The sequence below is a fragment of the Triturus cristatus genome, chromosome 1_1 (assembly GCF_964204655.1).
Source record: "Triturus cristatus chromosome 1_1, aTriCri1.1, whole genome shotgun sequence".
NCBI lineage: Eukaryota > Metazoa > Chordata > Amphibia > Caudata > Salamandridae > Triturus > Triturus cristatus.
This window is the reverse complement of record NC_140579.1, coordinates 401,085,034-401,373,391: the sequence shown is the minus strand read 5'-3', so window position 1 is coordinate 401,373,391 and position 288,358 is coordinate 401,085,034. Positions and strand designations below refer to the sequence as shown.

Genomic DNA, 288,358 nt, shown 5'->3' with positions numbered 1-288,358 from the left:
ATGTGGTGGTAGGGGCCACCAGATAATGGAGCACTGCAAATTCTATTGCGGTGAAATGTAGGGGTTGATCAACACCTCTCTGGAGCTCATAAGAAAACTGACCATGAAATGGTAACTGAATGGAAAGTAATTTCCTATGCCAACATTACATATATGTTAGATGCTGTGGATCCTGCATAGAGGGAGATCAACAGGGTATTCTTTCGCGGTGCCATGTTTGACTATCAATTTCTGCCTTTCCTGCCAGAAATTCAACCACACCTGTTAAATGTGCCCTTTGACAGGTACCATCGTTTTGGCCCTCAGGATAATAGCATGCTAGAAAAGAGAGAAAATGACACAGAAACAGCAATGCAGACCTCTACTCCTAGTCTGCCTTTTGTAAATTCCAGGAAGGAGGCGGTGCAAAACACCTACGACTCTCCTGTGGCAAGGCCACGGGCAGCAGCAAAGTTACCAGGATAGCAACATCTTTTGGCAAAGGTGGATGCAGGAGCAAATGAAAAGGCAGAGGTAGAGGTGACTGAAAGCAGCAACTTTCCTGTATTTTCCCCAAGTACACATCAGCTGCTGGAGAAAGGGAGATGGTTTACCTTATCCAGTTGGAGGAGATTATTTTCATTATTATGATTGGTACTTGTTGAGCACTGCAGATCACCCTGAAAGTGTCTCTAGGCACCACTGAGATGTAATGGGAGCTTGTTCCAGTATTGAGGGGCTAGATAGGAAAATGATCTGCCCCCATTTCTGGTGGTGTGAATCCAGTGGGGGTGTAACAGATGTTTCCCGCAGGACGCCAAGTGGGGGCACACCAAATATGTTTTTTCTGCAGATACTGAGGTCCATTCCCCTAAACGGATCTGTGGATCAAATAGAGAAGTTTCAATCATGAATGCTTTTTTATCGGCAGCCAGTGTAGGTTTCTTAGGATGGGTACTGAAGGCGATAGGGGTGGAAGATGGCATACTAAACATGCTGCAGTGTTTTGGACCACCTGAAGTTTTGAGAACAGTCCTTCATTTATGGAGGCCATGGATGTGTTTCCATAGTCCAGGCGTTGAATTATAAGGGTCTGGACTAGGGGTTTTCTTGATTGCGGTGGTATCCATTGAAATACTCTTCTTAAGGCATGCATAATTCCAAAACATTTACCTGTGATGTGGTTTACATGTTCCTTCATGGGCAATTTCTCATCCACCATGATTCCTAGGTTTCTCACCACTGCCTTTGGAGTGGAACTGTACCTAAACTTCTGACCAAATCAGGTAGGCTTTCCCAAACAGTATGATCTCAGATTTGCTTGCATTAAGTTGCAGACAATTCTGCTGCATCCATGCAGCAATATGGTTCATGCAGTCTCGGATTCTTACTTTAGTATCTTCTGGATTAGGTCCCATTGTGATGACAAGCTGAGTTTAATCTGTGTAAGAGATGACATCAAAACCATATGATTTTATCATTTGTGCAAGTGGTGCCAAGTATATATTAAAAAGGTTAGGGCTTAATGTAGACCCCTGTGGCACTCCCTTGTCCAACGATATAGTTCTAGAGAAAAAGGAGTCTAACACCATCGTATGTGTCCGTTCACTCAGAAAATTCCTTAACCAGCCCAAGGCTTTCCTGCTGACACCAATCTCTTCTAGCCTCTAGAGATAACCTCTGACCTGTGGGTGCTCTCAGTAGAAGAGCATTGGAACTGCCTAGTGTTCCATATTATGCCACCAAACTTTCCATCTTGATGCCATGTCTTCGGCCGCGGCCATCTGCATCTGCTGAAGGAGTGCAGGTGCTCATCACCAATTGTGCCATTGAGCTGGTGCCCTGCACCAGCGTTGCAAAGGAATTTATGCCCAGTATTTTTTAATCCCCAAAAAGTATGAAAGCTTATGCTTCTTTGTCATCAGCCATACTACCGGGTACCTGGAAGCAGGCAAAAATGTTGCCTCTTCTGAAGAAACCCTATGCGGACTCTGGTGAGCCTTCTAGTTACTGCCCTCTCAAAACTTCTAGAGATGCATGTTAACTACCAGCTTTACCAGTATTTGGAAAATAAGAAATTATTACATCCAAGCCAATCTGGCTTTCACCCTAATTTCAGTATGGAGACAGCACTAGTTGAAGTGGTAGACTACATCAGCGGTGCCTTGGATGTTGGAGGCAGGGAGGTGCTGGTTATGCTTGATCTGTCAGTGGCCTTCGACACGGTACCCCACTTCACTCTGGAGGCCCGTCTTCAAGACACCGGAGTCAGGGGGCTCACATGGGACTGGTTAGCTTCATTTCTAGAGGGAAGAGGTCAGGAGGTATGGTACTTCCCTTGTTTCGTCTTGGTCTAGTGAGTTGCAAGTAGGCGTGCCACAGGGCTTGGTTTTGAGCCCTATTCTCTTTAACATTTATCTCTCCCCCCTTGCTTTTTTGGCAGAGGCCGTAGGAGCAAAAATAATTTATTTTGCTGATGACACCCAGCCACTATTTTTGTGGTGCAGGAATGAGATGTTTCGGGAAACAACCTTTACAACATACACCCTTATGCATCAACCCAAAATCCAGTCGGTAAAATACCGATTCGGTAATAGCTCCCGGTATTAAGGAAAAAATACCCAATCCCAATGCATCAACCCAAAAGCAGAAATCGCTATTTAAGGAATCCTTAAATAGCGATTCTTTAAATAGGGATTCCTTAAATACCGATTCCTTAAATAGCGATTGCATTTAAGGAATCCCAAAGTGAGATTCCTTAAATGCAACGCATCAAAGTTAAAAAATTAGCGATTTCGCTAATAGGGGGAGCAAATTACCATGAAGATGAACTGCATGGTAATTTGCAAAAACTTTGAAAAATGCACTTTTGTGCATTTTTCAAAGTTTCATGTTGCGCACACACATGCCCTTAGAGCATGTGTGTGTGCAACATATGTGCACATATCATTTTCAGGGGTGCAACAGGGTGTCCTTTTGACACCCTGGCACCCTTGAAAGTGCTCCCGCTATTAGCGATTCGGTAATACCGAATCGCTAATACAGACTGGCTTTACATTCATTCCTATGGGCCTCCAAGCCCATAGGAATGAATGGGTAGGTATTCCTTATTACCGATTCGGTATTACCGATTCGGTAATAAGGAATATTAAGGAATCGCTATTTGAATAGCGATTCCTACATGCATAGCCTTTTGCTATTCCTTATTAGCGATTCCTTATTTTTCGCTAATAAGGAATCGCAAATGGCATTGTTGATGCATAGGCCCCATAGTCATTACATCGCACTACCTTTACATAGCAGTCATTACATCACAACATCCTTTACATCGCATGTCATTACAACGCAGCCATTGATTCGCATTTCACTACAACGCATGTCATTACAACGCATGTCACTACAACGCAGGCATTACATCGCAAGTCATTACAATGCATACCATTAAAACGCATAGTACCCTAACACTATCCAACACTTACTGGAGTTAGAATAGTAATTGTTACCCCTACACTATCCAACACTTACCCTACTGTTGCACTCACTGAAGTTAGAATAGTAATTATTACCCCTATACTAGCCAACACTTACCTTAAATGCGAAGTAATGGTATGCATTGTAATGGTATGCATTGTAAAGGTATAATGTGATGTAATGGAATGCGTTGTAAAGGTAGTTTCTGAAAATGTGATGTAATGGCATGCGATGTAAAAGAATGCGTTGTAAAGGATGTTGCGATGTTAAAACTGCGTTGTAAAGGCATGCGTTGTAAATGTATGCGTTGTAACATCATACATGCAGATGTTTCTGGGTAAAAAATCAGTATCTGCTTAATAGTGGTCTTTCAATAGCAGACACACCATTAGCTTAAATGAAATGCAGAAATAAAGTATTTTGTGTTAGGGCACAAGTGCTCTAGCAATATTTTTTCCAGTGGATGTGCCTCCTCCATTGCACCAGGCTAGTGTGGTGAAAAACGTAGCCATTAAGTTTGATGGCGAGCTATCCTTTTTGCCTCAAGTCAATGCTGAGGATGGGAGTTGTATTGGTCTGCTGCATGTCTTAAGTTCAGGCCTTAACCCCTTCAGCGCGGCGCGGATTTCCGCGCCACGCTGAAGGTTCTGTGCGCGGGCGGGGCCATGACGGAGCGGTTCCGTCATGCGCACAACGCAACCGACGTGCATGACGGAACCGCTCCGTCATGCGTGTCGAAGGGGTTAATAACATCTAGGCTTGACTATGGTTATGCATTTTATTTGGGACTGCCTGACTTGCAGGTGGTCAAAAACACAGCATCCCAGACTCTTCCTATGAGAACACTTGTCTCCCCTTATCTAAGGGAACTGCACTGGCTTCTTAAAAGGAAAAGGATCCTTTTTAATACCTTGCTGTTAGTACATAGGGCTCTCTCACAATCTGGGGCTGTCTATCTTAGAGCAAGGATCGGCTTTCATGATCTACTCAGACGTTCATTCTTAGGACCCTCAGCACAGAACAATTTCCCTCGGAGTTGTGGAGCATCCCAGCCACCTCCCAGTTCCAGACAAAACTGAAGACTTGGCTTTTTAATCAAGGCCAGTAAAAAGGTCAATTAGTTGCTGGTCACCTTGGATGCATAGAGCCAGGACACTCCTCAGAGTGACAGAGGGGCATATCAACAAGCAGGCGATAAAAAATTATTGCCGCTTTTGCGGCCGTTTTCGGCCGAAAAGCGGCGATAATTTTATCGCCTAATTAGCAAGGTCACGCTAACCCGTGAAACCTTGCTTTAGCGTCAGGATTCCTAACGCCCAGCTTTGCATCTCTAATGAGATGCAAAGTGGGCGTTCCTGACCTGGCATGACAGGAGAAATGTCGCTAAGCGACATTTCTCCTATCAGCAAGCCTAACGCTATGAAGCATAGCGTCAGGAAAAGTAGCGATAACCCCTGTTATCGCTACTTTCCTTACGCCTGCTTCAGGACTGACTTAGCCATGATATCCTATGGAAAGTGGATATCATGGCTAAGTTTGTGAGTCCCTATCAACAAGGTAACGTGAGATTATCGCTGGGTTTCCAGCGATAATCTCACGTTAGCCAGTTAGCGCTAGGATTTTTATCGCTGATGAGATAAGCGTTGCTGATAGCACGCTATCTCAGCGATAAAAATCGGTGCTAGCCGGCGATAATTATCCGAGCGCTAAGTGCGCTTAGAGATAATTATCGCCGGTTGTTGTTGATATGCCCCAGAGTGCTTTATAAATTACTATTACTTTACATTATGGCCCATTCCAGACCAAAGGCCCTTAAATCGCTACATCCGACTCCACTAGTGCACTTCCACATGAGTACCCTGCAAGACATCATCCTGATGCTTCCTGGTGACTCTTGCTCCAGGTACCTACTTCCACATTCCATACATCTATCCTGCTACCAGTATCTCTGCTTACTGGTAAGTGGACACCACTATCAATTCAAAGTGCAACCTTTCGAGGTTTCTACAGCTCCTAGGATATTTACGAGGTATCCAGCGGTGTTGAAGGTGCGTCTGCATGGAAAAGCCATTCATGTTTTTCCGTATCTCGGTGGCTGGCTGATCAAGAGCAGCAACAGCGAGCAATGCCTATTACTCTCTCAGACAGCAGTGTCCACAAGCTATGGTTCGCCATCAGTGCCAGAAAGTCCCACCTTCAGTAGCAGCGGATCCAGCCATTTTTGGGTCGATCTTAAATGCAGTCATGGGGAAAGCCCTCCCCAACCAATCGAGAGTGATGCCAGTCGAAAAGCTGCTGTCTATTGTTCAGACAGGACATTTCTTCACTGTACGGATGGTGATGAGATTGCTGGGAATTATGGTTTTGCGTGTCACAATAGTACAGCATGCCAGACTGCACATTCGCCCTATGATCTGGGTATCAGGTTTTGGTAAAGTCTGGAACGTAGTGCACTATCCTATGGTGGAACATCAAAAAACAAGTTACTGGGCAGGCCTTTTTTCGACTCGATTCTGCAAGTGACCTTTATTATTGTTGCTTCACTCATATGTTGGAGAGCACATCTCAACTATATCAGCTACCTAACTCATGACAATCTGCCTGGCAGCGAAAGTTTTTTTATATGTTCATTCAAGACAACATGACATGAGTCATGCACTACATCCAGAAACTGCAAAACAAATTTCCCCAGATGTCTGCGCTGGCTCAGGAGACATGGCATCGGGCCATTCAAAAACCAGGTTCTGCTTTTGGCAGAACATCTCTTGGGTGAGCATGACTTTGCGGACCTCCTAAGCAGATCACAAGTGGAAAATGAATCCCCAAGTTCTCAAACTGTGCTTTCACAAATGTGGCACTCTCACCATAGATTTGTATGCCACCGCACAAAATGCCAAAGCTTTGCCTCCAGGAACCCACACCAACAAGCCAGGGGCAATGCCTGAATTGGTCAGGGATTTTTGCCTATGCTTCTTCTCAGCTTTCCTTGATCCCATATGTGGTCAGGAAAGTGTCAATTACCCTCTTTCTGGTAGCACCAATGTGGGAACACAACCATGGTACTTCCTGCTGCGGGGGATGTCAGTGTATCAATATGAGAAACTTCCACTAAGGCCATATCTTCTATCTCATCACAAGGCATCCAGACCCCAGATATCTCAAACTTGCGAACTATAACCTGAGGTCTTAGAGCTCAGCTACCTCAAACTAAGTATGCCAATCCTGTAGCATGCCTACACTGGCAAGTGGAAAAGGTTTGTCCACTACTGCATTGGCAAGCACATACCCCCATCCTTAACGACTCTGTGCAGAACATCATCTGCTACTTGTTATATTTGCAAAATAGTAGGATTAGCAAACACCTCTATTGGTTTAGGTCTAGCTGTAATTGCAGGCTACCTGCAAAGTAGGGAACATTGGTTGCTCTTCAAAATCTCTGTCATTAAAGCCTTTATGGTAGGCCTCAAAAGGGTCATCCCACCGGAGATTTCCTCAGCGCCTTTCTGGAACTTGAATGTAGTCCTCGCTAGGCTTTTGAGTCCTCTTTTTAAACCATTGCACTCCTGAGACACACAAGAGGGAATTTTTGTGCTGACCATTACTTCTCTGAAGCGTATCAGTGAGTTGCAGGTTTTAACTACAAAGGAATATTTCATCCAGGTTGTTCAATGATATAGGATAGTCCTGAGAATTAACACAAAATTAGCAGTTTCCCCATTCCATATAAACCGAATTACGTTGTCCATTGTTCTTCCTACATCCAGACTTTAGTGGAAATGGCATTAAAAAAGTTAGATGTTAATAGGGAACTCATGTCTGGACTTCTTAGAACCAAATGCATTTGTACAACCAAGCAACTGTTTGTAGCTTTTTTTTAAGTTACACTTAGGAAATGTGATTTCCAAGGCAGGCATCGCCAGATAGATTGTGAAATGCATACAGACTTTACGTGCGAAGATCAAGCATAAACTCTATTAACCCCATAAGGCGCATTCTATACATAAGAAAGGGGCCACTATGATTTTCCTCGGAAATGTTCCTTTAGCAGACATCTGTAAAACTGCTACATGATCAACATTGCACACATTTACCAAATACTAGTGTGTGGAAATCCAGGCATGCCAGCAGGCATTAGTTGGCCAGACTGTATTAAGAACTTAGGGGCAGATTTACAAGCCCCTTGCGAGACAATTACACCGCCGTTGCGTCACTTCTGTGTCTTTGCTGATAAGGCGATGAAATTATCGCCGCTTTTCGCCCGAAAACGGACGCAAAAGCGGCGATAATTTCATATCGCTGCCTTGTTAATATGCCCCATTGGTCTCAAGAGAGGGGAAAGGATGTCCGCCTACAAAGGTGAACAGGGGCAAGTGATCCAACTAACAAACTTCACACAGTTAAAGTATAAATTCCATCCAAATAAAATATTCTTCTGGTTCCCACCGGGCACGAACCAATCTAATTCCGGAGTTTACTTGGCACTTGGTGCCCAGATCCTTCTTACAGATAATACAATGCCACCTTCTCTCATTGCGACCTTGACAATAACTCACAAAGCAGTATTCACCTCCTCGGTTTCTCATCACATGCAGGCGCCGAAGTCACTGTCCAAACCAACTAATTGCTTCTCTACTACCTTAAAAATGTAAGCTAACAAAGAATAACATTATTTAAATTGGCACACGGTGACTCTGGTGTCTGAAACAGAAAAAGTGTTAAAAATTGTTATTCAAAGCAAGCAGAAAAATAACATTTATTTCACACCTAAATGAAGGCACCTGGGACTACTCACAACACTAATGACACTATTAATGCACATACGTTAAATAAAGTTAATACAAATATATAATTCATTCAGTTTCCTAAACCTAAATATACAAACATCATGAAAAATATTATTTGCAAATAATAAACTATGTGTAAAACATGTAAGCTATACTTATGCGTGTTACAAGATAACACGTTATTGAGCACAAATAGGTGATGATGAAACTGCGTCATCACCTCCCTCAGATGTCCTTTACCAATGGCCCGCCAATCTTTAAATGAGGCTCTAAGTCTATGAATACCATATCATTTGTCACATGTATTTTACCATGTGCAATGTATTAAAACATTGCAGTTGAATGTGTGTAAAAACCAGAATAGTAATAAACTTTACGCCTGCAAAAAATGGGATTCTATTGCATTATCACCAAAGACGTACTATGATATTTGAGGCTTAAGACACCAAATACACAACACTAGGCCTTTAAAATTGTGGTCTCGCATGGAGGGTCAAATCTGATTAGGGGCAGAGTCACACCACGTGGTTTAATACATTTTAATACATCTGTTCAAGAGTGAATGAAATACACTCAACTAAAGAATTGCTGGGAATAGACGAGATACTTTTTTTGTAATGGCTCTGAAAAAGGTTACTCAGCATCACTTAAAAGCTGTACAGGTGTAACATGCACTTCTTTTTCTTTGCAGTGGATAGTAGAATTATTGATTTTAATAAGACACATATGGAAATAATTACGACGCATTTAATTGAACATGAGATCCGTTATAAGTAATGAAAAACACTGCTGTCGAGATGATGTTAAATGATACACTTAAATCATAGGGCCTGATTCACAGAACTAATCTGAGACAAAATCCTAAACTTACTACTTTTGGTATTCACAGAAGACATTTAGGTGCCGATTCCAATCCTGTAAAACCCGGGTACGATTCGTAGTACGGAGCATATTCTCCGTACGAATCGTACCCGGGCAATCCACCGTACAATCCAGCAAGTACGATTCGTACAGAAATAGCATTTCCGTACGATTCGTACAAAACACCGGACGGTTAAAAAATACCTACGAGTCTGATCCTGGACAGCGCGTACGCGACGTCCGTACGGAGTCAGGCAGCGTTTTACGGACCAGCAAGTACGAATCGTCCCTACGTCACTCCACACAGCTTTTTTTTTACGCCAGCCAAAAAATGCCAGAAAACTGAGTCCGACGCGAAAACGGAGCCCCGGTACGCGACGGACTGCTATGGACCCCATCCTACGTGTCATCCCGGCCCTCTTAGCCTACGACCTGGTGCACCGAACCCGACGCACACGCCGCAGACGGTGAGAACAACACCCAGAGCCAAGGGGGGGTGAGGGGCAGGAAACATACCCCCTACCCAAAAAAAAAACCTACAATATTGAGGACATGCATTACCTCCAGCGTCTGGTCACTCCGGGGGGCGTGTCCACCAATCCCTGCGACCCGCAACAATGGAAGTGGACGTGTACGCGTACCCCTATGGCAACACTACAATAGTGATAAGCACCGTACTCACACATCCATAGCGTGGGTACGGTCCGTAGCACTATAGTAGTGGTGCCGTGGGGGTACGCAACGGTACCGACCGTACACATGCTCTCAGAGCGTATGTACGGCCCATATCACTATAGTAGTGGTGCTGTAGGGATACGCGTGGTACGGCCCGTACACATGCTCTCAGAGCGCGTGTACGGTCCGTATTACTATTGTAGTGGTGCCGTAGAGGTACGCGTGGTACGGACCGTACACACGCTCTCAGAGCGTGTGTACGGTCCGCATCACTATTGTAGTGGTGCCGTAGGGGTACGCGTGGTACGGACCGTACACACGCCCTCAGAGCGTGTGTACGGGCCATACCACGCGTACTCCTACGGCACCACTACTATAGTGATACGGACCGCGCCCACACATACATAGCATGGGTACAGGCCGTATCACTATTGGATTGGGGCCGTAGGGGTATGCGTGGTACAGACCGTACATACATAATGAATGCGGGGGTACGGTCTGTATCACACATACCCCTACGGCACCAGTACATTTGGGATACAAGGCGTACACACGCCACGAATGTTGGCCTACGGCCTGGTGCAGCATTTTACCTTTATATTGGTGTGTGTGTAGGCCCAGGACAGCAGTGTACTGCACCAAGGGGGTGGGTGGCTGCATAGGATTCCCAGCAGTGGACAGACATGTGAGGGGTGGGTGTAAATGACTACCAGCAGTGGCCTGCAATATGAGGGGTGGGTGCATATCACTCCCAGCAGTGGACAGACATGTGAGGGGTGGGTGCAGAGGACTCCCAGCAGTGGACAGAGACATGGGGGTGGGTGCATATCACTACCAGCAGTGGACAGACATGTCAGGTGTGGGTGTAAATGACTACCAGCAGTGGGCAGACATATATGGGTGGGTGCAGAGGACTCCCAGCAGTGGACAGAGACATGGGGGTGGGTGCAGAGGAGTCCCATCAGTGGACTGAGACATGGGGGTGGGTGCAGAGGACTCCCAGCAGTGGACAGAGACATGGGGGGGGTGTACATCATTATCAGATGACCACAACTCCATGGGTGTATGTACGCATCCCTAACTTTGGACAATGATGATAGTGCCATAACAACACATCACTGACAGCAGTGTCCCACTCCTAGGAGGATGGATGTCTTTCCCCCACTGCATGACACACCACATGTGGGTGTGAGGACAAATAACACATGCATACCCACCCCTGGCGGATGCAGCACAATACACACACTGAGATCATGCCACAAGACTGTATAGTCATGTCACTGCCTACTAAACTAAGAGAGCCAAAGGGAACACACACTGTCACGCACATCCCAGGACTGATAGGAATGTACAGGTGCTGGGCCAGCCACCAAGACGTTGTCTCTCATGGAAGGACTAGGGTGGAGTTCCCACAGATACAATGCCCACAATTGTGAGTCAGGTGCCCAAATACCCTGCAGAACAAGTACCATATGTGTGCTAGGCTGGGATTACACACATGCATAGTGCTGAAAAGGGAGAATTTCTCCATGAAGGCATTTCGACATACTCAATACACAAGTACAGTGACTAGCAAGGATGGCACAGACGATGCAGCCGGAGACATTGCTGAGCAGGCATGGCCATAGTTGAAGGGATCCGTCACCAACAAAGGAAATGTAGACACAGGTCAGCACAACAATTGTGCAACTCTTTGCAGGGAAGATGTCAGGTGCCACAGAGGAAGGAACACTCCTTGGGACATTGTCTCAAAACCAAAATAACACACACTACCAATGAGTCTTTGCAGAGACCTTGTGATTGCACGCAGATACCATGGTCCACCGATTGACCATCAGACTAGAACATTTCTCAGAACCATAACCCATTACCACAACACCAACTCCTGGAGCCTCAGCACCAAAACCAATACCTGAAATGCAATAGTGTTCAAAGTAAAAAAAAAATGCTTTATTCAGCATAAAAAACTAATTATTAAATCACACTATATACAAAGACCAATGGCCAGTCCATAATAGAAGTCCTTGGGGGCACACATGGGCACGCGTCTCCCCTAGCTTGCCTGCACAGTGAAACCCTCAGGTTCGTCGACCGGGGGGAGGGGCATCATGTGGGGAAGGACCAGGCACCGCAGGGACAGGAGGGGGAAGGGTAGGTGTGGTGGGTGCAGGGGTGGACGTCTACACCACAGGGGGTGGGGCAGTGCCAAAGGTAGAGGTGAGCTTGGCGCTGCACACTGCTGCCAGGGTGTCCAGGGTAACCCTGCACCGGAAGAAACCCCAGGGCCAACGGAGGGGGGGTGGCCGACGGATGGGGTGCAGCGCTCTTGGGGGAGGGGGTGGACAGGGGGGGGACTCAACTACCCTGCCCGTGAACTTCCTCGCCCCCTTTCGGGGTGGTGTCACAGTGGTGGTGATGGGCAGCTCACCCAGGTCAACCTCTTTGGGTGTCAGTTTGGCAGGTGAGCCAAGGGGAGTGCTTTTGGAGGGACTGGGTTGTGAGGCCTGCGGACTCAGACTGTGGCTGGGTGTATGTCTTTTTGCCCCAGACCCAGTGGGTGTCCCTACATCCCCCTGAGTGTGCGCGCCAGGAGGTGTGCGCTTGCCCTTACTTGGGGGTGTGCTGCCTGTGTCTGGTGGGGTGCGTGCTTGGGAATGTCTGGGTGTGCATGGGACAGGTATGGGAGAGGGAAGTGTGGATGGGGCTGGGGTAGGGGGGGACGAAGCACTGCAGGAGACTCACTGCTGCCGTCAGGGAAGAGTCCATGGACCTCAGAAACCTGCGTTGTTCAGACATCGTTGCTGACATGCCCTCCATGAATGACACCATCTGTGTCAGCAGTGTGGTGTGGCCATGGAGGACAGTCAGCACCGATGCCTGCCCAACCAGCAACTGCCGCAGTATGTCCACAGACTCTGCACTGAGGGCAGCAGGGGTGACAGGGGCAGGGGGTGCAGTGCCTGTCCCGAAGGAGACATGGTGGGGCCCTGCACGGACAGAAGGGAACGGAGCAACTGGGAGGGCGGTGATGGGAATGGAGGAGGCGGGGACACATGTTGGGCTCCTGCCAGGTGTTGTAGCAGCCTCCGCCCCCTCGATGAGGTCAGCCTCGGACCCGTCTGCGTCGCCACCAGACAGGTCCTCCGACTGACTCCCCTCGCCCTCTGTGCCACTGGCTCCCGCAGACTCGCCAGCACTGGTGGCACTGGTGCTGGGTCCCTCATCCAGGTCCGTGCAGGTATCTCCCTCAGTTTCCAATGATGATGCTGTGGGCAATGTGAAGATACAGAAAAACATCGGTCACCTGTATACATCTGACACATGAGTACAAAACCAATAGGTCACAGTGCATATCAGGCAATGCATCATGAGTAACAGCTAGATCACTCCGCACATATGTAAGCCCTGTACTCCCCAGTTGGTAGACCCACCATGCCACTTGGACACAAGGAAAAATAGGACACACCAGCCCAAAACATGAATGAGAAATACACTGAGGAGCTAGTGTCTGGGAACAGGTGAGCACAGAAATACAATGAAGTCATGCCACCTCTTGTTTACCCTGAAAGAAACAGTAGTGGTGCACCCAAGGCAAAGTAACACACCTCAATACCAAAGGTGTCCCCACACTCAGAGACCTGTAAGTACTTTGGAACGCAAAACGAAAAAATGTTGGTCCCTTGGAAATCACAATACTTTACACAATCGACATGGTCAGAATGTGGGAATGTGCCATTTTGTGAACAAAACACACATGTGCCTTCATAAAAGATGGCTCCCAAGGAGGTGCACACAAAACTACATTTACCCAGTCATTGAAGAAGCTGGCAGGCTTCTTCAAAGAAGCCACTATTAGAAAGAAATGGTGTTGCAGAAAGTACATATACATGGGCCCACGGAGGTCTTGATGACTTGACACTCGTAAGTTTCATCACCAACAACCAAGGACTTACCCAATTTCCACAACACTGGGGGAACATGTATATGTATAATCTGAAAAACAGTCTCATTAGAACAGTGCCTTCTTTTAAAACGTGCCAGCGTGTTCCCTGAAAGTGTAAAGGTGGTTTGTTGTGCACTTCCTTGGGAGACATCTGTCATGCAGGCACATTATTGTTCTTAACAACAAAACATCAAACTAAAACATGAAGACCTGTTGACAAGTGTTGTGAGTGCCAAGTTACAATACCTTGTGACTAACAACTTGAATTATGTCAGTTGTCAGATGGCCATCCGTTACCTGATGACACCGTTGGCAACACATCTGGCCCACTGCCTGTCATGTGGAGTGGCACACATGTCCAAACCCAGGACAATGCATGAGCTAATGGGCCTGCAATTGTGTCGTAAAAAGGCATACCTGCACTGAGGAGACACCCTCATGGCAAGCCAGAATGTCCACACAGATGTCAGCACACAAAGACCAAACTACGTAGCATCTGGACCACACACTGGTGCAAAAAATGTATGAGCAGGAATCATGTATATAAACAATTGACACATGCTGCAAAGCACAAACATTAAACCCTGCACAACATCACTGGGTCACTGCACGTTGAGTCTCTGTCCAGCCAATTATCACACACAGGTCAGACCTGGCAAGGAGACATAAGGTTTGGTCATGTAGGCCTCGCCCGCACAAATCCCCCATACCTGAGACAATGTGATTGAGACAGATCAAGAAGTGACACCTCTTAATCAGGGTTTACAAAAATGTGCTGCAAGAATTCCCAAATGTACTCCACATCACCTCGTGAGGCTGCCAACACATATTTGTGCCAAACAACCATCGACAGATAGTTGTGAATAGACACACAGGCACTGCCCAGTGTGAGTATGCACAAGCCAAATGGGGTCTCCCTGTCCAGTGGACACATGTAGCACACTTTGGATAAATACAAATGAGGCCAGGGAACAATGCCACAGAGGCAAACATATGCTGAACACACTGAGAATGGACACAGTGTTGGATGACACACATGATTACGAGGCAAGGGTGTCTCAGGGGACTGTAGTGGGCACACTGCTCCTTGTTCCTGGAATGATCTGACTGTAACATGAGCAACCGTCCTGGCACTATGCATATCTCCCACTCATGCACATCATGTCTGAGGCCACATCATTGGTCATGCATGCTGCAAGTGTGTTCATTTGAAACCTCACAATCCCATGTTGAGACTCATCATCAGTGTCAACAAATATGGACCCCCAACAGAGTGAACAGGACGGTGCACAGGCAAGGTACCAACACATGTCACAGACCACCCTCCCACATGATGCAGAAAGCAATGTGCACTTGGATTAACTGGCAGCTAGATGACCATGTGCAATTGTGATTACACACCGACCAGGGGACACATGTCAAGGAGGGGAAGGGACGAATAAGAGCACCGGTTTACTTTGGGGAACAGAATATGCACTGCACATATAAACCCTGGCAGTGTATCCAGGCTACAGAGCACTTCCAAAAGCTGGGGACACACAACACAACAAACAGACAGGTACCTACCCCCTCCTTGCTGCTGTCTCTCCTGTAACTGCCTATACAGGTCAGGGAAGACCACCGCCAGGACACGCATCATGTGGATGGTCAGGCGTCGGCGCCTGCCGTGGGGGCGTGGAGGTGAGAGCCCCAGCTGGACCCAGGCGATCCGCCGGGTCCAGCACCGGATGTCCTGCCATCGTTTTCGGACTTGGGCTAGGCGCCGACTGCGACCCCCCACCACTCTCACTGCCATGAGGATCTCCTTCCAGATGCCCCCCTTCTCGTAGACAGTTACCTGTGAGGATGACAAAGTAAGACAACATCACTACACCTGCTCCATGTCACAGAGACACACATTTGAACATCGTTGATATGTTGAACAGGGCATAGGATGCTGCCAAGGAATAGCATCTTTCTCATATAGACATTGGCCTCTGTGGAAGCCCCAATGCACTACATGGCATTGAAAGTACACAGGTGGCAGGAGGGGTGTGACACACTCCCTGATCATGGCACATAACTGTGCATCACATGCAACACCAGGCTGATGGACAGCACCTCAAAACAGTTACATGCCCCAGGCCACTTACGCAACCTCAGCAGAGTACACAGACACACACAGGCACAGATCAATCACCTGCCATTGGCAACAGCAGATACATACCTCACTCTGCACATGTGCCACTTTCCTGTGGGGTGTCACAGGTGTTGGGCTAGCTCAGCAAGTCAGACACACAGCACAGCTTACTTCTCACATCAGATGGGTAGAGCTGTTGCCTCCTCCATGCAGCTGTGGTGCAACAGTTCACATAGACACTCACCCACATGACAAGGAACCTTCACACACATCAATGTCCAGGAGGGCGTACACATCACTTGGACACTCTCACCACAGCTCCACTCAACTCATACACATCTGTGGGTACAGTCACCTGTCACACCAGGGGGACCACTGAATCACCTCAGGACAATAGTAAAAAAATGCCACCAAGGATTTGCCAGGCTGAATGTGTCATGCACTATGCAGTGAATGTCACAGTAAGCACAATGCAAGTGAGGAGTGCACACAGGAACTACATCATGCTCTGCATGACAGACATAAGCCTTTACCCCCCTGCGACCGACTCTAAACCACATTGCATGTCTGTCACACCTGGACACAATGCCAGAAGTGACAGTCACAAAAAAGGTGCACAGTCAAAGGTAGTGGAGTCAGCACTCACCTGCACCCCTGGTCTCCCATACAGGCTGGGGTACTGTGGGAGGAGGACATCCAGCAATGCCTGATTCTCCTCAAGTGTGAATGGCTGGGCCCTCTCCACAGTACGCGACATGGTGCCAGAGGAAGCACAGACAGCAGCAGTGTGGTCAACAGGAAAGTAGTGCAGGCAAGTGCCCTCTCATGGGTTCTGGCTGACTTATATCTGTCTTGCTGGGGGCTTTCATTTACAGGAGTACAGAGTGATTGGTCAGACTCATTTGCATCCTACGTTTCCTCCAATCCCTTTAAACATACACCAATGACATCATAGCAAGGCAAACACCACCACTGACTTTTCAAGCCCACATGATGGCCACATTGCAACTGAAATCTCTGTATCCATGACAACCAGCATGCATTTTGGGCCTAATACTTGTCCCCTATGTAATTTTTGATTCCCAAAAAACATGTACGGTGCGTTTCACACGTACCCGTACACGTACGGCACCTCTACAATAGTGATACGCACCGTACTCACACATCCATAGCGTAGGTACGGTGCGTATCACTATAGTAGTGGTGCTAGGGTGACCAACTGACACTGGTGCAAATTCAGGACGGTGAGTGTAAAAATTCTTGATAAAGGGTCAAAATTCAGGACACAAATTCAGGACAGGAGGTCAAAATTCAGGACAAAACTTCAGGACAATAGGTAAGTTTTACAGTTACATCAGAGGAGGTCGCGCAATAGTATATAAGTAAGCCCAGCCATATCCAAACACATTCAACCATTTGCAAACCTATCCATCATGTATCCTTCCATCTATCATTTCACTCATCCATCCCTTCATCCATCCTTTCACTCATCTATCCATCCATCCATCCATCCACCATTTCACCCTATCCATCTGTACACTCATCCATCCGCTCTTCTACCCATCCATCCATTCACTCATCCATCCAGCCATTTACCCTTTCACCCTTTCACCCTTCCAACCATCCTTTCACTTACTCATCATCCATCCACCCAGTCACTCATCCTTCCACCCATCCACCCTTTCAGTCATCCATCCATCCTCCCTTTCTCTCTCTATCGACCCTTTCACTTAGCCATCCTTCCTTCCATCCACCCATCCATCCATCTACTCATCCACTCATGAATCCATCCATTGACCCTATCACTCATCCATCCTTTCTCTCATCCATTTATCCTTTCACTCCTTCACTCATCTATTCATCCTTTTGTCCATCTACCCTCCCTTTCACTCACTCATCCATCCTTACATCCACCCTTTCACTCATCCGTCCATCCATTCACCCTTGCACTTATCAGTTCATCAATTCATCCATCATTTCACTCATCCATCCACCCACTCACTCACTCATCATCCATCTTTTCACTCATCCATCCTTTCACTCATCAATCCACCCTTTTACCCATCCAGCTACCCTTCCACCCATACATCCAGCTATTTACCTTTTCTCTCATCCATCCTTCCACTCACTCATCAATCCATCCATCCTCTCTCATTATCCATCTATTCAATCTTTCATTCATCCATTCACCCTTTCACTAATTCATCCAGCCATCCACCCATCCCTTCACTTACTCACTCGCCCACCTTTTCATATTAATTTTAGAGCCTTTTTGAGAAGAGGCCAATCTAGAATTTCACCATCTCTGCAGGAGCCATTCCAGGACTGGGACAAAAGCCACCCAGGGCGGAGACAGGATCCACCACAGGGGGGACAGGAACCATCACAGGCGGTGGGGACAGGAGCCACCACATGGGGGGACAGGAGCCACCACATGGGGGGACAGGAGCTATCACTGGGGGGGGGCAGGAGCCATCACAGGAGGGGGAAACAGGATCCACCAGGGTGGGCACAGGGGTGGGCATGCAGTATTCTAGTATCATCTTGGTCTCTTCCAGGGTGGGCTAGGGCTCCTCACCACCTCCTGGACAAGACAACGAGAAGACAGGCTCTTTCCAAAATGTTAGTTTTGCCATCCCCCACTGTGATGTACAGTACTTAAAGGAGATACTCCAAGAGAACTGATTTAACTGACTGTCCTCCATACTTTGTTAATCAGTGTGGGTGCGATTGTGCCATTTCTTTATTTTATTACATTATAGACTGCATGTTTGAAGAATCGAGGTTTGCTTACCATTTAGTGACAGTAATTAAGCTCTGTGAAGAGAACCACGTGCTGCCTCGGGATAATCAGGGTCGGTTCTAGGATGTTTGGGGCCCTGGGCAGAAAGGGAATGTGTAAGGCCCCTCTAAATTGCAGAGACATGCCGCACTCAGGGCTGTCTGCATCTGAATAGATGCCCCTGCGCCTGAAGCTGCAGCCCCTCCCTCTCAAACACCTCTTAACAGCTCATCAAGGGCTGAAGGTGTGAGGGTTGCCATCCCGCTGTGCCTCTCCAATGCTACTGGGTATCTGAGCTTTGGTACTGCATCGGAGTCTGTTACACCCGACCTCAACAGCATCGGAGTCAAGAAGGGAGGTGGGTGGAAGCTGTGCCGGCTTAGGGTGGTGCGATCGGTGCCCGGTTAAAATTGCGGACAAATGGCGTCCGTTAAAGAATCCTTCACGGACAACGGACAGACGGACGAAATTACGGACTGTCCGTGAAATTTACGGACGGTTGGTCACCCTAAGTGGTGCCGTAGGAGTACACGTGTGTGTACGGTCCGTACCACGCGTACTCGTATGGCACCACTACTATAGTGATACGGACCATACACACGCTCTGGGAGCGTGTGTACGGTCCGTACCACGCGTACCTCTACAGCACCACTACAATAGTGATACGGACCGTACACACACTCTGAGAGCGTGTGTACGGTCAGTACCACGCGTACCCCTACGGCACCACTACAATAGTGATACGGACCGTACACACGCTCTCAGAGCGTGTGTACGGCCTGTACCATGCGTACTCCTACGTCACCACTACTATAGTGATACGGACCGTACACACGACGTGTGTACGGTCCGTACCACGTGTACTCCTACGGCACCACTACTATAGTGATACGGACCGTACACACGCTCTGAGAGCGTGTGTATGGTCCATACCACGCGTACTCCTACGGCACCACTACTATAGTGATACAGACCATACACACGACGTGTATACGGTCCGTACCACACGTACTCCTATGGGACCACTACTGTAGTGATACGGACCGTGCACACGCTCTGAGAGTGTGTGTACGGTCCGTACCACGCGTACCCCTACGGCACCACTACAATAGTGATTCGGACCATACACACGCTCTGAGATCGTGTGTACGGTCCGTACCACGCGTACTCCTACGGCACCACTACCATAGTGATACGGACCGTACACACGACGTGTGTACGGTCCATACCACGCGTACTCCTACGGCACCACCACAATAGTGATACGGACCATACACACACTCTGAGAGCGTGTGTACGGTGCGTTTCACACGCTTACACTGGTGATAGGAGGCGCACACGAAAGGAATGGAGGTCTCCGACTCGCTCAAGGCTGTACATCAAGTCATTGTCATTGCAGACTTTCATGTGCAGGGCCTAGGTGTGTCAGGCAGTGATATTTCACATGTCTCCTCATGTAGTTGCACAATTGATGTGTGATGACCTGTGTACACATGTCATGTGTGATGGGGCACTATGTGGCACACTTCCCCTTCACACTTTGCACATGTGTGCCTGTAGTACAAACGTGTCAAGCACAGCATCACTGGTATGGCACAGTCACCACCACCCGCAACTGTCCCCTGATGCCAGGGACATGGACACTAACAACTGACATTTCACGATCAGCGTTCCCCGATGTGACTATGTCATGTGTGTGTCATGTGTTCCCATAAACTTGCTGTTAGTGTTCCGTCAACTACATCTGCTGTTGCTGTATCCAACATGTGTCTGTGTGGAGATGGGCATGGCACACATCTACGCACACCATGCCACATGTGGATTCCCACGTAAGCAGGGTCTGTATACATCGGACATGATATTTTCACATGAGGACATATCTGCGTCGTCTCAATGTCTGTAATTTCTGTTTTCACGTGTACCCCTTCATCGCAATGTGTTTGATCTGTACATTTGATATTCCATGTGACCTGTGCGTCTAGCTTGCCGTCAGCTGTCTGTATGAGATGACATCCTTTAAATGCAGCTATGTGGATGTATGTCACTCCGGTGATGTCTCTGGCTGTTCACTCAGACTGGCCCCCAGCTCGTTTCAGGGCATGTCATGTAGACTTGCCAATCAACGGGTGTATCTGGCTTTTCGGAGGAGTATCACCAAGCTGGCATACGTGTCCTGGATGTATTGCACACACCAGACTCTGTATTTAGCAGATGTGTAGTAGCAGTTGAGCATGTGCTCTGTTCATTGACATTGATGGTGTTATGCTCTCAATCTTCATTATTCATTACAATTTTCTGCAGGGCACCGCCTGTCCCCTGACCAATGCCAGACTTGGGTGCCATGAGGGAACATGCCTGCATCCGATGTTACAGATTCACTCAACAGTTGATTGAGGACTTGACCGCCAAGCTGGCACCACACCTCCAACCGCGACACAGGTATCCTACTGCGCTGACCCCCAAGATGAAGGTGATGGCAGCCCTACATTTTTTTGCCACAGGTACGTTTCAATTCACCATAGCTGATGTTGGTGGCATGTCACAGACAATGTTCAGCCGTGTCCTGCGTGATGTTTTGGCAGCCATGTTGGAGCACCTTGATGAATTCATCCATTTTCCGACTCCTGAGGAGTTGACAGGTGTCAAAGGTGATTTCTATGCCCTGGGAGGGATGCTCTATGTCATTGGGTCCATTGATGGGACACATGTGGCTTTGCTACCACCACAGGCACAGGAGGTAGCCTATCGCAACCGTAAACATTACCACTCTATAATTGCCCTTGTGGTGTGTCTTGCTAACATGCTGATTTCCTAGGTCTGTGCACGTTTTCCAGGGTCAGCACACAATGCCTACATCATGAGGCGTAGCAGGGTGCCACAAATGATGCTGCGGCTGCAGAACGAACGAGCATGTCTTGTTGGTGGGTATACTCTGTTTGTCCTGTGTGTTGCGGTATCTTTGGCTCTTACGGCATCTCCTGGCCCACTTATTTACATGATGTTTCCATGTAGAGGACTCTGGCTATCCCAACATGCCATGGCTGATGACGCCTCTCCGCAACCCAAGATCAGCTGCAGATCACCGGTACAACAATGCACACGGGCAGACCAGGCGAGTGATTGAGAGGACATTAGGCCTCCTGAAGAGCCGATTCCGGTGCCTTCACAAGACAGGCGGGTCCCTCCCATATGCACCTCCAAAGGTCTGCAAAATCTTCCTTGTGTGCTGCATGCTGCACAACATGGCAGTGGAGAAGGCAGTGCCACTCATCCTGGAGCAGGATAAGCAGGAACATCCACCCGTGGAGGATGAAGAGCTTGGTCACGAGGTAAGTGAGGAGGAGGAGGAGGAGGAGGATATCCGGAGTCAGCTCATACGCAACTTCTTCTCATAATGGTGAGTCACTGGGTCTGAGTGTGCACGCTTGTAGCCTTGGGTGGCATGTGTTGCAATGTGTGTGTCCAGCTGACTGTATGCTAAGTGACTTAGATGTGTGTTCTGATGTGTCACTCGAGTGATGATGTCATTCCACACATTTTAGCTGAGATCATTTCTTTTAAATTAGCATGGGTACAACATTGTTCCTGTTTAGTAAATGACCATGCATGCGGAGAAAAATATTTTAGCTGACTTCTTGTGTGTCTGTCATTCACAGGTTCTTGCGCATGTTGTCTGCTCGTGTCATCGTTGTCCTCCTGCTATTCCTCATGAGTATTGCAACGTGTGCTGAATCAGCGTTCCATGCACGGACATGGGAAAATTTCATTTTGGGTAAAGATTGCAGCAAGGCATTTTGGGGGTGGTACATGTTTGGAATGTGTGGGGACTGCTTCTGTGCATGTTGTGTTACCATGCATACATGTCGACTCACCATGGGCACATAACATGTAGCATGACTCCCATGAATTGATAGTCACCCTTCGTGACAGTCATCTGTAATGGTTTTTGGATTCCGATAAAGGCATCGATGTGTGTAAAACTTCCCTCTAAAACATACGGGATGCTACGGGTGGACATAGTGTGTGACATCCCCATAACAGGCTCAATGGGGAATTGCAGCCTCTCCGTGTGCAGCAGGAGGTGTTTGGCTCATCCCCTTAACTTGTGTGCCAGTTCATTTGGATTTACAAGGGGTTGTCCAGCGTAGGTCCCACATGTTCAGTCAAATGACCTGTGAGTCTGTTCACATTGATGCATTTCCCTTAGTGTGAGCTTGAGTAATAAAGGTGTTCCTCACCCTCCAAAGTGCCTCATCTCTGTCAATGCAGGTCTCTTGCCACTTTGCATGCGTCATCTCTGGCATAGTTGTCAAAGATTGTGCATATGAGTGTTTGTGTAGTTCGGCAACATGCATACAGTTCTTCATGGCTAATAATCTCTATTGTGTATGAAGTCCATGGTTGTGTATGTATTTGGGCAGGTTGCTCCCCCCAACGGGCCGTCAACACCTGCTGAGGGTGTGTCTCCTGTGCGCAGCTCAACCTTCTGTTTCCTGATCCTGTGTCAGTCATCTTTGGTGATTGTTCATCCATTTTCTCTGGGTGAGCCATGAGTATCCTGACACTCCTTCCTTTTCATACGCCTGCTGCAGTTGTCCTTTCTGACATCCTTGTCTTTGTGTGCTACTTTCGGCCTAGTTTCCAGTACATGCCGCCTGCTGCTGCGGCTCCTGCGGCAAAGGTCCACCAAGTTCCTGGATTCTGCAACCCACACACCTCCAAGATGCTCCTCCCTTCCTCCCTCCACCCATTCATTAGGCTGTCATCAGCTTGTCTGTGCTACTGTTGCGGCCACGCGGTGCCAAAGGCAGGACCGTCAGCGCATGCAACGTGCACATTGCACGACCCTCATGTCCTTGCATGACCCACATCACACAACAGTCTCATGTTGCAGCCACCCTCCAAGCAATGTCCAAGCGAAAATCAACCGCCTGCTCTCAGGCATACCCTAAGCGCACACACGACACCTTCGCATGCTGAGTGTGCAACTCCAACTGCCTACACAGCGCTGCCCTGCCTTCCAGGCCGTGTCACACCAACCAGGTCATGTTCCTTCTACTCCACACTGGCTCCGTCCACCAGCACCCCATTGGACTCTGTTACCTCCTCAACACAACAGGCCCACACATCACCTTCATGACAGTGACCTGGATGAAAGCCTCCTCAGCACACAACTTCTTCATTGCCATCTCAGACGGATACAAGAGCACCCGCAGGGACGGCACTAACAATCCCGGAGGATGAAATGATATCTATTCCCAAGTACGCACTCAGGGTCACAAATCCGGTTTGGCACAAACCCCCTGCAAACCCTCAGAGTAACACTCATCTACAGATCTCCAGGCCTACATCCACAATTCCGCAAAGCCATCAACACGTCCATCGTCACGCACGCCCTCACATCCACAGGATACATGTGGCTGTGGACCAGGAACTTCTGGCTGGATGAGAACCACACCAGCATCCATCATTGGTCCATCCACATTAGCATCCACATCTCCGACGAGCAACACACTGCCAAACACCCCACTACCAATCCCCCAAAGATGCTTGATGTAAGTCAACACAGACATGCTGTGTGGGACACTGGAACCAACACCACCGCCACACCCTGCAACCTCACACACTGGATCAGCAACTGATCCAACAAACTAGCCCCGTTGACGGACTTTCCTGTGACGCACATCAACAATTAAGCCACCTGGGACAAGGCAGATCTACTGGACTCATACACGTCTAGCAGGACTCTTGTGCACAGCTTGCAACACAAATAACCATCAGTGGCCTTACAACCCTGGAAAACGGCACACACAGCCATCACCATATCATCAGCAAGGACAATTGGAGATCCTTCAGATGGGGCCGAGGCCAAAAAAACGCACGACATCAAGGAGCTCATCAGCCTCGTGAGTGCACTGACATCAGCTCTCCATCCAAAAGACACCCCACCCTTGCAAGGCTGAGCCAATCCCTTGCAACTTTCTACCACTGCAAGCTCATGGAAAAGCCTTGGCACACAGAGGCAGAACGCACTATTATACGCGGGACCAACCCCCCTCAGGTTTTGGACTTCCATCATCAGCAGATACAACACCCGGCTCATGTGCAACATCCCCTGGGGATCTCCATCAGGCCCCTTCCCACACAGCATCTCAACCACATCATTCCCCATCCTTGTAGTTCCCGTCCAGCACGTCATGTATGTATCATTGGAGTTAGCCACATTCCATGGTAGATAGAGGCATGCAGTGACCCAGGCCCTTCTTAGACAATGGACGGCAGGAACGCTCTCAAGGAACATCGCCGTGCTTCCCTAGCCAGCAAATGTCATCAGGAAGACAGTCAACGAGCAACTGACAAACTTCCTCCACGCAAAGAGCTCCAGGCAACCTGCACAAGACCGTCTTCGACAGTAATCACCCCACTGCAACCGTCATCATTGCCACCAACACCGACAACTTTGCCCTGCTCAACAATGGTGAGGCCACCCCCCTTGACCTCTTCACAGCATAATACACGATGTGCTCACACACTGTCAGCTCACACATCTCCAACACTGGTATCCAGGGGATGGACCAGGATGAAATCACCAAGTAGCTCACCAGCAAGGCCATGGGAGTGGGACTTCAGCCTTCAGCATGTAGTACAGTGGCGTCATCTGGCACATGGCCGAGGGCTCATCTCTCAGCGTGTCAATCTTCAATGTGTCTAGGACCCCCCTCTCCACCATCACATGCGCACACAACCTCATCATCATCTCGTATGCCATTGACAGCCAGCTGCTCATCACCCTCACCAAAGACACAGCCATTGCCAGTTCCAACCTTCAAGAAGGCATGAGGTCCGTTGATGAATGGCTGAACATCAGCCACCTGAGGCTGGACTTGTACAGGACTGAGGTAATCATCTGAGGATTGTCCCCTTACAGCTGGGTCAACTCCTTGTGTCCCACCCGCCAGGGCACTGCACCAGCACCCAGTGGCCACGCACACAAGATGGTGTGCATCATGGACTCGTCACTCACAATTGCCATGCAACTCACCAGCATCTGTACCTCATGCTGCAACACCCTCCGCATGATGCACATGATCCACAGATAGATCCACTACAAGGCAAGACAGACCGTCCCCCAGGTCCACAACACCAGCCGTGTCAACTACAGCCCCGCCCTCTACAGAGCAAGTACAGCCAAACTCCCGGAAAACTTGTCAACATCCAGGGTGTATCTGCACACCTCAGCTTCAACATCCCGCGCCCCAGCCACATCACCGTCCACCTGAGATAGCTGAAATGGATCACTGTCTGCTGCAGGAGGACCTTCACACTCCTCACCCACACTCAGGAGGCAGTCCACAACCCCAGACCCCAAATCAACCTTGGACGTCTGTCATCCAAGACCCCGTTGGGCCAACTCCGTGCATCCAACCTTGCCCTGGCCACCATTCTTCACATCCACCAAACTCCAGCATGCAGGACATAGTTCTCCCACCTGGCCAAACATACCTGGGACTCCCTCCCCGGGAACCTCCACATGAGCCATGACCTCTACGCCATAATGATACTCTTCCAAATTGGTCTATCTGCACAGTATTGCCATCCCCCCCTCAGCAGCTTGAGGCCATCACGGGTGAGTATTGTGCTCCATGTCTGTATTGGATGATACATTGTGACCCATGTGTGTCCTGTACCGGACTCAGATCCCAGGGTATGGATGGCTGGAGTTAGTTCGACACTCAGGCATAGTTTGACATTTCCCCACACGTATGTTGTGTACTCATGCAAAATGACTGCAATATCTAATTAAAGAAATGTAGTTTTATTCTCGGTGGGGGGCGTGTTTTGTGGGAAAAAATAGGTGCTATACAGTGTGCCTAGAATCCAAAGTTCATAGGGGGATATGGGATCCTTGGCATTTGAAGTCATCAGAGTCCAGAACACAGTGTTTGTCATCATTGGTCAGACTGTGACCAGCAAGTCCATGTGGCAGAGAATGTCAGTGAATGAGGTGATGCTGTTGCACATGAAGGCCAGGTGCCAGGCCAGGTGACCTGGGAGATGTGGATGGTCCGCTGCCTCGCACGGTCTTTTCCGTGGACGACCCACCTTCCTCGCGGGACCCTCAGATGCAGGCCTTGACGATGTTTGGGACGCTCCGTCGGACGAATCCTCCTCCTCCTCCCTCCCTGTGGCTGGTGGTGGTCTTCGCCTGGTGGCACAGGGAGGGTTGCCCATGTTGTCGGCGATCCGACGGAGTGAATGGCTTATGTCCGTTTGCACCGCCAGGAGCTCAGCCAGTCTTGCGTCCATCCGTCCTTGGTATTCTTGTTGACTGGCGTGTTGCTCGGCCTGCTGGTTCTTAATCTCTGTGAGGGTCTCCACTACCTGGCTGATGGCCCTGGTATCACGCCGGTATGCGTCCATGATGTTGTGTATGTGTGACATACCGGTCCCTTCAGCTGGCTGGTCAGGTTCCCGCCTCCGCCTGCCTCCACTCCCACCACCCCTGCCCACACGAGCCTGGCCTGCCGTTGTGGGCACATCGGGTCTACGGGACCCCTGAGGGATGGCAGTTGCGGGGTTGTCTGCCTCCTCCTGGGTGCCCGGCGAACCTTGTCCCTCCAGGTCAGACTGGCTCAGTTGTTCAGTGTGGGCAGGGTTCCTGGTGTCTCCTGGGATGTGGCAGGAATGGGGGTGGTGGTTGGCACAGATGTACCTGAAGCAGGTGCTTGGACACCAGAGGGTTCAGGTGGGTTGGGGTCATCCGCGGAGTGTTGAGAGGCGTCGCTGCCGGTGGGATCAGGTTCCACCCGAGCCTAGGACTGTGATTCTTCCCCCCCATTGTTGGGGGGAGATCCATGAGGTTGCCCTGTGTGTGAGAGAGAGACAATGTTAATGCTGTTTCATGCGACATCCATGTTTCATACATATTCAAGTTGGCACAGTTCCTCCAGGTAGTTGTATGTGCCTAGCATTCCCCTCAATGTTCACTTGTGGATGGGTATGTTGCGGGGGACAGATTGATATGTTCTCCTGAGTGTTTGACAGGTAGATTTTTGGCTTGGATGCTTCTTTGGCTATGGATTGATCTTGTTGTGTTACATGTCCATTGTGAGAGTGGGTAAATCCATTGCCTGCCCCGGGGGTGTGTGCTTGTGTAAGGGGTGTGTGTGGCAAGGCCTGCTGGTGGGTGTAGTGTGATTTGGCAGTGGGTCTCCCAGGTGATGTATCTGTCCCCTCATGGAGCATGCTGCCATGACAGTGAGTGTGAGTTCCTGTCCTAGATATCTGAGCTTGTGGTGTTGGTGTTTGAGTTTACAGTGGTCACAGGAGGGCCTTGTGCTGCCTACAGCAGGGCCAAGTGTCAGCTACCTTGTCAGTACTTTGCCAGTCCATGTGCATTGAGCATGGTGCATGGGTATGTACCTGGGCCATATGGGCTGAGGGCAATGGTGTCTGATTCAGAGTTGAACAATGTGTTTTGTGAGCCCCACCCTCCCAGCATCCCGGACATCCAGTCTTGGGTTTGTGCTTCGTGTAGCCTGGGACATGGCATGGCCTTGCTTTGTGAATGGGGCATACACATGTTAGTGGCATGAGCGTTGTTTTTGAGTGGTTGTGTCCGGTGAGGGCTTGGGGGTAGTTGCGTGCATTTGGTGTAGTTGGGGTGTGGATGTCATTACCCCCATGTTACGTAAGTTGTTTGTGTACTCACCAGGCTCTGCAACTCCTTCGAGTCTGTGTACTCCCACCGGGGGAAGCAGGGCCATCACCTTCTCCTCCCAGGGATGGTAATGTACCGGTCTGCGGGGCAGCCCACCTCCAGTGTTGTTGCTCTGGGCATAGTCCTCGTTCATTTTCCACTTGACTGCCCTCCGCAGATCGTACCACCTGGCTTGGCATTCATTCCTGGTCCTTCTGATGGGTGCAACAGCATTCACCCTATCGACGATCCTCTGCCACAGGTGTGATTTTTCGGCTATGCTGATCTGTCTGACCAATGTTCCAAAGAGCTGTGGCTCGACTCTGATGACTTCGTTGACAAGGATGTCCAGCTCCTCCCTTGTGAACTTTGGATTCTTGTCTGTGGGCATGGTGTGGGGTGAGGTGTGGATGGTTGTGAGTGTGTGGGTGTGAATGTGAAGGTGTGTGTGGGAATGTGAAGAGGGGGTATATGTGAAGGAGTTTGTGTGAAGGTGTATATGTTAAGGTGTATGGGTGCAGTTGTTGGGGTGTGCTCTGTAGCTGCAGTGAGTCTGTTGCAAAGGCTCATGGTTTGTGTGTGTGGGCCCTTTTTATTGGTCCATTTGTGGGTGTGCCTGAGTTTGAAATTTTGGTGGGTGTGTTATAAGAGGTGGTTGTGAGTTTGGGCCTCTGTTTGCCTGTTTGGATGTGCCAGGTCAGTCATTTTGATGTTTTCGCGTATGTAAGGTGCGTACATACGCGATGTTGTTGTACCGTGCTCGCATACGCAAGGTTGTTGTAAGGTTCGTACATACGCGATGCTGGGGGACGGTGCTGGGGTATGGTGCGTCCAAGTATGGGGCTGGGGTACGGTGCTGGGGTACGGTGCGTCCAAGTACGGGGCTGTGGTACGGGGCTGGGGTACGGTGCGTCCAAGTACAGGGCTGGGGTACGGTGCTGGGGTACAGTGCGTCCAAGTACGGGGCTGGGGTACGGTGCTGGGGTTACGGTGCGTCCAAGTACGGGGCTGGGGTACGGTGCTGGGGTACGGTGCGTACAAGTACGGGGCTGGGGTACGGTGCTGGGGTACGGTGCGTCCAAGTACGGGGCTTGGGTACGGTGCTGGGGTACGGTGTGTACAAGTACGGGGCTGGGGTACGGTGCTGGGGTACGGTGCATCCAAGTACGGGGCTTGGGTACGGTGCTGGGGTACGGTGCGTACTACAAGTACGGGGCTGGGGTACGGTGCTGGGGTACGGTGTGTCCAAGTACCGGGATGGGGTACGGTGCTGGGGTCGGTGCGTCCAAGTACGGGGCTGGGGTACGGTGGTGGGGTACGGTGTGTACAAGTACGGGGCTGGGGTACGGTGCGTCCAAGTACGGGGCTCTGGTACGGTGCGTCTAAGTACGGGGCTGGGGTACGGTGCGTCCAAGTACGGGGCTGGGGTATGGTGCTGGGGTACGGTGCGTCCAAGTACGGGGCTGGGGTATGGTGCTGGGGTACGGTGCGTCCAAGTACGGGTCTGGGGTACGGTGCAGACATGGGGGGTACGGTGCTGACATACAGGGGGTACGGTGCTGACATACGGGGGTACGTGCGGACATACACGGGGGCAGGGGGGGCTGTACGACTCGTATCCCGGGCACAAGTTTACCCGGGATACGAGTGGTACAGAGTTCGCTACGTACGGGACGTTTTACATACGCTTGTGTATTCGGAAGGGCGGTACGGATCGAACTTGTGCGCTCGGACTTCAGTTTTACGATTTGTACGTAAAACTGTCCGGGTACGTCTCGTAGACCTTTTCCCGAAGCGATTCGTATGTATTTTTGACGTACGAATCGTACTTCACCGGTGGGAATGGACTTGTACGATTCGTACGTAAAAATATACGGATACGAGTCGTGCGGGAATTTTTTTTACCGGATTGGAATCGGCACCCTAGTAGGAGTAAAGTTAGGATTTTGTCTTAAGTTTGACTTAAGACAAACTTAAGACAGACTTAAGACAAAATCCTAACTTTACTACTACTAAATGTCTTCTGTGAATACCAAAAGTAGTAAGTTTAGGATTTTGTCTCTGTGAATCGGACCCATTATGATTCATGGACATGTAGTGTGAGCAGCACAGGGCACAGGGACAGACGCACTATGGGCCTCATTTATGAGAAGTGACGCATCGCTGCGTGAAAGCAGCGATGCGTCACTTCTTAGTGCACCCTCCTAGTGACATGATGGATGCATCATATTTACTGTATGACGCATCATGTCGCAAGGAGTTACAGATACGTCAGTATTTCTGACGTATCTGTAGGCGCAAAAGTGACGCATTGCTGGAGTGTGTCACAAAAGTGACGCAACTCCAGCAATGTGTCCTTTCACATGGGGCAAGCCCCATGTGACAGGGCATTCGTCAGTCTTACGCCTGCTGTGAGGCAGGCGTAACATATTGACGCATTTGCACCCGAGAAGTGGGGCAGTGAAATCTCGTAGATTTCACTGCGTCACTTCTAAGAGGCTTATTTACGTGGGAACGCCCACCCTGCATACATTATACCTGGCGCAGGTATAATGTAGCGCAGGGGTTTGCAAAGTGACGCATCTGCTTAGATGCATCACTTTGTAAATAGGGCGCAACAGGAGGCATGTTTTACGCTGCCAATGCATCACAAAAAGTGACGCAACGGAAGCGCAAAACTGTCGCAAGGCCTCATAAATAAGGCCCTATGTGTGAATTAGATTTATAAAGCTCTTCTGCAACCTAAAAGGTAACAAGTACAACCCAAAGAATGTGTGTTTATAAGGCAAACAATCATGTCTACAAAGGCTTCCTAAATGGAAATAGATCTCAGCGAGTATGGAAAACAGCTCCTCGGCCATGTAGCCAAAACTGAAAGGGTACGGCCACCTACTGGCTTTCTTAAGCTTAAGTACACTTTTGCAATTGGCTGTGGCAGAGCGCAAGGCTCCCTGGAGCAGGTGAGGGGCCATCCTGTGCACTTCCCTAAGAGTAAAACTAAGAGATGTAAAAAGGACTTGTTTCGGCACAGGGAGCCAGAGCAATTTAGACAGCGCAGCTGAAGTATAGAAAGACCCAGGAAGAGATAATTAATGCTCGGTTAACAGCAGCAGCATGAATCCTGTAAAGGTGGTTAAGTAACTAGGCTGGTGCCCCAAAACATAAGACATTGCAATAATCTAGTCCAGTGTTTCTTAATCTTTTGTCTTCTGTTGGACTCACTAAATCATTACTGGAACCCAGGACCTCCACTGAATCATAATTGGAATCCAGGGACCGCTAATGAGTAATCACTAGAAGCCGGGGACCCAGCTCTAAGTAATGTTTGATAATTTCATCCGTCAAACAATACATAAAAAATGCAGAAACAAGCATTCATCAAACAAATATACAAATAATAAAATATTTTATTAAAATCACAACCAAATATATACAAATACAAATTTGATTGGGAACGTTGGAGCTTTTCTAAATTTAATTGAGGCATCCATACTATAGGCCTGAATTAGTTCTTGGCGGTAATGGTCCGCCAATCACTTATTCAACAGATTCACCGCCCGCCTACTTGGCCATCCGCCCACTCTATTTAGATGTTGGCAGGTCCATGGATGAAAGACTGCCAGAGTCCCGGCAACTCCACCAGGAAGACTCTCCTGCGTCGACGGCGCCATAGGCAGAAGTGGCTGTCGGTGGGAGTCCAGCCAAGCTGACCACTGTGCTAATCATGATGTGGCTTTCCGTCTAGGCAACTGTGGTGGGAATATCTCCTACTTTGAGTTGACGGAATGGAAGGAAATGAGGTAAGAACTTACCTTTTTAATTTTTTTCTACTGCTGTTTCCATCTTGAACCCCATCGTCCAGGTCCCTTCTGTGCTGATCCGACTCCACCACCACGACGCCAAACGACTCGGTTGCCGCCGGGATCTAAGGTAAGCAGCTTTTACAATTGTCTTACTATGAATCGTGTGTTGACAATTGCTGTAGCCTCGTGCATTTCTGCATTGCTCTTACATACAATTTTTTCTTATGTGACATGCAGTAGTGTTAACTTTCCTACTTATCAACGTAATGGAAATACACCTGTATTGGCACTTAAAAATATATTGTTGTTGTGGTTCATGGGGGTGTTGTGCTTGTGGTGCCTGTGGGTGTGCATTTACATAGTTTGTGTATGTTATTTGTGTGGCATGCAATAAGTAACAAAAAGGGGCGTAAGACATTACTGACATGTTTCTGAGGCAAACACAATATATATGTGTATTGACACGAAAATAAGTTGTACTAACCAGTCTCTATTCCACCAGGGATTCACTCCATCAGGAATCGCCCGCCAGGACAATGCCAGCAGAAAATGGACACCTAAATCGGCTCGGCGTAATACCGCAGGCCTAACAACAATGGAGCCAGCAGAGCCTGCACATATTTAAATATGGCAGGTGGGAATCAACTGGATGGAGTACTGGAAACCGCCAACACGGAGGGACGGCTGGAGTACCGCCAATATCTAAATCAGGCCCTATATTCTAGTTGATGCACTTGCACTGCTCCCATGAATCAGTCTGAAGATACCACTTTAATTTTCAGCTTCACATTTACAAAATATGCACATTTTGCTTTTAAATTTGCTAATATTATTTAATTTTTTTACCAGTCACAGATTCTCTTAGTAGGCTTTCTAGACTCCTAGGGGTCACTGGAACACAGGTTAAGAACGGGAAACAGCGTTTACAATGCTGTTATTACATCGCGCTACTATTACAATGCGGTCGTTACAACGACAGCGTTGTCAGTACGCGATGCATTTAGATCGCAAGTCATTGCAACGACTTGCACTAGGGGGTGCTGAGGTATTGGAAATGAATTCCAACACCTTCCCTACTGTTGCGCAAACTGGAGTAGGAATAGTAATTAATACTATTCCTAAGTTCAGCGCGCCCCCTAGTGCAAGTAATGACTTGCGATGTGATGCATCGCAACGTACTGAGACATATTCGTTTGGTCTAGTCGACTCATGGAACTCTGCAACTCCAGCAGACGAACATGTTGTTAAACAGAACTTAATCATCCGCATTAAGGCAGAGCAGAATGAAGAAGGCTTATTAATATGAGCTGTAAGTGGAAGGTCACTATCCATATGCACTCCCAAACTGCACACGGAAGGAGTAATCACTGGCACCAACCTACCATCAAGGGACCAGAAATCTTTTGGTAATCCATGCATCCATTTCCTGATGGAACAGCAAATCACCTCAGTATTATCCCCGTTGAATTTCAGGGAATTTGCATTAAGGCAGGCAGAGCTATCTCTCATACATTTATGGAAAGAGTCCAGAGAGTGGTTAACTGTCAGAAGTAGCTATCATAAGAATAGTTTATTAAATTGATACAGTGAGATCTAATCAACAGGGTCAGTCGTCGCAGGTATACATTAAACGGTGTTGAGATCAGGGGCGGCTCTAGGCTCATGGTGGCCCTGTGCAGGGAGCGCAGGTAGGGGGCCCCGGAAGAGGGGGTCCGGGCGGGGCGGAGCTCAGGAAGGTGTTTTAATAAAACGTCCAGAAAAGGCGTTAGATGACCAGTAACATGGTAACAGAAAAACGACGTTTACTTTTTGAGTGCTCATCACTTGGATACTTTGTTTTAGAATCTGGGTCTCTGGAGGGACCCCTTTCAACAAGAAAAACACGTTGCGCGTCCGTAAGAGAGTTCGGCCACAAAGTAGGATCCCTCCAATCACATAAATCATATTCAGAACACGGGTCTGTAACATGGTCTTGCTCTTTGGTTTCCTTTTCAATACCAGCATCATCCGTCTGTAAACTCTGAACCTCCTTCAGAATGCCAGATGTTGATGGACCGAGGAATGATGTTTCAGTTTCTCTGTCTGAGGGTCTTTTGTAATAATCCTCATCCTGAGTTGGTAATTGCTGCATGTTTGTATCAATTTCAGAGTCACCTTGTTCATTTTCATTGGTCTGCTCATGAGTATCATTCTGCTCATGGATATCATCATTTTTTTGTTCTTCTTTATGGTCGTCAGCGCCTGTTTTACCTAGTGCATCAGCAGTACTCTGGCCAGAGGATTCTCCATCTTTAGGTTTCCCTTGGGGGATGAAGTTCAGGATTGCTCCTTCCTGTGACACTACGAAAGCCTGCTGAGCCACCTTTCTCTTTCGTTTCGAATAACCAGATTTGTGTACTCGAATTCTCTTCATTTTGCTTGCAATGCAGCGGGCGAGGCTAGCAGTGGGTAGGGAAAAAAAGAAGACAATCAGCAGTGGCGGCTGCTGAAAGATTTTGATGTGTCATTTTTATTTTCTTGCAAAAACAACAGTTGATGGACAGAATGCAGAACAATGTCATACATTCACCCCAGTACAGAGATCTGGGCCTAAATCCATCGTTTTTTTGCTCACCACACCACCCCAGTTCAGACATGGCCATATGCAAATCAGCCTTGACCCTGTGCCTCATGGGAACAGTCCAGCCCGAACTGCCAAGCCATGTCTTCCCTGGACTACACAATGAAGGACCAGAGTACCTTAATGAACGAGTGAATTTCCACCAACCTACCAGGAAAATATGTTCCAGAACCATCTCCCTAGCAGCCACCCAATGCAGCCGCTGATAAAACAGTGGAGGCCGCTACTTCTCCCACCTGGCAGTGAAGACCTGAAAACCCTCCCCCTGCACCTCAGAGCCTCACCATCGCTCCAGCAGTTCAGGAAGGACCACAAGACCTCGCTGTTCAACCAACAAGCAGCATGATCCAGCAGCATGAATCCCACACCGCCTCGAGACCCTTATGTGTGAAGCAGCTGTGCTTTACAAACCCTGACTGATTGATAGTAATTACCCTTCCCACTACATGTATGACACATTATGAGGACTAGCAACATATGGAAGGTTTATTTGAAGAGTGTTATAAAACTATAGGGTAGATCATGTGACTTGGCATACAAGGTCTGTTTTATCAGTCCACTGAGAACAGTAGAGCCTGGAGAATAGTTCATGATCTATTTGGGAAGTGACCTTAGCAGGAAGAGAGTAAGCTACCTTGAAATCATGGCACACAGAGACCTGTCTCAGTACGTCACTAACTGATCCTGAAGACAGCCTACAGGTAACCAAAGACTCGTCCACTTTACCACATTGTCAAAAAACAAAATACAATATATTAAGGTTTCTTGTATAGTGCCATATTCCAGCAACCAGTTCTGCTCGCTTTACAGAGCACCTATTAAACAAGGATTAATTACAGTGAGTCCTAAGGCTATGAAAAGGCACTAGAGTTTCACTGAAGCAAAATTAATGTGCAAGGAACATCCAGTCAGGAGACAACTTTCAAGCAGACGTACGAATCACTAGCACAGCGTACCAACGACCCCATGGGCCGTGGCATAAGCAAGGAAAATGGCCCCTTTGGCTGCTGCTCAGGAAGTAGAATATAGCAATTATCAGGGTTCAATGGGCCCCTGAGGGTTTTGGGTCTCAGTACCACTGTACTTGCTGAACCAATGGTAACTATGCCCCTAGTATGGACAGAGAAGGCTGCCACACCAATTGCAAACTGAGGACTAGTTAAACTAGTTTTCTCTGCTAGTCGCATGACAAGCACCGGAATGTAATTAAAGAAATGATCAAGAAGCCAGTCTCCTACCAAGGTCTCTGCAAAAGGGCATTAGATTGAGTTAACATGGGTAGGCACTGCCATCCTATTCCAGGCGTCCATCCATAGGTGCTTGCATTTCATGTCTGCCTCAACACCATATAAACAGACATATCCAAATGCCAAGTACATTCAAACACTCGATGTTTTAAAAGATTTGTGCAGGCAGATCCACTCATTAGATCACAAGTATCAGCTTCATACTCTGTTTTCATGATTGTTGATAAGTAATTGTAATCATTTTAATGAATCCTTAACATTACGTCTAACACCTCGTACCCTGCTCTCCTTTTCCCCCCAATACGACCGTGCCTCCCAAGTTACACCTCCAAAAGTCACCATGCCTCCCCTCAGCCACAAGTAAACACCGCCCCTGCACTCCTGACTCACATTTCCCTCAACATACAGCGCCGATCTGTACCACTCCCTACCCCTGGCGCACAGTGACCACCTCTCCGACCCGCGCCCTCTCAGAGATGAATCGTGAGAGAGAGGCTCTCTCTCACGATTCATCATGCCCTCCCTTCCCATGACCACCAGAATACCTCCAGCTCGCCACCTCACATGGCTTACCTCCACCCAGACCCAAAGCACACACCATCTACAATAACATCCTCACCCAACCTTTCCCACGCCCCCGGCTCCTCACCCCCACGGGCTGGGATACATTCCTATGCCTGATCTGCCCTCCTCCCCAGGGCTCCCCACACCTTCGTCCAATGGCTCACCTTCCCTCGGGTTCACTCTGCAGTGGCACACGCTGACCTCCTCACTCCCCCTCCCCATGCCCTGACCCTCGGGCTGCTCACCTCGCAGCTGGCACCAAAGGTTGCACACTGGCATGCTATCCTCTGCAAGGCGGCCTTTCTTGCCCAGGGTCTCTAGGCGCGCCGGTGCATGGCCTCGGCTGGTCTCGGTGCTGCTCGCTGCACGCCGGGCACGGGTGCTGCCACCCCTCCTGCCGCCAGTGATGCATGGTGCTTCTGTAACCCCTTCGCTGCAGGACTCGCGGGCACTGCGCATGCGCGCGCATGCGAGCCTCCGGAGGTGCCAGATCTGGACTATTAAAACAAGCTCGATTCTCCTGGAAAAAAAGTTCTAAACAAGCACAAGACCTACCAGAAGAGCCCAAAACAAGGCCGACCCCACAGAAAGACGAGACTGGGTTAGAAAGGAAAAGAGTATAAGAACAACCATTCAGCGTGCATCACATTAGATTTAGCACGCCTCAGTGGCAATATGTATTGTATCCGATTCCTCGTGGTGGCCCCTGGGGTTTGGTGGCCCTGTGCAGGTGCACAACTTGCACATGCCTAAGGCCGCCCCTGTTGAGATCAGTGCCAAACTCTAAGGCACCCCCAAACCAACTGTCATAAAGGTAGAATGAAAAGAAGGTAAGTGGATAGCTTGCACCCCGTCCTTTAGGTTAGATTGAATCCAGTTGAGGGCCCTACCTCCAACTCCTACTCCTACCTCCGACAACCAAGAGATCAGAATCTTAAGATTCACTGTATCGAAGGCAGCCTGATCCTAGTTGGACGCCATTCTCAGAGATCAGTCAGTCAAAAGCTTTTGCTATAAAATTACATGAATCAGTTTGAAATATACAATAAATACACAGTTTTCGTGTATACACAACACCTAGAAAACATAATAATTCATCCTTTACATATATAAAATTATCATAATCACGGCACAACTATTTTATAAAGCATAGTTAATTCTAATACTTAAAGCCTATCGAATAAAACTGAAGACTACACAACAGGTTGAGTAGGTTCTTAGACACTGTAAAAATTGCAGCCCTGATTCATATTTTTTGCACGCAGTATTGGCCTAAAAAAGTGTGACCTGAGGTGACTGTAAAGCTCGCAAAATAATATAAAATGTACAATAGACTGAAACGATATATTATAGCATGGGCTACATGGCAAATAAGGAAAGCAAGATCCTTGCTGGAGGAAAGCTACAAAAAACGACACAGACATAATCTAAAACGAGTGTGGTAAAATCTAGTTCAGTATTAGCTATCCATTCTAAATATGGCTCCGGTTCTGATGTGATTAGGATCATAGTGTGTCTAATCACTGAATCAATTCCTTGTGCACATGCTGCCCGAAGGTCCTGTCTAAAGCTAAAAAACGAATCTTTAACAAGAGTTTTAGAGGTTGAGATGGCAGTTTACAACTGCACTACACCCGACAGGGGCAGGCCTGGAGACCTGTTTAACAAGGCTACCAGAGTGGATGTTACGATGAGTGCTGCACTCACTAGAATCATTTAATTTGTAGGATCTAAACACCGGGGCCGCGTATTCCAACATCACAAGCATAACCACGCTTGCCTTAACCATGAATATGCCTTAACCACGCATATGCGTGGTCAAGGCACGTGCACCATCTATCTGCTGCTGGGTGGAAGCAGGAAGACCTCACCAGGAAGAGAGCCAGAGGACGCGGTGAGGTAAGTGGGGCTGGGCGGGGGGTGTAATTTTCAGAGCTGAGGAAGTCGGGGTAGATTCAGGACTGGGGAGGGCCGGGGTAGTTTTTAGGGCTGGGGGGAGGTCAGAGTAGTTTTTTCAAATTAGAGATTAGGGTGTTAGGCCTAAGGGAGTGGAAAGGTTGGGGTCGTTTTAGGGACTGAGGGTAGGAAGGGCTTGGGGTAGTGTATGATAAGGGGCAGGTTTTTAGGCCTCAGGGCAGAGGGAGGGGAATGGGTAGTTGGGGTAGGTTTTAGGGCGTAGGTGATGGCGAGCTAGTTTTTAGGGCTTGGGGGGTCGTGGTAGTGGAAGGGGTTGTGGTAGTTTTAGTGACAGCATGGGGTGGGAGGGGGTCGGGGTAGTGTATGTTAAGGGTTAGGGATAGCACGGGGAGGTAGGGGTCACAGTTTTTGGGCCTCAGGGTGGGGGGGTAGGCAGGGGGTTTGTAGCTTAGGGCGGGGGGAGTGGAGGCAGAGTAGTGGCGACCTTAGGCACGCATACCCCTTTACCATTCATGCCTTTACCACGCAATTGCGTGGTAAAGGCATGCCTGGTAAAGGAATGCGTGGTTAAGATGCATTAGTGGTTCGGGCTGTGTGGTAGAGGCATGTGTGATTTAGCCATGTGTGCCTCTAGAATACAACCACTCTGGGTACATGTAGTACCATGGTTAAAGTAAATGAAATCTGCCAATTATGTGTATGCCAATTTATCTAGGCAAAAATCGGGTAGAATACCACTTCGAAGATAGTTCTCTCCAATACAGCACCCTCCAGCCACCTCTCAGCAGAAGGCGGTGAGAACTACCCTCCTCATTGGAGGTGGGAAAACCTGTATACACCATCTGCATTGATGTAGTCAGGTCCTTTGTGATTCTCCATCGTAAAGTCACATCCCTGTAGGGAAATGCACCACCTCAACAATTTAGGATTCTCCACTTGCATTTGCATCAGCCATCTGGGGCTCTGTGGTCTGTCTGAACCCATAAATAAGTCCCAAACGTGTATGGTCTCAGTTCGTCAGTGCTCAGTCCACTGCAATTGTCTCCCTTTCGATTGTACTCCATCGTTGCTTCCTGGGAACTAACCTCCTGCTGATGAAGGCTACAGGTTGCTCTAGGCCCTCATCATTCAGCTGAGAGAGAACAACCCCAATCACATGCTCTGAAGCATCTGTCTGCATGAGGAACTCTCTTGACAAGTACTATTGACTACTCATTGTTAGACCTGGCACCTTGGCGTGAGTCTCCCTTCCACTTTTTGTCGCTGTGCCTCATGTGTTTTTATGGTGTTGGCCGCTCAGAGCACTGTGCCACTGCCAACCAGTGCCACAGTGCAAGTGCTCCCTATGTAAAATGTATATGTTAGTTGGATTCCATGATTGGCTTATTTGGTTTACTATCAGACCCCAGTAAGGTGCACCAGGAGTGCCAGGGCGTGTAAATACAAATGCCGCGGGTGGGCTTGCAGCACTGGTTGTGCCACCCCCAGAAGCGGCCCGGTAAAATATGTCTAAGGTCTGCCATTGCAGATCCTGCGTGCAGTCTGGTACTGACATGCTGACTGGCAAGTGCACCCACTTGCCAGTCCCCAAACCTTCCCTTAACTTCATATTAGTCACCCCTATGGTAGGCCCAAGGGCAGGGTGCATTGTAAGCATAAGGTAGGACAAGCCCTGATGTGTGTGGCATGTCCTAATAGTGAATTACAGCCATTTTCGTTTTTCACTATTGTAAGGCTACCTGTTTTCATAGGCCAGAATGGGCTGTTAAGATTATTACATCCTATGATCCTAACAGACCCAGGGAACATGGTAGAAAATCGAGTTTAGTATGCCGGAACTCAGAATAATAAGGTACATCTTTTAGTAAGGTTTATTTTAATATTCTGCGTTTGCAAATGCCACTTTTAGAAAGTTGGCCTTTGCTTGCCTAACCATTTCAGCCCGCCTCTGCGTGATGTGTATCTGCTGTCTGGCTTGTGTGAGTGACAGGGCTGGGGAAACCCAGATGCACAGGGCTAGGTAGCCTGGTGGTGAATAGGAAGATTGGCAGATAGATGGGTGGGAGGAGTACACCTGGACTCTGAATAGGAGTGTGCTCTGCCACCACAATGCTGGCTCCGCCCCCTGTGGAGCGTCTGATGGCTCTGCCCTGCACCCTGAAAAAAACAGCCTGCCTCGCAAAAACAAAGTGCTCAGAAACCGGACTGGACTAGGCAAGGGCCCCCCTGGCCTGGCAGAACAAAAGAATTGCTGTATAAATGTAGGAGCCCTGCTCCCAAGAAATTAGATCCTGTCCTGCCAAGAAGAAACCTCTGACCGACGAGAAGGAACTGGGAAAGCTGCATGGAGGAGTACTGTCCCTGACCTGGGAGATTGGCCTGCAGTGGTTGCCTTGCTGCTGAAGAAGAGGAACAAAGACTAGAGAGACTTTTATCTGACTTGTGCTGAAGATCTCCAAGGGATTGTGAGTGAGCTTGCCCCCTGAACGAAGTCCCAGGAACAGTGGACTTCACCGCCTTTCAATCGCCGCGGAAAACGGACCGTTTTCCTCACATCTTCGCGTCGAACTGCTGTGTACGCCTCGCTGATCGCGGCGTACTCCCTGTAAGCTGATATCCCGCTGTCCAGCACGAACAATGCGTCTTTGGCCCCTCTACGAGCCGTAGCTCGCACCGTGAAGGAAGGTACTACCAGCCCAAGCAACGCGAGTTATTGCCCTACGAGCCTTAGCTCGCACCGTAATTGAAGGACATCACCGTACCAGCTCGCACCCCCCTACGGACCGTACTATCACTGTACGCGCCTCTCCCCTGCTTCGGGAAAGGCCGTAGTACGTGTGGTGGTCGCGTACGTCTCCCGTCCGGAGCGTACTGTTCGCCTGCCTCAGCAGTCCAAGTGAAGATCAGCGATCCCGGTACGTCGCGTACCCGAACGTCTGGCAGTACGGACCATACTTTCGCCCCGTCCCCTGAGCTGCGCATGCCCAAGGTCTCCCGTACCGTAGTACGCGCCGCCCGGAGGACTTCGCACCGTACTGTACGCCTGCTGTCAAGGAAGTGTCCGTGACAAACTCACCAAGCATCAAGGTACTGTGCCCGTTCACGCCGTAGGGCGTACGCTTCACCTGAAGCGCCTGCAGCGCGTGTACGACCCGTCCCAAAGCCTGTGTCTACCGCGTACGACGCGTACGAAGAGGGACGACGTGCACAGAACTGTAAAAGTACGCTAAACTTAAGAACTCTTGGAAAATAAGTATTGTGGCTTGCTTAAACATTATTTGGTCTTGTGCTAAGGCTGATAATTCTATATAAAATATTTTTAATATATATCCTGTGTGGAGTCCATTTGTGGAGGGTCACTGTATTACTGTGTGGGTGTCTACAAATGCTTAACCTAAACGCCCTGAGATAACGCCTTGTCTGCTCGCGCCAAGCTACCTAGAGGGTGAGCAGGGGTTATTATTAGAGTGTATCCCCCTACCCTGACTAGAGGAAAGGTTCCCTGCTTGTCACCAGTACCTACCTGTGCCAACCAGAGAACCCAGATTCTAACATTGGTGGTCAGCGGTGAGGATTACGAATTTGCATTTGTGATACATACACAGTGATTGGTGAACGCCACATAGTGAAGGCAGATCAATAGCGCAACCACTTACTTTAATTCACATTTTTCTGGGAAATCGCCAGTTGTTAAAAGAATCATGCCTGGTTCAAGCGTTGTGGAGAGAGCAGAATCTGTAGTCTCTGACATTGAAGGTATTGAATGGGAAGAAGAGAGACTAGAGAGACTACACCAAGGCCCACCTGAAGGGCTTCTGCAGGAAGTTCAAGGTCCCCACTGTTGGATGTAGGAGCAAAGCAGATCTTTTCAAGGCGATGAGGGCCTGGGTGGAGTCAAGGAAACCCTCTAATGACGTGGAGGAAATTGAGTGGGCAGAGAGCATCGCTAGCTTGGGCAGAGGCCTGTCGCCAGAGGAGTTGGCTGACAGGAAGGAAACCAGAGCTCATGAGATAGAGATGGCGAAACTAAATGGACAACTGGCAATGGAACAAAAAAGGCTGGAAATGGAAGAAAGAAAAAGCCAAATGGAGCATGAGATGAAATTGAGGGAGCTGGAGTTGAAAGCCCAGGGCTTGGGAAGCACTCCCTCTGGTGGCAGCACACCCCCAGTGCAGGTAGAGTCCAGAGTGTACATACCCAAAGATGTAGTGCAGGAATTTTTTTTAAATGATGACATAGGGCAGTGGTCCAAAGCCTATGAAGTAGCCATGTCCTCCCACTGTGTCCCTGAGAAGGATTGGGGAGCGGGGTTGTGGGGGCGGTTCTTGAGTGAAGGGCGGGACACACTGCTAGATTTGCCCTCAGATGTGTATAACTCTTACCCCCCATATGAAGGATGCTTTAATGGCTAGGTATGGGTTAACTCCTGAAATGTATAGGCAGAGGTTCAGGGGTTGCACTAAGATTCCCAATAGTACGTATGTGGAGTATGTGACTTTTTTTGCAGGGCACTGGATGGTTGGGTGAAGGGTAGCAAGGTTGATAATTGTCAAGGGCGTCTTGATTTAATGGCATGGGAGCACTTGTCCAGTAATTGTTTTCCTGAGCTACGCCAACACCTGATTGATAGTAGGCTGACTAACCCTAGGAAGCTTGCTGAGGAGGCGGACCGCTGGGTCAGTACCAGGGTCCACAAGGGTCCCGTGGGATACTCCGCCAAAGGTGGGCAGGGTCCCCAGCAGAAGAGCGGGGGGACAAGGGAAAACAGAGGGAGTTCCAGAAGAGGCCCCAAAGTAATCCCCAAGGGAACCAAGGGAAAGGTTCTCAGCCTCCCCCACCCCAGAAACCGACTGGGGCCCGACAGGTACCCCTGTTCAAAGAGGGCCCCCAACCTGTTACAGATGTGGTGAGCTGGGTCATTTTGCCAATGATCCCAAGTGTCGCCAGTTTGGTAAACCAGCACCCACTGGTGCAACCCCCCAGCAGACGGCTAGTGTAGCCCTGGGTGGAGAAATGTGTGTCCAAGGTGGTTGGGGTTCTGTAGAAATGTCCCTGGTCTCATTAGGAGACCGTGAAGTGGTCCCCAAAACCCAGCTGCCTGAGAACACTAAAAAATACAGGCAGTGGGTGACCATAAATGGCCATAGGGTTGAAGCTCTCAGAGACACAGGAGTCACTGTGACGGCTCTCAAGCGCTACCGGGTGTCTCAGGAGCAGGTTGTCCCAGGAGCATTCTATCCGGTTGTTGCCGCCGACAACACCGAGAGTCACTGCCCAGTTGCTCAGGTTCCCTTTGAGTGGGGGGGGGGGTCTCTGATACTCTTCAGGTAGCTGTGAGGCCCGCCATACCTGTAGACTGTCTGTTAGGGAACGATCTGGAGAGCTCACCTTGGGCTAAGGTGGAGCGGAGTGCTCACCTGGAGATGTTGGGTATGCCACATTGGGCGTGTGTCACCACACGGTCCATGACAGCGAGTAGAGGTGCTCAAGAGGACCTGGAGCCTGAGAGGGAGGCCCAGGAACCAGCCTCAGAGAGAAGGAGCAGGGGGCGCGGGAAACCGGCCCCCGAAGATCCCATGGTCCAGGAGGAGGCAGACCTTGAGGGGGATGCCCTAGAACCTACAGGGGAACAGATAGCTGAACTGGGGGACCTGCCTGAGCTGACCCATTGGCAGCAAGAAGGAGGACCCTCCAAGGAGGAATTCTGCAGGGAGCAGAAAGAGTGCCCTTCTCTCATGGGTATGCAGCAGCAGGCTGCAGACCAGGCCAACGGTGATCAGTCTGGAACACATTTCATTTACTGGGAGAACGACCTCCTGTATTCTGAGCCTAAGGTTGCTGAGCCTGGGTCAGCCCGTGTGCTGGTGGTACCCCAGCGCTTCAGAGCCTTCCTACTGGGGCTGGCTCACGATGTGCCATTGGCAGGATATTTGGGGCAGGACAAGGCCTTTGAAAGGCTTGTCACCCACTTCTTTTGGCCCCAAATGCGCAGTAGTTCAGACACTCACTGCAGGACCTGCCAGACTTGCCAGGCAAGTGGGAAGAGTGGAAGGAAGCAGAAGTCTCCACTCCAGCCATTCCCAGTGGTCGGTACCCCATTCCAGTGAGTGGGGATTGACATTGTAGGGCCACTGGACCCCAGGACAGCGATGGGCAATAGGTTCATCCTGGTCCTGGTGGACCATTCCACCCGGTACCCGGAAGCCATCCCTCTGAGGACAGTGACGGCCCCCGTGGTGGGTGCGCTGATGGAAATTTTCTCCCGAGTGGGATTCCCTCTAGAGGTGGTGTTTGACCGGGGCACCAATTTCATATCCAAATATATGAAATCCCTTTGGCAAGAGTATGGTGTAACCTACAAGTTCACCACACCTTACCACCCCTAAGGAAACGGGTTGGTTGAGAGATTCAACCAAACCCTAAAGGGCATGATAATGGGTCTTGAGGAACCCATGAGGCGTAAGTGGGACGTCCTCTTACCATGCCTTCTCTTTGCTTACAGAGAGATGCCACAGAAGTCTCTTGGGTTCAGCCCCTTTGAGCTTTTGTACGGACACCCAGTAAGAGGACCTCTAAGTCTGGTCAAGGAAGGCTGGGAGCTATCTCCCAGGATACCTCCCCAGAATGTATATAGCTACATGCTGGCCTTCAGGAACCAGACTAGGCATTTCAGGGAACTTGCTGAGGCAAACCTGGAAGCCAGCCAGGAGGTGATGAAGCGGTGGTAGGACCAGAATGCCACTCTGGTAGAGCTTCAGCCTGGACAGAAGGTATGGGTCTTGGCCCCAGTGGAGCCCTGTGCGCTCCAGGATAAGTGGACCGGTCCCTTTGAGGTGGTGGAGCGCAAAAGTCCGGTTACCTATTTGGTGGACTTGCGGTCTCCAAGAAACCCCTTAAGGGTCCTTCATGTCAACCGCCTCAAGCCCCACTTGGAGAGGTCCCAAGGGGGCATGCTCTTAGCGACAGATGCTGGGATGGAGGAGGAGACCGAGCCTCTTCCTGACCTCCTGTCAGCCAAGGAGCAAGATGGGTCAGTGGATGGTGTCATCCTCTCTTCCACCCTGACCTCTGAGCAACAGAACGATTGTCGCCAGTTACTGGGACAATTTTCTGACCTGTTTACCCTGATTCCCGGTGTCACTGATTGGTGTGTCCATGATGTGGACACTTGGGATAGTACACCTGTGCGGCACAAGGCCTACAGGGTGACTGACAGGGTAATGGCCTGCATCAAGGAGGAGGTCTCCAAGATGTTTGCCCTTGGGGTAATTGAGTCCTCAAGCAGTCCTTGGGCCAGCCCAGTGGTCTTGGTCCCAAAGGCTGCAGCGCCGGGAGCCACACCCGAACTCCGGTTCTGTGTGGACTACACAGGACTCAATTCGGTCACCAGGACTGATGCACACCCTATCCCCAGAGCTGATGAGCTCATAGATCGGCTAGGGGCTGCCCACTACCTCAGTACGTTTGATTTAACATCTGGGTATTGGCAGATCGCCTTGACCGATGAGGCCAAAGAGAGGTCAGCATTTTCCACCCCTGATGGGCACTACCAGTTCCGGGTTATGCCCTTTGGGATGAAGAATGCCCCTGCCACCTTCCAGAGGTTGGTCAACCAGGTGTTGGTTGGACTGGATTTGTTCAGTGCAGCCTACCTGGATGACATCGCAGTGTTCAGCTCCATGTGGGAGGAACACCTGCGCCACGTCTGGGAAGTGTTGATGGCGCTGCGGAGGGCAGGCCTCACGATCAAGGTGAGTAAGTGCCAGATCGGGCAGGGTTCAGTGGTGTTCTTGGGGCACCAAGTTGGGAGTGGCCAGGTGGCACCCCTTCAACCCAAGATAGAAACCATCCTGAATTGGGAGTCGCCCAAAACCCAGACAGAGGTGAGAGCCTTCCTAGGTCTCACTGGGTACTACAGGAGGTTTGTCAAGGGGTATGGCAACATTGTTGCCCCCTTGACAGCGCTGACTTCAAGGAAGCAGCCCAGGAAGGTGATTTGGACTGACACCTGTCAGAAAGCTTTTGAGGCCCTGAAAGCTGCTATGTGCACGGCGCCCGTGCTTTTGGCTCCCAACTTCTCCAAAGAGTTTATCGTTCAGACAGACGCTTCAGAGCATGGTGTGGGGGCTGTTCTTTCACAGATTAATGAAGAGGGCCTAGATCAACCTGTAGCCTTTATTAGCAGGAGGTTACTACCACGGGAACAGAGATGGGGTGCTATTGAGCGTGAGGCATTTGCTGTGGTCTGGGCGCTGAAGAAGCTAAGACCCTACCTGTTTGGGTCTCACTTCCGGGTTCAGACAGACCACAGGCTCCTCAGATGGTTGATGCATATGAGGTGTGAGAATCCAAAGCTGTTGATGTGGTCCATTTCCCTACAGGGTATGGATTTCACGGTGGAACATCGCCCTGGTACAGATCACGCCAATGCTGACGGTCTGTCCAGATTTTCCGCCTTAGTGATGAGGAACTCCCTGGGGTAGGGTAGTTTCCCCCCACTTTTCAGCTGGAGGGGACACGTGTTAGACCTGGCACCTTGGCGTGAGTCTCCCTTCCACTTTTTGTCGCTGTGCCTCATGTGTTTTTATGGTGTTGGCCGCTCAGAGCACTGTGCCACTGCCAACCAGTGCCACAGTGCAAGTGCTCCCTATGTAAAATGTATATGTTGGTTGGATTCCATGATTGGCTTATTTAGTTTACTATCAGACCCCAGTAAAGTGCACCAGGAGTGCCAGGGCGTGTAAATACAAATGCCGCGTGTGGGCTTGCAGCACTGGTTGTGCCACCCCCAGAAGCGGCCCGGTAAAATATGTCTAAGGTCTGCCATTGCAGAACCTGCGTGCAGTCTGGTACTGACATGCTGACTGGCAAGTGCACCCACTTGCCAGTTCCCAAACCTTCCCTTAACTTCATATTAGTCACCCCTATGGTAGGCCCAAGGGCAGGGTGCATTGTAAGCATAAGGTAGGACAAGCCCTGATGTGTGTGGCATGTCCTAATAGTGAATTACAGCCATTTTCGTTTTTCACTATTGTAAGGCTACCTGTTCTCATAGGCCAGAATGGGCTGTTAAGATTGTTACATCCTATGATCCTAACAGACCCCGGGAACATGGTAGAAAATCGAGTTTAGTATGCCGGAACTCAGACTCATAAGGTACGTCTTTTAGTAAGGTTTATTTTAATATTCTGCGTTTGCAAATGCCACTTTTAGAAAGTTGGCCTTTGCTTGCCTAACCGTTTCAGCCCGCCTCTGCGTGATGTGTATCTGCTGTCTGGCTTGTGTGAGTGACAGGGCTGGGGAAACCCAGATGCACAGGGCTAGGTAGCCTGGTGTCGAATAGGAAGATTGGCAGATAGATGGGTGGGAGGAGTACACCTGGACTCTGAATAGGAGTGTGCTCTGCCACCACAATGCTGGCTCCGCCCCATGTGGAGCGTCTGATGGCTCTGCCCTGCACCCTGAAAGAAACAGCCTGCCTCGCAAAAACAAAGTGCTCAGAAACCGGACTGGACTAGGCAAGGGCCCCCCTGGCCTGGCAGAACAAAAGAATTTCTGTATAAATGTAGGAGCCCTGCTCCCAAGAAATTAGATCCTGTCCTGCCAAGAAGAAACCTCTGACCGACGAGAAGGAACTGGGAAAACTGCATGGAGGAGTACTGTCCCTGACCTGGGGGATTGGCCTGCAGTGGTTGCCTTGCTGCTGAAGAAGAGGAACAAAGACTAGAGAGACTTTTATTTGACTTGTGCTGAAGATCTCCAAGGGCTTGTGAGTGAGCTTGCCCCCTGAAGTCCCAGGAACAGTGGACTTCACCGCCGTGGAATCGCCGCGGAAAACGGACCGTTTTCCTCACATCTCCACGTCGAACTGCTGTGTACGCCTCGCTGATCGTGGCGTACTCCCTGTGAGCTGATATCCCGCTGCCCGGCACGAACAACGCGTCTTTGGCCCCTCTACGAGCCGTAGCTCGCATCACGAAGGAAGGTACTACCAGCCCAAGCAACGCGAGTTATTGCCCCTACGAGCCGTAGCTCGCACCGTCATTGAAGGACATCACCGTACCAGCTCGCACCCCCCTACGGACCGTACTATCACTGTATGCGCCTCTGCCCTGCTTCGGGAAAGGCCGTAGTTCGTGTGGTGGTCGCGTACGTCCCCCGTCCGGAGTGTACTGTTCGCCTGTCTCAGCAGTCTAAGTGAAGATCAGCAATCCCGGTACGTCGTGTACCCGAACGTCTGGCAGTACGGACCGTACTTTTGCCCCGTCCCCTGAGCCGCGCACGCCCAAGGTCTCCCGTACCGTAGTATGCGCCGCCCGGAGGACTTCGCACTGTACTGTACGCCTGCTGTCAAGGAAGTGTCCGTGACAAAATCACCAAGCATCAAGGTACTGTGCCCGTTCGCGCCGTAGGGCGTACGCTTCACCTGAAGCGCCTGCAGCGCGTGTACGACCCGTCCCAAAGCCTGTGTCTACCGCGTACGACGCGTACGAAGAGGGACGACGCGCACAGAACTGTAAAAGTACGCTAAACTTACGAACTCTTGGAAAATAAGTATTGTGGCTTGCTTAAACGTTATTTGGTCTTGTGCTAAGCCTGATAATTCTATATAAAGTATTTTTTATATATATCCTGTGTGGAGTCCATTTGTGGAGGGTCACTGTATTACTGTGTGGGTGTCTACAAATGCTTAACGTAAACGCCCTGAGATAACGCCTTGTCTGCTCGCGCCAAGCTACGTAGAGGGTGAGCAGGGGTTATGATTAGAGTGTATCCCCCTACCCTGACTAGAGGAAAGGTTCCCTGCTTGTCACCAGTACCTACCTGTGCCAACCAGAGAACCCGGATTCTAACACTCATGCTTCAGGATGTCAAAGGGCTTTTGGCATGTCTCTATCCATAGCACCTTCTTGGGCTGCTTCTTGGAAGCCAGCTCTGTCAAGGGATCAACAATAGTGCCACAACCCTTGTAATATCCAGTGAGACCTAAGAAGGCTTTCACTTCAGTCGGGGGGGGTGGGGAGCTCCCAAGCCAGGATGGTTTGTATATTGGGCCGGAGAGAGTGTACATGGCCTCAACCAACTTGGTTGTCCAAGTACATCACCATGCCCTGTTCTATCTGGCATTTGCTGGCCTTGATATTCAGGCCTGTCTGATGCAGGCCCTGAAGCACCTATCTGAGCTTGAGCTAAAGACAGCTATATCATCCAGGTAGGCTGCAATCAATCAGAGGCGTAACAAACACCCCCGCAGCCCCCGCGGTGCGGGGGGGGGGCAGTCTTCAGTGGTGAAGGGGGCCCCCTCAGCTCTTCGGTAGAGAGCAGTGAGGGTTGCTCTAAAGAAGCTGCAGTCTGCAGCCTGCTCTGAGCTCCTGGCGCTGACCCAGGGCAGGACTGAAGAGAAACAAAGTAACATGTTACATTGTTTCTCTTCAGTCAGAGCCACGAGCCAGGCCCGGAAAAAGGATGGGGGTGGGGGCCCTCAGAGAGAGCATTCCCCACAGAGAACTGCTCCTCTCAGAAGAGGCAGGACAGAGCTGACAGGGCCAGGAGCAGGGACATTTTAAGGATTTTGGGGCCCTGGGCCAAACTTATTTTGGGGGTTCTTGTTTGGAACAGCTTTGAATTTAGATCCAATTTCAGCACTTTCATGCACCCTTTGGTCAGGTCACTGACAGTGCACAAGCACACTAGTGCACATTCTAAATATGTCTAAATCTAATATTAAGGGATAGGGGCTTGTGTTTTCAATATTGTAACACAGCAGCAGCTCACTAATGTTACTGCAAATAACCTCTGTCAACCTCCCATTTCTCATATTTCAGGTCCTTTTGATCTAAAATAACCTTTTTTTATGGATTTTTCATGAAATATAAACACAACATTTTTCTGCAAAATGTCTGTAATAGACTTTCAAACATCACCCACATTAAAAATAAATTAAAGAAAAATGGTATTTAAAACAAACTGTCTAAGCATTACTCAAAGTCACCAGTACAAGACTCTGCACAAAAGAGCTAGCTCTATGAGGGGGCCCCCTGAAAGGCCGGGGCCCTGAGCCAGAGCCCACTTTGCCAATGCCTTAAAACATCCCTGGTCAGGAGAAGGTTTGCAGCTCCAGGAATAGGACTATGCTGGGACGCATTGGAAGGTAAGCAAGCATTGGAAATGCAATAGTCCTCGCATTTGTTTGTGTTGGAGCTATTGGCATTGTAAATGGCAATGTTTTTTCTAATTTCTTACAGAGCGCATGCATGTGGTTTGTTTTGGAATCATGTGGGTTGGATTGAATTAGTTGGTTGTGTAATTGTGTGGCGTGGAATTGTGTGGTGTGGAGAGAATTTGTGTATTGTAATTATGTGGCATGGGTGCTGTGGAATTATGTGGATAGTAATTATGTGGTATTAAGTGTCCTGGAATTATTTGGAGTGGGATTGTGTCAAGCTACATACAAAAACTTTAACTGTCCTCATGATATCTAGCACTTTTTGTTTTTGAAGAGATAGGTTCGGTATTTATCTGTGAATAATCTGCCATAAACATGGCGCAAAGTATTAACCTTTTCAAAACTAGGGTGACAGAATTCCATCCCACGAGCAGCGGTAGGAGCAGGGGAGACAGGGCTTTACTAAAAAGCAATGCAGATAAGAGGAGGGACTATTGCACGCTGTAACAGGAGGAAGCATGAAAGTACTGTCATGGCCAACAACATTGTTCTCTTGGTGAAATCGCCTGAGCATCAACCAAGCACCCAGGGATGGGACTTTGTAAAGCAGTCCACCAAAAGGGTGTCAGCTTTTCTGACTGGCACAGCAGGGAGTGAGTGGCAAGCGCTCTGACTCTAAGCTTGACCTAAAAAGCAGAGATATGCTGCTACTTTGGGCTGAGGAAACCAGGTTAAAGTCAGACTTTTCATCCAGCATGCATAGTGCTGTTGGAAAAATCAGGGCAGGCTGAAAGTCAGTGACATGCTGACAGCTGAACACCTAGCATAGCAGGGCCTAGGGAGGAGGGGGTGAGAGGGGCACGACCTCTGCCCCCTAGAGTACACAGTGGATGCTGGGTGCCAAACATGAGTTGCTGGAGATGCCAAGATGGAACAGTAAAGCTTGACGCAGGTACCGACACCCAAAGTGATGCCTGAAGGGGTCTTTTGTAATGGGGTCACTTTATAGCTGCTATGACCATAGCTTACTACTATCTCTTCAGGGGACAGGAGATACACCACCCATATGTCATACTCAAAAAACAGGTCCTGTTAATGCAGGTAAATGTGAGGAGGAGAGTGGGGTGCAGGCTGAGATAGGCCCAAAGGTCCTCTTCCTGCTGGCCCCTGTATGTCCACAAGCATGTGTACACATGAGGGATAGTTGCCCCTGTCCCCCTACCGGCTTGGTGTTAAACATGCAGGCTAACAACTGCATGTGTAGTCTTGGGGTGAATTTGACCTATATAGCAGTTCTATGTGTAAAAGTCTCAGAGCCCCATGTGCACGTGTACATATGTCTTTTGCATTCATTGCTTTTGGGTACAACTTCCAGGGCCACAGATGAACCTGTGTAAACTAGGGATGACGACAGATGCTTTTCTACATTCCAGTGTCCGTGTTCATCCTCCTGGGTCCCAGTCACATGCATGTGCACATAGGCAGCTTGAAGGATTCTTTCTACTCCGTGTAAAGCCAGGAGCCTCCTGTTATATTCAATGCATTGATATGTTGACATTAGAGACTCGGTTTAACTCCTTCTATCCTAGTGGTGTACAGTTGGAGAGGTACAGAAGGAAACAAAATAGTTTTTAAAAAAGGGGGGTGTTTCCCAGGCAGTCATAATGGAATAATAAATGGAGTACTGGTTCAGACAGGCATCCCTTTTGGGTCCCTCTAGGTACACGCAGACACCGGAAGTTATTGTCACCTTGGCTGAAGCACACAGTATCCATGACACTGTGGGGCTGCCGCCATGACAGGATGCCAATGCTTTCTTATCTGAGGTGTCCCACATGTTCAGCTCTATCCGCTGCTACCTAATCTCAAAGCTCGCGGTGTAGTTCTCAAAAACAGCAGGCACGTAGTTCTGAAAGACGGAGGTGACAGCAGCTGCGAGTTAGTACACCACTTTGAATTTTACTTGTGTTGATGGAATATTATATTAATAATGTTAACATGTAAATATTTTGCCGACCATTGATCTTTTATGGTTCAGATCTTTTATTAATTTATACAGGAACAAATACTCTTACCTAAATCCAAAGGCCGACGAGGTAGAACAGTGGGAGAACAGAAGAAGGAGATAGAAGGTGAGGAAGGGAGGATACAAGGGGGACTGGGAAAGGCGAGAGGGAAGCGATAAAATATCAGGGGTTGTCACTCAGGGAGTGTTGGACTTGGCCCTTTTTCCCTGAATTTTTTCGTGTTTGTAGTGTTAAGGTGCAGGTGCTCCCTTCTCCCAAGATGGCTGCCACAGGCCCCTGCTACTGCAGAGTGGCCTGTTCTAGTAGCACGCTAGCTGCCAGGAGCTGGCTGGAACCCCACAACAATGTTGCGACACCAGCCCGCCTTTTTGTCCCATAGGTAGAGTGGGGAAGCTCCTGGAATGTGCTGGAACCTTCTAGAAGGGAGGTGTGGTTTTTCTTTTGCCGCCTTGGCCAGAGGTCACCTGACCTAGGGCTCCTTAAGAGAGGGAGGGAAACTTTTGTGGTGAGTTGGCCATTGGGGTGAAGCAGAGCTGGAAGAATCCACCAGGAGTGTAGGCGGTAGGGTCTAGCCAGGGACTTATGCCTCTGAGAGTGACAGGATTTAGGTGCTGCCTCTTAAGTGAGTGAGGGACCCTGTGAAACCCACTGATCTTGCCCAGCAGTAGGAGGACCCAGAGACTCTCTACCCAACCTGACTAGGAAGGATCTAGTCGCCCTCTCCATTCCTCACCCCCTGTAACAGAACCCCTTAAGGGCGCCAGATACATCTGCGCCAATAAGACTTCATCTAACAGCTGAGAACCAAAACCACGCACTGAGACTGCGTGTCCAGACTGAACTCTAAAACCTATTCACCAAGCACTGAGACTGCGTGTCCAGACTGAACTCTAAAACCTATTCACCAAGCACTGAGACTGCGTGTCCAGACTGAACTCTAAAACCTATTCACCAAGCACTGAGACTGCGTGTCCAGACTGACCCCTGAACCCTGATATGCAAAGCTGACTGGAGAACCACCGGGGATCGACCAGGTATTAGCGCTGTGACCCCTGCGCTCCCTGCCCTGGTCTGGGACCCCCGGCAGCGTGCTCCGCTGAGCACAGAACCCCATCCTTAATTTGAGCCCCCCCTGGTGAGGACGAAGCCAGCGCGCTCACCGCAGTGGCCTGGAGGCCTGGAGAAGTGCCCTGCCGTGTCACGAGGCCCGCGGAGAAGCCCGGGGCCCCGTCGCTGCCATCGCAGCTGCGTGAGGAGGTGTGCGAGGCCGAGTTCCCCCATCATCGTGGGAGCGGACGCCTGCTGACGCCGAGATCGAGGTAAGCCTGGAGGCTGAGATCGCCCCGGTGCGCCCCCTGCGGGTTGGGAGCCACACCGCACCCTTAGCCGGGTTTCCTCTCCGTGGGATCCCCCCCCCTGTCTTCGCGCCGGAAGAGACCCCGCCGAGGGATCCTTTCCGTGTGCCCCCTCGAGCGGTACTGAAGCGCGGTGCCCGACGAACTGCACCGGAGCCCAGAGACTTGCTCCTCAGGTCCCGTGGCGCTCCCCGCTGGAAGCTCCACTCCAAAGTACGAGTGGCGCTTTATGTTATATGCTCCGTCCCAAAGTACTGAGAGTCATTGATTACGAGTGGCGCTTTATGTTATATGCTCCGTCCCAAAGTACTGAGAGTCATTGATTACGAGTGGCGCCTTATGTTATACGCTCCGCTCCAAAGTACCGAGAGTCATCGATTACGAGTGGCGCTTTGTTTTTACATGCCCTGCTTTAGAGTCTTACGTGCGATTGATTCCGAATAGCGCACTGTGATTCCTATGCCATGTTGAAGTGTTACGTGCTATCAAGTCCGAGTAGCGCGCTGTTATTCATGTGCCAGGTTGAAGTGTTACGTGCTATTGAATCCGAGTAGCGCGCTATTATTCATGTGCCATATTGAAGTGTTAAACGCTATTGATTATGAGTAGCGCTCTGTTATTTATATTCCCCATTACAGTGCTATGTGCCAGAGATCACGAGTAGCTCTCCATGCTAGGTGCCCCGTTCTGAGGTCGTCACCGGTTAGCGCGCCCAACGCGCGTGTGCAGCTACGTGAGTGGTAGTTGTGCCCCAGGCAGTACTGTTATGTCATGAATTGCATATGTGGTAGAAACAGCCTTTATAGCTCCTGACTGATATGTACATCGCTAGCTATTGTATTATCAGCATATGAAATGTACTGCTACCTCATGACCTGCATCTAACGTGATCTACTTGGATAAACTTGAGTATTTACATAACTCCTACAGTGTGGCGTCACTTATTGTGTGTGTTCCTCGTCGCATGTGAGGTACGTGTTGTATGGTTGCTTTACACACAGACCTTTGGTGGCCCGACCGCTCGTGTCACGTTACCGCCCCATAGGGCCTGGAGACCCCAGGTCCTACAGGGAGCATAGCCACTCTCGCCAGAATTAGCTCTTTCGCAACGTATTCAGTGTCAGCAGGCTGGGTCTTTTAGTACGTCAAACCCACTGCGGTCAGTCTTTGTCTTGCTGATCAGGCAAGCCCCCTCGTCCTGTTAGCTGGCGTACTCATAAGTAAAGAGGACTAGTAAGTTCCAAAAAGTCCTGTGCCAGAGATTGGATGCATGGGCCCCTCATATTGTTAAAGTGTAGCAACTTGTTCTGCAGGGAAGTAGTACGCTTTAACATCCCTGTGAGGTAGCACAGTTTATGAAGCAAGTCAAAGTGAGACGACAATGTAAGGGTGCCCCATTTGGTTTTGATGACATGTTTTGCCCCACACATAGCCAAAACCATTTATTATTACCTTCCCTATGTTAGAGTGTAGTGGGTGTGTGGGGGCATTGGTGAGGCTCAGTAGGACGTAGCTAGAAAGACAGGGTATATATGTTGCAAACATTTCAGTGATATCTTTCAGACGGCCTACCAGTAGTGTTTGAGCTTGGGACAGAACCAGAGGAGATGAGTCAGTGTGTCTGGGTGGCCGAAGATTTGTTAACAGCCATTAGGATTGTTGAGGTTTCATTTCACCTTCTGGATGGATTGTAGTACCAATAGTGTGTCACCTTAAGCATTGCTTCTTTTCCTGAGGCACAGAATGAGGTGTACACTTTGTGGAAGGTGTCAGTCCATTTCTTTAGGATAAAGTGAAAGTCCAGCTCAGCTTCCGAGCTGTGGGGCTAGAATAGTTGCACAATTCCCATGTTTTGAATTGTGTACTCAGACCCACCTTATCCAGTATTTTCCACAGAAAAAGGCCAGTGCACTCGATGGAAAGCCTTGTCTCACAATTGACAAGAGAAGCTATGTTTGTGACTGGTTGTCTTTGTCTTTATCGATTCAGAGAAATTTGGGGAAGACACCTTGGATTGTTTCTGCAGGACAGTAGGTTGAAGAAAGAGGTAGGTTTTAGTTTTGGGCTGATGATCAATAAGGCAGGAGTTGGAGAAACTTGTGAGTCTTGAATTGGTAGGTTGGGTGTTGGATGGAGATCCTTGAGTTGTTCTCTGAACAGTAGTAGGTTGGATGGGTTTTGATGCTCTACAGGAAGTCTGTTACAAGAGCTGTTGTCAAGCATTAAATGGATCAGCCCTCTGCGGAGTATTTTAAAGTGAGTTATTGGGAAGGCGATGTGGGGTTAGAACACAGCTTATTTTTTGGGGTGATTTTGTCCTTGACGATAGTGGTGCTTATCAGTAAATGGCTTTGTGAGGTAGTGGCGTGGAGGTTGAAAAAGCAGCAAGAGCGAGTTGTTAGCATCCAGGAAATACAACAATGGGCTGTTTAAATACATCTGTCCAAGAATGGTAACAGACAGTTGCATGTGTTAAAAACCTTAGCCCTGCCTGATCTTCACATTTTATTATCAGTGTGAACACCAATGAATTAGCAAAATTAAAGGGCAGCAGGGAGAGATTCCAAGACCAGTTTTAATAATGTCACCGCTGATGGAAAATGTTGATAAACGTACTCTGACCATAAGAAAAGTGTACATCCCATTTAAGCCAATGTGCTGACCTTATAGATGCACCTCATGCAATATACTCTTTATTTTACCTTTTCCTATGTTAGAATATGCCTGGGGGATTTTGGGAGTTGTGTCAATGTGAATGTATCTGGGTATGAGGTATTGACCTGGTGGAGGATCTTTTTCTTGTTTGCATGAGTCCACAACAACATTGCAATGTCACTGTACCGAATACAACGAGAATGCTGTATGAGTGATAAGGGAAGTGAAGGGGTTTGAACAAGGCTATTATACATGGCCCAAAACATAAAGTGCTTGTGGTGGGTCAGAGGTAAGAATGTGTCCCCCCACTCCAGCAAAATCCTCTCCTCCATCAATGGCCTTTTTGTATGTATGTGTGTGTGTGTGTGTATGTAGATGGAGATAGAGATAGAGACAGAGACACAGAGACAGAGACACACAGACACACAGACAGAGACAGACAGAGAGAGAGAGAGAGAGAGATTGATTCAAACAATGTAATCAAACAGCACCGATTTGCTACAAAAGGTAGTTGGACAATTTAATGTGTGTGGCAAGGAGCAGTGTGTTTTTTCTGTGTCGTCACCCAATACATTAAACAGCTGTGGTGGTGGGCTCTATGGGAGCCAGGACAAATAGCACTGGGGAACAGGCACTATCTGGCCTCTCTAGAGACACCAGTGAAGACTCTGGAGTAAACAAATACAACCTTTGAGGCTAGGGGTTCTGGGAGAGTATGAGGACGAAGAAGGGCAAGAAGGTCTGTACAGGATTGATGAAGAGCATAGTGATAGATAAGAATGCACTGGAAGCGCTAATCAAGGGACCCAGCGAGAAAGTATGAAGGAAAGAAATCACAAGGTGCTACAGGGACAAGGTCAGCTGGGGTATAAAAGAGGAAAAGAGAGGTAGGGAATGGAGAGGGTGAGAAAATGGACAAAGGGAATACAAAGCAGATAGCATAAAAAGAGCAGAGAAAGTTAGAGAAATACTGTACAGGAGATAGGAAAGGCATAGTGGAATGATATTGATGGGATGGGAGAGAAAAAGTTGGAGATAAAAGTGATAGAGAATAGAAAGAAACAGGCTGGGGTCAGAATGAAGAAAAGGTAGGATGCTCAGAAATAATGGAAAGGAAGAGATAGAAAGCCAGAGGGAGGAAGGAGGTGTGAAAGAGAAGGAACAGTGGATGCACTTTTGGCAAAACCGAACGAAGAGTGGGCCCGATGTTGCATATCCTGACAGAAGTCTGCATTAGGAAACCCACCTAAAATAGGGCAAACTTCCCCAGCGTACTGATGGCAGAGACCCTGTAGTGGATAGACCACCACCTATAATAGACTGCAGGCAGACTAAGCTCAACTGTTAACTCCACCATCCAGGGTTATAACTGCCGTATTGGTACCAGTGGAGTAGCAATAGCTCCCGCAGCCTCTGCAGTATGGCGGGTCGCTGGCCTGAGAGATCTTGAGTGATGTGGAGAATGGGGGGGCTCCCTCAAGTTTCGTTACGCCACTGCAATCAATCCTTCCAGACTAGCTAGGTCCCGGTTGGCCAACATCTTGAAGGTGGCAGGGGCATTCTGTAACCCAGAGGGCATCACCCTAAACTGATATAGCCCCTCTGGGTTGGGGAATGCTAACCTGTCCTTGGCCTCTTCAGTTAGGGTAATCTGCCTGGACCCTTGTGTCAAATCAAAGGTACTCAGGAACTTGGTAGTCCCTAACCAGTCAAAGAGCTCATCAGCTCTGGGGATGGGTGAGTGTCAGTCTTGGTGACAGAATTGAGGCCTCCATAGTACACACATAACCTTCTGTTCAGTTTTGAGGTGGTGCCAGGTTGGCAACAGTCTTTGGTACCAAGATCACTGGGAAGGACCAGGGACTACAGTTGGGCTCAATCATCCCCATCTCCAACATCTTTGTAAACCTCATCTTTGAGAATGGTCTTTACTTTGTCAGACAGTCGGTAGATTGTGGTTTTAGCAGTCATGCTGTCCCCATGTCAATCTGTATTGATGCACCAACTGGTGAGCACTAGAGGAAGTTAGAAACAAGAGGCAAAGTGTCCAAACAAGTGACAATAAACCCTCTGTTGTTCTGGGGTCAGAGTAGACTAGAGGGCAACCCCTTCCTTTTGCCCATCTTGCTCCTTGGAAGACAGGAGGTCTGGCACGGGTTCACTCTCTTCCTCCTCACCATCATCTGTCACCATGAGCATTGTCAATTCGTACCTCTCAAAGTATGGTTTGATATGATTCACATCCAGTATCCTTAAGGGGTTCCTGGAAGTCTTAAGGTCCACCACATATGTGACTTCACTCTTCTTCTCTCTGATTTCACAGGGCTCTCTCCACTCCACTGGTCCTGTACGGCTGTGGGCGCCATAACTCACAATCTATTGGCCTTCAGGTCATACAACTACTTCATCACTTCCTAGCTTTCCTCCAGGTTCTTGGATCCCTCTTTTCAGAAGCACTTCATCTAAGACCAGAGGGTGAACATGTAGCTTGCTTCTTTCAGCAGGAGTTTCTGGGAATCTTGCTCCCATCCCTCCATGACAAGGCGGAGAGGTCCTCTCTAAGGTGGTCCAAACATAAACTCAAAGGGGCTAAAGCCCACTCCCTTCTGGGGTACCTCCCTGTAGGCAAATAAAAGGCATGGTAACAAGATGTCCTACTTATGCCTCAGGGTGCTGGTAGGTCCATAATCATGTAATTTAGGGTTTTGTTCAATCTTTCAACAAGCCCATTGGTTTGAGGTTGGTATGACATGGACGACTTATAGGATAACCCACACTCATTCCACATGACCTTCGTTTAGGCAGAATTTTTTTTAAGCACTTTTTTTTATTGCCATCAGCCTGTACAATAAGTCAGTCAAGGTTTAGACACTTCTCAGTAATGATCCAACCATATTGAGGTACCAAGGTGCAATATTCACATTAGTGCTACGCCTTTTCATAAATATACCTAAAAATATTCTTATGTTGTTTTTTTCAGAGCCTCCCCCTCTCTGTGTTCCTAGTAGACAGCCCCCAGTTCCAATCTGGTCCTTCGTGTGATCGATGGAGTCATTGGCCTTCGCAGCTGGGTGTCTACAACACATGTTAAGGCAGCATTCAGTGATAGCAGTATGGCGAATGCTAAATGGTGTGCTGTCCGGGGGGGCTTGTTATCATTTTTGAAAAGGGTCTGCAGTTGTTCAGTGAGGTTTCACCATCTATGCACAATGGGGTATTTGCCTAGCCCTCTGATTTCCTCAGTATATAATAACTTATGTTCCACAGTTGCCCAGTGTATCAATACACTCTGCCATTTAGCCAAAGAAGGGGGCTCGATGGTCTTCCGTGCCATTGTTATAGTGCGTTGGGGTAGTAAAAGAGCTAGATTAACTAGCCGAGTCCTTGCCATGTCTGTCTTAGGTCATTTAAATAATAATTATTATTATTATTTTGCTTTTGTAAGGCGCGCAGCTACCCAAGGGTTTTCCGGCGCCGCCTGAAGGTACCAAAAGAGAGGTAAAAAGACCTATTGATTGAATAGCCAGGTTTTCAAAGTTCTGCGAAAATGAGCAAGGCTGGTCTCATTCCTTAATAACAGAGGAAGGGAATTCCACAGGGTGGGGCCCAAGTAGGAGAAAGATCGGCCGCCCATCCTGGCAGGTCTGTGCCTCGGGACCGAGAATTTTGCATGGTTGGCTGAACGGAGAGGGCGAGAGGGGACATAAGGTTTAACAATGGAATGCAAGTATTGGGGGGCCTTGCCTGTTTTGATCTTAAACATATAAGTCAGAGTTTTGAATTTGCTGTGGTTTTCCACTTTCAGCCAATGGAGTTCACGCAAAGAGCTTGAAGCGGAGGTTGTTTTAGGGATCCGGCAGAGCAGGCGAGCAGCAGCGTTTTGCACAACATGTAATTTGCGAATAACATCCTTGTTTGCTCCTAAACAGAGGATGTTGCCATAGTCCAGGCGAGAGGTGACCAATGCCTGGACTACAGTTCTTATTCTGGAGTCCGGCAGCATCCACAAGATTTTCCTAAGCCATTTGAGTATGACAAAGCAGGTCGCAGTCACCTTTGTTGCTTGAGATCTCATCGAGAGGTAGTCATCGATAATAAAGCCCTAATTGCAGGCTTGTTTGGTAGGCTTGGGGAGAGCACCCAATTCATGGGGCCAGTGTTGGGGACCCCAAAGCTCTTTGTTCTTCCCTAAGATTAACACCTCAGTCTTCTCCCCATTGAGCTTAAATGAATTGACTCGCATCCACTGTGTGATTTTACAAAGCCCCACTTGAAGAGACGAAGGCTTAGAAGCTTCTTTGGCAGAGAGGGAGTAGACTATTTGTGTGTCATCAACGTAGGAAAAAATCGGCAGTCCTACCTCCTCGGCGATGTCGGCCAAGGGTTTAACATAAATGTTAAATAATAAGGGGCTAAGAATCGAGCCCTGTGGTACTCCATAGGGAGAGGCATGGATCTTAGAAGCTGCCTCTGGGGAGAAGACCTGAAACGTACGGTCTAACTAAAAGTTTGCAAACCATTTCAGGGCAGGTCCAGTCATGCCAGCAGATTGTAAAGTCTGCAAGAGCACGGAATGGGATACCGTGTCAAATGCGGCGCTCAGATCTAACAATATGAGCGCCACAGTGTCACCAGCATCCAAGTAGCAACGCATCATTTCACTAACTCCAAGAAGTGTCGTTTCTGTGGAATGTCCTTCCCTAAATCCTGATTGTGACAGATGAAGAAGCTTGTGAGTTTCCACGTAGTGAGTCAATTGGGAATTTACATGTTTTTCCAGAATTTTGGAAAAAACAGGGAGCATTAGCCTTCTTTAATAGTGGGTGGACCATCGCATGCTTCCACTCAGGTGGAATCACGGCTTCTCGAAGGGAGGCATTAAGTAGCTCCCTGATCAGCTGCAAAGTAGGCGGCTCCATTTTTTGCAATGTGGTAATGGGAAGCGGGTCCCGGGGGGAACCTGATTAAATACCCGGGGGAACCTGATTTAATGCCTTTTAAAATGTGACTGAAGGAGGTAGTATCGAGTGGTAGCCATTGTTCGAGTTCATTCAAGCTAACCCCCTCCCGGACCTCTATCTGAGATCCAAAGTTGAATAAGACGGGGATAGCCATACTTTGCTGCAGAGGGGAGGTCTTAAAGGCATTTAGTGTTAAATAAATCTGCTCCACTTTGTTAATAAAGAACATCGCAATATCTTCACATTGTGATTCAGAAAGAGTTGGAGTTGGAGCTTGATTGGCTGCGCTGGAAAGTTCCTTAATCACTTTGAATAGAACTTTAGGGCATTTTTGGGCATTGGAAATAGTAGAGCTTACATAATCAGCTAGAGTGGTGTTACAAAGAGAGTGATATATTCTGATCGATTGTTTATAAAAAAATTTTAGATTCAGGAGCATAATCCTTCCTCCAGCGTCTTTCCAACGCTTTATGCTTGCGCTTCTCTATTTTTAAGCTGGATGAGAACCAGAGAACAGGGGGATGGTGATCTTTTACTTTCTACGTGGAGGGAGGGAGGCAGATGTCGACAGAGTTAGAGATCCAATTCATAATGGTACATAAATCTGTCATGGAAACCTGATTAATGGCAGGCGCAGTTTCAATGAGAGATTTATTAAAAAGATCCATATCCAATTTACCCCAGTTTCTTGAGTTGATCTTAATTCCTAGGTTGGGCAAATAATCCTAATAAGCAGATCTCAGGGGTATATAAACTGGGCTTCCCAATGACAATAGCTTATCAGCTACGCGACTTCAGTAGTGGGTGAGACGCATGCATTACCACAATATGTGGAAAAAATCATCATCTGCAGCATGTAGGTACACTAGGGAAGATTTTTTTCCCAGCCTGGCTGGGGCAAAGTACACTGTGTACGATATATAACAGTATTAACTGAAATCTGGAGTTATCTGATACTTTGTGGGGATATTGAACCACCCTTTAAAATTCCTTATCATGAAGTACTCCTCCTGTGTCAATTTCCTACTGGTCTCAGAGCAAGGACTTCTCTGCATCAACGGGTTGTAGTTGGGCACAATACAGCAATCAAATTGGTTTATGGCCCATTCTGAATGTGTGTAAGATCTGAAAGAGTTCATGTGGAACTTGCCTGCCATTGAGCACGCAGTGTACGCAGGTATGAATTGCCCTCCCTGTATGCTCATGTAAGCTCAGCATATATTTCCCCAATTTGAGTGACAGTGCTGACAGGCCATTGGGCTAATGTCCTAGAGGAAAGCCTCCCAGTGCATAGAGAAATGCATATAAGTGGTAATGCTGGGAAATAAAGGGAATGGGGTCAAGTGAGAAGGAGACTCCTCTTTAATGCAGAAGTGGCAACCAGCAATGGCCTCGAGCCCCCAGTAGCATTGCAGGAGGTCAGGAGCAGCGATGCCAACAATGCCCCTGCTTCTAGCTCAGAGTGAGTCAGCATTGCCTCATCAACGAAGTGGCCAGGCCATGTAGGCTGACGTGAAGTTGATGCCTCTTTCAGACACCGCCTCCTTGGGGGAAACCACTCGGGTAAAGATCCCCATCAGTGCCTGGCCCACAAGACGAGGGCGAGCCTGTTGCCTAGGGTCGTCTTGGGGTACAGAGCCCAACAATATAAATGTCCACCGTCTCAGAGGGGGTTCTCACCATGGGGAAAGGTTTCAGGGGAGCCTTGCGCTTTACTCCTGACTTATCACTAGCTTGGCAGTAAACGCAGGACCGGCAGAATAAATCTGTGTTGGCCCACATCTGGGGCCAGTAGAAGTAGGTTACCAAGTGGTCTAAGGTTTTGTCCCGCCCCAGCTATCCTGCCAAGGGTGTCTGATGAGTCAGCTCCAGTCGGAAGGCCGTTAGCACTTTAGGACCTCCAATACTTAGGTTGACTCAGGCTTAGAGACCTTAGGCTCACTATGCAGGAGGCCATTCTCCCAATAAATGTGGTGATCACCCCAGAGGTTTTGCCATTGGTCTGGGCCTTGGCCTGTCTCTGTCAGTCCTCAACAGTGGGAAACTTCCTCTGTGTTTCTCAGAACTCTGCCTGGGATGGTTCTCTTCCTGCAGCTGGCTACCCAGCAAGCAGGTCTCCTGGGGCAGAACTATTTTCCCCTGTAGGCTCAGAGGTATCACAGTCAGGTTCAGATTCCTCCTGGACTGTAAGATTTATGGCACGGTTTGAAGTAATCTAATAGTAATCCCAAGAGCCACACTTACCAGTGGCCCGCAATATCAAGTCAATAATAAGCAGTTGGCAACGTAGAAGGTTCAAGCGTTTATTGGCCACAACAGAACTCTACATAGAGGAGCCTCATTGAACCTCACCCAGCAGGTGTGCCGAAGAAGACTGCTGGCTCCTTGACAGAACCACACTTATATACATTACAGATTCAGCATACAAAGCATTGCAAGTGGAAAAGTACCAGTTAGTCCTAGAGCTCCTAAATGAGCTCATACCATCTGCCCGTATAAGGTTACTATCTCATTCAAAGAAGGTCGGCCGGGTGACTCCCTTTCGTCTCGGGCACAGAGGAATTTAGCTTAGTACTCCCTACTGCAGATGTGACCTTGGGCCTCGGCCGTAAATACAATTCATCCTGTCTTTAGGCTGGTACGAGCTAAATCATGCAGAAGGGAGGGCAGAGAGAGACACGTGATCTCAGGTGCGACTGTTCATGATTCAAGATGGCCACAGTATGGCTTTTCGGCCCTTTCTATCATGCAGGACACGTAAACCAGAGGAGGTACTTTATAAAGCAGTCCTCGATGCATATGGAGTAGAGATGCAGTCTAAGATACATTATGCTAACTACACATATTTGACTCGAATCCCACAGGTTTTCCCATGCACTTTGCCCTCATCTTCCTGGCAGGCACTTGGGCCATTATTTCAGGCTCCAGGTCTTTGTTACTCCTCTTACAAACTGCCATGAACCGTGTGGTCATGAGCACCCATGCAGGTGGAGCCAACATCTCCAGGTGAGACCTGAGCTCCACTACCTTCCAGATAGTGTGCTCTAGGTCATTAACCAGCACACAATCAACAGGTGTTGCTGGACTCACAGCTACTTTCAGAGTACCTGCGACCCCTCCCTACACTCTCAAGGAACCAAAGCCACAGGGTAGTGGCTTACATTGTTGTCAGCTGTCACAGCCTGGTGCTCTACATTGGGAATAACCTGCTCTAAGAACACCAGTTGACACCTAGCAGTGGCCCTACTTGCCTCTGTGTCTCTCAAAGCATCCACCCTCTGTTCATTGATGGTGAGACACTGCCTGTTTTTCTTAGTGTTTTCAGGCATGTGAGTTGTACGCACCATCTCTCTGTCACCTTGTTACAGTAGGGTAACCTCTGCTCTCTCCCTCACACAAACTGGGACCACCTCCTCCCCAAGCACTACACTAGCAATACCACTGTATTGCTTTTTCCTGCGGGAGCAGATGGCATCTCCCCTTTGTGCCCTGGAAGGTAGCACTCATAGCACTTGAGCTAGAAGGGCCCCTGGAGCATCTTACCAAAATAACCTTCCTTCTTGTGGTCAGAGGATGAATGGAACTCCTTCTCTTGCAAATTCTTTTGTGGGCCTTTAGAGAGCTACTTCTGGTTTTCCTGTGTTCCCCTGATCCTTCTGTTGAGAGGGACCAATCCACATTACTTGGGCTCCCTCCCAACCAGTTACTTTCCTAGACACTCTGGTATTGAGCCAGAGGTCCGCCTCTTTTCCAAGCTCTCTGGGTACAGTGAGCTTAGAATCAGTTAGGGCCAGTGCAACTCTGTCCAACAATTACTCAGTATGTGCTCCTTCATGATTAAATTATGAAGCCCATTGTAATCATTCACTTAGTTACCCCTCACCCAACCAGTCAGTGCTTTACTTGATGAGTCCATAAAATCCACCCAGCACAGGTGTGACTGTTTATGGCTATCCCTGAAGTTCAGGCAAGACCAAACTTGGCATTAAGGGCTTCCTTTATTGGGCATAGGCCGTCTGGTCAGCTACCTCTAGGGCCAACATGGCATCCTTCCCAACTATTGCTTAGTTCTTCCATAGTGGACTAGCCCCCAAGACTTCCTCCGGGACTCTATGCATATGCAGGACTACCCGATATGCTGTAAACCACTTATCAATGTCATCCCCACCAAATAGATAGGCAATAGGTCCTTGGGAATGCAGACCCTTTTAACCCCTCTAAGAGCTTTCCTGTCACTTATTATCTTCACTGGACTCTGTATCTCGTTTGGATTTCAGCTCTAATTCTCCTTGACACACTTAATGAACCAGCAACATTTTCCTCTCCTCTAGGGCACGCCTTTTGTTTCCTCCCGAGCCCTTTTTGCAGCAGCTTCTGCTTTTCATTTTTCCATGGCCACGGTGGTCATTTGCAGTCTGGGGCCCTTTCCAGCTTTCTATCCTCCAACTCTTCAGGGGCCAGGCTGTGAGAGGGCCCACTGCTCCTGGCAGGGGCACCTCACTCCTGTGTGCCCTCCTCTCTCCCCTGGCTTGGTGCCATCGTAAGGGTATTCCTTCCTCCTTCCTCCTCCACTTTATTCTTCCCTTCTGCATTTTCATCCTTCTGCTCCTGTATGTAGCTTGCAATAGGTGGACCTCTTCTCTGGCTCTGAGTGCTATCTGGTACTCCAGTTTCTTGGAGCCTTATGCTACCTTCAGCCACCTCTCCTTACACAACTTCTTCAGCTCTGCCACAGTGAATCCTTCTGTGTTGCTGAGTGTGTAATGTTCTAAGAATTTACCCAGGAACACATGTTTAGGGTTCAGTAGAGGTTTATTTATAACACCCCATCCATCAGCTCCATAAGGGTAACTGACCAACAGGTACAAGTTGAGTTCTAGGTTCTATGTTCTATAGAACCCAGAACTCATGGAACAGGAGAAGGACATCACACATCTCCCTTCCAATAACAAGATAAATAATAAATGTATTGAGAAATACAGACACAGTATTATCACTTAAAATCAAGAAACATCATGACAATTAAGTAACATAGTCTTTCATGTGAACAGGTACTGAGGTCTTTCGACCACTACGTCTCAAATCATTTTTCAACAACTCATCTGTACCATTGGACGAATTTTTACATAACATATCCAACTCAGAATTATGCTTTATAATTACAACTCGATTTAGATTCCAAATTTTCCCATTTTCAAGTTTGACAGCATTTCTTAAACACATTACCACCCTCATGGGAGGAGTAAACTTAGACCAAGATGATGTTCCAATTGGAGCCTTCACACGTACCCAATCGCCTACATTTACCTTTACTTGTTTAACTCTTTTTCTCATATCAAAGTGAATTTTATTTTTTAGCTGTAGATTCTCCTCTCTTTTCCTCCAAAGACCAATGCTATTGTCTTTCACCCCTTTACCCCAAGACATCCAACCAGGACACAATATCGTGTTTGGAGCCCTGCCTTTAAATAATTCAAAAGGCGATTTACCTGTAGAGGTATGAGGAGTGAAACGATGTGCCAAAATACATTTTTGTAATTCATCTTTCTAATTCAAACAATTACTTCTAGAAAGTTGTATATTCTCTTTTATAACTCTATTAAATCTTTCTACTGTCCCATTTCCTTCTGGATGATATACCGAACATCTCTTATGAATAATACCACATGATGAAAGATAATCATTCATTTGTCCTGAGCAAAACTGGGGGCCATTATCCGATAAAAGAGTTTTTGGGAAACCCTCTCTCATGAACACATCTTGTAAAAATGAAATAACACAAGTTGAGGTGATCTCTGAAACACATATAACCTCAACCCATCTAGAATAAAGATCAATCAAAACAATTAAATATGGAGTACGATGTTCTCCATTAAGAGGACCAACAATATCAATGGCAATGTCCTCCCAAGGACCATTGGGAAGCCTTCTACAAATCATGGGCACAGTGTGAGGAGTAAGAACCTTATCACTAACTTTGCATTGTAGACATTCTCTGACCTCACGCTCAACTTCCAAATCCATAGCAGGCCACCAAAAACTACTTCTCAACCTTTCCTTAGTTTTCACTATACCTAAATGTCCTTGATGTGCCTCTTCCATCAATCTTTTCCTTAACGAAGAAGGAGGAACCAATTTATTCCCTCTCAACAATATGTCTTTATCTATCGATAACTCATCAGCCACCAAACGCCAAGCTTTTGATAAGGAATTATCATATGAACCTTTAGTTTTAATCATGTTCATAACTCCCACCAATTCACCATCTTTTCTTAATTCCTCTTTCCACTCATTTTCTTTTACCACACCTGAGGTAATTTCACACACACTGACATCCTCTTCTACAAAATCATCGTCAATCCATTCCTCACCTACTTCACCAACCAAACGAGACAGACAATCAGCTGAAACATTATTAACACCAGGAAGATGTTCTACATTGAAATTAAACTCTTGTAAACCTACAACCCAACGTCTTATACGAGATGAAATTGAATCAAGTCCCTTTTTCATGAAAATTTCCTTTAGTGGTTTGTGGTCTGAACATACCTTGAAACACGTTCCCCATATAAAATTTCTAAACTTATTGAGAGCCCAGAATATAGCCAAAGCTTCTTTTTCAATTACTGAATAATTTAATTCTGGTCCACGTAAACTCCTTGATGCACATGCAATTAACTGTTCTTTACCATCCCTTGTTTGTTTTAAAATGGCTCCCAACCCTTTTGAACTCGCATCAGTCACTACAGTGGTCTCTCCCCCTGGAATGAATGCCTGCAAACTCGGTGCATTTTTTAAATTTTCTTTCAATTCTAAAAATTCTCTTTGACACTCTTCCGACCAAATAAATTCTTTGTTCTTCCCAAGCAATTGTCTCATGTTACTTGATTTACTTGCAAGATTGTTTACAAATTTCCCATAATACTCAATCATCCCCAAAAATGAAACCACTTCTTCTTTCGTCACAGGAGTTGCTAGATTTATAATTGTTTCCACCAACTCTTTCTTAGGAATTATTCCAGACGCTGTAATGCAATGACCTAAATAATTCACCTGTTGTACTGAAAATTTGCATTTTTCAAATTTTAATGTCAGACCCGCTTTCTCAAGTTTTCCAAGTACCATTCTCACAGAGATATCATGTTCTTGTTGATTTGAACCAAATATCAAAAGATCATCTTGATAACATTTCACATTTTTCACACCTTTCAGTACAGACGCCATGACCCTTTGAAACACTGACGCAGCAGATACAAGACCAAACGGCATTCTCTTATATTTAAAAGCTCCCATGGGAGTGATAAATGCCGTCAAGTCCTGTGAGTCCTGCGTCAGCTCTATTTGATGATAGGCCTGTGTTAGATCTAAGGTAGTAAAAAACTTTGCTCTACCCAAAGTAGACATTATTTCATCTATATTAGGCAACGGAAACTTGTCAACCACTACTTCCTTGTTAAGAGACCTCAAGTCCACACAAAGCCTGATATCGCCATTAGGTTTGTTCACGATAACAACCGGAGCCAACCACTCCGAAGCTTCTACAGGAGAGATTATTCCTTGTTTAAGCAACTTTTCTATTTCTTGTTCCACCTTCTCCTGTAGAGCCAATGGAATTCTTCTAACCTTTGCCACAGATGGTACAGCTCCATACTTAAGTTTAATGCAATGTTTGTAACCTTTCAAACAACCTAAAATATCTCTAAACAAATGCGGAAATTCCTGCACAAAGTGATTAACTGCACCTTCAACCTTTTGTATCTGAACTTGTGGTTCTGCATTGGGATTCAAGGTAACACCCAATAACCGTTGATGTGGCCAGCCAAGTAAACTATCTCCTACTTTTGAAACATAAATCTTACCTACAATAATTTTCTTTTCCATCTCTATGCAAGCATCAAAATATCCCAACATACTAATGGGTTGACCTCCATACCCTCCTGGTTTTACATCCATTCTTTTTAACTTGTTTTTGAATTGAAATAATTTGCAGAAAACATCTTTCGAAATTATAGTCAAATGAGAGCACGAGTCAAATTTCATTTTTATATCAATACCATCAATTTTAACACTTTCAAGAGGATGTTTGTTGTCCTCACTACCACTAATCTGACAAATAATTTCTTTTATCTCTTTACTTTGTAATTTCTTTTGTTTTGTTCTGCAAAATTTTATAAAATGACCTTTCTTGCCACATCCATGACATACAAAATTCAAAGCTGGTTAGGATTTAGAATTTGCTTTGTGTCCAGACTTTCCACAACGAAAACATTCAAAAGTTTCCTTTGAACATTCCTCTTTAGTTAACTCTTTTGAATCCGATTTTACATTTTTAATAAGATTTACAATTTCCTTTACTTCTTCTACTACAGATGTAATTTTATTTTTTTCCACTTTTAATTCATTCACACATTTTAACATGTGTTCAACCCTTTTTGCTATAATCACCACTTCTTCTAAGGGTGGCTCATCTTTAAGCCATAACTCTTCCCTTATTTTTTCTTCCCTACACTTCAACACAAATTGATCTCTTATTCTTTCCTCATTTGCCGCTCCAAACTTGCAAGTTGAAGCTAACTTCCTTAACCCAGTCAAAAAATCCTCTATTGTTTCTTCTTTCTTTTGTTCACGTAAACCAAAATGATATCTTTCCATAATGGTGCTGACTCTGGGCAAATAATGTTTATCTAACTGCAGTATACATATCTCATACTCATTCAATCCTCTTTGCTCTACTGTAGATAATTCCGGCAAATTCTCTAATACCTCTTGACCTTCACCACCCAAACAGTGTAAACGTAAAGAATTTTTCCTCTCCGCACTTAAATTTGTACCACAAACACGTGCATAGTGCGCAAAATTTTTTTTCCACTTGCTCCATTTAACAGGAGGCTCCCCTGGTGAAGTCAAAAAAAATGGTGGTGCAGTTACGTTCTGCATGACTTATTTTCTAATATTTAATAAGAATCTTCAACAATATTCTTTTATATTACTGAGTTAAACTAGATAAAACATATATATATATATATACATATACATATATATATATATATATATACATACGCTATATTTTATGTTTATTTAATTCTTCCTTTTTTTTTATACTTCAGAACAAATATAACAGCTGAAATTAATTTCACTTATAAGATCAGCACTTATTTTGTTCCTCTAATAATAACACAGACAGCATTAATATTAACAATTAACAAAATTGTCATGCACCCAAGCTTTGTCAAAGTGCTTCAAACACACACTTGACAGTTCTCCAATCCTGGTCCACGACGTCAGTCAGACAGAAGAACACTCGACTGATGACTCATACTGTTTGTCAATCCTCTCTGCAGAGTTCTAATACGTCACCAGTCCAGTCCGACAATCAACATGAACAGAGCTCCTGTTTCCACTTATCCCTCACGTTGCTCTCGACGTTTTCTTTGAAGAAAATAAATTGCGCACTGACACCAGGATTACAAGAACACTAAATCAACAACAGACATCCCAGTCGATCCCCTCTCCACCTCGATAAACCGGTGAGTCAGCCGCAGGAGAAGCATAATTAATCTTCTCTTCTTTTTTTTTAAAAACCGCCGCTGGAGGGGAAATGAGCTTGCCTGTATTTCAGCAGAGTATAATGACAAGGCTACGACAATAAACAGACTTCACAGCCGATCCCCTCTTAGCTTTCATTAAACTGTGAGTCAGCCGCAGGAGAAGTGTAATTATTCTTCTCTTCTTTTAAACTGCCGCTGGAGAGGAAATGAGCTTGCCTGTATTTTACCAGAGTATCAATCTTATACCCCTCGGCACTTTTACAATGTTTTCACGCCGATTTGATCTTCCTCGCACTCTCGAGTAAAGTGCACTTTCCTTAACTCAAATGCATGCAACGCGATCCTTTCATGAGGCTGCTTCCTTTCTTCCTCACAAAACCACGCCGTTAATTAAAATTAGGTTTACAGTACCTTAACAGTCAAAACCAACCACTTTCTTCTCCTTCAAACTTCCGTCTTTTTCACTTTTAAATGCGACTTCTTCTTGTCACAGAATAATCCCCGCTTGATGTTGAGGTGTTTATTATGTTATTTCTTCATTTTCCTCCTCAATCGTCGCCAGTGTAATGTTCTAAGAATTTACCCAGGAACACATGTTTAGGGTTCAGTAGAGGTTTATTTATAACACCCCATCCATCAGCTCCATAAGGGTAACTGACCAACAGGTACAAGTTGAGTTCTAGGTTCTATGTTCTATAGAACCCAGAACTCATGGAACAGGAGAAGGACATCACAGAGTGTTCCTTCCATACTTGCAAGAGTATTTAAAAATCGAGTTTGATGTTAGATTATAACAAGATTTTTTTTAATTTTACATTAATTACCGAGTGCCACTACACAAACACAAGTACTGAATTCCACCATTCAACACTAATGTAAGAGATTGGGTTGTTAGTTGAGTGGGGTAAACCTGTGATAGCTCGGCACAAAAGCAGTCAGGCTTAACTCAGGGGCAATGTATAAAGTATTTATGCAGTAATTGATCAGTAATAAAGTGAAAAGAAAACAGAAGGACAGATAATTTAGAAATATAGAGGATAATGTAATAAATAAAATGGCACCAAAGCAACAAAAATCCAATCCACTGAACGGGAGGTATGATTTTTAAAGTTTTAGGTAAAAATAACATCAAAAGGCGCAAAGCGCCAACTAGCGGTATCTTGCCGGACAAAGGCACAAGTTCAGGCCAACCAATCAATCAACCACAATGGAACTTGGAACCACAATGGAACTTGGGCAGGGTACAGGACTAGATTCGTCCTGCTGGGAGCTTTACTGTCTGACTTTGATAACAAGTCAGTGCGGCACAGCTCTTCGTCTCACTGTGCTGGATCTACTAAGGCTTTCAGTCTCTCAGAAGCTGAGCGGCTCTGCCTCATATCCAGTGTAGCCGCGGAAAAGGAGCTGCTCCCGTGCTGTGATACAGGGCCCTGTGTCGCTCTGCATCGCATCTAGTGAAACCGTCAGCAGGGAAAAGTACACTCTAACTCAGAGGTCTTCAATCTGTGGGTAGCAACCTCCAGAGGAACCATGGAGTCATGGGAAGGGGGGAGCAAATTCCTTAGACTCGTTTCCTCTTCGTTAATTCCGATAGTTGAAATGCTTCAGTTGGAGTGTCATTCAGAGAGTGTCCTGTGCTGTGAAACCGAAGCCGGGTATTCCGCTGAATATGCCTTTCTGCCAGTGTGCTTTTGGCCTGAAATAAATGCAGATGTGCGCAACAACTTCATCTGCAAATGTAAAAGATGTTTGGGAGCCGATCAAATAACTTGAAGCTTTGTGATGAGAAACCATTTGTTCTTTTTGAGTGCTAGTCACTGGCGTAACGTAAGTTGAGGGGCCCCCCTGCAAGGTACATGGAGGGGCCCCGCTTCGGATTGAATCCGGAGCTTTCAGGCCTGACTACTGTGCAGAGGGGGCCCCCTTCAGCTTGGGGCCTCCCCGCACCGCGGGGGATGCGGGGGCCTGTGTTACGCCACTGGTGCTAGTGCAAATAGTTAACAACTGAGCTGTGAAGTGCATGCTTTAATTTTCATTGTATTTACATAGTGCTTAGTATTCCCTGAGGCGGTGTTGAAGGGACAGTTACGTAAGTTAATTGCATTACTTACGATCTGGGAATTACTATAATCTATGGACCTCATTCACAATGAATTGGCGTAGGGCAGTGCTGCAAGTATTTTTGCTACGCTGCCCTACGCTAATTCGAAAGAGCAGGAATGCACTGTATTTACAAGATATGGTGCATTCCTGTTCTTTTTGCCGGCGCACATAATGTAAGTATAAATTAATGACTTACATATTCACAGTGCTTTCTGTCATAGGCTGTGACCTTGTAGCACTAAAAATACATAAGTCACTATTATCCACTGCATCAACCAGGGCCAAACTGACTACCGGGCGTTTTGGAATGCTGCTGAGCTGGGGGCTGATTTCGTTGATGGGGACCTGCGTGTACTGAACGAAATTTGTTTTGCTTTAATTATTTCGAAGTACAGGCAGGTCTCCATGAACTAAATCAGCTCCCACCACAGTGAAATCAGCCCCCAGCTCGGCAGAATTCCAATACGCGCGGTAGTCAGTCCGGCCCTGGCATCAACCAAGATTTAATTCTGTGGCTCTCTGGTTACACACAAACCTGTGCAGGCATTAATAGAAGTGTCATACTTTAGTGCATTTTCCACTGAGTAACAACTTTTTAAATGTAGTATTCATTGAAGCTACCCATTATTATATGTAGCTACCTGATGGTGAAAGACATAAAAAATTGACAAAATATTTTGTTTTTAGCCACACCTTTGACCCCGCCCTCATGTTCAGACGCTCAAGGCCCCCCCCCTAAACATTACTGAAGTCAACAACTGGGGAGAGGATGTGGTCCGTCGGCTAGACTGCCGACTTTGGTGCTGGAAACCAGGGTTCGAGCCTCGGGGTCGCGTCCACATCCTGTGATTCTGGGCAAATCACTTAATCTCCCAGTGCCTGAATGTGTAATGTAAATACGGTGCTCATGTAAAGCGCTCCAATACCTTCGGGTCGAGTTCGCGCTATATAAATATGCAAAAAAAACAAAAAAACAACAGCAGCAAACTAATAATACCAAGACTCAGTTTCTGTTAAAATAAAAGTGCCCTGTGCTTGGGGGCGGCGAAGGTAGCTATCGCCGCTCATTGGAAGAAACAGGCGGCACCTACGGCCTCGATGTGGCATGCCCGCCTTTGGAGAATCCTCAGTTTAGAAAGAATGGCGGACATCTTCAGGGAGGACTATGCCGCATTTGAGCTCAAGTGGGGTCCACTGGTGACTTTCCTCTCTAGAGGTTTGCCGGCGGCCGTTTGTCCGCCCCAGGTCAGGGGATTGCGGCTGTTTCAGCTGTAGTAGGCTGAGGCGGCCACGGGAGACATCTCCTGATAATATATTTCGCAGTTGCGGGGTCCCCTGGATGAGACTCTGTCCTGTCTCCACTTTGGATGGGCCTCTCTCCGGCCCCGGGCCTCTGGGCTCCCTCCCTGAGTCCCTCCTCTATCTCTCTCTCTCTTGCTTTTCCTTCTCTCTCCTTTTCTCTTTTTCTCTCTCATGATTTATGGGGTGCGTGGGGTGGGGCGGGAGGGATTATGGGGAGTCGGGGTGTTTATAAAACGAATTTGCAATTCCATGGCACTGTGACACCAGGATGTTTGGACTTTATCCTTTTGAGTACCCGACCGGCGCCGGACTATTAGATCCCGGTTGAAGCCCACTGGAGTCCTCCAGGGCGTAATTTCAGGGCTTGCTTCCCCTCCCTTTTTTAGCTGTACTGTACCCCTCCATTAGCGTATGTTACTATTGGGGAAGTTTGCCTCTTCTGTGTATTGTCTAGGGTCGGTACTCTCTTCTTTTCTACATCCTCGCTTGCTGGTCCACTCAGTTATAATGCAATTGTCATGGTATGTCCTGATTGTCATTCTCTTTGATGCTAATAAAAACAATTTTGACAACAAAAAAAAAGTTCATGTTTTCATGTTAAAAATAAAAACCTTTTTAGAAAAACAATAAAAGAAGATTAAGGGACCACTTCCTCCCTTAGAATTAAAGGAAGCATCCTACCTGGACCTTACATTTCATCATTAATGATTTTAAATGGTATGTTTTCATTGTGATGAATGATGTTTGGCAACCTACAGTTCCATGCAGCTGTAAAAGCATCCCATGAAATATAGTACAGTTCTCCTCTTATGCCGTGCACTAAAGTTGCAGCCCATGCATTACAGCCATTATACCCAGGGCCACTGGAATTATGCAACTGTACGGCTGCGTCGATTTTAGCATAGTAATAGATTTCCCGCTTTGGCCCCATAATCAATCATCTGCCTCATAATCTGCTGTTTTAAACCAAAAAGATTTTTTATTACTCAAATGGTTCAAATATTACTAAAAAGCAGCACAGTAAAAGGTCCTTTGCAAAGCTGGACTGGTCACCTTTTTATTGCGTATTGCTATGTTTGGGTGTTAAATGGGTCCTTATGAGGTGCAACCACAGATTGACCGTTTCTCTGGAGAAAAACAGGCACACCCATCACATTAGTGCCGAAAGGTGTTCTCATCCAAATAAATTTTGTCAAATTGTGTATTGTTTGTGAAAAAGAAAATACCATTGTGCATTTTTGGGTAATTCTTTTTCTAGAATTTTTGTTTGCCTGTGTGGTAAGCCTCTGACACCGAACCACAGTCACACAAAAACCTTTGGTTTGCTAAAATACTGTTTAATATTATTTCCCCACCGTAAAAATTATTTGCCATGGGAATTGGGGGCATTTATGGTTGTCGGTATTTTGGTCAAGAGTGGATCCTTACGCCTAAAAATATTTGACAGTGTTGTCTTGCCATCAAAATGTTTGAAAACCTCTGTTCTAACTCCAGCCAAGAGTCCAGAACCTTGAGACACTTGGGTGTCAAGACTCACTTCCACAGAGGCCAGCAGAGGGGACCAGTTCAGGTCCAGTTGGGTCTGGTCTGCTGGAAAGCAGGGAAGCCTCTGGAAGCTTGTTGTGTCCCATTAGCTCAATAGGAGGTCAGTCAACTAACCCTTAGAATCACTACTGGGGAATTGGGTTAAAGACAAGCAGTTTCAATTTTCCTTCTTCAGACAGCATGCCGTCCTTCTACTGAATCTTCCCCGGTCCAGGAGCATTAAGAGTTCAGGTTCTGAGGATGCCACTTTTATGACCAGTGCCAGCCTATAGGTTGGGACACCTCCTTTGTCTTACTCCAAACGGGTTCTTGTCAGTTCTTCCCTTTCCCCTGGATTTGGTTCCAGCCTAGCCAGTGACACAAAGGCAGGCAGGCTTGTGTATGAGCCGCATCTGTTAGTTACGTAGTAGGCTTCTTCTGAAGTCTTCTGAAGGCAGGAAGGGCTGGATACCAACCCACAGGCTGGATACCAACCCCCAGGCTGGATACCAGCCCCCAGGCTTTCATTCTAAAGTGCAATCAGGGCAGGGGGCCCAGCTCCCTACCATCAATCCTGTCAGGAATACTCTCTCCTCTCCACAGTCCACACCAAAGCCCTTTGTTCACTGTCTGGGAGGAATACACATCACATCACAGAAGGGCCATTAACAGTCAGGTGACCCTGGATACTGTCAGAAAGCCACATTTGGCTTAGGCAGGAAAATGTCAACTTTCTAAAAGTGGCATTTTAAAGTAGAAATTTAAAATCCAACTTGACCATTAGGTTCAATTATAAATTCTTATTTCAATGAGATCTTGGGCCATTTTTCCAGCTAGTTACAAAGTGAAGTTATGCATTATAAGTAATTATAATGTAACTCAGTGCTTTTCTGTGAGACAGCAGCCATGCTGCAGTGAAAAATTACTTTGAGAATTTTTCAAGACTTTAAATATAAAAAATGTTATATTTGTCAGTACTGTACCCAGCCCTGTGGTTATTTGGTGGTGACTTATATGCACTAAAATGAAAGGTTTGGGTCTGTCAAAAGGTACATTTTGCTAGGTCATGTTGACAGTTCAAAACTGCACTACGGGCTACAGGGACAGGGCTAGATATCTGTTTACAGGGCTACCTTACCCTAGTGTGTGGCACAATCAATGTTTCAACGCACTGGTAGCATTTAATTTTTAGGCTGCGATTACTTGCAGTACCTCATACTAGGGATTTATAAGTAAATTGAATGTCTCAATTAGGTATATGCCTATTTATAAACGTTTGAAAGGGAGTGCACACGCGGGCAAGCAAAAACAGGTTCAACATAGGAAGGCAAACATCTGGGGGAATATCACACAAAAGATGGTGCTCTCCAAGACAGGGCAACTGGAATTATGTGTCTGCGAGATATTCTGCATGATAATGGAGTTGCAGCATTTGCTATGAAATAAACAATCTGCTGCATAATTTGCAGATTTATTTTGTTGAAAATAAATTCTAGCACAAACTGTTAAAAAATTGCAAAAAATGCAGCGACACTTTGCCGTACAGTAGAGATTTCTTTGCAAAGGCTGACTGGAAACCTTTCAGTTGCTAACATTTGAGTGTTAAACTGGTAATATTGAGATAAGCCCTTTACCCAGACAGTGTTAACGTGCAAAAATAATAAATAACTAAGTTATAGTATCACAAAATGTACCTCATTACACTTCATGATTTACCTTTTTTTGTTGTTGATCTTTTTATTTCAATAACAACACGGAGTTACCATGATACACATATGAGCATTCTAATACTGCACCAAATTACAAGTTTTACATTTTCGACACTCCTTACATTAGCACCATTTAGTTTTCCCTCCCTTCCACACTCCTTAATCATGATTCCTACTGCATTTCCTCCACCCTCCCTAGAGGCTCTGGCGGCGTGCATGGGTTGCCTCTATAGTCATTCCATTTGCTCCAGACCTTCCCCCATTTACATGGGCATCCTCTATTCTTATATACTGCCTTCTCTGCTACCATGCACCAGTCCATATCCCTCTTCCAGTCTCCCACCGAGGGAGTCACATCCGAACCCCACGCCCTTGCTATGTTCCTTTTGGAGATGATTTACCATTTTGTGCTGTCTAATTTGGTCAACCTTTCCATGAAATTTGTCACTCCTCTGTCGCTTAATTACAGTCGCCCTGCATATAGGAGGCCTAGATTCTTCTTATACTTGAATCAATTCTGCAGTCTATTAAATCAAACACGATGTATAGTATAACACAATTTGGTCAAGCAGGGAAGCGACGATTGATCTCAGATTTTCTAGTTTCTTATTGAGGAATTCAGCCATTAGATGGTGTTGGACATGGCCCTTCTTAGGGGATTTTCTTAAAATGTTTTGCTTTTTCTCCTTTGGGTTTTTGCTGATTCTCTGATTGCGTCTTTGGGAGTATGGGCAATTTCCAAGTGCAATGAAGTGTGAAAGCAGGTGCGTCCTTCCTACCCTTGCTAGGAAGTGGTACTTACTTGATTGGTTTAGGTGTTATACCTGTGAGTGCCCTGTAAAAAAAGGTACACCACATACCCAGGGCAGGTACTGCATTGATTCATGGTTGGACACAGCACTGATTGTGCCACCCACCAGAATAGTCTTTCAATGTCTGATGTTTTTAAAAATGTCTCAAGCCTGCCATTGCAGGGCTGTGAGTGCGTACTTGCAGCTATGAGGTTTTAAACATGTGTATTTTCATTACCTATAGGGTTTGCACTTCCCACAGTTATCATGGGGGAATAGTTGAAATTACTTCAAGCTACATTAGTGGCTTACAAAGGAGCAGCCTCATAATGTTTCCTATCGTTGGATTCATAATGGCAAACCCTGTCCTGTGGTAAAGAGGGATTTGTCATTAATAGCTTAGAAATGCCACTTCTGGAAAGTGGGCTTTCCCCTGCTCTAAAACAATGTGTGTGCTTTTCAGTTTGACTCCAGTCCACACTGGAAGCTGGGGGAGCACAGCTGTACATTCCCCAGAGACAGCTATAAACGTTTGACATGCAACTGGAACGAAAGACCTCTGCCATTTGAGGGCCTGTCTGGATAGACTGGAGGGAGAGGCTTTGACACTTGGCCTCTGGGAGCCAGATCATGGCCCCACTAAAGACTAAAATCTGCATTCCATGGTCCCATGGCAGACAGGACTGAAATTTAGGGCAGACATCTGTGGTTCAAAGGGACACCCAGTGAACCACCCCCAACTTCAAAGGCACACTACAGTATAAGTTCTGGTTCCATACTTCAGCAGGGGAGAGATACAATTGCGGGGACATGGGACCTGAGATCCTGGAACTGCGTGGTACACACTGCCAGAGGAACCTGTGGTGCACAAGGAGGATTACTGCCATTGGAAGGGACCGTCACCCTTCCTGAATAGTGGCTGGCATGGGCTGATTACATGCTGCTGTGTGGCACCCTGTGTTCTTCAGGGGTTTGTTGGCTTGCTCTCTGTTCTCTTGTGGAGGTCTCAGGGAGATCGAAGACCTCCCACAAAGGATCCACACCACCTACTCGTGACACCTAAATCTATTTATTAAACCCACTGCACGTAATACATTATTACGCTTTGACAGTTACCATCCCCGAGCCCAAAAAGAAAGCATACCTTTCATTCAATTCCTCCGTCTCCGCAGGAATTGTTCTAACATCAAGGACTTCAACTCTCTGGCAAGCCTGTTAAAAACCAAATTTCTCTCCTGAGGATATCCTTATAGACTAGTCCGAGAATCTTTTAAACAAGCACGTTTCTATGATCGTCACTGTCTATTACAACCTAAAGTTGTGACTACCGCAAATACACTTGTATGTATTACTAGACATTCCACTATGAATAACAAGGTACGCCAAATTGTCAACTCCTACTGGCATATCCTCAATAGTAATCTAGAAGAACATGAGAAATTGCCGAAACCCTTGTTTGCGCATCGCAGAAACAAAAACATCAAGGATTTCACAACTCAGTCAAGATTCACTGAAGGCCTTCCGTTAGTTCAGAAAACTATTGATGGAACATCTCCGATCAAAGGTACATACAAATGCATGAACTGCATAGCTTGTGCCACTGCACTTGAAGGCGAGAGCTATACTTACCAAAATTATACTATCTGCCCTCACAGGTTCTCGAATTGTAAAACTAAGAACATCATCTATTTGCTCATTTGTCCATGCGGACTTGGATATGTGGGTGAAACCTCACGTTCCTTCTGTGCCCGACTCACTGAACACCGTTCAGCTATTCATACATCTAAATTAAATGCCCCCTTGGTCAAGCACTGTTTAGAATTCAAACATAAACCAAATGAAATATGTTGGTTCATCATTGAAAATCTATACAATACAAGAGGGAAGCTATCCGCAAAAAATGTGAGGTATATTGGATTTTTACTCTAGCATCCCATAAAAAAGGCCTACAGTGGCGTCACTAGAGTTGGTGTCACCCTGCGCACGTAATGTAAGTATAAATTAATGACTTACATATTCACAGTGCTTTCTGTCATAGGCTGTGACCTTGTAGCACTAAAAATACATAAGTCACTATTATCCACTGCATCAACCAGGGCCAAACTGACTACCGGGCGTTTTGGAATGCTGCTGAGCTGGGGGCTGATTTCGTTGATGGGGACCTGCGTGTACTGAACGAAATTTGTTTTGCTTTAATTATTTCGAAGTACACGCAGGTATCCATGAACTAAATCAGCTCCCACCACAGTGAAATCAGCCCCCAGCTCGGCAGAATTCCAATACGCGCGGTAGTCAGTCCGGCCCTGGCATCAACCAAGATTTAATTCTGTGGCTCTCTGGTTACACACAAACCTGTGCAGGCATTAATAGAAGTGTCATACTTTAGTGCATTTTCCACTGAGTAACAACTTTTTAAATGTAGTATTCATTGAAGCTACCCATTATTATATGTAGCTACCTGATGGTGAAAGACATAAAAAATTGACAAAATATTTAGTTTTTAGCCACACCTTTGACCCCGCCCTCATGTTCAGACGCTCAAGGCCCCCCCCCCTAAACATTACTGAAGTCAACAACTGGGGAGAGGATGTGGTCCGTCGGCTAGACTGCCGACTTTGGTGCTGGAAACCAGGGTTCGAGCCTCGGGGTCGCGTCCACATCCTGTGATTTTGGGCAAATCACTTAATCTCCCAGTGCCTGAATGTGTAATGTAAATACGGTGCTCATGTAAAGCGCTCCAATACCTTCGGGTCGAGTTCGCGCTATATAAATATGCAAAAAAAACAAAAAAACAACAGCAGCAAACTAATAATACCAAGACTCAGTTTCTGTTAAAATAAAAGTGCCCTGTGCTTGGGGGCGGCGAAGGTAGCTATCGCCGCTCATTGGAAGAAACAGGCGGCACCTACGGCCTCGATGTGGCATGCCCGCCTTTGGAGACTCCTCAGTTTAGAAAGAATGGCGGACATCTTCAGGGAGGACTATGCCGCATTCGAGCTCAAGTGGGGTCCACTGGTGACTTTCCTCTCTAGAGGTTTGCCGGCGGCCGTTTGTCCGCCCCAGGTCAGGGGATTGTGGCTGTTTCAGCTGTAGTAGGCTGAGGCGGCCACGGGAGACATCTCCTGATAATATATTTCGCAGTTGCGGGGTCCCCTGGATGAGACTCTGTCCTGTCTCCACTTTGGATGGGCCTCTCTCCGGCCCCGGGCCTCTGGGCTCCCTCCCTGAGTCCCTCCTCTATCTCTCTCTCTCTTGCTTTTCCTTCTCTCTCCTTTTCTCTTTTTCTCTCTCATGATTTATGGGGTGCGTGGGGTGGGGCGGGAGGGATTATGGGGAGTCGGGGTGTTTATAAAACGAATTTGCAATTCCATGGCACTGTGACACCAGGATGTTTGGACTTTATCCTTTTGAGTACCCGACCGGCGCCGGACTATTAGAGCCCGGTTGAAGCCCACTGGAGTCCTCCAGGGCGTAATTTCAGGGCTTGCTTCCCCTCCCTTTTTTAGCTGTACTGTACCCCTCCATTAGCGTATGTTACTATTGGGGAAGTTTGCCTCTTCTGTGTATTGTCTAGGGTCGGTACTCTCTTCTTTTCTACATCCTCGCTTGCTGGTCCACTCAGTTATAATGCAATTGTCATGGTATGTCCTGATTGTCATTCTCTTTGATGCTAATAAAAACTATTTTGACAAAAAAAAAAAAAAGTGCATGTTTTCATGTTAAAAATGAAAACCTTTTTAGAAAAACAGAACAAAAGAAGATTAAGGGACCACTTCCTCCCTTAGAATTAAAGGAAGCATCCTACCTGGACCTTACATTTCATCATTAATGATTTTAAATGGTATGTTTTCATTGTGATGAATGATGTTCGGCAACCTACAGTTCCATGCAGCTGTAAAAGCATCCCATGAAATATAGTACAGTTCTCCTCTTATGCCGTGCACTAAAGTTGCAGTCCATGCATTACAGCCATTATACCCAGGGCCACTGGAATTATGCAACTGTACGGCTGCGTCGATTTTAGCATAGTAATAGATTTCCCGCTTTGGCCCCATAATCAATCATCTGCCTCATAATCTGCTGTTTTAAACCAAAAAGATTTTTTATTACTCAAATGGTTCAAATATTACTAAAAAGCAGCACAGTAAAAGGTCCTTTGCAAAGCTGGACTGGTCACCTTTTTATTGCGTATTGCTATGTTTGGGTGTTAAATGGGTCCTTATGAGGTGCAACCACAGATTGACCGTTTCTCTGGAGAAAAACAGGCACACCCATCACATTAGTGCCGAAAGGTGTTATCATCCAAATACATTTTGTCAAATTGTGTATTGTTTGTGAAAAAGAAAATACCATTGTGCATTTTTGGGTAATTATTTTTCTAGAATTTTTGTTTGCCTGTGTGGTAAGCCTCTGACACCGAACCACAGTCACACAAAAACCTTTGGTTTGCTAAAATACTGTTTAATATTATTTCCCCACCGTAAAAATTATTTGCCATGGGAATTGGGGGCATTTATGGTTGTCGGTATTTTGGTCAAGAGTGGATCCTTACGCCTAAAAATATTTGACAGTGTGGTCTTGCCATCAAAATGTTTGAAAACCTCTGTTCTAACTCCAGCCAAGAGTCCAGAACCTTGAGACACTTGGGTGTCAAGACTCACTTCCACAGAGGCCAGCAGAGGGGACCAGTTCAGGTCCAGTTGGGTCTGGTCTGCTGGAAAGCAGGGAAGCCTCTGGAAGCTTGTTGTGTCCCATTAGCTCAATAGGAGGTCAGTCAACTAACCCTTAGAATCACTACTGGGGAATTGGGTTAAAGACAAGCAGTTTCAATTTTCCTTCTTCAGACAGCATGCCGTCCTTCTACTGAATCTTCCCCGGTCCAGGAGCATTAAGAGTTCAGGTTCTGAGGATGCCACTTTTATGACCAGTGCCAGCCTATAGGTTGGGACACCTCCTTTGTCTTACTCCAAACGGGTTCTTGTCAGTTCTTCCCTTTCCCCTGGATTTGGTTCCAGCCTAGCCAGTGACACAAAGGCAGGCAGGCTTGTGTATGAGCCGCATCTGTTAGTTACGTAGTAGGCTTCTTCTGAAGTCTTCTGAAGGCAGGAAGGGCTGGATACCAACCCACAGGCTGGATACCAACCCCCAGGCTGGATACCAGCCCCCAGGCTATCATTCTAAAGTGCAATCAGGGCAGGGGGCCCAGCTCCCTACCATCAATCCTGTCAGGAATACTCTCTCCTCTCCACAGTCCACACCAAAGCCCTTTGTTCACTGTCTGGGAGGAATACACATCACATCACAGAAGGGCCATTAACAGTCAGGTGACCCTGGATACTGTCAGAAAGCCACATTTGGCTTAGGCAGGAAAATGTCAACTTTCTAAATGTGGCATTTTAAAGTAGTAATTTAAAATCCAACTTGACCATTAGGTTCAATTATAAATTCTTATTTCAATGAGATCTTGGGCCATTTTTCCAGCTAGTTACAAAGTGAAGTTATGCATTATAAGTAATTATAATGTAACTCAGTGCTTTTCTGTGAGACAGCAGCCATGCTGCAGTGAAAAATTACTTTGAGAATTTTTCAAGACTTTAAATATAAAAAATGTTATATTTGTCAGTACTGTACCCAGCCCTGTGGTTATTTGGTGGTGACTTATATGCACTAAAATGAAAGGTTTGGGTCTGGCAAAAGGTACATTTTGCTAGGTCATGTTGACAGTTCAAAACTGCACTATGGGCTACAGGGACAGGGCTAGATATCTGTTTACAGGGCTACCTTACCCTAGTGTGTGGCACAATCAATGTTTCAACGCACTGGTAGCATTTAATTTTTAGGCTGCGATTACTTGCAGTACCTCATACTAGGGATTTATAAGTAAATTGAATGTCTCAATTAGGTATATGCCTATTTATAAACGTTTGAAAGGGAGTGCACACGCGGGCAAGCAAAAACAGGTTCAACATAGGAAGGCAAACATCTGGGGGAATATCACACAAAAGATGGTGCTCTCCAAGACAGGGCAACTGGAATTATGTGTCTGCGAGATATTCTGCATGATAATGGAGTTGCAGCATTTGCTATGAAATAAACAATCTGCTGCATAATTTGCAGATTTATTTTGTTAAAAATAAATTCTAGCACAAACTGTTAAAAAATTGCAAAAAATGCAGCAACACTTTGCCGTACAGTGGAGATTTCTTTGCAAAGGCTGACTGGAAACCTTTCAGTTGCTAACATTTGAGTGTTAAACTGGTAATATTGAGATAAGCCCTTTACCCAGACAGTGTTAACGTGCAAAAATAATAAATAACTAAGTTATAGTATCACAATATGTACCTCATTACACTGCATGATTTACCTTTTTTTGTTGTTGATCTTTTTATTTCAATAACAACACGGAGTTACCATGATACACATATGAGCATTCTAATACTGCACCAAATTACAAGTTTTACATTTTCGACACTCCTTACATTAGCACCATTTCGTTTTCCCTCCCTTCCACACTCCTTAATCATGATTCCTACTGCATTTCCTCCACCCTCCCTAGAGGCTCTGGCGGCGTGCATGGGTTGCCTCTATAGTCATTCCATTTGCTCCAGACCTTCCCCCATTTACATGGGCATCCTCTATTCTTATATACTGCCTTCTCTGCTACCATTCACCAGTCCATATCCCTCTTCCAGTCTCCCACCGAGGGAGTCACATCCGAACCCCACGCCCTTGCTATGTTCCTTTTGGAGATGATTTACCATTTTGTGCTGTCTAATTTGGTCAACCTTTCCATGAAATTTGTCACTCCTCTGTCGCTTAATTACAGTCGCCCTGCATATAGGAGGCCTAGATTCTTCTTATACTTGAATCAATTCTGTAGTTCATTAAATCAAAGGCGATGTATAGTATAACACAATTTGGTCAAGCAGGGAAGCAACGATTGATCTCAGATTTTCTAGTTTCTTATTGAGGAATTCAGCCATTAGATGGTGTTGGACATGGCCCTTCTTAGGGGATTTTCTTAAAATGTTTTGCTTTTTCTCCTTTGGGTTTTTGCTGATTCTCTGATTGCGTCTTTGGGAGTATGGGCAATTTCCAAGTGCAATGAAGTGTGAAAGCAGGTGCGTCCTTCCTACCCTTGCTAGGAAGTGGTACTTACTTGATTGGTTTAGGTGTTATACCTGTGAGTGCCCTGTAAAAAAAGGTACACCACATACCCAGGGCAGGTACTGCATTGATTCATGGTTGGACACAGCACTGATTGTGCCACCCACCAGAATAGTCTTTCAATGTCTGATGTTTTTAAAAATGTCTCAAGCCTGCCATTGCAGGGCTGTGAGTGCGTACTTGCAGCTATGAGGTTTTAAACATGTGTATTTTCATTACCTATAGGGTTTGCACTTCCCACAGTTATCATGGGGGAATAGTTGAAATTACTTCAAGCTACATTAGTGGCTTACAAAGGAGCAGCCTCATAATGTTTCCTATCGTTGGATTCATAATGGCAAACCCTGTCCTGTGGTAAAGAGGGATTTGTCATTAATAGCTTAGAAATGCCACTTCTGGAAAGTGGGCTTTCCCCTGCTCTAAAACAATGTGTGTGCTTTTCAGTTTGACTCCAGTCCACACTGGAAGCTGGGGGGGAGCACAGCTGTACATTCCCCAGAGACAGCTATAAACGTTTGACATGCAACTGGAACGAAAGACCTCTGCCATTTGAGGGCCTGTCTGGATAGACTGGAGGGAGAGGCTTTGACACTTGGCCTCTGGGAGCCAGATCATGGCCCCACTAAAGACTAAAATCTGCATTCCATGGTCCCATGGCAGACAGGACTGAAATTTAGGGCAGACATCTGTGGTTCAAAGGGAAACCCAGTGAACCACCCCCAACTTCAAAGGCACACTACAGTATAACTTCTGGTTCCATACTTCAGCAGGGGAGAGATACAATTGCGGGGACATGGGACCGGAGATCCTGGAACTGCGTGGTACACACTGCCAGAGGAACCTGTGGTGCACAAGGAGGATTACTGCCATTGGAAGGGACCGTCACCCTTCCTGAATAGTGGCTGGCCTGGGCTGACTACATGCTGCTGTGTGGCACCCTGTGTTCTTCAGGGGTTTGTTGGCTTGCTCTCTGTTCTCTTGTGGAGGTCTCAGGGAGATCGAAGACCTCCCACAAAGGATCCACACCACCTACTCGTGACACCTAAATCTATTTATTAAACCCACTGCACGTAATACATTATTACGCTTTGACAGTTACCATCCCCGAGCCCAAAAAGAAAGCATACCTTTCATTCAATTCCTCCGTCTCCGCAGGAATTGTTCTAACATCAAGGACTTCAACTCTCTGGCAAGCCTGTTAAAAACCAAATTTCTCTCCTGAGGATATCCTTATAGACTAGTCCGAGAATCTTTTAAACAAGCACTTTTCTATGATCGTCACTGTCTATTACAACCTAAAGTTGTGACTACCGCAAATACACTTGTATGTATTACTAGACATTCCACTATGAATAACAAGGTACGCCAAATTGTCAACTCCAACTGGCATATCCTCAATAGTAATCTAGAAGAACATGAGAAATTGCCGAAACCCTTGTTTGCGCATCGCAGAAACAAAAACATCAAGGATTTCACAACTCAGTCGAGATTCACTGAAGGCCTTCCGTTAGTTCAGAAAACTATTGATGGAACATCTCCGATCAAAGGTACATACAAATGCATGAACTGCATAGCTTGTGCCACTGCACTTGAAGGCGAGAGCTATACTTACCAAAATTATACTATCTGCCCTCACAGGTTCTCGAATTGTAAAACTAAGAACATCATCTATTTGCTTATTTGTCCATGCGGACTTGGATATGTGGGTGAAACCTCACGTTCCTTCTGTGCCCGACTCACTGAACACCGTTCAGCTATTCATACATCTAAATGAAATGCCCCCTTGGTCAAGCACTGTTTAGAATTCAAACATAAACCAAATGAAACATGTTGGTTCATCATTGAAAATCTATACAATACAAGAGGGAAGCTATCCGCAAAAAATGTGAGGTATATTGGATTTTTACTCTAGCATCCCATAAAAAAGGCCTACAGTGGCGTCACTAGGGTTGGTGTCACCCTGCGCACGTAATGTAAGTACAAATTAATGACTTACATATTCACAGTGCTTTCTGTCATAGGCTGTGACCTTGTAGCACTAAAAATACATAAGTCACTATTATCCACTGCATCAACCAGGGCCAAACTGACTACCGGGCGTTTTGGAATGCTGCTGAGCTGGGGGCTGATTTCGTTGATGGGGACCTGCGTGTACTGAACGAAATTTGTTTTGCTTTAATTATTTCGAAGTACACGCAGGTCTCCATGAACTAAATCAGCTCCCACCACAGTGAAATCAGCCCCCAGCTCGGCAGAATTCCAATACGCGCGGTAGTCAGTCCGGCCCTGGCATCAACCATTATTTAATTCTGTGGCTCTCTGGTTACACACAAACCTGTGCAGGCATTAATAGAAGTGTCATACTTTAGTGCATTTTCCACTGAGTAACAACTTTTTAAATGTAGTATTCATTGAAGCTACCCATTATTATATGTAGCTACCTGATGGTGAAAGACATAAAAAATTGACAAAATATTTTGTTTTTAGCCACACCTTTGACCCCGCCCTCATGTTCAGACGCTCAAGGCCCCCCCCCCTAAACATTACTGAAGTCAACAACTGGGGAGAGGATGTGGTCCGTCGGCTAGACTGCCGACTTTGGTGCTGGAAACCAGGGTTCGAGCCTCGGGGTCGCGTCCACATCCTGTGATTTTGGGCAAATCACTTAATCTCCCAGTGCCTGAATGTGTAATGTAAATACGGTGCTCATGTAAAGCGCTCCAATACCTTCGGGTCGAGTTCGCGCTATATAAATATGCAAAAAAACCAAAAAAACAACAGCAGCAAACTAATAATACCAAGACTCAGTTTCTGTTAAAATAAAAGTGCCCTGTGCTTGGGGGCGGCGAAGGTAGCTATCGCCGCTCATTGGAAGAAACAGGCGGCACCTACGGCCTCGATGTGGCATGCCCGCCTTTGGAGACTCCTCAGTTTAGAAAGAATGGCGGACATCTTCAGGGAGGACTATGCCGCATTCGAGCTCAAGTGGGGTCCACTGGTGACTTTCCTCTCTAGAGGTTTGCCGGCGGCCGTTTGTCCGCCCCAGGTCAGGGGATTGCGGCTGTTTCAGCTGTAGTAGGCTGAGGCGGCCACGGGAAACATCTCCTGATAATATATTTCGCAGTTGCGGGGTCCCCTGGATGAGACTCTGTCCTGTCTCCACTTTGGATGGGCCTCTCTCCGGCCCCGGGCCTCTGGACTCCCTCCCTGAGTCCCTCCTCTATCTCTCTCTCTCTTGCTTTTCCTTCTCTCTCCTTTTCTCTTTTTCTCTCTCATGATTTATGGGGTGCATGGGGTGGGGCGGGAGGGATTATGGGGAGTCGGGGTGTTTATAAAACGAATTTGCAATTCCATGGCACTGTGACACCAGGATGTTTGGACTTTATCCTTTTGAGTACCCGACCGGCGCCGGACTATTAGAGCCCGGTTGAAGCCCACTGGAGTCCTCCAGGGCGTAATTTCAGGGCTTGCTTCCCCTCCCTTTTTTAGCTGTACTGTACCCCTCCATTAGCGTATGTTACTATTGGGGAAGTTTGCCTCTTCTGTGTATTGTCTAGGGTCGGTACTCTCTTCTTTTCTACATCCTCGCTTGCTGGTCCACTCAGTTATAATGCAATTGTCATGGTATGTCCTGATTGTCATTCTCTTTGATGCTAATAAAAACAATTTTGACAAAAAAAAAAAAAGTGCATGTTTTCATGTTAAAAATAAAAACCTTTTTAGAAAAACAGAATAAAAGAAGATTAAGGGACCACTTCCTCCCTTAGAATTAAAGGAAGCATCCTACCCGGACCTTACATTTCATCATTAATGATTTTAAATGGTATGTTTTCATTGTGATGAATGATGTTCGGCAACCTACAGTTCCATGCAGCTGTAAAAGCATCCCATGAAATATAGTACAGTTCTCCTCTTATGCCGTGCACTAAAGTTGCAGCCCATGCATTACAGCCATTATACCCAGGGCCACTGGAATTATGCAACTGTACGGCTGCGTCGATTTTAGCATAGTAATAGATTTCCCGCTTTGGCCCCATAATCAATCATCTGCCTCATAATCTGCTGTTTTAAACCAAAAAGATTTTTTATTACTCAAATGGTTCAAATATTACTAAAAAGCAGCACAGTAAAAGGTCCTTTGCAAAGCTGGACTGGTCACCTTTTTATTGCGTATTGCTATGTTTGGGTGTTAAATGGGTCCTTATGAGGTGCAACCACAGATTGACCGTTTCTCTGGAGAAAAACAGGCACACCCATCACATTAGTGCAGAAAGGTGTTCCATCCAAATACATTTTGTCAAATTGTGTATTGTTTGTGAAAAAGAAAATACCATTGTGCATTTTTGGGTAATTATTTTTCTAGAATTTTTGTTTGCCTGTGTGGTAAGCCTCTGACACCGAACCACAGTCACACAAAAACCTTTGGTTTGCTAAAATACTGTTTAATATTATTTCCCCACCGTAAAAATGATTTGCCATGGGAATTGGGGGCGTTTATGGTTGTCGGTATTTTGGTCAAGAGTGGATCCTTACGCCTAAAAATATTTGACAGTGTGGTCTTGCCATCAAAATGTTTGAAAACCTCTGTTCTAACTCCAGCCAAGAGTCCAGAACCTTGAGACACTTGGGTGTCAAGACTCACTTCCACAGAGGCCAGCAGAGGGGACCAGTTCAGGTCCAGTTGGGTCTGGTCTGCTGGAAAGCAGGGAAGCCTCTGGAAGCTTGTTGTGTCCCATTAGCTCAATAGGAGGTCAGTCAACTAACCCTTAGAATCACTACTGGGGAATTGGGTTAAAGACAAGCAGTTTCAATTTTCCTTCTTCAGACAGCATGCCGTCCTTCTACTGAATCTTCCCCGGTCCAGGAGCATTAAGAGTTCAGGTTCTGAGGATGCCACTTTTATGACCAGTGCCAGCCTATAGGTTGGGACACCTCCTTTGTCTTACTCCAAACGGGTTCTTGTCAGTTCTTCCCTTTCCCCTGGATTTGGTTCCAGCCTAGCCAGTGACACAAAGGCAGGCAGGCTTGTGTATGAGCCGCATCTGTTAGTTACGTAGTAGGCTTCTTCTGAAGTCTTCTGAAGGCAGGAAGGGCTGGATACCAACCCACAGGCTGGATACCAACCCCCAGGCTGGATACCAGCCCCCAGGCTATCATTCTAAAGTGCAATCAGGGCAGGGGGCCCAGCTCCCTACCATCAATCCTGTCAGGAATACTCTCTCCTCTCCACAGTCCACACCAAAGCCCTTTGTTCACTGTCTGGGAGGAATACACATCACATCACAGAAGGGCCATTAACAGTCAGGTGACCCTGGATACTGTCAGAAAGCCACATTTGGCTTAGGCAGGAAAATGTCAACTTTCTAAAAGTGGCATTTTAAAGTAGTAATTTAAAATCCAACTTGACCATTAGGTTCAATTATAAATTCTTATTTCAATGAGATCTTGGGCCATTTTTCCAGCTAGTTACAAAGTGAAGTTATGCATTATAAGTAATTATAATGTAACTCAGTGCTTTTCTGTGAGACAGCAGCCATGCTGCAGTGAAAAATTACTTTGAGAATTTTTCAAGACTTTAAATATAAAAAATGTTATATTTGTCAGTACTGTACCCAGCCCTGTGGTTATTTGGTGGTGACTTATATGCACTAAAATGAAAGGTTTGGGTCTGGCAAAAGGTACATTTTGCTAGGTCATGTTGACAGTTCAAAACTGCACTATGGGCTACAGGGACAGGGCTAGATATCTGTTTACAGGGCTACCTTACCCTAGTGTGTGGCACAATCAATGTTTCAACGCACTGGTAGCATTTAATTTTTAGGCTGCGATTACTTGCAGTACCTCATACTAGGGATTTATAAGTAAATTGAATGTCTCAATTAGGTATATGCCTATTTATAAACGTTTGAAAGGGAGTGCACACGCGGGCAAGCAAAAACAGGTTCAACATAGGAAGGCAAACATCTGGGGGAATATCACACAAAAGATGGTGCTCTCCAAGACAGGGCAACTGGAATTATGTGTCTGCGAGATATTCTGCATGATAATGGAGTTGCAGCATTTGCTATGAAATAAACAATCTGCTGCATAATTTGCAGATTTATTTTGTTAAAAATAAATTCTAGCACAAACTGTTAAAAAATTGCAAAAATTGCAGCAACACTTTGCCGTACAGTGGAGATTTCTTTGCAAAGGCTGACTGGAAACCTTTCAGTTGCTAACATTTGAGTGTTAAACTGGTAATATTGAGATAAGCCCTTTACCCAGACAGTGTTAACGTGCAAAAATAATAAATAACTGTTATAGTATCACAATATGTACCTCATTACACTGCATGATTTACCTTTTTTTGTTGTTGATCTTTTTATTTCAATAACAACACGGAGTTACCATGATACACATATGAGCATTCTAATACTGCACCAAATTACAAGTTTTACATTTTCGACACTCCTTACATTAGCACCATTTAGTTTTCCCTCCCTTCCACACTCCTTAATCATGATTCCTACTGCATTTCCTCCACCCTCCCTAGAGGCTCTGGCGGCGTGCATGGGTTGCCTCTATAGTCATTCCATTTGCTCCAGACCTTCCCCCATTTACATGGGCATCCTCTATTCTTATATACTGCCTTCTCTGCTACCATGCACCATTCCATATCCCTCTTCCAGTCTCCCACCGAGGGAGTCACATCCGAACCCCACGCCCTTGCTATGTTCCTTTTGGAGATGATTTACTATTTTGTGCTGTCTAATTTGGTCAACCTTTCCATAAAATTTGTCACTCCTCTGTCGCTTAATTACAGTCGCCCTGCATATAGGAGGCCTAGATTCTTCTTATACTTGAATCAATTCTGTAGTCTATTAAATCAAACACGATGTATAGTATAACACAATTTGGTCAAGCAGGGAAGCGACGATTGATCTCAGATTTTCTAGTTTCTTATTGAGGAATTCAGCCATTAGATGGTGTTGGACATGGCCCTTCTTAGGGGATTTTCTTAAAATGTTTTGCTTTTTCTCCTTTGGGTTTTTGCTGATTCTCTGATTGCGTCTTTGGGAGTATGGGCAATTTCCAAGTGCAATGAAGTGTGAAAGCAGGTGCGTCCTTCCTACCCTTGCTAGGAAGTGGTACTTACTTGATTGGTTTAGGTGTTATACCTGTGAGTGCCCTGTAAAAAAAGGTACACCACATACCCAGGGCAGGTACTGCATTGATTCATGGTTGGACACAGCACTGATTGTGCCACCCACCAGAATAGTCTTTCAATGTCTGATGTTTTAAAAAATGTCTCAAGCCTGCCATTGCAGGGCTGTGAGTGCGTACTTGCAGCTATGAGGTTTTAAACATGTGTATTTTCATTACCTATAGGGTTTGCACTTCCCACAGTTATCATGGGGGAATAGTTGAAATTACTTCAAGCTACATTAGTGGCTTACAAAGGAGCAGCCTCATAATGTTTCCTATCGTTGGATTCATAATGGCAAACCCTGTCCTGTGGTAAAGAGGGATTTGTCATTAATAGCTTAGAAATGCCACTTCTGGAAAGTGGGCTTTCCCCTGCTCTAAAACAATGTGTGTGCTTTTCAGTTTGACTCCAGTCCACACTGGAAGCTGGGGGAGCACAGCTGTACATTCCCCAGAGACAGCTATAAACGTTTGACATGCAACTGGAACGAAAGACCTCTGCCATTTGAGGGCCTGTCTGGATAGACTGGAGGGAGAGGCTTTGACACTTGGCCTCTGGGAGCCAGATCATGGCCCCACTAATGACTAAAATCTGCATTCCATGGTCCCATGGCAGACAGGACTGAAATTTAGGGCAGACATCTGTGGTTCAAAGGGAAACCCAGTGAACCACCCCCAACTTCAAAGGCACACTACAGTATAACTTCTGGTTCCATACTTCAGCAGGGGAGAGATACAATTGCGGGGACATGGGACCGGAGATCCTGGAACTGCGTGGTACACACTGCCAGAGGAACCTGTGGTGCACAAGGAGGATTACTGCCATTGGAAGGGACCGTCACCCTTCCTGAATAGTGGCTGGCCTGGGCTGACTACATGCTGCTGTGTGGCACCCTGTGTTCTTCAGGGGTTTGTTGGCTTGCTCTCTGTTCTCTTGTGGAGGTCTCAGGGAGATCGAAGACCTCCCACAAAGGATCCACACCACCTACTCGTGACACCTAAATCTATTTATTAAACCCACTGCACGTAATACATTATTACGCTTTGACAGTTACCATCCCGAGCCCAAAAAGAAAGCATACCTTTCATTCAATTCCTCCGTCTCCGCAGGACTTGTTCTAACATCAAGGACTTCAACTCTCTGGCAAGCCTGTTAAAAACCAAATTTCTCTCCTGAGGATATCCTTATAGACTAGTCCGAGAATCTTTTAAACAAGCACGTTTCTATGATCGTCACTGTCTATTACAACCTAAAGTTGTGACTACCGCAAATACACTTGTATGTATTACTAGACATTCCACTATGAATAACAAGGTACGCCAAATTGTCAACTCCAACTGGCATATCCTCAATAGTAATCTAGAAGAACATGAGAAATTGCCGAAACCCTTGTTTGCGCATCGCAGAAACAAAAACATCAAGGATTTCATAACTCAGTCGAGATTCACTGAAGGCCTTCCGTTAGTTCAGAAAACTATTGATGGAACATCTCCGATCAAAGGTACATACAAATGCATGAACTGCATAGCTTGTGCCACTGCACTTGAAGGCGAGAGCTATACTTACCAAAATTATACTATCTGCCCTCACAGGTTCTCGAATTGTAAAACTAAGAACATCATCTATTTGCTCATTTGTCCATGCGGACTTGGATATGTGGGTGAAACCTCACGTTCCTTCTGTGCCCGACTCACTGAACACCGTTCAGCTATTCATACATCTAAATGAAATGCCCCCTTGGTCAAGCACTGTTTAGAATTCAAACATAAACCAAATGAAATATGTTGGTTCATCATTGAAAATCTATACAATACAAGAGGGAAGCTATCCGCAAAAAATGTGAGGTATATTGGATTTTTACTCTAGCATCCTATAAAAAAGGCCTACAGTGGCGTCACTAGGGTTGGTGTCACCCGGTGCGGGTAACTCATGGTGTCACCCCCTCACGACTTACCGCATGGACCTCCTTCGCCCGAGTCCTCCAGTGGACACAGTTGGCAAATAACGGGACCATACAGAATCCTTAGTAACGTTTGTAAATGTAGGTCCTATATTTACAAAATGTGCCTGTTAACAACAGTGTGATAATGACTCATTAATCAGGTTGTACTGTGGGCTACCTGCTAGTCAACAGTTTATTGTAATTTATAATATGATAGGTATGGTACTTTTTACCGGTGTGGTGTTCCCACTATCCAGCAACACGATATATCAGTGGTCGAAGTGGGGGAAAAAAAGTAGGGGAACTGTGGGCGGAGAATCAGAGGGCGGGAATAACCCAAGGATTGGATCAGTGGGCAGAGCCAGAAGCGTGGCCAGAATGCGCAAACATCCCAATTTTTTGTATTTGTTTGGTTTCACTGCCCAGTTTTATCAACCAATGGATACACATGATTATTTAAGGTTATAATGAGTTATTGACAGTAAAATGTGTTCACAAAGTGGGATATGCTTCTAATCAGAGAATGTCCCCAAATACGATAAAATGTGGAAGCACAAGCCATTTGTCTGCGAGCCATGGAGTTTCTCTCATCAGCACTTCTCCCTTTTCCAAAACAGCAGTTCAAACATGAATGGCTAAAAATCCTAGTTTGCAAATGTTTTCTAAATAATAATGGCTCTGCCATATTTGCCTCATAATGCAAGATCTGTAGCATGATCTGATCATTTACACTAATAAATTGTTTGTAGCTCAAACGTATCAAAAGTTAATAAAAAATGTGACTTGTGTTGCTGCGGAGTAGATGACAGTTAATAGCTCACTGTCCTATGTTGGATATTAACTTATAAACTGCAAGTAACAAAATGATCTCTCTGACAAAAGCAGTAGCCCACTGGCCTATTTACATTATGTGCACTTTGTGATCTGCATGGTACATGTTCTTTACAGCAGGTACATTAACCCTCTGAGCTACCTTTCCATGAGTCAAATCTTCCATTAGACAAAATTCCGCTCTCTCTCTAGAAAGAACATTAATCACCAGAGTCATCATGACATTTTTATTGTTACCGAAAATTACTGGAGGCCAGGATGGAGGCAGCAAGCATTTTTAAAACCATAATATACTTGCAAAAATGATGCCTCCACCTAAAGTGAGCACCTGGTGCGGTCACACCGGTTGCACCGCCCTAGAGCTGGCCCTTCTCAAGGGTCCTGTGATCTCAGTGACAGGGTCATTGTTCTAGGGTGTACTGCTTCATAGGCCTGCCCGCAAGACTGGAGTGAACTTCAGTATGAATAGTGGTGGACAAGCCTTGAAGGTTAACCTACACTTGTCATGCTAGGGTCCACCTGCTGGTGCTACGACACCAGGGCTTCTAATGTCTTGCGAAGCCTTCTAAGGTCTAGAATGAGATAGTGCTCTCTCAGGAGAGTGGTCTGGCGGTTATTAAGGCTGAACCTGGTTCCCCAGTTCCAAATTCAGCAGCTCTGGCCATAGTGTCACATCCTTTCCCCCACTGAACACCATACTGCCCCACTGAGAAAAACTCAGACAGCCTTCAACTACAACCCAATTGTTGCCAGCTATAAACACCTGGATGCGACTCAATTTGAATTACGCACTGGGCAAGAGCAATATGTGGCCTACAAAAAAAAGTGACAGCATCCTGGAAAAAGCAAACAATCATAGGGAATGCAAAATTTTGCAAACCATGTGAAATCTAAGCAGGAACAACATGGTTACCTTAACGCTTTTACACTCACTGTTCAGAAATCAGTGAGTGCTTTTGCCTGAAAAGTTAAGGACATGACAACAGGGCCCTGAATGGACCCATTTCAATGGCCATTGCTTATATCCTTACAAAACGTAAGCAGTATGGTAAAAAAAAAGACAACATCCCTAGATACAGAGCAGCAGTACAAATTTTGTTTTTCAATCCTCACATTGCAGTACCTCCAGGATTGGTGCACTAGTTCCAAGCCCAGGGAAAACAAAGCCAAGACAACAAAAATAGTGCCTCACTGGCAAACTCTGTAAAAGTGGCGCTAATGTGTTTGGGTGTGAATAAAATCAATATGGCCAGTTTGCTACCAAAGTGTCTTTATTTAGTTATTTATTTTTCATATTTTTAAACTTTTATTCCCGATGCTGCACTTTGGAATTAAACGTCAGAAAAATAGACATTGATTACCAGCAAAAGTGATTTTCTTTTTTGGATCCATTTCACAGGGAAGCAAATAAAAGAAAGGAGGGGAGACAGTGCACACTGCGCACAGGCACCTCCTCCTCCTAAAAGGTTAGGTTGCTCTGCGCACACCGGCCCTGATGGTGTCACCCCATGTGAGGGTGTCACCCGGTGCGCTCCGCACCCCCCGCACCCCCATAGTGACGCCGCTGAAGGCCTAAACAACGAAATCCCTTGGGAGAATGCCATAAAATACAACACTAAATGAGGTTTTCTTAGATCTTAAATATTGTGGCATTCGTGATCATCTCTCATAATTATGGCACCTGAGACACGTTGGTATTTCTTTAGAATTGTCGATTATTTTTTCACCCTTTGCTTCATTGTCTTTATTCGTGACTCATGTTCCTCTTTTGGTCACTACTGATCATACCTTTTTTTAGCTAGCGGAACAATTTTATCTATTTCTTTGATTACTATACCCTTTTCTATTCCATAGGTATCTTGTTTTCAGGAACTCTAAGCCTTCAGATCAGTGCTCTTCCATCGTAGATATAGTTAGATTTATTATAACAGGCAGGTTCCTTTGTGTTTTCCATTATTTATTGTAGCTATCGTTATTCGATGTATCTTGGCCCGGGTCTTTTCCTGCTCGCAATATGACTAGTTAGCAGAAGAGTCGTTTTTTTGCTCCGGTCTACGTTCCTGGTACGTTGTACCACGTGACCAGGATATCCGCATCCAGTGCGTCATGGCGCGCTTTGGAGTACCAATATATAGACGCTGTATTCGCCTGCGCTTTTTTCTATCCATTCTTGGAGGCAGCACAGGAGCCGTTTTCATCTCACGACGCGTGAGTATTGGATTACTACCTACTTGAAATCATCACAGATTTTATCTGGTTAGAGCACCACTATGGTACCACCTGCGTTATCTTAGTCTGGTCGTCTTTCTGCCTGCGGTGTATATTAGCTATTTAATAAATATGCGGTTTTCGATCACACATGTCGCGTCGCGTCGGTCACAATAATCACAGCGACACCAAGTAAGTTGTTGGTTCTTTATTGCATGTTATCTGCAGCCAGCATGCTGCACGTCCTGCCTCGTCCCCTGCTTCCTGTGTACTCCCCGTTTTCCCTCCTGACCGGAACTGGTGTCCGGTGACCTGTCCGGCACTCTGACCTCCTCCGAGGTCCTAGTGCCCTCGTGCCCCATCTCTCAGGACACTACATCTCCCCCTTTTGTCACAAAACGTTACAACAGTAGCATTTGTTGGTAATCAGAAATGGGACAGTTTCTTTCGCATAGTCTGTTGCAAATGTGAAATGTCGATAGATGTTATTCGCGAGATGCTGCCTAGGGTGGCAGCTCACATTTCTTCTATTAGTCTCTTTGGTCTCACAATGTCTCTCCTCGGCCTCGTCACAAGTCCTTGGCCCTCCTTTGGCCTGGCGGCTTCTTCTGTACCTGCTTCTTGGCTCTCCCTTTTTGTTGTCTCTTCGATGCCTGTCACTTGCTCTTCGTCCTTTTCTTCTTTTAGGCCTTTGAAATGGGAGCTGTTCCTTGTTATTCGTCGGCTGTCTGACTCTGCTGTTACCATTGTTCCTTTTACCTTTGTTATCGTCAGCGGGTCTTGGGCGAATGTACTGTCCGACTTCCGTTGTTGTCTCTGTCGTACCACAACAGTATCTCCTTCATGGAGGTGTGATTTGATGGCATGTCGTCTTCCGTCAGCATATTCCTTCATTTTTTTCTTAGCCGCCTCATCTTTTGCTGCCACGCTGTCGTGCCCTGGTGCTGTCAGTCCTTCTACCTGCGGCAGCCTCGTTCTGCTTGTCCTCCCTAGTACTAGCTCCGCCGGGCATTTCCCTGTAGACCCATGAGGCGTGTTTCTGTAGTCTCTCAGTATTTGGCATAGTGCTTGGCCCAGGGAAATCTGTGACAACTTCGCCCTCTGAACTGCCTTCTTGATATTTCCCATGAACCTTTCGACCATGCCATTTGCTTGCGGCCATAGTGGTGTTATCTTTCTGTGCTGTATTCCAAGGTAGGCCATGAACCTTCGAAATTCCTCTCCTGAGAACGGAGGACCATTATCCGTTTTCAGTGTCTCTGGCGAGCCCCATGCTGCGAATATGTCATCCAGAACCGGTAATGTTGCGGCTGCTGACGTTGAGGAGACCGATCTCACAATGGGGAATCTGGAGTATTCGTCTATGATGACCAGTAGGTACGTTCCCGCGTCTAGAGGTCCATAGAAATCGGCCGCCATTGTTGTCCATACAGCCCTTGGCAGTTCCGACATCTGTAGTGGTTCTTGTCTTGCAGGTGGACCTGTCGTTTGACAGAGGTGACAGGCCGCAATAGTATCTTCTACTAGACGATCTAATCCAGGGAACCACACTTTTTCTCTCAGCAACTTCTTTGTCGCTACTATGCCTCTGTGTGACTCGTGTGCAATGTTGACCACTTGTCGTCGTAGTGAGCTTGGAATGACTATCCTGGTGCCCCGCATTACAATTCCACTGTTGGTCTCCGACAGTTCCCCGCTTATTTTCTGTAGAGCCAGCATCTCCTCCTTCTTTACTCCTGCCTTCCAAGTGCAGTTGTTGTTTACGTGCCTCCACCTTTGCTGTCTCATCGTTTCTCTGGCCGCTCGAAGAGTGTCATCTTTTCCCGTTTCTCTCTCTATTTCTGTTATAGTTACCGGTGCCGGCGTGCTTTGCTTTAACACGAAGTTCAAGTATTCTTCTGCCATTGAGGCCTTGTTTTCAGCGTGCGGCAGTGGATGTCGCGACATGTAGTCTGCTGGATTATCGTCTTTCCCTGGTTTGTGGACAATTTTGAAATCGTAATCCATGAATCGGATGCCCCAGCGCTCGATGCGGGGCGGCATCTTTGCTGCTGGGTTGCCGTAAATTGTTACTAGTGCTTGGTGGTCTGTGATGATGGTGAACGGCTTCCCGTACACAAACATGTGGTAATGCTCGCATGCCCATACCACCGCCAAGCTTTCTTTTTCCGGCTGAGAGTACGCCTTCTCAATGTCTGTCAGGCTTTTGCTGGCGTATGAGACAATCTTCCTTGGTGACTCCTTTCCCGGCAGGTGTTGTGCTAATATTGCACCTAAACCCACTGGGCTGGCATCGACCGTCAGCTCGGTGCAAAGCAGCGGGTCGAAGTATGCGAGGTGCTCCACAGTCATCACGGCCTTCCTGATCTCTTTCAACGATTCATTGCATTGTTGAGACCAGACAAATTTCTGGCCTTGTTTCGTTAGTTCTCTCAGTGGCGTGCTCACCGTGGCAAAGTCTTGTATGTATCTGGCACAGTAGCTTGCCAGGCCTAGGAATGATCTTATTTCTGCCACATCTGACGGTGGCTTTGTATTCTTCAGCGTCTCCACTTTGCTGGGATCAGGCCTCATCCCTTTTTCCGAGAATATGTGTCCGAAGAAGATCAGTTCTCTCCTCCCTAGCTCGCACTTTTCTCCATTCAGTGTTAATCCAGCCTGCTTTAGTTGTTTGCACACTTGCCTTAGGGCACTATCATGTTCTCCGTCCGATTTCCCAAACACTAGGATGTCGTCGCTGTAGTTGAAACTGTTATGTACTGGTCGTATCACCTGTCTTATTGTCTCCTGAAATATTTCGGCCGCTGACGAGATACCAAAACTGAGCCGTTTGTACCTGAATAGTCCTAGGTGGGTGGAGAATGTCGTTATGTACCTTGATTGTTGGTCCAGCTCTAGTTGGTGATACCCTTTGCACAGATCTAGCTTTGAGAATCGGCACACCCCTGTCAACCGGCTGATCATGTCGTTCAGATGAAGTCCTGGATGACGTTCCCTCGATATTGCAGTGTTCGGTATTCTCATGTCCACACAGATCCGTATTTTGGACGTATTTTTCTTCGGGACTACCACAATCGGTGATACCCACGGTGTCGGCCCATCTGCAGGCTCAATTATGTCTTGCTGCAGTAAGTTGTTTATTTCTTCTTCCACTTGCGGTTGTAGGTGAATTGGCACTCTCCTGTGCTGCTGTGCCACTGGTCTCACTGCTTCGTTTATGTGTAGGGTAACCTGTTTGTCTTTTAGCTTCCCCAGTCCTTGCAGTATTTCTGGATATTCTTGCAGTATGTTCTCTTTTTCTGTCATGTGATATGTCATAGCCAACAGCCCCATGACTTGTGCCGTGACGTTGCTCAGCAGGCAGGGTGCAGGGATGTCCCCTTTCAGGACGTGTATTTCTTCTTGATATGTCATGTCCTGATATGTTAATGTTTCAGTGAACTTGCCCATGTTTTCTACTGGTGTCTTTGAACCCCACGTGAACACATCTACTTTTGATGGCGATAACTTTGGCTTTGTTCTCATCTTTATGTATTCTGACATGCACATTATGTTGCATGTGGCACCACTGTCTAGCACAAATTTTGTTCTGTGGCGCCCGACGTCGATGTCTACTGTGGCCGTCTTTTTTATTTGCTGTTTCTCCACCAGCTGGATGTGTTCCTGCTGTCTTCCTTCCTTTGGTGTGTCGGACATGAGGTATAGCCGTGCTTCTCTCCCAGCCGTCGTCTGTCCGTCCGACTCATCCGACGATCCTCTCTCTTCTGTCTCCATGTGTCTGGCATGCCTGGTGCCTGTTGTCCTTGGTCTAGCTGTTCGTCCCCTCTCATTCCTAAATTGCCGGCTCATGCAGGTGCTTGCGAAGTGGTTGTTCCAGTTGCATTTTCTGCATTTCTGGCCCATTGCTGGGCAGGTGCCAACGTGTGGGAAGTCAAGGCCGCATCTGTAACATGTGACCGCTTGTTTCCTGGGATGTTGTTGCTCCCTGTTGTCGTTCCTTTTGAAATATTCCGTCATCCGATGCGCCATCGCTGTTCCTTTTTCTTTGCCAATTTGTATCTGTTTGGCATGGTCCGTGGCCCGTGCTTCTGTGCGGGCCATCGTCAGTATTTTTTCAAGTGTTGTTGGTTCTTTTAGGATGCGTGCTCTGAACTCTACTGACAAACACCCTACGATGAGGCGCGTTCGTATTGCTTCTTCATTGTCAAACTTATCAAATTCGCAGTACGTCACCAACTTCCGCAACCTCTTCTGGTTGCTGGCATGCTGTGTGGAACGTGTATCTTTCGAAATCAATGTTGCGTTGGGGGTCGAATTTCTCCGTGAGGCACGCTTTCGCGCCTTTATAATCTGCCGTTTTTTCACTCGGTAGTGTCATCATTAGGTCTTCTATTTCGTCTCCCGCAAGGTTGACCAGCAAATCTAGTTGTTTGCTCTCTACGACGTCCGTTGCGCGCATGTATCGTTCAAATTGTCGTAGCCATCTCTCCCATCTGATGCCTGCTTGCGGTTCCGATATGTTGAATGGCAGTGGCCTGCGGAACACAGCTTGTGTGCTCCTTGTCTCTTCGTCACCCATATCCTTCCTTTCTGTTATTTTGCTACTTTATTTATTTGTTCCTTTTACTTCCTTCTTGTCCCTCTGGTGCTATTTTCCTTCTTTGGCACCTTTTTCTTGTCGTTTCTCTTTTATTTAGACCTTTTTTTGTCAATTTTCCTTTTTGCCTGACCTTAAAATGGCCTCCCGGCCTTCCTGTGCTGCTATTGGCCCAAATTGCCTGACTTCAAAATGGCCGCCGCACTCTCGCGCGATTTCGTGCTGTTCGGGACTTTGCCTGACCCTTCAAAATGGCCGCCGTCTATCTTGGACGCTGATTGGCTCAATTCGCCTGACTTCAAAATGGCTGCCACCTCTCGCGAGAGTTCGTTGAAACTCACGCGCGGGAGGGATTTTAATCTTTCCTTCAGTTGCTTGATCAGTTTCAGTCTCGCGCTGCTCTTACTTCTCTTAGCAGCGCCGGGGTGGGCTCCCGCAACGATGTTCTTTTCTTGCTGGGCACTTCGGACCAGGGTGGGCTCCTGGCTCCGATCTTCTTTCCACGACCGGGTGGGCTCCGACAGTCGCCGCGACGCGTGGATTTCGATCCCGCCTCGTCGCCAGTTGTCGCGTCGCGTCGGTCACAATAATCACAGCGACACCAAGTAAGTTGTTGGTTCTTTATTGCATGTTATCTGCAGCCAGCATGCTGCACGTCCTGCCTCGTCCCCTGCTTCCTGTGTACTCCCCGCTTTCCCTCCTGACCGGAACTGGTGTCCGGTGACCTGTCCGGCACTCTGACCTCCTCCGAGGTCCTAGTGCCCTCGTGCCCCATCTCTCAGGACACTACAACACACTAGACACGCATCACGTAGCTCGTTGAGCATGAATTCCCATTTGCTGTGATTAAAGTTTAGATTATTTTTTGCTTTGCATTTATCAATGGCCTGTTTCTTTCACTTCAATTGCCTCCACGAACGACATGCTGTAATCTATAGCTATTTCTTACTTGAGTATATACTAGAGTTAGTCATTTACATAGGAGTCTATCTAGCCTCTAGGTCTAATTTTTGGCTATATCCAACAGGTATCGTGTCGAGCAGCGATTTACACAGTTTTAACGGGCAAGTCTACATCTTTAAGCATCCATTGCCCCTGTTGTACCAATCTTTATAGATGATACATCCCAATATAACAGGTACTTTTACATCTATATATGACTTGGATAATCCCTTTAGTACACATGAGAAGTTAACTCTAATAGCCACATTGTTCATGTCTCTTTCAGGTTTAGAATTTATTGCTGCCCACCTACTGGTTTGATTTTATCTACTTTGGCTTCAGCATTCTACATATGATTCTTGTCGTGCAGACGTCTTGGGCTCTAGCGTCTCCGTATTTGGCATTGTGATTTCCATTTCGTAGAATTGATTTTATCCAGGTATATGAGTAATTACATCCAACCAAGCCCTTACCCCTGCTTTTTATATCTGTTGTTTCAACTAGCTTAATCACATTTTATCATATATCATTCTTTCTAGAGATATATATATAAGAGACACTGCTGTATACCCTTTGTCGGACCTTTACAAATATCCTTGTTTGGGCCATACAAAATATAGGAAAGGTATCACTACTTCATATCTTAACTATAAAATGTCGCTAGGTTGTGACAAAATTTTCAACATATAATTTCGAGATGTTCCTTATTCTCATATTCCCCTCCAGTGTCTTGGTTCGCTTCTATCGTTGTGGACCAGATTTACCAAAATCTGCACTATTTGTTGTTTCTAGGTAAGCGCCTAGTTCCTAGTTTTTATATCCTACACTTTTGTCTTTTCAAAATCTTAACACTTTGGGTCACTTATCTTTTCGGTTTAACTATTCACATCACATTTGGGTTTTATATCTTCAATTTCCCTTTAGTCACTCTATCCTCTTTCTTCTTTTCTCTCCTTTTTCTTTATCCCTTTGGTCCATGGACTATTTTTCTAGATCAAATGAAACGGTTTAGCACCTGGAATTATTTTGATGTACTTTGCGCATTGTTTTATATCTTTGGACTCGGTGTACTTGAATATAATTTAGGCTCTGTTTTGTCATGTCATGTGTGTTGTCCAGTTATGTTACATGGCTTTCTATGTTTCTCATGCAGAAAATCAAGTGGCTTCTCCTGAAGAAGGCGTTCTTTGTTACGCCGAAACGCGCGTAGAGACTTACATCTCCATCTACTTAGATTTAGCCACCATGTATTGTTTGTTTATGTAATGTTTATAGGTCTTTCTTACAACAAAAGATTATGTAATAAACGCATGACCTTATTAATAATCATGTCATTGTTTTGTCATTTGTTTTCTGATGTAACATTTATAAAAACATAAAAAAATAAATCTTTTTAAACTATGATAAAGAATAAAATGCATTGTTTTTAAACATATTCTGGTAGTACACCGAGTCCTTCTTCTGATGCTCATTACCTGATTTTCGCCAGGTGTTGTGTTGCCTAGGAGCCATTTCTTTCAGAATTAATTCCCTGTCCTAGGAACCACTAGTAATTACAGGGGGCCCTTGATTTATATGCAAAGCCCTCTTAAGTGCCCACATCTTCTGCTGGATCCCAACTGGTAGTGCGGCATGAGAGTGCAACTAAGTATTGTGCCTGGAGATCGGATTGTCTTGTGTAGAGCCACAGACATACTGCCCACATCCAAGGAGTGTGGCCCCTGCATCATGGGGCCTCAACATGCACAAGCATCTTGTTGTTGGTGAGTGGATTCACCGGTTGCGGAACCCCGCATGGCATGCTTCGTCGTTCGTGTTGCATCTCTAACATGCGACATGTATGTTAGATGTTAGTTTGTTGTCTGATTCACAAGTTGTGACCCTCAGAGGTGAAGGCGTACCCGTAGTAGTGCCTCATTCTACCTCATGAGGACCTGCTGAGCCTGTGTGTGTGACCAGAATTGTCTGGTGCAACCTGTATCAACGAGCACCAAATGTTGTGCCTCGTTTTCAGGGAGGTACTGAGTTTGCAACTCTTCATTGTGTGCAACTGGAACTGTCTGGAGTGACTCATATCAAAGGGCACCAGACGTTCCTGATTTCCAGGGAGGGGCATAGAAGCAGATCCGTGTTCCGGATCGCCTGGTTACTACTTTGATTGATGTGTGTCTGACAGGGTGCCTCCTTCTTCTGAGATGCTCCCCTGCTTGAGCCCTCATTCGATTGTTCCTTTTGTGACCTAAGTATGGCAGACCAACTACCCTGTCCTTACCCAGCTTGATGACCTCATGTTGCCAGGTAGTATCGCCCTGAACAGGCCTGGAGGGGTGAGAGTAATTGACAGGGATAAGAAATGCTTCTGAGAGCGATCGGAAATGGGTCAACAGAATGCATTACCCCCCTGTGCTTTGCCGAACTTGGCTGGTGCCGGAAGGCACAATGTGGAATCCTTTGATTGAATTACTATCATGCTCAGCCCACTTTTGCTCTGCATACCATGAGTGAAGTTCCTGAGTAGTGACCTAAGCCCCATTTGTCGACTGCCGCCTAATTAGCCCTGCTACCTACTCCCACCTTCTTCCCTCAAATCCAACCTAAGTGTACTCCAGTCCCGATCGGCCTAGTATCCGGGAGAAGGTTTTCTTTATCTCCAGCCCATGGGTGTAGGGTAGTCGAGGTTAGCTGAATGGTTGAGGAGAGCTTGGGCGATGGGGTCTGCATGTACATTATCACCACATCTGCCGGATATCGGTTGCTCCACATTACGGTGCTGTGTGCATGTGTGTGCGAGTATGCTCCATATGGGCCTGCCTGATATCTGGCACGCCGTGTAACGGTGCTGAGTGAGTATGTGTGGGAGTGACTACCTGTTATTAATTACACTGCACAGCAGTGTTGCTTTACACGTTGATTCTTTGCCAAAAGATTACTATGTTTGACATTGTTTTTTACCCATACAGCCTTGGCCCACAGTCCTGCTTAAAAGTGTTGTCATTATCTGTGTGTACACATTTCTGATATCGCTGTGATCTGGGGTGCACCCTGTAACTGAGTGGTACTGAATTATAATAATTGTCAGGGTTAGCCACTTTCTGACAATGTTTCACACTGCATCAGGGTGCTGGGGGTAAAGTTGGATCTTTCCCAAGTGTGCATATTACTGATGTCATTTTAACACGGTTGGGCCTAGTACTGCTAGTGATATTTCCAAATGTGATTTCTGCCCAGAAATACACGATGTTCATGTTGTGTTAATTAATGTGTGATACGTCCGCCTCCCACCCTTCCGATCCAAGACCACCGAGATCATCTGCGGCGTCCCACAGGGCTCGTCCCTTAGCCCGACGCTGTTCAACATCTACATGGCACCACTCGCCCGCATCGCACGACAACACAGCCTCAACATCATCTCCTACGCCGACGACACCCAGCTGATCATATCCCTCTCCGAAGACCCCCACACCGCCAAAGCCAACCTCCACAGAGGAATGAAGGCCGTCGCTGAACTCAGACAAGACGGAGGTCCTCATCCTCGGCCCAACCCCATCAACCTGGGACAACTCCTGGTGGCCCACATCGCTAGGAACAGTCCCAGAACCCACCGACCACGCACGCAGCCTGGGGGTCATCCTCTCCATGACCAAGCAAGTCAACGCCATCTCTGCGTCCTGTTTCAACACCCTCCGATTGCTCCGCAGAATCTTCAAATGGATCCCCTCTGACACGAGAAAAACCGTCACCCAGGCCCTCGTCACCAGCAGACTGGACTACGGGAACGCCCTCTACGCAGTAACAACAACCAAGCTCCTGAGACGGCTGCAACGCATCCAGAACCCCTCAGCAAGACTGATCCTCGACGTCCCCCGACGCAGCCACATCACCCCCCACCTGAGAGGCCCGCATTGGCTCCCCGTCAGCATGAGGATCACCTTCAAACTCCTCATCGACGCACACAAAGCCCTTCACAACACCGGACCAGCATATCTCAACGACCGACTCAGCTTCTACATCCCCGCCCGCAACCTCCGCTCTGCCGACCTCGCCCTCGCCACAGTTCCACATCCAGAAAACCACCGGTGGCGGCAGATCCTTCTCCTACCTCGCCGCCAAGACCTGGAACACCCTCCCTACGAACCTACGTCAGACCCAGGACCTGCTAGCCTTCAGACGACTCCTCAAGACCTGGCTCTTCGATCAGTAGCAGCAGCAGCACCCCCCCCCCACTCTCCCCCCAGCGCCTTGAGACCCTCACGGGTATGTAGCACGCTTTACAAATGTTTGATTGATTGATTGATACAAACTTTATTTACATACACTATGTGTGAAGTCTTTTTTGTGACGCTCAGTGTATTTTTTATGTGTGAGTGGCTGTGCCAATGCTTTATACATTGCCTCTGCTCAGTGCCAAGCTACCCAAGGGTGAGTGCAGGTTATGCAGTGAGTGAAATCACCCACCCCTGATGGGAGTGGTAGGTTCTGCCTGGGTAGCGTCTCGCCTCAGCAACCAGAACATGTTCCAACAGGGTACCTTTTTCTCTCTTCTATTTTAGATCAAATGTTAATGCTTTGTCTTTAATTCTTGGTGCACGAGGGTACAGCTTGGATGGCAGGAAGAAGTCACATGAAAGCTCACCTTGTTTTGGGATTATAGGCCTTTGAGAAGAACAAGACCCAGGCATCTGGCTCGTGCTTCAAGGATTGCTCACTTCTATTGGCCCTCCACATGAGTATATGACACTCTTGTAATCGGTGCTTCGCTTGGGTTACAGTACAGTGTATTTGGTGTGGTAGTGGACACAGGCCCTTGGAAAAGGTAGCTGACATTTTTACAAGCATCGGCATTACCCCACAAGGAAACTTGGTGAATTGAATATAACTGAATTATGAGAGTGTTTTTTTAATAATTCTTTTTATTGAGCTTAGAAAACAGTATATCAAAGACACAATTCACTACGGATTTCCAATCCATACGGTCTACATATAGCAATCATTACAACAATTTCTGATTGAGTCATCAACTCAGTGTAAAAACAGTCTCATCTTAATACTTTTATCCTTGCCTACAATCTTCGGTAAGCCTGCCAGTTCCCCCAAATTTTTTACCATTTCCCTGGGCATTCCCTGCTCAGGTGTATCGTGTTTACTACTTGCCAGCACCAGTCCAAATCAGTTTTACATTCCACCACCCTCGGAGGGCGGCCGCTCCCCATCTCATTGCAATGTTACTTTTTGCTACCACCTCGGATATTGTCAACCACGGTCTTGTGTGTCTGGGCCAAACCTCCTCTCCAGAGATCAGCAACAAGAACCACTTGGCCTCGACAGGGACCTCTGCTCCCACCAATGCAGCCATAATCCTCCCAATGTCGAGCCAGTATGATTGTATCACAGGGGATTCCCATAACAGGTGATAGAAGGTCCCCTCCAGCCTGCTCCCTCTATGACACAGCGCTTATCAGCTTTCCCCAATCGATGTAGCACTGATCAGAGTAATATATCCAATGTAAAATTTTTAACTGGATCAGATGAAATCAGGAGCGTATCGCCACCTTCCTCGGGCCCTGTATCTCCCCAGCCCAGTCTTCATCATCAAGCGGGCCCAGGTCGCCCTCCCATGCTTTCTCAATGCATGGGTCTGCTAGCAATCAGTCTTCTAAGAGGGACGCTTCCTCTAGTTCTTTCACCTAGCGAATGTGGCCACGAAGAGCATGGCCCAGTTGCAGGTATTTCAGCCATTCTCCTTTCCTCATGTCATATTCTTGCTTTATGGTGGCAAATGTGATATATGCCTGCCCTCGCCACACATTGCCCAGTTTCTCCAGGCTCAGCAGTTCCCGTTTGCCAAAACTACGCAGCTCCCTCACCCTGCGAAGTTGGTCGCTGTCTCAGAGCGGGGTCATCTTTGTTAATTTCCCCTCCCAACCCAGGTATTTCGTTGCTGCTCACCACTGTCTGTGTGTGTACCGGGAGATATATATTCACACAAGAATGAGGGGTGAGAGGAAAACGACCCTTCGCGACCTCCTGCTCAATATCTTAATCACACTATAGCAAAGGGACAATAACTCTTGATGGTAGAGAGTGAGTATGAGGGAAGCACACAAGAGTGATTAAAACTGCCCTCATACACAACAAGCTGTGTCATGCTTCATCATAGGGCTGCTAACACACCTTCGCGCAGACCAACGCTGAAGGTGGAGCAATAGGGAGGGGGAAGACAATACAACATAAATCGAAAGAAGGAGGGATCACAAGTGAAAAAATGTGCAGAAATAGTGGTTTAAAACTTGTATCAGGGAGTCCCTTTTACAATTTTAATACTGGGTACCCTGTCCAGATTAAAAATGGACTGTTGGATGCTGAGTTGAGGAGCTTATAATGAGACACCGACCCCTCCACTCTGCAAAACCGTCGACATGTTTCAGCCGGCAAAATGTACTACCCCGGCTTTCATCAGGACTCTCAACAATATGATCCCTGAGTACTAACCATACCTCCTTCAGATCCAGGAGTAAAGATAAAAGTAAAGTGCTAAGTGCTGTGCCCTCAGTGCAACATATAATACAAAAACACGGTGTTCCACCCTGGCACACTCAATACATCATTCAGTACGTGACAATACCAGCACAGGCCCTAAGTGAAAGTGCCCTGCGGTGTGTTACTCTCAAGTCAAACACACTTCTCATATATATATATATATATACAAAATAATACGCACACTGTATGTGGTAATACCAATTTTTTGGGGAAAGTGAATAGGTAAGTTTGTAGGCATCAAATGCTGAGAGACGCACTTTACACCATCAGTGGATTTCATGTTATGCTTACCGAGTTCATTTAAAATCTAGACTTGAACTGGCGGGGGACTGAGGACAGCTCCCTATAGTTCCACTCTGTTAGACATGGGGAACGAGAAAAGGTTAAGTACAATAGAATGCTAATAAACAGGATGTGCTCCATTTAGAAGCAAAGAAATCTCGTGAGTGACTCCCTGTATCCGGTGTCTTAAATGCAGAAACGATGCGGTCTGCCCTCCGACCTCCGGAGAGGAATGGATGCTCTCCTGTTTGAAAAGACCACGTTTTAACCATTATAGCGAGGTTAAAGCCTGGGTTACCACAGATGAAGTATGACAAGTATGAGTCATGTCGTATGCAGGCCCTCCAATCCACTCACTTACTTCATCAAGGTGAGCTGTGGCCCAACACACTTTGTCTCTCCCGGCGCCGCGTAGAAGTGCTTTACGGTGCTGCCAGGGCTCCTGATGGCTGAGTTTGGGTCCGCCCACAGTAGCGTCATCATCCCACGTGACCGCCGTCCCCCGGAAATGTTATTACACTAGAGCGCTAACCTCTTTTAAGATTTGCCCTAAAGCGGTGCCGGGTGGACAAACTGCGCCGGGTAAATGTATCCGGGGAATATTACTGGTGATAAAAAGGGGGGGGGGGCTTGTGTTAGGGTTTGTTTGAAATGAAATAAAAAAAATATATCATATATAGTCGCCAGTAGGTAGTTATAGTTAGGACCAAGTTTCCATAGGAAGAGCAGTTTTTGTTTTGCTTATAACTTTGGCGTCGTTTGATGAATCTTCATGACATTTTCCAAATTAATTCTTTGTTCATATCAGCTCCTATGTGGGAAGTTGGGGGTGATTCGTCAAGGGGGGGCCGAGAAAAAAGGGGGGTCCCAAAACGTGTTTTCTCCATGTTAATTTCCATAGGAAACTTTAGACAAGGCTACAGGTCGAACGGGTGAATGGAATCACCCCAAATTTGGCAGGGAGAAGGGTATTGGTCTAGAAAGCACTCTTTTGTTTATTTGGTGTAAATCCGTTCAGTAGTTTTGGAGAAATATAGAAATTTACAGATATCGATATTTGGGAATTCTGCCATCTGATTGGCTGAGGCGTTACGAGCACGAGCTTGCTGCTTATTGGTTGTGAGCGCTGCGAGCAGTTGCAACTAGGAAGTGTTGGCCGCCATTTTGTGATTCCCTCTGTGGGGGAGTGCGAAGTGAAGTAGTCACACCTACCGGTCTGAAAGTGCGGTGTTGCTCAGAGTGACATGGTGCTGAGATGAGATGGTGCTACAGTAGGGTATGAAACCTAGAGCCTAAACCGGGAGGTCATTGCTGTAAAGTGATGTGCTGGTGTTTGTAGGATACCTGTGGAAGTAGTGTTAGTAGGCGTTTATACCATACAGGGAGTGGGAAGCCAACTACTGAGCTCAACCGTGCGTTTATACTATACCGGAAGTGGGAAGTGAAGTACTACGCCTACCGGTGTGAAGACTCGGGGATCAAACCGAGCTGATCGTTGTAAAGTGATGGGCTGTGGGCGCTGTAGCATATTGGCCGCTGTAGTATAACTGTAAGTAGTGTTCGTATGCATTTATACTATACAGGGAGTGGGAAGCGAAATACTCACCCCTACCGGTTTGAAGATTCGGGGATTAAATTGTGAGCTCATTGCTGTAAAGTGATGTGCTCTGTGTACTATTTCAATGTAAGTCATAGTACAATGTTAGTATGTAATGATACTATAATGTAAGTATGTAATGTTGGAATGTAGGGCAGTCATGAGGGGAATCTTGGGGAGTTTGTACACGGTGCTGGAGAAGACGGATGCCTTTGTGTCTGGTCCTGTTGGTGGCTGTTTAAGCTGTCTTCTTTTCCTGCAATAAATCTACTTATCGGATCCACTGCTGTTTTCCTGTTCACTACATAAATTTGGCGAGGAGCGGGAGAAGGTGAAAAGAAGGCAGCACTCACCAAAATTTTGCGCTTGCTTACGTTGTGCTGAAGACCAGTTTTCTTGTTGAATCTGTTTCTACTCATCCCAGGGTCGTGTGCTGAAGACCCGTTTTCTTGGTGAATCTGTTTCTACTCATCCCAGGGTCGTTGGCTGATCGAACTATGTGATCCTAACTCTGGTAGGATTTAATTTTTTTTATTTTGGGCTTCCTCTGCCTCTTCACTACACTCTGGTTGCTGTACCACACGTGTGCAAGTAGCGTTAGTATGCGTTTATACTAATTCTGTAGTTATGCATTAAACAAAGCATCATGGTCCCACCTCCCAGGCGCAGGTCATACAATGTCCCGGGGTGTGCAAGTGTGGGACATTTATGTTTGCTATTACAGGGCGGGAGCATTGCTTGCACCCTGTGATAGTGAATTCTTGTTTACCTCTTTGAAGCGAGAGGAGGAAAACCTCGTATCGTTTCAATAAAGCGGAACCGGATGGTAAAAATGGAGAAAAAAAAAATTAAGCGGGGTCTCACCCGTTCATTTAAATGAGCACACTGGTGGGTAATGTTCCGGGGCCAATCCTATTATTATATTGCAGGGTCTCTGCAGCACTGGGGATCTTAATCTCACATGTAAATTAGGCGTGGGAGGGCACAGAGATGTTTCGCAGACTAGGGGATCGACATCTCCCCCGGTATTGTTTACAAATTGTTCGGGGGGCTTCGAGGCCAACTCAAGACCAGGGATCGGCAACCTCCGGGGCTTTATTTAAATATGCAGGGTGGGCCTCGCCATTCCTTGAAGCCTCGGTGGCCCTAGGCAGTGCCTTATTGGTTCTGAAATCACACGGGCAGTACTCATGGTGTTATAAAGTGATACACTCATAGAACTCTTGCCGTTGTACAATTACCAAGGCTTCATTTATGTAATAGTCTGTTGGTTTATATTTGGTAGGTGCACCGGAAAATTAAACAAAATTTCCCTTATAACCTACTATCAATCGCCGATTTTCACAATAAACTACAGACAAGTGTTGTCAGAAAAAGAAGACCCATACACTCAGTTATTTATTGGTAAAAAAAAATAACTTTCATTAACACAACACAAATAAATGGAAATGTAACTTTATTAGAACAACAGTAAAACATGAAAGAAGTGGGTGGGACTCCTCCGGAAGGAGCGTACAAAACCTGCAAGACAAAAAAGAAACATAACTATGTGTGCCATGTCTAAGAGAAAAAGAAAGGCAGTGAGAATGAACGGAGGAAAGTGAGAATGGGACAGAGAGCGAGCGGGTGGAAGGGAGAAGGGGAGGGAGAGTGAAAAGAACAGAGGGAGGAGGAGACAGAGCGCCGGCCTACTGCACCCAGCCCTCACTGTTCACCTCCGGTCACCCGTGTGTCCGGGACGCTGGGGTCCGTGAGAAAGAGTGTGGTCCAGCAAGTCCTTAAAATGAAACAGAGATATGAATGAGGCCAGAGGTTACATCATTATCTATGGCAACATCGCATTGCCTGCACCTGTGCACCCAGGCTGCTGCACCCCAGCCCCTTTCTCTGCTCTGTGCTCAATTGCAGCTCCTGCGCGCCGAGGCTTGACTGCTCACCTGCCACAACCGGTGTGTCCAAGGACATGCCGGTGCGAGCTCCAGCTCCGGGGTGCTGCTATCAGGGTGGCCCAGCAGGTCTCCGGTTGGGGACGGTGTCTTGATACCACGGTGGAAGGCGTCAGAATGCCCAGGGAATCATCATCATGGGGTGAGCACCCGCTCCGCCCATTTTGGCTCTGCTAACCCAGTGTCTGAAAAGGGAGAAAAAATATAATGTTGGAAACGTCTTGAGGTAAATAAAGTTTTCTTTCAAAGTTAAAAGAGAACACCAGTTGAGTGCATCCTTCCTTTTTGAAGTACGATCTTCGTGGTTCAAAGAGAAGTTAGTGTGCACGAGAATACACACGGTTAAATAATATGTTATGCCAACGTTCACATACAAAGGAACAGAGCGCATGATGGAAGTATGTGTGTGTGTGTAATGCAGTAGTGCAAGCCTGTGTGCATATACACTTAGTAATTAGCTCACTACAGTGCCCCAAAAGCCAACGCCACGTGTCTGTAGGGCAGCGCTGCCCGCTGGCTCAGGCCTACAGTACTGTCTAGCAGGTCCTTAAAATGAGACGGAGATGTAACTGAATGAGGTCAGAGATCACATCGGTGCGCAGGGTAACATCGGTTGTTCGTACCTTTGCACACAGGCTGATGCACCCCACCCCTCCCGCAGCACTGCGCTCAACACGTGTCTGTGGGGCAGCGCTGCCCGCTGGCTCAGGCCTACAGTACGGTCCAGCAGGTCCTTAAAATGAGACAGACATGTGACTGAATGAGGTCAGAGAACACATTATTAAGCAGGGCAATATCGCTTGTTTGTACCTGCTCACCCAGGCTGATGCACCCCACCACTCCCGCAGAATCACGCTCAATTGCAGCCCCTGTGCACCCAGGCCCCACTGCTCACCTGCTGTCATTGTTGTGTGTCCAAACACAACAGGCAGCCGTGTTCACAATTCAGGTGCAGTGTTGATTGCGAGGATGGTGTACGCCTCATAGATCCCTTTATTTTATTGCGCATTGTGATATGCTAGGTGGATGCGGCCATATCACCTGAGGCAGTGTAGAAGAACTGGGACATGTGGCGTCGTCGTTATCCTATTTATACGTACGCAAAGTGGGCTGGGCTTGCGTATGCCAGGCGAGCGTAGGGGTGTGAATAATAGTTCCGGGGACCTAGGCGTTGTTCAGTTCCTGTCTGGCCAGGAAGTGTACTTATGTGTGTTTCTGTTGCAGTTTTGACATCGCATTTTACATTAATGTAGCATGTACCTGGAGGGCGGCAACTATCGCTAATGAGATGCTGTTCAAAAACATTGAATGGCCAACATCACATGTCGTTGTCAAGGTTGTGGATTTGCGCAGACACTCATGTCAATGGTGTGCGGTATTATTGAAAGTGTTGCTATCGCGAAGCGCACACATGTGAATGTGCTCGGATGGAGGGAGGATCAGCAGTGAGGCTACGTCATAAATAGTGATAACGTTCATTATAGTCAAGCAATGCATGCCAAACGTGAATCTGAAAGTCTCATATATGACACACTACTATACTGGTAAAGCCCGACAACAGAGAATACAGCAATAGAAATGTACACATTACTGTTTACTGTTTGTCACATGTGATCTAGGATGTGTACTCTGCCCGTGGCTGATGATACCCCTTCGGGCCAGCAATACCCAGGCCGAAAAGGCAGCACAATAATGTGCACACGCACACACCAGGGGCATCGTGTAACACACATTTGATTTTTGATGTAACGTTTGAGATGCATGGCGATCACACGTGGAAGGCTAATGTACAGACCATGAATATTGATCAAGATGATCGTTGCATGTTGTGTGTAGTAGAAGATATGTGTACACAGCAAAAAAAACTTTCAAAAAAGCTCTCTATGCGGAAGGGGTGTGTCTCATCAAACGTTGTAGAGAGAATGACTAAAATGGGTGGGGTCCTCCAACTGTTACAATGGGAAATGTTACGAACTAATCAAATGCTTTTCTTTAAGGTCACATGGCAATCGCGCATCGAGGGTGCAAGGATGCCACACCGGACAAGATTTTGAGAAAATATATTTATCAAAAGTTTATTACAGTTAGAAATATAAAAATGTTAAAATATTTTAGATTATCGCTTGCTCTCATATACAGTTTAAAGTTATTTAGATATAGTTTTGAGACAAAAATGAGGGAATGGTGTACCCGGCGCGACACCATACGTCTATGACGTAACACAGGGCCTGGCAGCGTGCACTCGTCGCATACGCAACGCGCAGGGGGCGCGACCCCATACGTACATCTTGGGTGAGTGGTTGGAAAACGGGCCGGGGACTAGGCGCCATCTTGGTTGGCGGCCTAGACTTTCGCTTAGGCGGTTTCCCGCACACTGCTTTGCATCTTGCTTCGCATTCTGCATTTAAGGCGATCCTCCTCTTCCAACAGGTAGATCTCTGAACCTGTATGCGTGTTATAGCTCTATTGGCTTTTTAAAAAACTGTTCCTAATTTTTTATTTTGTTATAGCTTTGCTTTCGCTCTGCTCGCGCTTGTGGCATAATTTGTGCAGTCGCGTTTGCACGATTGGGGGGTGATTAGTGAGGCTTACCTGCACTATAAATTGAAACTTCACCCTGTATTTGTGGGACTCAGTGTGTAGGGCTTCCTGGGAGGTGTACATCGTGGCGTTAGCCGCCATCTTGGGTGAGTGGTTGGAAAACGGGCCGGGGACTAGGCGCCATCTTGGTTGGCGGCCTAGACTTTCGCTTAGGCGGTTTCCCGCGCTCCACGGTGATAAAAAGGAATGGAGGGTCCAGCGCGCAGCGTTGGCGCTCAGCGGTCGTGTCGTGGGCGCCAGAGGTAAGCCCGTTTGCGCCCGTTCGTGCACAGGGCGCGCTGGCGGCTGATATTGCGGCTCCGGTCTCACATAGGCGCATAACATATACGAAAGAGGATCTTTATGTTCTGAAACCTGCTGTCCCGGTACAATATCAGCTCACTACTACCGTCAAAAGCCACCAATCTTTGGCCTGTGGCTTGTTGAATGTTAGATCTCTGGGTAGGCATCATACAGAGATTGCGCTACTCATAGAACAACATGATTTAGACGCCTTATTCATGACGGAAACATGGACGAGGATAGATAGTGGAGTAGAACTGGGGCAAGCTTGTCCCCCAGGATATAAGATTAGACATAACCCACGTACTGGTGCTAGAGGGGAGGCGTAGGGTTGATTTATAGAGATTCACTGGATCTTTCCCTGTTAGAAATTAAGAAAATCAGGGACCATGAACTGATGGGTTTTTCACTGAAAGGACAGGGGGGGGTGCTATTCACTGTTCTTTTGTGTTATAGACCCCCAGCTGTCTCGACCGTCTAGTGCTTCTACAGTCATTCCTGCTTCTCAGCTACTCTGTGATTCGTTGGCCATGGCCTTCGAAGATAAGATCGCGACCATCTTGAGTAAAATGAGTCCTAACACTTCAGAGGCTGCTCTCCTGCCTACATCTGAGTCGGAGTCTGAGAGAGCAAGGCTGGACAGCTTTCCCTCCCCCTCCTTTACAGAGTTTGTTGCTTTAGCGAACAGTGTCTCTTCAGGTTCTCCTCTTGACGTTCTTCCGCACAAGCTCTGGAAGGTGTTTGGGCAGGAGTTGTTTCCTCCTCTCCATGCAATCTGCTGTCAGTCTCTTGGCTCCGCCCAGGTTCCGGACAGCTGGAAGCTTGCGGTAGTCTCTCCGCTGTTGAAGAAGGAATCACTGGACCCCTTATCTCCCGCTAATTACAGACCTATTTCACTGCTTCCCTTCCCGATTAAGATCTTGGAGAAACTGGTCACGAAACACCTGTCCAGTTTTTTGGAAGTTAATGACTGTCTGGATACAGCGCAGTTTGGGTTCAGGCCAGCGCATGGAACTAAATCAGCTCTGGTGACCGTTTTGAGTGACCTTCGTTCGCGTGCCGACTATGGTCAAGCAGCCTTTTTAGTGCTGCTTGACATGTCGGCAGCGTTCGATACGGTCAATCACGCCATCTTGACCAGGAGATTGTAGGAGGCTGGTGTGATGGGTCTGGCCCGAGATTGGCTTGTTTCATACTTGGCCAATAGACATCAGGTGGTTGCCCTGCCTCCCTTCAAGTCTACCATCAGAAGGGTAGGGCAGGGCGTACCCCAGGGATCAGCCATCAGTCCCATTCTTTTCAATCTCTACCTCCGCCCCCTGGTCAAACTAATTAAATCCTTCGGCATAACGGTCACCAATTATGCTGATGACACCCAACTTATCTTTTCCTTTGAGGGGGAGAAGGCGGTGTCACTGGAGACCTTTCACCATTGTATGGTCTCCACGGCAACATGGCTAAGTAACAACTCGCTGCAATTTAACAGCTCCAAGACGGAGGTGCTGCATTGTTCAGCGGACCGTGTTCCACGACCTCTACCGCAAGACTTCTGGCCTCCCTCCTTTCAGGGCACAGTAGCAGCGGCAAGCTCGGTTTGTAACCTGGGTGTGACAATGGAACCCAATCTTCAACTCGAGGGTTTCATTGATAAAACAGTGTCTTCCTGTATGGTGCTGCTGCGCACTTTGCGGAAGATTCTCCCTCTGCTCCCCGCCCACGCCAGACCAGAAGTAGTGCGCAGTATCATTCTAAGTAGACTTGACTACTGCAATGCACTGCTTCTGGGGGCACCTACCACGGCATTAGGCAAACTACAACGGGTACAGAACTTTGCTGCTAAGTTAGCACTCTCTCGCCGACGTTTTGACTCGTCATCTGCAGCACTTAAAGATCTGCACTGGCTGCCTATCTCTCAGCGGGTTGAATTTAAAGCATTATGCTTGGTCTTCCGGGCCTTACATGGTTTGGGACCACTTCCCCTACAGGAGATGTTCTCTTGGTACATCCCCACTAGATCTCTCCGCTCTGCTTCAGCTAATTTGGTAGCTGTCCCCAAAATCCGGAGAAAGCGGATGGGGGGACGCTCCTTTGTCTACATGGCGTCTAAGTTGTGGAACGATCTGCCACTGCCGCTTATATGCTTAGGAGACTTTTTTTCTTTTAAAAAAGAATTGAAAACTCATCTGTTTCCAAGGACTGAGTAGCTTGCCGATGCAGTATTGACTTTGCTGCAGGATTAGTTAGATCACAGCGCCAGGATGCCCGATGGGTGATAGGAGCGCTATACAAATATGCTATTCATACATACATACATACATGACGTAACGCGTGGCTTGGTACTGCGTACCCGTCGGATACCTATGTAGCAGCTGGCGTGAACTCATACGTATATGATGTTATGCGGGACGCAGTGCCACGAATCCGTCGGATACGAAATGCGCATCCTTTACGAGTTTAGCAATATGGCGGATAGGATTCGCGTGGTGATGGAGCTTGATACACTACCGGTATGGGAGTGCAGTTTTCTCAACCCAAAAAAAAGATATACATATTTTTGGGGGAAGATATAAAACCAGAGAAATTTGCCCTTTATAGTTAGTTGAGCTAACTATAACTTGCGCGCCCGCAATGCACTGCTGATGATGTCACATATTACATCACTCATGACATGGTCAGTGACATTACTGATGACGTCACTGATGACATCTCAAATGACATCACTGATGACATCACTGATGACATCATCCATGTGATAAATTAGTGCATCTTCTCACACCCTAATATAACCTTTGATACACCCACTCAAAATTTCAGACGGCCATTCTCAAAACCATAGATACTCCAATACCAATAACTACATACCCACTCATTGACTCTTAGGTCTACACACACATCCACTCACTCACCTGTACAGTCACTGATACTTACAGTCACTCAGTACAGGACTATCATATGCATTTATACACCTATATAGACACTCACACACCGCCAATCATCCATAGAGGTACTCACACACCTAGTCAGTCATGCAAATAATTAATCACACTCCCATTTACTCACCTATACAGTTATACACACACAAGTTCACTTACTCATAAAAATACTACCACAGTCTTACGCTCTTATACAATTACTGATACAAGCACACACTCATCCATACAGCCACTCTCGCAATCACACACTCTCACATTTAGCCAGTTATATACTCTTACACACATATATACTGCCTTTCACATATTTAGTTACTCACACATGTACCACTGAGATATACATTCGTCCTTCATTCAGGAGCCGGCATTGCTTTTCCACATGGAGAGCTGCTGACATGCAGCTCCCCGTGTGGAAAAGCAATACCGTTTGGATTTTGAAAGACAGAGCAGGTTTCTGCTCTCTCTTTCAAAATCCAAACGAAGTTTGCTGTGGGAGGGCTGGAGACTCCCACCCTCTCATAGCAAACAACAGTGTCCTGGGGGTGGGCACCCCAGGACACTGTAGGAGCCGGCCCTGGGGTGTGGCGGTCCCCAGGGCCCTCGAGGGCTCCAGGAGGGGGGCCACGCAGCCCCCCTCCCTCAAACAATAAAGCCCCGGGGGTGGTGGTACCCAGGGCTTGGGGGGGGCGTTCAGCCCCCACCCTACCTATTTTCTTACCCCCCGGGGGCTAATTATTAAGGAAGCGCCGAAGCCCGCGCTTCATCTTTTTTTTTTTTTATCGGCTGGATCCGCGCACCCAGCGCGCATTTTGCCATTTTTTTTTTTTTTTTAAAGGGGGCCCTGGGGGGTCCTTCTGGAACCCCCTAAGCAACACTAGAGGATCAGAGTATTTCTTCCCTGCCCCCTTTACATCTTTCACACACTTATTTCCCTTACTTAATCAGCCTCGCTTCTATCGAGGCACAAAATGGCTGCCAACAGTTCCTGGTTTCGAATGTAGACACTTGACAGCCAATTAGCTATCAGCGCTTGATCGAGAGAGTGCGCGCACGGTTCGCAGAGGGTGCGCTCAGGGTGCGCATAGGGTTCGCGGATCCTCCGAGGCCATAGATATATCTATACTTTTAACTCTAATTTTCTCAGGAACTACTGAACGGATTTACACCATTTATGCAAAAGGCACGAGTCTGAACTGAGGACTACCTCTTCGCCAAATTTGGTGTAATTCCGTTCAGCAGTTCGGGCTGTAGCTGCATCAACAGGTATTTTCTCAGCCCCCGCTTGACGAATCACCACAAAACTTTCAGGATAGGAGCGGACCGGAGCTGGCCAAAAGTTTGGAAAATTTCGCGAAGATTCGTCAACCAGCGCCAGATTTATTGGGAATAGAATGTTGCAGATTTCCTATGGAAAATAGGTCCTAACTATAACTACCTACTGGTGACCGCCAGTAGGTAATATATATATATCTACTGGCGGTTGCCAGTAGATAGTTATAGTTAGGACCCTCTTACCATAGGAAATCCGCAACATTCTATTTTGAATTACTTTGGCGCCGGTCGACGAATCCTCGCGAAATTTTCAAAATAGGTGGGGCGTTGAGCTTCGCTCCTACCCTGAAAGTCTCGGGGGGATTCGTCAAGCGGGGGCTGAGATAAAAGGGGGGTCCCAAAACGCGTTTTTCCCATGCATTTTTCCATAGGACCTTTAGACAGAGCTACAGCCCGAACGGCTGAACAGAATTTAATGAAATTTGGCAGAGAGGTAGTCCTCAGGTCAAGGAAGTGCCTTTTGTAGGTTTGGTGTAAAGCTGTTCAGTAGATTCTGAGAAAATAGCCTTTAAATCAATATATATATCTGAGCCAGCTTACGGTGCGCTTACGGTGCGCTTACCGTACGCGTACGGTGACGTGCGCGAGCGCGATTCTGATTGGCTCTTAGATCTTAGTAAACATTCGAATCGGTCGAAACCAGGAAGCGGCGGCCGCCATTTTGTGTGTTTCACTCAGTAAAAAAAGGGTGATAACTTGAAAAGGGGGCAAGGAATAGAGTTACAGACCCCATAACATTTAAAAGGGGGTCAAAGAAGGACAGAAAAGTACAAAAATTTTTTTATTAATTTAAAAAAAAATCGCGGGGTAGGCGTACGGTAAGCTCAACGTAGGCGTACAGTAAAAAAAAAAAAAAAAGAAATGAAATGCAGATTTAAGTGTTTAGATATTAGGGGGCTCTAAAAAGAGCCGTTGTGTTTATGAAGTGATTTTTTATTGGTACCTACAAGTAAGTACCGATGCAGAGTCTAAGGTTCAAGAGGAAGACTCTGTTCCCTTCATCATTGAAGTGCACACCATCTCCTCTATAAATGTCTTGCATGTCGTAACGCAAGTTGTTGTGGTAAATGGAACCCATACCATAGTCTCGGAGGAAAGCAGAAACAGATTTGTTGACGTGCTTTCTTGCTTTGTCAATCTGTGGACAGAAATGATTGGACCAGTTCCATTTTTGCCTTTGGCATATGCTAGAAAACACAAAGGCAGTTTTAGGGAAAAGTGAAAACAGTTGTGCAAAGGTCTCCTTCATAAGCATTTCCAGACCTACCCCAGTCAAAGTGCCTAGGTCATTGCCACCACAGTGCACTATTATGAGGTCAGGGTGTTGGATTTGCATGAAGGATTTCACCAATGGCATCAATTGGTGCCACTTTAACCCTCTCTGACCAATCCATTTAATGTCTACATTTGGCAAAGCAAGGTCTCTCACCATACCTGTTTTCTCTGCATACTTTTCACTCCAGAAGACATAGCTGTGCCCTACAATCCACACTGTGAACATCTTCAAAGGAGAACTGGATGCACTCAGGAGGTGTAATTCAGTAGAATGGTAAAAAGAAATGAAAGACAGTTTGGAAATGGAGGCATACATATTTATTTATTTTTTTTAAACTGATTGGCTGTTTCATACCATTCTAGAATAAAAACTAGGCTGTATGTGTAAATTTATAGAAGCATGTTTTGTATTGGTACAGAAAAATGTGTTACCAAAGAACAGTACTATGGATTTGCTGTTAGGTTTGAAAAGTCAAGCACTCCTGCTCTTTGGAAATGAAACATTGTTTGGTGAACTTCTGACCTAACTCTGCACAACAGTGTTTCAAGAGCTGTTGCTATGGTAGCAGGCAGAAGTCAAGTTGGGGGAAGGGTACTAGGCAGAAGTCAAGTTGGGGGGAAGGGTACTTTTGGAAAAGGGTTGGTTTTCAACCAATAGAAATGTGTGATTACATTTGAAAAAAAGGGGGAAGCACTGAGATTTGAAACTTACATGTATATGTGTGGAAAAAGAGAGGGAAAGTTTGCCATTATCTGGTTCTGCTGAGAGGAGAGAGGTGTACAGAACAGAGATCCTGGCTCTGATAATCTGCTGTTTGAGTGCCACATTTCTGTCACAACTAACTAATTTTAAAGGTGAGTTTAGAGTTTGAGAGGGGATGTATATGGTAAATTAAGAAATTAATAATAGAATTGGAATTCGTTTTGTTGAAGTTGTGTTTATCATTTTCTGTTTTGGGAGAAATTTAAATGTGAGGAACATGTAAAATAATATGGACTATGTTTTCACGATAAATTAAGGTGTACTGGTATAAATAAGGAATACTTTAAGGGTTTGAGGTTGCACTCAGTAATGCAAATACATTCAGCATCAGTAAGGCTGGTTGCCCTTGCTGGAGTGTAGTCAGTCACCCAGGCTACACATGTTGTTGGTCTCAGAAAGCTGTTTGGTATTGCTCTGGTGATTTTACATTTGCATTAGATGGAAAGGGGGAGGTATTTTTTTCTGCAGAAGCAGACTCTTAGCACACAGCCAGCTGAATATCCTGTGGAATCATGCATAGTATTCACAACCGAGTGGGGTTTGAGGTTTCAGTCAGTAATGCAAATACATTCAGCATCACTAAGGCTGGTTGCCCTTGCTGGAGTGTAGTCAGTCACCCAGGTTACACATGTTGCTGGTCTGAAAATGTTGTTTGGACATGTTGTTTTTTAAGAATCTGAAAAGTGGATTCATAATGTGTCAGACTGTAAAAGTACTTATCACTTGCCAAAAAAAAGAGTAGTAAGTGTGCTTTGAAATTGGCAAAGAAATTACGTTTTTTGACTAATATGAAAACATGACTCTGTGTGCAAATAGGAATTACAGGCAGAGATTTATTGCGTATTGCTCTGGTGATTTTACATTTGCATTAGTAGGAAAGGGGGAGCTATTTTTTTATGCAGAAGCAGACTCTTAGCACACAGCCAGCTGCTTTTCCTGTGGAATCATGCACAGTATTCACAACCGAGTGGGGTTTGAGGTTGCAGTCAGTAATGCAAATACATTCAGCATCACTAAGGCTGGTTGCTCTTGCTGGAGTGTACTCAGTCACCCAGGTTACACATGTTGCTGGTCTGAAAATGTTGTTTGGACATGTGCTTTTTTAAGAATCTGAAAAGTGGATTTAAAATGTGTCAGACTGTAAAAGTATTTATCACTTGCCTAAAAAAAGAGTAGTAAGTGTGGTTTCAAATTGGCAAAGAAATTACGTTTTCAGACTAATAAGAAAACACGACTCTGTGTGCAAATAGGAATTATAGGCAGAGATTTATTGCGTATTGCTCTGGTGATTTTACATTTGCATTAGATGTAAAGGGGGAGCATTTTTTTTATGCAGACTCTTAGCACACACCCAGCTGCTTATCCTGTGGAATCATGCACAGTATTCACAACCGAGTGGGGTTTGAGGTTGCACTTAGTAATGCAAATACATTCAGCATCACTAAGGCTGGTTGCCCTTGCTGGAGTGTACTCAGTCACCCAGGTTACACATGTTGCTGGTCTCAGAAAGCTGTTTGGTATTGCTCTGGTGATTTTACATTTGCATTAGATGGAAAAGGGGGTGTTATTTTTTTATGCAGAAGCAGACTCTTAGCACACAACCAGCTGCTTATCCTATGGAATCATGCACAGTATTCACAACCGAGTGGGGTTTGAGGTTGCAGTCAGTAATGCAAATACATTCAGCTTCACTAAGGCTGGTTGCCCTTGCTGGAGTGTACTCAGTCACCCAGGTTACACATGTTGCTGGTCTAAAAATGTTGTTTGGACATGTGCTTTTTTTAAAATCTAAAAAGTGGATTCATAATGTGTCAGACTGTAAAAGTACTTATCATTTGCCAAAAAAAAGAGTAGTAAGTGTGCTTTCAAATTGGCAAAGAAATTTTGTTTTTTGACTAACATGAAAACATGACTCTGTGTGCAAAGAGGAATTACAGGCAGAGATTTATTGCGTATTGCTCTGGTGATTTTACATTTGCATTAGATGTAAAGGGGGAGCTATTTTTTTGTGCAGAAGCAGACTCTTAGCACACAGCCAGCTGCTTATCCTGTGGAATCATGCACAGTATTCACAACCGAGTGGGGTTTGAGGTTGCAGTCAGTAATGCAAATACATTCAGCATCACTAAGGCTGGTTGCCCTTGCTGGAGTGTACTCAGTCACCCAGGTTACACATGTTGCTGGTCTGAAAAAGCAGTTTGGACATGTGCTTTTTTAAGAATCTGAAAAGTGGATTTAAAATGTGTCAGACTGTAAAAGTATTTATCACTTGCCAAAAAAAAGAGTAGTAAGTGTGGTTTCAAATTGGTAAAGAAATTACGTTTTCAGACTAATATGAAAACATGACTCTGTGTGGAAAGAGGAATTACAGGCAGAGATTTATTGCGTTATGCTCTGGTGATTTAACATTTGCATTAGATGTTAAGGGGGAGCTAATTTTTTGTGCAGAAGCAGACTCTTAGCACACAGCCAGCTGCTTATCCTGTGGAATCATGCCAGTATTCACAACCGAGTGGGGTTTGAGGTTGCAGTCAGTAATGCAAATACATTCAGCATCACTAAGGCTGGTTGCCCTTGCTGGAGTGTACTCAGTCACCCAGGTTACACATGTTGCTGGTCTCAGAAAGCTGTTTGGTATTGCTCTGGTGATTTTACATTTGCATTAGATGGAAAAGGGGGTGTTATTTTTTTATGCAGAAGCAGACTCTTAGCACACAACCAGCTGCTTATCCTATGGAATCATGCACAGTATTTACAACCGAGTGGGGTTTGAGGTTGCAGTCAGTAATGCAAATACATTCAGCTTCACTAAGGCTGGTTGCCCTTGCTGGAGTGTACTCAGTCACCCAGGTTACACATGTTGCTGGTCTGAAAATGTTGTTTGGACATGTGCTTTTTTTTAAATCTAAAAAGTGGATTCATAATGTGTCAGACTGTAAAAGTACTTATCATTTGCCAAAAAAAAGAGTAGTAAGTGTGCTTTCAAATTGGCAAATAAATTTTGTTTTTTGACTAATATGAAAACATGACTCTGTGTGCAAAGAGGAATTACAGGCAGAGATTTATTGCGTATTGCTCAGGTGATTTTACATTTGCATTAGATGTAAAGGGGGAGCTATTTTTTTGTGCAGAAGCAGACTTTTAGCACACACCCAGCTGCTTATCCTGTGGAATTATGCACAGTATTCATAACTGAGTGGGGTTTGAGGTTGCACTTAATAATGCAAATAAAAACATGTAAAATAATATGGACTATGTTTTCACCATAAATTAAGGTGTAGTGGTATAAATGAGGAATACTTTTAGGGTTTGAGGTTGCAGTCAGTAATGCAAATACATTGAGCATCAGTAAGGCTGGTTGCCCTTGCTGGAGTGTAGTCAGTCACCCAGGTTACACATGTTGCTGGTCTGAAAAAGCAGTTTGGACATGTGCTTTTTTAAGAATCTGAAAAGTGGATTTAAAATGTGTCAGACTGTAAAAGTACTTATCACTTGCCAAAAAAAAGAGTAGTAAGTGTGGTTTCAAATTGGCAAAGAAATTACGTTTTCAGACTAATATGAAAACATGACTCTGTGTGCAAAGAGGAATTACAGGCAGAGATTTATTGCGTTATGGTGTGGTAATTTTACAGTTGCATTAGTAGGAAAGGGGGAGCTATTTTTTTATGCAGAAGCAGACTTTTAGCACACACCCAGCTGCTTATCCTGTGGAATTATGCACAGTATTCATAACTGAGTGGGGTTTGAGGTTGCACTTAATAATGCAAATAAAAACATGTAAAATAATATGGACTATGTTTTCACCATAAATTAAGGTGTAGTGGTATAAATGAGGAATACTTTTAGGGTTTGAGGTTGCAGTCAGTAATGCAAATACATTGAGCATCAGTAAGGCTGGTTGCCCTTGCTGGAGTGTAGTCAGTCACCCAGGTTACACATGTTGCTGGTCTCAGAAATCTGTTTGGTATTGCTCTGGTGATTTTACATTTGCATTAGATGGAAAGAGGGAGCTATTTTTTTATGCAGAAGCAGACTCTTAGCATACACCCAGCTGCTTATCCTGTGGAATCATGCACAGTATTCACAACCGAGTGGGGTTTGAGGTTGCACTTAGTAATGCAAATACATTTAGCATCACTAAGGCTGGTTGCCCTTGCTGGAGTGTAGTCAGTCACCCAGGTTACACATGGTGCTGGTCTCAAAAAGCAGTTTGGACATGTGCTTTTATCAGAATCTGAAAAGTGGATTCAAAATGTGTCAGACTGTAAAAGTACTTATTACTTGCCAAAAAAGTAGTAGAATGTGTGCTTTCCAATTGGCAAAGAAATTTCGTTTTTTGCCTAATTTCAAAGCATGACTCTGTGTGCACACAGGAATTGTTTTTAGATATTTAATTTGTGAATGTGTTATTGTGATTTTCACTTCTAGGAAAGGGGTACTTAGTATTTTAAGATTTGAAAAGATCATAAAAAATGTAGTAATATATTTAAATATAAAAAAGGAATTTTTTTTTAGTTTTTTTCAGGTATTGCTGAAGAGCAGTGAACAAAATTTAAGATGCCTACAAAATCCAGAGTAACGAAAAACCACAAAAAAAAACTATATTTGAAGACAATTGGAGGACCTAAGTTAGTTGGAGATGCTCATGTTGGGAAAAAGAGAAAGTCTTCTGGTAAGCAGACAAAAGATTTTTTAAAGAACATCTTCAAAAAAAGGAAAAATGTACAAAATGTCTGTACTGGAAAGAATGTTTTCAAAAGAAAAGAACAGGAAAAAATTGAGAATTTAGTTAATGCAAATATACCTTCTGCAATAACAAAGATTAACTTAAACAGAAAAACAGCGTTTAAAGAGATACGTAGAAAAATGTTTCAGAGAAGAGTTATGTCCAATTTGATAAAGGATGTGAAGAAATATAAGAAAAAGGCAAAATATTACAAGAGAAAAAAAGAAATTGAAGCCATTGCAGCAAAGGCATTAGAATTAAAAAGGAAACTATTCATTTTAATTTTGAATAGGATGCGTACATTAGATAAAATGGTAAATGTACTGAAATCACAAAGCAAAAGGAAAAGAGTAGTGAAAAGAACAAACTTTTGTAAAGTGTTTTTAGGAAAATGGATGCATAGTTCAAGTAGTGAACCTTTTTTTAATGAAGAGAGTTATTTTCAAAGTAATAGTTTGCTGCATGCAGTTGACACCAGAGGTCGTGCTTATGAAGTGAAAAATGGTTGCATAATGGAGAAGGAGATAATGGTTCCAAGAGATGAGGTACAAGTGATGGCGGATGAGGCTATGTGGAGACGTCCTAAAGCCCCAGTGTACACTTGGAATTGTAGTAGTATTTGCACTGTGCGTCAGGAATCTATTGATAAATTTCGTGAGTTTCTAAGAGAATATAGTAAAAAAAGTGTAAAACAGAAGATTAAGGTGCTTCAAAGTCTAGATCCATGCAGAGTGAGAGAGAATACTGGTTTGCAGGGTCATTCTCTGGCTTGTCTATCTAGAAAAGTGTGTAATAGTGTTTTCCATCATTTTAGGATGCTGGCTGTTCATCATACTGAAATGAGAAAGTTTGTGAGACGGTTGTATTTTGCTAAAAGTCCAGCAATAAAGTTAGATGAATTGAATAGGTCTCTGTTCCGTGGATCGGTATCAGATGTAGAGAAGGTTGTTGATGAAATTCAGTTTTGTTACTTTGGTCCTGAACAAGACAGTGCAGAAAAGGACACAGTAAATGAGGAAGAAGTGGAAGAGAATGTAGAACCCTCTGTAAGTAAAACATTTAATGATCACATAACAAAATTTGCAATAATCTCTAATGAAAGACCAAATATAACTTGTATTTGTTGCCGCAGAACTCATTATAGAAAACAAACTAGGAATGTTGATCTCTACAGAAAGAGTGAAAATGAAGATAATTATAAGTGGAAGGATTTTGCCACATATATATTTCTTAAATTGTTTTGAATTGGGTGAAGATCAGCGTATTTGTAAATACTGTTACAACAAGTTAGAGGAAAATAGAATGCCAACCAGATCTGTACATAATAATTTAGAATTGGATGCTATTCCTGCCGAACTTTCTGAATTAAATACATATGAGTCTATACTTATTCAATGTGTTCATCCGTTCCAGACCATAGTACGTATGGAGCCCAAAACTGGTAAATTACCTCCTTCAGATTTACTGAGAGGTTTAAAAGGTAGAGTGGTGTATTTGCCCTTGGATTTGAAAAAAAATATGGAAACTATTGATGCAGATACTTTGGAAACTGAACCATTAGTTCTTCTGGTTAATGGTGTACCTACAAAGAATAAGAAGATTTGGCAGGAGCTGGTAGATGTACGGAAAGTACAAAGAGCAAATTTGTATTTGAAAAGGAATAACAAATGGTATGAATCAATTTATATAGAAGAAGAAGAAGAAGAAGAAGATTTACAAGAAGACACAGAAACACCAACTGGACAAATTGAAAAAGTGGACAAGTCAAAGGAAGAAGAAATTTATGAACATTTTAGCATACATCCTCTACATTCAAAAGAAGTTTTGGGAGACAATATTGATCTGTTTCAGATGAAGAAAGCAAAAGGAACTCCCGTGAGTGTATGGGAGGAGAGCTTGGAAGCTCGATGTTTTCCCCAGCTGTTTCCTAAAGGAAAAGGAGGACGATACGATGAACGTCCAGAACAGATTCCAGCTTCTGAGTATCGGACTACAAGACTATATGCAGAAGATCCCAGATTTCGACAAAGTATTCCTTATTTGTTCCATCTTTTATTTGAAAGCGACTTGTCTGCACTATCTTATGCAGTAAATCACATTTTAAAAAGTGGAGTACATTTACAAAATGTGTCTGCTAAGGATTTTATGGAGAAAGTGCAGCACCGAGATGATCATCTGGAAACACAACTGATCAATCTGATGGCTTGTCAGCGTGGGACAAATGAATATTGGTACCGACGCCATGGTGAATTAAAATGCATGTTACGGAATTTAGGAACACCAACATGGTTCCTTACCCTAAGCTGTGCTGAGTACGCTTGGGATGATTTACTGGATTTTCTACGAGAGGCAAATTCAAACATTAAAAACATTGAATACAAGACAGCAGGAGAACTTTGCTCATTGAATCCGGTTAATGTTTGCAGATATTTCAATCATAGATTTGAGGCTATGATGTCCTTCATCTGCAATAAAAAAAATCCACCCCTTGGAGAAGTAGTGGATTTCTTTTGGAGAAAAGAGTACCAGGCAAGAGGTGCTCCTCATATTCATATGCTGTTGTGGATCAAGGATGCCCCAAAGTTTGGAACAGATACTGATGAAGCAGTGTTATCTTACATTGAAGAATATGCAACATGTGCTATACCAAAAAGCACAGAAGAGAAAAAGTTAAAGGAGCAAGTTTTACGTTTCCAAAGTCATTGGTGTGGAAAATACTGTCGACGGAAATACAAGAGCAAAGATAAATACTACACTAAATGTCGATTTGGATTTCCTAGACCTGTTCTTTCAAATGGAAGAGTAAACAGTTTTATGTCATCTGTGAGACATACTATCACAAGAAAATCACCTAAGAATACCTACAACCTTAAAAGAAAAGAAGAATCAAAAAATATAAATGACTACAACCCAGTCATTTTATCCATGTGGAATGCTAACATGGATATACAGTATGTAGCTGACAATTCCATTGCTGTTGCTCGATATGTAACGTCTTACATTACTAAATCTGAAAAAACTGAATTGAAAGAAATGTGGGAAGAGATTTCTCACGAGAAGACTGTCAGTAAGAAGCTGTACAGTTTCAGTTTAAAGATGTTATCGCATCGAGAAATTGGATCCTACGAATGTTCAGATAGGTTATCTTCTGCAAGTCTCTACTCGAAATCAAGAAGAATAATTTGGGCAAGTTTAGGCCTTGCAGCAATGAGAAATCGAGTACTGAAATCTGTTGGAGAAATTGAATATTTGGCCGAGAATGACCCAGAAAGTACAGATATTTTGAAATCAAACATGTTGGACACATATTATCCAAAAAGAAGTCATCATCTGGAGAACATGTGTCTCTATGAAGTGCTGCAGAACTACATTTATTCACGGAAAGCCGCAGAAGACATCAACAATGGAAAATATAAAGTCATTGGTGAGGAAGGATGTTTGGTGAAGCAAACAAAAGGAAGTTTGATAAATCACAGGAAGCTGAGTTGCGACACTACTGACAAAAAGGAATTTTACTACTTGGCTCTTTTACAGCTGTTTAAACCATGGCGTACAGAGGATGAACTACTGGGAGAATTTCAAAGCTATGAAGATTCTTTTAATGCTTGCAAAGACAGCATACAATGCAGTACATTCTCAACTTATCTGCAAATGTTAAATGAAGAAATTGAACAGGAAACTACAATTGCAGCTGAAGTAGCTAGAGACAGTTCTCAAGACAGCCAAAGTTCAGGAACACTCAGTCAAGATCCCCTAGGACAACCAATCGTTGAAAATGAAGCATCAATAGCCATGAATGAAGTGGAAACGGCTATGAATCAAGCTCAAGAAGAATTTATAGACTTACAAAATTTGGAAAGACAACTGAATGAAGAGCAGCAACAAATTTATGAAGAGATCAGAAGCAAAATTGATCACGGATTTCTACATGAAAAAAAAGAGTGCTCATGCACATCATTTCATCCAATCAGGATGTATGTAAGCGGACAAGCTGGAACTGGAAAAAGTTTCTTAATAAAAGTCATCAGAAGCTACCTACAGCAAAAAACGGATTCTACTTTGTCTTGTGTGGTTACTGCTCCAACTGGGTTAGCAGCATATAACATAAAAGGAATCACCTTACATCGTTTGCTAATGTTACCAGTGGAGCATGAGAACAAAATACAATACAACAAGCTAACTGGAGAAGCATGCTTGGAAGTTTCAAGAGTATTGAAGAAGATGCAAGTTCTCATTATTGATGAGGTGAGCATGGTATCAAACTTAATGCTTGCCTTTGTGCATTTAAGAATGCAGCAAATTCTAAGGACAGACTATGACGTGTTATTTGGTGGAAAACATGTCATAGTTTTTGGGGATCTTCTACAACTTACTCCAGTTAAAGGACAACCAGTGTTTAATACTGTGACACATGAAGACCCAAAGAAGTCATTGGGAAGCATCGGTATTGCAAATATTTGGTCCTTCTTTGAGTACAAGGAACTTACTACTAATATGAGGCAAGCAAACGATGAAGAATATGGAAGTATTCTGAAAGATATCAGAATTGGACTACTCACAGAAGTTGGCAAAAAAGCATTACAGAGTCGGCTGCTACATAATTTATTTCCAAAGGAAGAAATAGTTGCAGAGAAGATATACAAGAACATTGCAGAAAAGAAAAGTGTCATCTGCTTAATGCCAACTCTACGTGAATGCTCAATATTCAATGAGGAGCTTTTAAAATTGGAAAAGGAAGATATCAGGAAATTAGAAGCAGTGGACAAAATTGAGGATGGAAGAATTACTATCACATTAACAGGCACACTGAAAAATAAATTGGATTCACTAGAGAAGAACATTTCCAAAACAGCTGGATTAGAAAAAAATCTATATGTTTGCATGAACTGTAGAGTATTTTTAAGGAGAAATGTGGATGTTGAAAAAGGTTTAGTTAATGGAGCTATGGGAAGAGTTGTGGGTTTTATTAATTATCAGAAAAAAGATGGAATTGAATGTTTAAAAATAAAATTTGATCAGATAGAAGAAGTTAAAGACATTTGTCGTTGTTCAGTTCGTTTCATGCTTGTGAAAGACTTATATGTACGTAGGAAGCAGTTTCCGTTTTCTCTAGCATATGCTGTAACTATTCACAAGTCTCAAGGATTGACTGTAGATTGTGCTTTTGTGAACATTGGTTCAACTGTGTTCAAAGAAGGTATGGCTTATGTAGCTTTGTCACGAGTGAAAACATTATCTGGTTTATTCATGATAGACTTTGATGACTCAAAAGTTAGTGCTGATACAAATTGTGTAAAGGAGTATAATAGATTAAGAAGAACCTATGCTCCTCATTTAGGTCAGTATCCTGTGTTGGAGAAACGTGTAGTTTCTCGTAAAAGGAGAAATGAGAATATCTGTAATGAAGATGTAGAGAGGAGGAAAAAAAAGAGAAGTGATGTAATTGCAAGCAAAAAGAAAAAGGAAAATGTTGAAGAGGTTGTAGGTTGTCATTTTGAAAATAGCTCTGGTGTCAACTGCTACGCTAATGTAGTGCTGAATGTTGCATTTTATCTGGAAAGTGTGCAAGAGCAGATAATAGTAAATCAGAGAAAAAGATTCTGTTCTGAGTTGAGTCTCCTTTTTCAAAAGCTGAGTAATGATAAAACTCAAATAGAAAGTGCTACTGAAATTAGAAAACTTTTAGATGTATGTTCAGGACGAACACAGTTTTCTCAAAATGTACAGCAAGACGCACAGGAATTCTTGATGTTTTTTCTTCAGGTACTGGAAGAAGAAGGGGTTCCCATTGAAAATATGTTTGGTGTCTCTTATAAATGGGAACATAGTTGTGAAAACTGTTACAATACATGTGGCTCTAATGTTGATTCTGAAAGGTTTATTTATTTAACATTGCCAGAAAGTAAAACAGTCACTTTTGCTAAATTAGTTAAAGATGCTAATCATAGCATGGAATGCGGTGAGTGTCAATCTGAAATGTTTTCAACGTTAATCTTAAAGGAATACGGACAGTATGTAATTTTAATGATGCAACTATGTAAAGCTGATGGTTCAAAATTGGATACTTTAATAAAGTAGTTTACAGGACAGCAATTATCAATTTCAGGAAAAACTTTTGTAACAGTTGCAATAATTTTCCATGAAGGACCTACTGTTACTTCTGGACATTACACAGTTTATCCTAAATGTGAAAAAGGCTGGACACTGTGTAATGATTCAAAATTGATTTTCAAGCAACGTTTGCCTTTTGATTTAGCAAATTCCTATCTAATCTTATTGAAACCAAAATTTTAGAGAGACTTGGCAAGATCTGTACAAAACAATTTTACCATTTTTTTGGATTAGCATTGGAATTTTCAAAAAAAAAGATTTTTCAAATTATCATTTGGCCTAAGGGAAAGGTAACCAATTGTAATGTGGTCTTTTTTAATTTTTAATGAAACTTTCGAAAACCAAAAATTTAGAGAAAATCGGTAACATCTGCACAATTTAAATTTTGGAATGTTATTGGATTACCATTGGAAATTTATTCAAAAAAGATTTTTTAAATTACTATTTGGCCATGAGGAAAGGTAAACAATTGTATTGTGGACCTATTTAATTATTAATTAATCTTTCGGAAACCAAAATGTTACAGAGAATCGGTGAGATCTGTACAATTTAAATTTTGGAATTTTATTGGAATAACATTGGAAATGTAATCAAAAAAGAATTTTAAAATTTCTATTTGGCCTAAAGGAAATGGAACCAGATGTATTGTGGAGTTATTTGAGATATATTTTTGTGATTATACTTCTGAAACAAAAATGTCAGACGGTATTTTAAAGAAATAAGTATTGATATTAGATGATATTTTTTTAGAATATTATGGATTTCTATAATGTTATGTTTAAGTGAGAAGAGATTCTGGGCTTTTTTAAAACAATCTTTGAGATTGTTATTTTTTTTTTGCCCGCTGTTAAATGATGAATGCAATTGCTTTCACAATTTATAGTGAAATGCAATATATTCTGAAAACAGCAAAAAAAAGGCAAACATTTTTTGGGGGAAAATATGTAAATATGTGTACTGTATTATAAAATGTTTTATTAAATATTAATACTTTTTTCTTTTTTTTCAGATTGAGATAGAAAATTTTCGAAAACTTGAACCATTTTTAAAGCAATAAAAATAAAATTTTAATTAATAAATAATTTTTTGATGTCATTTGAGATGTCATCAGTGATGTCATGAGTGATGTCAGCGACCATGTCATGAGTGATGTAATATGTGACGTCATCAGTAGTGCATTGCGGGCGCGCGAGTTATAGTTAGCTGAACTAACTATAACGGGGGAATTTCATTGGTTTTTTACGAGTGAAATGTCCAGCTAACTATAACATGTGTGAAACCTTTGGTTTTTTCATTGAATATATATATATGTATATATGTTATCTACTGGCGGTCGCCAGTAGATAGTTATAGTTAGGACCGTGTTTCCATAGGAAATCTGAAAATTCTATTTTGAATAACTTTGGCGCCGGTTGACGAATCCTTGCGAATTTTTCAAAATAGGTGGGGCGCTCCGCTCCGCTCCTACCCTGAAAGTCTCGGGGTGATTAGTCAAGCGGGGGCCGAGAAAAAAGGGGGTCCCAAAACACATTTTCCCCATGCATTTTTCCATAGGACCTTTAGTCGAAGGTACAGCCCGAACGGCTGAACAGAATTACGTGAAATTTGGCAGAGAGGTAGCCATGAGGTCAAGGAAGTGCCTTTTGAAGGTCTCGTGTAAATCTGTTCAGTATTTCCTGAGAAAATAGCATTTAAAACCATATCAATATCTATACGCGCGCACCGTGCGCGCACTGTGCGCGCACCATGCCGTGCGCGAGCGCAATTCTGATTGGTTGTTAGATGTCAGTAAACATTCGAATTGGTCGAAATCAGGAAGTGGCGGCCGCCATTTTGTCTCTCGCAGTCTGAGGCAGTGAAAAACAAAGGTGGAGAACGTGAAAAGGGGGCAGGGTGGACAGTTCCTGACCCCCTAGCCTTTGTCAGGGGGTCACTGAAGGACCCCCAAGGGTGAAAAAATTATTTATTTTTTTGTCAAATGCGCGGGGTGCGCACAGTGCGCACGGCACGCACAACGCTTCGTGGGCGCTCGGTGAAAAACCTGAAAAAAAAAATATTAATAAATACATAACTTAGCATTTAAAAAACCGTACAAATTCACTTAAAAAACCATAGGTTTCACACACGTTATAGTTAGGAATTAGCATTTAAAAAACCTTGCAAATTCACTTAAAAAACCATAGGTTTCACACGTTATAGTTAGCTGGACATTTCCCTCGTAAAAAAACAATGAAATTCCCCCGTTATAGTTAGTGCAGGCAACTATAACTCACGCAACCGCAATCCTCTGCTGATGACGTCAGATATTACATCACTGATTACATATGTGTCTTTCTGAAAAATAAATATTTGTAATATATGTATAGCTAAAGATTAATGGAAGAAGACATGGGTAAATAGGTGTCTAAATACAGTGATGTAATATCTGACGTCATCAGCAGAGGATTGCGGTCGCGTGAGTTATAGTTGCCTGCACTAACTATAACGAGGGAATTTCATTGTTTTTTTACGAGGGAAATGTCCAGCTAACTATAACATGTGTGAAACCTATGTTTTTTTAAGTGAATATATATATATATTCACTGAAAAAACCATGGGTTTCACACACGTTATAGTTAGGAATTTGCATTTTAAAAACCTTGCAAATTCACTGAAAAAACCATAGGTTTCACAGACGTTATAGTTAGCTGGACATTTCAATCGTAAAAAAACAATGAAATTCCCCCGTTATAGTTAGTTAAGCTAACTATAACTCGCGCACCCGCAATCCACTGCTGATGAAGTCACATATAACATCACTCATGACATGGTCACTGACATCACTGATGACATCTCAAATGACATCACTCATGACATCACTGATGACATCTCAAATGATATCACTGATGACATCATCCAGTGAATGTGTGTTTTTCTGAAAATTAAATATGTTTTATATATGTATATCTCAATGTCGATGGAAGAATAAATGGGTATATAAGTGTCTAAATGGATGATTTGTTTTTGAAAAATTGATTGTGTAACTGACTGATTAAGTGTATCATAGTGAATACATGGCTTAGTGAGTAATGTTTAAATATGTAAATATCTGTATCAGTCTCTCACTTTGTGTATAAGTGGCTGCATGGGTTGGTGAGTAGCTACATGAGTGTCCATATTGGTTATTAGTTGGTTTTTTGAGTATCAGTCTGAGTGTCTGCATGGTTCGGTGGGGGGTATTACGTAGTGGATAGGTGCATGAATGAGTGACTCACTGTTTGTATGTGTTGAAGACAGCATGTGTGCAGGACTGTATGGGTGGATGAGTGTGTGTATGGGTGTGTTAGTGAGTGATAGACTGTCTCAATAGTGTCTTTATGAGTAACTACATATGTTTTAAACTAGTATATGTGACTATTGGTGTATATAAGTGAGTTTATGTGAGAGTGAGAGATTGAAAGAGTTCCTGTATGAATAAGTATGTGTTTCTACAAGTGATTGTTTAAAAGACTAAGTATGTGTAAGTTTCCGTAGAAGTAAGTGTGGTGGTGTGTGTATAGCTGTATATGCAAGTAAATGGATGTTTGATTCTTTATTAGCATGAGTGACTATGTGTGTGAGTAACTCTATGGATGAGTGGCATTGTGTAACAGGATGTACAGGTGTATAAGTACATATGAGTGAGTACATGTATGAGTGACTGTATAGGACTGTTGGTGAATGAGTGGATGTGTATGTGGATCTTACAATTACTGAATAGGTTGTTGTAACTGATATTGGTAGGTCCATTGTTTTGAAAATTTTAGTCTCTATTTTTGAATGTGTGTATCAAAGGTTATATTAGGGTGAGAGGAGGTCTGCCACTCTATAACAAGGATGATGTCATCAGTGATGTCATTTGAGATGTCATCAGTGATGTCATGAGTGATGTCAGTGACCATGTCATGAGTGATGTTATATGTGACGTCATCAGCAGTGGATTGCGGGTGCGCGAGTTATAGTTAGCTTAACTAACTATAACGGGGGAATTTCATTGTTTTTTTACGAGTGAAATGTCCAGCTAACTATAACGTCTGTGAAACCTATGGTTTTTTCAGTGAATATATATATATATATATATATATATATATATATATTATCCACCACCTTCAAAATCTTGAAGTATCGCGGACACAAAGGTAATTGCAGCATTAGATTTATTCAGGCTGCCCAGCAACGCGTTTCAGCTTACGCCTTGTTCACGCTTATATATATATATATATATATATATATATATATATATAAAATAAATTATAAATTATCAGAGGCTTAATCCCTCGTTTGTGTCAACACTTATGCCCCTTCATGTAAAAGTATAAGGCCTGTCTAGTGACGGACGGCAGATTCTCATATTCGGCTGCTGGGAGAGATAAAGATAAAGGATTAGCTATTTACTGTTACTCATGGGAGGGAAAAAAGAGTGGTTGATGTGGGGGTGAAAAGAGTGGTAGATGTGCCCCATCCTCCAGCATGTATACTCTTTCATTAGACAGAATGTATCAATTGGGGTCGGCAGGTAGTCCATAATCGGTCCTCTATGGTGATATATCTAGATTATGAATTATGGAGGCAGTTCCAGGGTATGTCGTCATTCTGTAGTGTAGTTCCTATTTCACTTATAGGCTCTGAGCATTGGAATAATATACACTATAGTTTTTGCATAGGACTAAGGTCAGTATACCTCTATTGAGTACATTAAACTTAATTACTTGTTTACCAGCTAACTCAGAGGTCACTAGAAAGTTCTCGAATAAACAAGAAGGGAGTAGTTTTTGACAACCGCATAAACATGACAACTTTGTTTCCCCTAGAATCGGAACGTGTCTCAGAATCATAGAAACAATAGATAACAGTTTCATTCAGTCAATTGTGCATGCTTAGTTTCTTCAGAGTTACACAGAAATAGATAGACGGGCGTTTCAATAAAAGGATTTATTGAATAGTCTTGTTTCTCGTGTAAGAGATATGAGCTGTTACAATCATTAGACAGTAAGCAAGATATAATACGCACAGTGTAAGCAGTAAGAAGAAATAATACTCCAAGAGCATTGTCTTTTAGCTATGACTTATATTCATATATACATACATAAATAACACAGGCTAAAAAGTGAATACTCTTCTGATGCTTCTAAATAGTTCTACCCCAGTGTACCTAACCTAAGTGTAGTACAAAGTAAGAAGTAGGTGCTGTTTTCTATAGTATACACTAAGTTTATATGCCAAGAGTCCCTCTAGGTGCCAGTCAGCTCCATACCTTAGATTGAGAGAGGTGAGAATCTCTTTCCGAATCTCAAACTCCAACACCCCACGAAGGGAGTCAAAACACTGGAAGCTGGATTCTCTGCGAGCAGGGATGACAGCGTCTGGTCAGTGCGTCAGGCGGGAACTCGAATTCTTCCAAACTTGCCGTGGCGAGCCATATCGAGCTGAGCCGTGCCGTGCCGTGCTTGCCATGGTAAGGGAAGGTATATTTATACCTGGAAGGTGCTTAGGAATGCTAGCATTGACGTAAAGTTGGGCAGAGAAAGACGTCATGAATGAACACCTAAGGAATAGTAGTTCATGCATAATAGATGAGTTCTTGGAGAAATCAATAATCCTAGCTAGGGAAAGTCCTGATGGCTTAAGGGTCTGCTTTCTAAGAACTCGTTGTGACGTGGGGATGGACGGATGTAGGTGACCATGCCTGTATTTGGATAGCATGGCTAATGCTTAAATAAGGACTGGGATTCTATGCCTAAATAAGGGCAATGCGAATTGTGCCTATATAAGGACATGATTCAGGGAAACCTATGTACGGGCATCTAAATCGAAACACAACACCCACTCCATTGACGAATGATCGATATTACTAAATGCTAAACATGCTAAACACATAAAATTGAGTATCACATGTTCGCTAAAAACTTTCCTAAAAGCATATTTAAAAATAAGTTCATGTTAAAAACTCTCAGCTAAACATGGAATGCAAAGGTGCTGTACATATTTAAAGTAATGTTTCATCCGAAGCATATGTTTACAATGGATGCTAAAATGCTAAATGAATGCACAGACATATATAAACATATATAATGAATTGGTCCATTTTTACAAAAAGGAAAAAAAATAGTTCAGGGCCATTTCATGTCATGATTACATAAATGCGAAGAAAAGGTGACAATGTGTCCCTGGAAGTGTTCCAAAGAAGTCTGTTCTCTATGACTAGTTCTACTGTAAGCAGAGTTTTTTAAGCCATTAAAGAAAAAAGTCAATTATCTGAAAAAAGTTCCAAATTTTGTCTTGTATTTTTTAAAAATTAAGTCCAAATTCATAGATTATCCGGTACACTGTGAGCCAAATCAAAAGTCAGTGTAAGATGCTGGTGAAAATATGAAATCCTCTATTCCCGTAGACAAAAAATCATCTACCGTAGTCGGTGATAGGTCGATTACCTTGTTTAGAAGACTAACTGCACATAGATGTGACGCATCGTCAGTAGCAGTGTTTGTTACCGATATTACCTGTGTGCCTGTTGATCCATCTCGTACCTCAGCAGTAGCATGTTGCGTCTGTAAGATCTCAATGAATGCCGTCATCAGGATTGGTAGCCTCTGGGGACAACACAGAGCATGGGCCGTTATCTGGTCCAGCAGAGTATCGATATCCATTGGCATGACTGATGGGAGTGTTAGACAGATGTCTAGCATGCATTCTTCACCGTAAAGCAGGCAGCGTAGAACAGGTAAGATGCAATCTTGTCAGATTGGTTTGAACGACAGAAACCATGTGGTATTTAGTTCTCGTAGACGAGGTAAACCCAATAGTTGTACTATGCGCTCACAACACTTCCTCTCCAGGAGAGCTTTCTCCAAGTCGCAGGGAGTGACGCTGGTAGACAGGCTTGCCATAGCGTAGTAGTAGGAATAAAAATAGGATTCCTGCAGCGAGTGCCAAAATTAGCGGCAGACCACCAACACCGAGTGCATGAAGTTTGGAATGATTCCGAGGACTGCTTGAAAAGGTGTTAACAGTCCTGAACATATGGTCTTAAATACATGCACAATACCGCTCGTATCAGACATGTTTAAGATGCGTCCCAACATTTCTGTGAATTGTGTAGGGCAGTTTGTTCTTAACAGAGCCTGTATCTCAGCGGAAGTCCTTGCAAGTTGTAGATCATAGGTTTCTTTGGCCGAGGTCAAAGGCATGGTTTGGTGTGAAAGAATGGCTTTTATTCTGCTTAAAGTATCAATTCGTATAGAAGAGATGTTCAGTGAAGGCTATAAAGGCGACTCCCGGACTGTGTCTATGTGGGGAAACAAGACTTGCATACAGCAAGTGACCCTGGAACTAACCGTTACTAGATATGGGATACCTGGCAACATGTCACAACAGCTCTGATCATTCAACATGAGGTAACTCCCATTTAAAAGTTGCCCAAATGTTGGATTAGTCACAGCGGCCGCTGAACCTTGCAGGTGGCAGGATAAATTTGCAGTGGAACTGCTACAAGCCTCGTGTAAACTAATATCCCAACATATGAGTGAACCGCTCAGTGTATTTTTACAGTGTTTTACCGCTAAGAAACACTTCACGCCCCCCATTCCAACATCTGTGTGTGTAAGGTAAATCCCAGGATGTCCTGATGTATTCTTTACCCAACCTTTCATATTTGCCTGCTGGCATATGGTTGAGGCAATAATGAAAATGGAAAGTTGTAACAGGCAGTTATTTTGCCATGAATGATCCATTCTGTAGCTGTTTTTTCTGCTACCGTTAATGGCAATGTTTCCAATTTTTCAATGCTCAGCACTCTATACTTTGCTCCCCTTTGTGCCAGTTCGATCTGTTTATCAGTGAGATTGAATTCAGAAAACAGAGAAGACATGTTGATGAAACGCCAAGGCACATAGCCTGCACGCAAGTTTTGTAGTGTCCAGCCTAATGACAGAATAGAACGTAATTGAGACTGGCCTTGTCACAGCAGGACCAAATCTTGTTCCACAATGTCTATAGCAGAGGATACAATGTTGCCCAGTGAATATATCCTGGATGACAGAGTCGTTAACCCACAGCAAGAGATTTCTCTAAATTAATATGATCAATTTCTCGTATTCTTTCTGCGGCGTCTGCTTGGGTAACCTTCCATATTTCATTATAAGCAGCATAGATGCCGGCATATATGAAACGCTTTTGACACAGTTTTCTTGGACCTAGCAAGAAATCCCTAAGGTCTGTGTCTTCTTTAAGTAAAGATAAGTGTTGTTTCACATCCTCTAGTGTAGATGTCTGTAGCCAATCAAGGCATAATTTTCCTACACTGTATGTTGTTACTGACCCTGGATGCTGTCTTTGAACATAGCGTGGGTCTGGCCTATTGACAGTAAAACCCTGTATTTTGTTCAGGAATCTTTCTTGACAGATGTTTGTGTCTGTGGGCCAGAGCAACCATTTTTTCCATTCGGAATCTGATCTGTTGTTTTGTAAAAGTGTGTCTTATGTCACCGCTCCCTGTTCAGTGCTATTACTAGCTGGAGTTGGAACAGAAGGTGTGTTCATGTCTTTGATCTTGGCTAACCCAAGGCAAGACGTTTGTTGAACAGTGTCATTCAAAAACATTATCTGCTGTGGGATGAGGCAGGCTCTAAACAGAGCTTCTATCCCCTGCACTTGCCAACCTTGTGTACCCCAGACAGATTTTGTGTCAATTGTGCTTTTCCAAAACTCAAAACCCTGTCTAGACATTTGGGCAATAAAGGCTGCAGAATAAATCTGTTTTGTATTAGTTAACATATTTTCGTTCCTGTTTTGTTCACATTTTTAAAGTAAAACGTTTCTGGATTGGATGTATTGTACCCTGAAAAATATGGAAACTTCATTGCAAACGTTTTTGAGCTACCCCTTGGTGGTGAGGACAATGTTCCCATTGGCTATACATAAATACATTTCTAGGTGTTGCAGATCTATGCAAGAAATGATGACCATAGTGGTTGTAACAAAAAAGCTGTTCATAGTCTGTTGAACCCTCTAAGTATTCATGGTTAGAGAATGCAGCAGACCTATCTAGATCAGACATCATGTTATTAACAGTCTCAAAGTCCCAATCATCAGAATAGGTATTGGAGGTAATAAAGTCACTCAGAGAAATTTTAAATAAGTGTGGAATATTCAAGAGTTCTGCCGGGCCGAATATATCATAATCCATTTTGTCCCAGACTATACCATTTTGTATAGGAACGGCTGTGATGTTCACTGCTGACAAGTCTCTTGCTTCACGATGGGATGATTTGTGTGGTTTCAAAAGTAAGTTCACATTTTTACTTTCTGTGTCCAAGTGAAACATCTTCCATTTATCAGCATGCTTAGAGTCATTACGAAAGCTAGCCAAAGCAGAAAGAAAAATATTCCAGAAATAATCCATAGTTCAATCCATGGTGAAACCAGATAAGTCTTTTTCAGGAGATGACAAAAGTCTTTGAAAGTTCTTTTGTCTGGCGTCGTTTCCGGTTCGCTTGGATCCTCAGAAAACGTATCAAAGTTAATGAAATAGCCAGAGGCAGTTCTGTCAATGGTTCAAATTGCATCATGATTCGTTGAAATCGCTGGCACCAGTTGATCACGTGTTACGTTGGTGTAAACAGGTGTATCAGGACGAACTGTTATTTGGGTTATTTGGGTTTCAAGAGGAATGAGTTCCATAGCATTGTTGCTTAGTCCTTCCTTTTTTACTGCTGAATTCTCGACGGTGATGATTCTTTCAGTTTGAACCTCTTGGATAGTAGCTAGAGGAGTGCGTCTGCTACTTGGTCGGAGTCCACAAGGCCTACTGCTTAGTACTGGCCACATAGTGTGGTTTGATGAGGTCGATTGACACAAATCTTTTCTCCTTTTTACCAGCAAGGGGCGGGCGGCAGAAGTACTGTTCTTGTTCCGTGGATGGCCAGGACAGATACCGGTTGTCTGTAAGAAGGCCCAAATTCCTTCTTGTCCATGATCTTCTCTCTGACTAGATCCCCAAGCTTTGGGATGCAGACAGGCCTTGCTGGGTTGGCTGGATTTTCCCCAGTGGTGGTTGGCTTCGAAACAAAGCAACGTGTTCCTGATCTTAGTTCATTTAAGTCCTGTAAAACAGTCAAACGATCTTTGATATCAAATGGTTTATTTTCCACCACTGTGCCTTTACATTCAAGATCTGGAACCCACATTCTTGTCCCAAATAGGACCTCATATGGAGTGACCCTCCCTAGAGAACTTCTTGGCAAATTGTTTAATGAGCGTTGGACCCCATAAAGATGTTTGACCCACCCATCTCCCGAACCTAATACCCAAGCTGTTATAGACCGCTTTATGTCCCGGTTTTTCCTTTCCACAACAGAATTTCCCTCAGGATGGAATGGAGAGGAGTACTGCAATGGAACGCCCAAACTGGCCATGGCCTCTTTGTAAACCTGAGATCTAAACGCAGGGCCCTGGTCAGAGTGTAGTGTGCCAATTGCGTATGTGCTGATAAAGACTCGCAAATCTTTTATACCAGTTCGAGCGGCAAGCCGAGCGCTAAGGCCACATCCATAGGAACCTTGAACACGAATCCACTGCGACCATGATATATTTATAGTTACCATCCCTTTGCAAGGGACCGCAGAGATCCAGGTAAACACAAGGTAGTGGTTTATCTGAAATTAACAGGGGCGTCTGCGCAGGACGTTTCGCTGTAGAGACTTTCATCTGTTGGGACATTTCACATTCCAGAACATAGTTTTTGGTCTGTTTCCTAATGCCGGGCCACCAATATCTCTGTTTTAATAACGATATTGTGGCAGAAACACCTGCATGGGCAGAGGCTATCCCTTCATGTGCTGCTAGGATTAGTCCTAATCTACGTTCCATGTTTAGAATTACCCTAACCCCCACTCCAGGGATTCGAGCAAACGGAACGTTGTTCGCATTAATTATATACGAGTATTTGAGTGGTTTTTTTTTGGTAACGCTGCACCACTGCCTTTGCTTGAAGCATTGACAGCCAATAATATTTAACGGTCTATTCTCGTTTTTGAATGAGTGATCGCAGCTACGGAAGCTGTTTGCACAGCCCCCTTCGCGGCTTCGTCAGCCAATGAATTCCCTGCAACGTGAACGCCATCACGTTGATGACTCAGCGTGTGTATCACGTTAGTGTTTTGTAGTCTGTTTTGTAACTGAACTACTTGTTCCCAAAGCGTTTTATGCTTGATTGTGCCACCTTTTGCATCTTTTAAACCATTTTGAAGCCAATTCTGTAAATATTCATTGTATGATTGAACACAGTAAAAAGAATCGCACACTATAAGTTTCGGGAATTCGCGATCCGTATTTTCAAGTGCCAATTTGAATGCTTGTAGTTCAGTTCGCTGAGCTGTACAATCCCCTAGAGATTGTGTTTTAGTGACCATTGGTCGGAATTTACCATTGCAAATACGACCTTTAATGATCGCGCACGGTGCACTCTAAGCTTGTTTACTTTCCGTAGCGGGTTGTGCTGATCTGTCAGTATAAATTATACATTCGTACTGGTCAAGAGGGAGAATCTCATTAGGCAGGGGACATTCGTGTTCGTATTGCAGGAATGCTTGTGTTTTTAAATAAGGATCAAAAACATATTCAACATCTGTTGCAGCAAGACAATTAACCCATTGTATCCATCTTGGATGTAAAGCTTTTATATTTGGAATGCTCGCTTTTGTAACTGCCTCTAAGGCTGTTACCGGAGTCACGACAATAATGCGTTTCCCCTGAGCTAGAGCTCTTTCTTTTGCTACAGCGGTTTGAACTGCTATCAGAATTCATTCTGTTGTAGTGAAGCGCATTTCTGCTTGTGTATACAAATGTGATTTGTATGCAATTGGTACTTTTTCACCTTCATTAAAAGTTAAGTATGTGAAGTATGTGAATCCGCATTGCCCCGAAATTATTCGGATCACTAAATTGCGTGTATTTACACGTGTTTGGAAGTGATTTGTTGCTAACATGTCAGCTTGTAGTGAACGCAGAATATCTGTGTGTTCCTGTGTTTTTGTTTTTGAAATCAGGTTTGATTAATTCGTAGAGAGGTTTAACCCTTTCTGCGTAATTTAGAATGTAAGTTCTTCCAAAAGTTAGGAAACCTAGAATCGACTGTAAATTTGTCAGCGTTTTTGGAGGTTGGAGCAGCGCACACCTTTCTAAAAAGTTAGCTGCCGGGCTTTTGCCGTCACTTGAAAGCTCATATCCTAGGAAAAGGACATTGAGATGAATTTGTAGCCCTCAGAGGCAAAGCCCAGTATAATGGTATTTACCCTTTTCAAGTGCCTATCCAGGTCATCGTCTGTCAGATAGATGTCATCGACATTGACAATGGCTCGTCATCGTAAATTTGTAGTAACTCTGTTACTCTTGCTGAGAATAACCCCGGACAGGTCTTGAACCCTTGTGGGAGTCGACAGAAGTGACGCTGGGTCCCCATTATTGAAAAAGCTGTCAAGTACCTACTTTCAGGTGCTATGTTTTGACAAAATAAACCATTTGAAATATCTCATGTGGTTTTATATTTTTTACGCACAATGTTATTCATTAATGCTGTACGGTGTGTATTTTACACAGCAAATGTCGTAGAACAAGTGTTCAGGTGTCTGTAATCCAAAACTAGACAATATGTGTTGTCTGGTTTGGAAACAGGAAACAAAGGATTGTTAATTGATGAAGTGCATGTTTCAATCACCCCTTGGTATTCAAGTTGATCGAAGATCTCCCTGAACTGTTTTTTAGCTTCTTGCTTAATTGGGTACTGTCTTTGTGCAGTAGGTTGACATTTTAATTGGATTTTATGGTGAGGTGAGTCCTCACCCCATCCTACATGATTTTTGTGTAATGCTGGGGCCTGGGCTACTGCCCATTTCCTGGCATATGTATGTTTTAAATGTATTGGAACATGGTTGGAGAAGGCTGGCATAATGATGTCTTCGCCATGTGGGCACTCCCTGACAAATTTTGAGGGCCAGTCCAGTTCTGCTAGAAGTATGTCATAACCCCTTGAACGTTTTTCCCAAAAGTGTGCTTTCACTTTGCTTGGTATGTCTCCTTCCATCCGGAGTGTTATTTCATATAACTTTTGTGGAGAACTAACCCTAGTGTCTACAGTCTCAACTGTGATGTACTCATTCAAGTCCACTATCTCCAGAAGTTCCCTCAGGTTCTGGCGAGCTATTGTTACTTCTGCTGCAATGTCCAGCATTGTCTGAGCCCATTCTCCGTTCTTGAGTTGTATTCTCAGAATTTTTGGCATGTCTGATCTTCAGACCTGCTACCTTTTTCTTACTGAATTGAGGTTGTGGTTTGTTTTTCTGAACGTGTTGATCGTCTTTGGACTTCACGCGTTCTTTATGATCTGACCGTCCTCTTCTTTCGGATGTCTGTGAAGATGTCTGAAAGGTACGAGAGGAACGTGTATCAGTATCTTGATACCTGTAATTTTTTTTCAAATTATCCCTATTCCTGAGGTTATACCTCCTTTCAGAGGGCTCCTTTTGAGGAGACCTACCTCGGGATTGAGAACGTTTCTCTTTTGATTGTTGTCTGTTACTTATTTTCCCACTTCTTTTTAGAAGATGTAGGATTGTGTTTAATTGAGTCCTTCTCAGGACCTCCAGACAGTTGTGGTTTAACTGGTTTTCCACCCTAACTGTCTCTGCCTAATTCTTCATAGGGTTTTTCTATTATTCTGGGTTGTTCCTGTTGATGTTCTGTTACATCAAATTCCCTTAAACGTTTGTCGATCGCCACTGATGCTGCCTCCCCTTTAATATTAGATATTATTTTTGTTGCGACCTGGTCGACGTTTTTTTAGTAATTTCATACCTAAATTCAGAGCAGGCTCTGACCCGTATTCATTTTGAATTTGTTTCAGGACATCTGGTATTACCGCAATAGACGGAACGCCATGTGTTTTAGTATAGATGGCAGCAAAGACTGTGCTCCAAGTGGTGCAGTCTTCCAGATGTGGTGTGATCCCTATTGGTAAACAGATTGTTAGGATTCTGTGTTTCTCATAAGGGCTAGAATTAGGAAATACTGCTTCGATCTGAGTAATTTTTGGAGCTATCCAGAATGGAATTTGTTCACGTTTTGTGGACATTTTACCCATGACCGCATGTAAAGTCTGGAGTAATTTTTAGTGTATTCCCCTGATGAGGGGTTTGATCTGAAATGGTTAATGGTGGCTGGTCTGTGAAAGTCTGCATGACATATTGGACTAACTGACTGTACATTTTTATTAACTTTTTGAGTTGAGTGAGTAATTCATCGTCTGACATCTCAAATCCGCTATGTTGCTCCTGGTCTACCTAGTGGACCGAGCCTGGTAATGTGATTATAATGTTTTAGGGCGCCTTTAAACTAGAGATTATGTTCCTGGTATGTGAGTGGAATTTCAACATCCTTGAAGGGAATATATTCTTCAGGTGGTTCATCTTCTTTATAGAAGTGAAACACTTTTGTTACTGGATTTGGTTTTGGGAATACTATCTATGAATAGAATACCTCTGTCTGAAAAGATTCATGTGCCTCTATCACGAAAACTGCTCTACCACCTCTTGGTGTTAGGCCATGTTTTATAAGTTTTAGAGTGATGGCTCTCCTTAAATTTGGATGGATTTTTATAACACCCTCATCGGTTTCAATTAAACCTGTGAGATTAAAAGCTGTTACGACTTGGTCAGCCGCAGCCTCACCGGTCACGGTATTATTATCCACCGTTTTGGGACATTGTTTTTGAAAAATGTAGAACACGTTTCAAGGAAACAAAGATAAGGTGCCCAATATTTTGGAACACTGTATCCTTCAACGTTGAACAAACCAAATAGCTAATACATAGGATTCTCGTCCTACTCAGCTTTGGCGGATATTAACCCTGCCTACTCCAGACGTCTTATGGAGAATTATGAGTAGGGGTCTCTGAGAAAAGCATGACTGAGTTACAGTATCTAGCGTTAAATTAGTGCCTTACCAAACGTTGGGCGCCATGTAGTGTATTTCCTATTTCCCTTATAGGCTCTGCGCATTGGAATAATATACACTATCGTTTTTGCATAGGACTAAGGTCAGTATGCCTCTATCGAGTATATTAAACTTAATTACTTGTGTACCAGCTAACTCGGAGATCACTAAACTTCTCAAATAAACAAGAAGGGAGTAGTTTCTGACAACTGCATAAACATGACAACTTTGTTTCCCCTAGAATCGGAACGTGTCTCAGAATCGTAGAAACAATAGATAACAGTTTCACTCAGTCAATCGTGCATGCTTAGTTTCTTCAGAGTTACACAGAAATAGATAGACGGGCGCTTCAAAAAAAGGATTTATTGAATAGTCTTTTTTCTCGTGTAAGAGATATGAGCTGTGCAATCATTAGACTGTAAGCAAGATATAATACGCACAGCATAAGCAGTAAGAAGAAATAATACTGCAATAGCATTGTCTTTTAGCCATGACTTATATTCATATATACATACATAAATAACACAGGCTAAAAAGTGAATACTCTTTTGATGCTTCTAAATAGTTCTACCCCAGTGTACCTAACCTAAGTGTAGTACAAAGTATGAAGTAAGTGCTGTTTTCCATAGTATAGTATATACTAAGTTTATATGCCAAGAGTCCCTCTAAGTTCTAGTCAGCTCCACACCTTAGAATGAGAGAGGTGGGAATCTCTTTCCGAATCTAAAACTCCAATACCCGCGAAGAGAGTCAGAACACTGGAAGCTGGATTCTCTGCGAGCAGGGATGACAGCATCTGGTCAGTGCGTCAGGCGGGAACTCGAATTCTTCCGAACTTGCCGTGGCGAGCCGTATCGAACTGAGCCGTGCCGTGCTTGCCATGGTAAGGGAAGGTATATTTATACCTGGAAGGTGCTCAGGAATGCTAGCATTGATGTAAAGTCGGGCAGAGGAAGATGTCATGAATGAACATCTAAGGAATAGTAGTTCATGCATAATAGATGAGTTCTTGGGGAAATCAATAATCCTAATTAGCAAAAGTCCCGATGGCTTAAGGGTCTGGTTTCTAAGAACTCGTTGTGACCTGGGGATGGACGGATGTAGGTGACCATGCTGTATTTGGATAGCATGGCTAATGCCTAAATAAGGACTGGGATTCTATGCCTAAATAAGGGCAATGCGAATTGTGCCTATATAAGGACATGTTTCATGGAAACCTATGTACGGGCATCTAAATCAAACACAACAATTCTACCCCCTGGAGTGGCTGTGAACCGGGAGACCCTATAACACTTTTTTGTTATATAATAGGGGGAGGTACCCCCTGGCTCCCATAGCAGCTCTATCTACTCTATGTGCCGGCTCTGCTTTACCGCCGAAAACCCAGCCATTCACCAGCCATGACCAGTTGGAAGGCCAGTAATAGATCTTAATATCAGGATTGGCCAGTCCCAACTCATAAACACCTCTCGGTGTAGTTTGTGTAGTGCTATGCATGGAGCCCCTCCGCTCCACAGCAGGGATAGTAGCTCGGACCCCACCTTCTGGAAAAAGGATGGCGGGATCTCATAGGGTGAGTTTTGTAGAACATATAATAGAGGCGGGAGTGTCATCATCTTAAATGGGGCTGCCTAATGTAAGTGGTAATGTCTGCCAGCGTTTGGCATCCCCAATGAGTCGGTCCTTAAGTTCCGCTGAAAGAACTCTGGGGGGTCCATTGTCACGTATATCCCTAAGTATTTTAGGCCCTGTGTCTCAATTGGAACCTTACACCTGAACGTCAGGCTGAGAACACCTCCCACCAGCGGGAACAACATAGATTTATCCCAATTGATGCGGTACCACGAGTAGTCCCCGTAGATGTGGAAAATCTGCAATATTCTTTCGATGGACTGTTTTGGTCTTCTAATGTACAGTAGAATATTATTCGCATACAAGGAGCTATGTTTGTCCAATTCCTTTCCCACTGGGATACCCCATATCAGGTGTCTTGCCTTACCCAAGTCGCGAGTGGCTCTAGGGCTAAGGCAAATAATATAGGGGACAAGGGGCATCCCTGCCTCGTTCCGTTCTGGAGAGAGAACACCTGGGAAACTGTGGCGTTAACTCGCACCCTGGCTAATAGTTGTAGGTAAAGAAGTTTCAGCCACCCGATAAAATTCAGTCCAAAGCCCAAAAGACACATAGGAGTGAAGAGGTAATCCTACTCCATGCTATCAAAGGCCATCTTGAGGTCTAAGAACAGTAGGGCTGCTGGGTCAGCAAAATTAGCTTCTGTGATATGGAGGACCCCCAAACATTGTCACAAGTCTAACCTAGTGCCCCAATGAGGCATGAATCCGGATTGGTCTGGATGGATGAGGGAGGTAATTACTTTACACAAACGCATGGATAGGGCCTGAGCCAAAACTTTGACTTCATAGTTGAGTAGGGAGACCGGTCTGTAGGACCCAAAATCCCGATCAGGATTAGCCCTCCTTGGGAATTACAACTATCACTGCCGCCCTCTGGTCTCCATTTCCCTATCACCTGTGGACAATTGCGGTAGGTTTATATCTCGTAAAAAGTCTCTATAGTCCAGCTCCTTCATCACGGATGAGTATGTGTACAGTGTTTTGTAATACGTGGCAAACGCTTCTGCTATCTTGTTCCCAGTCTCATATCTTCGTCCTACACTAGCCACTATCTCCGGGACCCATCTACCACTTGCCCTACTCTTATCCAAGCACGCCAGTAGTTTATTGGCCTTATACCCTACCTCCTATAGCCTGTGCTGGGTGGCCAACGCCTGCACCCTGGCACTATCCTCCAATAACTAAAGCAATTCCCGTTGGCACAACCTTAACTGGTGTCTCATTTCTGACAAAGTTGCTCTCCCTCAGCCAACCGGGTCTCCAGACTCGATATATGACTCTCTAGGGTAAGGCATTATAGCTTCTTCTCCTTTTGTAATGCCCCTACTTGGGCCTGGGCATGGCCCCTGATCACTGTTTTAAACGCATCCCAAAGCGTCACTTTAGAGTCCATGGATCCAAGGTTTTCTGCAAAGGATTGCTCAGCACCCTTTCTCATGGTGGATTTAAACTTTTTTCCCCTGAGATTTGGTCGAACACCCCACGTGCTATTTGTGTGGCCTTTTTTAAATCCCCCAAACCCTGGGCCTGTGTAATGAGATAATCCAGTCTGGAGAGGCCCCCATGGGCGGCCGACATGTGGGTGTATTGTCTAGTGGTAGGATGCTGATGTTGTAATATGTCACTCAGAACCATGTTCAGGAGAAAGTCTCCCAGTGGACCCACCCTCATCCCCGATGCTACTCCTCCCAAAACATCCATCTCGGTGGAGACAATATAATTCATGTCTCCCCCAGTCTCATTCGGCTTTCTAGGAATTCAAGGATCAACGGGCCCATCAAATCCCATTAACAAGGTTATTAACATTACAGGACCACACTTTTATCTAGTTCCCTAGAGCTTCAGGCATTGCCACGATAAATGGTCTGCCCCCCAACCCCTTTAGCTCTTTCTGACCCCTATTTTTCACATCACCTTTACCAAGCTCCCTGTTCACTGTGAGATGACTGCCCCCTCTTATTCCCCCCTGAGCACTCAACTCTATACTTGTAATACCACAATAACAAAACATCTTCTCCTAACTTCGACCCTCCTTCCTCAACCCTGCTACCCTGCTAAATAGATTGTGCATTCCCCAACTTCCCAACCTGCATAGCGCCTCTTGCCCAAATAATAACATACAAATCCAGTGTGGGCGCCTGCAACCCAGGTTGGACATATACCGAACAGAAATTAAGAATTCGCCCCTCCCACTGGCCACTCACCGTCACGAACCTTCCTAACTGATCAGTCCATGTCATCCTCAGGATGAAAGGGAGCATCATCTTGCATAGTACTCCCACTCCCCTGGAACCCGTAGTATAGCCCGCGTGTGCCACCAGGGTATAACCAAACCTGTCTAGTGCCTTACAATGATTACCACTCAGGTGTGTTTCCTGTAGTAGAATAATATCTGGAGCATGTCTCTTAATAAATTGCATGAGCACTGTTCATTTTATCCGGCCATTAAGGCTATTAACATTCCAGGACCACACTTTTATCTAGTTCCCTAGAGCTTCAGGCATTGCCATGATAAATGGTCTGCCTCCCCAACCCCTTTGGCTCTTTCTGACCCCTATTTTTCACATCACCTTTACCAAGCTTCCTGTTCACTGTGAGATGACTGCCCCCTCTTATTCCCCCCTGAGCACTCAACTCTATATTTGTAATACCACAATAACAAAACATCTTCTCCTAACTTCTACCCTCCTTCCTCAACTCTGCTACCCTGCCAAATAAGTTGTGCATTTCCCAACTTCCCAACCTGCCTAGCGCCTCTTGGCCAAATAATAACATACACCAATTACAGTAGGGGGTGTCTCGGGTGGGCCACAACCACACATCTTGCAGGGGACATTCCTGTACCTACAGCACTGAACCTGTAACTCCCCAAGGAGCGGTGTTTTCAGCTCGAGTAGCATCTGCTTAGCATTAGAGCCATGTGCCTTTGTTTCTGCTGCTACAGTGACCTCCCAGAACTGCAACTTGTCCACAGTCTCCGAGGAAGACTAGCAGCTGCCTAACCAGGATAATGACCGGCGCCCCCCGCGCCTAGAGGAGGGGCGCCCTTAGTAGCGCCACGGGACTGGACCTTCCCCAGGGCCGAAAAGGGGGCTGAATGAGGTGACGTCATCGGGGTGCGCTGAAGGTTATTTAAATCCGCGCCCTGCGATCTTCAGCCTCTTTGTCCCTTTGAACCTCCGGCAAGCTGCAGGGGCACATCGTCGACGAGGAGAGAGTTCGAGTCGGCGGTGTGCTGAGTGTGGCACAGGAGGTTTGAGGGGGCCTAGGCGTAGCTCGTAGGGGGTTGTTCAGTTTTGGATACATTACGATCGTGTATACCATGAAATCCGCTGCCAAATGCGGGGGACGCGCCTTTATTTAATGATATTTCCTTTGTAGTTCGTCCCGCTGCCATATGCGGGGGACGCGCCTTTATTTAATGATATTTCCTTTGTAGTTCGTCCCGCTGCCATATGCGGGGGACGCGCCTTTATTTCACGATATTTCCTTTGTAGTTCGTCCCGCTGCCGTATGCGGGGGACGCGCCTTTATTTCATAGTATTTCCCCTCGCGCCGACTGTGCAGCGGACATCGGGGGTGGAGAGGCACAGTCACGGGCCACGTGGGTCGCGATTAGGAGGTGAGCGTGGGGTGTTGGGTCCGGTGCACAGGGCCTCTGCCCGACACCCTTCGATGTCCATGGTTTCGGGTGGTGCGCAGGATTGGAGTTGTTTGGGGCAGGATTTCCTGTTTGTAGAGACGCCTGTTGACTAGCACTGTGGACATGTATAGGTGGCGGGTGCTTGTTCTGCTGAGCTAGTTAGTGCCAGTAGTCAATTGAGGCCGCGGGCGATCGCCCCCTTTTCGGAGGGGGCCACTTGGCCTACCCCGGTGAGTTTGGGGAGGTTGCCGTGTGTGCAGGTCCTGTGCGATCCGCTCATTGCAATGGTTCGCTTGTAAATTCAAAGGTTGTGAGTCCAACGCGGGTTGATTGAGGCACTGCACATATGCCGTTGGATCTCGCACTTCGACACATAGAGTTCGGAGTCAGTCGCATGTCAGCGGCAGTTGTTACAGTCACTGGAGTAGTTCCATGCTGATTTTATGCCTTTCAGGGCCCTTGGGTAGGCCTGGTTGGTGAGGCTCGCACATACCATTTTATTGTTGGATGCGCTGCAATGGTGGCACCGCTGCGGGGGTAGGCCAATGACTGCATAGCATACACATCTTTGTATTGAATTGAATGGCTGAGCTGAACGAGTAAGAGCAGGTTTATGTGTTTTTGTGGTTTGGGGTTAATTTGTTGTCTGTGTGAACGGGGCCTCTTTGTCCTCTCACCACGTGGACGACCGCACCGGGCGTCGCGAAGTTACGGAGCCGAGTGGACGGTGCCGGTGTGATCTGCGAGGTGAGAGGGCCTCACTGGCGTAGTGGATTCTCGCTGGATCTGCGTGTCAAGGTGGGTAGTAGTACGGCTGGCTGCGGTCGTCAGCAATCTGTTTAAAAAATGTATATGGTGGGTAGCGGGCCGTAAGGCGGACGTTTTGGGTGCAGCGCGAGGGAGGAAATCTGGGTGCCATTGGAAAGTCATTTCATCTCCCCGTGCCGGAATGCGTAATGTAAATGTGTAAATTTGTGAAGCAACCCCAGTACCGTCGAGTCGAGTTCGCGCATTATAAATATGTTCGAGGCCCGGGGGTGCGTACACATCCTGGGATGCGGGCTTGTACGGTGATGCGGGACAGACCATTTATTCTCCCCGTGCCTCCACGGGTAATGTAAATATGGCGCAGTGTAAAGAGTGTCGATACAAGGCTTCAGGTGCAGGCGAGGTTGATTAATATCGCTGGGGTTACAGGCGAGGCCCGAGGAGGTGTACATAGCCTGGGATGCGAGGCAAATCATTTATTCTCTCCGTGCCTGCAGGTATAAAGTGAATACGGTGCTACGTAAGTACTCCTATACCTGCGGTGAAAAGGCAGGGGGCGTAGGTATTTAACGTCTGGCAGTCCGTTAATAATTTCGTTACTAGAATGAAGTGTGGGACGGGCCGCGAGATACGGCAGATCGTGGGGATAAAGCGCGTTAGAGAAGCTCCGGTTTCTGTTGAGATTACTGTATAACATCGAGGGCATTGGTGCAAACGCAGTTGAGATTATGGCCGAGATAATAAAAAGAGCAATTTGTTAGACTTGCGTCATAAGAGCACTATTTTAGCTCAATGTGTTATCACAACTACACTGTTTGAAATGCATGTTATGGGAAGGGCTGCGGCCTTGCACATCCTAAATAAGGGGTGATCTTTGCCCTCCAGGCGACAGTTATGAACATTATTTTATTTTCTCGAATAAGAATGCGTTGTAATGTATAGGGGGTCGTTGCCCCGGAATCCCCAGTTACGATGTTGGTGGGATTTTTCTCAATACAACATTGGTTGTAAATGGGACTGGACTTGCATTCCTACCACGTGCAAGTGTGTTTTCAGGCCTGGGCTATGATGAGGTATGCTGTGACTCCTTGCACAAAGGTGGACAATTCATGTCAGATGGTGCAGAAACACACCGTCGCGTACAGCAACCGCACGCTAGTAGCGGGCATTCTTTCTGGGGGGGTGTATAATTCATGCTAAATGGCGCTGAAACACACTGATGCATACAGAAGCCGCATGCTAATAGCGGGTATTCTTACTGTGTGGGTGTACAATTCATGCCAAATGGCGCGGAAGCACACCGCTGCGCACAGCATCTGCACGCTAGTAGTGGGCATTGCTTCCGGGTGGGCGTACGCTTATTACCACTCTCGGTACATTGCAATGAGACAGTGGGTTAGGGACTGCACGTGGAAATACTGGGAGCTGATCCAGCCCAGTTTCAATAGGCGCCGGATGTGTACCTGAATCCACACGCTTTTGCTGTAGTGGGGTAGTAGTTATGGGGCTTATGTTAAATAGGATGATAGGCCGAGTGTTTGCAGTGTGAAACATTCTAAACGTTCCGAGCCAGGCGCTCCCATGTGCGGCATTACGTTGCTCGGCTATAGGTCACCTGGTACAATGCATATACAAGTTCTCTAAACAGCAGGATGTGCGGACTGGCTTTCCTTCATTGATAAGGTACACGTTGGAATAGGTTCTTGCAGGCACAGCTAGGCAGAACTTTGCGTATTCGGGCTAGGTCCCATTACACCAACTCCAGTAAGGTTATGTAGTCCAGTAGGAACTCTGTAGATCTAAAACCGGACAATGCTGTTATTATAAAGGCAGCACATACTCATTTCCGTTTTATGTTACCAGCAATAAGGAAATCAGCCATTGGTCTCAGTCACTTTTAGTACGTTTGGTCCCAATACTCCCGTCAGTGGCAATAACCAAGTTTCCTGGGGGTAACACGGTACGGTTAAAATTGCCAGCCATAATGGTCCTGGTGGCTAAGTCTCTGAGGAATGTAAAGCAGCTTGTTTTACCTTATAATCTCTTGAATTACCAAATGAAAAGACACCACACAGGTATTTATGTCAAATATATATGTATTTATTTCTAGATATACTCTACTAATTTCTTTATGAGATTAGTAGATGAGCCGCTAGTGCGGGGGAACCAATTCTGGCATGGATGGAGTTTCTTGTTATGTTTTCACGGTGATGCCAATAAGTGTGAGGAGACAGTGCAAAAACATTCTCAAGGCTTTGTTGCAGGAGGACCCCTTCCAAAACCCAAGTTTACAATCACCAGTTTGTGCCGATATGGACCAGTATTTATTCCTTTCACGTAGGGGGTCCTTTGCGAGGGACATAATAACCGTTAGGGTAGTAGTCAGTTTGGGGCTGAACGGTGAGTATTGTTGCGTGGGCTACCGGGTCTGGCTAGTTACCAGGCAATATATTGAATCATCCAGCCGCTGCTTCCCTCGACCAAGGGCAACGCCATCTTCACATAGTGCTGGCCATGCGGGGGTGGGAGGATCTATAATAAAGAGGCACATAGCAGAGGATACGGTAACCGGAGGCTCCCTGGTAAAGGTGGTTATGGAGTGCAATTTACAAACTTCACCTCAGGCACAGGGTAATTACCCGGCAGGTGCTACATTATCATGGTAACCCAGCCATTTATACCCCTGTGGCGGCCTATAACCACAGGTCCCAACCAGTAAGGGGCAAAGCAACACCTCTCACAAAGGGAGCAGCCTTGTCAGTGGGTGGAGCAATAGCTCAGAGGGTGGCAGTGCAGGAGTCCAGGCCAGTGTAAGTCCGGCTCAAGAGGGTCTTTTGATGGACACAAAATATGTAGCATAGCTGAGTGGTTTCTAGGCACAAGGAGGTGCCTGGTTGGTAAGTTAACTATTACTGATGTCAGCAGGTAACGGTATGGGGCAGTAGTTCTTCTTCAGGATTGAGGCTGCGGGGAGATGGGTCACAACACAGGCATCCACACATGCTGTGGGTTATAGGGATTACCAGAGGTTCTGGTGAAGTTGCCTAAGGCTGTCATCAGCCGGGACTTAGCTTCTGGGGCATCTGGCTGGCGACAGAAGGGACTGACCTGCCGGTGGTCCCGGACGTCACCTGGCTGGTGACAGAGTTCGGACCTGCTGGAGGTCCTAGACTTCATGGGCATACCGAAGAGGCATACCGGAGAGGCTCGGGAGAGTACACTTAGGGTTGCATTAAGGTTGCAGGCATCCCGGTGGACAGAATTGCTATTGGAGGCCTTAAGGGATTAGTTTCCTTGGGGAGGGAGGTGGATGTCATAAAGTAAAAACGGGAGATAGTGCTGGGCCTTCCCAACTCGGTGGGCATTAAGAGAGGCTTCTGGACAATGTGCCAGCTACTGAGGTTAGTGGCCAAGATATTTTATCTAACGCATTCTTGGGCCTGGTAAATTATCACAAGGCTGTAAGAGGGTGCGTTATTACGCCACCGCTCAATGACCGATGGTCTGAAGGGAAGTTTCTATATGTGGTCGGTAGGATAACGCAGGCAGTATAAGCTAAGGGGGTTCTGGTTAAGGCCAAGGACAAGCTGGGGAAGAAAGTGATCCGGGCGACCAGTAAGAGGAAGGCAACGGGTCCAACACGTCCTCCGCTGTCCCAGGAGACCAGGGGAGTCTAATTGGGTTGCGCTAGCATCTAGGCACCCGTATGGGCGGAAATTTTATGGAGGGCCTGGGGTAGTAGTTCCCTTTAGGATAGCGGTGGTGGAAATACAACTGGTGACAGGTTCCTGGCAGGGGGTCATGGATTAATTCAGGGGAAACAGGAGATGGTGTAAAGAAAGGGGGCAGGTAATGTATCACAGGACGGCCCAGATAACAAAAGGGAGAGGTGGAATCAGGATGGAGGGCATAATTTTGGTAGACGGGCAGTGGCTCATACAAACAATACTAGGGGCCATTTGGGAGCACAGTTAGCGCGGGGGGAGGGCGAGCGCGCCAGGGAGCTTCTCGCCCTGTGGCGGTTCAACAACTGGATGGCCCCCAGAAAGGGGTAGGAGCCACGTGTGCAGAGGGTAGGCGGAAGGGGGGACTGGCCTGCTGGTGGTCCCTGACTCTTCTGCCCTAACCCACAACCTATGGACTGAGGTGAACCCTGGGGAGGCTGCCTGAGTGCAGGTACCCCGGTGGGCATGCCAGTGTGCCATGCGGGGCCCTGGTTTACAAGTAGTGCAACTGTTCGCTGTAGCGCGTTGGGGCCTGCTGGCACAATGTGCACAGCAGAGTGGGGGCTTGGTGGGCCGAGACGGCCAAGTTCAAGTGTATGGCCAAGTTCAAGAGTTCAAATGTAATGTGGTGCATATCTTCTTTACTGCCTTTGACAGGCCAAGGCCACTAAAGTGTACGGCCAAGCTCAAGTTCAAGTGTAATGTTGTGCCTAATTGCCTGGCAGCCTTCGTCAAGTTAATACCGCTAAAGAGTGATGCTTTGATAATTTTATTTCCAAAAGGGATACTGTTACTCTCGTGTTGGTCACTGGTGAATTACCTGTTTCGTGAATAAAAAGGCTACGCCATGAACAACACGCTCTGCTTCTGAGAGTTCTTGGGCAAATGGGAAGAGTGAATGTCACGTTGTGCGCCTACTATAATAGATCGCTTCATCCTAAAACTGGCTGCTAACTTTCCTGCATTCACTTTCCGTCTCTCACCCGATGATGAATCCTGCTATTTATTCCATGTCTTCAGAAAGCGCTGCACTACCATCCAAGAGGCTTGATTTAGATGTGGAGTTGTGGTATGCTAGAGGAAAGAAAGATTCAGAGAGAGAAACTCAGCATAGAGATGAAAGGGTTTATAATAAAGTTGTGGCAGAGTTGAATAACAGTAATAAAACAAGGTATGACTGCATGATGATGCCATCAGGTGATTTGAGCAAACTCCCGATCAGTGCTACTAAATCTTTGAGTGCTGGGAAGATGCTGGATGTGAAGTGGTAGACATTTATGCATGGCCTTCATAAGAGCCTGAGTGGGTTTGTGAAGGAGAAAAAGGTAGCAACCTTTGACAAACTTTTTAATCTGATGTTACCTTAGAAACATTTTGGAGTTTGCAGAGTAGTATGTAGCTGATTCACAGATTGCTGACCCAAGAAACATGCAACACATGCTGACAGGTGGGTGGCAAACCCGGGAGTCTACAAGGAACAGGGTAATCAGATACTGAATGGCTATGTTGACCCGAGTACCTCTAAGCATACCCATACATTTAAGAGGAGCAGCAGAAGTTACTGGGTTACACCTGCAAGAGAAGAGTATACCCAGCATTGGAATGGAGGAGGTGGCCAAGAGGCACCCTAGACCAAACGTGTGAGTGAAAAATATAATTGTGAATCTCAAGGTAACATCAAGGGTAGTTACCAAACTTAACCACCAACACTGTAGGTGTCTAACATTCTGTTAATTTAGCATGAGGTGTTTCAGAGTGGCCCCGCAGAAGTAGTGTTGTTACTTGTGGAGGGCAAATAAGGCAAGAGATGCATCAAACTTCAAACACCTCTACACAGCCACCACCATTTGAAATCTGTCAGTGTGGTGGCATCAAGTTGACTGGCTTGCAGCACCCCACGTGTCCTAGTATATTTTACATACACTCAGTTGATGCTTCCAAGGTTATTCTAGAGGTTTACTATCCCAGTGTCACTGTAGCTGATGAGGGTTTCAAGTTTCATTGCAGAGCTGAAGGTAGGCGGTAAGACAAAGAGACTTCATAATAGATGTACTTCTGGAGAAGGAACTCTTAGGTTGGGGAGGAAATTATCATGAGATCTTAGGCTGCCACCACAGCAGATATGGGAGAACAGATCCCTGAGAACATTCTTCTGGCAGGAGACACAGAAGTACCTAGGGCCGAGTGAAGTAGGACAGAAGCATCTATGCTGATGTCAGAGCTACCTACCCTTCTGGAGGAATCTGAGTTCTTAGAGACCATAGAACTGGTACTAGACCAGGGGAGAATGCCAAACGCTTCTCCTTATGAATTTAGAAATCAGTGAAGACAAAGACCACCTTGCTGGCCGCAGAAACATGAACAATTTCCCTTCACCCTGAAGGTAGTCAATGCTTCATCATCCTCCTTTAACGCCTTTCGAAATCTGTCATAATAAGAGCCATTCATGAACCAAGCCATCACCCTACTAAGGCTGGATATAAAAAATGCATCAATCGTACTTGGCTCATTTGCTGTTGCCCTACTAAGAAATTCATGTCCTGCCTCTTCTTAAACAAATATGCTGACATTGTTTCTAACTAGAGACATTTAGAGGAAATCAAAAGTCATAGCAAAAGTACAGATCTTTTTCAGAGTAACCAAGTTCATAAGCACATATTTATCCATTTAATTTGAGAAATATATAGTAATAACCAATTATTGAGATTGCACCATTTATATCTGGCAACAGCACAGAATCATCTATGCTGAAAATCACTGACGACTCTATGAATCAATTATGAGCGCAAACATGGTATGTTAGTGCTGCTTGCCCTATCTGCAGCCATGCTATCCTCCTCCATACTTTATGGAAGAGGGTGGGTATCACAGATACACGAATAAGCAATTGTGAAGCATATCCATAAAACAAAGCTAAATGGATTGAAAAAGGGTAATGTGTTGTCTTTGCTGTTCCTTTTTGCTGTTCCTTTTATACTATCACAAGCAATCTCCCTCTTGCCCTTACCAGTCAACCTTCATGTAGAACACTTGGGTGACATTTTCTCCACAGCAGTCGTTCCAACTTCCATGTCCAGAACGTGGAGAATGCAAAGCTGTATCTCAAAGATGACCCATCTGAAATCTTTGGTTCTCCAGGCCAATGAATAATTGACATCAGCTCATGCACGTCACAGATGAAGCTTAAAGTGAACCCCCGAAGAACGAGTTCCTCCTGCTATTCCAAGATAGTTTTAAATGGCTCTCTAAATTAAATTGTAAATTACAGATATTAAAATCAGTCCCTAAAGCTGAAACTGTAGCAACTATCTACACTAAACGTCAGATAAGTATCTCAATCTTGACCTTCGAATTGAAATCACTCTGGAAAATCAGACACTTTGTCCCCAAACAAGTCTGCTGTATGTGCAGTGCAGATATCCCACCTATAAACACTCTAACTGGACTGCCGAAGTCCTGCCTGAACTCACTCTAACCAACCCCTCTCTTTCAAGCAGGATGATGGCTCACACATAAAAATTGATAGTCCATCCAGTCTACACATTCTGCAATGGCCAACACTTTATTATCGCTCGTCCTATGAAACAGACTGTCTAATGTACAAAGCCATACTCTAAAACTGCAAACACGCACTCTCGCTTCCACTGCGTTTCACACAAAAACCAGAACTGCCCGTCGAAACTAGAATGTTAAGAAGCAAATCAATCCTACTTCTGAAAATATCATATTAAAAACCAAAATCTACTCCCAAACGCACTTCTCAGTAATGCACCTTAGATTTGGAATACAATTGCCCACACATATAAGCAGCCCTGCCAGGTAGCACACATCAGGCGTTAGACTAATGCATTTCATTGTGGTTGTCCGCAGCACTGCACTGAAATGCAAAGTCCTGCATATAGGCATAGCTTCTGCCTCGGCTGTCAAGCCGTAGATCTGCTATGCTGATTCTGAAACTAGTAGCTGGAGTGGCGCTGTGGTGAACGCGCTGCTCCCGGCAGGCTTTGGAGGCTGACTGAAGCTGAGCTTGGCTACAATGTATCAGTAGTATTCCCGGGCACTGCATCACCTTCTGAGTGATCTGTGTCAGGAGAGGCAGTGCCCAATGGCTATCACCGCTGAGCAGGATGTCTTGTGCTGGTGCCGCCCCTTTCTGCAATGCCACAAGCGGATTGCTAATGTTTTGGGACTCAGGCTGCGATAATACCACTGCTCTCACATCTACACGGTAATTGAATAACCGCAACCGCCGCTGGAGCCCAGGCACACACTACAGTGCAGCTGCTGCTGACCCTTGAATGCAGCCCAGGCAGCACATTTGCTGAGGGAGTTCATTCGTTTGTTGCATTCTGGAGGACTCCAAGAAGTGGGGTGGCTTGGCCTTAAAACTAATTGCCCGGCTGCAGCTCGCCTCACAATTTAAGTAAGTTTAATGTCAACAGTCTCAGCGCACCTCTGGAGAGAGTTAATGTGACTTAAAAATAAAATGTGCTTCATATTATAGCACTTACTGCAACGTACTTCAAATATCACAGCTCTCTGGCTCACTGAGCTGCTGCGCTATGTGTGTGCGTGTATCTCAGCCTCTTACCCCCCAATAAATGCCTGGTGCTCTCTGCCGCCGTGAATGTTAGTCTGCCAGTTTGAGAGTGTGTTAAGAAAACTCATCTGGCCTGCTGGCTGCCCTGGGGCTGGGCATGTAGTGGCACGATGACTGGGCCGCAGACAGCATCGGATTGGGAAGGTGGGCAGTCGGGCATTGGCTGATGGGCCGGTGCCTAAGGGTCACCAGTGGGCCGGTTTTTGTCAACCGGCCCACAGAGCCATATTGTCTTCCCCACCAGGCCACTGTAAGGGGGGGCAGCATCATGAGCAAGGAGACTCTGAGGGGGTTGCTTTCAAGAGCGTCGCTAGGCCCATATTGTTTTGTCCGCTGCAGACTTTATCTTGGCTTCCCATGGGGCCAGCACAGATGCCCAGAAGCAATGTCGCATGCCCCTGCTGTGGGCCATTATCACCTCGGCTCCCCTGGAGCAGCGGCTTTTCTTCACCTCTCCCCTGCCAGGCCATCACCCAGAGGCTACAGTTGGCTGGGCTGGGGTGAGTAAGTGAATGGCCTTGCTGAGGGCCTGTCGTTGGCACCTCGGCTACAGTGTCTTTCAGGCCTTGGTGGTTGGGGGGGGGGGTTGCATAAACCTCGCTGTGAAGCACCTTTCACAGAGCAGAATGTTTAGATAATGTAATGTTATGGTCAGAGCTGCCGAATGTGGAACTATGAAAATAGGCTCGAGTCCCAGCCTCACCTCCACATCCTGTGATTCTGGGCAAATGATTTAATTGCGCAACACCTAAAATAAAAATGAATTTGACCTTCTGTAATGTAACTGGTGCTCATATAATTGCACCCTTTGGCCGAGTTTACGCTATATAAAACTACAATAAAAAAACATAACCTTCTGTTTGCTCATTTTTTAAGAATCTGCAGAGCCTGGAACTTAATAATGAGAGAGGATTCTTTATTGAATAATAAAAAAGTCTGTATTCCTTCCTAACATGGCTTTTCTTCCTTTGTTTAGTTTTAACTATCAGTCATGGATCATTAAAGAAGCTTTAGACCACATTTTAAACTGCTTTCACCTTACGATTACTGTTCAAACTTTTAAGTACATATCGATCAGGGGAGAAAATACCAGCTTTAGTTGTTTTTCTTCATTTTCGTACTGGCAAGGGCATTAAAATACTGGTAATGCTGGTTAAAAAAATGGGCAGGTGGCAAACATAGCCATATCAGGAGTTGTGGCCTTTGGGGCACTTTATTTCACTTTGCCCGCCCCGCCAAAATGTAGTGCTTCTAGTTTTCACCAATGTTTCTGGCTCTATGAGCTTTATAATACATAGGTGCCGATCACGATCCGGTAAAAAAATTCCCTGTACGACTCGTATCCGGTCTTTTTACCGTACGAATCGTACAAGTGCCGTACAAACTGCCAATTACGATTCGCATGGTAAAAAGTCCATACGAATCGCATTGGAAATTATTCCCCACACGTCCTCGGGTCGGAAAATGTGTCCGACACGTCCACGGACGATTTACCGTACAAATGTGAAAAGTGAAGTCCGACCGCGGAATTACGATCTATCCCGTGCGTCCGATGTTACAACCGTATGGAAAAAACACCGTCCGCACCGAACTCCCATAGCAACCATGGAGACATGTGCCGGCATACGCGCCGAACACCCCCCCCCCCCAGCCCCCGTATGTACGCGCCGACCCCCCCCCAGCCCCCGTACGTTCGAGTCGAACCCCCCACCCAGCCCCCGTACATTCGAGTCGAACCCCCGTGTATGTACACCCGTGTACGCGTCGAACCCCCGTGTATGTACACCCGTGTATGTGTCGAACCCCCCGTGTATGTACACCCGTGTACGTGTCGAACCCCCCGTGTATGTGTCGATCCCCCCGTGTATGTACACCCGTGTACGTGTCGAACCCCCCCTGTACGTGTCGAACCACCCGTGTATGTACACCCGTGTACGTGTCGTACCCCCACCCGTGTATGTACACCCGTGTACGTGTCGTACCCCCACCCGTGTATGTACACCCGTGTACGTGTCGTACCCCCACCCGTGTATGTATACCCGTGTATGTTCGAGTTGTCACCCCCCGTGTATGTACACCCCTGTACGTGTCGAACCCCCCCGTGTATGTACACCCGTGTACGTGTCGTACCCCTGTGTATGTACACCCCTGTACGTGTCGTACCCCCACCCGTGTATGTACACCCGTGTACGTGTCATACCCCCACCCGTGTATGTACACCCGTGTACGTGTCGTACCCCCACCCGTGTATGTACACCCGTGTACGTGTCGTACCCCCGTGTATGTACACCCCTGTACGTGTCGAACCCCCTGTGTATGTACACCCGTGTACGTGTCGTACCCCCACCCGTGTATGTACACCCGTGTACGTGTCGTACCCCCACCCGTGTATGTACACCCGTGTACGTGTCGTACCCCCACCCGTGTATGTACACCCATGTACGTGTCGTACCACCACCCGTGTACGTGTCGTACCACCACCCGTGTATGTACACCCGTGTACGTGTCGTACCACCACCCGTGTATGTACACCCCTGTACGTGTCGAACCCCCCGTGTATGTACACCCGTGTACGTGTCGTACCCCCACCCGTGTATGTACACCCGTGTACGTGTCGTACCACCACCCGTGTATGTACACCCGTGTACGTGTCGTACCCCCGTGTATGTACACCCCTGTACGTGTCGAACCACCCGTGTATGTACACCCGTGTACGTGTCGTACCCCCACCCGTGTATGTACACCCGTGTACGTGTCGTACCCCCACCCGTGTATGTACACCCGTGTACGTGTCGTACCACCACCCGTGTACGTGTCGTACCCCCCGTGTATGTACACCCGTGTACGTGTCGCACCCCCACCCGTGTATGTACACCCGTGTACGTTCGAGTCGTACCCCCACCCGTGTACGTGTTGTACCCCCATGTATGTACGAACCGTACCCTCACCCGCGGACGTATGGAGCGTACCCCAGGCCCCAACACCAGCACCTTCACACAACATCGCGCATGTACGAGTCGTACCAAGCCAGACACAAGGACAGCACTGTACAACCAAATGGCCGAAGTACACACCGTACACACGTTAAAAACGCACGTACACAACCAGGACAAAGCAACACAACACAAGAATACACCATTCGAATGGCACAAAGCCACTAAACATGTCCAACAAGCTCAAAAACAACACAATCACTGACCTGCAACTGCCAAAATCCAAAACAGAGGCCCAAAACACAAGCACTCCTTATAACACACCCACCCAAAGTTCAAACACAGCCACACCCACCAATGGACCAATAAAAAGGGCCCACACACACAAACCATGAGCCTTTGCAACAGACTCACTGCTGCCAGACCCCACAGACAACCTACAGCACCATACTAGAAGCTTGACCACACCTTACACTTGCACACCTTCACACACACACCTTCACAAACACCCCCACATCACATTCACACACACCTGCACAACCACACCCACACACCCACAACCATCCACACCGCCCCCCCATCCACACCCACACCCCTCACCATGCCCACTAACAAGAATCCAAAGTTCACTAGCCGAGAGTTGGAGGTCCTTGTCGGTGAAATGCTCAGAGTTGAGCCACACCTCTTTGGAACATTGGTCAGACAGACCAGCATTTCTGAAAAAACATCCATGTGGCAGACCATTGTCGATGCTGTGAATGCTGTTGCGGACACCAGAAGGACCAGGCATGAATGCCAAGCCAGGTGGTACGATCTGCGGAGGAGGGTCAGAGCCAAAATGACGGACGAACACAACCAGGCCAACGTCACTGGAGGAGGGCCGGCCCGCAGGCCCGTACACTACCATCCCTGGGAGGAGAGGGTGATGGCCATACTGCCGGTGGTGGCAGTGGACGGATTAGAAGGAGTCCGAGACCCGGGTGAGTACACAAACAACTCACCTCACATGGGGGAACGTCATCCACAACCAAACTCACAAACAGGCACGCAACCACCCCAAGCTATCGCATGACTCAACCACACTCCATGAACACGCACATGCCACTAGCGCCACCATGCCCCATGCACCCAGCGGGACAATGTCAAGTCACAGGCCACAGAAAACACCAACACAAGACACGGTAACCCGGATGGCGGGAGTGTGGGCCCCAAAAATCACATAGTGCAACTCAGAAGCAGACAACAATGCCCTCTGACCATATGGCCTAGGTCACAGCCAAACAAACAGTGTGTCCCCACACAGGAAAGACTTGCCAGCAAATGGCGGACACCTTGCATTAAGACATGGGGGTGAAGGCACTTTTTGCACATGACAGCAGCTAATGAACAGCCAACACTGTTAAAGAGTGGCAGCACACACCACCACAGCAGCAGCACAGACACAGACACTACACCCAATGGGTGCCTGGAGATCAGAAACAAACTCACATCAACAAGCCAAGGGCCATTCAAAGATCTGCTAACAGTCTGTGCCCAGGAAGCAGGGCTGAGGTGACAGAGGGTGACACACAGAGGGAGGGAGAGGGGGACAGAGAGGGAGGGAGACAGAGGTGGACACAGGGAGACAGACAGAGGGAGGGAGGAGGGTGACAGAGGGAGGGAGAAAGGGAGACAGAGGGAGACGGACTGAGGGAGGAGGTTGACAGAGGGAGACGGACAGAGGGAGGAGGCTGACAGAGGGAGGGAGAAAGGGAGACAGAGGGAGACGGACAGAGGGAGGAGGTTGACAGAGGGAGGGAGAAAGGGAGACAGAGAGAGACGGACAGAGGGAGGAGGCTGACACATGGAGGGAGGGAGAGGGTGACAGAGGGAGGGAGACACAGGGAGATGCACAGAAGGAGGAGGCTGACACACAGAGGGAGGGAGAGGGGGACAGAGAGGGAGGGAGACACAGGGAGACGGACAGAGGGAGGAGGCTGACACACAGAGGGAGGGAGAGGGGGACAGAGAGGGAGCGAGAAAGGGACACACAGGGAGAGCAAATCAGCCTTGTGGGGTGTGGGAATGTCTGCTCGTCAGCAGGTGGACTGCGTGCATGTAGACAAGGGTGGCCAGTGCCAGAACCCCCCCTCTTCTCCATGGCTAAACACAGGGCCATGTCACAACCTGTGCACAAGCACAACGACAGCTACCTGCATTATCTAAGTGTGTGGAACCACTCCATGTGCCCACGTACAGTGCAACACGGAAGGCGCCAATGCATGGCTCTCCACACCTGCCCACTCCACTGCTGACTGCAGTCACAATTGACGCAGCAAGTAAGACTGTGCCACACATAGGTAAAGTCGCTAAAGCTGTGGCCAAGGGACATACCCATGCACAAGTGCACTGTGAGTGGAATGCAAGACATATCCAAATTCCCAGAGGAAATGTGCCAACTTAGAAACCAATGAAACATGGATGTTGCATGGAACAAAATTAACATTGTCTCTCTCACACACAGGTCAACGTCGTGGATCACCCCCCAACACTGGGGGGGAAGACTCACAGGACCCGGCTCGGCGGGATGACGGAGCCACCGGCAGCGACGACTCTCACCACTCTGTGGACGAACCCGACCCCGACCAACCTGGCCCCTCTGGTGTCCAACCACCTGCAGCACCAGCGTCAGGTACAACTGGGCCAACCACCACCCCCACTCCTGCCACATCCCAGGAGACACCCAGGATCCCTGCCCCAACACCACAATGCAGCCAGGCTGGCCAGGAGGGACACGGTGTCCCGGGCACCCAGGAGGAGGCAGGCGACAACGCCAATGCCACCCATCAGGAGACCCGATGTGCCCACAAGGGCAGGCCAGGTGCAAGTGGGCAGGGGTGGTGGGAGTGGAGGACGGCGGAGGCGCGAGCCTGACCTGTTGGCTGGGGAACCGGTATATTCCCATGTCCGTAACATCCTGGACACATACCGGCAGGACACCACGGGCATGGGCCAGGTTGTGGCCACCCTCAATGAGATGAAGGGGACCCTCGATGAGATCAAGACCCAGCAGGCCCAGCAACATGCGGAGCAACATGCCTGTCTACTGCGACACCAACGGCGGATGGAGGACAGACAGGCTGAGCTCGTGACGGTGTTCACGGGAATTCACAGTACACTCCGTCGGATGGCCGACAACATGGGCAACCCTCCCTGTGCCAGCAGGCGTAGAACATCACCACCCACAGGGAGGGATGAGGAGGAGGAGGAGACATCCGACGGAGCATCCCAAACATCGTCACGGCCTGCTTCTGAGGGTCCCCGCAGGAGGGCGGGTCGTCCATGGAAAAGACCGTGAGGGTCGGCGCAACAGCACCATCTCCCAGGACACCTGGCCTGGCACCTGGCCCACTGGAGCAACAGCAGCACAGCATCAAAAGACATTCTCTGCCACATGGACTTGCTGGTCACTGTCTGACCAATGTTGACAAAGACTGTGGCATGGACTCTGAGGATTTCAAATGGCAAGGACACCAACTCCCCTAGTGAACTTTGGATTCCACACACCCGGAAAGCCCCTCATGTCAACCCCCCCCCCCCCCCACTCCAACCAAAATAAAAAGTCACACCATAAAGAGAAGATGCCTACTGATTGCATTATTACCTTACATGTGTCTTGTAAAGTCTAACTATGCCTGAGTTCTCATTTTACTTCAACCATCCACACCCTGGGGCCTGAGTCTGGCACAGGACACACATGGGTCAAATTGTAGTAGGCAAGACAGACATGGAGCACCATACACACCCGTGATGGGCCCAACCAGCTGAGGGGGTGGCCGCACAACCGTGCCGATAGACATATTGAGTACAGCTACAGCCATGTGCAGAGGTCAGGGATCATGTGGAGTGTCCTGGGGGGCACCCAGGTATGTGTGGACAGGTGGCAGAACCATGTCCTGCAAGCTTGAGTCAGGTGGATGCAGTGAATGGTGGCCTGGCCAACGTGGGATGCATGGGGATGGCACATGTCACAATACCCACACAGTCATTGACTACATGCACAATACACAGTCTAATCCCAGACAAACAGCTTGCATCTTGCTACTCGACACATAGACACATAGCCACTATCACGGAAAACCATGCCACACATGCCGGATGCACCGTGGCAACACACCAGCATTGACTGAGAAGAGGCACCTTGGAGGCATAGGGACACCTTTATTAGTCATGTATTCGGGATTGCAGAGGCAACTCGGAGTACACATGAACGGGTAATGTGGAGTAACATGTGGGTCCAACACTGGAACCCCCCTTCTGCAGCCCAAATGCGTGATAGCCATGGAACTGGCACACAAGTGTCGGCTAACAGCTAAACACCCCCTGCTGCTCACGGAGAGACTGCCATACACCATTGATCCGCTGATGTGGAAGTCCCACAGCATGTCAAGCCAAGGCAAACCGTATGTGTCCGAGGGCAGTGTATCACACATTGATGCCATCATCACATTCCACAATCCCATCACTGATGACTGTCAACAAGTCTGACCATCTATTCAGGTGTACCCAGCTGCATGTAATGTGTACCATGGTGATGCGACATGTCTGCAGAGGAACCAAACATCGACAGGGGCAGTGTGCACACATCGTAAACAACTGCCACACCCAATACACCCCTGATGCATCCCTTACCCTAAGGAGACTTCCAAACTTGTCCATGCGTGTAACGCTGAGTCAGCACACGATGACGTGTCCATGAGGAATAGCAGTGCCACAACAATGCAACCAGCAGACGGCATGCGCAAGTACCTGGGGATATGAGAGACACAAGAAGTCAGCCACAAAAAGCACAGCCACTTGCATGTGCATGTACTCGACACATGTAGGGATGACAACATGCCAGGTCACAATTATGACTGGGGAAATACACATCACCAGTGACACATCCACACACACCTCTGACTCACGTGCCATACATGCAGATGGACACACACATCGCAACACATGCCACACGGGGACCAATGCGTGCACACACAGACACTGGTACTCACCACTAAGCAAAGAAGTCACGTATGAGCCGAGTCCGGATGTCCTCTTGCGGAACCACGTCCTCCACATCACTAGCCTCATTGCCAAGCCCTTCGTCCTCCACGGGTGGATGGTCCTGATCATCTTGATCCAGGATGAGTGGCACAGCTTTCTCAACTGCTATGTTGTGCAGCATGCAGCAGACCATGAAGATTTTGCAGACCTTCGCCGGGGCATATGGGAGGGCGCCGCCGGTCTTGTGGAGGCATCGGAATCGGCTCTTCAGGAGGCCAAACGTCCTCTCTATCACTCGCCTTGTCCGGCCATGGGCGGTGTTGTAGCGGAGCTGGGCCGGCGTGATGGGGTTGCGGAGAGGTGTGATCAGCCATGGCATGTTGAGATAGCCAGCGTCCCCTACATGGAATCCACATGGACATAAGTAGGACAGGAGAAGCGGTCGTGCTGGAAGTCTACGCAAGATACAGGACAGACAGACTGTACCCACCAACAACACATGCTCGTTCGTTGCGCAGCTGCGTCATCATTTCAGGCATCCTGCTACGCCTCATGATGTAGGCATCGTGTGCTGATCCTGGAAAACGAGCACAGACATGTGAAATCACCATGTTGGACAGACACACCACAAGGGCATTGATGGAGTGGTAGTGCTTGCGATTCCTGTACGCTACCTCCTGTGCCTGTGGTGGTACCAAAGCCACATGTGTCCCATCTATGGACCCAATGACATGGGGCATCCCTCCCAGGGCATAGAATCCACGCTTGACCCCAGTCAACATTGCAGGGGTTGGGAAATGGATGAAGTCATCCAGGTGAATCAACATGGCCTCTAAGAAATCATGCAGCACACGGCAGAACATGCTCTGGGACATGCCACCAACATGAGCTATGGTATTTTGAAAGGTACCCGTGGCAAGAAAATGTAGGGCTGCCATTACCTTCAGCTTGGGTGTCAGTGCCGTAGGATACCTGTGCAGCGGTTGCAGGTGTGGTGCCAGTCTCGCCGTCAACTCCAGAATCAACGGTTGGGGGAAGCGGTAGCACCGGATACAGTCATTCTCCCACATGTCAGCCAAGTCCAGAATTGGTCGGTGAAGAGGCGGCGCTCTGCAGTAATTTGGAAGTGACAAGGAAGAGTGAGTGCACCACAACAACAATTTATTTGTACTGAGCACATGTTAATCTGTCAATACACTTATGCTACATACGGAGTCAGGTATGTGCCACATGCCCTGGACACGTATGGCTGCCAGGTGACACCCCTACCAAGACCAAGCTACACACGGAGATTGTGAACCTCCACATGCCATGGTATGGGATTAGCTGTGTCCCAGTGTAAGTGAACAGCCAGACGCAAGACAGGAGTGACATACATCCACACATCAGCAGAAGTAGGATTTCGATTGCAGAGACTGGTAGCGGAACACTAGAGCCACAGGTCACATGACATTACACTAGGACAGCCCACACACCTTGCCATGAAGGTGTGCATGTGATGACTCACCACACATTCATAGAGAGGATGCAGACATGTCCTTGTTACGCTACTCCGTGTCCCATGCATACATACGCACCTCACATCCAATACCACATGTGCCATGGTGTGCGGAACAGTGTGCCATGTCAATCTACACACAGACACATGGGGGTTGCTGCAACAGCTGCTGCTATTGAGGGAGCTCCAACACCAACCTAATGGGAACCCCCCACACATACATGACATAGTCACATCGTGCACCGTGGGTAGTGACATGTCAGGTGTGGTAACCCCTGTACCGGGCCTCAGGGGACACTTGAGTGTGTTGTTGTCCGTGCCATGCCAGTGACGCTCATCCCAAGTGTGCAGTACGACATGCACACATGTCAAAGGAGTCAAGGGCATGCCTGGCAGACATTGCACCGTCACACATTACATGTGTACACATCTCATCATACATCTGGTGCCTTCTCCACTCAGGAGTAATGTGCCACATCACAGCCTTTCACACCTGTGCCCCACACATGTAGTACTGCCCAGACAATGCCTTGACGTCCATCCATGGACAAGTATGTCAGCCCTATTCCTTCCTGTGTGCTGTCTGTCACCACTGTGATGTGTGAAAAGCACCGTACTTTCGCAAAAAGGGCCTTTGTACGTTCCCGTATCACTATGGGAGTGCTGCCGTATGTGTACCCCTAGGGATAGTGAGCGTACGCACGCGTGTACGCTCCGTACCACCATGGGTACGCATACGCGAGAACACCCATAGTGAGACGGCCCGTACACGCGTGTGTACACTCCGTACCACTATGGGTGTTCTCGCGTATGCGTACTCATAGTGATAGTGAGCGTACAGGCGTGGGTACGGTTCGTACCACCATGAGTATGCATACACGAGAACACCCATAGTGAGACGGCCCGTACACGCGTGTGTACGCTCCGTACCACTATGGGTGTTCTCGCGTATGCGTACTCATAGTGATAGTGAGCGTACAGGCGTGGGTACGGTCCGTAGCACCATGAGTACGCATACGCGAAAACACCCATAGTGAGACGGCCCGTACACGCGTGTGTACACTCCGTACCACTATGGGTGTTCTCGCGTATGCGTACTCATAGTGATAGTGAGCGTACAGGCGTGGGTACGGTCCGTACCACCATGAGTACGCATTCGCGAGAACACCCATAGTGAGACGGCCCGTACACGCGTGTGTACGCTCCGTACCACTATGGGTGTTCTCGCGTATGCGTACTCATAGTGATAGTGAGCGTACAGGCGTGGGTACGGTCCGTACCACCATGAGTACGCATATGCGAGAACACCCATAGTGAGACGGCCCGTACATGCGTGTGTACGCTCCATACCACTATGGGTGTTCTCGCGTATGCGTACTCATAGTGATAGTGAGCGTACAGGCGTGGGTACGGTCCGTACCACCATGAGTACGCATACACGAGAATACCCATAGTGAGACGGAGCGTACACACGCCTGTACGGGCCGTTGCTATGCATTTGGGGTGCCCTAGGGCCCCGGAACGCACCGCACCTGTGTGTGAAGCTCCAAATTACATAGGGGACACATGAGGGACAAGTATAAAGGCCTACATGCATGCTGGTTGTCATGGAGACCAAGTTTAAAGTTTGAATTTTTTCCGGAAGGTGCACAGCAGAAGTCAGTTGGAATGAATCTACTTTGTTGCAATGTGTTTGTGGAGTTGACATCATGCTCAAGAAAAAAACACAATAAGAACCCACTGACTGCTAGGTTTGACGGGATTGGAGGAAACATAGGATGCAAATGTGAGTGACCAATCACTCTGTACTCCTGTGCATGAAACAGGCCAGCAAGGCAGATATAAGGCAGCCAGGTCCCATGAGGGAGCACTTGCCTGCACATCTCTGTATTCCACGACCCAGCTGCTGCTACTGATTCCCTAGAACCATGTCAAGGGCTGTGAAGAGGTCACAGCCATTCACCCTGGAGGAGAACCTGGCTTTGCTGGATGTGATCCTCCCACAGTACCCCCTGCTGTATGGGCGACCAGGTTATCAGGTGAGTGCAGAGTCCACTAGCACAGACTGTGTCCCTTTTTTAAGACTGTGACTTCTGCCATTGTGTCCAGGTGTGACACACATGCAATGTCCTGTAGGGGGTGTCCCAGGGGGGGGAATGCCTGATGTCTCACAGCCAGAGCATGCTGTGGTGCATGTCTGCCTTCCTCACTAGCATGGTGTTTACTGTGACAATCACTGCATGGTGCATGCCACATTCTGCCTGTCTTGTCCTCCTGGGAATGTAGCCTCTACAGTCCTCATATGATTCTGTGGTCAGCCCAGTGTGACAGGTGACTGTACCCACAGATGTGTGTTAGTTCTGTGTACCTGTGCTGAGAGTGTCCACATGATGTGTTCGTACCCTGGACATCGGTGTGTGTGTAAGTCCCCTGTCATGTGGGTGGGTGCATATGTGGAGTGTAGCACCCCAGCTGCATGAGGGATGGATATACCCTGGCCATGTGATGTGAGCAGGGAGCAGTGCTGTGTGTCTGACGTGCAGAGCCAGCCCCACACCTGTGGGCCCCCCCGTCTAGTGGCACATGTGCAGAGTGAGGTATGTCGCTGCATTTGGCAATGGCAGGTGAATGTCCTGTGCCTGTGTGTGTCTGTGTACTCTGCTGCGGTGGCGTCAGTGGCCTGTGGCATGGGACTGCTTAGAGGTGCTGCACATTATCCTGGTGTAGCTTGTGATGCACAGTGTGAGCAAGGATCATTGATTGTGTAGTTGCCCTCATTCCACCTGTGTACTTTCAATGGCACATACTGCTTTTGCCCTTCCCCAGAGGATCATGTCCCTATGACAAAGGTGCAATGCGTTGGATGCATACTATGCCTTGTTGTAAACAGCAAATGTGTTCTAATATGTGTCTCTGTGACATGTGCCAGGTGTATTGATGTAGTGTCACTTGTTCATCCTCACAGGTAGGCGCCTCTGCCAAGGAGCAGATATGGCTGACCGCCGTCAGCGCCGTGAGGAGTGCGGATGGTCGGAAGCGGCGCCTGTCCCAGGTGAGGAAACGCTGGCAGGATATCCGGTGCTGGACGTGGAGGATCGCACGGGTCCTGCTGGGGGACTCACCTGAGAGCCATAAGAACCGCGGGCGCCGCCGACTGACCCACATCCACAAGCGTGTGCTGCCGGTGGTATTTCCAGACTTGGAGAGGCGCTTACAGGAGAAGCAGCAGCAGGAAGGGGGTAGGTACATGTGTGTTTGTTGTGTTTCACCAGCATTTGTAAGTGCACAGTTGCATGGATACACTGCCAGGGTTTAAAGGTGCTGTGCAGATCCTGTTAGCCACAGTATAGCTGTGCTCTCCTGCCTCCCTTCCCCTCCTTGCAATGTGTTCCCTGGTCTGTGTGTAGTCACTCCTTCACAAGGTAATGTAGGCTGGCGCTTTCTCCACGTGAACTATGCCTGTAGCATCATGTGTGGGGGTGGTGTGTAACAGGTTTGGGGACCTTGGCTGTGCCCTGTCCAGTTCAGTACATGTGGGTTCCATGTCAGTTGGCACTGATGCAGAGTCCAGACATGGGAGTTAGTCTCACAAGTGTCATGCCTTACAGCGCGCATGTCCTCTGTTGTGGCCTGTGACATGATGTGCATGAGTGTGCGATACGCATAGTGCAGGGATGTTGGGGTGTGTTACAGTCATTCCCATTCAGGACCATGGAGTTGTGTTGCCACTACTGTCCCCTGGGGCATATTTTCCTAGGTGTCATGTGTGTCATCACAAAACGTGGACACTCTCAGTGTCTACAGCATAGGTTGTGCTCTGTGCCATTGTCCCCTGGCACCATGTATATTGACGTGAAATGTAGTACAAGTGTCCACTGTACAGCCTGACCTGATTTTCCTTGTTCATAGTCACAGTGGCCAGTGCCTGTGTGTCTAGTTACAATCCTCTGATGATGCCCATTTGTACATGATTATTTGGACAGGCGCACCTTGGGTATTTGGCGTCCAATCTTGCATTTCTGCAGCCCCTGTGTATTTCACCCAGACTAAGAGATGTAAGTGCCACCTGTGTCTCAACAAATTGTCTCATGTAGGGGGTGGTTGGTGCGGGCCAAGCCTACATGTCAAAACCAGAATTCTCCTTGCTAGGTCTGGCCAGTGTGTGATGTTTGTCTGGACATACACTGAAGGTGCAGTGAGCCAGTCATGGTGGGCATGTTTTCAGTATTACCTATGCAGCATGTGCCTCAAGTTCATGGATATGGTCCCTCCTCATCCCTATTGTCGGCAACGCTGTGTGGTGCAGATGCAGTGCTGGATTGTCCCCAGGGCCTGGCTCCTATGTCAAACTCCATTTCATGTCAGTTGCTATTGTGTCATGCTCTCCATGGGTTTTCATTGGCATGGTGGGTGAACCTACTGTGTGTTGCATGCCCTACATCTGTACCTTGTTTTGTAGATGTTACTGATCTTTCTTTGCAGGCTATGCACTGTACCCTATGTAGATTGGACTCATGTGACATATGTATACAGGTGTGTGATTAATTGCTGTCTCTTCACCTTGCCCACAGCATCGTCGGGGGACACGGAGGGAGACATGAGCACAGACGGTGCGGAGGGACCGAGCACCTGTGCCAGCGTTGACATCGTGGCTGGCACATTGAGTGGTACTGAGGCGGAGGAGAGTGAGGCCGAGGACCTGTCCACTGGCACCACCGAATATGAAGCGGACGGGTCCGAGGATGATCTCTCCGAGTGGGCGGAGGCTGCACCACCAGCTGACAGCGGCACAACATCGCACCCCGCCCCCTCCATTGCCATCAGCCGCCTCCCACTTGCTCGTGTCCCTTCCCAACGTGCCCGGTCACCACATGTCTCCTTCCTGCCAGGCACCGCACCCCCTGCCCCTGTCTCCACTGCTGCCGCCAATGCCGAGTCTGTGGACATCCAGCGGCAGTTGCAGATTGGTCAGGCTGCGATCCTTAATGTCCTCCATGGCCACAGCCAGGTCCTCAACAACATGGAGGCATACTTGGAGGGCATTCACTCATCGCAGGCTGACCAACGCAGCTTGCTGAGGTCGATAGACTCGACACTGACTGCAGCAGTGGGTCTCCTGCAGCGCTTCATCCAACCCCCTACCCCTGCCCCATCCACACTTCCCACTCCCATGCCTGTCCCACGTACACCCAGACGTCAGCATGCACCCACCACGACAGACACAGGCACCACACCAGCAGGGAAGGTCACCCGCACACCTCCTGGCACGCACACAGGGTGAAGTAGGCACACCCATTGGGTCGGGGGCAAACGTAAGACACGCAGCCAGAGTGGGAGTCCGCATTCCACCAAATCCACTCCCTCCAAATCCCCTCCCCTCAGCTCTCCTGGCCACATATCACACAAAGACTCCTTCATGGCCGCTCTGTCCCTGAGCCCCACAGTGACACCACCCCGCAAGCGGTCAAGGGAGTACCCGGTCAGGGTGGTTGAGTCCCCCCCCCTGTCTACGCCCTCCCCCAGTGGCGCTGCGACCCATCCCTCTGACCCCCCCCCTCCTTGGGACCTGTGGTTCCTTCGGGTGCAGGGGATTCCCTGGAGGACCTTGCTAAGGTGTGCAGCGAGATCCTGGCCTCCGCCTTTGGCCCTGCCCCACCCCCTGTGGTGGAGTCCTCCATCCCTGCACCCACGACGCCTACCCTTCGCCCTCCTGTCCCTGCGGTGCATGGTTCTTCCCCCCCACATGATGCCCTCACCCCTGTGGAAGACGACGGAATCTAACTGTGCAGGCAAGCTAGGGGACATGCTTCCCACTGTGTCCCCCATCCAGCTGTGACTTCTGGACTGCCCTATGGGCTTTGTAAATATTGAACTTCCTACAAACAAGATTTATTGGATCATGCTGAATAAAGCAATTTATTTTTTTCCCTTGGAACACTACTGCTTTGCTGGTATTGCTCTTGGTGGGGCTGCTACATGGTTTTGGGTGGTGTTCATGTGTTGGGTGTGTGGGAAATGTAGTAGTATGCTGGTCATAGGGGGGACCCTGGGATCTGTGTGCCATCACACGGTGTTAGCTAGGTTTCTCTGTTCATGTAAGCAGTTGCTGCATGGTGAAATTGTCCAAAGGTGTATTCCTTCCTCTGTGTACCCTGACATCTTCCCTGCAGGGTGTTCCCAATATTTAGCGCTGAGCTGTGTGTACATTAGCTGGGTGTGTGACGGACTCCTTCAACTTTGCACATGCATGCTGAGCGATGTCTCCACCTGCATAATTCGTGGCATCCTTGGTAGTCATTGTACTTGTGTATGTGGACGATTGACATGACTTCATGTGGACAGGTTTTCTTTTTGGCGCTATGCATGCGTATACTCCCAGCCTCGCACACATGTGGTACATGTACTGCAGGGTCTTTGTGCACCTGACTGACATTTGTGGGCATGGTATCTGTGGCTACTCCACCCTTTGCGTTCCATGGGCACTGCTGGGAGTGTTAGGCACTCACCCCTCCTGTATCTGGGCACTGCTAAGAGTGATAGGCACCCACCCCTCCTGTGTCTGGGCACTGCTGGGAGGACTCTGCACACACCCCTCCTGTCTCTGGGAACTGCTGGGAGTGTTAGGAACCCACCCCTCCTGTGTCTGGGCACTGCTGGGAGTGTTAGGCACCCACCCCTCCTGTGTCTGGGCACTGCTGGGAGGACTTTGCACACACCCCTCCTGTCTCTGGGCACTGCTGGGAGGACTCTGCACCCACCCCTCCTGTGTCTGGGCACTGCTGGGAGTGTTAGGCACCCACCCCTCCTGTCTCTGGGCACTGCTGGGAGGACTCTGCACCCACCCCTCCTGTGTCTGGGCACTGCTGGGAGGACTCTGCACACACCCCTCCTGTCACTGGGCACTGCTGGGAGGACTCTGCACCCACCCCTCCTGTGTATGGGCACTGCTGGGAGTGTTAGGCACCCACCCCTCCTGTGTCTGGGCACTGCTGGGAGGACTCTGCACACACCCCTCCTGTGTCTGGGCACTGCTGGGAGGACTCTGCACACACCCCTCCTGTGTCTGGGCACTGCTGGGAGTGTTCGGCACACACCCCTCCTGTGTCTGGGCACTGCTGGGAGGGCTCTGCACACACCCCTCCTGTGTCTGGGCACTGCTGGGAGGACTCTGCACCCACCCCTTCTGTCTCTGGGCACTGCTGGGAGCACTCTGCACACACCCCTCCTGTCTCTGGGCACTGCTGGGAGGACTCTGCACACACCCCTCCTGTCTCTGGGCACTGCTGGGAGGACTCTGCACACACCCCTCCTGTGTCTGGGCACTGCTGGGAGTGTTAGGCACAAACCCCTCCTGTGTCTGGGCACTGCTGGGAGAACTCTGCACACACCCCTCCTGTGTCTGGGCACTGCTGGGAGGACTCTGCACCCACCCCTCCTGTCTCTGGGCACTGCTGGGAGCACTCTGCACACACCCCTCCTGTCTCTGGGCACTGCTGGGAGGACTCTGCACACACCCCTCCTGTCTCTGAGCACTGCTGGGAGGACTCTTCACACACCCCTCCTGTGCCTGGGCACTGCTGGGAGTGTTAGGCATACACCCCTCCTGTGTCTGGGCACTGCTGGGAGGACTCTGCACACACCCCTCCTGTGTCTGGGCACTGCTGGGAGGACTATGCACCCACCCCTCCTGTCTCTGGGCACTGCTGGGAGCACTTTGCATACACACCTCCTGTCTCTGGGCACTGCTGGGAGGACTCTGCACACACCCCTCCTGTCTCTGGGCACTGCTGGGAGGACTCTGCACACACCCCTCCTGTCTCTGGGCACTGCTGGGAGCACTCTGCACACACCCCTCCTGTCTCTGGGCACTGCTGGGAGGACTCTGCACACACCCCTCCTGTCTCTGGGCACTGCTGGGAGGACTCTGCACACACCCCTCCTGTGTCTGGGCACTGCTGGGAGTGTTAGGCACACACCCCTCCTGTGTCTGGGCACTGCTGGGAGGACTCTGCACACACCCCTCCTGTGTCTGGGCACTGCTGGGAGTGTTAGGCACACACCCCTCCTGTGTCTGGGCACTGCTGGCAGGACTCTGCACACACCCCTCCTGTGTCTGGGCACTGCTGCGAGGACTCTGCACCCACCCCTCCTGTCTCTGGGCACTGCTGGGAGCACTCTGCACCCACCCCTCCTGTCTCTGGGCACTGCTGGGAGGACTCTGCACACACCCCTCCTGTCTCTGGGCACTGCTGGGAGGACTCTGCACACACCCCTCCTGTCTCTGGGCACTGCTGGGAGCACTCTGCACACACCCCTCCTGTCTCTGGGCACTGCTGGGAGGACTCTGCACACACCCCTCCTGTCTCTGGGCACTGCTGGGAGGACTCTGCACACACCCCTCCTGTGTCTGGGCACTGCTGGGAGTGTTAGGCACACACCCCTCCTGTGTCTGGGCACTGCTGGGAGGACTCTGCACACACCCCTCCTGTGTCTGGGCACTGCTGGGAGTGTTAGGCACACACCCCTCCTGTGTCTGGGCACTGCTGGCAGGACTCTGCACACACCCCTCCTGTGTCTGGGCACTGCTGCGAGGACTCTGCACCCACCCCTCCTGTCTCTGGGCACTGCTGGGAGCACTCTGCACACACCCCTCCTGTCTCTGGGCACTGCTGGGAGGACTCTGCACACACCCCTCCTGTCTCTGGGCACTGCTGGGTGTGTTAGGCACCCACCCCTCCTGTGTCTGGGCACTGCTGGGAGGACTCTGCACCCACCCCTCCTGTCTCTGGGCACTGCTGGGAGGACTCTGCACACACCCCTCCTGTCTCTGGGCACTGCTGGGAGTGTTAGGCACACACCCCTCCTGTCTCTGGGCACTGCTGGGAGTGTTAGGCACCCACCCCTCCTGTCTCTGGGCACTGCTGGGAGCACTCTGCACACACCCCTCCTGTCTCTGGGCACTGCTGGGAGGACTCTGCACCCACCCCTCCTGTCTCTGGGCACTGCTGGGAGGACTCTGCACACACCCCTCCTATTTCACAATATGTACGCTTAGAACATACACGTGTGTGGGTTCGCTCCATGCATACGAGGTGGGGGTACGTGTCGTACATACACTGTTGGGGTGGGGGTACGCTCCATGCATACGGGGTGGGGTTACGGTCCAGACGTACACTATTGGCATGGGAGGTACGCTCCATACGTCCGCGGGTGAGGGTACGGGTTGTACTTACACTGTTGGGGTGGGGGGTACGCTCCATGCATACGCGGGTGGGGTTACGGTCCGTACGTACACTGTTGGGGTGGGGGTACGCTCCATACGTACGCGGGTGGGGGTACGGGTCGAACTTACACTGTTGGGGTGGGGGTACGCTCCATGCATACGTGGGTGGGGTTACGGTCCGTACGTACACTGTTGGCATGGGGGTACACTCCATGCCTACGCGGGTGAGGGTACGGGTCGTACTTACACTGTTGGGGTGGGGGGTACGCTCCATACGTACGCGGGTGGGGGTACGGGTCGTACTTACACTGTTGGGGTGGGGGTACGCTCCATGCATACGCGGGTGGGGTTATGGTCCGTACGTACACTGTTGGCATGGGGGGTACGCTCCATGCGTACGCGGGTGAGGGTATGGGTCGTACTTACACTGTTGGGGTGGGGGGTACGCTCCATATGTACGCGGGGGGGTACAGGTCGTACTTACACTGTTGGGGTGGGGGGTACGCTCCATACGTATGCGGGGGGGGTACGGGTCGTACTTACACTGTTGGGGTGGGGGATGGTGGGGGGTACGCTCCATGCGTACGCGGGTGAGGGTACGGGTCGTACTTACACTGTTGGGGTGGGGGGTACGCTCCATACGTACGCGGTGGGGGTACGGGTCGTACTTACACTGTTGGGGTGGGGGTACGCTCCATGCATACGCGGGTGGGATTACGGTCCATACGTACACTGTTGGCATGGGGGTACGCTCCATGCATACGCAGGTGGGGGTACGGTCCGTACATATCCGTACCCACACTGTGGAATGCTTGTGCGGGCCGTACCCAGGCCTTTGCCACGTGGGTACGAGCCGTCCCGCCATTGTTGGGGTGACGTAGGTGTGGGCGTGGTATGACTCGTACCCACGCTCTTAAGGCGTGGGTACGGGACGTACCTGTATTGTTGTGTTGCCGGTTCGCGTCGTCAAGAACTTCCGTTGTGGCGGTCGCTGGCTTAGCTGGACACACCCCCACCCCCTCGTAGTGACCAGGGCCTGAGGGTCAGGTATGTCCAGGGCATGTGTGCTGTGTGACCTTGGTGGGGGTTTTGTGGCCTGCCCCTGGTCCTGCCACCCCCCCCCTTTCCCCCCTCCCTTTGTTGTTCTGACCTTCTGTGGCGTCTGCGTCCGAACCTGTAGAGGAGGTCGACTGCTATGAGGGCCGGGATGACACGTAGGTTCGGGTCCATGTCTGTCCGTCGCGTACAGGTACTCCTTGTTCACGTCGTCCTGTCTGTCCGTCGCGTACAGGTCCTCCTTGTTCGCGTCGTCCTGATTTCCCGGCAGTTTTTGGCAGCTGGAAAATATTCACCGTGCGGGATGACGTCGGTGCGAATCGTGATTCCTGGTTCGTGAATGGCAGGCTGCGTGCGTCTCGGTGTTTTTTACGATTCGTACGGAAATGGTGTTTCCGTGCGAATCGTAATTCCATGTTTGTAAAGTTTTACAACCGGGTACGAGTCGGACGGAGAAAACGCTCCGACCGACGGTTCGTACCCGGTTTTTACCGGATCGTAATCGGCACCATAATTTTTCAAACATGTCTCTAAAAATGAGCGATGAGACTAGCCAAATGCTGTTTTGTGAACGAGCATGATCCAGGAATGTGGACCACTTTTTTGGTAGTGCCCAGGCCGAACTGTGATCCCAATCCGACCTTGGCCGCAGACCACTTACTTCGGGGTCACTTTTTTAGGGTTAACTACCTGCTTTTGAAATAACACTCCAGCGCCCTGGCTGCCGGTTGTGACCTATGTGACTGCGTGCCTCAGCCAGCCTGAGCCTTGCCCAATGCCAGCCGCCTAGCCTGTCTGCAGCAAGAGGTTTGGGGTCATTTTGTTTGTGAATTAGGCTACAATTAGCAAGTTCATGTAGTGGCCCTCCTCCAGCCGGACACTGATGTAATCTGTTGCATTGTCCAGTGGCACTGTGCTCTATGTATACGCTATATATTCTGCGATGGAGTATAGCGATGTATTCAAACTGGGCCCACCACAGTGACTTCACACCGAGGAACACTCTCATGTGACATGCACTGATTTCATACAGCATCCTCCAGTAAGTGCAGTTTTCCCAGTACTGATATGGCAAAATAGTAACCAACTTGGAGTAAGAGAACATCAGAAAAAAATGCGCATTGGCATAATACATAACCACGAAACAGACATTGTTTGTGCAGAGAACTTTAACAAAGTACTGCCTTTGAAAGACTTGTTTAATATCACGATTACACATTCGTTTAAAAGTCCGGTCAGGTTACAAGGGCACAAGGTTAGTGCCATTCCATTTCTGGTGCTTTGCAGCAGTTTTAAGATCTTTTTAGAGTTTCTCATTGCTCAAATGTGTGTAATTTCTGATATTTATATGTTTGCCTCGTCTTCATTGCTTGAGTTTGATTACGAGAAAGTGTCACTCATAGTCGTTGAAATGTCACCCATAATTACACTGAAATTATGAAAATGTCACACATAGCAATCTGAAACCTTGGCAGCTATGTATAATAGGTGCTTTTTTACTGAAAATGTTCACATCCAAACTAAAGCTGCATTTAATAAGTATGACTTTATTTCATGCACATCTTATTATAGCATGACCATTTCGTGGTGATGGCATAGACATGCCCTATATGCGTCACTGTGGCACTGTCACAAAAGGCCATTCCGTTTATTTTTGTTTGCTAGACATGATTTCCTCATCATCTCTACAAGGCATAGCTAGAAGATAAGACAGCTGTGTGTCCTTTTTCTAGCATATTCTATTTCCATGTGTATATTACAAATTCATTTAGAATTTTTACATAACATTTTGGTATGGATCCCGACTGGATCTACCCATCATCTGCCTTAGTATAGAATATTTTTAGCTATATTTGTACCACTTTCTAAACGTTCCGAATATCCTTTCCTATGAAATGTATCTTTGTTTTAAAGCATTGACTGTCATCACCTGTTGAATAGCAGTGCTATACCAAAAACAACTAAAGTAAAGCCTCGAGAGCATTCAGTTGGATTGTGTTATGATGAACTATGTATAGCGTTTACAGCCCCCTTGTCGAAGCATGAGATGAAACGTACACTTAAGAGGGAAGGAACGTGAAGGAAAGTGGAAGCTGGAAGGTAAGAGCTGCTTTTCGGAGGGGTATCCCAGAAGACACCGGAGAGGGAAGCAGCGAGCTGCGTGCGCCTGTCCGAGGGATGGAGGCTGAAGTGCGGCGAATGTATGTGTCAGCCTTAGGAGGACGGGGCTCGCGAGCTGCTCTGAGCGACCCGCGCCTGACGCCCAACCCGGGAAGAAGGTGAGTGCCCTGCTCGCTGGAAAAGAATAGGCAGGAGCGACAGACTTATTAGTCAGTCACCAGCGGTAAAGACTGTTTGGAAATTAACCGGTGTCAACATTTAAGGCTAGTTTCCGATCTGGGTTGGAAATTGTGCCGCCCGACACGGATCCGGATTTAACTCCGACCGAAACATATAAAGTGCTTCCAAATGGCTGAGTACGCTGCCATGGTTGTCCTTTACAAATGACTCGGTCGTAATCAAAATTACGGCCGATTCAACAGGAAAAGAGCTAGAAGCGAAGAACCCCCTCCAGGCGTCTAGTCGTCCCGTTTCCTCCACTGTTACCATCGCTGCGCACCTTTACCTTTTGTTTTAAATCCATGACACCTTATCTACGTCACCTTGTCCATTTCTTTTTAGTGTTTTGAATTTTTTGTAGAGAACAACGCTTTTATGAAGTTGTGGTTCTCCTTTTTATTGAAAAAGAATAACTAATAGTAATAACTTCTTATGCTTCCCTTAAACCACAGTTTCTAACAACAAAAATTTACGAATGTTACTATAAGATATTTTAATGGTGATCGATTTATCAGAGTCAAAAGTATGAAAGGCTGACCTGGCTCCGTCAAGTTTGCATGTGTGCACTATTTTATCGAATCCTTTACAAATAATTACTTGTTGCCCTTCCAAATAGGTGAAACATTAGATCTATCCCTTTTAAGAGACCAATAAGACATTACATTAGCTGTACCCATGAACCTTTTAGCTTAGATTTCTAAAGTGTCTCTTAGGGCACATGCCTAAAATTAGATTTTAGTCTACACAAATTAGGCAGTTCATTTGTGTCCCAGTTTGGCCTCGATCGTTCTTCCTGCGAGGGAGGGAAATGTGTTTTCTTCGGGCCGTTGCCCCTTCTTATCCTCCTCCTCGCATTTCCTCCCTCGCCCCCTCATTGGGGGGGGAGGGAGCTTGCCTTGTTTAAATTAGGGCCAATCCGATCCTGGCCCCCCGTCGTGTTGGCCGGTCGTGTTGGCCGGCATGTTGCTGTGGGCAGAGGGCGGGGCTCCCGCCTCCGGAGGGCGTTCTACCCAGGCCCTTATTGGTCCAGCTTCGCCTTCCCGGCCTGGGTCCAGACTCGGTCGTAAATAATCCCACATTGGCCTGCATCAACCCGAACGTACACGAACCATGCCACATAGCCTCGCATCTACACGACGCGAGAGACTGATACACAAACCATGCCACATGGCCTCGCATCTACATGACGCCAGTGACTCGTACACAAACCATGCCACATAGCCTCGCATCAACACAACGCCAGAGACTCGTACACAAACTATGGCACATGGCCTAGGATCTACACGACGCGAGAGAATCGTACTCAAACCATGCCACATAGCCTCAAATCTACACGACGCAAGAGACTCGTACACAAACCATGCCACATAGCCTCGCATCAACACAACACGAGCGAATCGTACACAAACCATGCCACATAGTCTTGCATCAACACAGCGAGAGAGACTCTTACACAAACCATGCCACATAGCCTCGCATCAACACGACGCAAGCGAATCGTACACAAACCATGCCACATAGCCTCGCATCAACACGACGCAAGACACTCGTACACAAACCATGCCACATAGCCTCACATCAACACGACACAAGATTCTCATACACAAACCATGCCACATAGCTTTGCATCAACACGACGCGAGAGACTCGTACACAAACCATGCCACATAGCCTCGCATCTACACGACGTGAGAGACTTGTACACAAACCATGCCACATAGCCTCGCATTAACATGACGTGCGCGACTCGTACACAAACCATGCCACATAGCCTCGCATCAACACGACGTGAGAGACTCATACACAAACCATGCCACATAGCCTCGCATCAACACGAAGCGAGAGACTCCTTTATAAACCATGCCACATAGCCCAGCTTGGATGGAACAGACTCGGACAACACCAAGAACACAGAAACAAGCATCAGGTGTGGCCAAAAATAACTGCCATGTAATGAAAAGTTCAAAATCTTCATCATTGAAACAGACAAAAGACTTACAAAAAAAGCAATGTCATCTCCCCAAAAAATTGGAATATAAATAATAAGACACACCTACTACTCCACCTATATAAAGGGACCAAACATTTCCTACCACCATTTGCTACTCCAACAGACATGCTATCGGACCACACCACTACACAGACAACTCATCTACCTACTACCTACTACATACACACACAACTCATCCACCACACAAACTCCACACAACAAGCACCACACAAACACACCCTCACTCACACTCACTCACCTTCACCTTCACCCACACATCCACCTACACCACCACCACCCATCACCATGCCACCATAGAAGAATTCAAAGTTCACACCAGATGAGCTGAAAGTCATGATAGATGAGATCCTCAGGGTGGAGCCCCACTTAAGTGGCAGCTTGGTCCAACAGACCACCCAGTCCCAGAGAACCAAGTTGTGGGAACAAATTGTCAACAGAGTGAATGCTCAAGCACCTGTCATGCGCACAAAGTCTGATATCCAGGCCCGTTACTATAATGTACGCAGGAGGGTCAAGAGGCTTATTGGCAAAGAACATTTCCTGAGCCAGCGGACCGGTGGTGGCCCTCCTGCCAACCCTGTGTATTTCACCTCCTGGGAGGAGAAGGTGCGGGACATCCTACCAGTGGAGGGGCTAACTGGATTATCTGGACTACCAGAGCCTGGTGAGTACATACTGAACTAGCCAATATTGACAGCAAATCCACAGTCACAGACATCACTGTCAAGAACATAGACATACAAATCACTGTTAGCAAGACAGAACAACATTAATGAACCTGCATGTGATGGGCATGCCTGTCTGTCCAAGAAAAGTAAATACCAAACAGCTGTAATAGCTAACTAGTACCACACCCACCCCACCCACAACCATCACACCTGTGACTCTGCTGTCCCTGACAGTGAATGACAATGCACAGGCAAAAGGGCTGACACTGGACTCTGGTGTGGGGATCACAAGGCCCTGTACGCACTTTGGCCCAATCGGACTTCAGGCAACAATGTCAGACAACTGAGCCTGTACCTTCCCATTCACTGGATATAAAGCATTGTCCCAGGGGGTTCAGTTGTGCCATGTTGGATCATCATAATTTTCAGTGACTGCTTATACCATCATGCCTTGGCCTAAACACACCTCCTCAGGCAGAACAAATTGCACACTTGTGACTAGCCAGTGCCTGATAGGGAAAGGAAAAGTGCAGGCAAGATGGCTACACAGGGGCTACATCAATGTAATTGTGAGTAGTCACAGCCAGTACTTGGGCTCCTCACACAAATACACACACCCATCCACCTTAACAGTACATATTCACACACAGACAGGGAAAGCACAGTCACAGATGTGCTCCACGTGAGACCATGGGAGGTGCACGGAGGACATTACAGGGTGTAAGTATCAGTAAGAACACATAGCACTAACCACACACAATGAAACAGACATCAAGGACAATGTCCATCTGACTGTAAATGTAAGGTCCACAGTAAGATGGCCCCCACTGTTGCACGTTGTCATGTGCCCAAGGCATTGTTGTGAATTTTCATCCAACAACAGCATCATTGCCACTACACACCCCTCACTGTCAGTGATCCCCTGTCAATGAGGAGTAAGCTTGTCTGTTTTGGAAGAGTGGTACAAGTCACCGCTGCATAACTCAAGCTCCTGACACACTGTACATAACCGCACTGACCATGAAAAAGCAAGTCATCACCCTTTGTTAAGACATCTGTCCATGTAGGACAAGTAGTATTACGTGATGTAATCGTGCACAAAGCTAAACTGCAACACAAAAGTAGTACGGAAAGATATTCACATGTGTGCAATGTGATGAGAAATATCAACACAAATATGTCTGTTCACATAGCATACGTTTCTAAAGCATGCGATTACAACACGGGCCAAACAACTACCGTGTAGTCACATTGCAGTACACCACGCCACACATCACAACCACTTGCAGTAGGGTCAGGGTCAGAATACGTATTGATACAACTCGCCATTACAACTCCAGTGTGCGCAACAGTGGGGAATGACTATAGGTATCAAATAGTACCATTCAACATGTTTGTACGTCAATCACTGCAGGTCAATGTAATGACTTCTGTTGCAATGTACTGCCATGTAACAATGTGGTCGTTGCAACAAACGCCTCTCTAACGCATGCGTTGTGAGGTATGTGATGTAATTGCTGTTTCACATCAACACATCCAAAGAAAAACATAGTAATTGCTGACAGATACAGGAGAGTGGGTATGTATGTGTCCACAGCAATGTGACTGGTGTAAACATGCACAAACGCAAGCATGCATGCACAAATCTAGGTAAACATCTGAATTGGAATTGTACATTTGTCATTGTAAATACACAGATGTATGAAATTACAATACACCGGTGTCATGCACAGGGTGTCACTTGACAGTCAATGTCTATGTACAGTCAAGGTAACAACACATGCACATACATGCACAGAGCTGAACATGCTCAGAAAAGCACATCTTCACTAAGTCATAATGTAACATGAAGAAATAGTCCAGTGTCTGTGACAATTGACACTGAGACCTCCAGTGTGTCTGTCTCGACGTCCTCCTCGGACGATGACGAACAACCTGGCATCTCCGGTGTGGGTCAGCATGCAGCACCAGCACCAGTAACAACAGCAGCACCAGCAATCACTCATGCAACATCTGTGAACATCCAGATGCCCAGGACCCGCACAGACATACCAAGACCACCAAACCCTGGAAGAACAGCAACACAGGCCACCCCGGAATTGGCAGGCAACATCACCCCTGACATAAATGAAGTAGGACCTGTCCTGTGTGTACATGCCACGCCAGGTTCTGTTCATGCCGGTAGGGTTAGGGGTGGTGTGAGGGTGCATGGTGGGAGGACATTACCACCAGCTGGTGCTGATGATGGAGAGGACCCACAGCTAACTCGCATTGTATCGAGAATGCACCGGAGACTTTGGCAAGGTTGTTGGGATCCTCAAGGAAATCAAACAGCAGCAGGCTGTCCATTTTGACCGGATGGACCAACATATGGAACGTATGGAGTCCAGCTGGTCAAAAATAGATTACCTCACTGCGGTGCATAGGGACTTAGTCACCAGCATCTGCCAGATAGCTACCAACATGCCACCACCACCCTGTGTGCCCCCTACATCTGTTGCCTCAACATCTGCAACTGCCACAGGGAGGGCTGAGGGCACTGGCGGCAAGTCCCCTTCAACGCAGCAGCCTGCAACTGAGGGTCCCCCTCCTCCGAAGAAGAGGGGACATCCGTGGAAGAGGGACACGAGACAGTGATTGCCATATATCCCCCCAGGAAGGATAGAAATGCAAACAATATCCTCCTCTGTGTGCAAAGCATACACTCTGTTGACAGTCAATGGACTCCCCAACATGGGTTGGAGGGTCCAATCTGGACAATATTCTAAAATGACTGTGGACTTCGCTCTGAGACTGCTCATCAATCACAACATACCAACTCATCTGTGAACTTTGGATTACTAATATGTACAGTACTTACCCTTGATTGTAACATTCATCACATGCACTTAAATAATATTCATATTCACACAATACGTGAATCATTTGTCTATTCTGGAATGTCCAGTCAATTGGACTGATGATCAGTATCACATGGCATTATCAACAAATGCACAGCCGAAGTTTAGCTACCGTCTACTAATCAAAATGTAACATGACCCATATGAGGGACAAACACGACAAGGTAAACACAACACACCTAGTACCTGCCATATATATTTATTGCCTCCACTGTTGTAAGATTGAACCATTGAACCGCACAAACACAAATAATTGTCTCATGAAATTAACATCAGGGCATATACACGGGTTATATATTCATGTTGGATGTGTGGAAACAGACAAGGCACACCTCTATGTGGATCACAAGTTTATTGCACATCCACAAGCAGTTACCCACAACACAAGCCAGAGAAGATGACAGTGTCAATGACCACGTTGAACCAAAATAATCAGGAAAAGGAAATTACAGAACAGAGTGTGTATCATTGATTCATGATCCAAATGAATTTACAATATTGCAACTGCATTGTGTGTCTCCAAGCTCACACGTATCCACACAACAGCCAAAGGAGCCAGTCTAAGCCATCTTCAAAAATTGTTACGCTAATATTCATTGTAAAATCTCTACAACAGCTAGGAGCAATGTCAACACTGGACTGGTGACCATCATGACTCAATATACACGGTCCAAAAGCAATGATCATGTCAAGTTGCATGCACTCACACTTATCCAAACATAGCCTGCGACATACACATAGCATGTTAAAAAAGGCATAATCAAAGAATCGTAGAATACTTACACGCATGTATAAAAGTTGTTAATGAGCCGTCTTCTAACTAGGCCTGGGCGAAAATTTCCGTTCCGCTCGCGGAAGTTGCGAAGTTTTGGCATTTCCGCGTTCCGTGGAGAACGCAGAGATATCGAAACTTCCGTGATCCGCTGCGAAAGCGAAAGTATTTTCTTGTTCGTGCTTTAAAAATGCATTCTCGTGTGCGCGGTAGTGACTTACCGGATCCCTGCGTTCGCCGACAAGTTTTCCTATCCGTTCACGTGCGCCACAAGATGTTGGATTGTTGATAGCCGGTCGCGCTATCCCGCGAGAGTTTGCGATCGCGAACACGTAATTCGACCCGGAACAGGAAATAAGCATCGTGAGCAAGATGGTCGTGCCCATTAGTGACCGCATGGGCAAGTTAGAGATATATTTCACCACGAGCACGCAAAAACACATCGCGAACGGGCGGGAAAAGCAATCTCTGCTTCTTTGCGAAAGCTCCACGTGCTCGCAGAGATTTAGAGCAATTTCGCGCTAATTTGCGTAGGGCAACTACGCAAATTCTGCCCACCCCTACTCCTAACATCCTCCTCCTCACTGGCCACGTGCCCCAGGCCTGTATCCTCCCCTGCTGGAGGCAGTTGGTCCCCGTCATCTTGGATGAGAGGTAGCCCCTTCCTGACTGCCCGGTTGTGTAGCATGCAACATACTATGATGATTTTGCACACCTTTTGTCCAAGCCAAATGTCCGCTCTATCACTCGCCTGGTCCGTCCATGTGCCTCATTGTACCGTACATCAACAGGGGTCACAGGGTTTCTCAGTGGTGTCAGCAACCACAGCATGTTGGGGTATCCAGAGTCTCCTATAATTTAACACATGAGACAAATCAGTTGGTGCAAAGTAGGGTACAACATGACATTCAGGTTACACACACCAGAAACAGACAACATCACTCACCAACAAGCCATGCACGCTCATTTTGCAGCTGCAACATCATCTGTGGAATCCAACTATTCCTCATTATGTGTGCGTCTTGGGCTGATCCAGGGAAACGCACACAGACATGTGATATGATCATGTCAGACAGACATACCACCAGGGCATTTATGGAATGAAGGTGTTTCTGATTTCTGTAGGTCTGTTCATTGGCCCGTGGTGCTATCAAAGCCACACATGTCCCATCTATTGAGCCTTTGACATTTGGCATGTGTCCCAATGCATAAAAGTCAGCTTTAATACCTGGAACCTGATGTGGTGTTGGGAACTGGATGTAGAGGTTGATATATCGCACCAGCAGTAGCGACAGCATGTTGGAATGTCCCTGTGGCAAAAAAATGAAGAGCCACCATCACCTTAACCTTGGGGGTCAGGGCAAAGGGATAAGTGCGTCCAGGTAGCAAATGGGGGGCCAACTGTTCTGCCAAATTCTCAATGAGCCGTCTTGTGAATCTGTAGCGTCTGATGGTGTCCCGTTCGACCATGGTCTCTAGGTCGGGGAAGGATCTGTGGACAGCTGGACTCCCGTGGGACATATGTAGAAGGATTTCAACAAATTGATATCACACTTTCAAATCTTGTTAGTAACATCCAAAAATTCAACTACATCTTCAGGGCAACACACAATCAATTCATATGTGTGAGATGGAGCCAATACACAATTGTCAGCGATGTGACCCTGGTAAACATCCCATGTTGTCATGTAATACACAATAACAGTGGTGTACTGTGACTGTACACTGGCGTCTGTCACTGCCCATTTGATCAAACGTCACATACTCAAAACACAACTCATGACTCATCAATATGTAGATGTATGTAACACCCATCACATGTTTGGAAGGTACAAAGATATGGATCATGTCTTGCAACCGAGCGGGAACACAAGTTACAGACAGCTTGTCACCATGCACTGCACTGTCATGGAGTGGTCAATCTCATGCTGACATGTCAGACATACACATAAAATAACATACACATCATCAACAGGAAGTGTAACACATATGTATCTTCTCCATGCCTACATGTAAATCAGTGCCCCAAATACACAACATCTACTCACATGACTAATACAAGATGATGACTCTGTCTGAATATTGTGAAAACATCAGCAAGTCAGTGTCGGTGTAGTACAAGATTCAGATACCATACATACACTCAGCATTTAATCACACAATGGTCTTTTCCACACATATCCAGAAAATGCAGTGAATATGTGTGGAAGTGACCTGGGTTGACACAACGATCCCCTGGGACTGTGTCCAAGCATAGGAGGGTGATCTGTGAATTGGCCACTCACAGTTGCAATGGACAACACAAACAATGCACTTGGTGCACATAAGCTTTGTTCATCATGGGAGTGTGTGTAGTCAGGTTCCATTTCCATTCTGACATGTGGTTCATAGCATCCAGACAGGTCCTTCATAATGACATGAACATTTGCCTTACTGTCTGACATGATAAGTGAACATTGTAGTGTGCCAGAGCCACAGCCGGGCTGAGTCAGACACATCGAGTGGGTGTTCAATACAATGGCGTTGGACGCGGGTGAGTATAGCATGGACGCGTGAGCCACATCCGGGCCGAGGCGGACGCATCGAGTGGGTGTTCAATACAATGGCGTTGGACGTGGGTGAGTATAGCATGGACGCATGAGCCACATCTGGGCCGAGGCGGACGCATCGAGTGGGTGTTCAATACAATGGCGTTGGATGCGGGTGAGTATAGCATGGACGCGTGAGCCACATCCGGGCCGAGGCGGATACATTCGTTGGCTGTTGGTCGTCATGGCAACAGAAGCACATTTTGCATCGTGTACGAATAACGTGCTGGAAAATTCGGTTGAATTTAGACACAAATGTATCAAAGTATATGTTGTGGTGATGAGCAGATTTTGAGCGTTGCGGTGGGCGTGTACGATGCGTGCAATGTGAGGATTGGACTAAATCATACAATGTGAACTACTTGGACCTATTGCTTTGGAGGCATGTTACAGAGTCCTGCTCTGCTGCACAGATATAAGACAGTATGTTCCCAAGATTTTTCACTTACCTGCACTACATGCTACTTGACTGCACTTCTACATCTCTCTGCTGCTGTCTCTTCATCCTATTGGAGTCACCATGGCACGTACTGTGGAGAGAGCCCCTGCATTTACTGAAGAGGAGAACCAGGCCCTGCTGGACAGCCTTCTCCCACAGTACAGCAAGCTATATGGCACACCAGGGGAGCAGGTGAGTGTTGATTAGACAGCATATACAAAAAAGAATGTCAAATAACTGTCCCTCGAGCACTGTGATCCCAAGGGCATGCATGCATAGATATTTTGAGTAAGTCTTACAGTGTGTAGACATTTATGCACAGGAAAGGTAAAGTGAAGTAGTGTGTGTTTTGGGTCAGACTTCCCTGCACTGTTCTCATGTTTTGCAATGAGGGATTCACACAGGACAACTGCCCATGAGGATACTTGTCTTCCCTTCAGACATGAAATGCCAGTCTGACCATGACTAATATTTCCAGGTGTGTGATGCTTATGATGTCCCAGATGGAGTAATGGTGTATCCCTAGGTCATCCTTCTAGGTCAATGCCCATCAGAAGGCAGAGATTTGGCTGACCATCACTCGTGCTGTGCGATCGGTGGGGGCCTACCAGCGCCGCCACCACCACTACCAGAAGAGGTGGCAGGACCTCTGTGGCTGGATCCGGAAAATCGCAAGGGTCCAGCTGAAGCTCGCAAGAGGGGTGGATGACGGACACTGACCCCCCCCCCCCCCCACATGCTGAGGATTCTTGTGGTGGTCTTCCATGACCTTGATGGGCAGTTGAAGGCCAGACAGCAGCAAGAAGGGCGTGAGTACATGCAATGTTTTTGTACTACGTTTGTAATGCTTGTTTCCCTCCCTCAGTCTACTCACCCTCTCACGGGTCGTATGTCTGCTTGGACAACACTTCTTGTGCAATTTCTGAGTAGCCCCCATTATCATATGACGGCCAGGTGTGTTCCTCCCTGTCTGTGACATGTGTCACTTAGGATATGTGTATGTGCAGTACACCAAGGTTATTGTGATCAGCACCATTTACAAAAGGTGCATAGAGTTTACCAACATGAGTGCTGTAATAGTCTCACATGTGTCCACACACTGTCTGTAATATGATCAGTGCTCTTTGTGTAACATACATAGAGCTTTGAAGAGGCAGATCTTGAGAAACACTGGTGTTTGAGAGATATGCTACCCACCCGTGCAGCAGGTGAGACCAATGTTGAAGCCTCAGACAATTCGAATGTGAAATTGTCCAAAAGGGTGTAGTCACCTGCATGTTGCTCCATGTAATCCCACATTTGACACGGCCCATGGACCACTATGCCAACTGAGCCCAAATGAGAACCTGTCATATCAGTGTTTATTGTGTCAGGCAACCCCTTCTCCATTGAAAAGTCGATTCTCATGTGCCTGAGTCTGTGACAGTGTGAACATGCCGGACTTTCTACAAGAAGACAGGTAGTTCTTACATGTAATCTGGACAGACAGCAAAATCTTTTAATCTGGATAATATACACAGGACGGAAAATGTGTGTCTCATCCCTTGACTCTGCATGATGTTGTCTCTGATATTTATGCTCAGGCAGCTTCACTTCATTCCTGGTTACTATGAAAGAGGTCCTGTGGACAGATGTGTTCATTAATGTAGTCCAATGCCAAAGTAGCCCAACATAACCTTGTCAGAGTCTTCAGATGTGGCATGGAAGGGGATATCATGTTTGTGACACAGTGCTGACATAAACCTTGTGATTCACTGGCCAGCTAACAATTGTCAGTACAGACTGTTTATGCAGACATGCAAGTGGCACCGTATGCCACATTGATAGATTGTGAAGATGCACTATTTGAACTGGTCTGTTGTCCTGCATTCAGATCCATATTGCATTGACGTTCATTACATGTGCCCAGCTTGATGTTTGGTGATGTCAGTATTTTAGACATGACTACTTTGATATCAGTCCATCCAATTTGTTGTGTCACTTCCAGTCTCCCCTAAATGAGAAGAGCGATGTGGGTAATGACACATTACAATCATGTGCATGATCAGACGACCGGCAACGAAGTGCGTCTTTGGTCATGTATTTCGTGGTCCATGTTACATATCAGACAAATGTTTCCATTGCCAGTATGTGTTTGTGGACAAAGGTTTACTGGCAGAATGACCAGTGCCATGTTCACATGTGCAAGGAATGAGAAAGGTGCCAATGACATTATGCAAGGCTTGGCTCTGTGATGTGTTGTACTTGTACTCATGTGTCAAGTCTATGCAGTTGACTGATATTAATCGGTTCATCTTCCTTGTTCACAGCATCACCTATGTCAAGTGGATGAGACGATTCCATGGACCTTGAAGAGGCGGGTAGCCAGATTGGGTCCACTGTGGAGGAGAAGGAGGAGGAGGGACCCAGTGGCACGGAGGGTGAGGGGAGCCACGCCGAAAGTATGTCAGACATGACAACATCTGCTGATGACCTGTCAAGCACCGGCGACGACTCCCTTGTGGTGTTGGATGAGGAAATGTCAGGTCCCACTACATCTGCGTCTGTCCCCACCACCACCACCACCATCTGCGTCTGTCCTCCACCCTCCCAGCTGGTCACAGGTCAAAGGTCTGTGGACACACCTGTGTCTCCTTTGTGCCAGGCACCGCTGCCCCTGCATATGTCCCACCTGCTGCCCTGAACGTGGAGTCTGTGGACCTGCTCAAACAGATCCATGTGGGGCAGACATCCATTCTGAGTGTCCTCCATGCACACAAGGGTCTGTTGACACAATTAGTGTCGTTCATGGAGGGCATCTCATCAAACCTGTCTGCCCTACAGCGGGGAAATCAGTCTATTGCCTCCTCACTGATGGCAGCAGTGTCCCTCCTTCAGCAGTCCCTCGCCCATACCTCCCCTGCCCCATCCACAGTCACCACTATCCTACCTGTCCAAAACACACACACACAGGCACATACACACACCCCAAATGACACAAGCAGCACACAGCCACCCAAGACAAAGCCAAAACAGGCACGCAGGCACATTCCGGGGACTGACAGCACATACACAGGGGAGGGGGAGAATACAGTCTCACACACATCCAAAACCACTTGTCATTCCTCACAAACCTTTCCCTCCAAGACCCCTACCCAGGACTCTCCTGCCACACGCTCTAGCCAGCGGCTCTTCCACTGTGACCTTGGCCTCGTCCCCAAAGATATAAAAGTCACAGCTAGCAAGGGGAGGAGGAAATCTCCAGGCACAGAGAGGAGTCCCACCCCTAAACACACAACCTCCCCTGAGTCCAACGCTCCCAGCCGTAAATCACCCATGTCCCCAAGATCTGTACCAGCACAAACATCCCACACTTCACCCCCCCCGATCCACTTCCTCACAGTCCCAGGCCAAACATACCATGGATCAGACCTCACACCCCATCACAGTTTCCCTCACACCCCATTACAAAGTCCCCCCGATTCTCAGGCCTTCCCGCCCTCACATAAGCACTTCTCCTCAAAATGCACACCCTCTCCAGCCTAATCATGACACTCCAATGGAGCACCCACCCCCTCAAACGGAACAGGCCACTTCACTGGAGCCCCCACCTCCTCAACCGGAACAGGCCACTTCAGTGGAGCCCCCAACCCTCAGCCCGAACAGGCCACTTCAGTGTCGAGCAACTCCACCCCAGTTCCCATCCCTCCCTAAACCCTAAAAGGTCACCCCCAGTCATGTCCCTGCGGTGCCTGGCATGCCCTTGCAGACGCCCCTCCGAGGGGATATGTCCCCTACTTGTAATAGTGCAGGCAGGAGTTTTGGGAATGACTGCCCATTGGCCTTATTTTTATTGCAGTTCTGAAGTTGATACAAAGGCTGAATGAAGCAATTTTCTTTTTTTTTGGAGCATTGCATTTCGTGTTCCTCAGTCTGTGAACTTGTCTAATAAAAATGGTGTTGAAATCTTTGTTTGTGACAATACATATTGGGCAATGGGATGGACCGCATGTGCCGATGGTATGTGTCATATTAACGTATGTATAAGAGTCAGCATTGACTGCTATTGCAGGTTGCCAGGAACCACAATGTTTGGTGCATGGAATGTGACATGCTTTTAAGACACTCTCATCTTTGATTTACACTTCTGCACATAGGCCGTGCTGGGATTTGTACACATTGTACAAATAATTTTAGGTACATCCGTCTACAATCGACATGCAGGCTAGCGCTTTGCTGATTGACAAGTAATCTGTCACATCAGTACAACTTGGTTAACATGAGGTTTGACTACATGCAGATGACTCTGGAGACACACATGTACAGAGGGTGATGCATACAAGGTGTTTGGGGTGTTGTAATATTTGGATCCATGACCGTGTGTAATTCAGACATGGTGGACCCCTGACATGGCCAAGTATGACACAGCTGGACTTACACAGTTGGGAAATCACCTCATGGCACTGTGTTTTCTCTGTGAAATATCCTGGGCCCATGGTGTGTTTCATGTTAGCATTTGTCCCTGTGTTCAAGTGCCATTTCATACCAAGTCTGTAGTCCCTGCAGATGTCCATGTTTGTGAATCTTGCTGTGTGCTGAGTATGACAGGTTTTTCTGTGCCTCTTTGACTTACGGTGTCTGTGATGTGTGTGCCCCAGTACAATGTGCTGATTATGGGCTCTTCCATGGTTGGTTTGAAATATGGGCCTGCACTGTGTGCTAACTCACATTTGACACATTTATTATTCCGCGAGTCACATGTGTGCTAGCCACTTCATCGTGTAGTTGATCTGTCATCTATTTTAGTGACCTCGGCTGTTTGTTTATCTTTGTGCATCTTCAGCCATGTCGTTCTTCTAGCTTTGTGTGGCATGTGGTGTAGGTGTGATAGATATCATTTTCTGTACTGGCCCTAAGACTCATGCATCTTCAGTCTGGACATTAGTTGTAATGTGCATTTGAATTGCCATAGCTGCCTGAGTGTGGAAATGGATCTCAGCAATTGGGTAGTTTCAGAGAGATGCTCACTTGTATTTGTGTCTGGATGATGTACATGAAGGAGTGTGTTAATGCTCTTTTGATGGTCACTTCTTTCATTGTTTTTTTTTTTTTTTTTTTTTTTTATAGAATTTTATTGAACAATAAATCAATTACAAGCATGGGCCTACAACCACCAGGGCCGGCCGCTAGATTCAGAAAGGATCATACAGTTGTTAAGGCAATAGTCGGCTCCCGGGGCCCAGCCCCGTACATGGCTCCGGATAGTCCTAGGGAAGCAGGATACATAGGATTAACATAAATAACAAATAAAAACAAAAGGCGAGGCATAAGGGCAAAAAGTGTGGGTCAGGCTACCTCCGGGGGACTCTACTTCAGACCTTCAAGTAGCTATCAAGAGGAAGGAGTACTGATAGGTCGGGGGGGGTCACAGGAGAGGAACGTCTATATTCGGTTGTTCCAAAAATCGCAAGGAACCATCAAGGGTCAGGGGGACAAAGCAATATCGGTGTCCACTAGGGGGGGAGTACAGATACCCCCACGATACGCGTTCCATTGCCCCCAGATTCTACCCCATGCCCCCGGTTTACCACGAGCCACATACACAGTCTTCTCCCTGAACATGCACCAGTCCATGTTCTCCTTCCATACGGACACGGTGGGAGGCCGCTGGGAACCCCAAAGCTGCGCTATATCTCTCTTGGCAATCATGTTCCCCAGGGCCGCCCACCGAGTCTGAGCCGCGTTATAATCATTGGGCTCCCACACATTCAGGACACAGCGACGCACCTCCGGCAGAAGCGCCACCCCGGTGACCCGGCCCATGACCACATGTACCCGGCGCCAGTATTCCGCCACCTCGCGGCACTCCCAAAGGATATGGAGAAAGGTGGCACTGAGCCCACATCCCCGCTTACAGAGCCCGTCTTCAGAAAATCCCATCGAGACCAAACGGGGACCCGTCACATACACCCGGTGGAGAATCTTTAGCTGGACCAGGCGGAGACGGGCTGGAATGGCCACTTCCTTGGGGGACGACAGTGCGGACTGCCAGTCCTCGTCGTCCAGTTCCACCCCATCCCCTGTCCACGCCTCCCGAAGGCGCACCAAGAGGTCAGCCCGATTATTGATAAGTTTTTTATAAATTAAAGAGATAGTACTGTCGGGGACATGACCATCGAGTATGCGGTCCTCGAGAGGCGAAGAAGCCGGGATCTTGGTCCCCGCCCCAAAAACCGAGAGCAGGGCATGCCGAACCTGGGCGTAGCGAAAGAACTCCCTTCCCGTAAGTTCGTATTCGCTCTGGAGCGCCGCGAATGTTTTAACCGCACCCTTAATCCATAAGTCTCCCACTCTACTAATACCAATCGTGTCCCAACGGTCAAACCCCTTCGTTGTCCAGAGGCTTCCCAGTCGGTCGGAGGCAAACAGAGGAGTAGCACACGTTAATCGCTCGCTCCAGCCCATGGCTACATTGGCCGCCTTCCAGATCCGCACCGCAATCTTAGTAGGGCCCGTAAGGGTCCGTCCAGCCGATCTGGAGTAAAGTGCCCTGTTATAGTTTCCGCCGGGAAGCAGGAATTTATCCATCCCCATACGCAGGATTCAAGCCAGGCGCATACGTGGCATGGTTAATGGCCGATAGCTGTGAGGCCCAATAATACCTGCGAATGTCGGGAAGCGCGATGCCCCCGTCGTACCAGGGGAGAGTAAGCTTTGCCAGAGCGATACGCGCCCGTCCGTCCCACACCAGTCTCCTCTGCAGGCTCTCCACCTCCCGAAAGTAGGACACAGGAATGACATCGAAGGAGTTCTGAAGTGCATAGAGGAATCTGGGAAGGGACAGCATTTTAAACAGTGCTGCCCGACCCAGCGGGGACAAGGGCAGCTTACACCACCGAGCCGTGTCCTCCCTCAAACGCCGAAGTGGAAGCAGGAGATTCTGCTCATAGCGAGCCACCGGGTCCAACGAGACGTATATCCCCAGGTATTTGAAGCCGGACAGAGATAATTGGATCGGGAGCCGCGGCGGCAAGAGAGGAGGGTCACCGGAGATAGGATAGACACAGGATTTAGACCAGTTGATCGTTAGACCCGAATTTCTCCCAAAGGAAGTCAGAACATCAAAGAGAACATTAAGCGACCGCCGCGGCGAGGTGAGATACAGGAGAATATCGTCCGCATACAACGAGACCCGATCCTCGAAGCCCGGGGCCCACCGGATCCCTCTGATCGAGGGCTCCCAGCGGAGCCAAGCAGCGAGCGGCTCCAGGGCAAGAGCAAAGAGCAGAGGGGACAACGGGCACCCCTGCCTCGTACCCCTACCGAGAGCGAAGGGCCGAGAGACCCGCCCATTAACCACCACCTGAGCCATGGGTCCCGTGTAAAGAAGCTTCACCCAGCCAAGAAATCCTTCCCCAAAGCCGAATTTGGTCATGACACACCAGAGGAATGGCCACTCGATGGTGTCAAAGGCCATCGTGGCGTCTAAAGAAACCAGCACGGCTGGTTCGGAGAGGTACTCCGCCCTGGCGAGGGCGCCGTGAAGACGCCGCAAGTTAAGAGCGGTGTTACGATGAGGGATGAAGCCGCATTGAGCGGGATGAATCAGATCGCAGATGACGCTCAACAAACGATTGGCAAGGACTTTAGCCAGGATTTTAGGCTCTGCGTTTAGCAGTGAAATAGGCCTGTAGGAGGCACAGCGGTCTCGTGGCTTACCGTCCTTGGGGATCACGACTATCGTAGCCAGACGCTGGTCGTCAGGAAGGGAACCTGCCTCAAGGGACTCTTGAAACATACGACGGAGGAAGGGCGCGAGTTTATCCGGGCGCAACTTATATAATTCAATAGGCAGACCGTTGGGACCCATCGCCTTGCCCGAACGAAGGGACCGAATCGCAGTAGCTATTTCATCTACAGACAAGGGAGCGTCCAGCTGCTCACGGTCGTCGACGGACAGGCAAGGCAAAGCAATATCCCTAAGCAGAAGGCGAGAGTCTTCTTCATCCCTATCAGTCACCGGGGAGTACACGGCCCGGAGGTGGTCAGCGAAACATTCCACAATCTCACCAGGCTCAGTCACACACACTCCATCCGAGACACGCAGCTCCGGGACCACACGATTAACTCTCTCCTTCTTATCCAGCCACGCAATCAACTTTCCCGCCTTGTCCCCGGCATCATACAATCGACCCTGCTGCTCCCTATACATCGTTTTGGACGCGTCAGTGACAAGAGACCTGTATTCAAACTGTTTCAGGCTGAGGGCATGTAGCCCGTCCGGAGTGACACCAGTCTCCAAGGCCGACTCCAGCCCCGAGATGTCAGTCTCCAGCTTCACCACTGCCTCACTCTTGAGCTTCTTAGCCACCACTATCTGGGAGAGGGCGTGTCCGCGGATTACGGTTTTAAAGGCTTCCCACAGGGACATTGCGGACGACACCGACCCCTCGTTTTCAAGGAAGTATTGGTCCATAGCCTTAACCAGGCTGTCGCGAGTCGTAGGGTCTCGCAGGTACCACGGGTTAATGGGAGCGATCCGCCCTGTAGACCGCGACTCAGTGTCAAAGAGCAGCCACAGCGGGGAATGGTCGAAGATACCCCGCGCCAGGTGCCTAACCTCTCGAATCCGACCAGTCTGCGCCGCGGGCATAAGGAAATAGTCTAACCTAGAAAGACTCCCATGCGCCCCAGAGTGAAAGGTGTACTGACATTGGGTCGGATGCATTAATCTCCAACTATCTACCAGGCCGAAGGTCTCCAACAGTCCACCAAGCCATGCCTGGGCAGCGGGGAGGGCCCTGGGTGGGTGACGATCCAGGTCACCCGAAACCACCGAATTAAAGTCCCCGCCCATAAGCAAAAGACTATCCGGAAGTTCAAGCAGCATTCGACCCAGGTCCGTGAAGGTGGAGTTCTGGAGGCCCGGGGGGACGTAAACTGAGACCAGGGAAAGGGGCCGCCCCTCCCACCTCCCAGTCAGACACACATAGCGCCCTCTGTCATCCGAGACTACCCTAGTAATATCCAACGGAAGTGAGGATCGCAGGAGAATGCCCACCCCCCTGGAACCAGTTGTGAAACCAGAATGGGCCACGAGGCGGTATCCCCCCCTGTTCATTGCATGACAAACATTACCAACCAGATGCGTCTCCTGGATAAACACCACATCAGGAGTCAGACGACGCAAATACTGCAGTACTACACCCCGTTTGATACGGTCCCCCAACCCATTGACGTTCCATGACATCAGTCTCAACCCGTCCCCCCCCATCCCCTCCAATAGATCAAAGGCCCCCCAGTCAGTAGCACAGTTCCCGAGTCTGGACAAAAAGCAATACCTCGCCCTGCCAACAGAAAACACACAGCAAAACAACCCCTCCTTCCCCCCAACCCCCCCCCCAATCCAACTCCCCCCACCCTGCACCCCTGCGGGCCAAAAAAAAACCCCAACTTGCAGTGTGCCTGTCGCCCTACTAACCCCATTCTACGAAAAGACCCCGGAGGAGGAAAGGGACCCGTCCCCGCCCGTCCCCCACACAGGTCCTAGTGAGACAAAATAAACAAAAGAAGTAAGACCCAGCTGAACAGTGCAAAATGGCAAAATCAAGGACCAAAAGTCACTCCAAAGGGGACCCGTCACCTTCGGCGCCTGCAGAGGGCCCGGGACGGCCACCTCTGTCCGGCAGCGAGTCCAGCCAGTCACTCACGGCCACAGGAGAGTCAAAAAAAGGCAGTCCGATCCTCATGTTCCACTCGGAGTTTTGCAGGGTAGAGCATAGAGTACTTGAGGCCCAGTTCACGGAGACGACGCTTCACCCCCTGGAATCCCATCCGCTGTTTCTGGACAAGTTGGGTAAAGTCCGGATAAAAGTTAATGGATGAGTTCTCATGACGAACCGGGCCGTGGACCCGTGAGGCCTGCAGAATCGCATCTCGGTCTCTATAGTGGAACAGTTTGGCCACGATAGGCCTCGGGGGGGCCCCCGGCCGTGGCCGACCGCCCGGAACTCGATGGGCCCGCTCCACGGCAAAGAACTTACTTAGGCCTGCAGGGGTCAACTGTTGGAGGATGAGCTCCTCGACCAGGAGGTCAACCGGGCGGTTGTCGGAGGACTCCGGTACGCCTATGACACGGATGTTGTTGCGTCGGGCCCATCCCTCGAAGTCCTCCAGCCGCCGGGCCATCTGATCGTTGACCGCCTTGATGTCACCCAGCGCGGCCTGCAGGTCCGACACATCCGCACCAAGGGTGGAGGTCCGCGCATCAAGAGCCTGAACCCTCTCGTTAGTTTTGGAGAGATCTGCCCGAATTAAGGTGACATCGATTGCCACCGTGTCGATTTTACGGGCCAGGGCCTCGTATTGCGTGGCGATGGTTTCCCTGATGCCATCAATGGCGCCCATGATGTCCTGCAGGGAAAGCTCCGGAGAGACGGTCGTGCCACCACCGGCGGCGTCCGGGGGGGGGCCGGTCGCTCCAGGGGACCCTCTGCCCTGAGTGTAGCGGTCCATGTTGTTGGCCTGGACCGGTCCCCCGCGGAGGGAGGCCTTAGTCTTACGCCCCTCGGGGCCCCCCTTGCCCCCCATGTGGTCACGGACACCGAAGGGGACCGCCGATCAAGAGTCGTAGGGGCAACGGCACCGCAGACCAGCGCCTCACCAGAGACCACAATATAGCGGTGCGGGGGGACCCAAGGCGATGGGCACACTAGTGGCAGGTGGAGACAAAGCCTCGCGCAGAGGCCAAGGAAACACCCCGCCACATCAAGTGCGTTCGCCGGCCAGCCCCATGAAGTCCGAAAGTGAAACCGAAAGTGGTAGAGCGGCCACTGGCACCGCACTGCAGCCGCTGTTGTTCAATTACGACACGGCTCCACGGATCACCTTCGTCCCGGGCACCTCCGTCGGGTGGGTCCCAAAAGTTCGAACAACGACAACTCAGGATTCCCAGGTCCGATTCGAGTTCTGAAAAGAGATACGTGCTCAGCCGGTCTTCATCTGCCAGATTCCATAAACCACATCAGGATATTCTCAGGATAAATTCCGAGGAGCAGCAAGGGTCCGGGGAGCCCTGTGCTCACGCGACCATCTTGGATGCGCGCTAGGCTCCTCCCACTTCTTTCATTGTTCATTTGCACTTTTGAGGCAATGTTAGCCCCCAATGGCAATGTTTGTCTGCACATGGCTGAGGGGATTTTTGCACGCACTACAATGTTAGCCTCTAAGTCCAGGGTTTGTTTTGAACCCAACCACTAATTAGTAACAACATCGCCTGTGTGTTTGGGCACAAAGACACACATATTTGTCAAAACCTGCTAGGGGTGTGAGAACTACATTCACCTCTTTGTGACTACAGTGATGGGGGTTATACCCCAATCCGCCTATGTGCTTGATAATGCTGGGGGATTGAACCCCACACTCACCTCTTTGTGACTAGAGTGAGCGGAGGATATACCCTAATCCGCTTATGTGCTTGATGATGCTGGGGGACTGAACCCACACTCACCTCTTTGGCACTACAGTGATGGCTGTTTGTCAAATATAGATCTTCATGGCTACATTGTAGTGCCAGTTCACACACATCCACACTATTTTTGCTGTTCTGCAGTGGGGGAGTGTTCTCCCTACATCCCTTGTGGGGTGGAGATTGCATGGGGGTGATAGGCATCCACCCCCTATGGTTGGAATATGCTGGGAGTGATAGGCATCCACCCCCCTATGGGGTGGGTAATGCTGGGAGTGATAAGCATCCACCCCCTAAGGTTGGAATATGCTGAGAGGGATAGGCATCCACTCCCCTATGGGGTGGATAATGCTGGGAGTGACAGACATCCACCCCCCTATGGGGTGGATAATGCTGGGAGTGATAGACATCCACCCCCCTATGGGGTGGATAGGGCTGGGCGTGATAGGCATCCATCCCCCTATGGGGTGGATAATGCTGGGAGTGATAGGCATCCACCCCTCTATGGGGTGGGTAATGCTGGGAGTGATAGACATCCGCCCCCATATGGGGTGGATGATGCTGGGAGTGATATGCATCCACCCCCTATGGTTAGAATATGTTGGAAGTGATAGGCATCCACCCCCCTATTGGGTGGATGATGCTGGGAGTGATAGGCATCCACCCCCCTATGGTTGGAATATGCTGGGAGTGATAGGCATCCACCCCCCATGGGGTGGATGATGCTGGGAGTGATATGCATCCACCCCGCTATGGGGTGGATAATGCTGGGAGTGATAGGCAGCCACCCCCTTATGGTATGAATATGCTGGAAGTGATAGGCATCCACCCTCCTATGGGGTGGATAATGCTGGGAGTGATAGGCATCCACCCCCCTATGGGGTGGATGATGCTGGGAGTGATAGGCATCCACCCCCAATGGGGTGGATAGTGCTGAGAGTGATGGACATCCACCCCCCTATGATGTGGATAGGGCTGTGAGTGATAGGCATCCACCCCCCTATGGGATGGATAATGTTGGGATTGATAGGCATCCACTCCCCTATGGGGTGGATGATGCTGGGAGTGATAGGCATCCACTCCCCTATGGGGTGGATGATGCTGGGAGTGATAGACATCCACCCCCCTATGGGGTGGATAGGGCTGGGAGTGATAGGCATCCCTCCCCTATGGGGTGGATAATGTTGGGAGTGATAGTCATCCACCCCCATATATGGGTGGATGATGCTTGGAATGATAGGCATCCACCCCCCTATGGTTGGAATATGATGGGAGCAATAGGCATCCACCCCCCTATGGGGTGGATGATGCTGGGAGTGATAGGCATCCACCCCCTATGGGGTGGATAATACTAGGAGTGATAGACATCCACCCCTATGGGATGGATAGGGCTGGGAGTTATAGGCATCCACCCCCCTATGGGGTGGATAATGCTGGGAGTGATAGGCATCCACCCCCCTATGGCTGTAATATGCTGGGAGTGATAGGCATCCACTCCCCTATGGGGTGGATAATGCTGGGAGTGACAGACATCCACACCCCTATGTGGTGGATAATGCTGGGAGTGATAGACATCCACCCCCCTATGGGGTGGATAGGGCTGGGCGTGATAGGCATCCATCCCCCTACAGGGTGGATAATGCTGGGAGTGATAGGCATCCACCCCTCTATGGGGTGGGTAATGCTGGGAGTGATAGACATCCGCCCCCATATGGGGTGGATGATGCTGGGAGTGATATGCATCCACCCCCCTATGGTTAGAATATGTTGGAAGTGATAGGCATCCACCCCCCTATTGGGTGGATGATGCTGGGAGTGATAGGCATCCAACCCCCTATGGTTGGAATATGCTGGGAGTGATAGGCATCCACCCCCCATGGGGTGGATGATGCTGGGAGTGATATGCATCCACCCCGCTATGGGGTGGATAATGCTGGGAGTGATAGGCAGCCACCCCCTTATGGTTGGAATATGCTGGAAGTGATAGGCATCCACCCTCCTATGGGGTGGATAATGCTGGGAGTGATAGGCATCCTCCCCCCTATGGGGTGGATGTTGCTGGGAGTGATAGGCATCCACCCCCAATGGGGTGGATAGTTCTGAGAGTGATGGACATCCACCCCCCTATGATGTGGATAGGGCTGTGAGTGATAGGCATCCACCCCCCTATGGGGTGGATAATGTTGGGATTGATAGGCATCCACTCCCCTATGGGGTGGATGATGCTGGGAGTGATAGGCATCCACTCCCCTATGGGGTGGATAATGTTGGGAGTGATAGTCATCCACCCCCATATATGGGTGGATGATGCTTGGAATGATAGGCATCCACCCCCCTATGGTTGGAATATGATGGGAGCAATAGGCATCCACCCCCCTATGGGGTGGATAATACTGGGAGTGATAGACATGCACCCCTATGGGATGGATAGGGCTGGGAGTTATAGGCATCCACCCCCCTATGGGGTGGATAATGCTGGGAGTGATAGGCATCCACCCCCCTATGGTTGGAATATGCTGGGAGTGATAGGCATCCACCCCCCTATGGGGTGGATGATGCTGGGAGTGATAAGCATCCAGCCCCCTATGGGGTGGATAATGCTGGGAGTGATAAGCATCCAACCCTATCTGGTGCTGTTGCCTTTCTCGTGCTCGTGACGTTTTGGTGTGTGGTAGGTGTCTGACTTACTGTCTCTGATGTCCGCGTCAATTACGGTAGAGTCGACCGTAGATGTACAGTATTGGGATTACAAGCGCGATTGGATACATGGCAGCTCTGTCTCATCCCTGTTGATCGTGTTTTGGCGTGAGTCGGTGCTTTATTGCGTCTTGTCCGAATGCTCTGACGTGCTGTACGCTGTGCCCTGGAAGTCGCTAATGGAGTACGCATCGTACTTGCGTATCAGGAAACAGCTTCCGACGAGCCTCCGGAAGACTCGATTTATGCACTGACCGAGCCTGTTCGTTTGTAAAATGTTGCTGGATTACGAGCGAATGTGGCGGTCGGAAAACGGACACTTGTTCGCATCGTGCTTCCTCGTTTGTATTTTCTCGCTCAGGATACGAGTAGGTCGTAAGGTAAGCCTACGGATGGCATTGGGATGGCCTTTTTGGCGACATCGGAATCGGCCCCTAAGTGTTTTGATTTCCTCAACAGTGTTGCTTAGTAAGTGTATGTTAAGCAGATGACTCCATGACACCTAGACACTCTTTTGCCAGCCGTGTGTCATGGGCTTTTCTTTAACAAATACTTTTGGTCTGGCCTACTAGTCCAATTGGCTGTTTGGAAATGAACCATAAATACAATTCCCAGGAATGCACGGATTTATTAAATTAAATTAAACTACTGTCTGGAAACAAGATAGCCAGCGATATAGCATCATTTGATATACCGAGTTAAGTGCCCACGTGTTCTTTGTGACACCTTTAGCCAGTCGTGGCTTTTATACCAACAGCTACTCGCCGGTGTGGATTTGGGGCCGCTAGTTACAGTTGTGTTGTACTAGTCAATCATATGTTAAAAGCAGAACTCCAAGTCCCAGCATGCAACTTTCTGTTGTCTAAAATTGAGTCACTCGTTTGGTGGCCACTTTGTATCTCCGCATAGGCTAGGAATGAATGGGTATAGCTTTAAACATCTTCACAACATCTGTACTAAGGAGATTAAATGAATGGTGTGTTGAAAATGTTATGCCTCCCATGGAACAAGCAGATTTCCAGTGTGGCCAATCAAATGTGGATCATTGCCTCATTCTCTGAAAAGTGGCCAAAATAACTTTATTGTTCTGTTTCAGGTAATTTTAGGGCTACTTTTGATTCGGTGGACTGCTGCTCCTTCTGGGACAAACTAAATAACTAAAATGGCTTTTATCAATAATACAGTTGTTACATGATAACAATTGGGCAACAGTAGAACAGTATAGGTATTGATAAATGGTAGGGTATCACTTGCAATCCCATCCCAGTTAGACATGGCTTAAGGCCAGGATGCCTGTTTACCCCAAAATCAGAACACTTAAGTTACTCCGACACATGTGTGAATAGCTCATCCAGTCCAGAGGTTTTTTGTGTGTTTTTTTGTGCATTCTTAGATTTATTACCCTGTTGCTTATATTATCAAATAAGAACTATATATTCCGGAATGTCATGCCAAAACCTGGCATGGATGACCTAGTCATGCATGAAACTCGGAAGCTTCCTGTAATATTGTCTAGTTTTGGCAGAGTTACCAGGCAAAGTTGCTGAGACACATTCCTTAACACCAACATTTGGGGGTATCATATTTGATCTCTTTTTGAAGACAATCTAGTCTTGATTGCTCAAACTGCAATTGGCCTCCTAAGGAAAAAGAAGACCTGTAATTCATATTGTGAGATTAATACATTTAAAAGTGAATACAGCTAAAGCAAAAATGACTTATATGTAAAAGAAAATCCAGCGGTATTTTCATAGTGGCTAAATTTGAATTAATATAGAAGTGGTAAAGCGTTAGCAGTGTTAGGGCATTAACTTATCTTGGAATATCCATGGGTAAAGAATGAAGATAAGCACAACCAGTATTATGCCAACCTTCCGTTGTTTTAACAGAATGCTTTGTAGTAAATCACTCTTCTGAAAGCAGTTTCCGGTAAGGTGGTACTCATGCTGTTATATGTTAGCGAAATATTAGTTCTTGATGTTTGAATTCAGTTTTCTAATTTGGAGAGCTTGATGATGAAGGCGGCGTTGACTCTGCCTGGTTCGGCAACGGTACAATCTACAATTTATGGGAGACTACAATCCTTGTACAAAAGCCACTCTATAATTTCCTCACTACAGTCCACTTGAGAGTTCTCTTGTCATCTGTAATAAATGATATAGCTGCTCTTCTGTCATAGGTTATTACAGTTGAGTTCTGACGTCACAACGCGTGCTTCCAGCAACCAAGGTGAAAGGCAGGTCATGCAGCATTTTTTCCATGACCTTGTAAACAAGGTCTGCTTGCAGGCTCGTTACTCTATACGGTCATGTAACATCTCGGTGAGTTGCAGTCTGCGTATAATGTACAGATGCAGGTACTTTATACCATATATTAAAACAGAGATGGGGAAGTGCTTAGCACACTTTTTAGCAAAATGTTGGTTGTATAATTTCATTGTAAATGTGAAGGAATTTAATCAGGAAAAATCTTTCGAAATATATCTTTTGGATATCTTTGAGATCTATCAGAAGGATAGTAATCGTGTAAAAAAGAAAATTCAGTCACTTTTATGACTGGATAATATTGCCTAGGGGATCCCAAGGAATAGGAGGATAATGATCACAAAAAAGTAAGCTCTAATGGAAAGCTCTCTCTCGATCAAATGTATTTAATCCCTACATTTTCGGCAGTGTTAACAAGAGATTATTTGTGCCCCCCCGTATGCGTTTAATTACGTGCTATTTTTTAATCCAATTATGAGACGTAATATTTTGGCTAAGAGTGAGTGTTGACTTGTATTGGTTGGGAGGCTTAACAGCCACTGATGGAAACTCTATGTGCATTCTAAATTTTTCTTTAACTTCAACAAATATATTGTTAAACCTTGGACTCTTTCTAAGAATATGTTGAATGTACCTTTGTCCTTTGTTTTTAAAATACATGCGTTTGTCTTGACTGCTAGCAATGAAGTTAATGGGGGTAACCACATACTGTGATGCAACGTTTACTGTCTGGAGTTTTATATGCACTTTGACGTTTATTTGAATAGGTCCTAATTCATTTTGTTTTGTATTTTAAGAATTGTGCTCAATAAAATGGTAAATATATAAAAGGATAAATAATATGAGAGCAATTTGTGAGAGCGGCTGACAGTTTGACAAGGGTGAGTATCTCACGCCATGTCATTATGGACACTTACCCAGTCCTGGACTGCTGATCTTTGAATCATTGCTGCCAAGTGTGTTAGTCTAGTTAGTACATTGGAAGCAAGCCAAGACCACAACACTGAAAATGCATTAGATTTGTATGTTAAACCTAGGATTGTAAAAAGTGTCCATTATGGCATGGAGCGTGGTGGCCATCCTAGGCTAAACACTCCAATTAACGGTTTCCTGAAATATAGGCGAATGCAAACCCGGTCGCTGATCAGAGGGGGCTCTCTGCGGGCATTATGCTGACCATCTTTTGCAATGCTACACATGTGGGGACATGCCCTGGGCAAAAAAGGCAAGAGTGAACCTGCTGCTGGTGCAAAATGGAATACATATTTATCAAGTGGTCCCGTCTCATAAGGCTTAATTTTAGGCACTCTTGCTTATTTTATTCCAACAGCAGTAAACAGGCACTTGTAGGCCTCTTCTTTTATTGGAGAACTTGACTATACAAGCCCAGCATTCCTATGCTGTTGGTTGTAAAACCAGAGACAGAAATCTGCTGTAATAACAGGAGACCTGTACATGATGCGTTTGCTACTTCTAAGCTGGGGGAAGCAAGGTTAAGAGAAGGGAGGAGAAAAGTGTCTATAGTGTGAGATAGGGTAAAGCTTTAAAAGGAAGGGATGTTAATAAATAATGGGTTAGATTGCGAGAAAACAAGAAAAGAGCAGGGGCAGACAAGGAAGTCAACGATATTAGAGTCAAACATAGAGGGGATAACTATGAAGTATAGCAGATGAGAAAAAGGATTGGGAAGTCAAGAGAGTGTAGGAGGTGTGATAGGGAGCAGGGCTGGGCATGCTTTTTATTCCACCTGGTATTTTACGGGTGGGCTGGAGCCCTTGGAGACCAGTATTGAAACCAAACCCAAGGGGGCACAAGGTGTCTCTACCACTTTCCTCAGCACCCCAGCCCCGGTTAATTGCAGTGGGCAGAGGAAGGCTCAAAGAGAGGGAGAGAAGGGAAGGTAGAGAGAAAGCTACCTGAAAGGGAGAAGATATGGAAGTATGGATGGATGGAAAGAGAGAGGTAGTGCGAGGACACAAAGGGAGGAGTGCTGGTTTGAGCATTGTAGCCAGGGCTGCTTTCGGTTCCTCAGTCTGGTCTTGATGGTGAGGGAGCAGTTTAGATTTAAAAGAGTATAGGGAGCAAGGTTAAAGAGGGTGAAGAGTGGTTTATGGAAGAATGGAATAAAGAGAGCTCTAGAAATAAGAAATGATAGAAAACGAAATAAAGATATTGAAAGTGAAAGGTTGATTTAAATTGAGCAGGTTCCACTACACCCTTCAGTATCCGCATCAGTTTCATTTGAAATGACACCTCTGATCTGGGATGAAACACTTTTCATGGAGAGTTCTGTCACTCTGAGTATGAAATGGCTATTCTAGGATAGGGAATACCTGAACATTTATGTTTTCTCATTTGCACACTGAACTGTTAGAGAGGAGGTTAGAGAATACAGAGGAAGAGAGACGAAAGACATTACTATCAAAGAAGGGACAACGAAAAGAGGAAGTGATGGAGAGGAGTGGAAGAATGGCAAGGAGTTAGAAAATGAGAGCCACAAAATCCAGCTAGTAAACGTTTCACTTCCACGTATTCCGGGAGAATTCCAACGTGCTTCAATGCACTATCAGTAATTTGCTAGAGCAACTCCGAACCCTACAAGCATATTGTGCTGTAGATATTTGGAAGCATCTTGTGCTATTTATAAACTGAAATGATCGTTGGCTGAAAATAAAGAACCCTTTCCAAAACCACTTTCCATGCAGGACGTCTTCACTTTAAAGTTGAGCTCCCTCACATACCCCAAGGTCCAATCGATTGATACGCAGTGAGGAGGAAACCCCAGCTGGACAGAAGCAGTTGCTGTGGAATGAGAAACACATACATGGAAGTCTAGAGTTTATTCCAAAGGCAAAATCATGCTGTGTGGTGTTTCATGGAGTGTAGCATTAAATATCAATGGGGTCCGCCCTTTAGCCGAATCTTTCACTGGAAGGGCAGACAGTGTTTACTATGCTTTCTAGCAGAGGCCAAAACTCTTGGGAATCATATTGGAGATGAAGGACAGACCTTTTCCCAACTGAGGACATTATCTAGGGGAGCTGTGCACAGATTAGCAGACTCTATGCTGGCGCACAAGACCCCATAGGGGCTTAGATATATCTCAAGAGGAGGCCAAAGCAGATATAATCACACAACTGCTGAATATGAAAAAAGAAGATACACAACTGGACAGTACCCCGATGGAAGAGCAGTCTACTGCTGACCAATAGATGCCTCTGAAGTGGACTGTATAAACCATGAGGGGTCTTCACGATGTGCTGGAGAGAGTGACAAGAGCTAAGTGGACTTTCTTTGTCACTATGGATTTAAACACCCTTCACCTTCTTCCCTAATGTCCCCATACAGAACTACCAGCTTCCAATCACAAGCTTACCGTCTATCGTTATCCTTTCAGGGTTGCACTTCTGCTTGGGACAAATATGTGCATCTTCCCACTTGGAAGTTGGATAGGCTTTTTGGTTTGGCCTAGTTTGCTTATTTATTTTCTCCTTAATGGTTTGGCAGAAACTACTTCATTCTGGGAGGGAGCAGGGTACCTGAAGGTAGTTTCTTGAGCCTGTGGAAGTGGAATCTGTACCCCAATATTTAGGAGCATACCCAAATAATCATGAAACCCCAAAGTTTTATATTACCACAATTTAACTCAGAAAATTCAACCCCAGGTTGATCTTGTGCTACAGGCATCCTCCCCAACATCAGTTTAGCAGAGTAACATAATAAACCATAAAGACCACTCAATAACTGAGTTCTAGATCTTGGGAAAAGCTTATTATAGAAAATTCCCGGAAATCCAGTGGTACAGAATAAATGCCATGAACGCTCAAATGTAAAGTTATACAGAGTAGTCCAAATCATAAAAATTGTAAGTCTAAAATGAGCAGCAACATCATATGAAAATTGGACAGCATCCCTAGCAGAAAAGGAAGGTCTTTGTAAAATCTCTGGGTCACTCAAAAAACCCAAGAGGTTCTTATACATATTTCTTGAATAACAAATTAAAAGACATGCACATTCATCATGGCATGATCACAAGTTACATTTCTTGGAAAAACAGAATATTCTAAGTCACTGTCTAAGTTTTTAACCACTAACCCATTCTAAGAAAGCTTCTAGCATCTTGTAAGAAAGTGCCCTCTTTTTGCATGGCTGCTCCCACTTTTTTTGCCAAACTGCTGATGTACTTTGACTGAGTGTGCCTTGGGTTCCTACCAAACAGGTATCCAGGGCCTATGCTCTTTACCTAAACTGCATTAAAAACAAAATCCAATTGGCACTCTTTGGCCATAGGTCAGTCCCTTGTAAATGGTACCACAGGTTCCAAGGGCACTGTGGCCAGGGATGGCCTCTAAGGGCTGCAGCACTCATTGTGCCACCCTTAGAGATCCTGTACCTTTATACACACACACACACACTGCCTTTGCAGGCTTCGCGTTTTGGTGCAGAACAAAGTGAAGAGTCGACATGGCACACATCCCTGTGTGCCATGCCTACAACCCACTGCCCTGGCATAGGTCAGCCACCCCTCTAGGTGGGTGTACTATACCAGTGGGGTGGGTACAGGTGCATGAGCCCTGTACCCCGACAGTGTCTAAGCCAATTCTTAGACATTGTAAGTGCAGTAATGCCATAAGAGTATATGGTACTGGGAGTTTGTCATTACGAACTCCACAGCACCATAATGGGTTTACGGAAACCTGGATAGTTTGGTATCAAACTTCTCAGCACATTAAACCCACACTGATGCCAGTGTGGGATTTAATGAAAAATGCACACAGAGGGCATCTTAGAGATACCCCCTGAAAAATGACCTTACACTAGTGTCCTGGCTGAGTGGCTGCTCGCCAGCTGCCACCTCCAGACATGTTTCTGGACCCTTGGGTCGAGAGCCTGCTGCTCTGGGGGCTCTGAAACATTGCACACCCTGGGACGAGATGCCAAGCCTCCTCCCCCAGGATGGGCTGGGTCCAAGAAGTGGATGCTTCAAAGGCTTGCTGCCTTTGTGAGCTTCCCAGGCCTTTGCTGCATCCAGCAACTGGCCCCCACCGGTTCAAACCCCCACTTTGGTCAGGAGAATCAGCGGGAAAAACAAGTGAGGAAGGGAGGTGTGCCCTTTGCCAACCTCACCCCTCAGGTGAATCACAACTCTCAGTCCACACCATCTTGAAGATGGGGGGACTCAACCAGGGACAGGCTCATGCCCCCGTCCCACTGGACAGTGGCATAATAAGGGGTGTACCCACCCAGGGAAGGGACCCATTGGTCCCTGCCTTTTACCCACCTGTAACGCCCCTAAATCTAGTATTTAGGGGCACCCCTGAACCTTGCTTCCTCAGACAAGAACCTGCAAGAAGTAGAAGAAGAAGGACTGAACAGATGTGCAGCAGCTAACAAGTGGAAGACGCCCACTGACTTGGCCCCAGCCCTACAGGCCTGTCCCCACCTCGTACCTGCTCTAGCAAAATCCTGGTGTGTCCTGCAGCCAGCAGCCTCAAGAACCTGAAGGACCTGCCCTGCCTTGCAAACCCAAGACTTTGTCTCCTGTGAGCACTGGATTTGCTCACCCACAGACTCTGACCCCAGCCAAACCGTGAGTCTCCACCACTCTGCACCCGACGCCTACGGCCCGAGTTTGAGTGGCCCAACACCACAATGAGGTCTCCCCAGTGACCCTGACCTGAGATCTGGTGATCTCTGAATTGCCTCGACACTCCAAATGACACCTGCAGTCTCTTTCTGGAGGACCCCTGAGACCGGAGCTGGTAAGAAAACCCGACGCCTAAAGACACCCCTGCACCCGACGTCCCACAGTGTTGGGTGGCCCAACCGACTGTGTCCCAGCATCCCCAGGCATCCCAACTTACCTCTCCAACTGGTGGTCACCTCCATAAGATCTTCGTCCCCGAGCCTGCAGTCTTTGTTGCAACTGGAGAATCCCCATTGAAAACAACATGGCACCTGATGCAAAAACAGCACCCTGCACTCAGCCGCCCCTGCAGGTTTACTTTGGGTGCTAACTCGGATCCCCCTTTGCCCTGAGCCTAACACCAGGAGCTTTGCTCCCACAACCCTGTGGCCTGCTCGTGAGCAGCCACCAACCGGAGGCCCCCTAACCCCCATTGGATAACATTGGGCCTCAGCACTCTGCATCCGGCCACCCTAGTGCCGCTGAGGGGGTTTAAGGAGTGCATCCTTGACCCTGGGGGAACCCTGGTTCTAACCTCAGAATACCAACTACCACAAGCTTCTACTTACCTGCAAACCGTTAATTTATTTTTTCTCCATAGGAATACAATGACTGTTTTTCCTCGAACTTTGTGGTGTGTGTGTGTGTGTGTGGAGTTGGTTTGCATGAAACACTGAAACTGCAAATGTACAAAAACTGATTCTTACCTTTTCTCTACGAAATGTTCTAGTGTGATATCTACGCATATCACACTGAGTAGAAAAAGTAATCTAAAAAGTAACGTACAAAGTAATCTGTAAAGTAACTGAAAAGTAATTTTGAAACATGGACTTACCTGTATTTAATCAACTGCATTTGAACCTGCATTCAATTGTAAAACACTGCATAAGATTTTGCAAAGCATTTATTTCACTTACCTGCACCAGGCTTGACCTGGTTCTAGAAATAATATAACTAAATATTATTTTTATTCAAACAAATTGGTCTGAGTTCAGTCTTTGAGTGTGTGACATCATTTGCTGCCTGAGTGTGTACAACAAATGCTTAACACTACACTCTGATAAAGCCTTACTGCTCGCACACACTACCACAAATTAAGAATAAGATTCTATCTACTTTTACCTCTGCCTACCTTTGGGGTTCCACTGGACACTATACCTCATTTTGGAATATATATACAGAGCCAGCTTCCTACACATCTTACATGGTATTTCCATCCAGAGATGTTCAAACTAATATGCAGTGTTCAATGACAATTTATAATATATCCAGCAACTGAACTACTGCGGAAGGACCTTGAGAATACTAGGAAGTTCATTCAAAACACATTGATAAAATCCATGCTATCAGTCTGTCTACGTTCTGCAGAGCTTTGTGAGGAAAGATGATGTGCAGGGGAACCAGATGGGAGGGGGTGAATGCAGGCTTAAATGAATGATTCGTTACAACGCGAGTCATTACTTTGCGTGCCATTGCAACGCAGTTGTTACAACGACCGCGTTGTTACCACGCAAAGCCATTACTACGCAAGTCATTACAACGACTTGCAGTAGATGGCAGACTGACATTAGAAATGTGTAATTTCCTATTCCAACTCCAGCCTACGTAACAGTAGGGAAGGTGTTGGAATAGTAAACTATACTATTTCTATGGTTAGCACGCCGTCTACTGCAAGTCGATGTAATGACTTGCGTAGTAATGGCTTTGTGTGGTAGCAACGCGGTTGTTGTAACAGCCGCGTTGTACTGGCATCGCGATGTGATGCCCGCGTTGTTAAGGTTGTTTCCCACTTAAATGAACAGCATCCATTTAATCCAAAATTCAGTTTTCAGAACAAAGTGGTACAACTAAATTACATTAATAAACACACTTCTATAATCATATTAAACTTGTTTCAACTGCAATCATATAGCAGCATTTGTGTACTGAACATAAAAAACATTATTATAGCCTTATAGCCCGCCGTAGCGGGCTATACCGGCTATTAAAGGCCCGCTGCAGCGTTAAAGGCCCGAGCCGAAGGCGAGGGACTTTAACTAACGCAGCGGGACTTTAATAGCGGTATAGCCCTGCTACGAAGGGCTATAAGGCTATTAGAACATTCTGCCACTAAAGGGCAGAATGTTCTTACAAAACGAAGCCTTCAGGGAGCGCGAGGGGATTCAAATCCCCTCAGGCTCCCTGAAGTCTTTGTTCACAGCCAGAGCTGTGAACAAAGACACATTGCAATGTTGGTGCTCCGGGCTTATACCAGCCATTATAAGCCTGGAGCACTCCATTGTTTTCAATGGAGCTCCCAACATTCCAATGTTCTAATAGTCATTATTACCTTTCCATGCAAAAAATATCCCCAGAAAACGCTTCTGAAAGACAGTTAGCCCTATAAGACATTTTCTTTCAGGAAACTCACCTACTCAAATCAGACCAGACACATCTGAGACATCCCAGATACCCCCAACAATATTGGGCCTCTTTCACTACAAATATTACGGTAGTCAGTATCCTGTGTGAAGCACATATTGGTCTAAAACCATTAACAATAGATAGAGATTGATAGGGTCAGTGTCTGAAGCTGAAAAGACAGAGAGGGACTTTGGCATTCACGATGCTTACCTCTATGCCTCAAACTCAGCACAGGATACCTATATACTCTCCCTTTTAAAGGAGAGTTGCTCAGGGTGATATAAGTGTAGATGGTGACTTTAATCTCGCATGGGATCCCGCCATAGATAGGCGCACAAACTCCTATCAGACTTCAGCTGTATCTGCCGTCCCTAAAAATGTGATAACTGAATTAGGACTTGTTGATGCCTGGTGCTATGTGCACCTTTCTCTCTGGGATTTCTCCTGCTATTCACATGTTCATGCCATCTACTCTCACATTGACTACATCCTTCTAACTCATTCGCTCCTGGTGACTGTGGACTTCGCTAGCATATCGTGTATCTCAGTCTTGGACCATGCACATATTGAACTGTCCTGGGGAGCCAAAACACAGCCAAGGCTTGAAAAATCCCAAATATCGTACTACTCCTGCAGGTCTAGTACCTTGAAAAATCTCTTCGACCTAACTGCAACCTACTTGACCTCCGTCTCTGAAAGCGGAGCAAATGTGACAAGATAACAAGATTTAAAGGCATCTATATTGCTCATTAACTTTGTGAGCAATAAAAATGCCTTTAAATCTTGTTATCTTGTCACATTTGCTCCGTTTTCCGAGACAGAGGACAAAAGTTAGCTTGTCTTCCTACTCAACCTGAACATACCCCTTCAGGACCTCACACGGCAACAAGCATTGGTTCTGTTTAGATGGACTTCACAGTCTATCATATACTTGGGCCCTAAAATTGCTAGCCAGCTGGAGAGATGAACTAAAACTAATTGTCCGGAAAGCCATAGAAACATCCTTGAGGATATTAGAACATGGAGTCCTCTATACATATCATGGCTTGGGTGAATTAACATAGTGAAAATGAATATCCTCTCTAGATTGCTTTACCTCTGTCAGTCCCTCCTAACTCCAATTACCTCAGGAGACATTATTCTCCTGCAGAATAAAATACACTCATTAATGTGGGAGTTGGAGTGGGTGGGGTTTAAAAGACCTGCATCTCCAGTAAGCTTCTCATGCTGCAGAGAGATAGGGGCAGACTAACCAACTCAAACCTACTGAAATTTTGCTAGCCGATACACTCCAATATCAATTGGAATGGGTGGTTTGGGAAAGCAAGAAACACTTGTTCCACATATACCGCGCAGTGACATGACACTTGCTGTGGGGCCTGGTACGGCTACCCAGATGTCATCACCTAAAACTGCATACATTGCCGCAGGTACTAGAACAGCTCTTGAGATCTGGGAACAGGCCGCCAGGCCTTCTCCTTTTCCAATGTACCTGTAGCGTGGAACCTGACTTCATCACTGTGGCCTCATATGCCTCATTTCCGGACTAGGATCGAGGAGAATGTAAAATACTAGGTGACCTGTTCCAGGGAAGCAAGATCAAAACATTTGAGCATTGTAAAAAAAAAACAAAAAAAAACGCAGAAACCTACCAACCGAGACACTAGGCATTACGTCTCACAAACGTTCTTGCTGCCACACGATCCCTCATGCAATTTGAAGTTAACCCGCTCATCCGAGGGCACAAAAGGCCTGATCTACAAAACCTTTCGCACCATATGAGACTCAAAACTGCATTGTGGAGTCGCACGAATCAAGATGGTTGCCTTCCATTGTGCTGCAGCGGCGTTTGCCCTTCGACGATTATGTATTGAATACAGGGTAGCCTTACCCCTTGTTTAGGTCTGCGGATGCTTCCTTTTTCCAGCGCTTCTCAGAACTGTGTTTCTTGTACTTTGTGTGGAGTTACTCTCAGGAAAGGGCGAGGCTGTGGGCTAGGCGACTCCCACAGTTGGTTTTAGCTGCTGCACAGCCTATTTTTATATAATATTTTACTCCTGCTTGCCTATTTCTCATGTATTGTTGTGACTTACATTTTGATTATTTAATTTTGGCTGTGGATAGCAAGAATACTCAAGTTATGTCTAGTAAACATAAGCTAACTATTTTTCCTCCACCAGTCAAGTCTAAATTAGGGGATATTAATGAACCTTCGTTATCTACTTTGCTGGAGGAATTCTAAGCTGTACGCTCAAATACAGACAACGTTGCATCTGAAATTTAAAAAGTTACACAAAGGTGTGGCTGGCCTTTAAATGAAAATGTCTGACAATGCAATTAAAATTCAAGATAACAGAACTAAAATTAACAACCTCACGCCTATTGAAGCAAAAATAGCACCATTTAATAAGTTATTACTGGACTTAAAAAAAAACACAATCGACAATATAACTTTCACACTTTTAATTTGCCAGAGGATGTGGAAGGTAATGACTGCAGGTTATATTTGGACAACTTATTACCTGGTCTTTTACGTCTAAAGTTTCCTGAAAAATTTGAGATTGGCAAGGCACATATAATTCCTTTCCTTCGTAGCCGAAGACAGGATAAGCCTCGCCAAATGATATTTAAAGTCTTGTGTCATCACCATTTAGTTTTGATACGAAAGGCTGCCAGGGACATTGCTTCTTTAACCCCTTCGGTGCTCATGACGGAACGGTTCCGTCATGAGCCACGGTTGAGCTGTGCTCATGACGGAACCGTTCCGTCATGACCACGCCCGCGCAAGATTCCGTCAGCACAGCGGCGGAATCTGCGCAGCATGGAAGGGGTTAATGGTTTTTGGGAATACAAATTTTATTCATCAAGATTTTGCTAAGGAAACTATTAAAATTCACAAAGAATTCGCTGATCTTCGACCACGACTGAGAAGCTCTGGCTATAAATATGGTTTGTTTGATCCACCCACGATGCAAATTTGGAAAGATGGTTCTTCAAAGTCTTTTTAGCATCCAGATGATCTTCGTTGCTTTTTGGATCAACATTCATAGCTCTCCATGTAACCAAATGAGAGTGATACTTGAAAATACAATGGGAGAGCGAGGGTTTTTGGGGCGCATCCTGATCCCCAGAAGCGTACTCTACTTAAACAATGTGGACGGGCCCACTATCTGTATGTAACTACTTTAGTCACTGTTTGTGGCATGAGCTTGGACCCATTAGGTGTTGTTAAAAGACTGTATCCCACTGTGTATTTTTTGTGCATTGTTAATTAAGAATAAACTGGATTAAATCCCCCTATCCGGCTGGATAGTCAACATATAGAATTGATTCCATTCTATATCTATTTAACCTTATTTACCTACTGAAAAGGACCGTTGTCCATGTTAAAAATTGATACCCAAGGTCCTTGCGTACCTATTTTGGGTTCCCTTGTTTTTGTAATACACGTTAAAAGACCCCTCACACACCAACCTAGTTGGTGTCATGCTTCATCATTGGGGTCCCAACCGGGCGGCCGAGTGCCCCCCGGTTGTGCTACGATGCCTGATTACAGCGGAGCTGGTGTTGGTGCGGAAGTGTGATGTGATGTGATATTCTACAGTTAAAAATACCTCTGAGAATCCTTGCCTTTATTTTTAATGTTGGCGGCTCAGGATATAGTTAAAATATGTGTGAGGCAACTGTTAAGGATTAATTACCTATAAATTGGCTTATGTGTGGCGGTCTACATGTTTCAGCCCCCGCTGTGTGATTAACGGGGCTTTCTTCAGGACCAGAAAGGTGATAAGTGAGTCGGCGTACTCACAGACACATTAAAATAGCAACAAATTAAATGCTAAGGACTTAAATAAAAGAGATCGGTGCTCGAGGGGAGTGGGACCACGGGGACCACAATCAGGTTTACAGCAGAGGACTCTTCTCTACCAAATCAGATCCGGGATGAGCCTCTCCCCTCGAGCCCCAATTTCTGTCGTAAAGTCCTTAGCATTGAATTTTTTGCTATTTAATGTGTCTGTGAGTACGCCGACATTTTTCTACCACACACCTTAGCGCGTGTGTAGGTACCACATTGGTTTTTCACGTGGCCACATTCACCTTTCGCCACTCACTTATCACCTTCTGGTCCTGAAGAAAGCCCCGTTAATCACACAGCGGGGGCTGAAACATGTAGACCGCCACATATAAGCCAATTTATAGGTAATTAATCCTTAACAGTTGCACCACACATATTTTAACTATACCCTGAGCCGCCAACATTAAAAATAAAGGCAAGGATTCTCAGAGGTATTTTTAACTGTAGAATATCACATCACATCACACTTACACACCAACACCAGCTCCGCTGTAATTAGGCGTCGCAGCCCAACCGGGGGGCTCTCGGCCGCCCGGTTGGGACCCCAATGATGAAGCATGACACCAACTAGGTTGGTGTGTGAGGGGTCTTTTAACAACACCTAATGGGTCCAAGCTCATGCCACAAACAGTGACTAAAGTAATTACATACACATAGTGGGCCCGTCCACATTGTTTAAGTAGTGATACTTGAATACAATGCTATACAATTTCTTTATAACTCACCTTTCCAGTAGAGTTTATTTTAAAGGCATGTAGAGTCAATGGATTTCTTGACATGCATGAATGCGATTCAAGAGTACTATGTATGCTTCTATGTTGTTTGGTCTTTTTATGTTTGTTTGTGTCTTTCTTTTTTTCCTCTTTCTCGATATTAGAGCTACTTTTCTTTTTTCAATCTATCTGATTCCTCACTTCTATTTTTTTTTCTTCTTTGATAATGTCTAATGTTAATGGTATTAAAATAGTTTCATTTAACGTTAAACGTTTACGGCACCCTGTTAATTGTACTAAGGTTTTAGATTATTTAGCTAGATATAAAGCGGATATATGTTTACTTTAGGAGACTCATATAGATGATACGGTTTTATCTTACATGAATTAAAAATGGGTGGGTAGTAGTATTTCTTCTCCTGCTCTCAATAGGAAAAATGGAGTTGCTATTCGTTTTCCGAAAAAATTACATGTTCAGATTTTGCATATATGTTCTGATTCTGATGGTTGTTTTATTATAGCTAATATCAAAATTGACAATAATGTTTTATATCTAATTAATGTGTTTGGTCCCATAAACGTTAATCCCAATATTTGGTCCCAATTAACTTCAGAAGTACTCAAATTTGCCAATGTCCCTCTTATTACTTTCATCTTATATGTGATCCATTGTTGGATAGAACTTCCCAAATCAAATACCGTCCTCCAAAAGCTTTTTTCACTCTTAAATCATTTTTTAGAACTACCGAAATGGTAGATGTTTGGCGTTTTCCTAATCGTGCAGACAAGCAGTTTACTTTTTTCCTAACCCACCTAATTCTTATTCTCGACTTGTTTATTAATTTCCTGTAACCTAACATCTTACATTTTTAATCCTACTATTCAAAATATTTATATTTTCAGACCAAGCACTTATATCATGCATTTTATGTCCCAACTCCACGCAGCAAGTTCAAAGTTGATGGCGCAGGAATAACAATATTGCTCTTTATGAGACAAATAAGCAAAAACGTTTGTCTGCATTTGATGAATATTTTTAATTTATTCCTGAAGGTTCTATGCCATTATTATTTGATGGGATGCATTTAAGGCATAGGTCAGAGGAGAGACAATATCTGTTATGGCACATGATAATAAATCATTTAATTCCACGATTAAAAACTTAGATACACAAATAGATAAATATGAACGCTTATACATCACATTTAATCGCATCAAATATAAGATACAATTGCAAAAACTTTGTTATGAATTGAATTCCATATTAAGCAATAGAGCGGGCTTACAAATCTCCAATAATGAAACTATATTTTGTTTTAGTCCTAATAGATCTGGTAGATTCCTGGCCGACTATCTTCATATTAAGAAAGATAAAAATCAAATAATGCTATTCATACTCCAAATGGATCAGTTGCTTTAACCCATAAGAAATAATTGAGTTCATGAAATATTATTCAGATTTATTTAATAAACCATCTCCTAATAATATATTGCATATTGATAAATGTTTAGACTGATGTGGCTTACCTAAAATGTTGATATCAGACAGAAATAAATTAGATCTTCCAATCACTCTAGAATAAATACTTTCAGCAATGAAATCTCTGAAGTTACATAAATCTCCAGGCCCAGATTGTATCCCTGTTGAATGTTATAAGGAATTTTCACCTCACCTTTCATCTCACTTGCTTTCGGTAGTTGCTTACTTAAGTAGTACTGGATTTACTTATGGGTCTTTCTCTGAAGATTTGATTATACTCCTTCCGAAACCTGATAAACACCCTTCTTTGGTTGCAAATTATCGCCCTATTTCTTTAATAAAACAAGACTGTAAACTTTATGCAAAGATTATTGCAACTAGGTTAGCTCTTGTACTGCCTCAAATTATATATATTGACCAGTCTGGCTTAATGAAAAACAGGGATTCAATAAATAATGTTAGAATATTATTTCATGCGATTGATGCTGGATCATAACTGTCTTTTCCAGCTGGTCTCCTTGCCTCTGATGCGTAAAAGACTTTTGATAAAATACATTGGCAATACCTTTTCCGCACCTTGTATGCATTTAATTTTGGTACTTTGTTCGTATGATTTCAGCTTTATTCTCCAGTCCGTCTGCCAAACCTTTTATTAATGGTCAACCTTCTCATAAAGTTTTCATTTTCAGGTAAACTAGGCAAGGTTGTCCCCTATCAGCTCTGCTTTTTCTTCTTGCAATCGAACCCTTATTAATCACTGTTAGAAATTGTGTAGAAATTGAAGGCCGTTTGATAAACTAAGTCCCTATTAAAACGTCAGCATATGCTGATGATATACTCTTGTATATTGATAATCCAGAATCTAACATCCCTCCATTATTACGCTTAATTGACATGTCATCTCAGAATATAAGCTTAACACTAACAAAACAGAATTTGTTTCCCTTAAATGTTCGTTGTTCACCTGATATGCTCACAAATAAAGAAATTGTTTGACAAAAAGTTAAGCTTTAATATATGAGCATATTATTTTAGAGCACCATAAAACAATCACTTTCATTAAATTATTAATCTACTTTTTGTTTATATTAAGGATACATTTTTAAAATGGTACACGCTACATTTATCTTGGTGAGCAAAAATAGATGCAATTTAAATAATTACAGCTCCAAAACTCTTCTAGCTTCTTTCTATGATACCTATTCAACTCACTCTTAAAGTTTATAAGAATATTGACAAATATTTCTCTACATTTATTTGGAATAACAAATCTCCTCGTTTAAGTTATAAAAAAATAAAATTTACTAAAAACAATGGTGGGTTTGGAATGCTGCCGGAGAGTGTTAGGGAAGCCCTTTTTATTCCGGTACCTAAGCCAGGGAAGGAACCACACGATTATACGGCCTACAGGCCACTATCCATGCTAAACATGGATTACAAAATTCTAAGCAGAATCCTTGCGACATGCCTACTCCCCCACATGCGGGAACTAATCCCTGCAGACCAGACAGGTTTTCTCCTGGGATGGAATACGGCCATAAACATTAGGCGACTCCTAGCTGTGATGCGCTCTGATAGATACGATAAGCGAGAGGCGGCAGTGTACGCAGTGGACATTAAGAAGGCCTTAGACAGCCTGGAGTGGTCTTACCTCTATGAAGTCGTGGTTAGGATGGGCTTGGGAGGAGGATTTCTGGCATGGGTGCGACTATTGTACGCATCCACCACGGCCCGTGTATGCACTGGGAGGACTATTTCGCCTAGACAGAGGGTGGAGAGAGGCACGAGCCAGGGATGCCCCCTCTGCCCGCTCCTGTGTACACTGGCTATGGAGCCATTGGTGTGCAGGGCCAAGAGCGGGCAGGACTATAATGGCCTAGGGACAGGAGCGGTGCAGCATTTCATAGCTTTGTATGCAGATGACCTCTTACTATTCCTAAGCAATACGGCAGATGAACTGAGAGAAGGGCGTGACATGCTGGCCCGATTTGGAACTGTGTCCGGCCTCAAAGTTAACTGGCAAAAATCCAGCTTATACCCAATGATGCCTGACGCCCCCTGCCACCTGATCTAGAACACCTGAAATGGGAACCTAGCTGCCTGCAGTATCTTGGAGTCCAAATATACCACGGCGTGACAGATTTGCTAGAGGGTAACTTCTGGGGTACGCTGCCGCTGTCAGTGGCTGGGCGGGTAGCCGTCTTGAAGATGGTGACACTGCCGCGCCTACTATACTACTTTGGGACTCTCCCGGTGTGGATCCCGTGAGCAACATTGAAAGAGCTTGACTCATTGGTTACGTCATTTCTCTGGGGAGCAGGACGCAGAAGGGTACGGTTGGCCTCGTTGCTGCGCTCCACGGCGGAATGCGGCTTAGCGGTCTCTGATTTTGAGAATTAATATATAGCTGCCCAGCTGTATTGGCTGATCCAATGGAAAGCAGTGTACCGCGACCCAGAAAGGGAACAATATCCTGCAGCGCCAGATGCCACAACCCTGGCAAAAATCCAATTGCGAGTGCGTCCAAATACGTCTGTAGACACAAACACAACTAAGGTGGTGGTGCGCTGCTGGGCTAGATACCTGAGACAAGCGGGCGATGCGACCCCCCCTATACCCCGGACATTCCTATCACAATGTGGCGCTGTCTGCTGAAGGGGGAGCACTGGGCAGTGCTGGAGGACTGGGTAGAGGCAGGACTGAAAGTAATGGGGTACTTGTATCAAGGTCCTGCACTGCTACCATTTGAAGAGTTACAAACTGCATATGACTTGCCAGGAGGTCACTTCCTGAATCACGGGGCCCTTACACGAAGGATAAGAAAGCAGTGGAACGTGGAAGGTATGGAACCACGGGCACTAGCAGGGTGCAAATATGTTGCGCTGTCAGCAGGAAGGATTAAGACAGTGTCCTGCCTATACAAGGCAATGAGGGACGATATGCAAAAAATGTTAGAGCACCTGCGATTACAGTAGGAAGATGACCTGGGTAAGCAGATACCAGAGGTAGAGTGGACAAGATCCTAGAGCAAACCCCGAAAGCATCTAGAAATGCGAGATTTTAATTAATCAATTTCTATGTGCTACAAAGAGCGTAACTAACCCTAGCCCGAATTAGGAGATACTTTGGTACAGACACGGCAGTGTGCCCGAGGTGTGGGAAGAGGGAGGTGCTTATGTTCTACATGTTTTGGAGCTGCCCCACACTCCAATCCTTTTGGGAGGAGATAAGGCAAGTGATAGGCGACCTCATTGACAAAGTGCTTCCGCATACACCAGAGCACTTCCTCTTAGGGTGGTTCCCCCACACGGCCAAAAATAAAACAACTGGAAAGATCCAGAACCTCACTTATGTCCTGTCCAAGAGAGAGATAGCCAGAAACTGGAAAGCACCAGGAGGGCCACGGATTGTTGCCTGGAAAAAAAAAAACTTGAGAAGTGGGCAGGACCAGAAGGTAGACTACTGCTCAGGGAAGCCAGCCGAGGGATAGGCAAAATAGATAGGGCCAGAGCGTGGGAAAGTCTAGTGTGTTAACTGATGATGAGCAGGCAGGACAATAACAGTGGGGCAAGCACCCCGCGGCTGGTGGAACCAGAACAGGTGAGCAGATAAGAGAGACACTCAGACTGGAGATGACTGATACCGCAACACATAACACCCAGAGGATCGACACACGAGAACCCAACAATCCACAGAGGTAGTAACATGTCCACTTAAGCGCAACTCAAGGGGGGGGGGGCTGTTTTGATAGAAGGGAATGTTAAAAGAAGTAGGCCAGTGAATAACAACTAAGTATAATATGCAGTAGATATGACTTGAAAATGCTTATGTATATTGATGATGTCTTGTAAACCAATAAACTCTGGTTGTAAAAAAAAACCACAATGGTGGGTTTGTTTATCATAAAGCTTTTATTTTAAAACAAACTACTTTATGGTTTAAAAATACAGAACCTAATAATTTACCTTCCTGGCTTCGCATTGAAAAAAGTTTAATATCATGTTTCCTTTACCTGCTTTGCTCACAATACCCAATTTTACAACTTTGTTAAAGGTAAACCAGTGATATTGAAATCTACAAAATTGATATTACATGATTTGCATTCAGTTTTTCAGTGTCCTATTTCACATATGTTAAATTTATCCTCATGGTATAATCCTTTATTAAAATTAGCTCGCCACACAACCTTTTGGCTTTCATGGATTAAAGCTGGTATTTTATATTTAAAGTATATTTCCCATAATAATGCTTTTTTAAGTTTTGATGGATTTCAACAAAGATTTAATTTGCAACAGTCAGATATTTATAAATATGAATTGTTATGTAACTCTATCCTTGATTCATTCCTGAATGATTTTTCTTTAATTGTTTCCTCTGATTTGGAATTAATATTGGAACAATAGCTTCTTCATCCCATGTAGTGTCATTGTTATATAAAAAAAAAAGAATAACTCTAATGGGGATAATATAAATTTCCTTTTTTCATGTTATAGAATTAGATTGTTGTTATCTTTATATATGTGGAGGAAAATTTGGTTGAATTCTGTTTCAGGATGTTTACCTGTATCTCTATTTCAAACTAATTCCTTTATACTTTAAATTGTCTATGGACCGCTTTAAGATTCTAGAAGGCAAAACATATTAATTTGTCTTATTGTTAGAATTGTTCTTTAAATGCAGGTTCGTTGAGACATACCCTATATGAATGTCATATTGTTACTAAGTTCTGGAATGAAGTTTGGCAGGTTATTACTAAAATATTGAATATCACAGATTAAGTATCATGTACTATAGTAATATGTAAATGCAGTTCACTCTCCACCAAACTGTCTATTATGAACAACAAACTTATGCTTTCCTAATATCTGCAGCTTAAAAATCAATGACTGCTAATTGGAAAATTATCTCATTATTATCAATTAATGCATGGTGGGCATGAAAAGTTTTTAACAGGAGAGGTACTAATTTGGCTTTATCAGGTATCATCCATAATACTCCGAATTATCACATTTTTTGGAAACCAATTGATGATTATTTAGGTTTAAATCACTAAGTAAGTTTTATTATGGTTATTACCTGTTATATGTATAAGTTTAATACTTAACTTTAGTAGCTCTATACATTTATATGTATAGATTTTTAATTTGTCCCCTTTTTATTTTTTTATTACAGAGTTATAATTTTCATATTATAGGTACTTTATTAATTATACTTGAAACTGATCTGTAATAGATAGTGTTTATTTCACATACTGTTTTAATGTATATTTGTACCTTTTCGGAGCTCTTTTTTTGTATGAATTTCTTGGGTTTAGTCAAAATTTTATAAAATATTTGGAACATTGCAAAAAGTGCAAACTAAACACCCATACCAACACATTGTGAAGCAGTCCTGGGGACGCTTATTCTCCAGAAACAGTGGGAAGACACCTGATGCGATTTCCCTAAGACATACAGGAGCATCCGCCATAGAGGGTCTGTATTTATGTTAATGTACCAATGGTACCTCATCCCGCTGCACTCAAGCAGAATGTTTCTCTTGAGGATGGTACTCAACTGGTGATTTCTTACACATATTGTTGTTTTCCCGGAGGGATATACTGCATCACATTAAAGAAACTTTAGGACATCTAATTCCAGCAGATCCCTCCACTGTAATCATGGGGTTTTGACCATCAACACTCAAAGGTATGACACAGGCAGACTGGAGATTGTTATGCCAGATGATTGTAGCAGCCCAACAGTCATTGTGCTGTTTTGAACAAAGAAAGAGGCCCCCGCTGTTGCACATTAGTTTAATCGCTCCCTGATGAGAAATATATAGGCATTTGACAACCACTTATTAAATATCTGGCGATATTTAAATGTCTTAGCTTAACACCCACTAGATTAAGAGCATTTCAGCTCTTTGATAACATTTTGCAGTACATTGGTTGGGGGTCGTTGAGGACCCCCACTGGGTATTATGGCACTGTACAAATGTTTTACAATGACATTGACATCCCCCATAGAGTTATCCACTTCTGATGAAGTGTGAGACATCTTCATTGGATACTATACCACGTTGACTAATAGCACTCTATTACCTCCCCCAGCCATTCTCTCTCCCTCAGACCTTTTTCTGGACTTTTTATTTCTTTAGTTTTTCATGTTGCTATGTGCATGTGTTGGGGAGGGGTTTAGTATAGGGGTTGTTAACTATCAAGTGGTGGCACTTTCATCTAACTTTCCATGTTGCATACTGAACCAGATCACGATAATATATGATCCATAATGTCAACGATAGCCTGGTTGCCTCTTGCTACTTCATTGCCATTTTGTTGCTTTTGTATGCAAAGTGCTATGTATGCCTCATAGTGTTCATTGAAATTTTTCACTAGAAAGATTTGAAAGAAAAAATTTAACAAAACAATGAGAGATCTTTCCTGGAACTGATAAATCAGCAGCCTGCATCATAACCCCGCTGTCACTTGTTATTGAAAGGATCGTAGTTGGAAGCAACATTTGTCACCAGCTACAGAAACAAACTAGAGAAAATTCATATCTCTGCCCTGTTACATCCCGCACTTATATATTCACTGAAAAAAACAGGTTTCAAGCACGTTATAGTTAGAAATTAGCATTTGAAAAACCTTAGAAATTCACTGAAAAACACAGGTTTCAGGGACGTTGTAGTTAGTTGGACATTTCACTCGTACAAAACCAGTTATAGTTAGTTCAGCTAAATATAACTTGCGCCCCCGCAATGCACTGCTGATGATGTCACATGTTACATCATTCATGACATGGTCAGTGACATCAACGATGACATCTCAAATGACATCACTGATGACTTCACTGATGACATCATCCAATGACTGTGTTTTTCTTTAAAGTTTAAATATGTATTATATATATGCCAAGGTGTATTGAAGAATGAGTGGGTGTATAAGTGTCTGAATGGAGGATTTAATAGGTGCGTAACTGTTTAAGTGAGTGATTAAACGTGTCTTACTAAATGCATGGGTTAGTGACTAAACTACGTGAATGTCTGTATCAGTCTGTCTGTTGTTGTATAAGCTGCTGCATGGGTTAGTCAGTAGCTACATGAGTGTTTATATGGGTTATTGATTGGTTGCCTTGGTATTTGTATGGGTGCCTGGGTGTATGTGTGGGTGGGTGGGAGGTGTGTGAGTCTGTGCTTAGATGTTTGAGTGGTTGATTCATTGTGTGTATGGGTTCAAGAGTGCATGTGGAAACAGTTGTATGGGTGGGTAAGTGTGTGTATGGGTAAGTTGGTGAGTGAATGTATGTCTCAATGGTACATGTCCAAGTAACTACATTTGTAAAAGGCAGTGTATGTGAAAGTTGAAGTATATAAATAACTATACCTGAGAGTCAGTGATTGTGAGAGTGGCTGTATGGATGAGTGTGTACTTGTATCAGTGATTGTAGAAGAGAGTAAGTATGCATTTGTTTCTGTTTGAATAAGTGATGTGGTGTGTGTATAACTGTATAGGTCAGTCCGCTGATACTTGCACCTGCCACTTGAGAGGACGCTTTGCAGCACGCGAGGGGGAGCAGCGACGAGGCAATTCTTACGGGACTGCGAGGCCCAGGGTGCACACCTACAACTTCTCTAAGCACACCTGGCTCCTCTTCCTGGCTCCGCCTCCATTTCCCACTCTACGCCTCGCGGCCCCCGCTTCGCGGGAGCCGCTCGCAGGCTATGACTATTTAAACCAGCAGTTGCGGGACAGAATCGGGTACGCTGATACTTGCACCTGCCACTTGAGAGGACGCTTTGCAGCACGCGAGGGGGAGCAGCGACGAGGCAATTCTTACGGGACTGCGAGGCCCAGGGTGCACACCTACAACTTCTCCAAGCATACCTGGCTCCTCTTCCCGGCTCCGCCTCCATTTCCCGCCTCGCGGGAGCCGCTCGCAGGCTATGACTATTTAAAGCAGCAGTTGCGGGACAGAATCGGGTCCGCTGATACTTGCACCTGCCACTTGAGAGGATGCTTTGCAGCACGCGAGGGGGAGCAGCGACGAGGCAATTCTTACGGGACTGCGAGGCCCAGGGTGCACACCTACAACTTCTCCAAGCATACCTGGCTCCTCTTCCCGGCTCCGCCTCCATTTCCCGCCTCGCGGCCTCTGCTTCGCGGGAGCCGCTCGCAGGCTATGACTATTTAAACCAGCAGTTGCGGGACAGAATCGGGTCCGCTGATACTTGCACCTGCCACTTGAGAGGACGCTTTGCAGCACGCGAGGGGGAGCAGCGACGAGGCAATTCTTACGGGACTGCGAGGCCCAGGGTGCACACCTACAACTTCTCTAAGCACACCTGGCTCCTCTTCCCGGCTCCGCCTCCTCTACGATTTCCCATCTAATTTAAAGGCCAACGCCTACCCGCGCCAGCGGTACGCGCGCGGGACAGAGCCCGGGGCGAAGACCGGGCAAAGAGCGGGCCGTTTGAGGCCGTTAGAGGACGGGAGAGGCCGGGCCTGGGCCACCCCCCCTGGATCTCCCTTAGAATACTGTTCGACTCAGAAGGTCATTACCGGCACTTTCCTGTAAAGATGTCGACAAGAGAAACAAGGAGCAAAAGTGCCACGGCTGTCGCATCTACATCAAAGGGAACATTGGATAAGTATTTTGTGAAAGCCGGGTCACTGCTAATCGAGGACATTGCGCTCCTGGAAAGGCGAATATCCCAAGAACTGGACTGGGTGCAGAGATCGTCTATGGGCCCCTTGGCTCAGGCTAAATCTCCTGTGGTAAGCCATGAACTCATTGTGTCGGACATAGGGGTGGATGGTATGAATAATCTCTCTGGGTTGCTGGATATATCAAATTGTATTTCCCAGCTGAGTAGGAAGGATCCCAGTGATTGTGCAGATCTTAGCATGCTAACCCTCCCGCCTGCTCAACCCCACCCCACACTTACTACTCTAAATTCTACGTTAGACACCGATAATGCCAACCCTAGAGCCATCAAAGCGAATAAGCGAAAGGGGATTAGAGAAGGAGCTATCCCCAAAAAGAGTGGAGGGCCCAAGGCTAAGGGTGTGCGAAAGCCAAATATTATAAAATCTTGTACGAACCCAATATTAAAAAGCTCCTGTTTGAATATCAGGGAAAAATTGCAAATAGATAGAGCTGGGGTTACGCGTTCCAATCTATCAGGGGAGACAAGTAACCAACCTGACCTAAATCTACTTGAGCCTACTGAGGAGGATATTACCCTTGCGGACATAGGTGCCCTCATAAGAAATCTCCTCAGTCCACTGGAAGAAAGGCTAATAAAAATGGAAGCTAGACTAGTGGCCATAGAAAAATCTACAGTCCAACTAGCTGACAGTCTGAAAACAGCCAATAACGGTGGAATAAAGGGTCCCGATAGGGCAGCAAAAAGAGGTCCCTCCCAGCCTACAATTCAGGCTAAAAGCTCCACACATATAGCACAGCAGGCAACACCCATCTTGCCCACAAATATTAACACTCATTCGAGGGCAGATGTTATAAAAAATCGTGCAGATCAGCTTAACCATCTATCTTCCCCTCCAATTAGGGCAGACCGAATTGGGCAAAGTAACTCCGCTTCTATCACCGCACTGAATAATGTGGAATTAACGACAGAGGGTGAGAGCAAGAGGCTAAATCCTGGACTAATAAATCTCCCCCCAGAGGCAGCTCCATATACTGTTGTCCTGGTAGGGGTACCAGAATTGAATGCCACCTCTAAAGAATCCACCGCCTCCCTTAAGAATAAGGTGATTAATTGGCTATGTACTTATAGACCACTCCCTGAAGGTATATCAAGCCCTGTCCTTATGGTACGAAGGGTTTCGTGGTTGGGCAGTTTAACTAAATCTATAAATGGTGACTGCGTCATAGTCAATTTTAAAGATCACAGGACCGTCCGGTATATTTGCGGATGGACAGCTAAGGAAGAGGGGACTATTATTCAATCTGTACCCCTCTCCTTTTTTTATCCCCCCTAGCATATGATAGAGAGGATGAGATCTGGGGGGCTCAGATACAAAGACCGGCCGGGAGGGGAGATCACAAAAAAAGGGGAGTCCCTTATCACTACAGAAGCCAACACCAAGGGTATCCTGAAATCAATGCACACCACTCGCATCCGGAGAGATTGGGTGGGGGACCATCAAGAGGTTGGAGAGTATTACCCAATTTACGAAGAGAGGAGCTAGCCCATTATACCTCCAATATGGCTGAAGAGGGTTGGGAAATCTGCCATAGGAGAGGCGGTAACTGGGGCATAGGTGAGCAAAATCATCCTCCCTGGAGATCCTATCAGCAATTCTATCTTCCAACCCAGAATAGTTACAGCCTACTAGATATGGTCGATTGACTGCCCACAGACCCAGGCGGGAAGCCTAATTCCGTAGTATGGGAGACTGTGGACGAAACCAGTCAAGAAATAGAGCCGCCCAATCACCTGGAACCCCATGAGCCTTTGAGCAACTCCATCAGCAATATATTTCATAATGTGGGGGAAGAGACAAGCATCCCCCTTACCACTACCCTGAGTGATGGGCCCCTCCCACTAAAGATACTATCATGGAATGTAGCGGGTTTGGGAAATAAGTCCCATTGTCAGGAATGGATTGAATATATTGATACTAAAGACCTATGTATGTTCCAGGAAACTTGGGAGAGAGAGGAACATGCGAGGCAGGGCTTTGCAGTATTCTCTACTCCCGCGAAATGGGGGGGAAGGGGGCGCCCATCAGGTGGACTTGAAATTTGGGTTGCAGTTCATCTGGGATGCAAAGCTACGCGCTTTCCAGTGGTTTCAGACGATATACTAGTGGTACTACTGGAATGGTCCCACTGCAGCAGACTAGCGGTGGTGAATGTTTACTCGAGACCGGTTGCCACCTCGCAGGAATCCCCTACCATTGATAAACTTGCAGATCTCCTGGCTGAATTGCCCAAGGGGTTCCCCTTTGTAGTGGGCGGGGATTTGAATTCACACTATGAACCCCTACCAGGTCTCTTAGATGGGGCCTGCCTAGAGGAAGAGGCAAGATGGCGAGTACCACCGATAGAATCCATTTCGCCAAAAGCTTGGAGCCCACTGGCGGTGCAAATTACTGCCCTAACTTTGAGATATGGAGTTAGGGCTTGTAACGGGCGAGTTAAATCTGATATCCCGAGTAAACCCACATTTAATCGGAAGGGCAGGGAATCAAGACTTGATTACATCTTAGTGCAATTATCTTCGTGGTCGCATGTCATTGATTTTAGGGTCACCAATTGAGAAGACAGCGACCATAACGCCCTGGAACTGGACTTTCTCCTCCCTGGCCGGGGCTGCGGGGAAGTAGAGTCGTACAAGACATACCCTGACCTAGTCCTTGAAAATAACAGGAGAAGAATTAAGTGGGAAAAAATAGTAACAAGTGCAGATAAACTCCCCCGGCTTTATAATAGCCTTATTCCCACTCTAGAAAAAATGGCGCTTTTGAGTAATCAATCTAGTACAGGGGTCACTAATAAACAAATTTGGCTGCTTCATGATGAACTCGTAAAGACCCTATCTGTAGATCTATTTAACAATGGTCCAAGGAGGGGAAGTGGAAGGAAACAGTGCACCTGGTATAATGCGGCGTGCCGTAGTGCAAGGAGAGATCTCTTGTTGAGTATCAAGAACCGCAACAGCAGGTTGGAGATTCAAACTAAGAGACGCGAATATAAGGAGTTAATTACTAATGCTAAGATTGACTGGGACCAGACCAAATGGGAAGAACTTGCTAGTTCCCTAGCCTCCATGGACTCACGGAAGTTCTGGAGGATTGTCAACTCAGGTTCTGAGGAACTTGTTTCGGCAATAGAGCCAAATATCTCTTCCAAGACCTGGCAGGAGCACTTTCAGTCTCTGTATACAGAGGTGCCAGGCCATGGGAGCTGCACTACAATCCCGTCGATCTATAATTGCAAGGAAGGGGATCCATTCACCATAAGGGAAGTCCGGCTTGCTATAACAGGCCTGTCAACTGGAAAGGCACCCGGTTTGGATGGCCTCCCAGGTGATCTTTTTAAACAGGAGCCAGACATATGGGCCCCTTATTTCCTTGCGCTATTTAATGCGATTCTTAAGAGTATGGAGGTGCCCTGCACTTCGCTGGGCGCAGAGGTGGTTCCGATTTTTAAGAAAGGTTCGCCTCTGCTCCCATCCAACTACAGGCCCATCAGCCTGATAGATGTGTCGCAAAAACTCTTCGGGAGGCTCATTTTAGTCCGTTTGCAGAATTGGATAGAGGTGACCGATATTATGAGCCCCTACCAGGCTGGGTTCAGAAAGGGGGTATCCACCACGGATCAAATTTTCCGCCTCAATCTTATTTATTGGAGGACGGCACTTTTGGAAGGGGGCAGCCTGTACACGGTATTCGTGGATCTGCGGGCTGCCTTCGACCTGGTGCCTAGATCCAAGCTTTGGAACGTCCTGGGCGACATGGGAGTTCCGCTAGACATCCTGGCTATACTGATTAAACTACATCAGGACAACTTTGCGCAGGTCAGGTGCGGCCGGATGGGGGGCTTAACCGAAAGATTCCCCGTTGACAGGGGGGTGAGGCAGGGGTGTGTGCTTGCACCCACCCTGTTCTGCCTCTTTGTCAACGGGGTAATCGCCCATCTGTCCAGGCTAAAAGACATCGACGCTCCCAAATTGAATGGCAGCAGGGTGCCTGCTGTAATGTTTGCAGACAACACCCTGCTGCTCTCTAAATCCCCCATGGGAATTCAAAGGATAGTGGACGGGTTCTTAAAATTTTATACTGAGAGGGGTCTTGAAATCAATGCCTCCAAGACAAAATTTATGATTCTGAACCCAACACCTTCAACACGTCCAAACCCTCTCCTAGGAATGGTGCGATTGGAGAGGGTTTCCACATTCGAATATTTGGGGGTAACCCTGAATGAGAAAATGACATGGGGGACTCATTTGATTAAGGCAAACTTGAAATTATCACAGAAGGCAGGGGAATCCTAAGAATGACGGGTAAATCTATATATCGCCCACTGGGCCCTATGATACAGATCTACAAATCACAAGCTCGGAGCTCAGTCGTATATGGGGCGGAACTCTGGGGCCATGTTTCTGCAAAAAATCTAACAACTACTGAGAACAAGTTTCTCAGGCAGTTAGTGGCCCTTCCTTCGAGTACCCCACTGTTTCCCCTGAGGTTGGATCTAGGTCTAAGGCCAATTGCCGAGGAGCTAGGGTTGAAGCCCTTAGCTTTTGGCGAAGAATATGGAGTAGCCAGGATCTTGGTGATCACAGAAGAGAGCTCCAAGAGTTTATGGCTTTACCAAACACTTGCAATATCCCTTGGTTAAAATATATAAGGAGTGCATGTGAAAGCCTAGGTCTTTCCGAACTATGGACCGACCCTGCTAACTCATGCAAGAGGATCTCTCGAAAGGCACTTGCACAATCATACTATCAGTCGAAGTTGACCACTGATATAGATAATACACGGGTGGGATCATTGACTCACATATTTATACAACTGAAAGATTCCTACCAAATGGAAAGTGTATTGGATGGCATGGGTCCTGTGCTGGCTAGAAAATTATACCTACAATGGAGATACGGATCTCTACCTTTGAGGGCCTTCACTAGTTCTTGGTCCAGGCCCGCAATGGTAGAGCAGTGTCCAGCCTGCACACATCCTCATGAGAATGACCTACATGTGGTTCTCTTTTGTAAAGCCTACCAAAGAGCGAGGAGATACTGGCTTCTGCCTATTCTTAAAAACATGGGCTTTAGGAAATATCTGCCCGCGTTCAGAATCCTTAAAACTGATTGGTCACCTCCTAATGGCCATGTGGCATGTTCGATCTCGCATTTTAAAAGTGGGGGTCACTGCTTAAAGCATTAAGATGTTGGTGTACCCTTTTTTTATGACTTTTTAATGTTTTGAATCATGAAATTTCTTGAAGGTTTTTGCGTAATTGAATTTGCACAAAACATTTTACTGTATTTCTATCTTTGATGGTCTAAACGACCGAGAATAAAGATTATTGATTGATTGGTATAGGTCAGTAAATGGAAGTGTGATTGATTCTTTGCATGACTGACTAGGTGTGAGAGTAACTCTGGATGAGTGGTGGTGTGTGAGTGTCTGTGTAGGTTTATGAGTGCATAAGATAGTGTTCTATTGATGAGTGACTGCATGTATGAGTGATTGTATGGGTGAATGAGTGGATCTGTTTGGGGACATAGGAATCAGTGAGTGTGTATATAGTAACTGGTATTGGTATCTCAATGGTTCGAAAATGGCAGTCTGTATTTTACAGTGGGTGTATCAAAGTTTATATTAGAGTGTGAGGAGGTGGATCAGATTTTCACGTGGATGATGTCATCAGTGATGTCATATGAGATGTCATCAGTGATGTCATCAGTGATGTCACTGACCATGTCATGAATGATGTAATATGTGACGTCATCAGCAGTGCATTGCGGGAGCACAAATTATAGTTAGTTGAGCTAACTATAACGGGGGGATTTCTCTGGTTTTGTACGAGTGAAATGTCCAACTAATTATAACGTCCCTGAAACCTATGGTTTTTTCAGTGAATTTCTAAGGTGTTTTAAATGCTAATTTCTAACTATAACGTGCCTGAAACCTATGGTTTTTTCAGTGAATTTCAAAGGTTTTTTAAATGCTAATTTTGAATTATAATGTTCATTAAAGCTATGGTTTTTTCAGCAATTTTGAATTTTTTTTGTGATATTTTGTAACTTTAACATCCAAAAAATTGTTTTTGTATTTTTTTTGTTAGTTATTCAAATAATATAATATCTTCTGTTTTCTTAAATATTAATATATATTAATTTTTTTTTAGAAAAAGTGGAGTTGTGCACCCATCGTGTACCTATCTCGCTGGGTGTAAGGATTCAAACCGCCATATTGGTAAAGTCGTGAAGGATGTGTGTTTCAGCCAGCCCACTCCGCTTACGCTTACAGGGAGGGAACTACAACGCTACATGTCCCAGGTCTTCCCTGTAGTGATCTGCTGATCACAGGTCTAGTTGTCAGCATGCCACAGCCACTCCCTCATGGCAGCTTTACACCCACACCACACCCATGCAGCACAGACGTTGTGGAAATATGGATTTTTATGGTCGGTTATGTCCCCTATCTTGGACCCCAACGGTTTCATGTATAAGTTACAAGTACATGTATGTTCCCTCCAGTTCCAGTTATGAAGACGCAAATACATGTGCTTCCACCGTCAACATGTCCTCTTTCAGATCCGCCATGAATGGGCCGGATATTCTATTCCTAAGTATGAAAGGCCACCGGCTTTATATGGTTCATTTATCCCATTTTACAGTCCAGGCGAGTAGGCCCTGATTCTGCCACCAAGCCTTTTCCTGCCTTCTGCCTCTGAAAGCTCCAGTCTGAGCCTGCATCTGTGACCATGAACTTTGTCTTACTCCCTGCGCGGCTAACGGTGCCTGATCCAGCCCGTAGCCTGCCAGAAAACTGTATTTCACCTTCAAGATTATCTCCTCCGCCCCTCATCCGATGCATTCCTGTCTAGTAGTTTAGGTAAACATTACTCCAGCTACCGCGCAAAGGGCCAGGCCTCGCTGCCCTCATGCAAGTAATTCATAAACCCTGTTACCATGGAATATTCCTACCCCCTCGCATCTAGTGTAGACACTTAGACGCTTGTACACGCACTAACAGTCAGTATAGTCAGTATAGAATAAGATTCTATCCTAAGAGACCTCTCTTTTTGGATAACACAGTTCTTTAAACATAGGATATTAGATATGATTTGGGATTAGGTTGACATAACCCCAGACTTCTGTCTCCACATGTAGAGCTAAATGTCAAGTCTCTCTCTCCCCCTAGTTGCACGTCAAATCACACGTCATGCTGCTGCGCGCACATCTCTGCCAAGTATTTTTGCTGACATTGCGAAATTCTTTCATGGAACCACCCATTTGTGACATCATACCTAATGACGTTCTTTAGTTACGCCTAGTTACACCCATTTTAGTTACGCATGTATGTCTTTATCTCTGTTATCAACTGTTACGCCTCCTGCATCTGTTTCACTGTAAATGCCTCTTCTATAAAAATGATTACCTGTCAATAATGTATTGTTCCTTCCTTCCTGAACTTTCGTGGTGATGGAATAGAAGGCCCATAATTCGAATTATGTTCCTTTGTATAGGAATAAAGCCGTTCCGAATCTCTAATACCACGGATTCTGCCTCTTATTTTACTGAGCTATTCTTATTAATTTTCCGCATCAAATTAAGTACCGGTAATTAAATTATTTACCACATATATGGCGCCCGAACAGGGACACTTTCTCATCTCACGCGCCGGAGGTGCGTTGCAGGCCCGGTCTCCTGCCACAGCTGGACGGACAACAACGCGTACCCACAGGATTTCCTGTATCTCCCTCCTGCCGAGCGGGGGTAACTGAGGCTGCGATCAACACCCAGACGAGGCGGTGAGAAGTGCGAAGTATCCCGACCAGAGCCTAGCTGAGAGAGCAAGATCCGAGGTATACAGAGGCCCACCAGGTTCCGAAGTCCCGAAGTTTCGAGTCGAGTCCAGTCCGCTCCAAGTCCAGTTCAGTTCAGTTCAGTTCCGAGGCCTTCCGTTCCGAGCTACCCGGTGAGTACCATTGCCGGGGAGGCGTTCTGACGTGCACATAGGTTGTGCCGGTCAAGACGGGTTTGGGTACACAAATCCGGTCTGCACTGTTTCAGCAGTGTATCTGTACTGTTTAGCAGTATATCTAGTATGTCTAGTATATAATTCAGAATTACCTAGTTAAGTGCCGAGTATTATGCTTAGTGACTAGTTCCCTAAATGGCCATCATTGTTGTTCATTAAATGTTAAATGTTAGATGTTTTAAATACGTTCTGCATTTTGTGGTGTGAATGACTGTTCATTATTGTGTTTTGTTGTATTAAACGTGTTCAAAATTAGGTATCAGATCAGTTCTCAATATGCCGCTCTTTTCGAAATTAAGACAGATCAAAACTAGAAAAGGGGTACTCGAAGAAGCTGTTCCCATTCCTCCTAGGGACACTCCAGGGTACTTCATGTATCATAAACATGGCCTAGACGCCATATTATTTCTTGATTTATGGGTAGACTACACCAAGGAATTACCAGAAAGTCAGAGGTGGCCCGCAGCTGGGACCTGGGATGCAGATTGCATCATGAAAGTAGAGGAAGAATTATGGAAAAAGAAAGCTAGACAATGACAGAAAGATGCCATTGAATTATGGCGTAAAGAATAATATAGACGTACAGAAAAAGCACTCAGACAGGAAGAGAAAAGTAAGGAGAATTCAAATAAAGTCCGAGAAAATCTATTAATTGAAGAAGGTACCCGAGCAAAATCAGAACAAGTAGACAGACAAAGAAATGCCCTTATGAATGGTATGTATCCTCTTCTGACCGAAGGGTTACCTAAGGCTACTCCGGAGATACCAAAAGACTTGCCACCTCCATTGTTTCCGATAAAAGCACATCCCAAAGGGCATCCCAGAACCGCAGAAGATGTTTTCCTTTCCTCTTATTTAGACGACGCAGCTCCCGAGTATGCTAATACTGCACCACATAGACCGCCTGCCGAGGGGGTTCAACGCCAAGACCCTCCGTCTGTACCTCCGCAACAACAAACTCCGACACAAGTTCCGGCAAGCACATCTGTTTCTACAGCTGTACCCACACCTATGGTTGCTATATCACGTTCAACGAATCCTTTCCCATCCAGCACCCCAGGCGGTGCTACAGGAGGTACAACAAACATTTTTTCCACGCCACCCAGAGTAAATAAACTTTCCTTTCAAGAATTAGCCCACCAACGTACGCCCAAACTAGTAACTCCCGACATGCTTAAGGAACTTCTAGTAGATTGTAGATATGACCCTGTGCCCGGCAAAGAGGACGAAATGCTGCTGGCATCATTACGTATCCGACGAGCTGCAATATATTTAGGGAGGCTACCAGGAATGACTACACATTTAGAAAATATATATCACTTTGTCCAGTCAGGGCGAGATTCTGAAAGTATTAATAGAGCCATGGAGTACCAGAAAGTGGAGATACAGGGGGAACTGTTACGTTTCCTCATAAATTGTGTGATCAGAAATCAAGACCGACCAGGGGTAAATCCGGAAGAAATGCGAATTCTTACCACATGGAGTCGGAATATATCAGAGGGGAGACATGATAGACTATTAAGCATAGTAGCTATGTGCCGAAAGATCCGCAAAGAAGTAGAACGAATACACGAAGAAAGATTGGCGGTAGACCAGCTTGAACAAAACGAGGAGGAGGAAGAATTAGAACTGCCCACAGGACAGTTAGAAACCATGGCCTATGTAGGTAGAGGAAGATCTTGTAATAATACTAGATGCTTTACTGATCCGATACGTCCAGATAATAACAGAAATTTCCAAAACCCTATAGTAAATATAAGGTCCCCCGAACATTCGTTCCAAGCCGCTGACAAATTACTCCGAGAACGAAGGGGTTATCATATACTCGATTCTATGGACGAACAAGAATTAGCCAGGTCAGCCGTTCACTGGGTTGACAGTCCCGGAAAATATAGTGATGATACACTAGCGCACACGTTTTTGAACCTCACCCCAGATGAACAGCGTTTAGCTGGTATCTACATGATTCAACAACTCCTTATATTATATAAAAGCCAACACTCCGATCCTGGTCCCTTACCTGATATATTGACTGAATTACTCACGAATAAATGGAGAGGTTCAGGTACTGAGTTAATTAGAGAAATACTAGAATCCAGAAAGCAGTACATTCTTTTTGTATGCCCCGAACATGTCTCACTGCCCATCAAGGAAAGAACGACGTATTATATGGATAGACAGAATCCCTTACGCGAAGTGCACCCGATAAAAGGTGATGACAATCAGTTTAAACGTGTGTTTGTATACACACCCATATCTAAAATGGAACTATTAGAAATGAAGAAAGTGGTACCCAGTCATGACAAAGACCCAGCGGGTTTCCACCGTGAAATTAAAGACATGCTGCTCATGGGAGAGTATACCTATCCCGACATTATGAAAATATTAAAGGTATTAATGCCTGCGGGCATTTACGAAAAACTCAAAGAAAAGGATTGGGAGGTGGGAGACCAAAAGATAGATTGGACAGCATTAGAAAACGAAGAAGCAGCTCGAGGTCCAGGTTTAGGGCTTGGGGAAAAGACCAAAATACTACCAGGTTTATTAGTACAGGTACTGCCACGTTTATTAACTACGAAAAAGGAAGACTGGGGTGCAATCTCAGCCTGTAAACAAAAGCAAGATGAAGACACTAGTGATTTCTATGCCCGATTCGAAAAATGTTTTGGTATAAATAGTGGAATAAAAGCAAGTAGCGAATCGTATCCACATCTGTTTGTGACAAAATTAGTTGAAAATGCCTTGCCCCAAGTTAAGAATAGAGTATTGAAATTCGAGAGTACCTGGCAAGGTAACACTCCGTCACAAATGTTACAAATGCTACAGTACCATCACAATAGAATTAGAGAGGAACAAGAACATGAACAAAGACGCATGAAAGACACGAAAATGAAAATGCTAGTTTCCCAGACAGTTCCAGCTGACGGTCATAAAAAGGGTATGACACAGTCCAGTGTTTCAGCAGGTTCTGTAAAAGGGACATGCAACTATTGTAAACAGCCAGGTCATTATGTACACGATTGTCCAGTTTTAAAACATAATATCGCCATAGGTAATACAAAAGAAAGACCACGGCCACTTAGACAGGATCAGAACCAACAAGGAGCCTCGCAGCATGCACAGTCCATGCCAGCTCCGCAACAGTCTATGCCAGCTCCACCACCGCAGCCTATTGCTGCCACACCAACAACGACACGACAGATGTACCAGACCGCACAGTATGACTATCCTGATTATCAACGATACTCATGAAACAGCCTAGAGAGGGAAGTTGGCTTACCCCTTATCGAGGTCCCTGTAGATCAAGAAGGACCTTATGTACACAGTGAACTATTAGGCCAAGATAGAAAATTTTTACTTGATACAGGGGCAAGCCGAACAACCATAAAACGTAGTGAAGTTCCAGGGGCACCCCTCTCAGGCTCACAGAATATTTCCCTTGGTTTTTCAGGAAAACCCATCATTAACGAAGTATCACAGCCTCTTCCACTTACGATTGGTCCCTTGACACGAACTACAGATTTATTGCTTACTAAATCATGTCCAGAAAACCTGTTAGGTATAAAAACACTGAAAGCTCTAGGAGCTATAATATGTTGTTCTCCGGAAGGAGTAAGATTGTTTTTACGTGATTTCAAAGGGCACTATGTGTCCCGAGACATGGATCACCGACTGCAGACTTTACCCACACATTTATGGGCACAAGGCCCTACAGATGTTGGTTGCATGAACATTACACCATATCGAGTCACACTAAAGACAGGAGTGGTACTACCACGAATGCGACAATACAAGTTACCCCCAGATGCTGTAGTGGCTTTACTGCAAATCATTGACGAGCTTATTACCCAAGGAGTGGTTGTGGAAACCGACTCCAATGTATGTAATTCCCCGATAATTCCGATTCTTAAACGAACTGATCCAAAAGCCCCGCCAGTATATCGATTGGTTATTGATCTGCGCGAATTAAATAAATGTATTGTACCACAATACCCCGTAGTTCCAGACATTTCTTCATTACTGACAGCCATTGATTCCGAAGCAACATTCTTTACTGTAATTGATCTCAAGAATGCCTTTTTCAGCGTCCCAATAGATCCGGAAAGCCAATACTTGTTCGGATTTAGTTTAAATGGACGAAGCTTTAAATTCACACGCGCACCTCAAGGATTCACAGAAAGCCCCAGCATCTATAGCCAAGCACTGAAACGAGAACTTGACAGTATCCACATGCCAGTCAACACTGCCCTGCTTCAATATGTCGATGATCTGCTGATCACCGCTAGAAACGAACTTGAATGTGAAAAAGCTTCACTGACGGTTTTACAATTTTTGGCCGAAAAGGGGCACAAGGTGTCCCCTTCTAAGCTGCAATTCTGTGTCCAGCGAGTTGTTTACCTTGGGCACTCGCTGTCCAAGGAGGGAAGGCAGCTTACGTCAGATCGCATCCAGTTAATTGCTAACATACCAATACCCAAGACACAAAAGGAGGTACGGGCTTTTATAGGCCTCACTTCATATTGTAGGCAGTGGATCCCTCAGTATGCATGTCTAGCAAAACCACTCATTCAGTTGACAACACAGGAGGCGGCCACATCGACTGTCCTCCCTTGGACTCAGGAACATACACAAGCTTTTGAAAGCCTAAAGAAAGCTTTATGTCAAGCACCTGTCCTAGCAACACCATGTTACAGTAAACAGTTTACACTCTTTGTTACAGAACGCGAAGGTACTGCTTTGTCAGTACTCACACAGGAACAAGCAGGATCACACAAACCATGTGCTTATTTTTCTAGTACATTAGATCCCGTAGCTCAGGCTCTGCCTGCGTGCCTGAAATCAGTGGCAGCGACAGCTTTAGCAATCAGACAAAGCGATGCCATAGTGTTAGGACATCCACTGACAGTACAAGTACCACACGCAGTAGAGGTTCTTGTGAACCGAACGCAAACACAACACTTGACTATAGCAAGACTTACCGGTTACGAATTGACATTGTTTCAGCCACACATAGAAATCAGACGTTGTAATACATTGAATCCTGCCACACTTTTGCCAGTAAACGGAACAGACCCACTAGCACATGATTGTATCGAAGTTATTACTATCACGACGAAACCCAGACAAGACTTGACAGATATCCCATTGTCAGATCCAGACCTGACGTTGTATGTAGATGGTTCATGTATGAGAACAAGTACAGGAGAGCTAGTGGCCGCGTATGCAGTCACAACAGACACTGAAGTCATTGAAACAAATTGCATAAACACCATGTCAGCTCAAGCAGCAGAGCTCATCGCTCTGACACAAGCCTGTATTCAAGCCACAAATAAGAAAGTCAACATATACACTGATTCACGTTATGCATTCGGAGTCGTCCATGACTTCGGCGTACTGTGGCGAGAGAGAGGTTATTTAACTTCTCACGGTGCCCACATTCAGCACGGACCCCTCATTCATGCCTTATTAGATGCAATACATCTACCCACTGCAATATCAATTATGAAATGTAAAGCTCACACGAAAGTTACTGATATCATTTCCCAAGGCAATGATCTAGCTGATAGAACAGCTAAACAGACTGCTCAAACTCACACATCTGACATGACAAAGACAATAGTTCTGACACCAACACATTGCATGACGGTTAAGGATCCCGCTCTTGACGTAATTGACATACAGACACATGCTACACCAGATGAAATAAAGAAATTGACTGAATTAGGAGGGATCCAAACAAATCAAGGATGGATGACGAAGGAAAAATCTATATGGTTTCTTCCCGACTCTATGGTTCAAGTTATCATTAATACAATACATAGTCCAGCGCACCTAGGAGAAAAAGCTATGCTAGACAGCATTCAACACATTTGGTTCAACAAACATTTACGAGCAGCAGTTAAACAAAAAGTTCGTACCTGTATGATCTGTTGTCAGTTTAACCCAGGTAAAAGCATTCCCGTAGAACAGGGTGGATTTCAGCCTCCTGATCACCCTTTTGAAGTCCTCCAGATGGATTATATCCAGATGGAACGATGTCGAGGATTCAAATATGTTCTCGTAGTTGTCTGTGCTCTTTCCCGTTGGACAGAAGCCTACCCGGTCTCAGATTACACTGCCCCGACTACTGCCAAACAGTTAGTTCGAGAATTCTTCCCACGGTACGGTTTACCACGTGTTGTCTACTCAGATAACGGCCAGCCGTTCTCATCCGAACTAATGAAACACGTTTCACTTTTGTTAGGCTATCAATGGAGATTTCACTGTGTCCGACACCCCGAGGCAGCAGGTCTCGTGGAACGACATAATCAAACTCTGAAAATTAGATTGTCCAAAATATGTAGAGAGAAAGGTGTCGATTGGGTAATAGCCTTACCAGTTGCACTCTTTTACATGAGAATGGTAGCGCACTCTCGAACAGGGCTATCCCCTTATGAGGTGATCTTTGGCAGACCACCAAATATGTGGGGGACGCCTATACCACGCAAAATAACTGATGTTGACTGTAATATGCTGACAGATTACCTGGCTTCCTTGATGTCTGCACTACAATCTTGTCGTTCACAGGTAGCTGCAGCCTTTCCCGACAACACCGAGGTGAAACACCATGACGTAGTTCCCGGGGACCTGGTGTTAGTGCGTAATTTTGACCGGAAGACTCAGCTGGATCCTAGGTGGAAATCGCCTCAACTTGTACTACTCACCACGAGGACAGCCGTGAAGATCGAGGGTCGCAAAGGATGGTTACATTCAAGTCATATCAAGAAATTTCATGGACTACCGTCTGATGTAAACGTTACACCTCGCGTGTCTTCACCGATTGACTCAAAGCTCCCTTTGGTTGAACAAAGCGATAAGGAACTATACAAACTAAAATTACGGTCTAATAAGTCAGACAATTTGATTGTTTAAGTCCTCTCCAAGGTGAATCGGTCGAATTTGTCTCTGACATGTATCCCCTAGACCTGAATAGAGAAAGAAACCGAAAGATGCAGTTGAAAAAGCATGCGTACTGTAAATCACTGTGTAGTCATTGCACAGTGACGTTATTAATCTTGTTTTTCTTAAATCTTTTAATAATCGCTGCCAGTATATTGTTGCACCTATATTATCCTATTTCTAAACATGTTTACAATATTACTGCTGAACATTCTTTTAGTGAATTACCCCCGCATGAGTTGTCCTATAGATTTGCGCTGCGCAATAACACTTTCATTAGTATGCTACATCATTCCCATCAAACCAGCAATGCCACAAATTGTTAGATATGTGGCCGACTCCCTCCCTATCAGAACTATAAGGGAGTTTTGCCCCTCTTTCCCTATCCGTTCACACACAATGGCTCCTGTGGAGCATGGTTTAGTTTGATTAATTCCCTAGATTCGGATTCCACAGTTTATCAAGACAACTGGGTATGGGGAAACCTGAACTTAGTTTTGCTTAAAGTCTGCTACCCTAACAAGGAGGGACTTCCCAAAAGAACAGGAACTGATCTAGAAAATGAAGTATATGGATTAGGTAATTTTACACTTAACCTCATGATCCTGAACGTTGAATCTGAAGCTACACCAATCTTGTCCGCCATGTCCGTATTCCCAGTAAACGGGGAACTATGTATAAGAAAGAATGGCTCCATACACATGGGCCATAGTAAATGCACCACTGTGATAAAATTCAGTGATCAAGGCAAGTCTACATTTAGAGCTTCTCGTCATTCCTACTTTATATGTGGCCAGACCGCATATATACGCCTACCTTTAGATTGGGATGGTACCTGTTACATAGCATTCCTTCTACCACCTGTTTTCCTAGCTCCTCCTGATTATCATAGAAATACTCATTTAGTACACAATAGACAGCAGAGAGATCTCCCAATCGTCGATTACACTGAAACAGCATGGGAAAAATACACAGATTTCAATAAAGGTTTCTTTCCCTATATAGGTACAGTCACTAATAGTAAATTGATACGTAGATTAACCAGAACCCTTGAAGCAGTAGTGAACGAAACTATTTCCGCCTTAGGCAATTTAACAGAAGAACAGTCTGCTATGCGGATTGTTGTGCTTCAGAATCGTCTTGTCCTTGACGTCATCCTGGCCGATAGGGGCGGAGCTTGTAGGGTCATCGGATCAAGTTGTTGCATTTTCATACCAGAAAATTCACCGTCAGTATATAAAGCCATAACCCGCCTTCATAAGATTGTAAGCCAGATACACCAGAGTCCAGGCACCTGGACTTGGTCCGGTTGGTTCTGGGGCGTGTTGTCAGCCTGGGGATGGAGAATGCTCTCCTTCCTAGGTATTGGCTTTCTCATCCTATTCAGTTGCTGCTTATGTCTACAATGTGGGCCAGCGATTTGTGGTCTGTGTGCCACCTCGTGTATCCCACATCCAAGTTTTCGTTCGAGATTCCGGAAGAAGAAAGAAGAACAAATGATGTTATATGAACAGATCGATGGATTGATGAAGATTGATATCTCCTAAGGGCCAGTAGGGGACAAGGAGGGAATGTGGAAATATGGATTTTTATGGTCGGTTATGTCCCCTATCTTGGACCCCAACGGTTTCATGTATAAGTTACAAGTACATGTATGTTCCCTCCAGTTCCAGTTATGAAGATAAATACATGTGCGTCCACCGTCAACATGTCCTCTTTCAGATCCGCCATGAATGGGCCGGATATTCTATTCCTAAGTATGAAAGGCCACCGGCTTTATATGGTTCATTTATCCCATTTTACAGTCCAGGCGAGTAGGCCCTGATTCTGCCACCAAGCCTTTTCCTGCCTTCTGCCTCTGAAAGCTCCAGTCTGAGCCTGCATCTGTGACCATGAACTTTGTCTTACTCCCTGCGCGGCTAACGGTGCCTGATCCAGCCCGTAGCCTGCCAGAAAACTGTATTTCACCTTCAAGATTATCTCCTCCGCCCCTCATCCGATGCATTCCTGTCTAGTAGTTTAGGTAAACATTCCTCCAGCTACCGCGCAAAGGGCCAGGCCTCGCTGCCCTCATGCAAGTAATTCATAAACCCTGTTACCATGGAATATTCCTACCCCCTCGCATCTAGTGTAGACACTTAGACGCTTGTACACGCACTAACAGTCAGTATAGTCAGTATAGAATAAGATTCTATCCTAAGAGACCTCTCTTTTTGGATAACACAGTTCTTTAAACATAGGATATTAGATATGATTTGGGATTAGGTTGACATAACCCCAGACTTCTGTCTCCACATGTAGAGCTAAATGTCAAGTCTCTCTCTCCCCCTAGTTGCACGTCAAATCACACGTCATGCTGCTGCGCGCACATCTCTGCCAAGTATTTTTGTTGACATTGCGAAATTCTTTCATGGAACCACCCATTTGTGACATCATACCTAATGACGTTCTTTAGTTACGCCTAGTTACACCCATTTTAGTTACGCATGTATGTCTTTATCTCTGTTATCAACTGTTACGCCTCCTGCATCTGTTTCACTGTAAATGCCTCTTCTATAAAAATGATTACCTGTCAATAATGTATTGTTCCTTCCTTCCTGAACTTTCGTGGTGATGGAATAGAAGGCCCATAATTCGAATTATGTTCCTTTGTATAGGAATAAAGCCGTTCCGAATCTCTAATACCACGGATTCTGCCTCTTATTTTACTGAGCTATTCTTATTAATTTTCCGCATCAAATTAAGTACCGGTAATTAAATTATTTACCACATATATGGCGCCCGAACAGGGACACTTTCTCATCTCACGCGCCGGAGGTGCGTTGCGGGCCCGGTCTCCTGCCACAGCTGGACGGACAACAACGCGTACCCACAGGATTTCCTGTATCTCCCTCCTGCCGAGCGGGGGTAACTGAGGCTGCGATCAACACCCAGACGAGGCGGTGAGAAGTGCGAAGTATCCCGACCAGAGCCTAGCTGAGAGAGCAAGATCCGAGGTATACAGAGGCCCACCAGGTTCCGAAGTCCCGAAGTTTCGAGTCGAGTCCAGTCCGGTCCAAGTCCAGTTCAGTTCAGTTCCGAGGCCTTCCGTTCCGAGCTACCCGGTGAGTACCATTGCCGGGGAGGCGTTCTGACGTGCACATAGGTTGTGCCGGTCAAGACGGGTTTGGGTACACAAATCCGGTCTGCACTGTTTCAGCAGTGTATCTGTACTGTTTAGCAGTATATCTAGTATATAATTCAGAATTACCTAGTTAAGTGCCGAGTATTATGCTTAGTGACTAGTTCCCTAAATGGCCATCATTGTTGTTCATTAAATGTTAAATGTTAGATGTTTTAAATACGTTCTGCATATTGTGGTGTGAATGACTGTTCATTATTGTGTTTTGTTGTATTAAACGTGTTCAAAATTAGGTATCAGATCAGTTCTCAATATGCCGCTCTTTTCGAAATTAAGACAGATCAAAACTAGAAAAGGGGTACTCGAAGAAGCTGTTCCCATTCCTCCTAGGGACACTCCAGGGTACTTCATGTATCATAAACATGGCCTAGACGCCATATTATTTCTTGATTTATGGGTAGACTACACCAAGGAATTACCAGAAAGTCAGAGGTGGCCCGCAGCTGGGACCTGGGATGCAGATTGCATCATGAAAGTAGAGGAAGAATTATGGAAAAAGAAAGCTAGACAATGACAGAAAGATGCCATTGAATTATGGCGTAAAGAATAATATAGACGTACAGAAAAAGCACTCAGACAGGAAGAGAAAAGTAAGGAGAATTCAAATAAAGTCCGAGAAAATCTATTAATTGAAGAAGGTACCCGAGCAAAATCAGAACAAGTAGACAGACAAAGAAATGCCCTTATGAATGGTATGTATCCTCTTCTGACCGAAGGGTTACCTAAGGCTACTCCGGAGATACCAAAAGACTTGCCACCTCCATTGTTTCCGATAAAAGCACATCCCAAAGGGCATCCCAGAACCGCAGAAGATGTTTTCCTTTCCTCTTATTTAGACGACGCAGCTCCCGAGTATGCTAATACTGCACCACATAGACCGCCTGCCGAGGGGGTTCAACGCCAAGACCCTCCGTCTGTACCTCCGCAACAACAAACTCCGACACAAGTTCCGGCAAGCACATCTGTTTCTACAGCTGTACCCACACCTATGGTTGCTATATCACGTTCAACGAATCCTTTCCCATCCAGCACCCCAGGCGGTGCTACAGGAGGTACAACAAACATTTTTTCCACGCCACCCAGAGTAAATAAACTTTCCTTTCAAGAATTAGCCCACCAACGTACGCCCAAACTAGTAACTCCCGACATGCTTAAGGAACTTCTAGTAGATTGTAGATATGACCCTGTGCCCGGCAAAGAGGACGAAATGCTGCTGGCATCATTACGTATCCGACGAGCTGCAATATATTTAGGGAGGCTACCAGGAATGACTACACATTTAGAAAATATATATCACTTTGTCCAGTCAGGGCGAGATTCTGAAAGTATTAATAGAGCCATGGAGTACCAGAAAGTGGAGATACAGGGGGAACTGTTACGTTTCCTCATAAATTGTGTGATCAGAAATCAAGACCGACCAGGGGTAAATCCGGGAGAAATGCGAATTCTTACCACATGGAGTCGGAATATATCAGAGGGGAGACATGATAGACTATTAAGCATAGTAGCTATGTGCCGAAAGATCCGCAAAGAAGTAGAACGAATACACGAAGAAAGATTGGCGGTAGACCAGCTTGAACAAAACGAGGAGGAGGAAGAATTAGAACTGCCCACAGGACAGTTAGAAACCATGGCCTATGTAGGTAGAGGAAGATCTTGTAATAATACTAGATGCTTTACTGATCCGATACGTCCGATACGTCCAGATAATAACAGAAATTTCCAAAACCCTATAGTAAATATAAGGTCCCCCGAACATTCGTTCCAAGCCGCTGACAAATTACTCCGAGAACGAAGGGGTTATCATATACTCGATTCTATGGACGAACAAGAATTAGCCAGGTCAGCCGTTCACTGGGTTGACAGTCCCGGAAAATATAGTGATGATACACTAGCGCACATGTTTTTGAACCTCACCCCAGATGAACAGTGTTTAGCTGGTATCTACATGATTCAACAACTCCTTATATTATATAAAAGCCAACACTCCGATCCTGGTCCCTTACCTGATATATTGACTGAATTACTCACGAATAAATGGAGAGGTTCAGGTACTGAGTTAATTAGAGAAATACTAGAATCCAGAAAGCAGTACATTCTTTTTGTATGCCCCGAACATGTCTCACTGCCCATCAAGGAAAGAACGACGTATTATATGGATAGACAGAATCCCTTACGCGAAGTGCACCCGATAAAAGGTGATGACAATCAGTTTAAACGTGTGTTTGTATACACACCCATATCTAAAATGGAACTATTAGAAATGAAGAAAGTGGTACCCAGTCATGACAAAGACCCAGCGGGTTTCCACCGTGAAATTAAAGACATGCTGCTCATGGGAGAGTATACCTATCCCGACATTATGAAAATATTAAAGGTATTAATGCCTGCGGGCATTTACGAAAAACTCAAAGAAAAGGATTGGGAGGTGGGAGACCAAAAGATAGATTGGACAGCATTAGAAAACGAAGAAGCAGCTCGAGGTCCAGGTTTAGGGCTTGGGGAAAAGACCAAAATACTACCAGGTTTATTAGTACAGGTACTGCCACCTTTATTAACTACGAAAAAGGAAGACTGGGGTGCAATCTCAGCCTGTAAACAAAAGCAAGATGAAGACACTAGTGATTTCTATGCCCGATTCGAAAAAAATTTTGGTATAGATAGTGGAATAAAAGCAAGTAGCGAATCGAATCCACATCTGTTTGTGACAAAATTAGTTGAAAATGCCTTGCCCCAAGTTAAGAATAGAGTATTGAAATTCGAGAGTACCTGGCAAGGTAACACTCCGTTACAAATGTTACAAATGCTACAGTACCATCACAATAGAATTAGAGAGGAACAAGAACATGAACAAAGACGCATGAAAGACACGAAAATGAAAATGCTAGTTTCCCAGACAGTTCCAGCTGACGGTCATAAAAAGGGTATGACACAGTCCAGTGTTTCAGCAGGTTCTGTAAAAGGGACATGCAACTATTGTAAACAGCCAGGTCATTATGTACACGATTGTCCAGTTTTAAAACATAATATCGCCATAGGTAATACAAAAGAAAGACCACGGCCACTTAGACAGGATCAGAACCAACAAGGAGCCTCGCAGCATGCACAGTCCATGCCAGCTCCGCAACAGTCTATGCCAGCTCCACCACCGCAGCCTATTGCTGCCACACCAACAACGACACGACAGATGTACCAGACCGCACAGTATGACTATCCTGATTATCAACGATACTCATGAAACAGCCTAGAGAGGGAAGTTGGCTTACCCCTTATCGAGGTCCCTGTAGATCAAGAAGGACCTTATGTACACAATGAACTATTAGGCCAAGATAGAAAATTTTTACTTGATACAGGGGCAAGCCGAACAACCATAAAACGTAGTGAAGTTCCAGGGGCACCCCTCTCAGGCTCACAGAATATTTCCCTTGGTTTTTCAGGAAAACCCATCATTAACGAAGTATCACAGCCTCTTCCACTTACGATTGGTCCCTTGACACGAACTACAGATTTATTGCTTACTAAATCATGTCCAGAAAACCTGTTAGGTATAAAAACACTGAAAGCTCTAGGAGCTATAATATGTTGTTCTCCGGAAGGAGTAAGATTGTTTTTACGTGATTTCAAAGGGCACTATGTGTCCCGAGACATGGATCACCGACTGCAGACTTTACCCACACATTTATGGGCACAAGGCCCTACAGATGTTGGTTGCATGAACATTACACCATATCGAGTCACACTAAAGACAGGAGTGGTGCTACCACGAATGCGACAATACAAGTTACCCCCAGATGCTGTAGTGGCTTTACTGCAAATCATTGACGAGCTTATTACCCAAGGAGTGGTTGTGGAAACCGACTCCAATGTATGTAATTCCCCGATAATTCCGATTCTTAAACGAACTGATCCAAAAGCCCCGCCAGTATATCGATTGGTTATTGATCTGCGCGAATTAAATAAATGTATTGTACCACAATACCCCGTAGTTCCAGACATTTCTTCATTACTGACAGCCATTGATTCCGAAGCAACATTCTTTACTGTAATTGATCTCAAGAATGCCTTTTTCAGCGTCCCAATAGATCCGGAAAGCCAATACTTGTTCGGATTTAGTTTAAATGGACGAAGCTTTAAATTCACACGCGCACCTCAAGGATTCACAGAAAGCCCCAGCATCTATAGCCAAGCACTGAAACGAGAACTTGACAGTATCCACATGCCAGTCAACACTGCCCTGCTTCAATATGTCGATGATCTGCTGATCACCGCTAGAAACGAACTTGAATGTGAAAAAGCTTCACTGACGGTTTTACAATTTTTGGCCGAAAAGGGGCACAAGGTGTCCCCTTCTAAGCTGCAATTCTGTGTCCAGCGAGTTGTTTACCTTGGGCACTCGCTGTCCAAGGAGGGAAGGCAGCTTACGTCAGATCGCATCCAGTTAATTGCTAACATACCAATACCCAAGACACAAAAGGAGGTACGGGCTTTTATAGGCCTCACTTCATATTGTAGGCAGTGGATCCCTCAGTATGCATGTCTAGCAAAACCACTCATTCAGTTGACAACACAGGAGGCGGCCACATCGACTGTCCTCCCTTGGACTCAGGAACATACACAAGCTTTTGAAAGCCTAAAGAAAGCTTTATGTCAAGCACCTGTCCTAGCAACACCATGTTACAGTAAACAGTTTACACTCTTTGTTACAGAACGCGAAGGTACTGCTTTGTCAGTACTCACACAGGAACAAGCAGGATCACACAAACCATGTGCTTATTTTTCTAGTACATTAGATCCCGTAGCTCAGGCTCTGCCTGCGTGCCTGAAATCAGTGGCAGCGACAGCTTTAGCAATCAGACAAAGCGATGCCATAGTGTTAGGACATCCACTGACAGTACAAGTACCACACGCAGTAGAGGTTCTTGTGAACCGAACGCAAACACAACACTTGACTATAGCAAGACTTACCGGTTACGAATTGACATTGTTTCAGCCACACATAGAAATCAGACGTTGTAATACATTGAATCCTGCCACACTTTTGCCAGTAAACGGAACAGACCCACTAGCACATGATTGTATCGAAGTTATTACTATCACGACGAAACCCAGACAAGACTTGACAGATATCCCATTGTCAGATCCAGACCTGACGTTGTATGTAGATGGTTCATGTATGAGAACAAGTACAGGAGAGCTAGTGGCCGCGTATGCAGTCACAACAGACACTGAAGTCATTGAAACAAATTGCATAAACACCATGTCAGCTCAAGCAGCAGAGCTCATCGCTCTGACACAAGCCTGTATTCAAGCCACAAATAAGAAAGTCAACATATACACTGATTCACGTTATGCATTCGGAGTCGTCCATGACTTCGGCGTACTGTGGCGAGAGAGAGGTTATTTAACTTCTCACGGTGCCCACATTCAGCACGGACCCCTCATTCATGCCTTATTAGATGCAATACATCTACCCACTGCAATATCAATTATGAAATGTAAAGCTCACACGAAAGTTACTGATATCATTTCCCAAGGCAATGATCTAGCTGATAGAACAGCTAAACAGACTGCTCAAACTCACACATCTGACATGACAAAGACAATAGTTCTGACACCAACACATTGCATGACGGTTAAGGATCCCGCTCTTGACGTAATTGACATACAGACACATGCTACACCAGATGAAATAAAGAAATGGACTGAATTAGGAGGGATCCAAACAAATCAAGGATGGATGACGAAGGAAAAATCTATATGGTTTCTTCCCGACTCTATGGTTCAAGTTATCATTAATACAATACATAGTCCAGCGCACCTAGGAGAAAAAGCTATGCTAGACAGCATTCAACACATTTGGTTCAACAAACATTTACGAGCAGCAGCTAAACAAAAAGTTCGTACCTGTATGATCTGTTGTCAGTTTAACCCAGGTAAAAGCATTCCCGTAGAACAGGGTGGATTTCAGCCTCCTGATCACCCTTTTGAAGTCCTCCAGATGGATTATATCCAGATGGAACGATGTCGAGGATTCAAATATGTTCTCGTAGTTGTCTGTGCTCTTTCCCGTTGGACAGAAGCCTACCCGGTCTCAGATTACACTGCCCCGACTACTGCCAAACAGTTAGTTCGAGAATTCTTCCCACGGTACGGTTTACCACGTGTTGTCTACTCAGATAACGGCCAGCCGTTCTCATCCGAACTAATGAAACACGTTTCACTTTTGTTAGGCTATCAATGGAGATTTCACTGTGTCCGACACCCCGAGGCAGCAGGTCTCGTGGAACGACATAATCAAACTCTGAAAATTAGATTGTCCAAAATATGTAGAGAGAAAGGTGTCGATTGGGTAATAGCCTTACCAGTTGCACTCTTTTACATGAGAATGGTAGCGCACTCTCGAACAGGGCTATCCCCTTATGAGGTGATCTTTGGCAGACCACCAAATATGTGGGGGACGCCTATACCACGCAAAATAACTGATGTTGACTGTAATATGCTGACAGATTACCTGGCTTCCTTGATGTCTGCACTACAATCTTGTCGTTCACAGGTAGCTGCAGCCTTTCCCGACAACACCGAGGTGAAACACCATGACGTAGTTCCCGGGGACCTGGTGTTAGTGCGTAATTTTGACCGGAAGACTCAGCTGGATCCTAGGTGGAAATCGCCTCAACTTGTACTACTCACCACGAGGACAGCCGTGAAGATCGAGGGTCGCAAAGGATGGTTACATTCAAGTCATATCAAGAAATTTCATGGACTACCGTCTGATGTAAACGTTACACCTCGCGTGTCTTCACCGATTGACTCAAAGCTCCCTTTGGTTGAACAAAGCGATAAGGAACTATACAAACTAAAATTACGGTCTAATAAGTCAGACAATTTGATTGTTTAAGTCCTCTCCAAGGTGAATCGGTCGAATTTGTCTCTGACATGTATCCCCTAGACCTGAATAGAGAAAGAAACCGAAAGATGCAGTTGAAAAAGCATGCGTACTGTAAATCACTGTGTAGTCATTGCACAGTGACGTTATTAATCTTGTTTTTCTTAAATCTTTTAATAATCGCTGCCAGTATATTGTTGCACCTATATTATCCTATTTCTAAACATGTTTACAATATTACTGCTGAACATTCTTTTAGTGAATTACCCCCGCATGAGTTGTCCTATAGATTTGCGCTGCGCAATAACACTTTCATTAGTATGCTACATCATTCCCATCAAACCAGCAATGCCACAAATTGTTAGATATGTGGCCGACTCCCTCCCTATCAGAACTATAAGGGAGTTTTGCCCCTCTTTCCCTATCCGTTCACACACAATGGCTCCTGTGGAGCATGGTTTAGTTTGATTAATTCCCTAGATTCGGATTCCACAGTTTATCAAGACAACTGGGTATGGGGAAACCTGAACTTAGTTTTGCTTAAAGTCTGCTACCCTAACAAGGAGGGACTTCCCAAAAGAACAGGAACTGATCTAGAAAATGAAGTATATGGATTAGGTAATTTTACACTTAACCTCATGATCCTGAACGTTGAATCTGAAGCTACACCAATCTTGTCCGCCATGTCCGTATTCCCAGTAAACGGGGAACTATGTATAAGAAAGAATGGCTCCATACACATGGGCCATAGTAAATGCACCACTGTGATAAAATTCAGTGATCAAGGCAAGTCTACATTTAGAGCTTCTCGTCATTCCTACTTTATATGTGGCCAGACCGCATATATACGCCTACCTTTAGATTGGGATGGTACCTGTTACATAGCATTCCTTCTACCACCTGTTTTCCTAGCTCCTCCTGATTATCATAGAAATACTCATTTAGTACACAATAGACAGCAGAGAGATCTCCCAATCGTCGATTACACTGAAACAGCATGGGAAAAATACACAGATTTCAATAAAGGTTTCTTTCCCTATATAGGTACAGTCACTAATAGTAAATTGATACGTAGATTAACCAGAACCCTTGAAGCAGTAGTGAACGAAACTATTTCCGCCTTAGGCAATTTAACAGAAGAACAGTCTGCTATGCGGATTGTTGTGCTTCAGAATCGTCTTGTCCTTGACGTCATCCTGGCCGATAGGGGCGGAGCTTGTAGGGTCATCGGATCAAGTTGTTGCATTTTCATACCAGAAAATTCACCGTCAGTATATAAAGCCATAACCCGCCTTCATAAGATTGTAAGCCAGATACACCAGAGTCCAGGCACCTGGACTTGGTCCGGTTGGTTCTGGGGCGTGTTGTCAGCCTGGGGATGGAGAATGCTCTCCTTCCTAGGTATTGGCTTTCTCATCCTATTCAGTTGCTGCTTATGTCTACAATGTGGGCCAGCGATTTGTGGTCTGTGTGCCACCTCGTGTATCCCACATCCAAGTTTTCGTTCGAGATTCCGGAAGAAGAAAGAAGAACAAATGATGTTATATGAACAGATCGATGGATTGATGAAGATTGATATCTCCTAAGGGCCAGTAGGGGACAAGGAGGGAATGTGGAAATATGGATTTTTATGGTCGGTTATGTCCCCTATCTTGGACCCCAACGGTTTCATGTATAAGTTACAAGTACATGTATGTTCCCTCCAGTTCCAGTTATGAAGACGCAAATACATGTGCGTCCACCGTCAACATGTCCTCTTTCAGATCCGCCATGAATGGGCCGGATATTCTATTCCTAAGTATGAAAGGCCACCGGCTTTATATGGTTCATTTATCCCATTTTACAGTCCAGGCGAGTAGGCCCTGATTCTGCCACCAAGCCTTTTCCTGCCTTCTGCCTCTGAAAGCTCCAGTCTGAGCCTGCATCTGTGACCATGAACTTTGTCTTACTCCCTGCGCGGCTAACGGTGCCTGATCCAGCCCGTAGCCTGCCAGAAAACTGTATTTCACCTTCAAGATTATCTCCTCCGCCCCTCATCCGATGCATTCCTGTCTAGTAGTTTAGGTAAACATTCCTCCAGCTACCGCGCAAAGGGCCAGGCCTCGCTGCCCTCATGCAAGTAATTCATAAACCCTGTTACCATGGAATATTCCTACCCCCTCGCATCTAGTGTAGACACTTAGACGCTTGTACACGCACTAACAGTCAGTATAGTCAGTATAGAATAAGATTCTATCCTAAGAGACCTCTCTTTTTGGATAACACAGTTCTTTAAACATAGGATATTAGATATGATTTGGGATTAGGTTGACATAACCCCAGACTTCTGTCTCCACATGTAGAGCTAAATGTCAAGTCTCTCTCTCCCCCTAGTTGCACGTCAAATCACACGTCATGCTGCTGCGCGCACATCTCTGCCAAGTATTTTTGCTGACATTGCGAAATTCTTTCATGGAACCACCCATTTGTGACATCATACCTAATGACGTTCTTTAGTTACGCCTAGTTACACCCATTTTAGTTACGCATGTATGTCTTTATCTCTGTTATCAACTGTTACGCCTCCTGCATCTGTTTCACTGTAAATGCCTCTTCTATAAAAATGATTACCTGTCAATAATGTATTGTTCCTTCCTTCCTGAACTTTCGTGGTGATGGAATAGAAGGCCCATAATTCGAATTATGTTCCTTTGTATAGGAATAAAGCCGTTCCGAATCTCTAATACCACGGATTCTGCCTCTTATTTTACTGAGCTATTCTTATTAATTTTGCGCATCAAATTAAGTACCGGTAATTAAATTATTTACCACAATAAAAAGGGCCGGGCGCACATGCTCGATGCCATTTCCACTCTCTGGGTGTATCCGTGTGCTTATTATGTTGGTGGCAGCCGAGGCACTTTGACCGACACGGGCTTCCCGCAACATCGCGATGAGTTGAGGTGCACAGGGATGGTGGCAGCCGAAGCACTTTGCCGGACACTGGCCTCCTGCCACGTGACGATGACTTGAGCTTCACAGAGTTGGTGACAGCCAAGGCATTTTGTCCAACACGGGATTCCCGCCACGTGGCGATGACTTGAGCTGCACTGAGTTAGTGCCACCAGAGCTGAGCGGGTGTGCAGCCTGCGATTATGTGTGGCCTCGATTCGCTATCCTGGCAATCATGACCCGATTTGAATTGTGAGCTCGGCTGGACCGCGTGTACGCCAAAGGCAGCTGGCTGTACAGACATGACTCCTCGGTGCGGTGCAGCAGGATGCGCTTGGGGCCTGTGCTGCGGAATCCAGCGACGGCTGAGGAGGTTGCTCCGGCACATGGTGGGCCCTCTTGGAGACACGCTGGTGGCGGCAGGTGAGCATTGAAGTCTGGGTGCGTAGGGTCGGGCAGTCATCGCTGGGCGGTGGACTGGTCTGGGGACCAGGGCTGGGATGCTTGTGAAAGATGTAAGAATCATGCACACTGCCTAAGAAGTTTGCGAGACATTAGTGTACAGGCTCCGGTGGTCCAGTTTTGCCTGCACATTGTTGGAATGCGTATGGTTTCTGTTGCGGTGATTGGGTGCAGTGTCGGCAGGGGGCGTAAATAGAACATGTGTGCAGTCAGTTGTCCCCAACACGTGCAGGAAGGCTGCTATGGCGTGGTTCCCTTGCATGGTCTCCAGTTGTTTCTGCGCAGTTTAGGTGAAGTGAACATGCATGTGTATCAAGCTGAAACGCACCCTGATGCTTACAGGTGTGATAAATCTTGCATAATGAGACCGCAACAGAAGTTCATGTGGTTGTAACGTTCCTTTTCTTTCCTACGAAGGTTATGACCAAACAAGCTTCTGTTACGGTCATTTTGTGCAGGATTGATCATACCTGTAAGCATTCCCGTTTGTTCAAGTGCAATACATTGTACCATATTACGTTTGTGACCATACTAACGCTTGACCATTATATTCATTTATCCAACAGGTTTCTGAATACGGACTTTTGGGATTTCCAGGACGATCTACAGTTGTTTTGATCCACAAGTTGATGTTCCCCATTGGCAATGTCACTCTTTGTTTGATGTTTTTGTGTTGTTAATTTATGTTTTTCTAATAAAGTACTGTATTTCCACTACTGTTGACTACTAGACTTCATGACCTGGCGCACCCCCATTTGAGTGACTACAATCTTGGATCTGGAGCACAGAGGCGTCAAGCAATGGAAGGGGTGGGGATTGGTTGTGCAGGAATACTACGAATTGGGACGAGCGGGTGGTGCGGATGCAGGGGCCCTAAGTTGCTTTTGTAGACATGCATCCAAGACGTGTGCGGAAGTTTATTAGGGCTGGCTGTGAGACTTCTCCGACTCTCGCATTTGTTAGTTGGAAGATACCAGAGGCCAGCAGGTGCAGCACAGCCAGCAGCTTTGTCTGCGTGACGATGTTGATTGTCCGCTGTGTTGGTACCGTCAGCATGTGGGAAATGTGGCAGTGTGCACCAACTTGAGAATGGGGCGATAATTCTTTCGCCAATTTTGCTGCGCTAAACTGCCGATAACTCAGCGGTAAGTCCCAACTGTTGGGTTATAGTGCGGCTCTAAAATGAACCCTTGTGTTTGTTAGGACTTTGTTGTAGCTACATGCGAATCACAAGAAAAAAGATGAAAAAACAAGAAGTGTGGGCAGGAGACAAACCCCCTGACCCCCTAGGCCTGCTCAGGGGATCCCACAAAAAGCCCCAGGGCCCAAAAATTATTACTATTTTTTTTTTTAAAGTGGCTGGGTGCACGAATCCGGACGAAAAAATAAAAAAAAATATGGGGCGTATTCTCACGAACTTATCGCTGAGTTATCAGCACTTTACCGCAGCAAAAGAATTATCATCCCATTCTCAACCTCGTGAAAACTGCCGATATCGCCAGTTTTCCAGCGATAGCTTCCTCAAAAAAACATCGCCACCAATGAGAGCGACAACTAACGCTATTGAAATGCAGAATAGGCGTTCCTGCGCAAAAAAAACCCATGAAAACACCACTTCCTGATATTTTTAACAACCAGCGAAATCTGTGATGCGATCCAAAGACAGGCGATAAGCTGCGTTAGCAGTAGGAATTGAACATCTGCCTTTTACTGGTGTAAAGCAGGACGACTATCTACAGTATGAAAGGGAGCCCAGCCAAGAACCACATCTGAAGACCAACACATGTCATAGAGCTCCTGACCATGCAGCTCCCACACCCAAGAAGGCCACAACACCCACTGCCACCACCCCCAGGACCTCCCCCTCAGACCACCCCCTGCTCCCCTCCTACTACCACTGAGGCAGCGCAGAACAGAACAGCGGACCTTCCCAAAACGGCATGGCCCCTCAGCCACACAATAGCTGAATGTTGGGAGACGTGGGAACCAAGTATGTGTGAAGGAGGCAAGTCACCCATCAATAACAATGCCCACAATGCCAAGTGTAGCGGTAATGTACTGGACAGACCTCACTATGCAGAGCACAGACCTCTCCATGTGTACATATACTGCTGGTGCTTGTACTGTTGTGGACAGTTAACACAACCATGTTACCTCATGCAGTGGGGAAGATCTCAGTCATGTAGCTGTGTCGTCCCCCCCTGTAAGCGGAACCGGAAGCCGAGTGGGCTGGTCCAACATATGCCACTCCAGCGTAGAAGTGTGAATAAATAGGCCGTGGCTCTGGGCCTGGTTCACTTCTGGGAAGGGCAACGCGTCTGCCAGAGCGGTGGCCCTCACCCTGCCACGAGGCCGCCGCCGTGAATGCCGGCCTCCTCAACACAGACCCCCTGCGAAACCAGCGGCACAGCACCGCAGGGTTATGTCTGTACAGTCTACTGCCTTTGATGTACACTGCGGACAGCAGGGCTTACAATTCAGTCGTGATTGCAGATGACGCAGTCCAGTAGGCAAGAGACATTGCTCCCAGTGCGGCCCGCCCGGACCACACATCATCGCAGGCTGCGCACACGCTGAGTGCTTCAGAAGCCACTAACTCAGTGCACCACAAGTCATCGCCACGTAGCCTTATTAAGGCAGAATTCAGTAGGCAACAGACATTGCATCCAGTGCGGCCCGCCCGGACCACGCATCATCGCAGGCCGCGCATACGCTGAGTGCTTCAGGTGCACTAACTCAGTGCACCGCAAGTCATCGCCACATAGCCTTATTAAGAAAGAATTCAATAGACAAAAGACATTGCTCCCAGTGCGGCCCGCCCGGACCACACATCATCGCAGGCCGCGCATACGCTGAGTGCTTCAGGTGCACTAACTCAGTGCACCGCAAGTCATCGCCACGTAGCCTTATTAAGAAAGAATTCAGTAGACAAAAGACATTGCTACCAGTGCGGCCCGCCCGGACCACGCATCATCGCAGGCTGCGCACACGCTGAGTACTTCAGATGCCACTAACTCAGTGCACCACAAGTCATCGCCACGTAGACTTATTAAGGCAGAATTAATTAGACAAAAGACATTGCTACCAGTGCGGCCCGCCCGGACTCTACATCATCGCTGGCTGCGACACACTGAGTGCTTCAAGTGCCCCTATCTCAGTGCACCACAAGTCATCGCCACGTAGCCTTATTAAGGCCAAATTCATTAGGCAAAAGACATTTCTACCAGTGCCGCCCGCCCACCCGGACCGCACATCATCGCAGGCTGCGCACACACTGAATGCTTCAGGTGCCACTAACTCAGTGCACAATATTTCATCGCCACGTAGCCTTATTAAGGCAGAATTCAGTAGGCAACAGACATTGCATCCAGTGCGGCGCGCCCGGACCACACATCATCGCAAGCCGCGCATACGCTGAGTGCTTCAGGTGCACTAACTCAGTGCACCGCAAGTTATCGCCACGTAGCCTTATTAAGAAAGAATTCAATAGACAAAAGACATTGCTACCAGTGCGGCCCGCCCGGACCACGCATCATCGCAGGCTGCGCACACGCTGAATGCTTCAGGTGCCACTAACTCAGTGCACCATAAGTCATCGCCACGTAGCCTTATTAAGGCAGAAATCATTAGGCAAAAGACATTGCTACCAGTGCGGCACGCCCGGACCACACATCATCGCTGGCTGCGCACACGCTGAGTGCTTCAGGTACCACTAACTCTGTGCAGCTTAAGTGAACGCCATGTGGCTGTTGGCCCTTGCTGACTGCTGCCTCCGCCCTACACTGCTGTTAGCAGGGCTGACAATTCAGATAGAGTCGCGATTGCAGATGACGCAGTCCAGTAGGCAACAGATATTGCATCCAGTGCGGCCCACCCGGACCAGGCATCATCACTGGCTGCGCACACGCTGAGTGCTTCAGGTACCACTAATTCTGTGTAGCTCAAGTCAACGCCACGTGGCTGTGGGCCCTTGCTGACCGCTGCCTTCGGCCTACACTGCTCTCAGCTTGGCTCACAATTCAAGATTAGTGCCAATGCAAATTGTGTAAGAGAGTATAATCGGTTAAGAAGATCAAATGCTCCCAATCTGTGTAGCTCAAGTCAACGTCACGTGACTGGGGGCCCTTGCTGACCGCTGCCTCTGGTCTACACTGCGGTCAGCAGGGCTCACAATTCAAATTGAATCTTGATTCATTCATTTCAGAGACCAGTAGGAAACTAACTATAACGTCCCTGAAACCTACACATTTCGACAATGTATTCCATACATATTTCATCTTTTGTTCCATACGCCTACACTGCGGTCAGCAGAGCTCACAATTTGAATTGAGTCTTGATTAATGAATTGCAGAGAGAATTGTACTCTATGTTCTCAGATTTTGTCAAGAGGAAGTGACAAAAAGCATTCCTCGATGTCTGTGCTGACTACTGCTTTCCATCTACACTGCGGACAGCAGGACTCACAATTCAGATCGAGTCGCGATTGCAGATGACACAGTCCAGTAGGCAACAGACATTGCTCCCAGTGCGGCTCGCCCGCACCACGCATCATCGCTGGCTACGCAAACGCTGAATGCTTCTGATGCCACTAACTTAGTGCACAACAAGTCACCGCCACATGGCCTTATTGACGCAGAATTCATTAGGCAAAAGACATTGTTCCCCGTGCGCACACGTTGACCGCCACTGTTGCCACTAACTCAGTGCACCACAAGTCAATACCACGCGGTTGTAGGCCCTTGCTGGCCGCTGCCTCCGGCCTACACTGCTGTCAGCAGGTCTCACACATATCCGATCCAATCCTGTCCTGCAAGCACACGCCATCATCGCTGGCTGCGCACACACTGAGCTCTTCAGGGGTCACTAACTCTGTGCATCACACCTCATGGACCCTTTATGATTGACTTTTGTGCTGTAGACACCGGATGCAACAATGTCACCTCATGCAGCAGAAAAGGTACATTAACAATTACTTCACATCATCACGCTCATCTCTGGTGCCCCTTCCTCAGTGCACCACAAGTCATGGACCCTTTACGATACAATCTTTTCTGTGTAATTTAAGATCTTGTACCCCTACCTTAGTGCACCACAAGTCATGGACCCTTTATGATTGAATCTCTGTGTGTGATCCGATTATCACTGTTGTAGTTGTTGCCAGCGCCAACCATTCCCTGAGGGCTGGCTTACACTCTCCCCACACGCATCCAGCACAGACGTCACTGGACATGTGACCCTCGTAATAAAAAGGGGCCGAGCGCATGCGCCCGTAGCCAGTTCCACTATCTATCTAACTGTGTCCGTGTGTTCATTATGTATGCTTGATGGCTCTGGTCCCTACCACATTACATTGTGCTGTTGACTGCGCACGCAACCATGTTACCTCTGGCAGTAGGAAAGACCTCGGGTATGTAACTTTGTCTGGGTCATTCTATGAGTACATGGGTAGAGACTGAATGATTAGAGTACTGTAAGGAGAGTGTATAGTGAATTTAAAAGTGCTTGGGGATAGGCGGAGTGATTGGATAAGTACATATGTTGGCAGAGCCTAACCCCCGAGCACGAGCTTGGCTCTAATTGGCTGCCAACCAGTGGCAACCCCGGCGGAGCATCAGGATTGCAAACCAAGCCTCGGGAAAGGCCCAGAATCCTGTCTGCAAGATATTCCCAGTCCCACAGCTGGATCATTGACATACGGCGGATAGAATCTACGGAATTCTGTAAGCCTAAGCGGAGTGGGCAGAGCCGGCGCACGCCAGTCAGGGGAGCAAATAGAGACAAATTTCGGGGGAGGCTGATTAAAATTTCGGGGGGGGGGGGGGCTAATTCTTCCAGTCATAGGCAGAGTGGAGATGCAGGGGCTCTAAGAAGAGGTGACATCCCCACAAAGCCTCATTTACAGGTAAATGGTCTTTTAAAGACCTGTGAATTACTCGGGTGCCGCGCTGAGAGCTGCGCACCCACTGCGTTCACACTAGGGGGCCGCGCTGAGAGTCGCGCACCCAGCGCGTTCACACTAGGGGGTCGCGCTGAGAGCCGCGCACCCAGCGCGTTCACAACAGGGCACCGTGCTGAGCGCCACGTTAGGATCGCCACTCCAAACCTTTCTAAAAAAAAAACCAGTCCACTTCCATTAATTTATATTCTCTCCGAGGACCCCATCCCCTGGGGCATGCCCAATTCTTGAATGTATTTATTAATCATTAGGCCGCGTGGTCCCCCTTCCCTTGTCCACTTCTGACCCTGGGAACTCCATCCCCCGGGGCCTGGCCACTTCGTTGGGGACCGTGGGGGGAGCCCCAATACCCCCACGGTCCAAGCCGGCTCCCCGCCTACTGCGGGAGCTGGCATTCCTTTTGAGCAAGAGGAGCTGCTAACATACAGCTCCCCTTGCCCAAAAGCAATCCTGCAATATAATTATAAGATTGCCTCCGGAACCTAGCCCATCCGGGGGCTCATTTAAATGAAGTGGGGGAGCCCACGTCTCATTTTTAAAAAACAAATTCGTCTGGATTCGCGCACCCTGCGCGCATTTGGACGTAAAAAAAAAATAATTGTGCCTGGGGGTCCTTGTGGGATTCCCTGAGCAGGCCTAGTGGGTCAGGGTATTTCTACCCTGCCCCCTTTTCTTCTTTTTTAATCTTTTTTCGACTATTTTCCTGTGACTCAGTTCTACCGAGTCACAAGATGGCTGCGAACACTTCCTGGTTTCGAGTGTTGGCAGCCTATCACAGTGAAGCTCGTGGTCGTGGCTGCCAATCCCAGTGAAGCGCATGGTCAGGAGGGTGCGCGAACTCACTGCTGCCCCAGATATCGAAACTTTTATTTTTTGAATCTTTCAGCAACTACTGAACGGATTTACACAATTTAAACAAAAAGTCTCTTTCTGAATCAAGCACTACCTATTTGCCAAATTTGGTGTAATTCCATTCAGCAGTTCGAGCTGTAGCCTTGGCTAAAGTTTCCTATGGGAAATTGATTTTTGGACTTTTATTTTTTGAATTTCTCAGCAACTACTGAACGGATATACACCATGTTAGACCACCCCAGTTTAGGTGAAAAACAACATATGTATTATGCAGAACACGTTAGGATATCACCACAGGTATGAACACCGTGCCAACTGGCACCAGGTAACCATTTACACAAGGGGACTATTTACAAGGCAGGGCCAATCGGGCCGCTGCCAGAATCATCACACGATACAACTAGGATAAAGGTAGTGCAAGGAATAAATGTAGAGTTCATCAGCTTTAGCCTTAGGGGCAAAACATTATCAGCATAACTGCAACATCCTTAGCACCACAGCATTATCATATGGCCTACCCGTGGCATAAATCACATTAACCTGACGCATTAGGCAGGAACATCTGCAGTAGGCCTACGTCCCATTAGATTACACATAAGCATAAAGGCAACATTAGGCATCGACCTGTGGGCATAAATCACATTGATGAGAGGCCCCACACCTGTGAAGCATTAGGCATAACCAGGAAGCCTCATCATGAGTTAAATACAATCTCATTTGCATAAAAGCAGTAGGCATCAGGAGCATGAATGCATTAGACCTCAACTCATGAGCATGGGGCAGAATCCTAACATAAATCTCATCCTGCATTGGGCATAATCCCTGGAGCACAGGGGCCTCAACCTTAGGAAAAAGCGTTAGGCACATTAGTTTAAAGGCATAACCATGTGGGCATGAGTCATATGAGGCAATCAGAACCAACATGCCCAAGGGTACAGACTCATCTCTGGCGCCCCTGCACCGGGGAAAACCCTACTCTGGGTCTCTCCAACGGGGAAATGCCAACATTGCAGCTGCCCGCTACTGCGGTGCAGCTGTGACCAAAAACAAGCACTGGCGTGCTGGGGTCCCTCTTCTAGGACTCTACAGTATGAAAATGCGCCCTCGTTGCATCCAGAACATCAGCAGGAATGCCTTACACCCCCATAAGTACCCTGACCAATACGACGAACTGGCAGAGCCCCCGCTGGGACTCTGAAGTCCCCCATTGCAGCTGCCGCAACCTGCGGTGCAGCTGGGTTCGGTGAATCAGGCAAGGAGGCATGGGTCCGTTGGAGCCCCCTCCTCTGGGGCTCAGAAGTCAAAAATGCCCCCCTCGGTACAGCTGCCCACTGCCAGGTGGGGCAGCTGTACAGGAAACCACTGCGGCACTTCTGGTGCCTCTCCCGGCACCCGCGATGCTCCCAGGAGCCCCCACTCACCAGGCTCCTCTCGCTCGGCTCCTGTCTCTCCCCACCCGGGCCGCCCATAGTGGGACCCAGGACTTTGGCTGCTGTAGCTCGCCGGCTCTCCCTCCCACCTGGGAGCCCTGTGAACACTCGTTACACTTCCTGATGCTGGCCAGCCGGGGCTCAATACGCGGGGCTCTCATCTGCTCACGGGGAGCCCCGCCACCGCCAGCACTTCACCGGACTTCACCTGGGCCCCCTCCTGGGACCCGGGGCTTCTACAAAGATCCCTCTTCCTCTAGGGGCTCTCCTCTGCTCACGGAGAGCCCCCACCCACTTCCGGCCGGCTCAGGCGAGGTCCTGACTTCTTCTGGGTTGCCGCAGGCAGCGCGGCGGCCCTCCTCTTTTGCGCAACCCGGGTTGCAACAGTGATTCCTGGGCAGGTAAGAAGTGCGGGGTAGGCTCCCACCTTCAAGTACTAACACCCGCTCTTCCAGGGCACACGCAGGGTAGGCTCCCGCTTTCAATTTTCAAGGCGCCGGCATGCGGGTTGGGCACCCGCTCTTCCAGGGCACACGCGGGGTAGGCACCCGCTGTGCTTTTAAAACGTTCAGAGGCGGCACACACGCGGTGTAGGCTCCCGCCGACTCATGCCACAGGGGGAGTCCCTCACACGCCGGGGATCTCCCACAGCAAGTTGCAGCCTCAGCGCTGCAGGATCCATGCTCCTCTCTCCTCACTGGCCATTTGCATATAGCGCCTGGGCAGTACAGCGCTAGAGTGCAGGCAGGGAGGTTCAGGCAATCCAAACATAGCGCTTCTCTGCTGGTAACCAAGCCAATAGTCCCACTAGGTGCTTCTCTTCTCCTGGCACTCCACCTGTAGCACTCACGAGGCGCTAGGGGACCAGGGGCACACAGTCCCCCACATGAAAGTAGTGCCCAGGCTCCTCACCTCCTGGGACACAGTTGTAGCGCGCCTCACCTCATGGGAGTACAGGCCAGTCCACTATATAGCGCTCCCATGGCGCTAGGTCCCACAAAGTAGGGTTGTAGCACTCAAGAGGCGCTAGGCAGGAGAGCAGCAGGCACTACTGGGCAAGATCAGCAGTCAGTGGGCGCTCATCAGAACAGGACCGCAATCCCTAGGAACTGTCATCCTCTGTAACGTGGCACTCCTCCTGGTACAGCAGTCTTTACTCCAGCAGCGGGGCTCTCACTAGCCCTGTGGACAGCAGAGGGGTTACAGTTGGGCAAAGGGGCCAGCACACAGGCCCATGCGGCGGTACCTCCTGGCAGAGTGCCCCCTCACATTCAAGTCCATGCTCAGTCTGAGCACATGGCATCCCAGCTCCGCTATTTATACGCCCCTCACCCCACCAACCAGAAAGGGCTGGAAGTTTCTGGAAGGTTCCCTGGGGAACCGGTCCCAACTGGTTTAGGGGGAGGTGTAGAGCACCCTGGGTGCCAGGCTTCCCTCCGAAAGCTGGGGTTGCTGGGAAACAAACTTGACTGGTAACCCACCTCAGTCAGGCGGCACAAACACACAGCCATGGTGTCCATTTTAAAAATAGCATTTCTTCACAACAGCACAAATAAATTTGCGCACGCCATTGCGCAGCAGGTATTTTCTCACACATGGTCAACGGCTACGGGGAAAAGCGAAAAGTTTTAGGGAAAAAGGTCCAAGTCCAACACATTAAAAAAAAGGTCGCTTTCTGAACCAAGCTCTACCTTTTTGCCAAATTTGGTGTAATTCTGTTCAGCAGTTCGGGCTGTAGCCTGTAATAAAATTTCCTATGAAAATTAACATGGAGAAAACACTTTTTGGGACCCCCCTTTTTTCTCAGCCCCCGCTTGATGAATCACCCCCAACCTTTCAGGATAGGAGCTGACCTGGATAGACCTTTTATTGGAGAATTTTGCGAACATTCGTCAAATGACGCCAACTTAATTAGCAAATCAAAAAATGCTTTTCCTATGGAAACTAGGTTCTAACTATAACTACCTACTGGCAAACGCCAGTAGGTAATATATATATACATATATATATATATATATAAAAACCATAGGTTTCAGGGGCGGTATAGTTAGCTGGACTTTTCACTCGTACAAAACCATTGAAATTCCCCCGTTGTAGTTAGTTCAGCTAACTATAACTCGCGCGCCTGCAATGTACTGCTGATGACGTCACATATTACATCACTCATGACATGGTCAGTGACATCACTCATGACATCACTGATGACATCTCAAATGACATCACTGATGACATCATTCAGTGAATGTGTATTTTTCTGAAATTTACATTTGTTTTATATATGTATATCTCAAGGTCGATGGAAGAATAAATGGGTATTTAAGTGTCTAAATGGATGATTTGTTTTTGAAAAATTGATTGTATAACTGACTGATTAAGTGTATCTTAGTGAATACATGGCTTGGTGAGTAATGTTTAAATATGTAAATATCTGTATCAGTCTCTCACTTTGTGTATAAGTGGCTGCATGGGTTGGTGAGTAGCTACATGAGTGTCTATATAGGTTATTAGTTGGTATTTTGAGTATCAGTATGAGTGTCTGAGTGTCTGTATGGTTCGGTGGGGGGTATTACGTAGTGCATAGGTGCATGAATGAGTGACTCACTGTTTGTATGTGTTGAAGACAGCATGTGTGCAGGACTGTATGGGTGGATGAGTGTGTGCATGGGTGTTTTAGTGAGTGAATGACTGTCTTTATGAGTAACTACATATGTTTTAAACTAGTATATGTGACTATTGGTGTATATAAGTGAGTATATGTGAGAGTGAGAGATTGGAAGAGTTCCTGTATGAATAAGTATGTGTTTCTATAAGTGATTGTTTAAAAAACTAAGTATATGTAAGTTTCTGTAGAAGTAAGCATGGTGGTGTGTGTATAACTGTATATGCAAGTAAATGGATGTTTGATTCTTTATTAGCATGAGTGACTATGTGTGTGAGTAACTCTATGGCGTTGTGTAACAGGATGTATAGGTGTATGAGTACATATGATGAGTGAGTACATGTATGAGTGACTGTACAGGACTGTGAATGAGTGGATGTGTATGTGGATCTTAGGATTACTGAATAGGTTGGTATTGGTATGTCCATTGTTTTGAAAATTTTAGTTTCTATTTTTGAATGTGTGTATCAAAGGTTATCTTAGGGGGAGAGGAGGTCTGCCACTCTATCACAAGGATGATGTCATCAGTGATGTCATTTGAGATGTCATCAGTGATGTCATGAGTGATGTCACTGACCATGTCATGAGTGATTTAATATGTGACGTCATCAGCAGTGCATTGCGGGCGCACAAGTTATAGTTAGCTGAACTAACTATAACGGGGGAATTTCAATGGTTTTGTACGAGTGAAAAGTCCAGCTAACTATAACACCCCTGAAACCTATGGTTTTTTCAGTGAATTTTTAAGGTTTTTTAAATGCTAATTTCTAACTATGCCTACAGAGATAGGACATGTGAAGAAAGAAGAAAAAACGCACAGAAAGAAAAAAAAGAAATGCAGAAAGAAGCAACAGAAGTCCTCAAAGACGAAGAAAAGTGCAGGAAGAAGGATAACGTGCAGAAAGAACAAACAGAAGAGCAGAAAGAAGCCTTGTTGCAAAATCATCCTGTACCCTCAACTTTTTCAGACGGATACTGGTGGTAACTGAGTCTGACCAACCAGTCCTAGAGCCAGTGCTATGTTAAAAGCCACTCAGAATACAGTGAAAACACCTACTTACACTAGGGAACACTATGCGTTGGGGTCCCCCTGTGATTAGCATGGCCTCCTCTGTAAGCCCCTAGTATATAATAGGGCAGGGGATTAAAACTACCTCTTAAAACACGCCACAGGGCGTTATTGCACACGTCACCTCAGGCCCCGTCCCCTCCCTTCCCCACTGTGTAAACACGCCCTGTGGCCGTATTAAGTTGGGAGATTATGTCCCCTTGAATCCTGAGTGTCTCTAGGGTCCAACTAGACCACTAGGTTCCTCCAGTAAGTGCCACAGAGCTGCGTTGCAGAGAGATGTAAAAAAAAGGCACTGCCTAGCCCACCTCTCTCCAACGCAGCGTAGTGGCACTTACTGGAAGCACCTGGTGGGCTAGTTGGCCCCCAGGGTCCCTCAGGATTGAAGGGAATTATTTCCCCAACTTAAAACGCGCCACAGGGTGTGTTTGCACACGTTAACTCAGGCCCCGTCCCCTCCCTTCACCACTGTGTAAACACGCCCTGTGGCCGTTTTTAGTTGGGAGATTAAGTTCATTTGAATCCTGAGGGTCCAACTAGCCCACTAGGTACCTCCAGTAAGCACCACAGAGCTGCGTTGCAGAGAGGTGTAAAAAGTGGCATGGCCTGGACCACCTCTCTGCAACGCAGCTCAGTGGCACTTACTGGAAGCACCTGGTGGGCTAGTTAGCCCCCAGGGGCCCTCAGGATTGAAGGGGAATTATTTCCCCAACTTAAAATGCGCCATAGGGCGTGTTTGCACACGTCACCTCAGGCCCCGCCCCCTCCCTTCCCCACTGTGTAAACACGCCCTGTGGCCGTTTTAAGTTGGGAGATTAAGTCCCCTTGAATCCTGAGGGTCCCTAGGGGCAAAATAGCCCACTAGGTACGTCCAGTAAGCGCCATTGCAGAGAGGTGTAAAAAGGGGCACGGCCTGCACCACCTTTCTGCAACGCAGAGCAGTGGCGCTTACTGGAAGCACCTGGCGGGCTAGGTGGCCCCCAGGGTCCCTCAGTATTGAAGGGGAATTAATTCCCCAACTTACAAGGGCTGCGTTGCCCCCCTCCTCAGGCCACTTATGGCCCCAGGGACCCCATCCCCCGGGGCCGGTCTTTGTTTTTTATTATTTTAAAAATATATATATTTATAGAAACACCTAGGGCATGCTGGACAAACCGTATGTACCTATCACCATGACGATCTGCGTGATATTCATTTAAAGGCGACTATGCATACAATGAATCCACGTGGAATGTATTTACACCGCTAGTGAAGCTCTGACGTGTCTGACGCCCTACCGTGCCTAATCCCGGCGCCCCCGCCGGTGGGTACTCTCCAAGTAGACACCCTTGTCGTTTATTTATACAAACATGGGTAGCTATTGACGGGCACATTTAATACACACGCACACCAAGCCATTCAAAGGGGATTCGACAAAAATTCGACCAAACTATGCAAGAAACCCCCCTCACGGTTAATAAAACACACATCCACCGCCGGATGTGTAATACTTTTTATTTTACTCTCTGGAAAGGAGACAAACCTCACTTGAGAGTCACAGCGTGGTCCTGGCTGAGCCCAATGCTGTGTTACACCCACCAGTGCCCGCCGAGTGCCACACACCTCTGTGTTGTATTCCACCAGCTAGTGCGTATACTACATGGGTACTCACAAACTTTATCTCGGGGGCCAAATTTACAGTGTGGTTTGTGGCCGAGGGCTGCACCGGTGGGGGCGGTGTCGGAGAGGCATACACACATCTCTCTCTCTCTCCCTCTCTCTCCCTTCCCCTCCCCCTCCCTCCCCCTCTCCCCTTCCCTCCCTCTCCTGCTCCCCCTCCCTCTGTCTCCCTCCCTCCTCCGTCTCCCTCCCTCCTCCGTCTCCCTCCCTCTGTCTCCCTCCCTCCCTGTCTCCCTCCCTGTGTCCCTCCCTCCCTGTGTCCCTCCCTCCCTGTCTCCCTCCCTCCCTCTGTCTCCCTCCCTCCCTCTGTCTCCCTCCCTCCCTCTGTCTCCCTCCCTCCCTCTGTCTCCCTCCCTCTGTCTCCCTCCCTCTGTCTCCCTCCCTCCATCTCCCTCTCTCCGTCTCCCTCCATATCCCTCCATATCCCTCCATCTCCCTGTCTCCGTCTCCCTCCCTGTCTCCGTCTCCCTCCATTTCCCTCTGTCTCCCTCCCTCTGTCTCTCTCCCTCCCTCCGTCTCCCTCCCTCCGTCTCCCTCCCTCCCTCTCCCTCCCTCTCCCTCTGTCTCCCTCTCCCTCTGTCTCCCTCCCTCTGTCTCCCTTCCTGTCTCTCTCCCTCCCCCTCTGTCTCCCTCCCTCTGTCTCCCTCCCTCTGTCTCCCTCCCTGTCTCTCTCCCTCCGTCTCCCTCCCTCTCCCTCTCTCTCCCTGTCTCTGTCTCCCTCCCTGTCTCCCTCCGTCTCCCTCCCTCCGTTTCCCTCTGTCTCCCTCCCTCTGTCTCCCTTCCTGTCTCTCTCCCTCCCTCTGTCTCCCTCGGTCTCCCTTCCTGTCTGTCTCCCTTCCTGTCTGTCTCCCTCCCTCTGTCTCCCTCCCTCCCTCTCTCTGTCTCTCTCTCGGTCTCCCTCCCTCTATCTCTCCCTGTCTCTCTCCCTGTCTCTCTCCCTCCGTCTCCCTCTGTCTCCCTCCCTCTCCCTCTGTCATCTCACCCCTGTGTGTGTCAGCCCTCAGCCCGGGCTGAGACAGCTTCCCAGCGCGCACAAAAAGCCACACTGAGACAGCTTCAGCGCGCACACACAGCCGCACCCGAGTACTTCACAGGTCTTTAAAAGACCATTTACATGTTAATAAAGCTTTCTTGTATTTCACCTCTTAGGCCCCTGCATCTCCACTTTGACAATCACTGGAATCCCCCGGCCCCCACAGAGCAGAGTCTCAGAGTCCGGGCTACTGCACCCGGCAGTGTTTGCTAATACTATTTAATTCTTTTTTTTTTAAACACAGTTAGGATTTCTTCATGGTCCGCGGGCCGCCAAGGAATGTTTGTCGGGCCGCTGACGGCCCGTGGGCCGTACTATGAGTAACCCTGGTATACTATGACACACTCTAGCCCATGTGCACTGCAACACCACCCCGTGAATATGTCATGCCACACTTGCCTTCGCACGGGTTATATTGCCCCATCTAACGTGCCTTCCTCGATGCCTATGTTATAACGCACAGCGCTATGCCATACATATTACAATCTGGTATCCATATCTTTTTCACAGTGCATATGCAACGTTACACTCCCCAGCACATATTTTATATTACAACTTCAGAGACTAGTTAGGTTACACAACACTGCCCTGTGCATATTACACTCCAAGGCGCATATCGCATAGCACGCGCTAGTGCTTGTGCTATTTCGCGCTCTCCAATGAATCTGTCATTGCGCACAATGTATTGCATATTATATTTCACGCCCCGGTTCATCTTATATCACACTTTTTGGTGCATAGTTTATACCATATACTAGATCTAGTTTTCATTTTCAATTGTGCTCTCAGGACTATGTTCTATATAACACTGCGTCCACCTACCCTTTTCATGGGCATTACATTTTGCGATAGGGGGTGGAGGGTCAGGGGGTGCTTCTGCAAAGTGAGCCCAGAGTCACAGTCACAAACGTCCTCTACTTCCTGAATAAAAGTGAGATTATGCTGCATACTTGTTCATATTTTAAGTAGTTCGCACAGACACACATTTTAAAAACAATACAATTCCTAATACCCACCTTCTCTGAACAGTTAGCTTGCTGCCCCATCCACCTCCTCCCTATCCTCTGTTGTCTGAATCCATGGACTAGCCTCCTCCCTCCTGCCATGCATGGTCTGATGTGCTGCCACTGCCCTCCATTTAGCATGATGTACCAGTCCACTCCTCCTGCCCTTCATTGCCCAATTCTATGCCCCATCATTGACCTCCTGCTTAGCATCTGTGCTTAGCTTGCTGCCCCTATTCTCCTTCTCCCTGCTCTCCGATGTCTTTGTGCATGCCCCTGCTCCATCCTTTTTGCCCACCATGTTCCATGGACCTGCCACTCCTATCTACTCTGGGTGTTCTGTTGAGCTGCCACTCCCCTCCCACCTGCCTAGCATTGTCAGATGGCTGTGACCTGTCCCTGCTACCTCCACCCTGCCTGTCCACATGCCATGCCCCTATCACCTTCCTCCTGTCTTCCATGGTTCATTTTACTGCCACACCCTTCTGCCCTCCCTGGTCTGTTGTGCTGCAACTGCTCCTCCTGCCTGCCCCGCGCTGTCTGTTGTGAGGCCCCTTCCCCTGAACTCTCTTGTCTGTGCCCAGGTCCTGAACCTCCCTTCTATCCTCCATGTTCCTTTGTGCATGCCCCTGCACCCTCCTTGCCCATCATAGCCATTGTGCTGCCACTAACCCTCTCGCTTGCCATGCATGGTCTTCTGTGCTGCCATGGCCCCTCCCACCTTCCCTGTGTGGTCAGCTAGCTGCCCCTGACCCCCTCCCACCTTCCCTCCATGGTCTGTGTGTATGCCATCATAGTCTCACTGTTGCTCTCCATGGTGTGTCTTGTTTCTAGTGCCTATGCTGCCTGACCTCCATGGTCATCTTGCTGCTCCTGCCCTGCCACCTTGCCCCGAGCCCTCTGTTTCCATGTGCAGACCCCCTATTCCCTCCCTCCTGGCTTGTCTGTTCCATTGTAATGCCCCTGATCCGTCCCTCCTGCCCTTTATGGTCTGTTATGCTGCAGCTTCCTCTCCTGTCTGTCCATTATGGTCAGCTAGCTACCATTGCCTCTTTCCCCTCTGTTCTCTGTTGTCCATGTGCATGGTCCTGTCCCCTCCCTATTGCTTTCTATGGATTGTTGTGCTGCACTCCCGTCCCGCATGCCCTGTGTGGTTTATTGTGCTTCTGCAAACCCTGATGCCTGCCCTGTAGGGTCAGTTTGGTGCACCTCTCCCTGTCCCTCCTGTCCTCTGTTATCCGAGTCCATGTCCCTACCCCAATTCCTCCTGCCTACCATGATCCAATGTACCATACTTGCGAACATTTTGAACTTGGTAAGAGGGAAATTTTGGAAAAAAATTGGGGTATTGATTTTCCCCTTTGAGTTACATTGAAAAAGAGGAGATTGTAGACAGGAGACAGATCAAATAAAGCCCATTTGAGCTTAAAAACATTGGACGTTTCCTGGCTGAAACGGGTCTGTTGGCATGTATGGTTGTACTACCACTGCCTCTTCCTTCTGCCCACAATGGTCTATTATATTGCCACAGCCTCTCTTGCCTGTCCTGTATTGTTGGTTTGTTGCCCCTGCCCTCCTTTCCCTGCCCTCCATAGTCTGTTGGGCTGCCACTGCCCTTCCTGCCTGCCCAGTGTGGTCAAATTGTTGCCTCTGCACTCTCCTACCTGCCTTCAATTTTCTTAGTCCATGCCCCTGGCCTCTGCCTCTCAACAGTATCCCAATGAACAACTAGATTGCTAACATTCTATATTTATTACAAAAGTGTGGAACGCCTGACGTCATCTTGATGTAATCAAAACTGTAATACCTAGAGCATTTCCTTTAGAGATTACATATATGAGAGGGTCTTATTTGCATCAAAATTATGGTTAGTGCTCTAAAAAACTAAAATGAGGACATATTTTCTGAGTTTTCAAATAGCGACAAAGAACTTTTAAATTATTTGTAATCTTTATGTTTTTTTTATCCAGTTGACCACTTGATTAAATGTTGCACTTAGGGGAGAGGATGTGGTGTTACTTTCAGAGCTGCAGACTTTGCAACTGGGGAACCAGGTTGGAGTTTCTGCTTCAGCTCAACATTCTGTGATTCTGGTCAAATCACTTAATCTCCCCATGTCTACAACCAAAATGAATTTGATCTTGTGTGATGTAACCAATGCTCATGTAAAGCACTTCAATACCTGACAAGTCTGCACTATATAAAACTGCAAATACACAAAAAATAAGTGTTTTGCACACTTCTGTCATTGGGCTACATGTGGGCTACATCTGGGTGATATTTGTGCTGCATTTGGGCTCTTTTGTCTCTGGTGGCCATTTTAGGAGATTTATTTGTTATGAAGTTTCCTAATTTCCTCATTTACTGCAGCCTCCTCAGAAGGAAATGCTTTCAGTTTTTTACTTTGATTCCATCAAGAAGGTATTCAGATATGTCACACATTTGCCATAAATTCTGAATGTTAGCACTCTAGTTGCTCATTAGATCACTGTAGTAAAGCTACTGCTCACCACGGAAGTCTGCTGCTGGTATTAAAAGTGCATGTTTCAGTCTGCATATCAGAATTTTTTAATGAAATAGAAGAGGATTTGAGAAGTCACTCAAAATGTGCCCCAATTTTTCTTTCTTCAGCACTAATCATAATTTCTATGGCAAAATGAACCCCCTCATTGTGTTCCTTTTTAAATTAAATGTTTTAAGTGTTACCAGTTTATTCCAATCAAGATGGCTTCAGGTGTGCCATACTTTTGTCATAAGTAAGACAGTAAGCACTCTAGTTGTTCTTAAGAACACTCTGGGACATTCTGTCATTGGGCTATACTTGGGCTACATCTGGGTGATATTTGGGCTACATTTGGGCTCTTTTGTCTCTGGTGGCCATCTTGGGAGATTTATTTGTTATGAAGTTTCCTAATTTCCTCATTTACTGCAGTCTCCTCAGTAGGAAATACTTTCAGTTTTTTACTTTGGTTCCATCAAGAAGGCATTCAGATGTGTCACACATTTGCCATAAATTCTGAATGTTAGCACTCTAGTTGCTCATTAGATAACTGTAGTAAAGCTACTGCTCACCAGGGAAGTCTGCTGCTGGTATTCAAAGTGCATGTTTCAGTCTGCATATCAGAATTGTTTTATGAAATAGAAGAGGATTTGAGAAGTCAAAATGTGCCCTAATTTTTCTTTCTGCAGCACTAATCATAATTTCTATGGCAAAATGAACCCCCTCATTTTGTTCCTTTGTAAATTAAATGTTTTAAGTGTTACTACTTTATTCCAATCAAGATGGCTTCAGGTGTGCCATACTTTTGTCATAAGTAAGACTGTTAGCACTCTAGTTGTTCGTTAGAACACTCTGGGACATTTTGTCATTGGGCTATACTTGGGCTACATCTGGGTGATATTTGTGCTACATTTGGGCTCTTTTGTCTCTGGTGGCCATTTTGGGAGACTTATTTGTTATGAAGTTTCCTAATTTCCTCATTTACTACAGTCTCCTCAGTAGGAAATACTTTCAGTTTTTTACTTTGATTCCATCAAGAAGGCATTCAGATGTGTCACACATTTGCCATAAATTCAGAATGTTAGCACTCTAGTCGCTTATTAGATCACTGTAGTAAAGCTACTGCTCACCAGGGAAGTCTGCTGCTAGTATTGAAAGTGCATGTTTCAGTCTGCGTGTCAGAATTTTTTAATGAAATAGAAGAGGATTTGAGAAGTCCCTCAAAATGTGCCCTAATTTTTCTTTCTGCAGCACTAATCATACTTTCTATGGCAAAATGAACCCCCTAATTTTGTTTCCATTTTAAATTAAATGTTTTAAGAGTTACCTCTTTATTCCAATCAAGATGGCTTCAGGTGTGCAATACGCTTGTCATAAGTAGGACTGTTAGCGCTCTAGTTGTTCTTTAGAATACTCTGGGAAGCTGCAGTAGAACACAAAGGAATCAACTGACAGTCTCTGCCCTTGTTGGATGTACATGTTTTACTGATAATTTCAGACTTCATTCTCACATGACTGAGAAAGATAATGTGAATTTACAGAAAATATGCTCTCAGTTTAGCTTATAGATCACCTTCCAAACCTCTGTGGGAAAAGCATGAGAAAATAGTTTTCTCTCAAACATGATTCATGATATCACAGCAGAAGGCTTTTTCACATGGTAATATCACCTTTTGAACACACCACAATTCCTAAAATGAGTATGGTACCATCAACAAATGATTTATAATGTAACTAAAGTCTTGAAACCTTCTATTAACTGCAATGCTTTTTAATGAGGTGCTATCATGTATATTGGTCCCAAGATGGCTGCCAACACTTCTTGGATGAAGTACTGACAGCCAATCAGATCTCACGATGAGATGTGTGGTTAGGCTCCGCCCAGATATATCTATCTTTTTAACTCTAATTTTCTCAGGAACTACTGAACGGATTAACACCATTTAAGCAAAAGGCACGAGTCTGAACTGAAGACTACCTCTTTGCCAAATTTGGTGTAATTCCGTTCAGCAGTTCGGGCTGTAGCTGCGTCAACAGGTCCAATGGGAAAATGCATGGGGAAAACGCGTTTTGGGACCCCCCTTTTTTCTCGGCCCCCGCTACACGAATCACCGTGAAATTTTGAGGATAGGAGCGGACCGGAGCTGGCCAAAAGTTTGGAAAATTTCGCGAAGATTTGTCAATCGGCGCCAACGTTATTCCAAATAGAATGTTGCGGATTTCCTATGGAAAATAGGTCCTAACTGCCAGTAGGTAATATATATATATATATATATATATATATATATATATTACCTATTGGCGGTCACAAGTAGGTAGTTATAGTTACGACCTATTATCCATAGGAAGTCCGCTACATTCTATTTGGAATAACCTTGGCGCCGGTTGACGAATCTTCGCGACATTTTCAAAACTCGTGGCCCGCTCCAGTCTGCTCCTATCCTGAAAGTCTCGGGGTGATTCGTCAAGCGGGGGCCGAGAAAAAAGGGGTGTCCCAAAACATGTTTTCCCCATGCAATTTTCCATAGGGACATTTAGTCGCAGCTACAGCCCGAACTGCTGAACGGAATTACACCAAATTTGGCAGAAAGGTAGCCCTTGGTTCATAGTCATGCCTTTTGCTTAAATGGTGTGAATCCGTCCAGTAGTTCCTGAGAAAATCAAAATCAAAATCACATATATTTCTGGGCGGAGCCTCACCACACATCTCATCGTGAGATCTGATTGGCTGTCAGCACTTCATCCAAGAAGTGTTGGCAGCCATCTTGGGACCAATATACATGATTGTGCTCCAGCGTGGAGTTTCCTATCCTCCCTTTGTCACAGACCATATATCATGCTAATGCTTTCACTCAATACATTCATTGGTGGGGCCCATAACACCAACACACACACACACACACTCTCATTTGGTCTGCTCTTACTGGAGAGATAGATGTTCCAAACGCTGGCGTGAAAAGAATATCTATTTAGTCTATTAAAATTCTATTTACATAAACATACACTGAATATCCTCAATCCAGCACATCTTAATCCTGAATCTCTAGATATCCCTTCCACTTATTCGATGGATCAATTTAGTTGAATTTGGAAAAGTGATTCTAATCTTTTTCATTTATATTCAAACTATAATAAATAACCCAACACATTTGCTTGTTAATCAATGAAATTTTTATCTAATAAATGCAAATTTCTTTAGTAAGAATTTTAATCAATCCACAGAACACCATAGTTACCTAATCTGGCTATTAGTCGTCCTCTTAAGTCAATCGATTCGTCATGCAACATGCTACACTCCCAAAGATTGGTATGGACCATAAACATGTCCGCATTGATCAATGCCCATCAGTATAAGTGTCTTCAGTTCATCAGGAAAATGGGCAGCAATCTAATCTGTCAAAGATTCGGGAAACAGCTGTCCTGCAGTGTCATCGTCCTCTCTGTCAGCATAACGTCAGGAAACAGGAAAAAGAACGACACAACTCAGTATTCTATCGTTATTTTATAATGAAATTAATGACAAAATGTAGCAAAAGTCAGTTTTAGGCACTACTGATTGGATGGTTAAGATCGTCCGTTCCGGTTTTCCATAGTCCATGATGTCACACTGTCAGACATGATCCATCCGGTTTTACAAAGATTGTCCATTGTTAAAGCTTTTGGCAGTAGTCCAGTCACGACTTTGTCAGTGGCACAGGCTGTGTGGGTCATCTTGAGGCCACTTGTTCAGGAGACTGGAGCATGCGCATTTAGTCGGAAACCTCGTGGAATGGTAGCTGTTTCGTCGAGTCCTTAGGTCGGCCATTTTAACATAGGGCAAATTGGTCAATTTAAGCAAAACAAACACAAAAAGTAATTAAAACATGGAAATAACGAATAAAATGTTTAACCCTCACTAATTCCCGTATGTGTGTGTAATTATCTAGCATATTGGCAACATTTATAGCGTTTATACTCATCCAATGATGTCATCTGGTGCAACTTACAATTACATCACAAAAGCAACACATACCACGTAATATTCTATTTTTCTAGTGTTAGTATGCATACGTCTATTAGTTTACAAATTATTTTAGCCATGCAAATGCAAATCCCGCGTGTAATTCATACATTAGTAGGGTTGATTAGATAGCAAATAAACACATTAATACTTATTATAATTAATAGATTATTCTAATTAGTATGAACATACAGAATGGGGGGTATACAACATTTTGTTTTACCCGCTCCATCAATCCCCCTTTGGTGATTTTATCACCACAGCATTAAAATGTTGTATTCTCTTTTTCAAGAAGTAAAAGTGGATTCTTGCTTTTACTGTTAGATTTCAGTCTCCCCAATTTCTTCAATTTTGGATGTCTTATACATATCTTCTTTTATCTCCTCCAATTCAATTTCTTCAAATTCCCTCTTCTGTCTCTTATTCTGTCCCCTCAAATGTTCTCTTTTTAACTTTTTCTGAATTTTCTTCCTTTTATAACAAAGACATCCTAATTTTAATATTAACACTAAGAAAATCACACATGTTAATGGAAATAATATTTTACCTATCAAGGTACTACTTACATTTACTAAGAAATCTTTAATAGAAGTTATTTTCTTAACAATCTTTTCCCAAACACCTTCAACCTCCAGTGGTGCAATTTCGTCACGCAATTCAGTTATGTTTTTAATATAAATTTTCAAATCTTTACTTTCATCGGGTATGTAAGAACAACAATGTTGGACTTTCAACATTCCACAGACTCCACCCTCTTTTGCCAATAAAATAGGGCAATTCGATTTTGCATTACCATGGCACGCATGGCAACCATTTCAGTATCTACGAATAAAAATATTCCAGCGGTGCTTTTTGACAAGCGATCCACTACTGTTGACAGTTTTCTAATTTTATTTGTAATCAGAGATATTCCCACTGCTGGTATCAATGCTCCAAAGATATCACCTACAATTTCTGACCAAGATTCTCTCTTTCTACGTGCTAAATAACTACCTAAAGTATGTACACCATCTTCTCCTCTTTCCATGTGAAAGATCTTTGGGAAAACCAGGCCTACATAACATGTGCCATATCAATGGTCTGGCAAACGATTATATGCCCTGTTCCCACAGATAAAATATAATCCTGGAAAAACTGGATCATCTCCTCCTTTAAATCCCTATCCACCCATGATTCGGTATGTATCATGGCACTCACTATTCCCTACAAAATAGTTATCATATGCAGTTTGATTCCTTCTAATACATAATTTTCCTTTCTGAGGCCAATCTAAAGCCATAGTTGGACTAGGTTCCCTTTTCAAGTGTTTTTCCATTTCTACATCCCATACTGTTTTCTCCACCTTTCCTTCAGATGCCTTTCTTTGCATTTTCAGTCTTCTTTCTTCAACCATATCTAAAAAAGTATTTTCTTCTTTCTTTAAACTGCAAGTCAAAATATTTCTATATATATATTCTAATGTTAATTCTTTAGTCTCTAAGAAAAATTCACCTAATACCTTTGCAGGTCTTACCTTATTTAGTTTGTTAATTGATGGTACTTGTGAAAATATGTTATTTATATCTGTAAAATAATATTCTAAATTCCCTGTTCGATAAAATAAACTAGCTATTACACTACATGTTATTCCATAAGTAACAGGTAGGTGGTGATAAGTCACTCCCTCCGAAACAGATGCAGGTAACTGCATACAGACGTAGCAGTCCCTCACGTCCATTGTCTTTACATATTCATACAGTAATTTCAAAAATAAATTGTTAGAAAAATCAGTTATTGACCTGTCTTTATGCATATAAATTTTATCTATTCTAGTATGATCTATCTTTTGAATCTGCTCTATATTAGTCTTGTTTTCACTATGTTCTCCTATTGTGTCAAACCTAATCTTAAATGTAATCATTAAAGCTAATGTACTCCATAGAAGCATTAGTAATCCTGTACAACAACAACACATTCTACACCATCGTTTCAAAAATATACATTTACTTTTTCTACCATCTGTGTCAGCCATTTTCATGAAATGAACAGTGACTTTTGACTTAGCCTCTTCTACTTCACAACTAGTTTATCTAACCCAAGGCTCTAAGCACCTACTTGGTTCTACCAGTTTTTATCTTTTTCTTTATTTATTGTCTTTCCATCAGCAGATTCCTTGTCTTTTTCAGTTTGGCATCTCATCATTTTTCACCTTTCCTTCGTTGTCTAGATATAGGATTTCCTGAACATCCGTCTCTTCTCCAATATCGGATAAGATAACTCTCAGGATCTCCGATTCTTCGTCTTCCCCAACCACTCCTGATATAGTCACCTCTGGATTTTCTTGGCTATCTGCCTCTTCTTTGATTTCAGGCAGGGCTACATACGTCCATTCTGGCGACTTATACTTCTGGTTAGGCTTCCTTGTTCTTTTACTTTCCTCAATTACAACTGTTTCTTCGTCTTTTGATTTTTCTTGACTCGTTATTTCATTCACCTGTTCAGCTCTTGGTGAATTTACTCTTGTCAGTTGGTATCTCAACTTCTTTATCTTATTCGGCCAAACTTCATCTTTTGCTGACCTTTTTATCATTCCTTTCAGTCCTCCAAGCTCTCTTTCTTAAGACTCTACCTTCTGGTATTTTGTCTTCACTTTCTTCAGACTCTGTTTCAACTTGCTTTTTCCTTCCAACCTCTTTTCTCTCTTTTGCTTCTTTCGGTTTCCCTACTTCTGTCCCTCCTCGGGTTTCTTGCGCACAATCTTCCTGCTGGCTATTTGTCCCTTTCTCTAACTGGATGTTGGAGTTCCCTACACCTCCTCGGGGGTCTTCCGCAAGAATCTTTCCCTCTCTTTCTGTATCTGGTGCATGTCCATCTAATTTTGTTACTTCAGGTCGAATTTTTCTCAATTTGTCATCTGGAATTTCTCTATCCACAGTCTCTTTAATTGTCTTTTCGCTGTCTTTTTCTTTTCTCGAATGTAAAGTTGTTTGTTCAGTCTCTGAGTCTGAGCCGGTATCAGAAATTTGCAATCTTCTTTTCAAGGAAGCGCTTCTCGGGACAATTGTTTGGTCTATCTTCAATTCCCCCCTTTCAGGGTTTTCTTTTGTTCTTGTCTCTTCTTCGTCTGATTCAGTACTTGATTCTGTTGATCCAGCGCAGAGTGCAAAATCTCTCCCTAATGTCACGGACGAAAAGATCTCACACACACGCACACCATCTATACATTCACTGGTGGGGCCCATAACACCAACTAACACTTACCATTAGTCCGTGCGAGAGGCGATCTATCCTTCCAGGCGCTGGATAAATGAGGGAGGAAGATACCACTTCACCCTAATGAGTAACTCACCTACAAATCCTTCTAATACTCATTAGGCCCTAGACTCCTCATTTAGTATTATCCTCCCAAAGACCGGGATGGATCTGTTAGTTGATGTATTTAGTGAAACCCTAATTCTCTAATTAACCTTTACATTAACACATTTCAATGAATAAACAACCCGACTCATTTCTGAAGTTATTGAAATCCAAATTTATATTAATATTGCAGATTAAATCATTCATTTGATCAAGTTGCCATTCATATTTACCTATTCTGGCTAAAGTCGTCCTCTATGTCAAATCTGGTAGTCTCGCAATTCTATGCCCATCAATTTAGCAGGTTAAGTTCATCAGGAATTTGAGCATTAATTCAGTCCGTTTAGAGATTTAGGCTAACAGCTGTCCTGCATTGTCACCGTCCTCTCCGTCAGCATATCATCAGGAAATCGAAAAGCGCGACGACGTCGAATCTCTAATCACCTCTCTATTCTACCATAATTTATAGTAAAACTCACATTCCAAAAGTATCAAATATTAT

General features: G+C 46.3%; 1 long non-coding RNA gene across 1 annotated transcript; it reads right to left on the bottom strand.

Annotated features, from left to right (window-relative positions):
* Positions 1–113,336: 113,336 nt before the first annotated feature.
* Positions 113,337–270,978, bottom strand: LOC146870309 (uncharacterized). Its single transcript, XR_014959373.1, has 3 exons — positions 270,588–270,978; positions 113,837–114,030; positions 113,337–113,420 (listed from the first exon to the last, which is right to left on the bottom strand). It is a non-coding gene; the product is annotated as an uncharacterized LOC146870309 (long non-coding RNA).
* Between the last annotated feature and the right edge of the window lie 17,380 nt (positions 270,979–288,358).